This window comes from Ceratotherium simum, chromosome X (genome assembly GCF_057802395.1).
Source record: "Ceratotherium simum simum isolate JZ-2026a chromosome X, ASM5780239v1, whole genome shotgun sequence".
NCBI classification, from domain to species: Eukaryota; Metazoa; Chordata; class Mammalia; order Perissodactyla; family Rhinocerotidae; genus Ceratotherium; species Ceratotherium simum.
Window position 1 is genome coordinate 69,906,366 of NC_141940.1, and position 288,358 is coordinate 70,194,723.

Genomic DNA, 288,358 nt, shown 5'->3' on the forward strand with positions numbered 1-288,358 from the left:
CATATATGACAAACCCACAGGTAATAACATCCTCAATGGTAAAAAACTGAAAGCTATCCTTCTAAGAACAGGAACCAGACAAGGATGCCCACTGTCACCACTCCTATTTAACATAGTACTGGAAGTCCTAGTCAGAGCAATCAGGCAAGAGAAAGAAATAAAAGGGATCCAAATTGGAAAGGAAGAAGTGAAACTGTCACTATTTGCAGATGACATGATTTTATATATAGAAAACCCTAAGGAATCCACCAGAAAACTTTTAGAAGTAATAAACAAATATGGTAAAGTTGCAGGATACAAAATCAACATACAAAAATCAGTTGCATTTCTGTACACTAACCACGAAGTAGCAGAAAGAGAAATTAAGAATACCATCCCATTTACAATTGCAACAAAAAGAATAAAATACCTAAGAATAAAATTAATCAAAGAGGTGAAAGATCTGTACACCAAAAACTATAAAACATTTCTTAAAGAAATTGAAGAAGACACAAAGAAATGGAAGGATATTCCGTGCTCTTGGATTGGAAGAATTAACATAGTTAAGATGTCCATATTTCCTAAAGCAATCTATAGATTCAATGCAATCCGTATCAAATTTCCAACAACATTTTTCACAGAAATAGAGCAAAGAATCCTAAAATATATATGGAACAACAAAAGACCACGAATAGCTAAAAGAATCCTGAGAAAAAAGAACAAAGCTGGAGGTATCACACTCCCTGATTTCAAAATATACTACAAAGCTATAGTAACCAAAACAACATGGTACTGTCACAAAAACAGACACACCGATAAATGGAATAGAATCGAAAGCCCAGAAATAAACCCACACATCTATGGACAGCTAATCTTTGACAAAGGAGCCAAGAACATACAGTGGGGAAAAGAAAGTCTCTTCAACAAGTGGTGTTGGGAAAACTGGATAGCCACATGCAAAAAAATGAAAGTAGACCCTTACCTTACACCATACACAAAAATTAACTCCAAATGGATTAAAGACTTGAATGTAAGACCACAAACTGTGAAACTTCTAGAAGAAAACATAGGCAATACGCTCTTCGACATCGGTCTTAGCAACATCTTTTGAAACACCATGTCTGACCGGGCAAGAGAAACAATAGAAAAAATAAACAAATGGGACTACATCAAACTAAAAAGCTTCTGCACATCAAAGGAAACCATCAACAAAACGAAAAGACAACCTAACAATTGGGAGAAGATATTTGCAAACCATACATCTGATAAGGGCTTAATCTCCAAAATATATAAAGAACTCATGCATCTCAACAACAAAACTACTAACCCAATTAAAAAATGGGCAAACCCTGAACAGACATTTCTCCAAAGAAGATATACAGATAGCCAACAGACACATGAAAAGATGTTCAAAATCACTAACTATCAGGGAAATGCAAATCAAAACTACAATGAGATGTCACCTCACGCCCGTCAGAATGGCTATAATTAACAAGACAGGAAACAACGTGTGTTGGAGAGAAGGGAACTCTCATACACTGCTGGTGGGAGTGCAAACTGGTGCAGCCACTATGGAAAACAGTATGGAGATTCCTCAAAAAATCAAGGACAGAACTATCATATGATCCAGCTATTCCACTGTTGGGTATTTATCCAAAGAACTTGAAAACACCAATTTGTAAAGGTACATGCACCCCTGTGTTCATTGCTGCATTATTCACAATAGCCAAGACTTGGAAGCAACCTAAGTGCCCATCAAGGGATGAATGGATAAAGAAGATGTGGTATATAAACACAATGGAATACTACTCAGCCGTAAGAAACGATGAAATCCAGCCATTTGTGACAACATGGATGGACATTGAGGGTATAATGCAAAGTGAAATAAGTCAGAGGGATAAGGTCAAATACCGTATGATTTCCTTCATTAAGTAGTAGATAATAACAACAATAAACAAACACATAGGGACAGAGATTGGACTGGTGGTTACCAGAGGGGAACGGGGGAGGCAGGAGGGTGAAAGGGATAATTCGGTACATGTGTGTGGTGATGGGTTGTAATTAGTATTTTGGTGGTGAACATGATGTAATCTATGCAGAAATAGAAGTATAATGATGTACACCTGAAATTTTTACAATGTTATAAACCAATGTTACTGCAATAAACAAAAAATTAAAAATAAATAGAATACAATAATACATTAAAAGGATCATACATCACAATTAAGTGGGATTTATTCCTGGGATGCAGGGATGGTTCAACATCAGCAAATCAGTCAACACCATGTTAACAAAATGAAGAATAAAAATCACATGATCCTCTCAATAGATGCATAGAAGGCCTTTGACAAGATTCAACATCTGTTTATGATAAAAACTCTGAATAAAATGGGTATAGAAGGAAAGTACCTCAACATAATAAAGGCCATATACAACAAACCCATAGCCAACGTCAGACTCAATGGTGAGAGACTGAAAGCTGTTCCTGTAAGAACAGGAACAAGACAAGGATGCCCATTCTCACCACTCTTATTCAACATAGTATTAGAAGATCTAGCCAAAGCAAGTAGGCATGAAAAAGAAATAAAAGGGATCCAAATTGTAAAGCAAGAAATAAAACTGTCACTATTTGAAGATGGCATGATTCTATATATAGAAAACCCTAAATAATCCACCAAAAATTATTAGGAAAAATTAATGAATACCATAATGTTGCAGTGTACAAAATCAGTTGCATTTCTATTATACTAACAATGAACTAGCAGAAAGAGAAATCAAGAATACAATCCCATTTACAATCACAACACAAAGAATAAAATACCTAGGAATATGTTTAACCAAGGATGTGCAAGACCTATATACTGAAAACTATAAGAAATTATTGAGAGAAATTGAAGAAGACATAAAGAAATGGAAAGATATTCCATGCTCATGGATTGGAAGAATTAACGTAGTTAAAATGTCCATATTACCTAATGCAATCTACAGATTCAGTGCGATCCACATCAGAATCCAATGATATTGTTCAAAGAAATGGAACAAATAATCCTAAAATTCCTATGTAACAACAAAAGATCCTGAATATCCAAAGCAATCTTGAGAGAGAAAAAAAACAAAGCTGGAGGCATCACAATCCCTGACTTCAAAATACACTACTAAGCTACAGTAATCAAAACAGCATGGTACTGGCACAAAAACAGACACACGGATCAATGGAACAGAATTGAAAGTCAGAAATAAGACCACACATCTATGGACATTTAATCTTTGATAAAGGAGCCAAGAACATACAATGGAGAAAGGAAAGTCTCTCCAATAAATGGCGTTTGGAAAACTGGACAGCCACATGCAAAAGAATGAAAGTAGACATTACCTCTTGCCATACACAGAAATTAACTCAAAATGGATTAAAGACTTGAAGGTAAGACTTGAAATCATAAAAACCCTAGTAGAAAACAGAGGCAGTACGCACTTTGACATCAGTCTTAGCAGCATCTTTTTGAATATCATGTCTTCTTAGGCAGGGAAACAAAAGAAAAAGTAAACATGTGGGATTACATCAGACTAAAAAGGTTCTGCATGGCAAAGAAAACCATCAACAAAATGAAAAGACAACCCACCAGCTGGGAGAAAATATTTGAAAATTATGTATCTGAAAAGGGGTTAATTTCAAAATATGTAAAGAACCCATACAACTCAACAACAAAAAAACTAACAACCTGATCAAAAAATGGGCAGAAGATGTGAACAGACATTTTTCCAAAGAAGATATATAGATTGAAAACAGGCACATGAAAAGATGTTCAACATCACCAGTTATTAGGGAAATGCAAATCCAAACTGCAATGAGATATCACCTCACACCCATCAGAATGGCTGTTATTAAAAAGACAAGAAATAACAAATGTTGGAGAGGATGTGGAGAAAACAACCCTCATACACTACTGGTGGGAATGTAAACTGGTGCAGCCACTGTGGAAAAGAGTATGGAGATTTTTCAAAAAATTACACATAGAAATACCAGATGATCTAGCTATTCCACTTCTTGATATTTACCCAAAGAACAGGAAAACAATAATTTCAAAAGATATATGCATCCCAATATTCATTGCAGCATTATTCACAATAGCCAAGACTTGGAAGCAACCAAGTGCCCATTAACAGATGAATGGATACAGAAGATGTGGTATATATATATATATATATATATATATATATATATATATACACAATAGAATACTATTCAGCCATAAAAAAGACAAAATTGTGCCATTTGACACAACACGGATGGACCTTGAGGGCATTAGGCTAAGCCAAATAAGTCAGATGGAGAAAGACAATTACCGTATGACTTCACTCACGTGGAAGATAAACAAACAAATAAGCACATAGATAACGGAGAACAGATTGGTGGTTACCAGAGAGGAAGGGGGCAGGGGGAGGGCAAAAGGGATAAAAGGGTGTATTTGTATGGTGACAGATGGCAACTAGACTTTTGGTGGTGAACACAGTGCAGTATATATAGAAGTGAAAATATAATGATGTACAGCTGAAATTTATATAATGTTATAAACCAATGTGACTGCAATAAAAAATAATAATAATATATGTAAAAGAAACCCCACAAAATAAAATGTGAAACTTGAATAACAACAAAAAAAAGAATGAAGAAAGAGCTCAAGTAAATAACAACTTTCTACCTGATTGGAGTGAGTTTAAGAAAGAATTGTGGGAGGAGGAAGTCAAGATGGCGGCATAGGCAGACTCTGAACTCACCTCCTCCCACGGACACAGCCAATTTACAACTATTCATGGAAAAATTACCCCTGAGACAGAACTGAAAACTGGATAAGAGGAACTCCTGCAACAACAGACAATCCTAACTGAGGTAGAAGAGGCAGAAACTCCCTTCAGGAGAGGAAAAACGCCGCCTTCACAAGCCACCAGCTTCACAGCAGCCTGGAAGCAGCCCAAAGGTACGCAGCCCTCCCTGGAGGCCCAGGGCCCTGAGCTGGGGAGCGCTCCAGCTGTGGGCATTTTGTGGACCCAGCACAATTGAGACAAGTGGCATAATATCTGACTTTGCCTGCTACTAAAACATTGGGGAATAGCCCCGGAAAAGCTGGTTCACAAAGAAATTAAAACCGGCTCTTAAAGGGCCGACGTGCAAACTAACCTGTTTCAGAAAGCAACCTAAAATCACCAGAAAGAAAGGTGCACAGTGCTTTGGTGAAAAGAGACTCACCTAATAGGCCCTGTGTGCATCTCGGTGAAAGGTGAGACCTCTCCAGTGACTGGGACAATGGCAGTGGTCATTGTTGTGGCCTGGTGTGAGCTTGCTGACACAGATGCCATTAGAGTTCCCCCTGGGGCCTGCTAGCCCAGGTCTGCCCCACCCACTACAGCACTGATTAAATCCAGCTCAGCCAAGGAAGGCAGCACACACTAGAGACTGGCCCCACCCAACAACAAGCCCTCAGGCAACTTGTGGGCCTGCATAGATTGGTGACTGGATTCTCTGCAGCCTGGCAACTGAGCCGACTTCAGTGGGGCAGGGTGTGCACAAGGAGCAGGTGGAGAGTGTGGGGTGGTAGTAGAGCGTGTGAGGCTCCCGCTGTGGAGAGACTGGGTCCGCTTCGGGAGGTCGGGGCAAGCACACAGGGCAGGACAGTGTTGACTGTGTGTGTGGACCTGTGGGCGGCAGGGCTTGTCAGCTGCAGAAAACTTGTGCTTCTCAAAGACCCACATGGGGGTTCGCACCACCATCCAAAGCCTGAAACAATTGGGTGCTCCCAAGCCTGAGGCCAGCCCCACCCAGCTGAAATCCTCAGAGAGCTGACAAGAGACATAAAGGCTGGAGGCTTATAGCAATTGTAAGGCCCTGAGCCTAACAACCTGCCACGCTGGGGACCTACTCACTTAAAAGAAATACTGCAACACAAATGTGGTATTAGAACTTGCAGCCAACTGTGCTGGGGCTCCACATACCTGATAAAGAGACTGAAGGGCCCACAACAACTAGAAGCAGCTGAGCATTACAACAGCTGGCCAGGAGCATAACTCAGCCTCCCTGGGCGCCTACAGGGAGAGCAAAGAGGCCAAAACAGAAGGACACACATAGCCCACATAGGGGTCACCCCGGGAACATTGAGAACTGAGGGAAGCACACTGCAGGACTCCTAAGGCATCACTTGTATAAGGTCACCTATCCAAGAGCAGGAGACGTAGCTGACCTACCTAACACATAGACACAAGCACAGGGAAAGAGGCAAAATAAGGAGGCAAAGGAATACATTCCAAGTAAGGGAACAGGACAAAACTCCAGAAAAGGAACTAAGTGAAACAGAAATGAGCAACCTACCTGACAGAGAGTTCAAACTAAGAGTGTTAAGGATGCTCACTGATGTGGGGAGAAGAATAGATGAACTCAGTGAGAATGTCAACAAAGAAATGGAAGATATAAAAAAGAACAAATCAGAAATGAGGAATACTATACTGGAAAAGAAAAATTTCCTAGAGGGACTCAAAAGTAGAGTAGAGGATACAGAAGAACGGATCTGCGAGCTGGACGAAAGACTAGAAGAAATTACCCAAGCTGAAGAGGTAAAAGACAAAAGAATTAAAAAGAGTGAGGACAGTCTAAGGGACCTCTGGGACAATATCAAGCACACTAACATCCGTGTTATAGGTATCCTGGAAGGAGAAGAGTGAGACAAAGGGGCAGAGAATCTATTTCAAGAAATAATAGATGAAAACTTCCCCAACCTAAGGAAGGAAGCAGACATCCAGGTACAGGAAGCACAGAGAGCCCCAAACAAGATAAACCCAAAGAGGCCCACACCAAGACACATCATAATCAAAATGTCCAGAATTAAAGATAAAGAGAGAATCCTAAAAGCCGCAAGAGAAAGTCAAGTTACATAAAAAGGAAACCCCATAAGGCTATCAGCTGACTTCTCAGCAGAAACCTTACAGGCTAGAAGAGAATGGCATGATATATTTAAAGTGCTAAAAGGAAAAAACTTACAGCCAAGAATACTCTACCCAGCAAGGTTATCATTCAAAATGGAAGGAGAGATAAAAATTTCCCAGACAAGCAAAAATTAAAGGAGTTTGTCACCAAAAACCAGTGCTACAAGAAATGTTAAAGGGACTGATTTCAGGGGAAAAGAGAAGACCACAAATAGGAAAAATTATCTATTTCCATGATAAAAGGGCAATGGATACAAATGCACAAAAAAGAGGTTAGATATGATATCAAAAACATAAAAAGATTGAGGAGGAGGTAAAGAGTAGAGCTTTCAGACAGAGGTCAAATTAAAGAGACCGTCAATTCTGTATAGAAGAAGAAAGGAACAGAGAAGGACTACTAAAACACTGAGAAAAAAAGTTAAAAAATGGCAGTAAGTACATACTTATCAATAGCGACTGTAACATCATTGGACTAAATGCTCCAATTCAAAGGCATAGGGTGACTGATTGAATAAAATAACAAGACCCATATATATGCTGCATACAAGAGACACACTTCAGACCTAAAGACACTCACAAACTGAAAGTGAAGGGATGGAAAAAGATACTCCACCCAAATGACAATGAAAAGAAATCTGGGGTAGCAGTACTCATATCAGACAAAATAGACTTTAAAACAAAAACTTTAAAAAGAGACAAAGAAGGGCATTATATAATGATCAAGGAAACAATCCAACAAGAGGATATAACACTTGTAAGTGTCTACGCACCCAATGTAGGTGCACCTAAATATATAAAGCAATTATTAACAGACATAAAAACAGAAATAGACAGTAACACAATAATAGTAGGGGACTTTAACACTCCACTTACACCAACGGATAGATCATCCAAACAGAAGATCAATAAGGAAACATTGGCCTTAAATGACGCACTAGAACAGATGGACCTACTAGATATATACAGAGCATTGCATCCAAAAACTGAAGAATACACGTTCTTTTCAAATGCACATGGAACATTCTCCAGGATTGATCACATATTAGGCCACAAAATAAGTCTCCATAAATTTAAGAAGACTGAAATAATACCAAGCATCTTTTCTGACCATAACGGTATGAAACTAGAAATCAACTATAGGAAGAAAATCAGAAAAGCCACAAATACGTGGAGATTAAACAAAATGCTACTGAACAACGACTTGGTCAACGAAGAAATCAAAGAAGAACTCAAAAAATACCTGGAGACATATGAAAATGAAAATACGACATGCCAGAATTTATGGGATACAGCAAAAGCAGTTCTAAGAGGGAAGTTTATAGAGATACAGGCCTATCTCAACAAACAAGAAAAATCTCAATAAACAATCTAACAATTCACTTAAAGGAACTGGAAAAAGAAGAACAAACAAATCCCAAAATCAGTAGAAGAAGGGAAATAATAAAAATCAGAGCAGAAATAAATGAAATAGAGACCAAAAAAACAATAGAAAAAATTAATAAAACCAAGAGCTGGTTCTTTGAAAAGATCAACAAAATTGACAAACCTTTAGCTAGACTCACCAAGAAAAAAAGAGAGAAGGCACAAATAAGTAAAATCAGAAATGAAAGAGGAGAGGTTACAACAGACACCTCAGAAATACAAAAGATTATAAGACAATACTATGAAAAGCTATATGCCAACCAATTCGACAATCTGGAAGAAATGGATAAATTCTTAGAATCATACAACCTTCCAGACTGGATCAAGAAGAAGTAGAGAATTTGAATAGACCAATCCAGTAAGGAGATTGAAACAGTAATCAAACACCTCCCCAAAAATAAAAGTCCAGGACCAGACAGCTTCCCTGGTGAATTCTACCAAACATTCAAAGAAGACTTAATACCTATGCTTCTCAAAATTTTCCAAAAAACTGAGGAGGTGAGGAAGCTCCCTAACTCATTCTATGAAGCTGACATTACCCTGATATGATAACCAGACAAGGACAACACAAAAAAAGAAAATTACAGGCCAATATTACTGATGAACATCGATGCAAAAATCCTCAACAAAATGCTAGCAAATCGCATACAACAGTACGTTACAAAGATTATACACGATGATCAAGTGGGATTTATTCCAGGTATCCAGGGATGGTTTAACATTCACAAATCAATCAACGTGATACACCACCTTAATAAAATGAAGCATAAAAATCACATGATCATCTCAATAGATGCAGAGAAAGCATTTGACAAGATACAGCATCCATTTATGATAAAAACTCTGAATAAAATGGGTATAGAAGGAAAGTACCTCAACATAATAAAGACCATATATGACAAACCCACAGGTAATAACATCCTCAATGGTAAAAAACTGAAAGCTATCCTTCTAAGAACAGGAACCAGACAAGGATGCCCACTGTCACCACTCCTATTTAACATAGTACTGGAAGTCCTAGTCAGAGCAATCAGGCAAGAGAAAGAAATAAAAGGGATCCAAATTGGAAAGGAAGAAGTGAAACTGTCACTATTTGCAGATGACATGATTTTATATATAGAAAACCCTAAAGAATCCACCAGAAAACTTTAGAAGTAATAAACAAATATGGTAAAGTTGCAGGATACAAAATCAACATACAAAAATTAGTTGCATTTGTATACACTAACAATGAAGTAGCAGAAAGAGAAATTAAGAATACCATCCCATTTACAATTGCAACAAAAAGAATAAAATACCTAGGAATAAACTTAATCAAATTGGTGAAAAATCTGTACACCGAAAAGTATAAAACATTGCTGAAAGAAATTGAAGAAGACACAAAGAAATGGAAAGATATTCCATCTCTTGGATTAAAAGTATTAACATAGTTAAGATGTCCATACTTCCTAAAGCAATCTATCTATTCAATGTAATCCCTATCAAAGTTCCAACAACATTTTTCACAGAAATAGAACAAAGAATCCTAAAATTTATATGTAATAACAAAAGACCCCGAATAGCGAAAGGAATCCTGAGAAAAAAGAACAAAGCTGGAGGTATCACACTCCCTGATTTCAAAATATACTACAAAGCTATAGTAACCAAAACAGCATGGTACTGGCACAAAAACAGACACACAGATCAATGGAATAGAATCGAAAGCCCAGAAATAAACCCACACATCTATGGACAGCTAATCTTTGACAAAGGATCCAAGAACATACAATGGGGAAAAGAAAGTCTCTTCAACAAGTGGTGTTGGGAAAACTGGATAGCCACATGCAAAAAAATGAAAGTAGACCCTTACCTTACACCATACACAAAAATTAACTCCAAATGGGTTAAAGACTTGAATGTAAGACCTGAAACTATGAAACTTCTTGAACAAAACATAGGCAGTACGCTCTTCGACATCGGTCTTAGCAACATATTTTCAAGCACCATGTCTGACCGGGCAAGAGAAACAATAGAAAAAATAAACAAATGGGACTACATCAAACTAAAAAGCTTCTGCACATCAAAGGAAACCATCAACAAAAGAAAAAGACAACCTAACAATTGGGAGAAGATATTTGCAAACCATACATCTGTTAAGGTCTTAGTCTCCAAAATATGTAAAGAACTCATGCATCTCAACAACAAAAAAACTACCAACCCAATTAAAAAATGGGCAAAGACCTGAACAGACATTTCTCCAAAGAAGATATACAGATGACCAACAGACACATGAAAAGATGTTCAAAATCACTAACTACCAGGGAAATGGAAATCAAAACTACAATGAGATATCTCCTCACGCCCGTCAGAATGGCTATAATTAACAAGAAAGGAAACAGCATGTGTTGGAGAGGATGTGGAGAGAAGGGAACTCTCATACACTGCTGGTGGGAGTGCAAACTGGTGCAGCCACTGTGGAAAACAGTATGGAGCTTCCTCAAATAATCAAGGATAGAACTACCATATGGTCCAGCTATTCCACTGCTGGTTATTTATCCAAAGATCTTGAAAACACCAATGCATAACGATACATGCACCCCTGTGTTCATTGCTGCATTATTCACAATAGCCAAGACTTGGAAGTAACCTAAGTGCTCATCAAGGGAAAAATGGATAAAGAAGATGTGGTATATATACACAATGGAATACTACTCAGCCATAAGAAATGATGAAATCCAGCCATTTGTGACAACATGGGTGGACGTTGAGGGTATTATGCAAAGTGAAATAAGTCAGAAGGAGAAGGTCAAATACCCTATGATTTCCTTCATTAAGTAGTAGATAATAACAACAATAAACAAACACATAGAGACACAGATTGGATTGGTGGTTACCAGAGGGGAAGGGGGGAGGGAGGAGGGGGAAAGGGATAATTAGGCACACGTGTGTGGTGATGGGTTGTAATTAGTATTTGGGTGGTGAACATGATGTAATCTATGAAGAAATAGAAGTATAATGATGTACACCTGAAATTTATTCAATGTTATAAACCAATTTTACTGCAATAAACAAAAAATTAAAAAATAAATAAATAAAAATAAAAATAAAATAAAAAAGAAAGAATTGTGGGAGAAATTAGATACAGCAATTATAGATGTGTTGTTTTAGTTTTGCCATGGAAAATAGATGAGAAAAAGGGTAAAGAGTATTTTTTTTAATATGAGGAAAAATAGCCTATATGTATACTAAATAGAATGATCTAGTAGAAAGGAAAAAATTCATGATGGGGTGGAGAAATTGTTGGAACAAAGCCTTTGAATAGAGGTGAAGGAATGGAATCACATGTGCACGTAGAGGGATGATATTAGCTAGGAGCATAAATGGTTGTTTATAGTAATGGAAGGAAGAGCATTTGGTTACAGATGCAGGAAGGTGGGTAGATATGTTGGTGGAAGCTCTCTTCTGATGACTTCTATATTCTTAGTGAATAGGAAGGGAGGCCATCAGCTGAGAGTGAAAGAGGTATAAGAGGTTTGAGGAGAGAGGAGAAGGTATGAAATAGTTGTTGAGGAAGAGGGAGCGTAAATATACTTGGCGGATGTAGCATGATTGCCAAGCATCAAGGACCCAATTGAGGTTAGTGGTCATAAATTTAAAGTGAAAACAGTCAGTATAGCCGTGTGTTTTACTCCAGCCATGTTCAGCTGTGCAGATGAAGGGAGTAAGCAGAGCACTAGATTTAACCAGGATTGTTTTTATCCAAACAAGTACAACAAAACAAAAGAGAAGTAAGGGAGATGAATCTGTATTTGAGGGAATAATTATAATGATGAATCATGGGGTTTAAGCTGGGTTGGGAGAAGAGACGAGACATGATGAGTTGAGAAACACTGAAAAGATGGATCAATGAATTGTAGGTCTCAGTGATGCTGAAGCATTGTTGTAACCAGGGGTGCTTGGAAAAAGCTAGAAAAATAGGAGGTGATGATCAGAAAGAATGCTAGATTGGGCCGGCCCCGTGGCTTAGCGGTTGAGTGCGTGCGCTCCGCTGCCGGCGGCCCGGGTTCGGATCCCGGGTGCGCACCGAGGCACCGCTCCTCCAGCCATGCTGAGGCCGCGTCCCACATACGGCAACTAGAGGAATGTGCAGCTATGACAGACAGCTGTGTACTGGGGCTTTGGGGGAAAAATAAAAAAAATAAATAAATAAATAAATAAATAAATAAATAAAAAAAAGAATGCTAGAAATTTAGATTTTGGAGGGGTTGCAGAAGTTGGTAATGAAAATGTCCAGAACATGATGATAGGAGACAGTGGCTTAGGTTGGGGGGAGTTAACAATATCTTTGAGGAAGATGAGGCATAGAACTGAGAGTACTCTGTTGTTAGGACAAGATCTTCTTTTGATCATTTATACTTTAATGTAAATTTAAATCAACATGTACTCTTTCTCTGGGTGTGAGGTAAGAAGGTGTGATTCCATATCAAGCTTAAACTCTCATTTAGGAGTGTAGAATTTATCCTCCAGAAAAGAAATTTCTGGCATGAAAGGACAGGTGTGTATAGTGTTGGAGTGGAGCAAAGGACATTTCCTTGCACACCTGAAATCATTGTCATCTGCCCGCCATACATTCAAATATAAACTTCTCTCTCTCTCTCTTTCTCTTCCTCCTTTTCTGGAACCAATATCTTTACTAGGAAGGGGTTGCCAAATTAATTTATTGTTAAAAAATTAATACTAGAGACATAATAAAATAGTTCAATTAAATCATATTAGAGTTAAAATATTTAAAAATACAGACAGGCAAATAGATCAATGGAAGAGAAGAGAGATTCCAGAAATAGACCCACACATATACAGCCATTTAGTTTTCAACACAAGCATCATAGTAATTCAATGGGGCAAAAGAATTTTTTTCAACTAATGGTAGGAGGACAACTGGCTATCTGAATGGAAGACATGAACTTCAATCCCTACCCCATATCATACACAAAAATCAATTTGAGGTGGATCATAGACCTAAATGTAAAAGCTAAAATTATAAATCTCCTAGAAGAAAACATAGAATAATACCTTTGAAACCTAGAGGGAGGCAAAGTTTTCCTAGGACAAAGACAGCACCAGGAATAAAAGAAAAAACTGATAAATTAGACTTTATTAGAATTAAAAACTTCTCTTCATCAAAAGCCACCATCAGGAGCCAGCCCAGTGGCAGAGCGGTTAAGTTCTCGCGTTCTGCTTTGGCAGCCTGGGGTTCGCCAGTTAGGATCCTGGGCGTGGACCTACTTACCGCACATCAAGCCATGCTGAATTAGTGTCCCATATAGAGGAACTAGAAGGACCTACAACTAGGATATACAGCTATGTACTGGGGCTTTGGGGAGAAAAAAAAGAAGAGGAGGAAGATTGGCAACAGATGTTAGTTCAGGGCCAATCTTCCTCAAAAAAAAAAAAGCCACCATCAAGAGAGTAAAAAAAAAAAAAACAACAACTCCAGACTGAGAGAAAATATCTGCTCTCTCTCTATATATATATCTGACAAAATACTTGTTTTCGGAATATATAAAGAATTAGAGATCAGGGGTCGGCCTGGTGGCATAGTGGTTAAGTTCACACGCTCCACTTCGGTGGCCTGGAGTTTGCAGGTTCAGATCCTGGGCACAGACCTACACACTGCTTATCAAGCCATGCTGTGGCAGGCATCCCATATATAAAGTAGAGGAAGATGGGCATGGATGTTACCCCAGGGCCAATCTTCCTCAGCAAAAAGAGGAAGATTGACAACAGATGTTAGCTCAGGGCTAATCTTCCTCACGCCTCCCAAAAAATTAGTGATCAATAATAAAAAAGATAAATAATACAATATAAAATGGACAAAAGAAAGACACTTCCAGTTCTGAACAAGAAGGTGTCAATTTATTTTTTGATATTTCTCCAACTAAGTAAAAGCCAAAAACCATGTATATTAGATATAAAACAAACATAAAAAGACTCTAAAATGTGGAGGAAAGGCAGAATGGCTAAAGACTTCGAGACCCAAGGAATGACATGTGGTGTGTGCCATGGGTTTTCTTTTTATCTCATATATCCTGGACTAGGTGCTGGAGAGGTCAGTAACCCAGAAACACCAACAGTCACAAACCAAAACAGCCCCCCAAAAAAGCCTACTTTATCTTGCCAAAGAACCAGGAAAAAGGCAGCATAGCAAGAGAGAAATCTTTTCGAAAATAATCTCTTTACTCCAGTCAAACATCATGGAAAAAACTGGGGCTCCACTCTCATCAGCAAAGGCTAAGTGGGGAGCCTAGACTTCCACTCTCACCTAACTATAATTAATGAGCCCTCCCCACACCAGTCGTAGTGTCAGAGAAGGCAAAGTGGGAAGCCAGGACTTTCCTTCTTAAGATTTCTAAGTGATGTTTAATGGTTGAAGCAAAACTTATAACGTTGTCTGATGTGGTTCTCAACGTATGTAGAAGAAAGGTATAAGACAATTATCAAAAAGGGAATGTAAAACAAATTACAAGGAAATAAGTTTTCAATACTCCACTCAAACAACAAAAAAACAAACAACACAATTAAAAAGTAGGCAGAGGATCTGAACAGACTTTTTTCTAAAGAAAATATACAGATGGCCAACAGACACATGAAAAGATATTCAACACCACTAATTATTAGGGAAATGCAAATAAAAACCACAATGAGATATCACCTCGCAACCATCAGCATGGCTGTAATTAAAAAGACAAGAAATAAAAAGTGTTGGAGAGGATGTGAAGAAAAGGGAACCCTCGTACACTGCTGGTGGGAATGTAAACTTGTGCAGCCACTATGGAAAACAGTATGGAGATTCCTCAGAAAAATTAAAAATAGAACTACCATATGATCCAGCTATTTCACTTCTGGGTATTTATCCAAAGAATACAAAAACACAAATTCAAAAAGATATATGCACCCCTATCTTCATTACAGCATTACCCACAATAGCCAAGACTTGGAGACAACCTGTATGCCCATCAACAGATGAATGGATAAAGAAGATGTGGTGTATATATATACAATGGAATACTACCCAGCCATAAAAAGATGAAATCTTGCCATTGGTGACAACATGAACGGACCTTGAGGGTATTATGCTAAACGAAATAAGTCAGATGGAGAAAGACAAATACCGCATGATTTCACTCATATGTGAAAGATAAAACAACAACAAACACATATATACAGAGAATAAATTGGTGGTTACTAGAGGGGAAGGGGGAGGGGGAGGGTGAAAAGGGTAAAGGGGCACATTTGTACAGTGATGGATGGCAACTAGACTTTTGGTGGTGAACATGATGTGGTCTATACAGAAGTCAAAATATAATGATGTACACCTGAAATTTATATGCTGTTATAAACCAATGTTACCTCAATAAATAAATAAATGAATAAATAAATAAATAAACAAACAAACAAACAAATAAATAAATAAATAAATAAATAAACTTGGCAAATTTCTCAAAATGTTGCCCACAATAGTTAGATGAATTCCTGATAGGGTAACATCTCAAGACTTGCCTAGAGTGTCACTACTTAGACTATGTGCTCCTCAAATGCAAAGACCATGAATTTTATGTTATATCTCCAGGGCTTATCATGATGCATAGCACATATGCATATGTAAGATCGGTTGTAAATGTTGGATCAATTCCCAGAACGTAGATGGGTCAGAATTGCTTCATCATGTTAACTTGCTGTGAATGCATTCTTCCCAAGCTGTCTTGACATGAATAAAATAATTGTAAGTGTCTTTTCTAGACCCATCTGGTATTGATTTTTCACCTTAACTGTCTGAGAATTCACCTAAGCCACAAGTAAAGAAATCAGTGTCTTACCTGGTCCCTGCAACTGATGAATTGGAGGCATCTATTATTTTCACCAACCAATAAGATACAGAAACATTCCGATAATAGGGTACACACTTGCTCATTAAAAGATTTTGTCATCTAAAAGAGGAAGAATGTCTTGAATGCTAGGACTATCATGATTTATCTTCATATTTATTTATTTAGTAAGTTATTCCATAAATTTAGGGCTGCAACAAGGAACTGTTGATGAAACCCACTTATCATTATCTGTTACTGATATCAAACACAAGAATATCTTCCTCACCTAAGAAGGACTCTTGCATATGCAGGCATATTTTCTGTTTTTACACTTGTCCTAATACAGTACACCTCTGCATCTTCTTATATTTCTCCCTGGGGAAACAAATCCACATCCTGTGTCTGTGCCATGAAGCCTTGTCCTCCAATTACTTCAGCTTCTCCAAGACCATAATGGGCTGCTTATTGGTCATTAATTATATGAAACTCCATTCAGAAGCAAATGAAATGGACTATTTAGCAGAAGAATCAATTAGAAGGCCGAAAGTCCTCTCAAAAACTCTTAGTAAGGCCTTAACCTCTCATGCCACAATATCCAGGGTTTTATCATGAACTCTCTTCATTTCAGTAATAAAATTCTTTTTTCATGGTGCTCAGTACCTTAACCAATAGTCTACAAGACACCACTTATGGCTTCAAAAATGTCTTTAAAATTCTCCACTGGCTCCTGAACCAGGTCCTCTCAGGCCAAAGTCACCATCTCATAACTCTTTTTTGAAAATCTTTATTTCTTCCCATCTAGGTGAAAGTTCACCTCACCTCAGTAGATTATTCTCAAACAGATGGTCAGACAGAATACACCGAGATTCATGTCTAAACTAGTCCCCAAGTGTTATTCTCAAACCTTAAAAAATGAATATCCTTTCCAATGCATGGCTTTCTCTCCAAAATAAATCACTCCTCTGCAATGGAGAAGATACCATTTCATGAAATTATCACTTTTGTCCTCAATATTTTCTGGCCCCTACCATTCATACCACAACCTCCATGTAGACTTCAGGGAATTACACAGCTAAACTCAGTCTCTCTGGTAATCATTACCGCCATGATCACTCATACCCCTGATTAAAGAGAGAAACTATTTATGGTTTGGACCATTTGGAATTCCTACTTCAACACAGCTGTCTCAAGAACCCTGTGGTGTGGAACACTTATGGACCCAAAACGAAGCCCTGGGAACTGAATACCCATATCTTTGTACAGTAGTTCAGAGCTATTTTTTACAAGTAACCCACCATTGATTTTTCACCTAAACTTTCTGAGAATTCACCATAGCAACAAGGTAAAGAAATCAATATTTCTTATCTGATCCATGCAACTGATAAATTGGAGATATCTGGTATTTTTCACTAACCAATATGATTCAGAGACAATGAGATTAGAGTATAATGTACTCCACCTTCAGAGGAGCATCCATGGTAAGTAAGGATTAATATCAATGACTAGAGTAACATCCCTTTTGAATAAGGCAGATTGAGTAAGGCCAAGGTTTCTTAAAAACTAATTAGGTAATTGATTAGGTAATTGATTGAATAATTCGATTACCTGTATACTATGTTCCAGGCATTATGTCAAGTACTATGGAAAAAGGCTAAATAAGACAAGAGTCCTTATCCACAAGGAGCTCACGGTCTAATGAGGGAGGAAGATCATTACAATACAACAGCCCATAGCATAGATTTGAACTAGGAAAGAAGCCTCTGTGCTTAAAGTTTCACCAAGGATGTGGCATTTGACCTAGGCTTTAAAGAAGGAGTAGTGTATACCAGGTAGAAGAGGGATGAAGGGAAGGCTGAAGGAGGGACAAACATTAACGGAAGCTGGAAAAGCATGTGCAAAGTCATGAAGGCCTGAAAGGAATGATGAGTTTGGGTGATGTTGAGCAGATTACTATGTCTGGAATGTAAAATATTTTGAGGTGAATGGCAGGATATGAGTATGTCCATGTACATTGGAATTAGGTTATAAAGGATTTTTTGGCCCTCAGGCAAGCCCATCTTGCCTGACCACTGTCCCCTCTTCCCCCTAATTCATGGCTATGTTGTTGATTTATTTACCTATCTACCTCTCTGTTTCTCAGATAAATCTAAATCTTCAAATTTGCTTCTGTGAGTTTCTCCCTCCATGCCTGCTTCAACTTAGCTTTGCTCTCTAGTCTTTAATCAGTTCAGTTCTTATCTAATTCCTGGGTTTATAATTTCTAAATTTAATGCTTCGTAATTCCCCTGTATTCCCTGGCAAGCTGGGCCACGAACTCCTATTCCCATAGAGACTGACACTATAATAATAGTGTTATAAATCTATATCCAGGCAACTCTTCTACAAATATCAAGTACCCATACTGACCTAGATTTTCCTCTTAGGACATTCACATTACTTCCTGTTAGTCTGATAAGAGTACAATTATAAACACGTTTTCCTTTATTGATTCTCTATTCCAAATTGAATGTAATCCAAACTACATTGACTGACATTCAAAGCACATTATATCTCCCCAAAACTATCTGGTTTATATTCTAGTACTCCCTTACAAGAACTTTATGCTTCTGTAAAACCTGCTTACTATTCCCCACATAAAATGTACACTTTCCCATTTATGTACCTTTTGTTTATAACATTTCTTCTTCCTATCATAATTCCTGCCCTTCCAACTACCTGATATAATCCTAGCCATCCTTCCAGATGCAACTAAATTGCCGGTTCTTAATCCCCTATCTGGGTGCAATCTCTTTGTCCTCAAAATTCCTACAAATCCTTGTTGATACCTCTCTTGTGGCACTAGTCAAAAACTACCTGGTGACTATTTGGTACATATATTTGTCCCCTGCTAAATTGCAAGTTCTCTAATAGCTGGAACCCTATCTTATTGAGCTTTCCATCTTCCCATAAGAAACTAATATCTTTAATCTCTTATTTAGGTATTCTTGGTTAGATTTATACTTAAATATTTAATTTTTATTGAAGCTATTGTAAATGGTATGGAATTTTAAATTTCAGTTTCCAATTTCTCATTGCTAGTATATGGAAATATGATTGATATTTGATTGATATATTGACCATGCATACTGCAACTTTGCTAAACTCACTTATTAGTTCTAGGAGTTTTTTCCCTAGTAGATTCCTTGGGATTTTCTAAATGGAAAATCATGTCATATGCAAATAAGGACAGTTGTATTTCTTTCTTTTAAATCTGTAATTTTTAATTTCTTTTCTTTATGTCTTATTGCACAAAGTAGGAATTCCATTACTATCTTGGATAGAAGAGGTGAGAGAAGACATACTTGCCTTCTATCTGCTGTTGAGGTAAAACATTCAGTTTTTCACCAATAGACAATGTTTTACTTGTAGGTTCTTTACAGATTCCTTTCTTCAGGTTGAGGAGGCTCCCTTCTATTCCCGGAGTGGAGAATTTTTATCTTAGATAGGTGTTAAATTTAGTCAAATGCTTTTTCTGCATTACATTATAAGATCATGTGATTCTTTTTCTATAGCATCTTAATATGGTGAATCACATTGATCAATCATTTTGAAATATTGAAGCAGCCTTGCATTCCTGGAATAAATCTCACGTAGTCATGGTGTATTATTCATTTACATATGCCTGGACTTGATTTGCTAACATTTTGTTGAAGATTTTTTTGCATCTATGTTCATGAGGGGCATCGGTCTTTAGGTTTTTGGGTTTTTGTTTATTTGTTTGTTTTTTACTCTTTGTCTGAGTTTGATATCAGAGTAATGGTGGACTCATAAAATGAGTAGGAAAATGTTCTATCCATTTCCATTTTTCTGGAAAAAATGCCTCTGAGATTCATCCAAATTTTGGCATAAGAAAATAGTTCATTCCTTTCTATTGCTGAACTAGATTCCATTAAATGGATGTACCACAGTTTATCTATTCACCAACTTAAGGATACTTTGGTTGTTTCCAGTTTGGAGACAATTATGAATAGAGCTGCAATAGACATATGGGTACAAATTTTTGTGAAAACACAGGTTTGTATTTCTCTAGGGTATATGTATATATAGCAGTAGAATTGGTGGGTTATATGTTAACCAAACTGTTTTGCCAAACTGTTTTTCAGAATTGCTGCACCATTTTGCATTCCCAAGCAGTAATATATGAGAGATCCAGTTGTTCTGCATTCTTACCAGTACATGGTATAGTCAGTATATTTTATTTTTGCCATTTTAGTAATTGTGTAGGAGTATTTCATTGTGGCTTTAATTTACATTTCCCTAATAACTAATGATGATGAACCCTTTTTCATGTATTTATTTGCTATCTATATATCCTCTTCTGTGAAGTGTCCAAAGACTTTTTTTTTATTTTTTGTTTATTGCAGTAACATTGGTTTATAACATTGTAAAAATTTCAGGTGTACATCATTGTACTTCTATTTCTGCATAGATTACATCATGTTCACCACCAAAATACTAATTACAACCCATCACCACACACATGTACCGAATTATCCCTTTCACCCTCCTCCCTGACTTTTACCAATTTTTATTTGGGTTGTTTGTTTTCTTTTTGTTGAGTTTTGAGAGTTCTTTTTTTTTTTTAATAGAATTCATTTTTTAGAGCAGTTTTAGGTTCACAGCAAAATCTAGAAGGTAAAGAGATTTTACATATATCCCCTACCCTCACATAGCACTGACTCTCCCAATATCAAAATCCCGCACCAGAGTGGTACGTTTATTATAATCAATAAACCTACATTGACACATCATCCAAAGTTCATAGTTTATATTGGAATTCACTCTTGGTGTTGTACGTGCTATAGGTTTTGGCAGATGTATAATGAAATGTATCCACCATTATCATATCATACAGAACAGCTTCATTGCCCTAAATATCCTCTGTGCTCTGCCTATTCATCCCTTGCTCCTCCCGAACCCCTGGCAACTACTAATTCTTTCACTGGCTCCATAGTTTTGCCTTTTCCAGAGTGTTGTATAGTTGGAATCATACAGTATATAGCCTTTTCAGATTGACTTCTTTCACTTAGTAATATGTATTTAAGATTCCTCTATGTCTTTTCATGGCCTGATAGGTCGTTTCTTTTGAGCCCTGAATAATGTTCCATTGTCTGGATGTCCCAGTTCATTTTATTTTATTTTATTTTTTTATAACTATTTTATTTTATTTTATTCTTTTTGTGAGGAATATCAGCCCTGAGCTAACATCCATGCTGATCTTCCTCCACTTTATGTGGGACGCCGCCACAGCATGGCCTGACAAGCGGTGCATCGGTGCATGCCCGGGATCTGAACCCGGGCCGCCAGCAGTGGAGTGCACCCACTTAACCACTACGTTGCAGGGCCAGTCCAATAGCCCAGTTTATTTATCATTTCACCTAATGAAGGACATCTTCAGTGCTTACAAGTTTTGTCAATTATGAATAAAGCTGCTATAAACATTTGTATGCAGGTTTTTATGTGGACACAAGTTTTCAACTCATCTGGGTAAATACCAAGAAGCACAATTGCTGGATCACATGGTAAGAGTATGTTTAGTTTTGTAAAAAACTGCCAAACCGTCTTCCAAAGTGCCTGTAACATTTTGCATTCCCACCAGCAATAAATGAGAGTTCCTATTGCTCCACATCCTCACCAGGATTTGGTGGTTTAGTGTTTTGGATTTTAGCCTTCCTAAAAAGGTGTGTAGCAGTATCTTATTATTGTTTTTTAATTTGCAATTCTCTAATGACATATGATGTTGAGTATTTTTTCATATACTTATTTTCCATTTGTATATCTTTTTCAGAGAGTTGTCTGTTCAAATCTTTTGCCCATTTTTTAACTGGGCTGTTCATTTTCTTATTGTTGAGTTTTAAGAGTTCTTTGTATATTTTGGATAACAGTCCTTTATCAAATATGTGTTTTGCAAATATTTTCTCCCAGTCTGTGTTTAGTATTCTCATTCTCTTGACAGTGTCTTTCACAGAGCAGAAATTTTTTATTTTAATGAAGTCCAGATTATTCATTCTTTCTTTCATACATCATGCCTTTGGTGATAAATCTAAAAAGTCATCACCATCCCCAAGGTCATTTAGGTTTTCTCTCATGTTGTCTTCTAGGAGTTTTATAGTTTTGCATTTTACATTTAGGCCTGTGAGCCATTTTGAATTAAGGTTTGTGAAGAGTGTAAGGTCTGTGTCTAGATTCATTTGTTTGCATGTGGATGTCCAGTTGTTCTAGCACTATTTGTTGAAAAAGACAATCTTTGTTCCATTGTAATGTCTTTGCTCCTTTGTCAAAGATCAGTTGACTATATTTATGTGAGTCTATTTCTGGACTGTTTATTCTGGTCCATTGATCCATTTGTCTATTCTTTCACCAATACCACACTGTCCTGAATATAGTAGCTTTATAGTAAGTCTTGAAGCCAAGTAGTGTCAGTCCTCCAACTTTCTCCTTCTCCTTTAATGTTGTGTTGGCTAATCTGGGTCTTTTGCCTCTTCATATAAATTTTGGAATCAGTTTGTTGATATTCACAAAATAACTTGGTGGAATTTTCATTGGGATTCCATTGAATCTATAGATCATGTTGGGAAGAACTAACATCTTGACAATATTGTCTTCCTATTCGTGAACATGGAATATCTCTCTATTTAGTTTTTCTTTGATTTCTTTCATCAGAATTTTGTAGTTCTCCTCATATTGATAACGTGCATATTTTGTTAGATTTATATCAAAGCATTTAATTTTTTGGTTGCTAATATAAATGGTATTGTGTTTTTTCAGCTTTGCTGAGGTATAATTGACAAATACAATTGTAAGATATTTAAAGTATACATTGTGATGATTTGATATACATGTACATTGTGAAAAGATTTCTCCCATCTGGCTCATTAACACGTCCTTGACCTCACATATACATATATATCTGTGTATATACATCTACATATGTATATATGTTTACATATGTATGTAGAACATTTAAGTTATACTCTCTTAGCAAATTTCAATTATACAGTACAATGTTATCAATTATAGTTATACATTAGATCCACAGACCTTATTCATCTTACAGGTGAAAGTTTGTTCTCTTTTACCAACCTCTTCCTATTTTCCCCACCCCCCAGCCCCTGGCAACCACTTTTCTAGTCTCTGTTTCTAAATGGTACTGGTTTTTTCAATTTCAAATTCCACTTGTTCATTGCTGGTATATAGGAAAACCATTGACTTTCGTATGTCGACATTGTATGTAGGATACAACTAACAAACACTTATTAGTTCCAGGATTTTTTTCGTTGTCAGAGCTTTCGGATTTTTGACATAGACAGTCATCTGCAAACAAAGACAGTTTTATTTCTTCCTTCCCAATCCATATTCTTTTTATTTCCTTTTCTTTTATTATTGCATTAGCTAGGACTTACAGCATGATGTTAAAAGAGTGTGGTGAGAGGTGACATCCTTGCCTCATTCCTAATGTTAGCAGGAAAGTTTCTAGTTTCTCACCATTAAGAATGATGTTAGATGTAGATTTTCTGGTAGATCTTCATTATAAATTTGAGGATGTTCTTCTATATTCCTAGTTTGCTGAGAGTTTTAAATCAGGAATAGGTGTTTGATTTTGTCCAATAATTTTTCTGCATCTATTGATATAATCATTTGAGTTTTTTTCTTTAGCCTGTTGATATGATGGATTACATTAACTGATTTTCACATGTTGAACCAACCTTGCACACATGGGACAAATGCCACTAGGTTGTTCTTTTTATACATTATTGGACTCAATTTGCTGATAATGTGTTGAGGATTTTTGCATCAATGTTCATGTGGGATATTAGTCTGTAGTTTTTTTCCCTGTAATGTCTTTATCTTGGTTTGGTATTAGGATAATGCTGGCATCTAAAATGAGTTATGAAGTATTCCCTCTGTTTCAATCTTCTGGAAAAGATTGTAGAGAATTGGTATAATTTCTTCCTTAAAAGGTAGAATTCACTGGTGAACCCATCTGAGCCTGGTGCTTTCTGTTTTGGAATGTCATTAATTATTGATTCAGTATCTTTAAAAGATATAGACCTATTCAGATTCTCTATTTCTTCCCATGTGCATTACAGCAGATTGTGCCTTTCAAGAAATTGGTCTATTTCATTTAGGTTATCAAAGTTGTGAGCACTGAGTAGTTCATAATATGCCTTGATTATCTTTTTAATGTCCATGAGATCTGTAGTGATGTGCCCTCTTTCATTTTTGATATTTGCAATTTGTGGCTTCTCTTTTTTTTAGTTAGCCTGACTAGAAGCTTATAGATTTTATGGATCATTTCAAAGAATCAGCTTTTGGTTTTGTTGATTTCCTGTTTTCAATTTCATTGATTTTTGCTCTAATTTTTATTTCTTTTCTTCTGCTTACTTTGGATTTGATTTGGTTTTCCTTTTCTCATTTCCTAATGTGGAAGCTTAAGTTATTGGTTTTATATCTTTCTTCTTTTCTAATATATGCATTCAATGCTATAAATTTCCCAAGTACTGCTTTCATTACATCTCACAAATTTTGATAAGTTGTATTTTCACTTAGTCCATTATAATTTTTAATTTCTCTCGAGATTTCTTCTTTGATCCATGTGTTATTTAGAAGTGTGGTGTTTAATATCCACATACATTGAGATTTTTCAGCCATCTTTCTATTATTGATTTTTCATTTAATTCCATTGTGGTCTGACAGCAAATATTGTATGATTTCTCTTCTTTTAAATTGTTAAGGTGTCTTTTTAGAATTTATTTATTTTTAATTGAGGTGTTTGTTAAGGTCCAAAATTTGGTCTATCTTGGTGAATGTTCCATGTGAGCCTGATAACAATGTGTACTCTGTTGTTATAGGATGAAGTATTCTATAAATGTCCATTAGATCCATTTGATTAATGATGCTCTTGAGTTCAACTACATCCTCACTGATCTTCTGCCTCGTGGATCTGTCCATTATTGATAGAGAGATGTTAAAGTCTCCAGCCATCAGTGGATTCACTTATTTTCTCTTACAGTTCTCTCAGTTTTTACCTAACATATTTTGATGCTCTGTCGGTAGGTGCATACACATTAAGGATTGTTATGTCTTCCTAGAGAATTGACCTCTTTATCATTATATAACACCTCTTTATCCCTGATAATTTTCCTTGCGGTAAAGTCCGCTCTAAAATTAATATAGATACTCCTGTTTTCTTTAGCTTAATGTTAGCATGGTATGATTCTTCATCCATTTACTTTTAATTTATATCTGTCTTTATAGTTAAAGTGGGTTTCTTGTAGACAATATATAGTTGGGTCTTGTTTTTTGATTCACTCTGACAATCTCTGTCTTTTAATTGGTATATTTACACCATTGATGTTTAAAGTGATTATCGCTATAGTTGGATTCATATTTATCATAAATGTTACTGTTTTCTATTTGTTTCCCTTGGTCTTTGTTCCCATTTTTGTTTTCCAGTCTTTTTCTGCATTTTTTCAGTTTATTTTTATTGAGAAATTTTTGTTGTACATTATTGTTTATCAGTCACCTTATAAATGCATCCCTCCACCCCTAGTGCCCACCCCCAACCCCCCTAGTCCCTGGTAACCACCAAATAGTTCTCTGTCCATGTGTTGGTTTATCTTCCACATATGAGTGAAATCATGCACTGTTTGTCTTTCTCTTTCTGGCTTATTTCACTTAACTTAATACCCTCCAGGTCCATCCATGATTGTTGCAAATGGGATGATTTTGTCGTTTTTCATGGCTGAGTAGTATTCCATGGTATATATACCACAACTTCTTTATCCAATCATCAGTCGAGGGACACTTGGGTTGCTTCCATGTCTTGGCTATAGTGAATAACGCTGTGATGAACATAGGGGTGCATAAGCCTCTTTGGATTGCTGATTTCAGGTTCGTTGGGTAGATACCCAGTATGTGGTTGCTGGATCATAAGGTATTTCTATTTTTAATTTTTTGAGGAATCTCCATCCTGTTTTCCATAGAGGCTGCACCAGTTTGCACTCCCACCAGCAGTGGATTAGGGTTCCCATTGCTCCACAGCCTCTCCAGCATTTGTTGCTTTTTGTCTTGGTGATTATAGCCATTCTAACGGGTGTAAGGTGATATCTTAGTGTAGTTTTGATTTGCATTTCCCTGATGATTAGCGAAGTTGAGCATCTTTTCATGTGCCTATTGGCCATCTGTATATCTTCTTTGGAGAAGTGTCTGTTCATTTCCTCTGCCCATTTTTTTATTGGGTTGTTTGTTCTTTTTGTTATTCAGTTGTGTGAGTTCTTTATATATTATAGAGAATAATCCCTTGTCAGGCATATGGTTTGCAAATATTTTTTCCCAGCTGGTGGGCTCCCTATTCATTTTGATCCTGGTTTCATTTGCCTGGTAGAAACTCTTTAATCTGATGAAGTCCCACTTGTTTATTTTTTCTTTTGTTTCCATTGTCTGAGTAGACATGGAATTCAAGAATATCCCTTTATGGCTGATGGTGAGTAGTGTACTACCAGTATTTTCCTCCAGGAGTTTTATAGTTTCAGGTCTCACCTTCAGGTCTTTGATCCATTTTGAGTTAATTTTTGTGTATGGGGAAAGAAGATGGTCTACTTTCATTCTTTTGCAAGTGGCTGTCCAGTTTTCCCAGCACCATTTATTGAAGAGACTTTCCTGTCTCCACTGTATGTCCTTAGCTCCTTTGTCAAAGATTAGCTCCCCATAGATATGAGGTTTTATTTCTGGACTTTTAATTCTGTTACATTGATCTGTTTGTCTGTTTTTGTGCCAGTACCATGCTGTTTTAATTACTTTTGCTTTGTAGTATGTTTTGAAGTCAGGGATTGTGATGCCTCCAGCTTTGTTCTTCTTTTTCAGGATTGCTTCAGCTATATGGGGTCTTTTCTTGCCCCATATGAATGTTAGTCTTCTTTGGTCTATTTCTGTGAAGAATGTCCTTGGGATTCTGATTGGGATTGCATTGAATCTGTAGATTGCTTTAGGTAGTATGGACATTTTAATTATGTTTATTCTTCCAATCCAAGTGCATGGAATATTTTTCCATTTCTTTATGTCATCATTGATTTCGCTCAATAATGTCTTATAGTTTTCATTGTATAGGTCTTTCACTTCCTTGGTTAAATTTACTCCTAGATATTTTATTCTTCTTGTTGCAATTGTAAATAGGATTGTCTTCTTGAGTTCTCTTTCTGTTAGTTCGTTGTTGGTATATAGAAATGCAACTTATTTCTGTAAGTTGATTTTGTACTCTGCCACTTGGCTGTAGTTGTTGATTATTTCTAATAGTTTTCCAATGGATTCTTTGGGGTTTTCTATATATAAGATCATGTCATCTACAAACAATGAGAGTTTCATTTCTTCATTGCCTATTTGGATTCCTTTTACTTGCCTAATTTCCCTGGCCAGAACCCCCAGTACTGTGTTGAATAAGAGTGGTAAAAGTGGGCATCCTTGTCTTGTCCCTGTTTTCAAAGGGATGGCTTTCAGTTTTTCCCCATTGAGTATGATGTTGGCTGTGGATTTGTCATATATGGCCTTTATTATGTTAAGGTACTTTCTTTCTATACCCATTTTGTTGAGAGTTTTTATCATAAATCGATGTTGGATCTTATCAAAAGTCTTCTCTGCATCTACTGAGATGACCATATGGTTTTTATTCCTCGTTTTGTTAATGTGGTGTATCACATTGATTGATTTGCGGATGTTGAACCATCCCTGTGTCCCTGGTATAAATCCCACTTGATCATGGTGTATGATCTTTTTAATGTATTGCTGTATTTGGTTTGCCAATATTTTGTTGAGGATTTTTGCATCTATGATCATCAGGGATATTGGTCTGTAGTTTTCCTTCTTAGTATTGTCTTTGCCTGGCTTTGGTATCAGGGTGATGTTGGCCTCGTAGAATGTGTTGGGAAGTGTTCCAACTTCCTCTATTTTTTGGAGTAGTTTGAGAAGGATAGGTGTTTATTCTTCTTTGAATGTTTGGTAAAATTCTCCAGAGAAGCCATCTGGTCCTGGACTTTTATTTTTTGGGAGGTTTTTGATTATTATTTCAATCTCTTTACTTGTGGTTGGTCTATTCATGTTCTCTATTTCTTCTTGATTCAGTTTTGGGAGGTTGTTTGAGTCTAGGAATTTATCCATTTCTTCTAGATTGTCCAATTTTTTGGCGTATAGTTTTTCATAGTATTCTCTTATAATCTTTTGTATTTCTGTGGTATCTGTTGTAATTTCAACTTTTTCATTTCTAATTTTATTTATTTGAGCCTACTCTCTTTTTATCTTGGTGAGTCTGGGTAAGGGTTTGTCAATTTTGTTTATCTTCTCAAAGAACCAGCTCTTTGTTTCATTGATCCTTTCTACTGATTTTTTAATTTCAATTTCATTTATTTCTGCTCTGATTTTTATTACTTCCCTCCATCTGCTGACTTTAGGCTTTGTTTGTTCTTTTTCTAATTCTGTTAGGTGTAGCTTGAGGTTGCTTCTTTGGGCTTTTTCTTGTTTGTTAGGTGGGCCTGTATCGCTATGCGTTGCCCTCTCAAGACCGCTTTTGCTGCATCTCATATGAGTTGCTACGGTGTATTTTCATTTTCATTTTCATTTGTCTCCAGATATGCTTTTATTTCTCCTTTAATTTCATCAATGATCCATTGGTTGTTTAGTAGCATGTTGTTGAGTCTCCACAGCTTTGTCACTGTCCCGGTTTTTTCCTTGTAGTTGATTTCTAACTTCATGGCATTATGGTCTGAAAAGATGCTTGTTATTATTTCAATCTTCTTAAATTTATATAAGCATGCTTTGTTTCCCAACATATGGTCTATTCTTGAGAATGTTCCTTGCGCACTTGAGAAGAATGTGTAATCTGCTGTGTTTGGATGGAGTGCTCTGTATATGTCTATTAAGTCCATCTCATCTAGTTTTTCATTTAGGTCCATTATTTCCTCATTTATTTTCTTTATTATTATTTTTTTTTGTGAGGAAGATCAGCCCTGAGCTAATATTCATGGCAATCCTCCTCTTTTTGCTGAGGAAGACCAGCCCTGAGATAACATCTATTGCCAATCCTCCTCCTTTTTTTCCCCAAAGCCCCAGTAGACAGTTGTTTGTCATAGTTACACAGCCTGCTAGTTGCTGTATATGGGATGCCGCCTCAGCATGGCCAGACAAGCGGTGCATCAGTGCATGCCCGGGATCCGAACCTGGGGCACCAGTAGTGGAATGCGTGCACTTAACTGCTAAGCCACAGGGCCAGCCGCTCCTTATGTATTTTCTGTCTGGATGATCTGTCCATTGATGAGAGTGGGGTGTTAAGATCCCCTACTATTATTGTGTTGTTGTTAATGTCTCCTTTTAGGTTTGTTAATAGTTGCTTTATGTACCTTGATGCTCCTGTATTGGGTGCATATATATTTAAAAGTGATATGTCGGGCCGGCCCCGTGGCTTAGCGGTTAAGTGCATGCACTCCGCTACTGGCGGCCCGGGTTCGGATCCTGGGCGTGCACCAATGCAGTGCTTCTCCGGCCATGCTGAGGCCGCGTCCCACATACAGCAACTGGAAGGATGTGCAGCTATGACAGACAACTATCTACTGGGGCCTTGGGGGAAAAAAATAAAATTATAAAAATTTATAAAAGTGATATGTCTTCTTGGTGGAGTGTCCCTTTTATTATTATATGTTGCCCCTCTCTGTCTCTCATTACCTGTTTTATCTTGAAGTCAACTTTGTCTGATATAAGTATGGCAACACCTGCTTTCTTTTGTTTGCCATTAGCTTGGAGTATTGTCTTCCATCCTTTCACTCTGAGCCTATGTTTGTCTTTAGAGCTGAGATGTGTTTCCTGGAGGCAGCATATTGTTGGGTCTTGTTTTTTAATCCATCCCACCACTCTGTGTCTTTTGATTAGAGAGTTCAGTCCATTTACATTTAGGGTAATTATTGATATATGGGAGCTTGTTGTTGTTATTTTATCACTCTTTTTCTGGTTCTTTTGCATTTCTTTTTTTCTCGTCCTGTGTGTTTCGGACTACCAATTTAGTTTGGTAGTTCTGTATGGGAGTTCTCTAAGTTTTCTCTTTCTTTATTGTTTGTGATTCTGTTCTGATTATTTGGTTAGTGGTTACCATGAGGTTTGTATAAAAAATCTCATGGATGTGATAGTCCATTTTTTGATGGCCTCTTATTCCCTTAGACTAAGTTGATTCGATCCCTTTCTGCTTCCCCTTCTACGTTATGGTTGTCACATCTTATTCCTTCTTGTGTTGTGAGTTCATGTTTAACATGATGAGGTTATATTTATGCTTGGTGCTTACCTTCCCTTGATCTTTGGTTTTATAATTATGTGTTTCCTAATCTATTTTGCTAGAGGACTGCAATTTTTCTGGTTTTGTTGACCTCTTTTCCTCCTTGTTCAAAACTTTGAATCCCCTTTCTCTTTTTTTCCTCAGGGATGAGGGCCTTCTTGAGCACTTCTTGTAGTGGGGGTCTTGTGGCAATGAATTCCCTTAGCTTTTGTTTATATGGGATAGTTATTATTTCTCCATCATATCTGAAGAACATTTTTGCTGGATAGAGTATTCTTGGCTGACAGTTGTTGTCCTTCAGAATTTTGAATATATCGTTCCATTCTCTCCTAGCCTGTAAATTTTCTGTCGAGAAATCGGCTGAGAGCCTGATAGGAAATCTTTTGTATGTTACTTTTTTTTTTGTTTAGTTGCCCTTAATATTTTTTCTTTGTCATTGACTTTGCCAGCTTTACTAGTCTATGCATTGGAGAGGGTCTTTTCGTGTTGATATATTTAGGAGATCTATGTATTTCATTCACTGGTATTTCCAGCTCCTTCCCCAGGTGTGCGAAGTTCTCAGATATTATTTCTTTGAACAAGTTCTCTGCTCCTTTTTCCCTCTCTTCTCCCTCTGGAATACCTATAATCCTTATGTTGGATTTCCTAATTGAGTTGGATATTTCTCGGAGAGTTTCTTCATTTCTTTTTAGTCTTAGTTCTCTTTCCTCCTCCATCTGGAGCATTTCTGCATTGCTGTCCTCAATATTGCTAATTCTTTCTTCCATATTGTCAGCTCTGATGCTTAAGGCTTCCAGATTTGTCTTTATCTCCTCTATTGTGTTTTTCATCTCTAAGATTTCTGATTTTTTTTTATAGTTTCAATCTCTTTTGTGAAAAACTCCTGATTTCATTGAATTGTTTGTGTTTTCTTGTATTTCATTAAGCTTTCTTATGATGGCTATTTTGAATTCTCTGTCATTAAGGTTATATATTTTTGTGGTTTCCAGGTTGACTTCTGGGTGCTTGTCATTTTCCTTTTGGTCTGGAGATTTAATATATTTTTGCATGGTGCCTGTCAGTGTTGGCTTACTTTTCCTCATAGTGAAAATATCTGGTCCTCTTGCTGCGACTGGGTGGGGGTCAAGGGCTGTGTATTCTGGCCCATCTCAATGCATGGGCACTCTTGTCATTCTCTGGCTGATCTAAGGTGTGGCTGAGTGGAGGCTGCTGGGGGGAAAGTGTGGGAACAACTGAGACTGGAGTGCAGCTAGGCCGAAGCAGCTGGGGCTCGGGTGTGGGTGGGTTGAAGCAGCTGCAGCTGAAGAGCTGCTGGGCCAAAGAAGCAGGAGCTGGAGCACCGCTGGGCTGAAGAAGCTGGAACTGGAGTGTGCTGGGCCAAAGAAGCTGGAACTGGTGTGTGCTGGGCCAAAGAAGCTGGAACTGGAGTGCAGTGGGATGAAGTTGCTGGTGCCAAGTCAGCTGGAGTCTGCACACAGGCCAAGCTGAAGCAGCTGGAGCCAGGGGTAGCAGGGTGGTCAAGCCGAAGGAGCTGGGGGCAGGGCATGGTGCAGCTGAAGGAGCTGGGGCTGTGGCACAGTGGAGCTGGGGAAGCTTGGGCCATGGCTTGGTCCAGCCAGAGCAGCTGGGGCTGTGCTGTAGTGGGGCCTGAGTTGCTGCTGCCTCTGGTGCAGGGGTGCAGGCTCACCCCACTGCTGGTGGGGCCTGGGCACCTGGCGGCCACTGCCTCTGGGGACAGGGCTGAGATGAAGTGCTGCTGTGCTGAAGCACCAGCCAGGTGGGCCAGGTGGGGGAGGGGCGCTTACTTTCACTTCCCTGATCTCAGAGGTTTCTCACCTCGCTGTCTCTCTCTGCTCTCCTGAGGGGCTAGCTTGTTGAAACTACCTTTGCAACAGTTCCACTCCCTCCATAGAGGGATCCCCTTGGGCTGTGAGGGGTCTTGTAGAGTGCTGGTTTTTACTTGGCAAGCTGCCCCTCCCCCTCCTCTGAGAGCCACGTTGTCTCAGTCTTTGGGTCGCAGTCCTTGGGGAAGGAAGGGAGCTCCTCTTACCTCCTTCCACTTGCTCTGGGGATTCCAGCACCTTAGTCCTCTGGAGTACGGCTGCCTGGGTGCCTGAGACATCCCCTGTGTTGTGTGGATAGCTTCTGTTGGAATGTGAATGTCCTTTTTGTTGTGTCTTAGAGGGGGAGAGTTCAATGGGGGAAGATCACTCCACCATGATGCTGACGTCACTCCTTTTTTCAGTTTTAATTGAGCATTTTATATGAATTTACTTCGTCTCTTTTCTTAGCATATCCATTATACTAATTTTTTTTTACCTTTTTTAGTGCTTGCCCTACAGTTTGCAATATACATTTACAACTAGTCCAAGTTCTCTTTCAAATGACACTATATTGCTTCATGGGTAGTTTGAGTCCCTTATAACAACAAAATAATCCTAATTATTCCCTCCCATCCCATATATCATTGCTGCCATTCTTTCACTTATACATAAGCATACATATATATATATTTTTATATATATAAAATTTATGGTATACATTCCATCATATGGAATACTTTTTTGCTATTATTATTTTGAACAAACTGGTATCAAATCAACTAAGAATAAGAAAAATAAAAGTTTTTATTTTACCTTCACTTATTCCTGCTCAATGCTCTTCTTTTTGTCAACTTAGAAAAAAAGAGGTAATTACTAAACAAAACAAGAGCATTTATTTGGGGTCTTAGAATTGTAATTTGGGGAACACAGGCTCTGGCAGTAGCCAGAAAAGTGTCCCCCTGATGATTAAAAGTCAGGAGTTTTTATTAGCAAAAAGGAGGGCCCAGAACAATTACTTCAGTTGTTTCTTAAGATTTACGATTGGAGGGTAAATTTATGCTACAGTTCATTGGCTTACTTAAGGGCATCTTGTTACCAGAAAAAATATATTTTTGCACAGTCCTTCAGAAAGTTATTTCCTAGCAAATAATTCCCTTTTGGCAAGTCAGCCAGGTTGGTCAGCACAGATTCATATTTTTAACAAGATGGAGTCCAGAGTACAAAATGAAGTCACTGCTGACAACTTGTCTCACACTTTCTTTATGTAGGTTTGAATTTCTGACCTATATTATTTTCCTTCTTTCTGAAGAACTTCTTTTAACATCTCTTGCATGGCAGATCTACTGGTAACAAAGTGGCTCAATTTTGTTTGTTTGAGAAAGTCTTTATTTCTCCTTCACTTTTGAAGGATAATTTCACTGGGTAAAGAATTCTAGATTGGCAGGTGTTTTTATCTCAACACTTTAAATATTTCACTCCACTCTCTTCTTGCTTGCATGGTTTCCGAGGCGAAGTCAAATGTAATTCTTATCTTTGCTCTTGTATAGGTGACGCGTTTTTCTCCTCTGGCATCTTTCAAGATTTTTTCTTCATCTTTGGTTTTCTGCAATTTTCATAACATATGCCTAGGAGTAATTCTTTTCGCAATTATCCTGCTTGGAGTTCTCTGATCTTCCTGGATCTGTGGTTTGGTGTCTGATATTAATTTGGAGAACTTCTCAGTCATTATGATTTTAAACATTTCTTCTATTCTTTTCTCTCTTTCTTCTCCTTCTGGTATTCCCATTATGAGCATGTTATACTTTTTGTAGCTGTCCCACAGCTCTTGGATAGTCTGTTCTACTTTTTCAGTATTTTTTTTTCCAAAAGTCATATTCATTTATTTTATTGTGTACATTGAAAGCTTATTTTTAGTAGAAAAGAGAACCCTCGTACACTGCTGGTGGAAATGTAAACTGGTGCAGCCACTATGGAAAACAATATGGAGATTTCTCAAAAAGTAAAAATTGAAATACCATATGATCCAGCTATTCCACTTCTGGATATTTATCCAAAGAACATGAAAACACTAATTCAAAAAGATATATGCACCCCTATGTTCATTGCAGCAATATTCACAATATCCAAGATTTTTCAGTAGTTTTTACTCTTTGCTTTTCAGTTTTGGAAGTTTCTATTGACATATCCTCAAGCTCAGAGAGTCTTTCCTCAGCCATATTCAGCCTACTAATGAGCCAATCAAAGGCATTCTTCATTTCTGTTACAGTGTTTTTGATTTATAGCATTTCTGTTTGGTTCTTTCTTAGAATTTCCATTTCTCTGCTTACATTGCCCATGTTCTTGCATGCTGTGTAATTCATTCATTATAGCCCTTAGCATACAAATCATAGTTGTTTTAAATTCCTAGTCTGGTAATTCCAACAGCCGTATCATATCTAAGTCTGGTTCTGACACTTGCTCTGTTTCTTCAAAATGTTTTTGCCTTTTAGTATGCCTTGTAATTTTTTCTTGGTAGCCAGACATGACGTAGTACGTAAAAGGAACTGCTATAAATAGGCCTTTAGTAATGTGGTGTGAGGTGTGACGAGAGGGGAAGCATCTATAATCCTATGATAAGATCTCAGTCTTTTAGTGAGCCTGTGCCTCTAGACTGTGAACATCACAAGTGCTTCTCATTTCCCCCCTCCTCTTAGGTGGGATAGGACGGCTAAAGTGGGCTGGATTTATGTATTTCCCTTCTCCCACATAGAAGGCTAGAGAGGGCTAAAGTTGGGTTTTTCCTCTCCCTCAGGTCAGTTAGTCTCTGAAAAAGTCTTAATAGTTTAGGATTTTGTAAAACAGTTTTCTTGAAGGCAGACCTTGTTAAGAAGAACAGGATGTTCTGGCATCCTTCAAAATAATTAATTTTTCCCTCCCCCGCTGGAGGTATGAAAGGATTTTTCTCCAATCTTTACTTTGAGGACCTAGTATGGCTCTTGGAGGAAAAATTCACAAAAGTGTGGGGGCCTCCTCTATGACTGGGTCTCCCTGGAGTTTTTAACCTTCAGACTTGTCCACATCGAGTCTCCAGCAATTCATCAATTACAATTCAAGTTTTCATACCCCAGTACTGGTGCTTGCATAAGTTTCTGCTCATGGGTTTCTGCTCTCGTAAGTTGTGATTCTTTGTATTCACCTTTCTGTCTCTACAATTTGGGGAGCAGTGGTTTGCCCTGTGACTTCACTTCTCTAACAGATCTAAGAAGAGCTGTTGAATTTTCAATTTGTTCAGCTTTTTACCTGTTGTTAGGATGCAGTGACTACTTCCAAGTTCTTTATATGCTGGATTGGAAATTGTTAGTCTCTATTTGCTTTTTAATTCTATCTCTTTGTATTTTAATTGTTTCTCCAAGGATTACAATACCTAACTTTTCATAGTCAAATTAGAGTTAATATTTAACCACTTCTAGTAAAATGTAGAACACGTACAACCATATAAGTCCTTTCATTCACCTATCACTGACCTTTTTTTTTATAGTTGTCATATGTATGACATCAATATACATTGAAAATCCCATATAGTGATGTTATAAGTTTGGCTTTCAACATTCATACATATTTTTGAACATATTAAAAGGAAAATATGTTTTATATTTAGTCAGATGTTTATCATTTTGCTGATGCCTGAAGAACCAAATCCCTTTGATATCGTATCCCTTTAATGGAATATATTCCATTAGCATTGTTTTTTAACATATTTTCTATCAATTATTTTTTGATAGAAAATAATTTTTGATAGCCTCTGAAAATTTCTTTATTTTACCTTCATTCCTGAAGAATATTTTCCCTGGATATAGAATCCTGGGTTGACAGTTATTTTATTTCAGCACTTTAAAAATATTGTTCCATTGTCTTGTGGTCTCTATGGTTTTAATGAAAAGCCCAGTTATTCAAATCATTTTCCACTTCATCTAATGTGCCATTTTTTACTAGCTGCTTTCCAGTTTTTTTAATATGTGTTTTTTTAAATATGTGGAAATGTTTTTCTCTGAGTTTATCTTGGTTTGGGGTTTTCTGAGCTTCTCTGCTTGCTTACTCCTCACTTCACAGACCCAAAGACATGAATATTAGAACTTTTTATATTGTCTTACAGATCCCCGAGACTTCAGTTTTTTTTCAAAATTTTCCTTTTTTCTTCAAATTGGATTTCTTCTGATCTAACTTCAAGTTCATTGACTCTTATCTCTGTCATTTCCATTATGCTAATGAGTCTATCTAGTGAGTTATTTTTGCAGATATTGTATTTTTCAGTTCTAAAATTTACATTTGGTTATTATTTTATAGTTTCCATTTCTCTGCTGAGAACTTCTACCCTTCCATTTATTGAAAGTGTTTTTACCTTTATCTTATGGAGTATAGTTAAAACATTTGCTTTAAAGTCTTGGTCTAATGATTCCAATGTTTTGGTCATTTTAGGATTGGCATTATTGCATTATCTTTTATGTTGAACATTTGGCATGTTTTCCTGGTTCTTTTTATGTTGCATAATTTTGGAGTATACCTTGAACTTTTTAACGTTATGTTGTGTAGACTCTGTATTTTGTTTTAATACTTGGGAGATTATTTTTCTTGCTGTTTTTTTCTTATAGATTATCAATCCAGTTATGTTCAAGCCACAAGTTCTGTCTTGCATTCTGTGAGCAAGGATCTAATCTCAGTTCAATTTTCAAGGCCTTTCCTATGTTACTTTGGTTCTGTCTCATGCATGTATCACTCAGGACTTAGTCTAAGACTTGGATCATGGTTTAAAACTATTCCATTTTCAAAGCTTTTGTTATGCTGCTTTGAGTCTGTCCCAATTATGTGCAGTTCAGCAGTAAGCCCAAGATTATATAGGTTTGTATACAGAATTAAAAGATCCTCTTCTTTTGTTTTTCCCTTCTCGGAATCCCTGTCCAACTCGTCCTGGGCCATAAGGTCTCTTTTCTTATTTTCTCTGACCCAAAATATAGGCTTTCAATTTGGATTTTTGCTGTCCATGTCACTGCTCTGTTGTGCATCTCCTTGACTTTTGTTTACTTTTGTTTTCTTTTCAGAGTCCTTGGGTAGTTGGTTTCTGCATTCATACAGAATTTTTAGTTGTAATCAGGTAGAGAAATAGGCTGCAAGTTGTACCCTGCCATGCTAGATGAAGAATTCTTGAATGGCCTTTTAAGTCACTTAACCACTCTTAGACTTAGTTTCGTTATCTGTAGAATGTGAGTAATAACCCTTGTCCTATTAATTTCCAAATTGTTGGAATGGTAAAGTGAGATAAATGTATATGAAGGGATTATTAATATATTAACCTTTCTCTTGCTGACACAGTTCCCATTCAGTATGACTGCTAATGAATGGAAAAATCTTCTAAGAAAATAATAATTTTTAACTTTTTATTTTGAAATAATTTTAGACTTCTAGAAAAGTTGCAAAAATAGTACAGAGAGTTCGTATATATCCTTCATCATGTCTCCCTAAGGTTAATAACTTACATAACCAGAACACAGTTATCAAAAAAGGAAGTTAACAGTTAATTTTATGCTATTAACTGAATTACAGATGTTATTCCAATTTCACCAGTTTTTCTTTGAATGTCCTTTTTTCTGTTCTAGTATCCAATTCAAGGCCCCACACTTCATTTAGTTGTTGATACTTCTTAGTCTACTACAATCTGCAGTGGTTCCTCAATCTTTTGTCTTTCGTGATCTTGACACTCTTGATGAGTACTCATCAAATGTTGTAGAAAGACTCTCAATTTGAGTACATCTGATATTTTATCTTGATTAGATCAAAGTTATAGATTTTTGGCAATAATACCACAGAAGTGATGTTGTGCGTCATATCAATCATATCTACATGAAGTTGGCACATTTTATTACTGGGAATGTTAACTTTGATTTCTTGGTAAAGATGATATCTACTGGGTTTCTCCACTGAAAATTTACTAATTTTCCCTGTAGAAATAAATATGTGTGTCTGTGTATATTGTGTAGGTACCTTGAGACTATGCAAATATTCTATTTCTCCTCAAACTTTCACCTGCTAATTTTAGCATGCATCAATGGATCTTGTCTACAATTATTACTGTGATGTTGCCTAATTGTTGTTTTCTATTTCTTTCATTTCTTCTACATTTATTAATTGGAATTCTTCTATAAGGAAGAGCTCTCCCTTTCTCCCATTTATTTGTTTATTTGATTATTCAATTATTTATTTATATCAGTATGGATTTATACATATGTACTTTATACATGGATTAGTAATTCAATACAACCCTTATTTATTTTGTTGCTCAAATGGTTCTAGTTTTGTCCATAAGAACTCCTTCCAGTTGGTTCCTTGCCCTTTCAATATGCCCCCATCCTATTTCAAACATGTCCTTATTTTCTAGTACACAAAGTGTGCTAGGCTTATCTTATACTTTTCCTGCCCCAATCCTGAAATCAGCCACTTCTCTTAGGAACCTGGTTCCTTTTTTGGGAGAATAGTATTTAGAAACCAAGATTTGGGCTCTAGGTGTGCTTTTTGCTAATGGAATTTCATTGCTCCTAGGCCCTCTTAGTGGACAGAGCTAGGAAACTTATGTATGTATACTAATACACACACATCTATATTTATTTCTACATTTAGATGCCTGTCTATCTATCTATCTATCTATCTATCTATCTATCTATCTATCTATCTATCTATCTCTCTAACTGTCTATCTATTTGTCTATATATCTATCACCTTTAAATCATGAGTTCATACTGATATGTCTGAGTACAATGCAACATATTTGGTTCATTCTAACCTCTCCTCTATCTATATTTGTAACTTCTTTTTCTGACTGTAGGAAATATGACTATCATTATCTCACCCCATGAGAAACAAATTTACAAAGTAGATTTGTGTATAATTTGTGTGTATGTGTATAATTCTTTTTGTCTTTAGCCTTATAGCATTTAGTCAAAATACTGTTTTCCAAAGTTACTTACTTTATTAGTTTCCTAGGGCTGCTGTAACAAAGTATGAAAAACTGGGTGGCTTAAAACTTATTGTCTCACAGTTCTGGAAGCTAGAAGTCCAAAATCAAGGTATCAGCAGAGTTAGATCCTTCTGAGGGCTGTGAAGTAGCATCTGTTCCATACCTCTCTCCTAGTTTCTGATAGTTTGCTGGAAACCTTTGCTTTTAGATGCATCACTCCAATCTCTGCCTTCATCTTCACATGGTGTTCTTCCTTTGTCTCTATCTCTTCACATCATCTTTCCTCTGTGTATGTCTGTCTCTATGTCCAAATTTCCCCTTTTTATAAGGACATCAGTCATATTGGATTAGAGCCCAACCTAATGACCTCATTTTAACTTGATTACCTGTGTAAAGACCCTATTTCCAAATAAAGTAGCATTCTAAAATACTGAGGGTTGGTACTTCAATATATCTTCTTGGGGAGACACAATTCAACCCATAATACTTGTATTAGTTCTTTACTTCCCAACCTGCTTTGGTTATATTGTGACTATGTTGTTCATTTTTAATATCATCATGTACATTTGTTATTGTTTTTATTCTATGTACTTATTTACTTATTTTGGAGTTATGTGAAACATTACTGTGGTATTAAGAGTCAACGTTATACAAAAAGGCATACTCAGACAAGGGTCACCCCTCTCTCATCCTTACTACCTTATTCCCAGTTTCCCATTCTGTCCACCCCTTTCACAACTACCCCATATAAGTAACAAATCTCTTTAGTTTCTGGTTTATCCTACCTGTATTTCTTTTACACAAATGAGCAAATACATACTGATTTTCTTACATTTCCTCTTTTCTTTCATGAACGGTAATATACTGTAGACACTCTTTTATACATTGCTTTATTTACTTAACAGTATGTCTTGGAAGTCATGCCAAGTCATTTCATAGCTTCCTCATTCTTTTTTACAGCTACATAGTACCTGTGACAGACAAATTCTAAGATTACTACATTATCTCTGCCTCCTAATGTTCATGTCCTTGTGTAATTCCCTCCTCTTGAGTGTGGGCATGACTTATGACTTACCTCTAAGCAATAGAATATGGCAAAGGTGATGGGATGTCACTTCCATGATTATGTTGCATAAGATTGTAACTTCTATCTTTCTAGTGGACTCTCTATATTGAGTCTCTCCCTTGCTGGCTTTAATGAAGGAAGCCACCATATGGATAGGTCCATATGACAAGGAACTGTGGGAAACCTCTAGTTGCTGAGGACAGATTACAGTTGACAGCTAGCAAATAGCTGAAGCTCTCAGTTTAATAATCCACAAAAAACTGAATCTTGCCAATGACCATATGAGTTTGGAAGTGGATCCTTCCACACTTGAGCCTCAAATAAGTCCCAGAACTGGCCAGCACCTTGACTGCATCTTATAAGAGGCTCTGAAGAAGACCCAGCTAAGATATGCCAGGATTGCTGCTCCAGAGGAACTTTGAAATACTAAATATGTGTTTTTTTAAGTCACTAAGTTTGTGGTAATTTATTACACAGAAATATATAACTAATACAGTACTTCATTGTTTAGACATACCATAGCTTATTTGACCACTCTCCTAGGTGTGAGCATTTAGCTTGTTTCCCAATATTTTGCAATTTCAAAAAATATTGCAATGAACAACCTTGTGCATATGTATTTTCATGTTGTTGGAGGCATATCTTCAGAGTAGATTCCTAAAAGTAGGGTTGCTGAGTCAAAATAAAAGTGCATGTTTAGTTTTGTTAGATATTGTCAGATTTCATTCCAGAAGAGTTGTACCAATTTGAATTCCCATCAGTAATATATCAGTGTACCTGTTTCCTCACAACCTTACAAGAAGAATTGTTGTCATACTTTTTAATTTTTGCCAGTCTGAAAGATGAGAAATGATATCTCAGTGTTGCTTTAATTCGATTTTATCTAATTATGAGTGATTGTAATATTTTCCCCCCAAGTTTGAGAGCCATTTTAATTTTTCTTTGGGACAGATTAATAGTATTTTGGGAACTCAGAGAGTGAATCTATTCAATATATCAAGATCTCCAGAGCTCAGAATGAGGTTCAGGAATTGTATTCAAGGTACCAAGTGTTTTGAATAAATCTCACTGAATGAAAGGTACATGTGAATGAATTGGTTAGTTCTTTGACTCTAAAATTTTATCTTAGGACCCTGGTTGATGTCCACACTGAAATGGTCTGAAAAGAAAGTCTACAGAAAGCATGCTAGCTGGAAGTAGTATAGTAGTGGAAGGACCAAGGGTTTTGGAGTTAATAAGATCTGACTTTGAGTCCTAGATCTGTCCCTTTCTAAGAAAGTGACTTGGGGAATTTTCTGGACCTCTCTGAGGCTTCATCAATAAAAAATATAATTAATAACACCCACTTCTGGTGGTTGTTGTGAAGGTTTAAGTATAATAGTATATGCATAGATCTTAGCATATGGAAGTTATATTTCCTCCTTTCCATTACCCCCTCCCTCTCACTAATCAAGGAGAAAAATACCAAGAATAAAAATCACAAAAATAAGTAACAAAATAATGACCCACTTTTTGGGCCTTTGGGAACCATCTCAAGAATTTACCCCAAAACTCAAAGTTAAACACAGACGTGATATTCTTGGTTGGAATACCTTCTCCTTTCACTCTGCTTCTTCAAATCTTCTTTTATCTGTATTTTTTTCAGCACTTATAACCTATGCCCCAAACTCAAGCACTTAATGATTCTTTACTCAATGTAGTCAATAAGAATTTATTGAGCATCTACTGTTTTGCTGGGTTCATTACCATCGTCACACCCTACACAATGTGATAGCATGAAAGGATTTTAGATATGACCTGGACCAACCTCACCCTTTTACAGACTTTGCATGCTGGCTCTTCTAACCCTGTGTGCTGCGTGTGCTTGTTTTTCTCATCTCTTGTCTTTTTAAGTTCATGTTTAACTACTGTGGGAGAGAATACCTGTAAATAGCTTTAATTAAATCATACTTATAAAAAAATTCTTATACTCCACTCTATACTTTTGGTATTGTTGATCTTTAAAAATTAAATGGTGTTTGATAATGGATCTATTCTGTATTGTCTTATTAAGACCAAATACTGGAGAATTCAAGATGGCAGGATAGGTGGACTCTGAACTCACCTCCTCCTGCAGACACAGCCAATTTACAACTGCTCTTGGAAAAATTACCCCTGAGACAGAACTGAGAACTGGATAAGAGGAACTCCTGCAACAAACAACAATTCTAATTGAGGTGGAAGAGGCAGAAATTCCCTTCTGGAGAGAAAAAATGCCACCTTCACAAGCCACCATGCTTCACGGCCAACTGGGAGCAGCCCAAAGGTATGCAGCCCTCCCTGGAGGAGTGGGGCCCTGAGCTGGGGACCGCTCCCACTATAGGCATTTTTTGGACCCAGCACAATCGAGATAACTGGCATAATATCTGACTTTGCTTGCTACTAAAACATTGGGGAGTACCCCCAGAAAAGCTGGTTCACAAAGAAATTAAAGCCAGCTCTTAAAGAGCCCATGCAGAAACTCACACGTTTCAGAAAGCAACCTAAAATTACCAGAAAGAAAGGTTTACAGCCCGTTGTTGAAAAGAGGCTCACTTGATAGGCTCTGAGTGCATCTCGGTGAGAGGTGAGACCTCCCCAGGGACTGGGACATTGGAAGTGGCCATTGTTGTGGCCTGGTGTGGGTGTGCTGACACAGACGTTGGCAGACACCATTGGAGTTCTCCCTGGGGCCTGCTAGTCCAGGGTCTACCCCACCCACTAGGGCACTGATTTAATCTAGCTCAGCCAGGGTGGGCAGCCCACCATAGGGACTGGCCCCACCCAACAGCAAGCCCTTGGGCAATTTGTGGGCCTGTATAGATTGGTGGCCGGGTTCTCTGCAGTCTGGTGACTGGGTCCACCTCTGTGCACCAGGACGTGCACAAGGAGTGGGTGGAGAGTGTCGGGCGGTGGTGGAGTGTGTGTGGCTCCCAACTTGGAGAGACTGGGTCCACTTTAGGAGGTTGGGGTGCCCACAAGGGCAGGACTGTGTTGACTGTGTGTGTGGATCTGTGAGCAGTGGGGCTTGTCAGCTGCAGAAGACTTGTGTTTCTCAAACAGTCACATAGGGGATCAGCCCCACCTTCCAAAGCCTGAAACAATTGGGTGCTCCCATGCCTGAGGCCAGCCCCAGCCAGCTGCAATCCTCAGACAGCTGACAAGAGACCTAAAGACTGGAGGTTTATAGCAAATGTAAGTCCCTGAGCCTAACAACCTGCCATGCTGGGGGCCTACTCACTTAATAGAAATACTGCAACAGGAATGTGCTATTAGAACTTACAGCTAACTGTGCTGGGGCTTCCCACACCTGATAAAACTGGATAAGAGGAACTCCTGCAACCTGATGAAGAAACTGAAGGGCCCACAACAACTCTACGCAGCTGAGCATTACAACAGCTTGCCAGGGGCATAGCTCAGCCTCCCTGGGCACCTACAGGAAGAGAAACCATACCACAACAGAAGGACACATGTAGCCCACAGAGGGGTCACTCCTGGAACATTCGGAACTGAGGGAAGCACACTGCTGGGCCTCATAAGGCATCACTTATATAAGGTCAACTCTCCAAAAGCAGGAGATGTAGCTGACCTACCTAATACATAGACACAAGCACAAGGAAAGAGGCAAAATGAGGAGGCAAAGGAATATGTTCCAAGTAAGGGAACAGGACAAAACCCCAGAAAAGGAACTAAGTGAAACAGAAATGAGAAACCTATCTGACAGAGAGTTCAAACAAAGAGTATAAAGGATGCTCACAGATCTTGAGAGAAGAATGGATGAACTCAGTGAGAACGTTAACAAAGAAATTGAAGATATAAAAAAGAACCAATCAGAAATGAAGAATACAATAGTGGAAATGAAAAATTCACTAGAGAGAGTCAAAAGCAGAGTAGAGGATACAGAAGAATGGATCTGTGAGCTGGACAAAAGACTAGAGGAAATCACCCAAGCTGAACAGATAAAAGAAAAAAGAATTTAAAAGAGTGAGGACAGTCTAAGGGACCTCTGGGAAAACATCAAGTGCACTAACATACGTGTTATAGGAGTCCCAGAAGGAGAAGAGTGAGACAAAGGGGCAGAGAATATATTTGAAGAAATAATCACTGAAAACTTCCCTAATCTAAGGAAGGAAACAGACATCCAGGTACAGGAATCACAGAGAGCACCAAACAAGATAGACCCAAAGAGGCCCACACCAAGACACATCATAATTAAAATGTCCAGAATTAAAGATAAAGAGAGAATCCTAAAAGCCGCAAGAGAAAGACAATTTACATACAAAGGAAACCCCATAAGGCTATCAGCTGACTTCTCAGCAGAAACCTTACAGGCTAGAAGAGAGTGGCACAATATATTTAAAGTGCTAAAAGGAAAAAAACCTACATCCAAGAATACTCTATGCAGCAAGGTTATCATTCAAAATGGAAGGAAAGATAAAAAGTTTCCCAGACAAGCAAAAATTAAAGGATTTTGTCACCAAGAAACCAGAACTACAAGAAATGCTAGGGGCCAGCCCCATGGCTTAGCAGTTAAGTGCACGCACTCCGCTACTGGTGGCCCAGGTTTGGATCCCGGGGGTGCACCGACGCACCGCTTGTCTGGCCTTGCTGAGACAGTGTCCCACATACAGCAACTAGAAGGATGTGCAACTATGACATACAAATATCTACTGGGGCCTTGGGGAGAAAAAGGGAAAAAAAGGAAGAGGATTGGCAATAGATGCTAGCTCAGGGCTGGTCTTCCTCACAAAAACACACAGAAAACAAAAACACAAAAAACAAAACAAAACAAAGAAATAAATGCTAAAGGGACTTATTTAAGGGGAAAAGAGAAGACCACAAATAGGAAAACTTATCTATTTGCATGATAAGAGGGTAATGGATACAAATGCAAAAAACAGGTTAGATATAATATCAAAAACATAAAATGTTGGATGAGGGGAGTTAAAGAGTAGAGCTCTTAGAAAGAGGTCAAACTAAAGAGACCATCAACTAAATATAGATTGCTATAAATGTAGATTACTGTATATGAACCCCATGGTAATCACAAACCAGAAAACTATAATAATTACACAAAAAACTAAGAGAAAGGAACCCAAACATAATACTAAAGAAAGCCATCAAACCACAAGGGAAGAGAGCAAGAGAAGAAGAAAGGAACAGAGAAGAACTACTAAAACATGGAGTAAAAATATTAAAAAATGGCAGTAAGTACATACTTATCAATAGCTACTTTAAACATCAATGGGCTAAATGCTCCAAGCAAAGGCATAGGGTGGCTGACTGGATAAAAACACAATACCCATATATATGCTGCATATAAGAGACACAGTTCAGACCTAAAGACACTCACAAACTGAAAGTGATGGGATGGAAAAAGATACTCCATGCAAATGGCAATGGAAAGAAAGCTGAGGTAGCAATACTCATATCAGAAGAAATAGACTTTACAATAAAAACTGTAATAAGAGGTAAAGAAGGGCGGTACATAATGATCAAGTGAACAATCCAACAAGAGGATATGACACTTATAAATATCTATGCACCCAACATAGGAGCAACTAAAAATATAAAGCAATTATTAACAGACATAAAAGGAGAACTAGACAGTAACACAATAACAGTAGGGGACTTTAACACTCCACTTACACCAACAGATAGATCATCCAAAGAGAAGATCAATGAGGAACTATTGGCCTTAAATGACACACTAGAACAGATGGAGCTAGTAGATATATACAGAACATTCCATCCAAAAACTGAAGAGTACACGTTCTTTTCAAATGCACATGGAACATTCTCAAGGATCAATCACATATTAGGCCACAAAACAAGTCTACACATATTTAAGAAGATTGAAATAATACCAAGCATCTTTTCTGACTGCAACGGTATGAAACTAGAAATCAACTATAGGAAGAAAATCAGAAAAGCCTCAAATATGTGGAGATTAAACAAAATGCTACTGAACAACAATTGGGTCAATGAAGAAATCAAAGGAGAAACCAAAAAATACTTGGAGACAAATGAAAATGAAAATACGACATGCCAGAATTTATGGGATACAGCAAAAGCGGGTCTAAGAGGGAAGTTTATAGCAATACAGGCCTATTTCAACAAACAAGAAAAATCTCAAATAACAATCTAACAATGCACCTAAAGGAAGTATAAAAAGAAGAACAAACAAAGCCCAAAATCAGTAGAAGAAGGGAAATAATAAAAACCAGAGCAGAAATAAATGAAATAGAGACTTAAAAAAATTAATAAAACCAAGAGCTGGTTCTTTGAAAAGATAAACAATATTGACAAACCTTTAGTTAGACTCACCAATAAAAAAAGAGAGAAGGCACAAATAAGCAACATAAGAAATGAAAGAGGAGAAATTACAACAGACACCTCGGAAATACAAAAGATTATAAGAGAATACTATGAAAAGCTATATTCCAACAGACTGGACAATCTGGAAGAAATGGATAAATTCTCAGAATCATACAACCTTCCAAAACTGGATGAAGAAGAAATAGAGAATTTGAATAGACCAATCACCAGTAAGGAGATCGAAACCATAATCAAAAACCTCCCCCAAAATAAAAGTCCAGGACCAGATGGCTTCCCTGGTGAATTCTACCAAACATTCAAAGAAGACATAATACCTATCCTTCTCAAACTCTTCCAAAAAGTTGAGGAGGGGGGGAAGCACCCTAACTCATTCTACGAAGCCGACATTACCCTGATACCAAAACCAGACAAGGACAGCGCAAAAAAAGAAAATTACAGGCCAATATCACTGATGAACATCGATGCAAAAATCCTCAACAAAATACTAGCAAATTGCATACAACTGTACATTAAAAAGATTATACATCTTGATCAGGTGGGATTTATTCCAGGGATGCAGGGATGGTTCAACATCTGCAAATCAATCAGTGTGATACACCACATTAATAAAATGAAGAATAAAAATCACATGATCATCTCAATAGATATGGAGAAAGCATTTGACAAGATATAGCATCCATTTATGATAAAAACTCTTAATAAAATGGGTATAGAAGGAAAGTACCTCAACATAATACAGGCCATATATGACAAACCTACAGCTAATATCATCCTCAATGGTGAAAAACTGAAACTGAAAGCTATCCCTCTAAGAACAGGAACCAGACAAGGATGCCCACTCTCACCACTCCTATTTAACATAGTACTGGAAGTCCTAGCCAGAGCAATCAGGCAAGAGAAAGAAATAAAAGGGATCCAAATTGGAAAGGAAGAAGTGAAACTGTCACTATTTGCAGATGACATGATCTTATATGTAGAAAACCCTAAAGAATCCACCAGAAAACTTTTAGAAGTAATAAACGAATATGGTAAATTTGCAGGATACAAAATCAACATACAAAAATCAGTTGCATTTCTATACACTAACAATGAAGCAGTAGAAAAAGAAATTAAGAATACAATCCCATTTACAATTGCAACAAAAAGAATAAAATACCTAGGAATAAACTTAACCAAAGAGGTGAAAGATATGTACACTGAAAACTATAAAACATTGCTGAAAGAAACTGAAGAAGACACAAAGAAATGGAAAGATATTCCATCTCTTGGATTGGATGAATTAACATAGTTAAGATGTCCATACTTCCTAAAGCGATCTACAGATTTGATGCAATCCCTATCAAAGTTCCAACAACATTTTTCACAGAAATAGAACAAAGAATCCTAAAATTTATATGGAATAACAAAAGACCCCAAATAGCTAAAGGAATCCTGAGAAAAATGAGCAAAGCTGGAGGTATCACACACCATTCCAAAATATATTAGGAATTCCAAATATATACTACAAAGCTATAGTAACCAAAACAACACGGTACCGGCACACAAACAGACACAGATCAATGGAATAGAATCGAAAGCCCAGAAATAAACCCACACATCTATGGACAGCTAATCTTTGACAAAGGAGCCAAGAACATACAATGGAGAAAGGAAAGTCTCTTCAACAAATGGTGTTGGGAAAACTGGATAGCCACATGCAAAAAAATGAAAGTAGACCATTACCTTACACCACACGCAAAAGTAACTCAAAATGGGTTAAAGACTTGAATGTAAGACCTGAAACCATGAAACTTCTAGAAGAAATCATAGGCAGTATACTCTTCGACATCGGTCTTAGCAACATATATTCAAGCACCATGTCTGACCAGGCAAGGGAAACAATAGAAAAAATAAACAAATGGGACTACATCAAACTAAAAAGCTCTGCACAGCAAAGGAAACCTTCAACAAAATGTAAAGACAACCTAACAATTGGGAGAAGATATTTGCAAACCATACATCTTATAAGGGGTTAATCTCCAAAATTTATAAAGAACTCATGCATCTCAACAACAAAAAAACTAACAACCCAATTAAAAAATGGCAAAAGACCTGAAAAGACATTTCTCCAAAGAAGACATACAGATGGTCAACAGGCACATGAAAAGATGTTCAACATCATTAACTATCGGGGAAATGCAAATCAAAACTACAATGAGATATCACCACACGCCTGTCAGAATGGCTAAAATTAACAAGACAGGAAACAACAAGTGTTGAAGAGGATGTGGAGACAAGGGAACTCTCATACACTGCTGGTGGGAGTGCAAACTGGCACAGCCACAATGGAAAACAGTATGGAGATTCCTCAAAAAATTAAGGATAGAACTACCATACGATCCAGCTATTCCACTGCTGGGTATTTATCCACAGAACGTGAAAACACCAACGTGTAAAGATACATGCACCCCTGTTTCATTGCAGCATTATTCACAATAGCCAAGTCTTGGAAACAACCTAAGTGCCCATCAAGGGAAGAATGGATAAAGAAGATGTGGTATACATACAGAATGCAATACTACTCAGCCATAAGAAATGATGAATTCCAGCCATTGGTGACGACATGGATGGACCTTGTGGGTATTATGCAAAGTGAAATAAGTCAGAGGGAGAAGTTCAAATACCATATGATCTCACTCATTAAGTAGTAGATAATAACAACAACAAACAAACACATAGGGACCGAGATTAGATTGGGGGTTACCAGATGGGAAATGGCGGGAGATGGGCAAAAGGGATAATTAGGCACATGTGTGTGGTGATGGATTATAATTAGTATTTGGGTGGTGAACATGAGAACATGATGTAATCCATGCAGAAATAGAAGTATAAAGATGTACACTTGAAATTTATACAATGTTATAAACCAATGTTACAGCAATAAACAAACAAAATAAAAGACAACGTGGATGGACATTGAGGGTATAATGCAAAGTGAAATAAGTCAGAGGGAGAAGGTCAAATACCGTATGATTTCCTTCATTAAGTAGTAGATAATAACAACAATAAACAAGCACATAGGGACAGAGATTGGATTGGTGGTTACCAGAGGGGAAGGGGGGAGGGAGGAGGGGGAAAGGGATAATTCGCTACATATGTGTGGTGATGGGTTGTAATTAGTATTTTGGTGGTGAACATTATGTAATCTATGCAGAAATAGAAGTACAATGATGTACACCTGAAATTTTTACAATGTTATAAACCAATGTTACTGCAATAAACAAAAAATTAAAAAAAAAAAAGACCAAATACTTCTTGTCACTCCATTTTTATCCTCTTCTTTTATGGAATTATTATCTTTATTTAAAACTGTTTTAAACATTGAAAAAATGATTACCAATTAGATTACAGATTTAAAAAGTTAAAAAGAAAAAGACTTTTTTAAAGATCACAGATTAGAGGAACTAAGCCCAGAGGAAGGAAGTCTCTTAACCAATATTTCATAGCATGTTACTAGCAGAATCATGATTCGAATCCAGGTTTCCTGACACTTAAGTCAATGTTAATCCCACAATTTGTGGTGGTTTTTCTGATTCTTTTTATACTGTTCATAAATTAACCCAAGAACCTTTGTGAGAAGAGCAAAACAACCTAAAATTAGTAAGTAGTTAACAGCAGGCTGGCTACCCAGGGTAACGTACTGCTGATGGATGGTGAGATTTCAACAGATGGGTCTCTCAGGGCCGGCCCGGTGGTGCAAGCAGTTAAGTGCGCGTGCTCTGCTGCGGCGGCCTGGGGATCACCGGTTCGGATCCCAGGCATGCACCGACTCGCTGCTTGGCAAGCCATGCTGTGGTGGTGTCCCATATAAAGTGGAGGAAGATGGGCACGGATGTTATCCCAGGGCCAGTCTTCCTTAGCAAAAAAAGAGGAGGATTGGCAGATGTTAGCACAGGGCTGGTCTTCTCACACACACACACACACACACACACACACACACACACACACACACAAAATAGATGGGTCTCTCAGTTCCTTTCCAAACTCCAGCTAGTCGATAAATGAATCATGCCTTTCTCACTACTCTGACAGGATTTCTGCTTTTTTTCTGGCCTCCCCATGCTCAGGCTAGGGTCATTAGTGGAAAGAAGAAAGAACATTTAGGGATTTGGGCCTGGGACTTGCCTTAACTTGTTTCCAGGTCAGAAGCAAACAGAACACATTCTGGTTAGGAACAGCTCTCTGACATACAGGTTTGTTTATAAACAAACTATATCCTGAGGCCTGTAGTTCTTGTGAGAAGAGGCAAGGAAGGACAAACCCTGGTCCATCTCAGGCCACAGACCAGGGTGTGAATTCAATTCAAAACAGTATCTTCAATGTTCCAGGCACAGTAATACTTCCAGGGACACAGCAGTCAATGCAACACTGTTCTGTCTTCAAGGACCTTACAGTCTAGTAAAGTTCACTGTCATGAACACAAATCATTATGATGCAAGGAAGTTTAAAACACGTGCTGTAACAGAAGCCCAAGTAGTGTTCTATGAGAGTAGAAAAGGAGGAACAGTTACTTTCCAATGAGGAGCATAGGATTATCTTCATAAAAAGGGTGATATGTGAGTTAGGCTCTGAAGGTTAGGATTTTAGTGACTAGAGAACAAGTGCAAAGACAGAAGACAAAGGCCAGGAGGTGTGAAATGTACTGACATAGTTCCAGACAGGAATTATAGGAGTTTAGGATGAATGGAAGGATTTTATAGAAGATGACTCTGGCAAGGCCAGATGGTAGAAAACTTGAAAAGCCATGTTAAGTGTTTGGACCTAAATATTTAGGCAGATTTTTGACAAAAGAATGATGTGATTCAAATTCTGTTTCAAAAAAATAATTCTGACAGCAATGTGGAACTTATACCAAAGGGTAACAATACTAGAAACAGGGAGAAGCTATTGCAGTAGTTCAGGTGAGAGATGATGATGGTCACGGCTAGGACAACGGCAGTGGAGATGGAAGAAAGAAGCTAGATCAAATAGATACTCAGGAAACGGAATGGATGGAATAGGCAAATTACTTTAGTGTTGCTGATGAGGAAGAGAAAGGAGTCAAGGAATTTCATCTGTACAACTAGTTGAACCAAGATTATTTAAAGTAGGGAATAAGGAAGAGAAACAGGTTTCTGGAGGTGGAGAGATGATAGAAATTTTGAATTCGAGGGGCCTATGGTATATCCAGGTGAAAGTTGTGTGGTTAGCTTATGGATATAGAAGTCTGAAGCTCAGGAGAGAAAACTAGACTAAAAATCAAGATTTGAGAGTCATTGAAACTTGTTAGCTGAAGTCATTGTATGACATCAGCCAGAAAGAGAGAATGAACTGAGAAAAGAAGGAAGCCAAGAGTGCAATCTTCAATAACCCTCTAATTGTCCAAAATTGGGATCTGGACTCATCTTTCTATTATATGCAGGAATATATATAAATTAATGTGAGTGAAAATTGAATTTTGGAATTTTTACTTTTTCCTTTCCACAATTCTCTACTCCCTAAACTTTTTGTCACAAGTATTAATTACTCTTGAAAAGGAAAAACGAAAAACAGAGATAAAAGCATTACATTAAAGGAATACATTATAACATTTTTGAAAAGAAAAAAATTCTTATATCTCCACCAATGTAACAAAGCTATATTTTTATTTCTCCACGTTTCTTTCCAGTCTCTATTCATATATTTATAAGAATGTGCTAACATAGCTATAATAGGACCTCATGTACTATTTTTTTACTTTATTAAAATTTAGTTTTCCATTTTAATTCATGGTTTACATATATATTCTTTTTCGTGCTATATGGAATTTTATCAAGTTAATGTACTATAACTTACTTGGTTATTTCCGTATTGTGCCAAATAGCATTTCAAAAATCATCAATAAGAAGAACTTGACTGACACTTTCCTTCATTCTCTCCTAAGGATGGTGGTGAGAATGAGGGAAAATTCAGTTCTGAATGATTTAGGCCTACTAGTCTGCAAATCATTTCACAGCAGAAAAATCAAAATAGTCATGATTCTCAAAGAAAACTGTTTCCCTTTATCAGTGCCTGTAAGTTAAAATTCTTCCTTCTACAAGTTTCCCAGTTCAAGTATGAGGCCATGCCTTTAAACTTCTGTAATTTCACAGTTTATTCAGGGCTCATAAACAGCCTCCCACTTATCTCTCTCAATTTGTTCCAAGACAGGACTTCAGATAAGCCCTTGGTCCATATTATACTGACTCAAACCTATTCTGCCTAACTCCGCCCATTGGCTTTTGAGGACTATGCCCCAAAAATCTTAGCTCTTCACCTATTTACTCCTCTGGCTTTCAACCCACTTGCTTCATCCTTCCATTTGTGGTTTATCTCTTCCCTTATCTCCCTTCTCCCTGTTCTCTCCTGGTTTAGTGTTCTTCAGATTCCCCAGTTTGGGACCTCTCTGCTTTAGCCACAGGACCATCTCAAGAATGACCCTCAAATTTTCTCTGGCAAGTGAGGTTCAGCATTCCTGAGCCCTGTAGGATCAAGTACTGACCTGCAATTTACTGACATCCTTTTAATGAATTAACCTTCTCTCCAAGCACTGCATTCATTTGACTTTTACTCTTCTGCATTGTCTAACTCTGGGGAACAATTTAGAATGTCAGAGTAACAAGGGCTACTCTTCTATAATTGTAGATTTACAGTCAGATCTAATAGCACTTCCAGGTTTCAGTAGAAAGTATAAAAAATCTAAATATGAATAATAATAATTATTATTATTATTATATAATAACAATCAAATATGTTAACAGTCATAAGCAAAGACGGCAATGGGTCTGGAAAGACATGACCACCCTTGTGTTTTCAGACTGCCTAAATGAATTGATTTATTTTTCCATTTAAAAATTGACATTTCTTTCTGAGACTATATTTGATGGTGTTTGGACTTACCTGATCATAAACCTTCTGTGCCTCTCCAGTGACTATGAAATAAATCCCAATTCTTTAGCATGACATTCTGGGCCCTCCCATGACCCACACTGAATCCTTTGCAGTCTTATTTGCTGTTACTTGCCCTTGTAGAACCTAATACCAGACCCCTGGTATTCCTAATAAATGATCTGTTGGGCATTTGCAAGGTGCCAGGCACTGAGCTAAGAATTTTACATGCATTATATCTCAAACAGTCTTCACAAGTCTGATGTGATATTTATTATTATTACCTGCCCCTGTCCTCCATGTTTATAGGTGAGGAAACTGTTGCTTAAAGAGGTGAAATAACTTGGCAAAGAATACAGAGGTAGTTAGTGATGGCACTGGAATTTGAATCCAATTTAGTCTTAATCTGGAGCTCATATACTTAAATACATTGTTATTGTATCTATCAGTATGTTTCAAGGCCTAAATTAAGTCAGAATCTATGCTTCAGAGATAACCCAGTTTTCCTCTGTAAATCCTGTAATCAGTGGCCCAGTAGGTTAGGTTCAGCCTCCTGCTTGAGGAGTGAGATCATGGAAAACAGACTATGACGTTTGCTTTTTCCTTCTTTCTCTATGCTATCATTTTATGTGTTCAGGTTTGAAAAAGCAAGCACTTAGGGAGGCTGCTAATTTCCTCCTATATACTTTGCCTCCAATTAGGTTATATCATCATCAAGTAAACGGTGGTACTTTCTTTGTAGTCATGTGATGTCAACAACTAGGCATGATTAAGTGAGAAGTATGGTTTTTCTCAAGTATATTTTTCTAAGAAAATAGAACAATTAAATCATCTTTAGTATACACATTAACATCAGGGGGCATTAACTCTAAGAAACTCAAATAACTTCTCTGTACCTCAGTTTCCTCATCTTTAAAATGGGCTAATACTACCTGTATCATACAGTCATTGTCAGGATTAAATTTGTAAATACATGTAAAGTGATAAGCATACAGTAATGGCTAATATTTCTTCTTATAAGATATCAAGTTTATATGTTAAATATTATTAGACAATTTTAGGACTACATTTAAAGAAATACAAACACTTAGGTATGCCTGGACACATAATTCATTAATCCATATGATTTTCTGATCTATGGTACCAGATTGAATCTTCCAGGGTGGATCCAAACTGAGAAGAACCCTCCTTCTCAAGTCTTCCAGTTCCAGAGAGGCAGCCACAGAACAATACTAGAACCTGTCCAGACTGCATTTATGGACAGGGGTTCCAGATGACTTGCTGGGCATGATTGCATTGACAATATTTACTGAATATTTGTTGTGAACTATTTATGTTGTGACACTGCCTTTTGCAATCCCTTGACCCATGAGCTGATATTCAGCTCTTTAGGGAACAGTGTAAAAGAAAGCCCTTCTTTTAAGGTACTATAAAGCCAAAGTTTTAACAAGCATAAACAAAGCAGAAGTGGTTCCTGTTTTCATGCTGCTGTTGTTTTTAAAGATATTGAAATTACTCATATATGTTTTATAAAAATACACTCCAAGGCATTTTTTAAGAAAAAATCTGAAGTATTGAAACTTAAATAAATAAATGCCACTGAAACTCAGGATTGTCTAGTATCTAAAACAGAGAGGTAAAATGGTATTGCTTCGCTGGCTCATTGTGATAAATGGAAACCACATTATTATATGGAAACAATCCAGAAAATCATTGAAAACACATCATTGTCCTTGAATGGCGTATTGCTGCACCTTCTCTAGTCACTGTTGAGCATTATAACATTTCTCACAGTCAAATATAAAAGCAAATTGTTGAGCTTCATGATTGACTTACACATTTTTTATTTCACATTGAATGACATTTTGCAAAAACCACAACCGCAAGCAACCATAAACTTAAGCAAGGTCTTTTTTTATCCAAACCTGAAAGATAGCCCCATCTTCTGCTCAGTAACAGCAGCATAGACCAAAGAAATAAATTTGCATCCCCTTTTACATGGAGTGAAATAAAATGTTGAATATCTCTTGACTGTCTGCTAGTCACAAATGTTGGAAGCACTTGAAGTGTAAGAAACCTTCAGAAGCAGCAGCCAGCATCAAATTGTTTTTTACTGCATACTTAATCTAAGGCAAATTGAAACAATAAGCTACTATTTACCATTAAGTACAAGGCTACAATCATGCACGTTGTTCTATACAGAATCTCTGTAGTAATCATTGCTCTGTGATTTTGTGTGCATTAAAACAAACACAAAGTTAGGAAGATAGGACAGGCAAGATTTACTCTGCAGACATGACTGTTGTAGTGGGCTTCTGTGTGTAAGGCTGAAGGCAGAAGTTGGACCTCTTGGATTTTTACCTTCATCAGTGCCTAGTTATGGACAGAATAAAAAGCATATGATCACACAATCAAAATATATGAATTGACCACATAAATCAATCAGTTAAGTAATTATTAATCAACTTATATGTGTTCAGTCTTGTGCTAGGCTCTGCCAGAGATTCAGAAAAAGATTGAATACAATTCGTGCCATAAAATATTTACGTTATTGGACATATAAGTCATATGCATGAAATAAGAGCAAATAACATAAGGTAAAGGATTAAGCTGTGTGATGCGGATTATATTGAGCAACACTAGTCCAAAGAACAAAGAGACTGATGAAGTCTTGAACTGGACTGGATAAGATCTTAAGGCTAGGTAGAGAATGGGGAACATTCCAGGCAAGGAAAATAGCATGGATGGATATAAGAAGGTAAGAATGGATTAATGAGATTGACAGATGCAAAAAGACTGAAAACTAAGTCAAATAGATAATGTAGGGCAGTGGTTCTTAAAGGGTGGCCCCAGACCAGCAGCGTCAGAATCACCTGGGAACTTGTTGTAAATGCGTATATTGAGGCCTACTCAGACTTATTGAATCAGAAACTCCAGGGGTAGGGCCCAGAAATCTCTGTATTAATAAGCCCTCCCAAAGATTTTGATGTATCCTCAAGTTTGAGAACCACTGATGTAGAGGAATGGAGAGATAATCATTGATGTAGAGAAATGGAGAGAAATAAGGTTGTAAGGATGGATGCCTTAAATCCAGGCAGAGGGTGTTTCACCTGATGTAGTAGGAAATGAGTCACTGGGGATTCTGAAAAAAGGAAGTGAGTATGATTATTGAGGCAATGATGGACCAAAGAGGTGAAAGTTGGAAGAAGGCTCTTGCAGTAATTCAGACATAAAATGATGAGAGTCTAGCCTTAGAGGCACCAGAAATGGAGAGAAATAACAGTAATAATGATAATAATAACCTTTACTGAGAACTTTACGCCATGAATTATGCTGAGCCCTGTATATGTGTTAACTTATTAAGCCTCACAAAAATCTTACGAAATTAGTACTATGATTATTCCTATTTTACAGAAAAGGAGGCTGGGAAACAGAGACTCTGGGTCTGAGGGTAAAAAGGTAGTGATTAGGTTCTAAGATAAGGCTTGAGGTTTGAGCCTGGGAACTTTTCTGATCTATTTTTTGTCCTAGACTCTACCACATCCTCCTCCTGTTTTCCTGAATGCACATAACTCTTCTCACCACCACAATCCCAATTTCTGGGCTCTGGGGAAATATAGATGGCTAATAAACATAACATCTTCAACCTCTTTAGTAACCAGAGAAAAGGGAATTTAAAACAAAATATTTTGGAAAGCTTTTAAAAATGGGAGAAATATGGCTGAACACTTTCTAATTCAGTTTACTTTTGTTTTATTCAAAATATTAATACAGCATATAATTATCTCTCTGGGTACATGTCAATATGTAAATAATTCAGAATTATTGTATTTTTAAAATACTAACAAAAACATCAGGGTTTCAAAATATAAAAATAGTATAATGTGCAGGGGGTGGTGGTCTGCAAAACCACCCTCAGGTTCAAGTGATTAGCTAGAAGGACTCAGGACTCAAAAATATAGGCATACTCACAGCTGAGATTTATTACAGCAAAATTATACAAAGCAAAATCAACAAAGGGAAAAAGTGTATGGGGTGAAATCTTGAGAAAATCAGCCACAAGCTTCCAAGAGTCCTCTCCAAGTCGAGTCACACAGGATGTGCTTGATTCCTCCAGCATTGAATTGTGACAACACATGTGAGGTGTCTAATGATAGCTCATTAAAGATTCACTTTAAAGATTAAAGTGCCAAAGATTTCTACTGGGGGCTGATCATGTAGGCACCCACTGTCTAGCATGTACAAAGATTTGAGACCTCCAGAAGGGAAGCAGGGATTTAGCCCATTGTTCATACAATTTAGGCACAGTAAGCCACCCTCATCAGTTAGGTAGTGGTAGGAACCCTCCCAAAGTGCAAGTTCCCAGACACAAGGCAAGGCCCAACTTTGCAATTCGGCTTTTCTCAAGATAGCAATCTCATACCTGCTATGTTAACTCTTTCCTGCACAGATGGTATGCTGGAATCCCAGAATAGCAAAAACTAGTATTGCAACTACTACTTCATATCCAGTTTGTTTGATTTTAAAATCTTATAGACCTGGTTGACTACAAGTATTTGGTGGATAAAAGAGAATAAGAAGTCAGTGATAACTCCATGATGCCATGCAAACAAGTTCATAATTGCCTTCTATTGTGCTTAACAATGTGTCTAGAAACATGAGGCCTTTGATTATGGTCATTCTCTTTCTTTCTGATATTATAAAGAGACTGAATTTCCCTGAAATGATTATCCAGATTTGTCCATTTACGATGCTCTGTTAGATTTATACAACACCATTTCTCTGTAAATTTGATTATGGAATGTGCAATGAAGTTTGGAGGCAAAGGAAAATAATCATTTTAAATTAACTGTTTTAAATTACACAACACATTTTCCCCAATATGTATGTATTATAGTGATGGATGCTATTGAGTGCCTGATAAATGACACAGGTGGACAAAGTTATTTATGATCAATTCCTTTCTGCCTAGCCCACCATATAAATCTTTGGGAGACATTAAATAGTGAGATCACCAACACTACCTGCTGTCACCAAAGCCATCTAAGGAAACTCTAAATGCATATTAACATACGTGTTATCTGGTGATTCAAATCATCATTGTAGCTCGCATTATAGCACACTATCTGACAATATTCATTTAGTGCACCCCCACTCTATACCAACCAAAATGAGGCTATTTACCTGAGGTGTCTTAGACACATTTCCATTCTTCAGGCCACTGATTCCAAAGTACAACACAAACACCATAGAAATAGAAAAAAGATGTCATTATAAGTTATAGATTGTTAGGGCTGGAAAATACTTTCCAGATCATCTTCTTGGTTTATAGATGAGGCAATTGTGTCTCAGAAAGGTGAAGCAATTGGTCCAAGGTTACACAGAGCTGAGACTTAAATCCAATTTAGTTTCCTAATTGGGCATGCAGCCTACTATGCTATGCTGCCATTCACATTAGGTATATGTTAAAGGAACTGCGGAGAAAGATACTATGCCATGGGACAATTTATCATTACTAAATTGAAAAAAGCATCATTTGTTTAATCATCAACATCACCTGATGCTTCTTTGATCATTTCTGTTTATATTCTGGGTACGTTGTACATGATGGGTTTTGGTGTCAGACATCCAAATACATCTCTCTCACCTGAAACCGCAATATTATATCCTCTCAATATCAGGGCATGAAAGTTTCTTGAGAACATAAGAATATATTACTATGAAAACCCTCCTTGTATCAAAACAGTACCAAACGCCCAAAAGACACTTTAAAAAATATTTGCAGATAAAATTACATGATAATTACTCTTTTCAAATGATCTAACATGGAGTTTGGTAGCTGCATCACGAATGAAATAATGACTAAATAAATATGTGACTTTTGGTATTTTCCACCCATGGACTTCTGGCATGAAATACTTATTTCTAACAATTTATTTAGAGCAAAAATGGAAACCCCATTACTTAAAATAATTTTTAAGCAGAAACAACCATAACGTTACTTATTTTTCAAGCTGATAAATATTTTTTAACTGCACTTATATTCACTTACATTGTTGGCTTAAGCTATTTGACTACAAGTCTCTCAATAAATTATCATTATAAATTTATTTTTCGTATTTACATTTTATTGCTTGCCTGACATACTGCTATTCTTTAAGGTGTCAGACTCTAACTTATTTGGAATAGTCAAAGGTGTCTTAGTAGGCAGAGAGAGATCATTCAAGATTTTGTGGGGTGTGCATCTGCCAATGCAACTGTAAAGTAAGCATATTTTGTGCATCTAAAGAAAAGAAACAATCATGATTGCTAATTCTTATCAAAATTCTGTGACAAAAAATGGTGTCATACATACTTTGGACAAAGTTGTTTGCTTTTTCATTTGTTAAAAGATTCCATGATTCAATTTTCTTTCAAAGGACCATTCTATACTTTTACAACACTATAGCTAAAACTAATTAACAAGATTATTTCATTAGACTCTTCTAATTATCTGAAGCATAGAATGAAATGATTAAAAATTCATTTCAGGACCACCCAATAGGAAAATACTTTCTCCATTTTTTTGCCCTGAATTGACCACAGTTTTGAGCATTCAGCAGATAATGCACACAATATGCATGATTCTCTTGTTTTCATTGTAAAGCATGATGTTAACCTTCCAGGTTGGTGCATTTTCATGATCTTGTTATTTTATATGTAAAGCTCTGGATTTCAGATTCACATATATTTCAAGTACTTCTCTGCCTCTGCACAAATCTCCTGTAAGCACACAGCTGATGAATTTTTGCAGATATGATTTTACTCTATTTATGCTGCTAAGCCATTTCATGTATCTGTTAGCAGAACTGTCTAAAACATGAGCATCTCAGTGAGGTTTATGTTGGTAACCTCAGGAAACATAGAGAACTTAGAGATTTAAGAAAGAAAGGGAGAGATTTTCTTTATCCTCCAGAAATGTAGTTTTTATTTCTCTTTATTCTAGGATTGAAATACTTAAAAGTGAACCTAGATAGTGAGGAAAAGGTATTATTATTTGGCCTTTCTTAGGGGGTGTTGTAGAAAATGCACAAAAAGAATAAAAAAACATTCTGTGAAATTTTTAAACATCTTACATTAGAGGCAGAAAAGAAACTTTACCAGAAAAATTGTCAGATGTGTTAACAAATTGGAACTTGAGTTTTAAAAATCGTTTGCATTACATATTGAACAGTTACATAGGGGTTTCAAAATAAAATAGACGTAAGATATAAAGAATCACATACCCTTCAAACACTCTCATTTCTTCCACCCAGTTTAAAATTCATGAGTCCTTGTCAGATTTCATTCCCTTCCCTCCCTCCTCAGAGGTAACCAATAGCCTGGATTTTGTGCTTATTTCCTTGCTTTTCTCTGTGGTTTTTTCCACAGATATAATATCTTTAAACCATATATTGTTTGTTTTTGCATGTTTACAAACTTTATATAAATGAAATAATGCTATCTATTTATATAAATAAATAGATATTTTTGCGGACCTGCTTTTTTTTGCTCAATATCATGTTTCTAAGATTCATTTGTACTGTTTCATGTAACTGTATTTCATTCATTTTCACTGCTGAAAAATATTCCATTCCATGAGTATAACACATTTTTATACTCAGTCCTCTAGTGAACATCTGAGTTTTTAAAAAGCTTTAGCTACTACAAACAGTGATGCTCCATTTCTCTCAGTACATATGTGCAAGAGTTTCTCTAGGGAAGTAGATTTCAAATTTTTCTGACTGTGTGGTGGACAGACTCTAGGGTAGCCCCCACCCATGGTCTCCATCTGCTGATTTTCAGAACTTTGTGTAGTCTCCTCCACTTGAGTGTGGATGGGATCTATGACTTGCTTTTAATCAATAGAATACAGCAAAGGTCATGGGATGTATGTCATTACCTATGTAAAATTGTAGTACTTATCTTGCTGGAGTCTCTCCTTTAGTGGCTTTGATGAAGCAAGTGGCCATGTGAATTGACATGAGTGAAGCCATGATGGCCGCTCCATGACCCTCAGAAACCACCTGCACTAAAAAAAAAAATACAAAGCAGTGGCTTGTGGCGGGAACTGGCCCTTCTCCCACAATACAAACTGCAATTGTTTATGTCTCAAGACTCTAGGAGCGTCGGGAGCAGACACAGACTGGCCATCTGTGTCCTCCGGACGATTACCAGGAGTCACAGTGCATGTACACACTAGATAACACCTAACTTCTAAGGAAGAGAAACACCAGATGTTCCCATATGGGCCCTCGATGAAATCCTAAGTAAAAACCCTTGCTTAACATTGCCTGGGCGGGAGTCTCACCTGCAGAGGGGACGCCTTGCCCAGGATCTCTTCTCTCAACCGGCACTCCCCACCTGGCCATGCTGTTGGGTCTCCCCCGGCTAAAAGGCATGGATGTTGTGAGTACCTGGTTTGATGTTACTTTCATTTTTCCATTCTTGTATTCTCGTGTTTTACTGATTTTCTTCTCTGTAGCTCTTTCAGCCTAATTTTGTATATCTCTATTCCCCCGGCTAAAAGGCATGGATGTTGTGAGTACCCAGTTTGATGTTCTCTCAACCGGCACTCCCTGTGTGGCCGTGCTCCTATTTTACTGATTTTCTTTTGCTGTAGCTGTTTCAGCCTAATTTTGTATATCTCTATTAATAAACAATCATTGCTTACTTATTAGATGTTTGCTCTGAGTGGTCCTTTGGGCAGGGAAGACGCTATTTCTTTGACCAATCTACCCCTTTTTCCCTGGTTAAAACACCATGTTGGTGAATCCCACACAGCAAGGAACTGAGGGTGACCTCTAGGAGCTGAGAGTGGTCTCTGGACTACAGTCAACAAGAAACAGAAGCCATCAGTCCTGCAAGAAACTGAATTCTGACAACAACCTGAGTGAGCTTTAAAGCAGATCCTACCCCAGTCCAGCCTCAGATGAGACCACAGTCCTAGTCAATGCCTTGAGTGCAGACTTTTGAGATCCTAAGCATAGGACCTAGCTAAGATATGCCTGGACTTCTTATCCACAGAAACTATAAAATAATAAATGTGTGTTGGTTTAAGCCACTAAGTTTGTGGTATTTTTTAATATAGGAATAGAAAACTAACACAGACTGTAACTCACAATAGGAAATACATTTTACATTGTGACCAAGTACAAATAACACACACACACATGCACGCACACACAAATATATATATAACTGAATCAAAAGTTTCACTAAACCATACTAATATTTTATATCTGTGATGTACTCTATTTTCTTTTCTATACTATTCGCATTCACTTTTTTTTTTGATGAGGAAGATAAGCCCTGAGCTAACATCCGATGCCAATCCTCCTCTTTTTTGGTGGGGAAGATTGGCCCTGGGCTAACATCCTTGCCCATCTTCCTCTACTTTATGTGGGACGGCGCCACAGCATGGCTTGACAAGCCATGGGTCTGTGTGCGCCCGGGATCCGAACCTGTGAACCCTGGGCCGCTGAAGTGGAGCATGTGCATCTAACTGCTGTGCCACCGGGCCGGCCCCTGCATTCATTTTTAAATGCTGCTTGTGATCCACAAAATTGATTTTCTGAATCACTAATGGTTTGTGATCCATGATTTGAAAATACTCCTGTATAATTTTACCAAAAGATAAAATGCTAGGTCATAGTGTTTGCACATTTTCAACTTTATTGGATAATGCCCAATTGTTTTCTGAAATGATTGTGCCAATTTACACCCCCTTCATCAGTGCAAAAGTGGTCCAGTTGTTATACATCCTTGTTTCCAACACTTGATATTGTAAGACTTCCTCATCTTTGCCAATCTAGCAACTGTAACATGGTATCCTATTGTATTTTACCTTCAATTTTCCCGTTTATGAATGAGGTTGAGCATCTTTTCATATGTTTGTTGGTAATTCATATTGTCTCTACCCTGAGAGACTATTCAGATCTTTTATCAACTTTTTGTTATTGAGTTTTTAAAGTTGTTCATGTATTTTGGACACCTTCCTTGTCAGTTATATGTGTTGCATATATCTTTCCCCAGTTTATGGCTTCTGTTTTTTCTCTTTATGTTTTTTTTCCTTTTTAAGTGAAGATAACATCTTCATTTTAATGCAACCACATTTTTCATTCTTTTGAATTATGTTTTGTACTTTTGGTGTTCGGTTGATGGATCCTTCCCTACTTCAAGGTCATAAAATTTTTCTCCTATATTATCTTCTGATATGCTCATGTGATTATTCTTCTTTAGCCTTTTTATGTGATGGATTACACTAATTGCTTTTCACATATTGAACTAGCCTTGTACATCTGGAATAAATCCCACTTGGTCATGGTGCTTAATTCCTTTTATACATTGTTGGATTCAATTTGCTAATAATTTGCTGAGGATTTTTGCATCTATATTAATTGCAGATATTGACCCGAGTTTTCCTTTCTTGTAAAGTCTTTGTCTGGGTTTGGTATTAGAGTAATGCTGGTTTCTAGAATGACTTAAGCAAGTATTCCCTCTTCTTCAATCATTTGGAAGAGATTATAGAGAACTGGTATAATTTCTTCCTTAAATGTTTGGTAGAATTCACGAATGAATCCACCCAGGCCTGATGATTTCTGCTTTGGAATATCATTATTAATTCAATATCTTTAATAGATATAGGCCTATTCAGATTGTCTATTTGTTCTTGTGTGTTTTTGGCAGATTGTGTCTTTCAAAGAATTGGTCTATTTCATTTAGGTTACCAAATTTGTGGGTGTAGAGCTCTTCATATTATTCCTCAATTATCCTTTTAATGTTCATGGGATCTGTAATGATATCCCCTCTTTCATTTCTGACATTAGCAATTTGTGTCTTCTCTGTTTTTTTTTTTTTTTTTTTTTTTTTGTTATCCTGGCTAGAAGCATATCAATTTTATGGATCATTTCAAAGAACTAGCTTTTGGTTTTGTGGATTTCCTGTTTTCAAATCACTGATTTCTGCTCTAATTTTTACTATTTCATTTATTCTGCTCATTTCAGACTTAATTTGCTCTTTTTTTCCTCGTATGCTAATGTAGAAGCATAGATAATTGATTTAAGATCTTTCTTCTTTTCTAATGTATGCATTAAATAAGTTTCCCTCTAAACATTGCTTTTGCTGCGTGCCACAAATTTTGATAAATGTACTTTCATTTTTATTTAATTAAAAATATTTTTTATTTTCTTTAAGATTTCTTCTTTGACCCACGTTATTTAAAAGTGTGTTGCTTAATCTCAAAGTATTTTGAGATTTCCCAGCTATTTTTATATTGTTTGATTTCTCATTTAATTCCATTGTGGTCCGAGAGCAGACATTGTATAATTGCTATTTTAAATTTGTTAAGGTGTGTTTTATGCTCCAGAACATGGTCTATTGCTGTTGTTGGATGAAGTAGTCTATACACGTCCATTATATCCAGTTAATAGATGGTGTCGTTGAGCTCAACTATGTCCTTACTGATTTTCTGCCTGGTAGATCTGTCCATTACTGATAGAAGGGTGGTGAAATCTCCAACTATAACAGTGGATTCATCTATTTCTTCTTGCAGTCGTCTCAGTTTTTGCCTAATTTTGAGGCCCTGTTGATGGGCACATGTACATTAAGACTTTTATGTCTTTTGGGAGAATAATTGACCCCTTTATCACTATGTAATTCCCCTCTTTATCTCTGGTAACTTTCCTTGCTCTGAAGTCTGCTCTGTCTGAAATTAATATAGCTACTCTTGTTTTCTTTTGATTAGTATTATCATGTTATATCTTTCTCCATCCATTTACTTTTAAACTCTACATGTCTTTATATTTAAACTGGGGTTCTTATAGACAACACATAGTTGGGTCTTGTTTTTTGGTCCACTCTGACAATCTCTGTCTTTTAATTGGTGTATCTATATCATTGATGTTTAAAGTGATTATTGATATAGCTGGATTAATATCCACCATATTTGTTACTGCTTTCTATTTGTTTCCCTTGTTCTTTGATGTATGATAAAAATCATGTATGTATATATATATTCAGTCGTACGTCACTTAACGATGAGAATACGTTCTGAGAAATGCATCATTAGACAATTTTGTCATTTTTCAAAATCACAGAGTGTACTTACACAAACATAGATGGCATAGCCTACTACACGCCCAGGCTATATGGTACTAATCTTATCGGACCACTGTCATATATGTTGTCTGTTGTTGACCAAAACATCATTATGCAGCACACGACCGTACAGTGTTTCTATGAGTTCAACTTTAAATTTATATATTTAATTTATTATTAATTAATAATATAAATGAATAATTTAATATAAGTATATGTATGTATATATAATATACTATAATAATATAATAACACAACATATAAGTGACACTGTACAGTATTTGTCTTTCTCTATCTGGTTTATTTCACTTAGAATAATGCCCTACAGATTCATCCATGTTGTCACAAATGGCAGGATTTCCTTCTTTTTAATGACTGAATAATATTCCATTATACATAATGATATATCACTTTTTCTTTATCCATTCATCTGTCAATGAACACTTACATTGTTTCCATATAACATATGGCATTAATTATACTTTAAATGTTTTTTGATAGCAGGGCATGATGTACTGAATACAAGAAACTACTGTAAATAGACCTTTAGTAACGTGGTAGTGATATTTAGGGGTAAGGAACATGTTCTATAGTCTTATGAGTAGGTCTCAGTCCTTCAGTGAGCCTGTGCCTCTGGACTGTGAACTTCACAAGTGCTTCTCATTTCCTCCCCCCCTTAGGTAGGACAGTATGATAGAGTGGGCTGGTATTGTGTATTTCCCTTCCCCCATGTGGAAGGCTAGAGTGAGCTAGTTTGGGGTATTCTCCTTCCTTTAGATCAGTGAGGCTCTGATACAACCCCAGCAGGTTAGGATCTGGTTAAACAGTTCAGACCTTGTTAAAAAGAACAGAATGCACTGGCATATTTCAAAATGGTTCCTTTTCTTCTCCCCCTACCGGAAGCAAGAAGGGATTTTTCTGTTACATTCACTGTGAGAACCTGGTAGAGCTCCAGGAGATAAAGCTCACAAAAGTAAGAGGGGCCTCTGATGACTGAGCCTCCTTGGAGTTTTTAATTTCTCAAACTTGCCATACCAAGCCTCCAGCAATTCTTCTACTACAATTCAGGTTTCCCTACTCTGGCACTGGTTCTTGAAGAGATTTTTGTTCATGCATGGGTTTCTGCTCTGGTAAGTTGTGGTTTGCTGTATTTGTCTGTAAGTCTCTCCAATTTCGGAGGCTGTAGTTTGCCCTCTGACCTCACTTCTCTTACAGATCTAAGAAGGATTTTTGAATTTGCAGTTTGTTCAGGTTTTTACTTGTTAGGACAGAGTGGCAACATCCAAACATCTTACATGCTGGACTGAAAATTAGAAGTCCTTCTATATGCTTTTGACATCCTTTTTTTTTTTTTATGTTAGTATTCTGCTGTTTCACTATTTTCTTCACTATTTTATGCCTAGATGTGGATTTGTATCACCTTCTTTCTTTTCTTGCTTGGGATTCATTTGGATTCTTGTCTTTCATCAGTTATGGAAAATCGTCAGCCATTATTTCTGCAAATATCACCCCTGCATTATTCTTTCTCTCATATCTTTCTGGAACTCCAATTGAAAGTACATGGCATGTTCTCACTCTATAATCTGTTTCTTTTAATATCCTTTTTATTTTTTCATTCATTTATTTCTATTTTCTGTATTCTCAATCACTTCTTCAGATTTATCTTCCAGTTTACCAATTTTTCTGTCAAAACTGCTATTACATCAGTTCCAGTGAATTTTTAAAGCTTTTTATTATGGAAAATTTCAAAAGTATACAAAGTAAACAGAATAGTAAAATGGATGTCCAAATACCCATCACCCAGTTTCAGTCATGATGAAACTTCTGCCATTCTTGTTTTATCTATATCTGCCTGACTCCCTGCCCCACCTCCAACTTGAGTATTATTTTTATAGGTATTTTTTTGTGTGTGTGTGTGAGGGAGATCAGCCCTGAGCTAACATCCATGCTAATCCTCCTCTTTTTTTTGCCGAGGAAGACCGGCTCTGAGCTAACATCTATTGCCAATCCTCCTCCTTTTTTTCTTCCCCAAAGCCCCAGTAGATAGTTGTATGTCATAGTTGCACATCCTTCTAGTTGCTGTATGTGGGACGCGGCCTCAGCATGGCCGGAGAAGCGGTGCATAGGTGCGCACCCGGGATTCAAACCCGGGCTGCCAGAAGTGGAGCATGCTCACTTAACCGCTAAGCCACAGGGCCGGCCCCTATAGGTATTTTTAAGGTATAATTTACACATATTGAAATGCACTAATCTTAACCGTACAGTTTTGGCAAATGGATACACCATGTAACTTGTACCTCTATCAAGCTATTGAACATTTCCATCATCCCAGAAAGCTTCTTCATGCCCCTTCACAGTCTCCCACTGCCAGAGACAACAAATGTTCTAATTTTTCTTACCATAGATTAGTTTTGCCTATTCTAGAACTTCATATAAAATGGAATTATACAGTGTACACTTTTGTCTCCAGCTTTCTTTTACTCAGCATAATATTTGGGAGACACATTCATATTGTTGCATGTCAGTAATGCACCTCCCTTTATAGCTGAGTAAGTAGTATTTTATTGTGTGAATGTACCACAATTTGTTTATGCCTTATCCTGTTGATGAACATTTGACATATTCCCAGTTTCTGGCTATTACGAATGAAGCTGCTATAAACAGTCTTCTAAAACCTTTAGTGGACAAGTATTTTTGTTTCTCTTGGGTAAATACCTAGAATTGGAATTGTTGAGTCAAAGGTAGAGGTATGCTTACCATTATAAGAAACTGCTGGGGCTGCCCTGGTGGCCTAGTGGTTAAGTTCAGTGCACTCCACTTTGGTGGCCTGGGCCCGGTTCCCTGGCATGGACCTACACCACTCGCTTGTCAGTGGCCATGCTGTGGTGGTGGCTCACATATTAAAAAAAGAGGAAGATTGGCAGTGGATATTAGCTCAGGGTGAATCTTCCTCAGCAAAAAAAGAAAAAAAAACTGCTAAAACTTGTTCCAAACTTGTCAAATCATTTTACATTCCCTTCAGAAATGCATGAGGGTTCTGGTGGTTCTACATCCTGTCTAATATTTGGTATTTTTAGTTTTTTAAAAGTTTTACCCAGTCTAGTGGATGTGTACTGGTATCTCCTTGTGGTTTTTATTTGCTCTTCCCTGAAGACTAATGTCGAGCACTTTTTCACATTCTTATTGGGAGTTTATAAAGTGTCTGTTAAGTTTCTTGCCCATTTATTATTGGGGTTTTTGGGTCCATTTATTAGTTAGTTTTAGGAGTTTTTATATATCATGGATACAAGTCCTATGTCAGATATATGTTTTGCATAGTCATTTTCTTAATGGTTCACTGGATTTTTTATTTTAATTTCAATTATTAAAATTTTTATTTCTAAAAGTTTTTTGGATTATTTTTCAAAACAGCTTGAATATGTTTTCTAGTCTCTAGCCCCTTACTTATATTTTGATTGCTTTTTTTCTTTAAAAATTGTAAATATTCTTTTATATTCTATGTCTGATAATTCTAATATCCAAAGTCTTCATGGGTCTGACTCTGCTGCCTATATTTTCTGCTACCTCTCATTCATGTTGCCTTGTGTCCTTAAATGTTTTGTAATTTTTCCTTATGAGTTTATATTTCTTGGAACTTTGTGTTGATTCTTTGAGTCATGGGATGAAAGTGAGTTTTTCCAGAGAAATATATGTTTGCTACTGTGCACCAAAACTCTTGGCTTGAGGTTTTTAAATTCACTAAGTGGTGTAAATGTGAGTGTAGTTACTAGCTTTTGCCTAAGAAGTTTCAGGGAGGATTTTTTTTTCTCACACCATGGGCTAACGTTTGAGATACGCAATTTCCCCACTCCAGTGAGTGGGGAGGGAGACAGGTTTATTTCTAAATCACTGTTCCTTGAAGCTATAGCCAATGGTATCTCAACTTTACAATGGGTCTTCTTTTCTTTTTCATTTGAGACAAGCCCTTGTCTTTTTCTCTTCTCTCCCCACATCCCACCAGATTGTGAAAACTGAAGCCTAATTTAACTGGGGGCAGCATATGCCCTAATTGTGAAAACAATATGAAGTGTGTCACTTTCCTTTCTTGGTTTTTCACATCACTTTACATCTATCCAATATTTTTAGTTTTCAGTAGGAGAGTTGTTCAAGATACCTAATCTGCTAGACTAGTATACTACTAGAAACAGGGATCCAGCAATTGATCTTTGAATCAGTAACTCCCCTCTGACTTCTCATTTGTAAGCCCCAGATAATTAAATTTACTCACTTGACAAAATATGTATTAAAAACCTACTATGTGTTGAAAAAATTAAAATTAAATAAGATCTAAATAAATTAAAAGACACTCTGTGTTCATGGATTGGAAGTCTTAATAATATTAAGATGGCGATAATCCACAGATTGATCTACAAACTAAATGCAATTATTATCAAAATTCCAACTGCCTTTTGTCAGAAATGGAAAAGCTGATCCTAAAATTCATGTGCAATTGCAAGGAACACAGAATAACCAAAACAATCCTGAAAAAGAAAACAAAGTTGGGGTACTTATACATCTCAATTTCAAAACTTAATATAAGGCTATAGTAATCAAGACAGTGAGGTCCTGGCATAAGGATAGACATACACAACAACGGAGTCGAGTTGAGAGACCAGAAATAAACCCATTTATGAATAGTTAATTTTTAACAAGAGTGTCAAAACCATTCAATGAAAGAATAATCTTTTCAACAAATGGTGCTGGAAAACCAGATATCCAGACTAAAAAGAATAAACTTGGACCCTTACCTCATGTCATACACAGAAATTAACTCAAAATGGATCAAAGATTTAAATGTAAGAGCTAAAACTACAAACTCTTAAAAGGAAACATAGGTGAAAATCTGCATGACTTTGGATTAGGCAATAGTTTTTTAGATATAACACCAAAAGCACAAGCAATCAAAGAAAAAATAGATAAATTGGTCTTCATCAACATTAAAAACTTCTGTGTTTTAAGTAACACTATGAAGTAAGTGAAAAGACAACCCACAGAATGGGAGAAAATATTTTCACATCATATATTTGATAAGGATCTACTATGCAGAATATGTAAAGATCTCCTATAACTCAACAACAAAAATAAAATAACCCAATTAAAAATGGCCAAAGAATTTGAATAAACATTTCTCTAAAGAAGACATACAAATGGGCAATAAGCACATGAATAGATGCTCAACATCAATAGTCATGATGGAAATGCAAATCAAAACCACAATAAGATACAAATTCACACCCACTAAGATGGCTATAATAAAAATAATGGAGGATAACAAGTGTTGGTTAGGATGTGGAGAAATTGGAACCCTCATCTGTTCTTTATGGGAATGTAAAATGGTTCAGCCACCGTGGAAAACAGTTTCTCAAAAAAGTTAAACATAGAATTACCATGTAACTCAGTAATTCCACCCCTAGGTATATACCCAAGATAAATGAAAACATATGTCCACACAAATACTTATACACAAATGTTTATATCAGTATTATTCATAATAGCCCAAAAGTGGAAACAACCCAAATGTCCATCAGCTGATGAAGGTACAAACAAAATGTGGTATCCATACAATGGAATATTATTCAGCAATGAATGGAATGAAGTACTATTACATGCTGCAACATGGATGAACCTTGAAAGCATTATACTAATGGAAATAAGCCAGGCACAAAAAGCCAAATATTGTATGAGTCCATTTATATGAAATGTCTAGTTCAGGCAACTACATAGAGACAGAAAGTAGATTAGTGGTTGCCAGGGGTTAGAGAAAGAAGGGTGTTTGGACTAACTGCTAATAGGTATGGAGTTTCTTCTTGAGATGATGGAAACATTCTGGAATTAGACACTGGTGATGGTTGCACAACAGAGTGAATATACTAAAAACCACTGCAGTGTATACTTTAAAATGATGAATTCTGTGTTATGTGAAGTATGTCTCAATAAAAAAGTGTTATAAGAAAAGAAAAACCTAGTATGTGCAAGACTAAAACTTCTTGCCTAGTAGGAGGATTAATTCATGGTGTGTAAAGACTCATTATTAATTTACCTAGGAAATTTGTATTATTATACTATATCTAGATTCTTTCCTTTCTTTTCTTGATCATTAAAATTCTCCACGGGCATAATCTACCTATATCAGTAATAGTAATTTCATTTTCTCAAATTTGTTGTATGTTATTTTGTTTAGGTGGTCTGGCTTTATGTTTTGTTGCATTAAATACACATATCTTCAATAGCTATATTTAAGTTCCCTAGACAAAGCATTGCAGTAAGGATTGTAGAGCAAAATTCTTCAAGTGAGATTTTGCTATCATAATTATTGAATCTGTTTAAAGAAGAAAAGCTTCTAGAAGAACCCCTGGAAATATTAAAATCCAAACTCATCACTGTCAATATCACCACCACCATTTGAGAAGCTGTATCAGGCACTAGGAATTTTACTGTGAATTATGTGACACTGAATTAAACCACTTGGACACAACTTGCAACTAATGAATGTTGGGCCCTTTAGATATTGGCAGTTATGACATAGTAGCTCTTAATGATTTAAAGTGCCAAGTAAAATGAATGAGCTGTTACTCTGACTTAAATGGAAAAGGTCATGACTGAAACTCTGCAATCTCACGTATTTGTGGTTAAAGAGCTTTAAAATAGTTACTTTCCTCCAGATGCCAATTTCTGTGTGCTTTTCCAGCACATCAAATGCAAAATGTTCCAGACCATATTCATTACCTTCTTCCATCCCATTCTTCACCATGTACCCCAAGACCTCTAACTCTTTCTGTGTTCCCTCTCTTGTTTAAATGGACCATCTTATCAGTCATCATGATTAGAAATCCTCTTGCTTTCGTTTACAATTCCTATCTGAGCAGTCACCAAATGCTGTGCAATCTAATCCTACAATATTAAATCTCTTCCTTCCTTCTTCTTTCCTCTGCCACTACCTATTTCAGTCCCTCATCATCTTTCAACTAAACTGGTGCCATAGCCTGCTAACTGGATTCTCTATCTCTAGTCTCTCTCCCTTCTAATCTCTCCTTCCCACTGCTGCCAATTAGCTTCCTAACACAAGGTGAATCATGTTAACTCCCCTCCTCAAGTGGCTTCCCACTTCTTACAAAATAAATTCCAAAATCTTTAAGTTGTAGAGCCTAGTGATTAAGAGCACAGGATTGTGAATCAAGTAAATGTGGTTTGAATCTTTGCAGACCACTTCCTTGTTGTTAGACCTGAGGCTGTTTACTTAACCTCTCTTGAACTTCAATTTCCTCATCCATGAAATGAGTCTAAGAGTAGTACCTATCCCATAGAGTTGATGTGATGGCTGATGAGATCATGCTGTTTGCTTAGTATAACATAAGAGCTCAGTAAATGTTAGCCACTATTAGTATTATTATCAGACCTCCATAATCTTACCTGTCCTACCTCTATTGCCTCATCTGCCACTACATTCCTCTGACTATATTGTAATACATAGTGTATACTTTCACTCGTGTTGGTTCATTAACATGGAATGCTCTCCCCACACCTTCCTTTCTATTGGAATTCTACCCTTCAAAATTCAGTTCAAATGCTTTTTATTATGTGACATTTTCTCTGGTTCACGCCCCTTATCCTCAGTTAGAATTATTTTTTCCCTTTCTCACCAACATTATTTTGTTTTTCCTTCTATTTGGTAATTCTTTTATTCTGCTTTGCATTGGTGACTTATTTACATTTCTATGTACTTTGCTAGATTATGAGCTCCTTAAACTAAAGTACAGAGATCCATTATTGTGGCACTTAATTTTTGCACCTATTACAGTGCTTTTATAATGTCACAGTGCTTTGCTATACAAACGTTGAATGAATCAAAGAACATATAATGTGCATAAAGGAAAAAATAAGTATTTTAGATTTACCTGTTTTTTTTCCCCCTGTTTTGAGGTGTATGTTGTCTTTTGTAATATCAGAAAGTTTAGAAAACCACACTTCAACATCATCATCAGCCAACCTCCAAGAAGCATGTGTGGCATAATTACTAAACATCCAAGTCACACCCACAAAAAAGAGCCTGGTATAGAAGTTCAAGGGGAAAAAGTAAACTAAGAATAACAAGGCAAATTTGTTGCTGTTTTGTAAATAGGGAGGAAGTAGGGACAAAATGTATAAAACATAGAGAAGGGAGTTGAAAGACAGAATTTTTAAAAGTCACATTTATTTTAATTATTACACATCATTAGGACAAAAGAGGGAAAAAAAAGGTAAGGAGCTCATTCTGGACAAAATAATTGCAAGGCTAAATGAGAGTGACTGACCATCCCACTTGGCCCAGGGATGTCCTGGTTTTAGTATTGACAGTCTTACAACTAGGAAACTGCTAGTTTTGTTCAAACCAGGAGGTTGATTACATTAGAACCTCTCTCACTTTAATATCATGGTTACTATCAATATGAACCCTTTATTGATTTGTTAGATTTATGTAGCTCTTGATGGAAATAACATTTTATTTCAGCTATGATTTATGTGTTGTTTCTTATTATTCTTTTAGTCAAGGACCCAATCTTTGCAGACTCAGAACCTGAAGACTTGGACAATTCCTCTTTCAAAGCTTGTGGAAATAAACTATTGCATAGTAATGTTTGAAAACTACCTTCGAAATTATAAAATTAAATGTATATGCAAAGTTGAGCATAGAATTTAAAAACTATACTGAAATCAATTTGCAATACTATTCAATTATTTAATTAAAATATTACTCTAACCCCTATTATGGGTAAACTATGATACTTAGTTGCCTAAAGATGATAGAGAGACATATACAGTCCAGGCCCATGAGTCAATTAAAGAGCAATACCAACGTTGTACACTGAAAGCTGTACATACAATTTTAGGAGATTCAGTGTGGGAGAAGATCTTTATAACACAAATAACCAAAAAAACCTAGAATATATAAACATGCTTACAAATTAAAAAAATACATAAAAATGAGAAGGAGCCTTGAATAAGCATTTCATAAGAGGAATAACCCAATTGCTGATAAATATGAAAAAGTGCTCAACTTCATTAGTCATAGGGAAAGTGCAAATTAAAAGAAAATTACATACAGAAAATACAAATCAAAAGTATAGTGATACCACTGCACATCAACAGAATGTCTAAAATGAAAAAGATGTACAATATCAAGTATTGGTGAGGATACATGACCAAGCAATTCTGCTCCTCAGTATAGTCACAACAGAAATACAAGCAAATGTACATCAAAGGACATACACAAGAATGTTTATAGCAGCATTATCATAATGACTCCAAACTGGAAACAATCAAATCGCTCATCAACAACAAAGCAGATAAACACATTGTGGCATATTCACACAATGGAATACTACGCAGTGATAAAAAATAAATTATACATCTACATGAAATAACATAGATGTATCTCACAAACAGAATGTTGAGTAGAAATATGGGATGTAGAAAATCACTATATGATTCCATTAAACAGAATTAAAAACCAGACAAGACTAACTAAAGTAAGGATTTTGTTAGTTTTCTTTTGAGAGAAAGGGAAGCTTTGTGATTGGGGGCTTCTAGGAATTTGGCAATGTTCTATTTCTTCACCTGAGTGGTAGCTACTTCAGTATGTTCACTTTTGAAAGAATTCATAGAACTGTTCATTTACTTTTTGTACATATTTATTTAAATTATTATATTTCACATAAATACAGAAAGAATAGGACTGGAAAGAACGCTATTGGTGAGTAGAGAATCTAAGCAGAGGAACTTGAATGGTCTTAAGGCATACAGGCATCAATATATCATAGTCTTACCAAATAAACAACCTACTCTATGCCTCAGGGATCTAGAAAAAGAAGAACTGAGCCCAAAGTTATCAAAAAGAAGGAAATAATAAAGATTAGAGCAGAAATAAATGAAATAGAGAACAGAAAAACAATAGAAAAGCTTAACCAAACTAAAAGTTGGTTCATTGAAAAGAGAAACAAAATTAGCAAACCCTTAGCTAGACTAACCAAGGAAAAAAGAGAGAGGACCCAAATCAACAAAATTATAAATAAAAAAAGGAGACATTACAACTGATACCACAGAAATAGCCAGCCTTAGTGGTCTAGTGGTTAAGATTTGGTACTCTCACCACATGGCCCTGGGTTCATTTCAGGGAACCACAACACTCACTCATCTGTCAGTTGTCATATTGTGTTGGCTGCATGTTGCTATGATGCTGAAAGCTATGCCACCAGTATTTCATATACCAGCAAGGTCACCCATGGTGGACAGGTTTCACTGGAGCTTCCAGACTAAAACACACTAGAAAGAAGGACTTAGCCACTCACTTTTGAAAAAATCAGCCATGAAAGCCCTATGAATAGCAGCAGAGCATTGTCTAATATAGTGCTGGAAGGTGAGAGGATGGCACAAAAAGATGGGGCAGAGTTCCACTCTGCTCTACACAGGGTCACTAGGAATCAGAATCAACTCAATAGCACTAACAACAACAAACTACAGAAATTCAAAGAATCATAAGGGCCTACTCTGAACAACTATATGCCAACAAACTGGACAACCTAGAAGAAATGAAAAAATTCTTAGAAACATATAACCTACCAAGACTGAATCAGGAATAAATAGAAAATCTGAATAGACCAATTACCAGTAATGAGATTGAATCAGTAATTAAAAATCTCCCAATGAAGAAAAGCCCAATACAAGATGGTTTCACTGGTGAATTTTACCGAACATTTAAAGAGGAATTAACACCAATCTTTCTCAGAATCTTCCAAAAAACCAAAGAGGAGGGAACACTCCCAAACTAATTTTACGAGGCCAGCATTATCCTGATACCAAAGCCAGAGAAGGACACTACTAGAAAGAAAACTACAGGTCAATATCTCTGATGAATATAGATGTAAAAATTCCCAACAAAATACTAGCAAACCAAATTCAGCAGCACAGTAAAAGGATCATTACCCATGATTAAGTGGGATTTATCCCTGGGATGCAAAGATGGTTCAACATAAACAAATCAATCAATGTGACACTTCACATTAATAGAATGAAAGAAAGAATCATATGATCATCTCAAGAGATGCAGAAAAAAGCATTTGACAAAATTCAACATTCATTCATGATAAAAACACTTAACAAATTAGGCATAGAAGGAATACATCTCAACATAATAAAGGCCATGTATGACAAGCCCACAACTAACATCATACCTAATGGTAAAAGATTGAAAGCATTTACTCTAAGATCAGGAACAAGTCAAGGGTGCCCACTCTCACCAGTCCTATTCAACCTAGCACTGGAAGTCCTAGCTAGAGCAATCAGGCAAGAAAACAAAATAAAAGGCTTCCAAATTGGAAAAGAAGAAGTAAAATATCTCTATTTGCAGATGACATGATTTTATATAAAGAAAATCCTAAAGACTCAACTGTTAGATCTAATCAACAAATTCAGTGAAGTTACAGGATATAAAATTAACATACAAAAATTGGTAGCATTTTTATACACTAACAAAGAATTTTCTGAAAAAGAAATAAAGAAATTTCTATTTATAATAGCATCAAAAACAATGAAATACTTAGAAATAAATGTAATCAAGGAGGTGAAAGATCTCTACTCTGAAAACTACAAGAAATTGATGAAATCGAAGAAGACACAAATAAATGGAAAGGTATCCCTATTTATTGATTGGAAGAATTAATATTGTTAAAATGTCAATACTACCCAAAGCCATCTATAGATTCAATGCAATCCCTATCAAGATTCTAAAGCTGGGTACCTGAGGTTTACTGTAAATATTCTGTAAGATCATGATTACCCTTTGAACTTGTTCCCAGCACAGACACAGATGAAAAGAAGTTAATCTTGTTAATTTGCTATTTTTTTTGTTTAACCTGAGGGGTGACTCAAGGGTCGAAAGGATTTATGAGCTTCTTTTGCAGAAGAAAAAGAATGCCTTTAAGGAAGTTATGATCACCAGATAACCAGCCCCCAGCTACCAGAAGTATGATTGCCCAAGGGCTTATCTGGAATGAAAGAAACACGGATTTCTCCTTTGTTTCTATGAAACTCCTCCTCCTAAGCCCCTTAACTCTATAAAGACCCTCTGCTTTCTTCTTTCATTAAGGCAGATTTGAGAGAACCTGTCATCCTGCCTTCTCGTTTTGGCCAATTCAAATAAACCTTTCTCAGTCTCCAAGCACTGGTGTCTCAGTGATTGGCTTATTGCACATTGGTCACACAAACTTGAGATTAAGAGGTTCAGTATCAATTCCAATGGCACTTTTTACATAAATAGAAAAAACATTCTTAAAATTTGTATGGAAGCACAAAGGACTCTGAATAGCCAAAGAAATCCTGAGAATAAAGAACAAAGCAGGAGGCATCACACTTCCTATCTTCAAGCTATACTATCAAGCTATAGTAATTTAAACAGTATTTTACTGGCATAAAAACAGACACATAGACCAATGGAACAGAATCAAGTGCCCAAAAATAAACCCAAGCACATATGGTCAAGTAATATTTGACAAGGGAGCCAAGAATACTCAATGGAGAAAAGACAGTCTCTTCAATAAATGGTGCTGGAAAAATTGGATATTCACATGTAAAAGAATGAAACTTTACACTTATCATACACTACTCACAAAAATTAACTTGACATAGATTAAAGACTTAAATGTAATACCTGAAACCATGAAACTCCTAGAAGACAACATAGGAAAAAAGCTCCTTGGCATGGGTCTCAGTAATAATTTTTTGGAAATCACCTCTAAAGCACAAGCAACAAAATAAAAAATAGACAAATGGAATTACATCAAACTAAAAAGCTTCTGCACAGCAAAAGAAACCATCAACAAAGTGATAAGACAACCTATGGAAGGGATAAAAATATTTGCAAACCATAGATCTGATAATAGGTTAATATCCAAAATATATAAAGAACTCATACAACTCAATAGCAAAAAAACTCCCAAATAATCCAATTAAAAATGGGCAAAAGACCTGAATAGACATTTTTCCACAGAAAATATGCAAATGGCCAACAGGTATGTGAAAAGATGTCTAAATCACTAGTCATTAAGGAAATGCAAATCAAAACCACAATGAGAGGAGCCGGCCCCATGGCCTGGTGAAGTTTGGTGCACTCTACTTTGGTGGCCCGGGTTCACGGATTTGGATCCTGGGCACACACCTACACCACTCATCAGCCGTGCAGTGGTGGCAACCCACATACAAAGTGGAGGAAGACTGGCACAGACATTAGCTCAGGGCTAATCTTCCTCAAGCAAAAAAAAAAAAAGAGGAAGATTGGCAACAGATGTTAGCTCAGGGTGAATCTTCCTCAGCAACAAAAAAAAGAGAAAAAAAAACCCACAATGAGAAATCACCTCACACTTGTTAGAATGGCCATCATCAAAAAGGCAAGAGATAACAAATGCTGGCATGGATGTTGAGAAAAGGGAACCCTTGTGCACTGTTGGTGGGATTGTGAATTGGTATAGATGCTATGGAAAACAGTATGTAGGTTCCTGAAAAAATTAAAAATAGAACTACCACATGATCTAGCAATTCCACTTCTGGGAATATATCCAAAGGAAACAAAAACACTAACTCAAAAACATAGCTGCACCTCCATGTTCATAGCTGCATTATTTATAATAGCCAAGACATGGAAACCACGTAAATGTCCACCGATGGATGAATGGATAAAAAAGTTGTAGTATGTATATACAATGGAATATTATTCAACCATAAAAAAATGAGAAAATCCTACCATTTGGAACAACACGGATGGACCTTGAAGGCATTATGCTGAGTGAAATAAGTCAGACAGAGTAAGACAAATACTGTATGAACTGACTTATAGGTGGAATCTAAAAAAAAAAAGCCAAACTCATTAAAAAAGAGATTATATTTGTGGTCACCAAAGGCAGAAGGTGAGGGGAGGAGGAATTGGAGGAAGGTGGTCAAAAGGTACAAACTTCCAGTTATAAGATAAATGAGTACTAAGGATGTAATGTACAAAATGATGACTATAGTTAACACTGCCATATGATATATAGGAAAGTTGTTAAGAGAGTAGATCCTCGGGCCGGCTCCGTGGCTTAGCGGTTAAGTGCGCGCGCTCTGATGCTGGCGGCCCGGGTTCGGATCCCGGGCGCGCCCCGAGGCACCACTTCTCCGTCCAACGCGAGGCCGAGTCCCACGTACAGCAACTAGAAGGATGTGAACCTATGGCATACAACTATCTACTGGGGCTTTGGGGGGAAAAAAATGAATAAATAAAATCTTTAAAAAAAAAAAAAAAAAGAGAGTAGATCCTAAGAATTCTCATCACAAGGAGAATTTTTTTTCCTTTTATTTTTATTGTACCTATTTGAGATGATGAATGTTAACTAAACTTACTGTGGTAATAATTTCACAATACATGTAAATTAAACCATCATGCTGTATACCTTAAACTTATACAATAATGTATGTCAATTATTTCTCAATAAAACTGGAAAAAAAGGTATCACAGTCTCATGTACCTTCATTATGGAGTTAGCCTCATGGAGCAGCCTGTCATACTCTGTCAGGGCTTTCTCTTTTCTAGAAATTGTTAGACATCTTGCCAAATTCTAGCTCTCCAGCTCTATTCTTACTGAGTGGAAACTGACATTTCTATTTTTGTCTGTTATTGCAATATAATTCTTCTCAGATGCAATTTCTTTTCACAATAGGTTGGTAATTGATAAATAGGGAAGAGGTAAGAAGGAAATGTCTAAAATATAGAGAAGGGAGTTAAGAGACACAGGGTTTTAAAAATCCCATTAACTATTATTCATCATGAATACAAAAGAGAAAAAATAATAAAAAAGCTCATTCTGGACAAAATTATTATAAGGCTAAACCAGGGTGACCAACCATTCTGTTTCGCCAGGGCTGTTCTGGTTTAGTATTAAAAGTCCCACATATGTTTAAATCCTAAATTTAAGATGTCTTTTATTGATTATGTGATTGGTTGATGATTTTTTACCTTGATCTTACTAGTTATCTGCCTCCAGAATCACAGTATAGAATGACTTATATTTCAGAAACTTTCCACAATATGTGAATACTTCATCATTTTTATTTTATATTAATTAAAAAAACAGAAAACAATATTAGAAAACCTAAAAAAATTGACTAATCAAAAAATTGACCAATCAGCTATTCTCACATTTAAATTTTTCTCCACAGGGAGAAAACTGTATCTACTATTTTTTTTAATTTAGCCTTTCCCTTTAGTATTATTTTGCAAACATTTTAACGTGGCATTGACATGCCTGTCAATCTTTTCCTTCTTGATTTCATCTGCTCCTTCAAACCTTAGAGAATTGTAATCTCTGTGGATTCTTCAATCAAATAAAATGTCTCTTCCAGTCCCAGATCTCTTCTCCTTTCTTTGACCTTTGCTTTAAACATTGCTTGCTGTATATAGACCTCAAATCAGATCTTATTTTTAAGCCTGCAGCCCTTGTTTATCTCCTACATATAAAAGGATCAGATGGAGGGCAATGATATTTTAATTTATGAGGATTTGTGAGTGAGGATTACAGAAACCAGGCTTGTTTAGCTTTGAAACTGAATTAGCTTATTGGTGTGGGTGAGAAGATGGAGCATTTTTAAGTAAAAGAATTTACATAGATGAAAGGATAGATCGTATTGAGCAACTGTTCTCCATTTCTGTTGAGAGTGAAAGGCAATGTACATACTAGGGCAAGAAGGATTTAGGTTTGGAAATATAGAATTGATACTTAGCCATCAGAATTAATATATTGAGTGCTATTATAAAGAGAGATTGAAAAAAATTAAGTTGATCTTGCCTTGATTGCAAAGTTACAGACTATAAAATAATAATTTTAAAAATTTGTACAGTATTTGCAGTTGACAAAACAATTCCCCATAATTATTTCATTTGACCTTCACAGCAACCTTGTGAAGTAGGTATTATATCCACTTAAGGATGAGGAAACTGAGTCTGAATTACTGAATTTCAAAGAAGTTAGTGAGTAGTACAACTTGATCTTTTATTAACAGCTTTATTGAGATATAACTCATATACCATACAATTCACCTATTTAAGCTGTACAATTTGATGTCTTTTAGTTTATTCATAGAGTTGTACAACCATGACCATAATCAATTTTAGAACATTTTATCACCGCAACAAGAAAACTCCATACCCATTAGCATTTATCCCTAAATCCCCCAGACTTCAGCAACCACTAATCTACATTCTGCCTCTGTAGATGTGCTTATGCTGGGTATTTCATACAAATGAAACTATACAATATGTGGTCTTTTGGATTTTTTCACTTAGCATAATGTTTTCAAGGTCCCTCCATGTTGTAACGTGTGTCAGTACTTCATCCTGCTGTACGGCCAAATAATATTCCATTGTACGGATATATCACATTTTGTTTATCCACTCACCAGCTGATGGACATTTAGATTGTTTCCACTTTTTTGGCTATTATGAATAATGCTGCTATGAACATTCATGTACATGTTTTTGTGTGGACACATGTTTTCATTTACAACTTGATCTTGAACCCAGTTTTTTTATCATAGGCAAAATTCTAAGATGGCCTCCAAGACTCCTGCCCACTAGTGTACATGCCCTACATATCCCTTCCCCTTAAAGTATAGGCAGAATTTGTGAACATGATGGGATATCACTCTCCTGATTTGGTTATGTTATATGGCAAGGGTGAAGAAATTTGCAGATGTAATTAAGTCCCTAGTCAGTTGACTTTAAGTTAATCAAAGGGAGATTATCCAGAGTGAGCCTCACATAATCAGGCAATCCCTTTAAAAGATGGTCCAGGCATTTTCTGAAAGAAAGATTCAAAATAAGAGTGGTCAGGAGAGGGAGTCAAGATGGCGGCGGAGGCAGACTCTGAACTCACCTCCTCCCGTGGACACAGTCAATTTACAACTACTCGTGGAAAAATTACCCCTGAGACAGAACTGAAAACTGGATAAGAGGAACTCCTGCAACAACGGACAATCCTAACTGGGGTAGAAGAGGCAGAGACTCCCTTCCGGAGAGGAAAAACGCCGCCTTCACAAGCCGCCAGCTTCACGGCCGCCAGGAGCAGCTCACAGGTACGCACCCTCCCTGAGGCGCGGGGTCCTGAGCCGGGGAGCGCCCCCGCTGTGGGCATTTTGTGGACCCAGCACAATCGACACCAGCGGCATAATATCTGACTTTGCCTGCTACTAAAACGTTGGGGAGCACCCCCAGAAAACCCGGTTCACAAAGAAACTAAAACTGGCTCTTAAAGGGCCCACGCACAAACTCACCCATTCCAGAAAGCATCCTAAAATCACCAGAAAGAAAGGTGCACAGTGCTTTGGTGACAAGAGACTCACCTAATAGGCCCTGAGTGCATCTCGGTGAGGGGTGAGACCTCTCCAGGGACTGGGACATTGGCGGCGGCCACTGTTGTGGCCCTGTATGGGCGTGCTGACACAGACGCCATTGGAGTTCTCCCTGAGGCCTGCTAGCCCAGGGTCTGCTTCACCCGCTAGAGCACCGATTTAATCCAGCTCAGCCAGGGCAGGCAGCCCACCCTAGAGACTGGCCCCACCCAACAACAAGCCCTCAGGCAACGTGTGGGCCTGCATAGATTGGTGACTGGATTCTCTGCAGCCTGGCAACTGAGCCGACTTGAGCGGGGCAGGGTGTGCACAAGGAGTGGGTGGAGAGTGTGGGGCGGTGGTGGAGTGTGTGGGGCTTCCACCGTGGAGAGACTGGGTCCGCTTGGGGAGGTCGGGGCGCTCACACGGGGCAGGACTGTGTCAACTGTGTGTGTGGACCTGTGGGCAACAGGGCTTGTCAGATGCAGAAGACTTGTGCTTCTCAAAGACCCACATAGGAGGTTTGCCCCACCTTCCAAAGCCTGAAACGATTGGGTGCTCCTGTGCCTGAGGCCAGCCCCACCCAGCTGTAATCCTCAGAGAGCTGACAAGAGACATAATAGGCTAGAGGTTTGCAGCAATTGTAAGGCCCTGAGCCTAACAACCTGCCACGCTGGGGGCCTACTCACTTAAAAGAAATAATGCAACACAAATGTGGTATTAGAACTTGCAGCCAACTGTGCTGGGGCTCCCCACAACTGATAAAGAGACTGAAGGGCCCACAACAACTACAAGCAGCTGAGCATTACAACAGCTGGCCAGGAGCATAACTCAGCCTCCCTGGGCGCCTACAGGGAGAGCTAACAGGCCACAATAGAAGGACATACATAGCCCACATAGGGGCCACCCCTGGAACATTGAGAACTGAGGGAAGCACACTGGAAGCCTCCTAAGCCATCACTTACATAAGGTCACCTATTCAAGAGCAGGAGACGTAGCTGACCTACCTAATACGTAGACACAAGCACAGGGAAAGAGGCAAAATGAGGAGGTAAAAGAATACATTCCAAGTAAGGGAACAGGACAAAACCCCAGAAAAGGAACTAAGTGAAACAGAAATGAGCAACCTACCTGACAGAGAGTTCAAACTAAGAGTGTTAAGGATGCTCACTGATCTGGGGAGAAGAATAGATTAACTCAGTGAGAATGTCAACAAAGAAATGGAAGATATAAAAAAGAACCAATCAGAAATGAAGAATACTATACTGGAAATGAAAAATTCATTAGAGGGACTCAAAAGCAGAGTAGAGGATACAGAAGAACGGATCTGTGAGCTGGAAGAAAGAATAGAAGAAATTACCCAAGGTGAACAGGTAAAAGAGAAAAGAATTAAAAAGAGTGAGGACAGTCTAAGGGACCTCTGGGACAACATCAAGCGCACTAACATCCGTGTTATAGGTGTCCCGGAAGGAGAAGAGTGAGACAAGGGGGCAGAGAATCTATTTCAAGAAATAATAGATGAAAACTTCCCTAACCTAAGGAAGGAAACAGACATCTAGGTACAGGAAGCACAGAGAGCCCCAAACAAGATAAACCCAAAGAGGCCCACACCAAGACACATCATAATCAAAATGTCCAGAATTAAAGATAAAGAGAGAATCCTAAAAGCCGCAAGAGATTGTCAAGTTACATACAAAGGAAACCCCATAAGGCTATCAGCTGACTTCTCAGCAGAAACCTTACAGGCTAGAAGAGAATGGCACGATATATTTAAAGTGCTAAAAGGAAAAAACTTACAGCCAAGAATACTCTACCCAGCAAGGTCATCATTCAAAATGGAAGGAGGGATCAATATTTTCCCAGATAAGCAAAAATTAAAGGAGTTTGTCACCAAGAAACCAGTGCTACAAGAAATGTTAAAGCGACTGATTTAAGGGGAAAAGAGAAGACCACAAATAGGAAAAATTATCTATTTCCATGATTAGAACGTAATGGATACAAATGCACAAAAAAGAGGTTAGATATGATATTAAAAACATAAAAGGAGGGAGGAGGGGAGTTAAAGAGTACAGCTTTCAGACAGAGGTCAAACTAAAGTGACCATCAATTCTGTATAGAAGAAGTAAGGAACAGAGAAGGACTACTAAAACACTGAGAAAAAAAAAAAGTTAAAAAATGGCAGTAAGTACATACTTATCAATAGCTACTTTAAACGTCAATGGACTAAATGCTCCAATTAAAAGGCATAGGGTGGCTGACTGGATAAAAAAAAAAAAAGACCCATATATATGCTGCATACGAGAGACACATTTCAGACCTAAAGACACTCACAAACTGAAAGTGAAGGGATGGAAAAAGATACTCCACGCAAATGGCAATGAAAAGAAAGCTGGGGTAGCAGTACTCATATCAGACAAAATAGACTTTAAAACAAAAACTGTAAAAAGAGACAAAGAAGGGCATTACATAATGATCAAGGGAACAATCCAACAAGAGGATGTAACACTTGTAAATATCTACGCACCCAATGTAGGTGCACCTAAATATATAAAGCAATTATTAACAGACATAAAAACAGAAATAGACAGTAACACAATAATAGTAGGGGACTTTAACACTCCACTTACACCAACGGATAGATCATCCAAACAGAAGATCAATAAGGAAACATTGGCCTTAAACGACACACTAGAACAGATGGACCTAGTAGATGTATACAGAGCATTCCATCCAAAAACCGAAGAATACACGTTCTTTTCAAATGCACATGGAACATTCTCCAGGATTGATCACATATTAGGCCACAAAACAAGTCTCCATAAATTTAAGACGATTGAAATAATACCAAGCATCTTTTCTGACCACAACGGTATGAAACTAGAAATCAACTATAGGAAGAAAATCAGAAAAGCCACAAATACATGGAGATTAAACAAAATGCTACTGAACAACGACTGGGTTAACGAAGAAATCAAAGAAGAAATCAAAAAATACCTGGAGACATATGAAAATGAAAATACGACATGCCAGAATTTATGGGATACAGCAAAAGCGGTTCTAAGAGGGAAGTTTATAGCGATACAGGCCTATCTCAAAAAACAAAAAAAATCTCAAATAAACAATCTAACAATACACCTAAAGGAACTGGAAAAAGAAGAACAAACAAAGCCCAAAATCAGTAGAAGAAGGGAAATAATAAAAATCAGAGCAGAAATAAATGAAATAGAGACCAAAAACAATAGAAAAATTAATAAAACCAAGACCTGGTTCTTTGAAAACATCAACAAAATTGACAAACCTTTAGCTAGATTCACCAAGAAAAAAAGAGAGAAGGCACAAATAAGTAAAATCAGAAATGAAAGAGGAGAGGTTACAACAGACACCTCAGAAATACAAAAGATTATAAGAGAATACTATGAAAAGCTATATGCCAACCAATTCGACAATCTGGAAGAAATGGATAAATTCTTAGAATCATACAACCTTTCAAAACTGAATCAAGAAGAAGTAGAGAATTTGAATAGACCAATCGCCAGTAAGGAGATCGAAACAGTAATCACAAACCTCCCCAAAAATAAAACTCCAGGACCAGACGGCTTCACTGGTGAATTCTACCAAACATTCAAAGAAGACTTAATACCTATCCTTCTCAAACTCTTCAAAAAAATTGAGGAGGGGGGGAAGCTCCCTAACTCATTCTACGAAGCTGACATTACCCTGATACCAAAACCAGACAAGGACAACACAAAAAAAGAAAATTACAGGCCAATATCACTGATGAACATCGATGCGAAAATCCTCAACAAAATACTAGCAAATCGCATACAACAATACGTTAAAAAGATTATACACCATGATCAAGTGGGATTTATTCCAGGGATGCAGGGATGGTTTAACATTCGCAAATCAATCAACGTAATAGACCACATTAATAAAATGAAGAATAAAAATCACATGATCATCTCAATAGATGCAGAGAAAGCATTTGACAAGATACAGCATCCATTTATGATAAAAACTCTGAATAAAATGGGTATAGAACGAACGTACCTCAACATAATAAAGACCATATATGAGAAACCCACAGCTAATATCATCCTCAATGGTGAAAAACTGAAAGCTATCCCTCTAAGAACAGGAACCAGACAAGGATGCCCACTGTCACCACTCCTATTTAACATAGTATTGGAAGTCCTAGCCAGAGCCATCAGGCAAGAGAAAGAAATAAAAGGGATCCAAATTGGAAAGGAAGAAGTGAAACTGTCACTATTTGCAGATGACATGATTTTATATATAGAAAACCCTAAAGAATCCACTACAAAACTTTTAGAAGTAATACACGAATATGGTAAAGCTGCAGGATACAAAATCAACATACAAAAATCAGTTGCATTTCTGTACACTAACAACGAAGTAGCAGAAAGAGAAATTAAGAATACCATCCCATTTACAATTGCAACAAAAAGAATAAAATACCTAGGAATAAACTTAACCAAAGAGGTGAAAGATCTGTACACCGAAAACTATAAAACATTGCTGAAAGAAATTAAAGAAGACACAAAGAAATGGAAAGATATTCTGTGCTCTTGGATTGGAAGAATTAACATGGTTAAGATGTCTATACTTCCTAAAGCCATCTATAGATTCAATGCAATCCCTATCAAAGTTCCAACAACATTTTTCACAGAAATAGAACAAAGAATCCTAAAATTTATATGGAACAACAAAAGAACCCGAATAGCTAAAGGAATCCTGAGAAAAAAGAACAAAGCTGGAGGTATCACACTCCCTGATTTCAAAATATACTACAAAGCTATAGTAACCAAAACAGCATGGTACTGGCACAAAAACAGACACACAGATCAATGGAATAGAATCGAAAGCCCAGAAATAAACCCACACATCTATGGACAGCTAATCTTTGACAAAGGAGCCAAGAACATACAATGGGGAAAAGAAAGTCTCTTCAACAAATGGTGTTGGGAAAACTGGATAGCCACATGCAAAAAAATGAAACTAGACCCTTACCTTACACCATACACAAAAATTAACTCCAAATAGATTAAAGACTTGAATGTAAGACCTGAAACTATGAAACTTCTAGAAGAAAACATAGGCAGTACGCTCTTTGACATCGGTCTTAGCAACATCTTTTCAAACACCACATCTGACTGGGCAAGAGAAACGATAGAAAAAATAAACAAATGGGACTACATCAAACTAAAAAGCTTCTGCACAGCAAAGGAAACCATCAACAAAACGAAAAGACAACCTAACAATTGGGAGAAGATATTTGCAAACCATACATCTGATAAGGGCTTAATCTCCAAAATATATAAAGAACTCATGCATCTCAACAACAACAAAACTACCAACCCAATTAAAAAATGGGCAAAAGACCTGAACAGACATTTCTCCAAAGAAGATATACAGATGGCCAACAGACACATGAAAAGATGTTCAAAATCACTAACTATCAGGGAAATGCAAATCAAAACTACAATGAGATATCACCTCACGCCCGTCAGAATGGCTATAATTAACAAGACAGGAAACATCATGTGTTGGAGAGGATGTGGAGAAAAGGGAACTCTCATACACTGCTGGTGGGATTGCAAACTGGTGCAGCCCCTGTGGAAAACAGTATGGAGATTCCTCAAAAAATCAAGGATAGAACTACCATATGATCCAGCTATTCCACTGTTGGGTATTTATCCAAAGAACTTGAAAACACCAATTTGCAAAGGTACATGCACCCCTGTGTTCATTGCAGCGTTATTCACAATAGCCAAGACTTGGAAGCAACCTAAGTGCCCATCAAGGGACGAATGGATAAAGAAGCTGTGGTATATATACACAATGGAATACTACTCAGCCATAAGAAACGATGAAATCCAGCCATTTGTGACAACATGGATGGACATTGAGGGTATAATGCAAAGTGAAATAAGTCAGAGGGAGAAGGTCAAATATCGTATGATTTCCTTCATTAAGTAGTAGATAATAACAACAATAAACAAACACATAGGGACAGAGATTGGATTGGTGGTTACCAGAGGGGAAGGGGGGAGGGAGGAGGGTGAAAGGGATAATTTGGTACATGTGTGTGGTGATGGGTTGTAATTAGTATTTTGGTGGTGAACATGATGTAATCTATGCAGAAATAGAAGTACAGTGATGTACACCTGAAATTTTTACAATGTTGTAAACCAATGTTACTGCAATAAACAAAAAATTAAAAAAAACAAATCAAACAAAGAAAAAACAAAATAAGAGTGGTCAAAGGGTACAAACTTCCATTTATAAGATAAATAAGTCTGGGAATGTAATACACAGCATGGTGACTATAGTTAACAATACTAGGTTGTATATTTGAAAGTTACCAAGAGAATAGATCTTAAAAGTTCTCATCACAGGAAAAAAATTTGTAATTATGTATGGTGATGGATGGTAACTAAACTTTTGCGGTAATCATTTCAGAATATATACATACATAGAATCATTATGTTGTACACCTAAAATGCATACAATGTTATATATCAATTATATCTCAATTAAAAAAAAAACAAAGTAAAAGAAGTTCTCTTGTTAGCATTGAAGAAGTAACCAAGTTAATTGCCTATGAAGGGGTCATGTGGCAAGGACCTGAGGATGCTTCTAGAAACTGAGAGCAGTCCCCAGCCAACATCCAGCAAGAAAACAACTATTTCAGTCCTACAATGGCAAGGAAGTGAGTTTTGCCAGCAACCAGTGAGCTAGAAAGAGGGATTTCAAGTCTCAGATGAGATTGTAGCCTTGTCTGACACCTTGATTTTATTTGTCTGACACCTTGATTTTATCTTGGTAAGACCCTGAGCAGAGAGAGGATGAAGCCGATTTGTACCCAGATTCCTTTCCCACAGAAATTGTGAGATAAAAAATGTACGTTATTTTAAGCTGCCAAGTTTGTGATAATTTGTTATGTAACAACAGGAAATGAATACAATGTCCTACTGATCCTTTTTCCATCACACCATCCTGTACTGCCTCCACGTACCTGTGTTTCTTTCCTTCTCCATGATTATTAATAGTGTGTCATAATTATTGCAGTTGCCTGGGTAATAATAGATCTTTTAAATAATCTGATTTTTCCAGAAAGCCTCACTCAAATATGAGGAAAATAATGATTCTGATTAGCAAAAAGTCACAGAATCATGGGTTTTTATAGCCAGAGGGATCTTTGAGATGTTACATCAATAGTCTGCTATGAATCTTCATCAGGCTCAGCCTAAAGATTGATGTCATACTCAAGCCTTATCAACCTCTTTGTAACCTGTCTCATTAAAATCATTTCACAGATAACTCTCTCTGATTTTTCTATTCTCATTCTTATTCTCTCAGTCTACTTTGTTGGCCTTCAGATCATCTTCTTGAAATAACCACTCTTTTTCAAGGGAGAGTTTAAGATGGACACTGAAGTGAGATATGAGAGATTAAAAACATCATGCTGTGTACAGCTTCATCATGGACCTACATGCCACACAGATAAGAAAACATGTTAACATGTTTTCACAGTTCACTGGCTCCTTTACGCCAGAGAAAAATCATACAGCTATGAAACAGTAAGCCAATTAGATCTTCAAGAAACTTGAAATTAGGGTACACCTAGCAACATTTCTAATGGATCCACTTGATTACTTTCTGAGCAATGGTATGCATAGTGCTCAGAAAGAGAATGATTCCTATTGTGCCATCTGCATGGGGTCCCAAAGTCCCAGGAAAATTCCCACAAGATCATTCTTTGCCAAGAAAAAGGTTGGTTGGTGCTTTACAATACACAGGCTTGCCCACACTATTAGGGAGTGAAAACAGCTTTGGCATGCTCACTAAACTCTATGGGCCACATTGACAAATACATGAGGAGGCAACACAGTTTAGGCTGACAGCACAAACTTCAGGGTCAGGCTTAAGTTTAAGTTATGGCTCTGCTGCTTACTAGGTAAGTAATCTTGGGCAAGTTCCTTAAACTCTGCAAGTCTCAGTTTTCCTCAGCAGACAAAAAAGGTGATTATAATATTACCTACCTCATACAACATTTGAGAAGATTATATGAGATCATGTATGTAAAGCATATAGCAAGTCCTTATTACAGACTAAGCACTCAATAATTAACAGCTGTTGTTATTATACATGAGAAGGATTAAGAAATGATTATCTTGTATAACATGCAAATGAACCAGCTCATATATAAATTTGCAAAAGATTTTTCTCCTGGATGTAAAGCAATAAAATTCACTAAAATGTGTAAACTTTTATTAGGTTAAAACTAATTAAAATTTTGCATGAGTTTTTAAGATATTTTTTATGCAAACAAATATGATTAAAATACTGTATGGCATAGTGATAAGGAGCATGGGCTTTGGAGTCAGACCCCCTGGATTTGGATATCAGCTCTACCACTTCCAGGCTATGTGTCCTTAGGCAATCCCAAAGCTTCCTTTTGCTCTTTTTAAAAGTAGGGGTTATAATAGAACCCATTCTATATGGGCTTTTACAAGCTAAAGCACCCAATGTGGTACTTAGAACAGAATAAATGTTCAATAAATGTTCCCCTCAAAAAAGGGGAAAAAGTGATAAACATAACTTTAAAACACCAACTATTTATTTTATACTGTATTCTTTTGAAGTTCTAATAGTAACAAACATGGATATGTGTGCATGTGTATATACATACATACACACATACATGTATATATGTGTCTGTGTACACATATGTGTGTTTGCTGCCAGCACCCCCAGAAAACCAGAGAGAGCAGCAACGGTGGTACATGGGACAGCAGACCTGAGCCTGTGGAGAGCCAATGGGGGAACACAAGACCCTAGGTTACTCTGGAAGCAGCAGAAGTTTTTGTGGCCTGGTGACCCTGGAGGTGACACCCGAGACTGCAGTGACACTGTAAACAGAAAAGCACTAGCAACCATGGAGTCACAAGCAGCACAAGGAGGGTACTGACAATGCCTCGGGCAGAGGCAGTGGAAGGTGGAAAGTGCAGGATCTCAAAAACAATGAGAAGCAGCTCAGAATCAGAATAACCAAAGTCTTACCCAAATAAGAAAGGTGTTTACTACCAGAAATGTCTGAGCAGAGGATCAACTCATCAAGCACCATGAACTACAGTAATACCATAGCACAGAAAGAAAATGAAGAGAGAATTAGTGAACTCAAAGATAGAAATTTAGAAACGATTCAGGTGGAAAAGGAGAGAGAACTAAGATTTTTTTAAAAATGAAGAAATTCTCTGAGAAATATCTGACTGAATTAGGAAAAGCAACATAAGGGTAATGGGTATCCCAGAAGGAGAAGAGAGGGAGAAAGGATCAGAGAGTTTATTTAAAGAAATAATAGCTGAGAACTTTCCAAACCTGGGGAAGGAACTGGATATACAAGTACATGAAGCTAATAGAACTCCTAATTATCTCAATGCAAAAAGACATACTCCAAGGCATATTATATTAAAACTGTCAAAAGTCAATGACAAAGAAAGAATATTAAGGTGGGCAGAGAGAAGAAAATAACTTACAAAGGAACCCCCATCAGGCATCAGTGGATCTCTGAGCAGAAACTCTCCAGGCTAGGAAAAAGTGGAATGATATATTCAAAATATTGAAAGACAAAAACTATCACCCAGGAATACTCTACCCAGCAAAGTTATCCTTCAGATATGAAGGAGAAATAAAGATTTTCAAAGACAAACAAAAGTTGAGGGAGTTCATTGCCACTAGACCCGCCTTACAAGAAATGTTGAAAGGAGCCCTCTTACCTGAAACAAAAAGGAAAGGGTTTATGAAACTTTGAGCAAGGTGATAAATAAAATCAGAAAACTGAAACTCTATATCAGAATAGGTTAGTAAACACTTAATTATACCATAAAGGATAACGGAAAATAAAGCATCAAAATAACTATAACCACTTCAATTTGGTCACAAACTTACAGTACAAAAAAGGAAAATTTGTGACAACAAAAAGAGAAGGGAAAGAGAAAAAGGACAGAACCGGCATAGGCAGATAAAGATAAGAGGCTATCAGCAGAAAAAGGACTATCTCATCTATGAGATCTTTTATTCATATCTCATGGTAACCCCCCGAAAAAAAATTCAGAGCAGAGTCACAAAACATAAATAAAGAGGAAACTGAGAAACACATCAAAGAAAACCATCAAACTGAAATGGCACACAGAAATACAAAGAAAAAGAAACAATGGAAATATAGAACAACCAGAAAACAAAAGATAAAATGGCAGTATTAAGTCTTCGTATATCAATAGTCACTCTAAATATAAATGGATTGAATTCACCAATCAAAAGACACAGAGCGGCTGGATTGATTAAAAAACAAGACCCAACAATATGCTGCCTCCAGGAGACCCATCTCAGCTCTATATATATATATTCTTTTAATTTTGTGTTTATTGCAGAAACATTGGTTTATAACATTGTAAAAATTTCAGGTGTACATCATTATACTTCTATTTCTGCATAGATTAGATCATGTTCACCACCAAAATACTAATTACAACCCATCACCACACACATGTGGCGAATTATCCCTTTCGCCCTCCTCCCTCCCCCCTTCCCCTCTGGTAACCACCAATCCAATCTCTGTTTCTATGTGTTTGTTTATTGTTGTTATTATCTACTACTTAATGAAGGAAATCATACGGTATTTGACCTTATCCCTCTGACTTATTACACTTTGCATAATACCCTCAATGTCCATTCATGTTGTCACAAATGCCTGGATTTCATCGTTTCTTATGGCTGAGTAGTATTCCATTGTGTATATATACCACATCTTCTTTATCCATTCGTCCCTTGATGGGGGACGAAGCAACTTAGGTTGCTTCCAAGTCTTGGCTATTGTGAATAATGCTGCAATGAACACAGGGGTGCATGTATCTTTATGCATTGGTGTTTTCAAGTTCTTTGGATAAATAACCAGCAGTGGAATAGCTGGGTCACATGGTAGTTCTATCCTTGATTTTTTGAGGAATCTCCATACTGTTTTCCATAGTGGCTGCACCAGTTTGCACTCCCACCAGCAGTGTATGAGAGTTCCCTTCTCTCCACATCCTCTCCAACACATGATGTTTCCTGTCTTGTTAATTATAGCCATTCTGACGGGTGTAAGGTGATATCTCATTGTAGTTTTGACTTGCAATTCCCTGATAGTTAATGATTTTGCACATCTTTTCATGTGTCTGTTGGCCATAAGTATCTCTTCTTTGGAGAAATGTCTGTTCAGGTCTTTTGCCAATTTTTTAATTGCGTTATAAGTTTTTTTGTTGTTGAGATGCATGAGTTCTTTACATATTTTGGAGATTAAGCCCTTATCAGATGTATGGTTTGCAAATATCTTCTCCCAATTGTTAGGTTGTCTTTTCGTTTGGTTTTCTTTGCTGTGCAGAAGCTTTTTAGTTTGATGTAGTCCCATTTGTTTATTTTTTCTGTTGTTTATCTTGCCTGGTCAGACATGGTTCTTGAAAATATGTTGCTAAGACCAATGTCGAAAAGCGTACTGCCTATGTTTTCTACTAGAAGTTTCATAGTTTCAGGTCTTACATTCAAGTCTTTAATCCATTTGGAGTTAATTTTTGTGTATGGTGTAAGGTAAGGGTCTAGTTTCATTTTTTTGCATGTGGCTATCCAGTTTTCCCAACACCATTTGTTGAAGAGACTTTCTTTTCCCCATTGTATGTTCTTGGCTCCTTTGTCAAAGATTAGCTGTCCATAGATGTGTGGGTTTATTTCTGGGCTTTCGATTCTATTCCATTGATCTGTGTGTCTGTTTTTGTGCCAGTACCATGCTGTTTTGGTTACTATAGCTTTGTAGTATATTTTGAAATCAGGGAGTGTGATACCTCCAGCTTTGTTCTTTTTTCTCAGGATACCTTTAGCTATTCCGGGTCTTTTGTTGTTCCATATAAATTTTAGGATTCTTTGCTCTATTTCTGTGAAAAATGTTGTTGGAAATTTGATAGGGATTGCATTGAATCTATAGAAGGCTTTAGGAAGTATGGACATCTTAACTATGTTAATTCTTCCAATCCAAGAGCACGGAATGTCTTTCCATTTCTTTGTGTCTTCTTTAATTTCTTTCAGCAATGTTTTATAGTTTTCGGTGTACAGATCTTTCACCTCTTTGGTTAAGTTTATTCCTAGGTATTTTATTCTTTTTGTTGCAATTGTAAATGGGATAGTATTCTTAATTTCTCTTTCTGCTACTTTGTTGTTAGTGTATAGAAATGCAACTGATTCTGTATGTTGATTTTGTATCCTGCAACTTTACCATATTAATTTATTACTTCTAAAAGTATTCTGGTGGATTCTTTAGGGTTTTCTACATAGAAGATCATGTCATCTGCAAATAGTGACAGTTTCACTTCTTCCTTTCCAATTTGGATCCCTTTTATTACTTTCTCTTGCTTGATTGCTCTCGCTAGGACTTCCAGTACTATGTTAAATAGGAGTGGTGACAGTGGGCATCCTTGTCTGGTTCCTGTTCTTAGAGGGATAGCTTTCAGTTTTTCAACATTGAGGATGATATTAGCTGTGGGTTTGTCATATATGGCCTTTATTATGTTGAGGTAATTTCCTTCTATACCCATTTTATTCTGAGTTTTTATCATAAATGGATGCTGTATCTTGTCAAATGCTTTCTCTGCATCTATTGAGATGATCATGTGATTTTTATTCTTCATTTTATTAATGTGGTGTATCACGTTGATTCTTTTGTGAACATTAAACCATCCCTGCATACCTGGAATAAATCCCACTTGATCATGGTGTATAATCTTTTTAATGTATTGTTGTATGAGATTTGCTAGCATTTTGTTGAGGATTTTTGCATCGATGTTCATCAGTGATGTTGGCCTGTAATTTTCTTTTTTTGTGTTGTCCTTGTCTGGTTTTGGAATCAGGGTAATGTCGGCTTCGTAGAATGAGTTAGGGATCTTCCCCCCTCAATTTTTTGGAAGAGTTTCAGAAGGATAGGTATTAAGTCTTCTTTGAATTTTTGGTAGAATTCACCAGGGATGCCGTCTGGTCCTGGACTTTTATTTTTGGGGAGGTTTTTGATTACTGTTTCGCTCTCCTTACTGGTGAATTGTCTATTCAAATTCTCTACTTCTTCTTGACCCAGTTTTGGAAAGTTGTATGATTCTAAGAATTTATCCATTTCTTCCAGATTGTCGAATTGGTTGGCATATAGCTTTTCATAGTATCTCTTATAATCTTTTGTATTTCTGAGGTGTCTGTTGTAACCTCTCCTGTTTCATTTCTGATTTTAATTATTTGTGCCTTCTCTCTTTTTTTCTTGGTGAGTCTAGCCAAAGGTTTGTTTGTCAATTTTGTTGATGTTTTCAAAGAACCAGCTCTTGGTTTTATTAATTTTTTCTATTGTTTTTTTGGTCTCTATTTCATTTATTTCTGCTCTGATTTTTATTATTTCCCTTCTTCTACTGATTTTGGGATTTGTTTGTTCTTCTTTTTCCAGTTCCTTTAAGTGAATTGTTAGATTGTTTATTGAGATTTTTCTTGTTTGTTGAGATAGGCCTGTATCTCTATAAACTTCCCTCTTAGAACTGCTTTTGCTGTATCCCATAAATTCTGGCATGTCGCATTTTCATTTTCATATGTCTCCAGGTATTTTTTGAGTTCTTCTTTGATTTCTTCGTTGACCAAGTCGTTGTTCAGTAGCATTTTGTTTAATCTCCACGTATTTGTGGCTTTTCTGATTTTCTTCCTATAGTTGATTTCTAGTTTCATACCGTTGTGGTCAGAAAAGATGCTTGGTATTATTTCAGTCTTCTTAAATTTATGGAGACTTATTTTGTGGCCTAATATGTGATCAATCCTGGAGAATGTTCCATGTGCATTTGAAAAGAACGTGTATTCTTCAGTTTTTGGATGCAATGCTCTGTATATATCTAGTAGGTCCATCTGTTCTAGTGCGTCATTTAAGGCCAATGTTTCCTTATTGATCTTCTGTTTGGATGATCTATCCATTGGTGTAAGTGGAGTGTTAAAGTCCCCTACTATTATTGTGTTACTGTCTATTTCTCTTTTTATGTCTGTTAATAATTGCTTTATATATTTAGGTGCACCTACATTGGGTGCGTAGACACTTACAAGTGTTATATCCTCTTGTTGGATTGTTTCCTTGATCATTATATAATGCCCTTCTTTGTCTCTTTTTAAAGTTTTTGTTTTAAAGTCTATTTTGTCTGATATGAGTACTGCTACCCCAGATTTCTTTTCATTGTCATTTGGGTGGAGTATCTTTTTCCATCCCTTCACTTTCAGTTTGTGAGTGTCTTTAGGTCTGAAGTGTGTCTCTTGTATGCAGCATATATATGGGTCTTGTTATTTTATTCAATCAGTCACCCTATGCCTTTGAATTGGAGCATTTAGTCCAATGATGTTACAGTCGCTATTGATAAGTATGTACTTACTGCCATTTTTTAACTTTTTTTCTCAGTGTTTTAGTAGTCCTTCTCTGTTCCTTTCTTCTTCTATACAGAATTGACGGTCTCTTTAATTTGACCTCTGTCTGAAAGCTCTACTCTTTACCTCCTCCTCAATCTTTTATGTTTTTGATATCATATCTAACCTCTTTTTTGTGCATTTGTATCCATTGCCCTTTTATCATGGAAATAGATAATTTTTCCTATTTGTGGTCTTCTCTTTTCCCCTGAAATCAGTCCCTTTAACATTTCTTGTAGCACTGGTTTTTGGTGACAAACTCCTTTAATTTTTGCTTGTCTGGGAAATTTTTATCTCTCCTTCCATTTTGAATGATAACCTTGCTGGGTAGAGTATTCTTGGCTGTAAGTTTTTTCCTTTTAGCACTTTAAATATATCATGCCATTCTCTTCTAGCCTGTAAGGTTTCTGCTGAGAAGTCAGCTGATAGCCTTATGGGGTTTCCTTTTTATGTAACTTGACTTTCTCTTGCGGCTTTTAGGATTCTCTCTTTATCTTTAATTCTGGACATTTTGATTATGATGTGTCTTGGTGTGGGCCTCTTTGGGATTATCTTGTTTGGGGCTCTCTGTGCTTCCTGTACCTGGATGTCTGCTTCCTTCCTTAGGTTGGGGAAGTTTTCATCTATTATTTCTTGAAATAGATTCTCTGGCCCCTTGTCTCGCTCTTCTCCTTCCGGGACACCTATAACATGGATGTTAGTGCGCTTGATGTTGTCCCAGAGGTCCCTTAGACTCTCCTCACTCTTTTTAATTCTTTTCTCTTTTACCTGTTCATCTTGGGTAATTTCTTCTAGTCTTTTGTCCAGGTCGCAGATTCGTTCTTCTGTATCCTCTACTCTGCTTTTGAGTCCCTCTAGTGGATTTTTCATTTCCAGTCTTGTATTCTTCATTTCTGATTCGTTCCTTTTTATATCTTCCATTTCTCTGTTGACATTCTCACTGAGATCATCTATTCTTCTCCCCAGATCTGTGAGTACCCTTAACACTCTTAGTTTGAACTCTCTGTCGGGTAGGTTGCTCATTTCTGTTTCACTTAGTTCCTTTTCTGGGGTTTTGTCCTGTTCCCTTACTTGGAATGTATTCTTTTACCTCCTCATTTTGCCTCTTTCCCTGTGCTTGTGTCTACGTATAAGGTAGGTCAGCTACGTCTCCTGCTCTTGGAGAGTTGACCTTATGTAAGTGATGGCTTAGGAGGCCTGCAGTTTGCTTCCTTCAGTTCTCAATGTTCCAGGTGTGACCCCTATGTGGGCTACGTGTGTCCTTCTGTTGTGGCCTGTTCGTTCTCCCTGTAGGCGCCCAGGGAGTCCGAGTTATGCTCCCGGCTAGCTGTTGTAATGCTCAGCTGCTTGCAGTTGTTGTGGGCACTTCAGTCTCTTTATCAGGTGTGGGGAGCCCCAGGACAGTTGGCTGCAAGTTCTAATACCACAATTGTGTTGCAGTATTTCTTTTAAGTGTGTGGGCCCCCAGCGTGGCAGGTTGTTAGGCTCAGGGGCTTACAATTGCTATAAGCCTCCAGCCTATTATGTCTCTTGTCAGTTCTCTGAGGATTTCAGCTGGGTGGGGCTGGCCTCAGGCACAGGAGCACCCAATTGTTTCAGGCTTTGGAAGGTGGGGCAAACCCCCTATGTAGGTCTTTGAGAAGCACAAGTCTTCTGCAGCTGACAAGCCCTGTCACACACAGATCCACACACACAGTCAACACAGTCCTGCCCGTGTGCACGCCCTGACCTCCCGATGTGGACCCAGTCTCTCCACGGCAGGAGCCCTACACACTCTGCCACCGCCCCACACTCTCCACCCGCTCCTTGTGCACGTCCTGCCCCACTGAAGTCGGCTCAGTTGCCAGGCTGCAGGGAATCCAGTCACCAATCTATGCAGGCCCACACGTTGCCTGAGGGCTTTTTGTTGGGTGGGGCCAGTCTCTAGGGTGGGCTGCCTGCCCTGGCTGAGCTGGATTAAATCGGTGCTCTAGTGCGTGGGGGAGACCCGGCCTAGCAGGCCTCAGCGAGAACTCCAATGGCATCTGTGTCAGCACGCCCACACCAGGCCACAACAATGGCCACCGTCAATGTCCCAGTCCCTGGAGAGGTCTCACCTCCCTCCGAGATGCACCCAGGGCCCACTAGGTGAGTCTCTTTTCACCACAGCACTGTGCACCTTTCTTTCTGGTGATTTTCGGTTGCTTCCTGAAACGGGTGAGTTTTTGCATGGGCCCTTTAAGAGCCGGTTTTAGTTTCTTTGTGAACCAGGTTTTCTGGGGTGCTCCCCAATGCTTTCTTAGCAGGCAAAGTCAGATATTATGCCACTTGTCTCGACTGTGCTGGGTCCACAAAATGCCCACAGCAGGGGCGCTCCCCGTCTCAGGGCCCCGCGCCTCCAGGGAGGCTGCGTACCTGTGACCTGCTCCCGGCAGCCGTGAAGCTGGCGGCTTGTGAAGGTGGCATTTTTCCTCTCCAGAAGGGTGTTTCTGCCTCTTCCATCTCAATTAGGATTGTTTGTTGTTGCAGGAGTTCCTCTTATCCAGTTTTCAGTTCTGTCTCAGGGGTAATTTTTCCATGAATAGTTGTAAATTAGCTGTGTCCGTCGGAGGAGGTGAGGTTAGAGTCTGCTTACGCCGCCATCTTGACTTCCCCCGGTCCCATCTCAGCTCTTAAACAAACATAGGCTCAGAGTGAAGGGATGGAAGATGATATTCCAAGCAAATGACAACCAAAAGAAAGCAGAGGTAGCTATACTTATATCAAACAAAATAGACTTCAAGCCAAAATAAGATAACAAGAGACAAAGATGGCCATTATATAATGATAAAAGGGACATTCCACCAAGAAAACATAAAATTTATTAATACATATGCACCTAACATAGGAGTACCAGAGTATATAAAGCAAATATTAACACACCTCAAGGAAGAAATTGACAGCAACACAATAATAGTAGGGGACTTTAACACCCCACTTATATCAATGAATAGATCATCCAGACAGAAAAACAATAAGGAAAGATTGGCCTTAAATTAAACACTAGATCAGATGAACTTAATACATATTCAACATTCCATCTAAAAGCAGCAGAATACACATTCTTCTCAAGTGTACATGGAACATGCACAAAGGTAGACCATATGTTGGGAAACAAAACAAGCCTCAACAAATTTAAGAAGATTGAAATCACATCAAGCATTTTTTTCTGACCACAATAATATGAAACTAGAAATCAACCACAAGAGGAAAGCTGAAATAGTCACAAATATGAGGAGACTAAACAATATGCTACTGAACACTATTGGATCAATGAAAAAATCAAAGGAGAAATCAAAAAATACCTGGAGACAAATGAAAACACAACAAACCAAAACTTATGGGATGCAGGAAAAGTGGTACTAAAAGGGAAGTATATAGCAATACAGGCTTCCCTTAAGAAACAAGAAAAATCTCAAGTAAACAACCTATCAATCTAGTTCTAAAGAACTAGAATAAAGAAGAAAGAAGCTCAAAGTCAGTAGGAGGAAGAAAATAATAAAAAATCAGAGCAGAAATAAATGAAATAGAGACTAAAATGACAATAGAAAGGATCAATGAAACTAAGCAGGTTCTTTGAAAAGATAAACAAAATTGACAGACCCTTAGCTAGACTCACTAAGAAAAAAAGAGACAAGGCTCAAATGAATAAAATCAGAAGAGGAGAAATTACAATGGATACTACATAAAGACAGAGAATTATAAGAGAATACTATGAAAAGCTATATGCCAACAAATTGGATAACCTGGAAGAAATGGATAAATTCTTAGAAACATACAACCTCCCAAAACTGAATCAAGAAGAAACAGAGAATCTGAAAATTGACCAATCACAAGTAGAGATTGAAACATTAATGAAAACCTCCGAAAAACCAAAAGTCCAGGACCAGACAGCTTCTCTGGTGAATTCTACCAAACATTCAAAGAAGAGGTAATATCTATCCTTCTCAAACTCTTCCAAAAAATTGAAGAGGACAGGACACTTCTTCACTCACTTTACAAAATCAACATTACCCTGATACCAAAACTGGACAAGAACATCACAAAAAAGAAAAATTACAGGCCAATATTGCTGATGAACATAGATGCAAAAATTCTCAACAAAATATTAGTAAATCAAATACAACAATACATCAAATGGATCATACACCACTATCAAGTGGGATTTATTCCAAGGATGCAAGAATGGTTCAACATCTGCAAATCAATGTGAGACACAACATTAACAAAACAAAGAATAAAAATCACATGATCATCTCAATAGATGCAGAGAAAGCATTTGACATGATTCAGTATTCATTTTTGACAAAAACTGTCAATAAAATGGGTATAGAAGGAAAGTACCTCAACATAACAAAGACCATATATGACAAACCCACAGCCAACATCATACTCAAGGGTGAAAAACTGAAGGCTATTCCTCTAAGAACAAGAACAAGATAACAATGCCCACTCTTCCCACTATTATTCAACATAGTATTGGAAGTTCTAGCCAGAGCAATTAGGCAATAAAAAGAAATAAAAGGTATCCAAATTAGAAAGGAAGAAGTAAAACTCTCACTATTTGCAGATGACATGATTCTATATATGGAAAACCCTAAAGAACCTACCAAAAAACTATTAGAAATAATCAACAACTACAATAAAATTGCAGGTTACAAAATCAACATACAAAAATTGGTTGCATTTCTATGCAACAATGAACTAGCAGTAAGAGAAATCAAGAATACAATTCCATTAACAATCGCAACAAAACAAATAAAATACCTAGGAATAAATTTAACCAAAGAGGTGCAAGACCTATACACTGAAAACTATAAAACACTATTGAAAGAAATTTAAGAAGACATAAAGAAATGGAAAGACATTCCATGCTCATGGATTGGACGAAGTAACATAGTTAAAATGTCCATATTACCTAAAGCAATCTATAGATTCAATGCAATCCCAATCAGATTCCCAACAAGATTCTTCATGGAAACAGAACAAAGAACTCTAAAATTTAGATGGAACAACAAAAGACTCCAAATAGCCAAAGCAATCTTGAGAAAAAAAAAATAACAAAGCTGGAAGTATCACACTCTCTGAATTCAAAATAGACCACAAAGCTATAGTAATCAAAACAGCATTATACTAGCAGAAAAACAGACACACAGATCAATGGAACAGAATTGAGAGGCCAGAAATAACACCACACATCTATTGACAGCTAATCTTCAACAAAGGAGCCAAGAACATACAATGGAGAAACGAATGTCTCTTCAATAAATGGTGTTGGGAAATCTGGACAGCCACATGTGATAGAATGAAGGTAGACCATTATCTTACACCATACACAAAAATTAATTCAAAGTGGATTAAAAACTTGAATGTAAGACCTGACAGCATAAAAATTCTTGATAAAACATAAGCAGTACACTCTTTGACATCAGTCTTAGCAGGATCTTTTTGAATATCATGTCTCCTCAGGCAAGGGAAACAAGAGAAAAAATAAACAAATGGGACTACATCAAATAAAAAGCTTCTGCATGGCAAAGGAAACCATCAACAAAACGAAAAGACAACTCACCAACTGAGAGAAAATTTTTGCAAATCATATATCTTATAAGGGGTTAATATCCAAAATATATAAAGAACTCATATAATTCAACAACAAAAAAACTAACAACCCGATCAAAAAATGGGCAGAGGATTTTTCCAAAGGAAATATACTGATGGCTAATAGGCAAATGAAAAGATTTTCAACATCACTAATTATTAGGGAAACACAAATCAAAACTACAATGAGCTATCACCTCACATCCATCAGGATGGCTATTATTAAAAATACAAGAAATAACAACTGTTGTAGAGGATGTGAAGAAAAGGGAACCCTCATACACCACTGGTGGGAATGCAAACTGGAGCAGCCACTATGGAAAACAGTATAGAGATTTCTCAAAAATTAAAAATAGAACTACCATATGATCCAGCTATTCCACTTCTTGGTATTTATCCCAAGAACATGAAAACACTAATTCGAAAAGATATATGCCTCCCTATGTTCACTGAAGCATTATTCACAATAGCCAATACTTGGAAGCAACCTAAGTGCCCATCAACAGATGAATGGATAAAGAAGTTGTGGTATATATATAATGGAATAGTATTCAGCCATAAAAAGATGAAATTGTGCCTTTTGTGACAACATAGATGGACCTTGATGGTGTTATGCTAAGAAAATATAGACAATAGAGAAAGACAATTACCATATGATGTCACTTATATGTGGAAGGTAAAAAAACAAAGAAACTCATACATATGGAGAACAGATTGGTGGTTACCACAGAGGAATGGGATGGGGGGAGGGCGAAAGGGGTATAGGGGCACATATGTATGGTGACAGATGAGAACTAGACTTTTGGTGTTGAACACGATGCAGTGTGTACAGAAGATGGAATATAATGATGTACACCTGAAATTTACATAATGTTACAAACCAATGTGACCTCAATAAAATGAAAAAAAAAAGAAAAATAAAAAGAGAAAAAAACCCTCACAAAATCCAAGTGTATGTTGCTTAAAAAAGACACACCTAAAAGATAATCACAGAACAGTCTAACAATAAGGAAATAGGTAAAGATATGGCAATATTGGTATCAGACAAAAGAGAATTCATGATGAAAATTATTAACATAAATGAAAAGGAAATGACTTAGTATATAATCTTTTAGCATCCACCAAGAAGATACAACAATCATGAACCGGTATGCACCTCCTAATATCCTCTTAATATCTAAAACATTAGTTGACTTAATTAGAAAGAGCAATTGACAAATCCACATTCACAGTGGGACATTTTAACACTGACAGAACAAAGCACACAAATAAGTAGTAAAGGTGTAGAAAATTTGGACAAGTTAAAAAAATGTTTATATCCTCTAAAGGGTACTGATTATTTTGGGTTGACAACCTTGTATAACTCTCTTATTGTTTCTTATTAGTTTATCTATAGATTATCTTTTTTAACTGGAAAATGATATAATCTACAAATTACTACTATTTACTCTCTTTTAATCTTTATATCTTTTGTTTCTATTTCTTATCTTACTGCACTGACCATTACTTCCATCCAATACAATGTCAAATAGTAATTAAGTAAGTGGGCATCCTTGGTATATTCTCATCCTTAAGGAGAACACTACTAAAGTGTCATCATTAAGTAAAATGCTTGAAATAGATATTTTTTATGGTGGGAGAGATACCCTTTATCAGTTTAGAGAAGATCCTTTCTATTCCTAGTTAACTAAACTAGTTAAATACTTATGAATGAGTGTTAAACACTATTGAATGTCTTTTCTGAATTATATGTTTTTTTCTATATGATATCTATTCTTTAAAATTTGTCTACCCTATGGACAATTAACAACCTTGATGTAAGGCACATATAGGTAAACTACTCCCAACAGCTATAGAATACACATTAGTGTATATATATATAAACATATATATATATTCAGCCATCTTTGCATTTCTAGGAAAGAGCCTACTTGGTCTTAATATATTTTTTACACAGTGCTGGATTGAGTTTATTATTTTATTTTTCTAGTTTTTAATTTATGTTCATAAGATTGACATATAATTTTCTTGTACAATCCTTGTCCACATGTGGTATTAAGTTTATACTAGCCTCATAAAATATGTAGGACATCCAAATAATCATGGTGGTTTAATCAAATCTATTTGTCTCCTCTTCTTTCCAAACTCCACCAAAATAACATAAAGGAATAAAATAGGAATAATCTACAAGGAAAAAGAGACTAGGATTAGAGAAGGGTAACAGAGGGGTCTTCACTAAATTATTATTTTTAAGAACTACAGCAAATATAAGGGGGGAGGGAGGAAGGCGAAAGGGATAATTCGGCACATGTGTGTGGTGATGGGTTGTAATTAGTATTTCGGTGGTGAACATGATGTAATCTATGCAGAAATAGAAGTATAAGGATGTACACCTGAAATTTATACAATGTTGTAAACCAATGTTACTGCAATAAACAAACAAACAAAAAAGAAACTCCATGCTAATTGGAGTTTTATCATAATTGTAAAAAAAAAAAAGAACTACAGCAAATATATTAAAATGTTAAAATATGACTCAGCTGGATTGCAGGTACATGGGTGTACCTGTATAGTTTTCCATTCTCTTTCCTTCATAATTTTCAGTTGTAATGAAATATTTCTTAATGTTAAAAATGCACAGAAAATAAAGAAGCTACTTTCAGAAAGTGACATGTGCTCTAAAGGTGCTTCTCAATTTTTAATGTGCATATGAATAACTTGGGGAATTCTTATTAAAATGCAGATTCTGAATCATTAGGACTGGAGTGGGGCCTGGGATTCTGCATTTCTTATAAGCTCCCAGGTGATGCTAATGCTGGTGGTCCATGGATCACACTTTGAGTACCAAGATTTTAAGAGAAATAAAACAAGGCAATGGGATAGAGAGTAGCAGGGACAGATGATGGCTTCTTTAGATAAGATGCTCTTGAAAAGCTTCTCTAAGCAGGTGATATTTGAGTCATTAAAAAGTCTCCAGGGGGCCAGCCCAGTGGTGTAGTGGTTAAGTTTGCACACTATGCTTCAGCGGCCCAGGGTTCGCACGTTTGGATTCCGGGTGGGGACATATGCATCGCTCATCAAGCTATGCTGTGGCAGCGTCCCATAAACAAAATAGAGGAAGACGGGCACAAATGTTAGCTCAGGGCTAATTTTCCTCAGCAAAATGAGGAAGATTGGCAACGGATATTAGCTAGGGCCAATCTTCCTCACCAAAAAAAAACCTCTCCAGGAAGGAAGGATGTTCCACGTAGAGGGGAAGGCAAGTGCAAAGGCACTAAGGTGAGAATAAGTTCTGGCATTTTCTAGAAACAGAAAAGACCACCGTAGCCTTTTAAGTACTCAAGTGTTTCTTCCACATGTCAGGTACAATTATGTGAAAAGAGCGCTGTATTTAGAGTCAAAAACCTAGATTTGGTCTTCATCCCATTAGCTCTGTGACCTCTGTCAAGTCACAACCTGTTTCTTCATAAATACGGGAATATTAATAAATAATACCTATTCTCCAGGGTTGATGTGAGGATTAAATAAGATAAGGTATGGAAAAGCATTTTGTAAATTGCAAAATAGTACACACATATAAGTATAATTATTCCATAAAGTGATGTCATGTGACTTGTGTCTGCAACAGCTATTTATAGTAGCTTTTATTGCGCACTCCTCTGTCTCTTTATTTTGGACACTTAAGTGTCAAGTTGCTGCAGGCCAAGTTGGCCTGTCTGTTGCTGCACTTCTCTAGTAGTGCACAACTCTCACTATGCTTCATGTTCTATTTCTGGGTGCACTGGAAATTTTCTTTGGCTTATTTGTCTCATGTTTGACACACTTCAGTTTATCAAAGAGTAACTACTTGGGTATTCCAATGTTATTCACATTTCTTAATCAGAGGAGTTGGCTTACAATGAGCACTACTTCAGTAAAAATATGTTGACTCCATTCAAATACCTCACAACTGTTGTTCCATGCCAATAATGCCTGTAGGTGATTCTAATGAAACTTCTCAAAAATCCTGAGAAATCATCTGTAGGGTCAGGTGTTTCAGAATTCTGAGGTCTCGCCTAATTTAAAATCTTATGATTTTATATGGCCTCTAGAGATTTTCAATTAAACCTTATGTTTCAGTGTAGGCAACATCTTTAGTGTAAAAAACAACGGAATAGCACCAGAATACCACAATTCTAGTTCTGATTCTATCACCACGTGGCCCTTTTCTTTATCTACTAGGAAGGAGGCATACCTCAAAAATCTGTTATTAAAATCCAGTAAGATAATAATATGTGTGTGTCTGAAAGTATAAAAATTTAAGATATTATTTTGTCACATTATATCTGACAATCTCTCACAAAATATATATTGCATAGGTTCCTACATTTTTAAAAAACTAGAGCACGACTGGACAACACCTTACCTGGATAGAAATATTCAGTGGCACTATTCAGCCCTAATAGAAATCATTGGTAGAGTCTAGGGTTCAAGTTCTGGTCTGTCTTGGTCCTTGGGTTCTGTGGGAAGGAGAATCTTTGGTTCTGGGTCATTTCAGGTCAAGAGTTCTTCTTTTGCACATGCTCTGGCTATGTGACTTTGTAGATTTTCTGAAAGATAATTCTTAATCACTCTGTTGATAAGAGATGGGGTCTGTTGAACTGGTCCTGGAGGGCCTGCAGTTACAATAGTGGTGACAAAACAATATAAACCTGTCTTTAAACATGGACTTCTCTATATACATCTTCACTTTACCATCCCTCAGCCAATCTATCTGTTTTGTAATAATTAGGGCCGCTGCAGAAACCAAAGGGAAGAGCTATAAAGAGAAGCAAATTAACAAAGATGTGTATGTGTGTGTGTGTACAACTGTCCCAAGAGCAACAGACCAAAGGAAAACTGCCTCAAGGTTTGCGTGAAAGAAAACTAGCAGCCAAGTAAAAACGCTTACAGGACCAGCAGGTCGTGAATCTCGCGAATAAAGCCTCCTCCCTGGGGAAATTCATATCTGTAGTTTAATCTACCCTAAGCGTTACCGCACAGGAGAGTGAAGCTAAGAAAACGCAGAGGGAAAATGGAGAGAGTGGAGCGTGGTACTGAGTTGGAGGTGGTAAGAGAATAGTGGAATGACGGATAAGATAGGGTTGCCAGATTTAGCGAATGCAGTATTTGGGACATACGTATACCAAAAAAATTATTTGTTGTTTACCTGAAATTCAAATTTAAGTGAGCATCCTGTATATTATCTGGCAAATCTAGTAAAAGAGAGAAAGACAATGTTACTCCGACATTCCTGGTTGTGTACGAAAACACACTCAAAGGCCAGCCAAAGAAGAAAACAGTCCTTTCGCCAAAGCATCCGACTCTTCAGAGAGAAGCTATTTCCGCTCTTGGGCTCCGGGAAAACCAGGAAAGGCGAGAGGATTAAGGTAGCCGAGTTCGGTCCGCCAGCGTCCCATAATCCTCTGCTCTCGGTTCCTCGTTCCTCGCTCAAGATGGCGCTGCTCGCGATACGTTCGTGGCGCTGGGGAGCTGCGGCGGCTGCTTTCGAAAAGCGCCGGCACACCGCGATTCTGATCCGGCCTTTAGTCTCTGTCCGCGACCGAGGTCCGCAGTGGAGGTCACGTCATCTCGGCGCCTCTGGAACCGTCCGAATCTCCCAGGTGAGATGCCGTTCGCATGGAAGAGTAGGGTGAAGGACAAGTGGACCTATAGCGAAAAGGTTGTCCTCGTGTTCTCGGGTCAGAGACAGCGCCAAGAAGAAAGGCTGTCAGGGCTAACTCGGAGCAGCAGTAAGTGAAGGAAGTTAGGGTTAGTAATTTGAGGACAGGGTGAAGAAAACCTCTGGGGTACAGCAAATGGAAAGGCGACGGGAGGTTCCGGGCAGAGGGCACCTGGAGCGCTGGTGACTCGCGCAGGATTTACAGTTTTTTCCTCTGAGTTTAAGAAGATGAGGTAGACACCATTCCCAGACTGCTTCTCTTTCTAAATGGAAGGAAAACTGGGCTACTTTCCAAAGTTAGTAATGGAATTTGGGACCAATTTGCCTGTGGTTCAGATTTTACTCAGTCGGAAGTAGCAATTTGGAGGGCATTTTAAGATGACAGCAAGCTACCTGTAAACAAGCGGCAAATTGAGTTGGCACCGGTTAACTCCCTTGCTGACAGACAGTGCTCCTTGATAGGCCAAAACCATCATTATCTTTCTCTCCAAAACACAGACCGCCCTAAATTCATATGTAAACACGTTTGTCCTTTGATCTGAACATAGTATTCTTCTGTATACACAGGTCACTTTGAAAGCCATAAGGTTACTTATCTTTAACTAATGAATGTAGCTATGATTATAGTGCCCCTTAATATTTGCGTCCATTATTATCTCTCTCTCAAGAACAGTTTTTTTTTTTTTTTTTTTGTGAGGAAGATCAGCCCTGAGCTAACATCCATGCTAATCCTCCTCTTTTTGCTGAGGAAGACTGGCTCTGAGCTAACATCTATTGCCAATTCTCCTCCCTTCCCCCCCCCCCCCCAAAGCCCCAGTAGATAGTTGTATGGCATAGTTGCACATCGTCTAGTTGCTGTATGTGGGCCGCGGCCTCGGGATGGCCGGACAAGCAGTGCGTTGGTGCGCGCCCGGGAGCCAAACCCCAGCCACCAGTAGCGGAGTGCGCGCACTTAACCGCTAAGCCACCAGGCCGGCCCAAGAACGGTTTTTTTTAAAATTATTGGTCCTTGCTGTACTTCAGTATATCTTTTTATTTCCTATATATTGACAAAAAGTGTAATTGCCACCACTTGTTTATCAGTATCACTAAAGTATTTGTATGAGCTTTGTATGAGAAATAACCTCTTAAATTTTGATTCATCAACAAATATTTAATGTCTAGTATGTGCATAGCACTATGCTAGATAATGGGGTACCAAGAGAAACAGATACAGTAATACCTTCCAGATTGGTCAATTTACTTAAGGGGGTTGGATCTATGCATTATAAAAATAACTAAAAAACAAGATAGTAGGTTAAATATCAAATGAACAGCATGAACAATAAGGGCTGTGGGCATCCAGAAGAAATAGTGATAATTAAGGACTCAATTATAGAGAGAATCTTATGCTGGTGATAGAACTGGGGAGAACATTTCAAGCAGGGAGAATAGGAAATGACACTAGAAATGTGGAACATGGGAAGAATTATATCCATTCATTCTTTCAGTTATTATTGAACACCTTTACAGCAGTGAACAGAACAAAATATAAGCCCTGGCCTTAAAGAGTTTAAAGTCTAGTAGGGGAAATAGGTAACTAAACAGACAACTATAATACAGTAGTGCAATGATGAGGAAGGTAAAAGGAATGGAAGAATATACATGAGGGGCATCCAGTCTAATCTTGAGGTGGGGAAAATTGCCTTGAGTAACTGATATCTAAGCCAAGGCCTGAAAAATTAGAAGTTAGCTAGTTAAAGGGAATAGCATGTGCAAAGGCCCATAGGTAAGAGTGAGCATGGACCTTTTGTAGAACTGCATATAGTTTAGACTAGTGAGGAGTTCATGATAGGAAGTGGCAGATGAGGCTAGAGAAACAAATCCAGATCATTTTACTAAGGTTTTTAAAGCACTTTATAGTCGGAAGTTGTAACATGTGATCTCTTATGAACCATTCTTGTTCTGTAGTCCTCTAATAAGCCAGATGAAGTTAAGATAAAATTTTTGGGACTTTGTCAGGCTGGAGGAATAAGGGGGAAGAAGTCCTTAGGAGTTTCAGAGGAGGTGATGGCAATAAAAAGTTAGCTTTCTCTCTTTTCATGAACCTCATCCCCACAACTTCCTTCCTTTCTCCACTATCTTCTCTACATCCTACCATTTCCTTTGGTTACCATTTCCGAAGTGTGAAAAACAAGGGAAAGATGTTACCTTTGTTTTTTACTTCTTGAAAGTAGAACTCCTGCCATCTTTTTAAAAACTGTGGATTTAACAGGGCCGTGAAACAATGATTATAAGGCTTTTAAAGTAAAACCTGATATAACCTGAGGCACCTTCAAATTAGTGATTTATGGTTAAGATTACAAAATAGATATTGAATGCATACTTTTAGGACAATCATTGGTATATAGCATTATATTTTAGAGCTGAAAGGAACCTTAGTGTAGTGTTATGAAATCATATTAGTGGATTGGATCAGCATTTAGATGAAATTCAGCAGAATAGGAAAGAAAATGTCAGTGCTTTATACATATTAAGGGAAATGTTGTTTTATATATATATAAATAGTATATATTTATATACACACGCACACACACATATATGTACACACTCCCACATGTATGGGATTACTAGGATGCATTATAAAATGTGTTTTTCACACAGGATTATTCCCTAGAGCTATGTTGTGCAATATGGTAGTCACTAGGTTCATGTGGCTATTAAAATTAAATTAAATTAAAATTTAATTCCTCATTTGAATTAGCCACATTTCAAGGGCCAAATAGCCACATAGATATGGAACATTTCCATCACTGCAGGGAGTTCTATTGAACAGTGCTGCTTTAGAGAATATCATATCCAATCCTTCTAATTTTGCAGATGTGGAAACTAAGTCCTAGTGTAGATAAAGGACAGCATTTAAGACTATTCATTTATTTATTGCCTTTTGTGTATCAGGTATTTATATAAGGGTAAATAAAATAAGACTCTGGCAGACACTAAGCACATAATATTTGTTGAGTTGTAAAGATACTTATTTAATAATTACTAGAGCATTATTAATAGAGGGAAACACCTTAAACATAAAAGTTTTTCTTAAAATTGGAAGATTTCATATGATAAGATTTAAATTGTAATGATTTATTATGCAGTTGCCTCTACTACATTAGTTAATATTAAAAGGACTTATGAATTTTGAATGATAGAATTTTGGGTTTATTGCATTAATATTTATATGGTAGAAACAGGCATCATATAGTTAATCCATAGTACCTTTTATCTAAGTTTAAAGAGCCCTTGACTCTTCGTCCTGGCACTGATTATATACTTTCTTCATTTGTTTTTTTTTTAAACATCTTTATTGAGATTAATTCACATACCATACAGTTCACCCATTTAAAGTGTGCAATTCAGGGCCCGTCCCAGTGGCATAGTGGTTAAGTTCACACGCTCTGCTTCAGCAGCCCAGGGTTTGCAGGTTCGAATCCTGGGTGTGGACTGATGCACCACTCCTCAAGCCATGCTGTGGCGGTGTCCCACATACAAAATAGAGGAGGATGGGCACAGATGTTAGCTCAGAGCCAATTTTCCTCAGCAAAAAAAAAAAAAAAAAAGAATATTGGCAGCAGATGTTAGCTCAGGGCCAAGCTTCCTCAAAAAATAAAAATAAAAAAAATAAAGTGTGTGCAATTTAATGGATTTTATTATATTCAGTGATATGTACCACTGTCACCAAAGTCAATTTTATATTTCATTTCCTCAAAAAGAAGCCTGCTACCCTTTTGGCTATCACTCCCCCATCCCCCTGCCCCACCAGCCCTAAGCAACCACGAATCTACATTCAGTCTCTATAGATTTGTCCATTCTGGACATTTCACATAAATGGAATCATACATTATGTGGTCTTTTGAGACTTGCTTCTTTCACTTATCATTATGGCATGTATTAAGTACTTCATTTCTTTTTATGGCCAAATAATACTCCGTGATATGGATATACAGGATTGTCTGTATGCATTCATCAGTTGATGGATATTTGGGTGGGTTTTTTCCATCTTTTGGCTGTTATGAATAATGCGTCTATAAACATTCACGTACAGGTTTTGTATGAACATAAGTTTTCATTTCTCTTGGGTGTATACCTAGGAGTAGAATTGCTGGGTCATATGGTAACTCTATGTTTAATTCCTTAAGGAACTTCCAGACTGGTTTTCAAAGTGACTATACCATTTTACATTACCATCAGAAATTTTATGAGGGTTCCAATTTCTCCACATTCTTGCCCAATAGTTGTTACCTGACTTTTTAAATCTAGCCATCCTAGTGGATATGAAGCATTATCTCATTGTGGTTTTGATTTGTATTTCCCTGGTGACTAAACATGTTGAGCATCTGTCCACGTGCTTATTGGCCATTTGTATATCTTCTTTGGAGAAATGTCTATTTGGGTCCTTTACCGATTTTTTAATTGGGTTATTTATCTTTTTGTTATTGAGATGTGAGAGTTTCTTTTTATATGTTCTAGATTCAAGTCCCTTATCAGATATATGATTTGCAAATATTTTCTCCCATTCTTTGGGTTATCTTTTTTATATATTCTAGATTCAAGTCCCTTATCAGATATATGATTTGCAAATAGTTTATCCCATTCTGTGGGTTATCTTCTTACTTTCTTGATAGTGTCTTTTGAAGCACAAAAAATTTTTCATTTTGATGAAGTTAAATTTACCTATTTTTTTCTTTTGTTGGTCATACTTTTGGTGTTATAGCTGAGAATCCATTGCCAAATCTAAGGTCATGAAGATTTACCTGTATGTTTTCTTCTAAGAATTTAATAACTTAATTCTAGTGAGATGTAGAAACATTACTCTGGTTTGGTTCTAGTTCCTTTTTCCCTTTTGTTGTTTTATTTTTATATATATGTTACATCTATAAATGTTACAATCCTAACAATACTTTGTCATAATTATTACTTTATATAATTTTATGACTTTTGCAAAAGTTGAGAGAAGAAAGGAGGGCAAATAAATATTTATGGCTTTTGTTATATTAACCTGTGTTTATCATTTCTGCTTCTCTTCATTTGTTCTCTTGTGTTTGAGTTACCACCTGGAATCATTTCCTTATTCCAGTACAGCTGTGCTCACACCCATCTCCTTTGTGATGTTACTGGCAAATATATTGCATCTCTATATGTTATAGGCTCAACAATATGTTATATACATATTATTTTATACAGTTGCTTCTTAAATAAGTTCAAAGAAGAAAGTAGAAAAAGTGTGCATTTATACAGTTTTTTATAATCACATAATTACCTTTTCTAGTGCTCTTTGTTTTTTTGTGTGTGGATTTGAATTACAGTCTGGTGTCACTTGTTTTCAGCCTAAGGAACTTCCTTTGGTATTTCTTGTAAATTGATTCTGCTAATAACAAGTTCTTCTAGTTTTTGTTTGGGAATGTCTTTATTTTGCCTTCATTTTTGAACAATATCTTTTCTGGATATAGGATTCTTGCTTGACAGTTTTTTTCTTTGAACACTTTGAATATGTTGTCCCACTGCCTTCTTGCCTGTACATTGTTTCTGCTAAGAAATCAGCTGTTAATCTTATTGAGATTCCCTTGTTAGAGAGGAGTCTTTTTTCTCTTGCTGCTTTCAAGATTTTCCCTTTGTTTTTGGCTTTCAGTATTTTTACTGTAATGTGTCTGTGAATCTCTTTGCATGTTTCCTATTTGAAGTTTGTTGAGCTTCTTGGATGTGAACAACAACAATAAATTATTGTTTTTTTTTAATAAGCTTTGGAAATTTTCAGCGATTGTTTCATTTAGTAGTTTTTCTTCCTCTTTATCTGCTTTCTTTCTGGTACACTCATTATACGTGTGTTGGTGCGCTTAATAATGTCCTACGTTTCTATGAGGTTTTGTTCATTTTTCTTCACTCTTTTTTTATCTCTGTTCTTCAGATTGCATGATGTCTATTGATCTATCTTCAAGTTCACTACTTCTTTCTTCTGCCAGTTCACATCTACTATTGAGCCCCGCTAGTGAATTTTTCATTTCAGTTATTGTACTTTTCACCTCTAGAATTTCCATTTTGTTCTTTTTTTTATAATTCCTATGTGTTTATTGATATTCTTCATGTGATGTGGCATTGTCATCACACCTTCCTTTATTTCTTTACCATGGTGTCCTTTAGTCTTTGAACATATTTATAATGATTACTTTGAAGGCTTTTTTTTCTTCAATCTGACTTCTGGTCAAAACCACAGACAGTTTCTTGTGTCTGCTTTTTTCCCAGCATATAGGTTATACTTTCCTGTTTCTTTGCCTGTCTCGTAATTTTTTGGAAACTGGACGTTTTAGATAATGTGTTGTGGTAACTCCAGGTACTTGTCCCCTCCCTCCTAAGGCTTGTTATTGTTATTTGCTTGCTTGTTTATTTGTTTAGAGACTGGCTGGATTATTTTAGTGCTGTCTCTTTCCACCCTCCCCTCCACCCTCCCACTCCACAATGTTAAAGCCTCTGATGTTGCTCCTTAAGGGACAAAGCCTTGGGTGTGCACACTGTCACCCTGGGATGACAGTGGTTTTGGCAGGGTTCTCTTTGTCTCTTTCCCATTTATGCTCCATTAGTTTCTGAGGCATAAATTGTTCCACAAACTAAAGCAATCTAATTGGGGTTCCTTTGAAGTGGCAGTTGCTGAGGTCAGTGTTTGAGATTTGTTCTGACCCCAGGGAGGCTTCTCCCAGCTGTCTCCCTGCTTGGTTTTCTGGTTCTCTGGGGGCAAACCAACTGACCTACAGTTTAGCCTCTATGTCCAGTGATTACCACTTGCCTTTCACCACAACCTCCACTGTTTTTGAGAGCAACCTTAGGCTTGAACTTCTCCACATCCAGTTGTAGATGAAGTCAATTCCTCTGGGACCTATCTGCTTTAAGGGCCTTCTCCTCCCAGGGAACATCTCCCAGCCACAGCTCTGGAGCCAGGGGTGGGAACAATGGTGGCTTCTCTCTGAGTGATACCCCAACTTTAGGAGTTGAGTGCTAGGTGGAGTCGGGGGAGCAGTAGCCTCAGGTCTTTTTGGCTTGCCTCTCCTTTTATGGAACCAGCCACTTATGAGTCAGGGCCAGAGTGATTGGGGCTTAAGTATTCTCAGAGGTGCCACACCCAAGGTAGAGCCTTTGTCCCTTCAATGGGGGTGTGTGGAAGAAGGGAGCCCCTACCTCTTGGCCACCCTAGCCCAGAAGTTGGCTTCAGCAGCAGGTAGCTGGGGGAAGGATGAGGAATGCTGATGCCCTGCCTTTCCCAGGAAGTTAGTCTTCCAACTAGGAGCTAAGAGAGGAGAAGGCACACTGTGCTCTTGGCTGCACCAGTCTCAGGTGGAGTTTCCATATTGCCCAACTGGGAGTGGGGAGGCAGGGAGTATGTCATGATTCAAAGACCACAGACTCGTGCCATTCTTACAGAGCTCTAGTAGGTATTTCATTTGCTGTATGCCCCCAGGACCATTTCTAGGGACTTTAAATGGTTGTGCTTTTATAAATTTTACCAGTTTTGTTGGGGAGTGGGTCTAAGGAGCTTCTTATGTCGTCATGCCAGAAGTGGAACTCTTTTCATTTTTTTTTGACTGGCTCCTGTCCTTTGGCTTACTGCATGCAGCAAAGCAGTCTGTCCTCTCTTTGGTTTGTAGGAGATATTCCCAGTGAGGTCTAGCACACCTTTTATTTTGGTGTACTTACTTTGTATGTTCCATTTAGTAGTTCTTTTGAATAGGTACTGTTTTGTTTTCATTTGTTGGCTCTGACATCATGGACAAAGGATGGGAGCTTTAATTTCTTCCAGGAGTGAGTTCCCTCTTGCTGCCCTCCCACCCCCGATTGGCTGCTGATAGTTAACGGAGTAGATAACAGTTAAGAGACTTTACTTCTGGCCTTCATATTAACTGAAGTGGGAATATAATAGCACTAGGGAAATAATCCTCCTACTCTGCTTTTTAGAGATTCTAGTTTTAAGATTTAGGTTTCATAATGTAAGATGCATATCAAGAAACTACAGTGATTACTGAGAAGACACAGAATATAATAAGAAAATGAAAAACAGAACTTAACAGGAAATAATTAAGGATGTTTTTAAGTGGATTATTTTGCCTGGAACTTAAGGGAATGAGAGATGATTCAGTGACATTTAAAGTACCTAAAGGATAATTATTTTTTAAAAAATCAAAAGCTATCCTTCTAATAGTTTATTGATTCCTGAATGTACCTGGAACATTAGTTTATAATACAGAGACATAGACTTCGGTTGCAAGAAGAAGGACTTAATGTGCATATAAGAAAAAATTTCTTAAATTGATTGTCCTTTTATTGGGAGACCAAGAAACACTTTCTAAATGACCTTCTAAGAGGCAAATAAATAACCATTAATCATAATTTAAAATAGATGTATTCTTGAAGATAGAACTGATTTAAATTTATGTCATTCAGGATTGCAACTCACTTTAAAAGGGGTAATCTAGCAGAAAGAACATTGGTAAACCCACAATCAGAAGAGTTGGCTTTGGTGTTAGGAGACACTAGAAGAAATCATTAAATGATACTTTGCTATCATTAGAAGAATATAAGCTATTAGGAAGCAGCTAGCTTGGTTTTGAGAAGAGCAAGACATGCCAAACCAATTCAGTTCTTCAAATGAGAGAGTGATGGGGTACTTAGAAGTGCAGTCTATCTTGATTTCATTAAGGCTTTCAATTCTTGTCCCCTGTATCATTCTCACCCAACAAGCCAGGAAGGAATGATATTGCATACTATTAAAGGGTCTTGAAGTAGTAGTAAGTAAATCTTATTGGAGAAAATACAGATAATTTGAAGGATTTTGATTTCTAAATGTTAAAGAGGATAAACAACTGGTGTACGAAGGACATAGCATGGTGTAGTGGGATGAACATTGGACCAGAACACATCACCACCTGAACTCTGTTTCTACTCTTAATTATCTTGGACAGATCACTTGTTCCTTTGGACATCAGTTTCTGTAAAATACGATTCAACTTCTTGATTTCTAAGGTTTCTTTGAATTCGGTAGTTTCCTGATGCTGATCTGTTTGGACTGGCCCTTTATATATATCGTACCTCTACTTTGTGAGCCTAGTTTATTACTGGTAATAGTTTTCCAGGAGCAACATAGGCTGCGTTTAAGTTCACGTAAATTTTTAATGGGGCAAATTTGTATTGTTCTGCCTTTTCACATAGTACTTGTTGATCTAAGATTAGCAGTAGAAAAACTGAGATTGACGATGAGTTCAGTATTTGCTAGTGTTGGGGAGATGGAATTAGAGTAAGGGAAAAGTAAGCTAGGTTCTGAAATCATCTAGGAAGTTAGAAATAGGTTTTTAAGGAGGTGGTGGAGAGTAGCAGCAATGCTACGAAAGTTGTAAATAAAGACGAAGCATACATGGGCTATAAGTTATAAGGAATGGAAATAGAAAGGTCTTAGTCTGAAAGTGGCATTGAAGATTGAGAAGACGAATTCAGAGGATCCCTCATTCAGAGGGATGAATAAATAACATTCTCTAAGCCATTGACATTGATTTGAATTGGTCGTTAAGATTAATAGCAGGGAGAAGAAGAGTTCATGATAGTGTTTCTAAACTTTCTTTTAGACCACTAGGCCCTTCAGGAATCTGTAAAAGCCATGAACCTTCTCCCTAGGAAAATGCATATACACACATGCTTCATTTTGCATGCAATTTCAGGAGGATCAGAGAATTTCTGAAAAATATAATATTGCAGGCTGGTGGATCTCTAATGGAGTTCCTTAGTAGCTAGTGGCAGAATAAAGGGCACTTATCATTGGGCAATGGGGTAAAAAAGGAATGGAAAGCTGTTTTGCTTATATCAAAATTTTGATTAAATGGAAAATACAGTAATACATTGATACTCAATGTTATAATCTTAAAGTTTCTGGTTTTCCAAGAGGAGTATGTTCTTTCCCATGTTGTATATAGAGTATATAATAGAGGCAAAATTGCCTGTTTCGTATTTGATCCTTATAGTTTTTGTTTACACATTTTCCCTTTTTAATTGTACAAAACCACATCTAATAGAAACATGAGAAGAATACCCACAATCTCACCTCTTAAATAATTTTCCATTTTCCCCTTGAATTCTAGTTCTTGTATGTACATAATTTTTAAACATTGCTGAGATAATTTTAAATTGTTTTCTATTTTACTTGTAAGCATTCTTTTTCTTCGTGCTCGGTCTTTATTATAATTAGGTCTTTTAATTATTTAATATTTTAGTAATTTCAATAGGTAGATATTTAGCTGCCTGCAAAAGATGACATTTTTGTTGTTTTGGTTTTCTTCTACCCTTTCTAAAATCTCCCTCCCTAAAGTCCTCGTCAGTACTCTCGACACCCTTGTAGGGTTTGTCACTAGTGAATAAATATACTTTTCAAATCTTTTATATTATTATGTCATTTGATTTTCACGGTAACCCTGTGAGGTAGGTGAACATTTCATTGTGGTAGCAATGGCCTATTCTGTCCTTTTCTGTCCCTCAACTTCTGCCCTGCTTTTAGGCCCTTGTAACTTTATGCATGACTTTTCTCACTGCCTCCAGGCATTTACGCTTCTAATCCATCCCATGCAACACATCCAGATTATTCTTCCTAAAGCACAAATCTGATGAGTGTTACTTCCCTGCTTGTGGACTTCAGTGGTCTTGATACCTTAGCCTGGTGTTCAAGGCCCTAAAGGATTTCCACCTAACTAGCTTGCTAGCCATATTGTTAACTATTTCTCTATAAATACCCTACCTCTCCAACCACCCTGGATTGCTCCCTGTTCCTTGGACCTTGTGCTTTTTTGTTTTTGTTCCTTCATTTATGCCATACCTCGGTCTGAAATGCCCTCTCTCTAACTTCTCCTTGTTTTTCAAATCTTAGTTCAAGGTCCAACTTATTCCATAGAACCATATCTTATAAACTTACAAGACATTGATTTCTTCCTCCTCTGAACTCCTATAACACCTTTTTCTAGAAGTAGTTATCATGTGTGTCTTGTAGTGGAGATACGATTTTATTCACCTAAAAGGCAGATACATTCCAGTCATCTTTTTTATCTTCCGCAGAGCTGGGCATGGTGTCTTAACATGTAGTAAGCACTCAGAAAATATGTGTGAAATGGATGATTAAACTCTAACCAAATCAAAACAAAGTCTAACATAAGAATAAATACTATTTGCTGTGGTGCTATACATTTGGAATCAAAGGCTCACTTCCTACATAAAATGTATATTTCAGGAAAATCATAATCAGATTATTAAGTTTGAGGATAACCTCTTAAGTTTGTCCATTGCATTTCTGTCATTAGGTGGTACTGTGTTGTGGTAGCTTCACTGAATGTTAGTTGTTAGTTCGATAACCAAAGCACACATGATTTTTTATCCTAAAATTTTTGAGTTATCTTATAGTAGGTATCTTTTGCTAAGAAAAAATGACTTAAAAGATGGAGTTCTTTGAGGAATAAAATGTATAAAATTTTACTAGTTGTAGAAATTTTAACTGCAGACTGTATTTTGGCTTGTTCATTAGTTGTCCGATTAAGTTTTCTTTACTGCCTCCGGAGGGGAAAAAGATATTAGAATGGAGAAACTGTATCCTAAGAGTGTAGTTTCTCAGATACTGATGTTCTAGGGAAGTAGGCTTTAAACTATTTACTTATCACGCTTTCAAAGCAAACTAGAAAAGAAAAGTTGAGGCTTCTATTTTGGTTTACTTATTAAATTATTTTCATTGATCTTGAGTAACTTGTATTATGACTTGTCATTGTAATATATTCATATTTTTAAGTGCATGAATATTGGCCAAGTATGAACTCTTTCATCAACTATTCTTAATTGTAGGGACTTAACAGCTATGTGTGTGTGTGTGTGTGTGTGTATTAGTTTGCTAGGGCTGCCTTAATGAACTACCACAGACTGGGTAGCTTAAAGAGAAATTTATTTTCTCACTGTTCTGGAGGGTAGAAGTCTGAGATCAAGGTGTCAGCAGGGTTCATTTCTTCTGAGACATCTCTCCTTGGCTTGCAGATGGCTCTTTTTTCCTCTTTCTCGCAAGGTCATCCTCTGTGTGTGTCTGTGTCCTAATCTCTTCTTATAAGTACACCAGTCATATTAGATTAGAGCCCACCCTAATGACCTCATTTAATCTTAATTACCTCTTTAAAGGCCCTATCTCCAAATACAGCCACATTTGAGGTACTAGGGGTTAGGACTTCAACATGAATTTGAGGGGACACAGTTTGGTCTATAACTCTGTGTGTGTGTGTGTGTGTGTATGTGTATGTGTGTATGCAAATATATAGAAAACTGAAAGGATGTACTCCAAACATACCTCTGGAGAGGGGATGGGTTGGGAGGCTAGAGGACAGTAAAAATGAACTTTCACTTGTTACTGTAGATACTTTGGTATTGGTTGATATACTTGTTTTTAGAATGAGAACAATGTCATGTTTAAGCTTTTCAATTGGTGATCTGACCATTTTAAATAGGTTGTATTAATATGTTCATTTATTGAACTCTAGTTTGTTTTGTCTACAATTAATGCATTTTAACATACTTGTATATGACTCAATGATTATTTAGTGTAATGTAAAAAGGTCTTTAACATGTTTAAGAATCTTTCCTGGATGTATTCTTCAGCTTTTAGAATTAGCCAATTTTTGGTTATCAGTTTACTAGAGAATTGGGGGACTCTTTGAAGATTGAGTCCCAGTATTTCTTCTTCATTTCAGTGGTTTTTTTCAATTGCTATGTAACATAGATATTCTATATATTTGCTGCTACCTAATAAAGAGCTATTCTCATGTTTCTTTTTGCAAAATCAAGTTCTTCTATTTAAAAAAAATTACCAAAACAGTGCATACCAACTACTGAAAGATTAGAAAATATAGAAAAGCAAAAAAGAATAGAAGAAAGAAAGAAAAAGGCAGCTATGCTCTAAACACTTTGGTATAACCTATACTTATAATATGTTTATAGTGTTTATAGTTTACAAAATTCTTTAACATTTACCTTCTTCTTGCCCCTATTTATTTATTCATTGGCTTTCACCAGAATCAGAAACAAATAAAGGCTCCTATTGCTTAGAGCTACAATGTCCAACACAGTAGGCATTAGCCACATGTGGCTTTTTAAATTTCAATTAAAATTAAACAAAATTAAATAAAATTAAAAACTTAGTAGCTTGGTCACACTAGACATGTTCCAAGTGCTCAATAGCCACATGTGGCTAAGTGGCTGTTGTATTTGACCACACAGATATAGAACATTTTCATCATCACAGAAAATGCTACTAGACATGGCTGGTCTAGAAAATAGTTTTCAGTAGGAGATAATACTATCAAATTTATTTTCGGAATATGATTCTGGCTACACTTTAAAGGATAGATTGGAAATAGGCCAGGATTGGAGATAGAGACATCAGTTAGGAGGATATTGAAGTAATGTAGGAGAGAAGTGATAAGGGCCTACACTATCTGTCATGATGAAGAGTTGTCGGGATTTGTCACCAAGCATTCTTGTATCATGAAAAGATTTGGAAAGGTTTTGAAAGATTATGAAAGGTTCAAAGCAGGAGAGTATTACTTTGTCTTATCTACTTTATCTCAGTCTCGGTGTTTTTAGGCTATAAAATGGGCATTTTAATAAGACCTATCTCCCACGGTTCTGGGGAGGATCAAGTGAAATGATAGATGTGAAAGTAGTTTGTGAATTGTAAAGTGCTTTAAACTTGGCCATTGCAGTTTTGGCTTGTGGTTAATAAAACACCATCTCTGGTAATGGATTTTGTGGGGACTGTTATACAGCTCATGTGGTTAGGCTACCATCATTGTTTCTGGTTTTTTTTTTGTGTGTGAGGAACATCAGCCCTGAGCTAACATCCGATGCTAATCTTCCTCTTTTTTTGCCAAGGAAGATTGGCCCTGGGCTGACATCCGTGCCCATCGTCCTCTACTTTATATGGGACGCCGCCACAGCATGGCTTGACAAGCAGTGCATTGTCGTGTGCCCGGGATCCAAACCTACAGAACCGAGGCCGCTGCAGTGGAGCGCACGCACTTAACCACTGTGCCACCTGGCCGGCCCCTCATTGTTTCTGTTTTGAATGCTTCTCAAGCAGTCCAATTATACTATAGAGAACTGACACTGCAACTCAGGTTTTTTCACTCATCTCTTTCCCCTTCATCTTGCTAGCTCTACTTTTCACAACTCAAACTGATGAATATTACTTCTTATTGAGGACCCTTTGTGCAACTATAATCTATTGCTTTGAGGAATATCCAGAGTAAATCTATTTAAATAAACCTATTGTAAAACTATCTTTTAAATGAATTATTATATATTATTAGCTTAGAATATTGTCATATATACAGAAGTAGCAAAATCATGCTATACTCGTGTTTCTAGAGTTTACCACCACCTAATGTAGCTCTACATTTACAAAAAGAACATGCCATCATCATCTTCAGCCAGTCTTTTAACAAGCATTTTTTGGGTACCTGCCATTTGGCAGACATTGTACTAGACACTGGGGCTACAACTGTGAACAAGTAATAGCCTTTGTCCCCCAGGAAATCACGATTTAGAGGAGAAAACAGGTAACCAACTATTCAAATAAGGTGCGGTAAGTGCTTTCATAGAGATATGTGCAAGATTTTATGTGAACCCAGAGGTGGAGAACCACGTTCAGTCTAGAGAGGTCAGAGAAGACTTTCCAAACAAAGAATTTATAGATGAGTATTGAAGGACTCGTAGGTAGGTGTTGGCCTGGTAGATGAATGAAGAAAGGGTATTTGAGGGCAAAAGATATTAAATGACATATTTTCTTTAGAAAAGCTATAGTTTGGAGGGTGGATTGGAAGTGGACAAGATTGGAGGTTGGGAGACATTTGGTTTGGATGGAACATTAAGAGGGTTTAATGGTAATATTGGAGAGAAGGGGGATGATGACCTCAACTAAGGCAATGACTGATTATAGAGATATTTAGGAGGTAAAGTTGACAGGAGTTACTGAGTGGTTTGATACAGAGGGTACAGAAGAAATAAAGAGTAGAGAATAATTCACAGGTATCTGGCTTAAGCAGCTATGTGATTAGTGATGCTATTAACTAAGATGGGGAGGAGCAAATTTGAGGGATTAGAGAAGATGGAGAAAATGGTGAGTTCAGCTTGGGATATATGGAGTTTAAGCTATCTATGAGATATCACGATGAACATGTCTAACAAACAGTTGTATATATGGAATAGGTACTCACTTGAGAACGAGATCTGGGTTTGAGGTAGTTTGAGAATCATTGTGGAGGCAATTTTTTTCTTTATAGTGGCCATGGATAACTTCTGGAGACTCTGTAGAAGAAGAAAAAAATAGAGGGCTAAGGAAGAAACTCCTGAGACCTCCAATATTTAAATGAAAGAATAATCCAAGAAGGAGAATAGACAGTGGCCAGAGAGGTTAAAGGAATGGGGTAGATTGGTATGCAATAAGCGAGGGGAGGAGAGGTTTTCAGAAAGGAGGGAATGGTCAATAATGTTATGCAGCAGAGAGAGTATGTAAGATGAATATGCAAAATATTACTGACTTTAACAATAGCTCAATTAGTATTCCTGATAAAAACAGTTCCAGTGATTTGGGAGTAGAACCCATGTTATAGTGTCTTAAGCAGTAAGACATTATGTTGTGTCCTTCTCAGTGCATCATATCAGAGGGTACCTAGTGTCGATATGTCTTGTTCCTGGTGATGTTAACCTCCATTGCTTGGTTAAGGTGATGTCTACCAAATTTCTCCAATGAAAAGTACTATTTTCTCCTTTGTAATTAAAAAACACCTTGAGAGAGATTCTTTGAGAGTATGCAAATACCATGTTTCTCTCTGAACTTTCACCAGCTAATATTAGCATGCATCAGTGGATCTTGTCTATGACAGTTATTACTGTGGTGTTTGCCTAATTATGTTTTTCTGTTTTCCTCATTCCTTCTACGTTTGTTAATTGGAATTCTTCTGTAAGGAAGAGCTGTCCCTTCTCCCTCATTTAATTGTTTACTTATTTATATCAGGATGAACTCATAGGTTTTAATAAACTGTATTCTATGAGTTATAATCCAATACTCTAATTTTTGTTGTTGTTGCTCTAAGTGTCCCAGCTCTGGGCCACTGGAAGCTCCTTTAGATTGGCTCCTGTGTCCTTTGGACATGCCCCTATCCTTTTTCAAGTATTTCTGTACTTTCTGACACCCTACAGTCTTCCAGGTTCATCTTATATTTTCTCTGCCCTAGCCATGAAATCAGCCCTTTCTGCAAGGAACCTTGTACCTTTTATTGGAAAATGGTATTTAGAAACCAGGAACTGGATGCTAGATGACTATACAGTTTTAAGTTCAGGGGATTGCAAATATCCACAAATAAATGTATTTACTGGCCTCACTAACAAAATTTAATAAGCTTTCCATTAGAAATGTTAACAACTAATTTCACATAAGACCTGTGAGACCATTTAACCTAAAGGGCGATGAGGAGCCAGCCCCATGGCCTAGTGGTTAAGTGTGTGCACTCCGCTGCTGGTGGCCTGGATTTGGATGCCAGGCGCGCACCGAGGCACCGCTTGTCAGGCCGTGCTGTGGCGGCATCCCATATAAAGTGGAGGAAGATAGGCACAGATGTTAGCCCAGGGCCAGTCTTCCTCAGCAAAAAGAGGAAGATTGGCATGGATGTTAGCTCAGGGCTGATCTTCCTCACAAAAAAAATAAATAAACAAGTAAAAATAAAGGGCGATGAGAGCATTACCTTTTAAAATCGTCTTCTTGGAAAAAAATTGTGATTATTGTTTTATTTGATAAAATAATCTGTATCTTCAGAAATGTGTGTCTAACTTTTCATTTGTTAGTTCTGCATAAATGCCTTTGATAGATATAATTTTGTCATAGATTACTTTTTAAAAAAATACTAGGTGAGGGGCCGGCCGGGTGGCGCAAGCGGTTAAGCGCGCACGCTCCGCTTCGGCAGCCCGGGTTTCGCAGGTTCGGATCCCGGGCGCACACCGACGTACCGCTTGTCAAACCATGCTGTGGCGGCGTCCTATGTAAAGTAGAGGAAGATGGGCATGGATGTTAGCTCAGGGCCAATCTTCCTCAAGAAAAAAGGGGAGGATTGGCACCAGATATTAGCTCAGGGCTAGTCCTCCTCACACACACACACAGAAAATCCTAGGTGAAATTTACATAATATGAAATTAACCATTTTTAACTGAATAATTCGTTGGCATTTAGTATATTCACAATGTAGTGCAACTACCACCTCTGTCTAATTCCAAAGCATTGATTTCCATTACTCCAAAGTAAAACTCCTTACCCGTTAAGCATTTTCTCCCCATTCCTCCCTTCCCCCAGCCCTGTAGCAACCATCAGTCTGCATCCTAGCTCTGTGGATTTATCTGTTCTAGATATTTCATATGAATGGGATCATACAATATGTGACCTTTTGTGTCTGGCTTCTTTCACTTAGTGTAATCTTTCAGAGGTTCATCCACATTGTAGCATGTATCAGTACTTCATCTTGTTTTATGGCTGGATAATATTTCTTTGTATGTGTATACCACAATTTTTTAATACATTCGTCTGTTGAGGACATTTAGGCTGTTTCTACCTATTGGCTATTATGAATAGTGCTGTTATAAACAAGCGTGTATGTGTACTTGTTTCAGTACCTGTTTTCAATTCTTTTTTTTCCTCTTTTTTCCAGTTTTATTCAGATATTATTGACATATAACATTGTATAAGTTTAAGGTGTACAACATAATTATTTGATATATATATATTGTGAAATGCTTACCACAATAAGTTTAGTTAACATCCATCACCTCACATAGTTTTTTTTCTTGTGATGAGAACTTTTAAGATCTACTCTCTTAGCAACTTTCAAATATACAATACAGTATTGTTAACTATAGTCACCGTGCAGTATTTTCTATTTCTTCCTGATCAGTCTTAGAAGGTCATATGTTTCTAGGAATTTATCCATTTATTCTAGGTTGTCCACAATTTGTTATTGTATAGTTGTTCATAGTAGTCTTATGATCCTTGGTATTTCTGTGGTATCAATTATAATGTCTCCTCTTTCATTTCTGATTGTTATTTGCTTGAGTCCTCTCTCTTTTTCTTGGGTAGTCTAGCTAAAGGTTTTTCAATTTTGTTTATTTTTTTAAAGAACCAACTCTTAGTTTTGTTAATCTTTTCTATTGTTTTCCTGTTCTCTGTTTCATTTATGTCTGCTCTAATCTGTATTATTTCCTTCAGCTACTTTTGGGTTTAGTTTGTTCTTAGTTCCCTGAGGTGTAAAGTAGGTTGTTTATTTAAGATCTTTCTTTCTTCTCAATGTATGCATGTATTGCTATAAACGTCACTCTTAGAACTACTTTTGCTACAGCCCATTAGTTTTAGTATGTTGTGTTTCCACTTTTGTCTCAAGAAGTTTTCTTTTTTTTTTTTTTTCATTTATTTATTTTTTCCCCCAGAGCCCCAGTAGATAGTTGTATGTCATAGTCGCACATCCTTCTAGTTGCTGTATGTGGGACGCAGCCTCAGCATGGCCGGAGAAGCGGTGCGTCAGTGCATGCCCGGGATCCAAACCCGGGCCGCCAGCAGCGGAGTGCGCGCACTTAACCACTAAGCCATGGGGCCGGCCCTCAAGAAGTTTTCTAATTTCCTTTTTGATTTTGTTTTTGATCCATTCGTTGTTCAGGAATGTGTTGTTTAATTTCCACGTATTTGTGAATTTTCCAGCTTCTGTTATTGATTTTTAGTTTCATACCATTGTGGTTGGAAAAGATACTTGGTATGATTTCAGTCTTCTTAAATTTGCTAAGACTAGTTTTTTGACGTAACATGTGAACTGTCCTAGAAAATGTTCCATGTGCACTTGAGAAGAATGCTGCTTGGTGGGCTGTTCTATATATGTCCATTAGGTCCATTTGGTTTATAGTGTTGTTCATATGTTCTGTATAATGTCTGTTGAGACCATTTGCTCTATAGTGTTTTTCAAAACTGCTGTTTCCTTATTGATTCTGTCTGGATGATCTATCTGTTGTCAAGACTGGAGTATTCAAGTCCCCAACTATCATTGTATTGCTGTTTCTCTTTTTAATTCTGTTAGTATTTGCTCTATATATTTAGGTGCTCCTGTTTTCAGTTCTTTTGATTATCTACCTAGGAGGGGAATTAAGGGGTTGTATGGTAATTCTGTGTTTAACTTTTTGAGGAACTGCAAAACTATTTTCCACAACAGCTGAACCATTTTGTATTTCTACCAGCAATGTATGAAGGTTCCAGTTTCTTTATATCACTTCCAACATGTCTTATTTTCTGGTCTTTTTTGTTTTGTTTCTTATATTTTTAGTATAACCATCCTAGTGAGTATGAAGTGGTACCTTATTGTGGTTTTGATTTGTATTTACTAATTACTAATGATGTTGAGAATCTTTTCATGTGTTTTTTGGCGACCTGTATATCCATTGCCAAATCTGAGGTATTGAAGATTTCCCACTATGTTTTCTTCTAAGAGTTTTATGGTTTTAACTCTTCTACTTAGGTCATTGATCCATTTTGAGTTAATTTTTGTATATGATTTGAGGTAGGGGTGCAACTTCATTCTTTTGCATATGGATATCCAGTTGTCCCAGTAGCGTTTGTTGACGAGACTATCCTTTCCCCATGGAGTGGACTTGCCACTCTTGTCAAAAATCAGTTGCCATAACTATGGATTTATGTCTGGATTCTCAATTCTATTCCATTAGTCTATATATCTATCCTTATGTCAGTACCACACTTTTAATTGTTGTAGCACTGTAGTAGGCTTTGAAATTAGGAAGTGTGTGTCCGCCAACCCCCTGCCCCCTTTTTCTTTTTCTTTACTAATTGCTCTGGCTAGAACTTCCAGTACAATATTGAGTAGCAGTAGTGAAAGCTGTTGTCCATGTCTTGTTCCTGATCTTAAGGGGAACACTTTCAGTTTTTCACCATTCAGTATGATATTAGCTGTGGTTTTTACATGTTTTATTGTGTTGAAGAAGTTCCTTTCTCTTCCCAGTTCTCTGAGTGTTTTTATCACAAAAGCATGTTGGGTTTGTTAAGTGCTTTTTCTGCATCAATTGAGATGATCAAGTGGTTTTTTTCCTTTATTCTATTGATGTGGTGTATTATATTGATTGGTTTTCTTTTGTTGAATCACCCTGGCTTTCCTGGGGTAAATCCCACCTGGTCATGATGTATAACCCTTTTAACATACTTGCTGATTCAGTTTGCTAGTATTTTGTTGAGGGTTTTTGCATCTATATTCATAAGGGATTTTGGTATATAGTTTTCTTCAAATGTTTTATCTGGCTTTGTTATCCAGGTAATGCTAGCCTCATAGAATGAGATAGGAAGTATTCACTCCTTTTCAATTTTGGGGGAAGAGTTTGGGAAGGATTTAAGTTATTTCTTCTTTAAATGCTTGGTAGACGTCACCAGTGAAGCCATATGACTTTTCTTTCTTGGGAAGATTTTTGTTACTGATTCAATGTCTTCATGGTTATGAGTCTGCAGATTTTCTGTTTCTTCTTGAAATAACTTGTGTTTGGTAATTTTTATTATAATAGGAATTTGTCCTTATTATTTGGGTTATCTAATTGTTGGCATACAACTGTTTATCCTTGTTATTTCTATAAGATCCATAATACTACTCCTACTTTAATTTTTGATTTTAGTTATTTGCATCTGTATTTCTTTATCATTCTAATTAAAAGTTTGTCAATTTGTTGATGTTTTCAAAAAATCAACTTTTGCTTTTGTTGATTCCCTCTATCATTACATTTTTCTCTATTTCATTTATCACCACTTGAATCTTTATTATTTCCTTCTTTCTGGTAGCTTTGGGTTTAGTTTACTCTTCTTTTTCTAGTTCCTTAAGATGTAAAGTTAGGTTATTTATTTGAGGTCTTTCTTCATTTTTAATGTAGGCATTTGGTGCTATAACTTTCCCTCAGAGCTCTGCTTTCACTGCATCCTATAAGTTCTGGGTTTTTTTTTTTTTAATTTGGTTCTTTTTATTGTGGTTAAATATACATGACATAAAATTTAATTGTATAGTTCTGTGGGATTAAATATATTCACATTGTTGTACAATGGTCACCACTATCCATCTCCAGAACATTTTTATCTTCCTTAACTGATGCTCTGTATCCATTAACTACTAACTCCCTATTCCCCCCCTTTTCCTGCCTCTGGCAACCACCATTATACCTTCTGTCTCTATGAATTTGACTACTCTAGGTACCTCATATAAATGGAATCATATACTATTTATATTATCTTTTTGTGAGTGGTATTTTTCACTTAGCATAATATCTTCAAGGTTCATCCATATTGTAGCATGTGTCAGAATTTCCTTCCTTTTTAACACTGAATAATATTCCATTTTATGCATATACTACATTTTGTTTATCCATTCATCTGTCAGTGGACACTTGGGTTGCTTCCACCTTTTGACTATTGTGAATAATGCTGCTGTGAACATGAGTCTAAATGTCTGAGTCCCAGCTTTGAATTCTTTTGTTATATACCCAGAAGTGGAACAGCTGGATCATGTGGTAATCCTATTTTTAATTTTTTGAGGAACTCCTATAGTGTTTTCCACAGTGACTATGCCATTTTACATTCTCACCAACAATGCACAAGGATTCCAGTTTCTCATTATCCTTGCCAACACTGCTTATTTTCTGTTTTGTTTTTGTTTTTGTTTTTGTTTTTCAATAATAGCCATCCTAAGGAATGTGAAGTGGTATCTCGTTGTGAGTTTCATTTATATTCCTCTAATGATTTGTGATATTGAGCATCTAGTCATATGCAATAATGCCCATTTGTACATCTTTTTTGAAGAAATGTCTATTGAAGTCTTTTTTTAAATTTTTGATCAATTTTTGATCATTTGTTTTTGTTATTGTTGTTGCAAAGTTGTAGGAGTTCCTTATATATTCTGGATATTAATCCTTACCAGATATATGATTTGCAAATATTTTCTCCTATTCTGTGAGTTGCCTTCACTCTGTTGGTAGTATCCTTTGATGTACAAGTTTTTAATGTTGATGAAGTTTAGTTTATCTATTTTTCTTCTGTTGCCTGTGCTTTTGGTGTTATATCCAAGAAATCATTGCTAAATCCGATGTGGTAAAACCTACACCATAATTTCCTCTGAGAGTTTTATAGTTTAGCTCTTACATTTAGATCTTTGATCGTTTTGAGTTAATTTTTATATACAGTGTTAGGTAAGGGTCCAACTTTATTTCTTGCAGGTGGACATTACTTTTCCCAGCATAATATGTTGAAGAGACTGTTCTTTCCCCTTTGAATGGTCTTGACCACCATTGTGGAAGATCAGTTGACTATAGATACATAGCTGGATTCTCTTCTGTTCCATTGGTCTGTGTCTTATTTTTATACCAGTGCTATACTATTTTGATTACTGTAGCTTTGTAATATATTTTGTAATCAGAAAGTATGATCCTTTCAGCCTTATTCTTGCTCAAGAATGCTTTGACTATTTGGTGTCTTTTGTGGTTCTATATGAATTTTAGGATTGTTTCTTCTGTGAAAGGTTCCATTGGAATTTTGGTAGGGATTGCATTGAATGTATAGAAGGCTTTGGGTAGTGTGGACATTTTAACAATATTAATTCTTCCAAACCATGAACAGAGGATGTCTTTCCATTTATATGTGTCTTTAATTTCTTTCATCAATATTTTATAATTTTCAGTGTACAAGTTTTTCACCTCTTTGGATAAGTTTATTCTTAACTATTTTATTCTTTTTGTTACTATTGTAAATGAGATTGTTTTCTTAATTTCCTATTCAGGTAATTCGTTGTTTGTGTATAGAAAAACAACTGATTTTTGTGTATTGATTCTGTATCCTGCAACTTTACTGAATTTATTAGTTCCAATAGTCTTTTTTTTGAATCTTTAGGATTTTCTACATATGTGATCACGTCATCTGCAGATAGAGATAATTTTATTTCTTCTTTTCTGACTTGGATGACTAATATTATTTCTTTTTCTTGTCTAATTGCTCTGGCTAGGACTTTCAGTACTATGTTGAGAAGAGGTGGCTGGAGTGGGCATTATTCCCTTGTATCAGATCCTAAAGGGAAAGCTTTCAGTTTTTCCCCATTGAGTATGATGTTAGCTGTGAGCTTTTCATATATGGCCTTTGTTGTGTTGAGGTAAGTTTCTTCTATACTTATTTTGTTGAGGAGTTTTAATTGCGATTAGATGTTAAACTTTGTTAAGTGCTTTTGCAGCATCAACTGAGGTGATCATGTTTTTTTCTTCTTCATTTTGTTAATGTGGTGTGTCACATTGGTTGAAATGCATATGCTGAACCATCCTTGCATCGCATGGATAAATCCCACTTGGTTATGGTGTATGATCCTTTAATGTGCTGTTGAATTTGTTTTCCTAGTATTTTATTGAGCATTTTTGCATCTATGTTCATCAGGAATATTGACCTGTACTTTTCTTTTCTTGTAGTGTCTTTGTCTGGTTTTGGTATCAGGGTGATGCTGGCCTCATAAAGTGGTTTGGTAGTATTCCTGCATCTGTTTTTTGGAAGAGTTTAAGGATTGGTATGAATTCTTCTTTGAATGTTTGGTACAATTTAACCTTGTAGCCATCAGGTCCTGGGCTTTTCTTTGTCGAGAGGTTTTTGATTACTGCTTCAATCTCCTTATTTGTCATTGTTCTGTTCAGTCTTTTTATTTCTTTTTGATTCAGTTTTGATATTTTGTATGTTTCTAGGAATTTATCCATTTTTTTCTAGGTTACCCAGATTGCTGGCATGTAGTTCCCGGTAGTCTCTTATGATCCTTTTTATTTCTGAGGCATCTGTTGTATTGTCTTTTCTTTCATTTCTCATTTTATTTATTTGAATCTTTCTTTTTTCTTAGTCTAGTAAAAGGTTTGTCAGTTTTGTTTATTTTTTCAAAAAAGAAACACTTGGTTCATTGATTGTTTTTCTATTGTTTTTTTCTTTTCTATTTGATTTATTTCTGCTTTACTCTTTATTATTTCCTTCCTTCCACTATCTTTGGGTTCAGTTTGTTCTTCTTTACCTTGAGGTGAAAAGTAAGGTTGTTTAGTTGAGATTATCTTAGTTCAGGCTGGTCTAATAAAATACCATAGACTGGTGGCTTATGAACAACAGAAATTTATTTTGCACTGTTCTGAAGGCTGGGAAGTCCAAGATCAAGGTGCCAGGAGATTCAGTGTCTGATGAGGGCCCACTTCGTGGTTCATAGATGGCTGTCTTCTCATTGTATGCTTTCATGGTGGAATGGCCAAGGGAATCTCTCTAGGGTATCTTTCATAAGGCACTAATTCCATTAATGAGGCTGTACCTTCATGAGCTGATCACTTCTCAAAGGAGCCACCTCCAAATACCATTGCATTGTGGATTAGGTTTTAACATATGAATTTTGGCGGGGAACACAAAAACTCAGTCTATTGCAGAGATTTTTCTTCTTTTTTAATATAGACATGTATCACTATAAACTTCCCTCTTATTACCACTTTTGCTGCATTACATAAATTTTGGTATGTTGTGTTTTTCTATTCGCTTGTCTCAAGATACTTTTTTAAATTCCCTTTTGATTTCCTCCTTAACACAATGGTTGGTCAAGATTGTGTTGTTTAGTTTCCAAGTATTTGTAAATTTTCTCATTTTGTGGCTATTACTGATTTCTGGTTAGAAAATTGTGGTTGGAAAATTGTGGTTGGAAAATATATTTAGAATGATTTTTCAGCTTGTTAAATTTGTTAAGACTTGTTTTGTGACCTAACGTGATCCATCCTGGTGAATGTTCTGTGTCAGCTTGAGAAGAATGTGTATTCTTTTGCTGTTGGGTGGAAAGTTCTGTGTATGTCTTTTAGGTCCATTTGGTCTATACTGTTGTTTGAGTCAGCTGTTTATTTATTTTCTGTCTTGATGTTCTATCCATTATTATAAGGAGAGTATTGAAGTCCTCTACTGCCTCTAGATCTGTCAATATTTGTTTTGTATATTTAGGTGCTCTGATGTTGGGTGTGTATATATTTGTACTGTTATACCCTCCTGCTGAATTAACACTTTTATCATTATATAATGGCATTTTTTGTCTCTAGAAACAGTTTTATATTTAAAGTCTATTTTGTCTGATATAAGTATAGCCATCCTGCTCTTCTTTGGTTACCAATTGCGTGAAATATCTTTTTCCATTCCTTCAATTTCAGCTTATACTTGTCTTTATTTATTTATGTTTTTATTTCTTGCAGAGTAATCAGTCCTTGGGAACAGGGACCACAGGGCCTAGCACACGCTGGGTCCTGGTAGACAGTCTGACTACAACAGCTGAGTGATAAGTGAGTGGCTTGAAGCATGTGTGTGGGCCCAGGCTCTCTTAGTTGTATTTCTCCATAAAGGCATCTGTCCAAACACACTAATTGGTGACTGCCCCTGAGGCACCAATGGGTCTAGGGGTTTGAGGAATAGAAAGAGGCTGGTGTGGCTGCTGGATCCCAGCAAACAGTGATCTGAGGCCAGAGAGATGGGCCACGGTGGGTCAACCAAGGCCTTGAAAGACATGGTAAGGCATTTGGATTTTGTCCTGAGAGATGAGAAGCCACTGAAGCTTTGATGCAGAGAGTGCCATGTTCCTGTGGCTCCTGTGTCACCATGTTGTGCTGTCTGTCTCCTGCACTGCTAGACTGACAAGAGCCCCATACTCTTCATGGGGTAACTCCTTGGCTCTGGATGACATGCAGAGGCTTTTAATTAATTTGTATATTATTGTTTTCTACTTTGCCTCAGTCAGTGAAAGAATGAAAGGCAACCCAGAGTGAAGTAAGGACTAAGTTTTACAGATGTCTGTTTCTGCCCCAGTAAACACATCATTTATCCATGTTAGAATATCTGGGAATTTACGACAAATCCAGGTGAGAGCATGATTAAGGATTACCTTTGTTCTGTAAAAAAACTTTTGCTGAGTAAATTACTAGTGCAAACAAGATTGGAGAAGAATACTTAAATTATACATGCAGACTGCTTAACATTTTTTGGTAGGGCCAATTTAAATACAAACGATTGATACTTGAATTGCCTACCATTTGTTTAACAATATTTCTAATTCAGGAAGCTTCCCACCTATACCCACAAAAAATATTAGTTTGAATTAATAGTATTTAACCATAGGATGATTCAAATTAAATTATCCCAGTGCTCAGTTTATTGGTTCATAACATTGGTGGTTATTATGATCGACCCTAAACAAACCACTGACCCTACACATGCACACTCACACACAAACATGTCAAAACTGGGCCTGGTGTTTAGTTATTTTTAATCTTATGCAGCCCTATACCTGATGCTACCTTTGTTTTTGTTTTAATTTTTCAAGTTTTATTGAGATATAATTGACATATAATGTGCTATTAGTTTAACGTGTACAATATAATGATTTGTGATATGTATATATTGTGAAATGATTACCACAGTAAGTTTAGTTAACATCTATCACCTCGCATGGTTACAATTTTTTTTCTTGTTATGAGAACTTTTAAGATTTACTCTCTTAGCCACTTTCAAACATACGATACAGTATTGTTAACTGTGTCGCCATGCCATATATCACATACCCAGAAATTATTTATCTTATAACTGGAAGTTTGCACCTTTTGAACACCTTCACCCATTTCCGCCACCTGCCTTTGACAACCATCGATCTGTTCTGTTCTAAAAAGGAGTTGGGTTTCTCAGGTTCCACGTGTAAGTGATACCAAAGAGTATTTGTCTTTCTCTGTGTGAATTATTTCACTTAGTATAATGCCCTCAAGGTCTGTGTTTTCTCACTTGTTAGGATTTCCTTCTTTTTATGTCTGAATAATATTCCATTGTATATACATACCATAACTTCTTTATCCATTCACCCATCAATGGACACTTAGGTTATTTCCATGTCGTGGCTACTGTAAATAATTCTGCAGTGACATGGAGGTACAGATGTCTCTTCAAGATAGTGATTTCATTTCTTTCAGATAAATACCAAGAAGTGGAATTGCTGGATCATATGGTAGTTCTATTTTTAATTTTTTGAGGAACCTCCATTCTGTTTTCCATAGTGGCTGCACCAATTTACATTCCCACTAACAGTGCACAAGAGTTCCGTTTTCTCCACAACCTCATCAACACTTGTTATCTCTTGTCTTTTTGATGACAACCATTCTACAGATATGAAGTAATATCTCATTGTGGTTTGATTTGCATTTCCCTGATGATTAGTGATGTTGAGTACCTTTTCATGTACCTGTTGGTTATTTGTATGTCTTCTCTGGAGAAACGTCTATTCAGTTCCTCTGCCCATTTTTAAATCAGATTATTTGTTGTTTTGCTACTGAGTTGTATGAGTTTCATATATATATTTTAGATATTAACCTTTATCAGATATATGGTTTGCAAATAATTTCTCCCATTCCATAGGTTGCGTTTTTGCTCTGTTGTTTCCTTTGATATGCAGAAGTTTTACAGTTTCATGTACTACCATTTGTGTATTTTTACTTTTGTTGCCTGTGCTTTTGATATCGTTATTCAAGAAAACATTGCCAAATCCAATGTCATGATGTTTTTCCTCTGTTTTCTTTTTGAGTTTTATGGTTTTTATATTTATGTTTATATCTTTAATCCATTTTGATTTGATTTTTGTGTATGGTACAATAGTCTAGCTTCATTCTTTTGCATGTGAATATCCAGTTTACCCTTACCATTTGTTTAAGAGACTGTTCTCTCTCTTTGTGTGGTCTTGGCACTTGAGTTGAAGATCATTTTGCCATGTGGGCAGGATTATATTTATGGGCTCTGTATTCTGTTCTATTGATCTGTATGTCTGTTGTTATGCCAGTCTCATACTGTTTTGATTACTATTGCTTTGTAATATGTTTTGAAATCAGGAAATGTGAGGCCTCCAACTTTGGGTTTTCTTTTTCAAGATTGTTGTGGCTTTTCAGAGACCCTTGAGTTTCCATATGAATTTTAGGATGTTTTTTCTATTTGTGCAAAAAATGTCATTGGGATTAGGAATCTTTAGGGTTTTCTTCGTTTAATGTTATGTCATATACAGAGAAAATTTTACTTCTTCCTGTCCATTTTGGGTGCTGTTTATTTCTTTTTTGTTTGTTGTCTAATTGCTATAGCTAAGATGTCCAGTACTATGTTGAATAGAAAGGGTGAAAGTGGATGCCTTGCCTTGTTCCTGATCTTAGAAAAAATCTTTCAGTCTTTCCCTGCTGTGTATGATGTTAGCTGTAGTCTTTTCATATATGAACTTTATTATATTGAGGTAGTTTTCTCATTTCCTAGATTTTTCAGTGTTTTTATCCTGAAAGATTATTAAATATTATCAAATGCTTTTTCTGTATCAATTGCGATGGTCATGTGTTTTTTATTCATCAGTCAATTAATGTGGTGTATTACATTGTTTGATTTTCATATGTTGAACCATCCTTGCATGCCAAGAATGATTCCTTACTTGGTCATGGTGTATACTCATTTTAATGTGTTGTAGAATTAGGTTTCCTAGTATTTTGCTGAAAGTTTTTGGATCAGTATTCATCAGGGATATTCATTTGTAGTTTCCTTTTCTTCTAGTATCTTTTTGTCTGGTTTTATTATGAGGGTCATGGTGGTCTCATAGAATAAGTTTCAAAGTATTCCCTCCTCTTCAATATTTTGGAAGAGTTTGAGGAGGATTACTATCAATTCTTCTTTCAATATTTGGTAGAATTCTCCCGTGAAGTCATCTTATCCTGGGCTTTTCTTTTTTTTGGATATTTTTGATTACTGATTCAGTCTTCTTAGTAAGTGATAGGTCTGTTCATATTTTTTGTTTCTTTATGGTTCAGTCTTGGTAGTTGGTGCGTTTGTAAGAATTTATCTGTTTCCTATAGGTTATTCAATTTGTTGGCATATTGTTCATATTATTCTCCTGTAATCCTTTTTATTTCTGTGCCATCAGTTGCAGTGTTCCCTCATTGGTTTCTGATTTTATTTATTTGAATCTTTTCTTTTTTCTCACCTAGTCTATCTAAGAGTTTTTTAGTTTTGTTAATGTTTTCAGAAAACTAACTCAATTTAGTTGATTATTTTCTATTGTTTTTTTCTTCTTGATTTTTAAATCTCTGCTCTAAATCTTTATCATTTTCTTCGTTTTGTTAACTTTGGTTGTAGTTTGTTCTTCTATTTCTAGTTCCTTGAGATATAAAGTTGGGTGGTTGATTTGAGTTCTTCTTTTTTAATGTTAGCATTTACAGCTATAAATTTCCTGCTTAGTGTTGATTTCGCTGCATCTCATAGGTTTTGGTATGTTGTGTCTTTGTTTTTATTTGTCTCAAGATATGTTTCCCTTTTGATTTCTTCTTTGAAGCATTGGTTCTTTAACAGTGTGTTGTGTAATGTCCTCATATTTGTGGATTTTCCAGTTTTCCTTTTGCTGTTGGTTTCTAGTTTCATTCCATTTTGTTGGTAAAAGGTACTTGATATGAGTTTAGTCTTCTTAAATTTGTTAAGTCTTGTTTTTTGACTGAACATGTGGTTTATCCTGGAGACTGTTCCATGTGCATTTTGGAAGAGTATGTTTTCTGCTTTTGTTGGGTGAAGTGTTCTGTGGATTGGTCTATAGTGTTGTTTAAATCCTTTGTTTCCTTATTGATTTTCTGTTTGATTGTTTTGGATTGACCATTTTATCAATGTATGCTATTCTTCTTTGTCCCTTGTAACAACTTTTTCTTAAAATCTATTTTGTCTGTTAGTAGATCTCTTTTGGTGCTTATTTGCATGGAATGTCTGTTTCTGTCCTTTCACTTTTATCCTTTTTTTATCTTCGAATCTAAAGTGTGTCTCTTGGAGATAGTATATAGTTGATTTGTGTTTTTTCAATCCATTCAGCCAATCCCTGCCTTTTGATTGGGGTGTTTAATCCATTTACTTTTATAATTATTTCTAAATAGGAAGAATTTCTGCCTCTATTCTATTTGTTTTCACTACATTATTTACCATTTTTGCCCCTCACATCTTGCCTTTTTCAGGTATAGTTGATTATTTTGGCGAACCCTTTTGATTCCTTTCTCATTTTGTTTTATGTATATTTTTTAGAAATTAGTGTTTACTGTAGGGATTACAATTGACATCCTAAGTTTATAACAATCTTGTTTGAATTAATACCAGTTTAGCTTCAATAGCATACAAAAACGCTGCTGCTGTGTAGGTGCATTCTCTCCCCTTTACATTGTTATCATATATTACATCTTTATACATTGTGTGCCCCTTAACCTAGATTTATAAATATTTTTCTACATTTGTCTTCTAAGTCATGTGAGAAATAAAATGTGGAGTTACAATCCAAAAATACAATAATACTAACTTTTATATTTACCTATGTAGTTACCTTTACTGGAAACCTTTATTTCTTGTATGTCTTGAAGTTACTGTCTGGAGTCCTTTCACTTGAATTTCCTTTAGTATTTCTTGTAAGACAGGTCTACTAGCTACAAACTCCCTCTGATAAAGTTGGTTCTGACAGTTTCTGATTCTTTTCACTTTCTGTGTTGAGATAGGTGTTTTGAGCTGTTGACTTTGCCATCTTCCCATTGTCACCTCATTAGTCAAGATTCTTGGAGTTATAACCAAAGTTAATTATTCTCTTTACTCTTCTGTGAATCTACTTAGTTTATTTGTGATATTTAAACTCACCTGTATCTGAGCCATCACCATATCAATGTTTATTAATTCCTTCACATTAACTTTCATACTTTAATAATTTAGGTTGGCACATATGATAGAAAAACTCTGTGAATAGCAAGTGATAACATCTTTTTTAGAGCTAGTGTGATTTTCAAGTGATTAGTCATAAAACACCCTGTCTTAATATATTTAATTTCATTACATAGGCTGAAAACATATACAGTTATGTAATGTAGTTATCTTTTAATAAGTTTACTTTCAATTTTGATTTATTAATGTTTGAAATTAGATGAGAACTCATGTAAGATTTTTACTTCATAAAATTTCAGTGAATAAAAGACAGGTTTCAGTGATAGTCCTATGGGAAGGCCAAATACTGTATTCTGCCCAAATTTCATTTAAGTAAAATTTGTTTGCTTTTGGATGACATTTCAAATGGCTGTTAGTTAATGTTTTAATTGCCAGCAGAGGCAGTTATTTTTTTAAGTACATGAAGTGATTACACATGATTCATAGATTCATTGGATATTAGCATTCAAATAGGCTTAGGGGTAATCTACTTCATTATGCTGATCTTACAAATGAGAAACTGAAGAATCACATGGCTGATAACATAAAGAGATAATGAATGAATCAGAGTTAGAACCAAGATCTCCTAAATTCTAGTAGAATGTTTGTCCCACTACGTCATTTTAGGATTTTCTTAATTTGGTTCTCTTCAGCATACTTTTATTATGTATACTAACCCTTGCTCAACTCTTCTTGGGGTTATGATGTAAGGACTACTGAGAAAGGAAAATTCAGAGAAATTCAGGAATAGATGAAGCTGTCATTCTCTTTTTTGCTGGGTTTCTCTGTCATCAGGACATTCAAAACCAACTGAAAAGTTGAGCCAATTTTGAATGAGAATTGTTGGTAACAAAAATATCAAATTACCTCAGATTTACTGTTTATTATTTTAACTGTTTATTTGGCAATTGCTCATAGAAAGACTATATTGAGTGCCAGGAAGTGTGGTAGGCTGTGGGTCACAGGGGGAAATAGACTTGTTCCTTCCATTCATGGACCAAGTTGACGGAGAGATAGGGAAACAGACATTAAATAGTGACGGAAAATTAAAATGCAAAATTGGAAATGTAACAAGTGCTATACTGAGAGATGCATGCTGCTGTGATACTCTCTAGTGTGGAGATTTGACCTTATCAGGGAAGTTAAGGAAGGCTTTTGTGCAATAGTTATGTCTGAGCTGAGATCTGAAGGATGAATAGGAGTTAACTAGGCAAAGAAGAAAAGGAAGAGAGTTTCAGACTGAGGGAAAAACATCTAAAGGCTCTGTGATTATAAGAGAGTATAGGAGCCCATGGTAAGGTGCTACAAAATAAAGCTGGAGAGGTAAGTGGGAGCCTAAGTATACAGGACCTTTTTGTCATGTTAGGAAGACAATAATCTTAATAATCATAGCAACTTACTCTTAGGTACTTATAAGGTAGTCAGATGTTTCAAGAAGTAATGTTGGCTTGTGGTAGGAGTCGGGGGAGAATGTATTCTTTAAAAACTCCTTAAGTGACTCTTATAGATAATATCTGGGCAAATTTCTACATGTAAACTTTTAATCTTTCTATAAGTGTATGATTGTACAGACTGGTACAACGGTTCGACATACTTTCATGCATTGTGAAGATGCCCTAGGTTTATAGAAAGTATGATGGGGGGGAAATCTCACAATATCAACAGTACGTATACACATTAGGAATAAATTTATACAGACAGTTTAAGAGCCTTATGAGCGAAGCTAACAATCGTTACCGAAGATCATAAAAGAAAACTTGAATAAATGGAGAAATATACTAGAATATTCAATATTACACTGATGTTGACTCTCCTCAAATTAATTAATAGCTTTAATGGAATTCCAATCAAAATCCCTACAGGATTTTTTGAGGAGATCTTCACAAGATTATCTTCATAGCTTCTCTGGAAGAATAAACTGATGAGAAAAGCCAAGAAGATTTTGGAGAAAAAGAGTAATGCATGCATTTTTGGAGGGAGAAACTTATTCTACTAGATATTAAACTGTATATAAATTAAACAGTATGGTATTAGCATATGACTAGACAGGGAAATTAATGAGGCCAAATATCAAATGTTGAAACAGACCTAAATATAAATTTTGTGTTTGACAAATTCTTTAAATTTTAAATCAGTAGGGGGAAAAAAGACCTAGATCTTTACTTAATATCACATATAAAAATAAACTGAATGGATTAATGATTAAATATTATAAAATTAAACCTTAAATCAATGAAATGATGTGACTGTTTATCTACTCCCAGAATAAGAGTGGATTTTCTAAGTATAAGAGCAAAAGAATAAGCAAATAAAATAGATAAATTTAATATGTAAAAGTACATATTTCTTTCTCAAAGATGACATAAAAAAGATCGATTTTTGTAACATAAGAAGCCAATAAAGAGTTGATAGCTGTAACATATAAAGAACTCATACAAATGAATTTTATTTTAAAGACCAAAATCCCAATTGAAAGATAGATAAAGAGATGAACAGCCATGCATCAAAAAATAAATATTGGATGAACCATCAATAAGTATATGAAAAGGTACTCAAATTCAGAAAAAAAAAGAAATATGAGTTATTAACAACAGCCAGATCTTTTACATTCTGTTCAATTGACAATAGTAAATGCATATAGATACACACTGGTGTTTCTGTAGTGAAATGATTCTTATGCACTGCTTTTGGGAATGTAAGTTGGCACAGCATTCCTGGAGGACAATTTGCTAAATGGATCAAAACCCTTAAAAAATGTTCATGGCGAGGGAGATGTCAGCAAAATGATGGAGTAGGTGATACCAGCATTCTAACCCTCATAAAAAAGTAACAATTAGACAGCTACCAAGAAGAAAAATAGCTCTGGGGAGGACTTGAGTCCAATTAAAAACTACAGCAACACAATGGAGGAAAAAAAAACACATAGAGAATAGCCGCACAGAAAGAATTGCTGGGGAGGTGGGCATAGCTGAGATGTCTGGAGAGGCTAGGAACAAAGAAGGGCAAGGGCTATCAGTATCAGCCACGTGGCAGGTGATACTATGGTCCCCAATGGCCTGCCCTGCAGAGGACCCCAGCTGACTTTGCTGCTGAGGACCTGAACAGCCCCGCAACAGCCACAACCTCCCTGCAGCTTTCACAGCAGAGGCTCTCATAGTGTTTTTCCATGCAGACCCTAGTGGCCTCCTCTGCTGAAGACACTGGGGTAGCATTTGCCACTGAGGTAACCAACAGCCATCAACACCGTGGACCCCCCTCCCAGAGAGTGAGACACTGCTGCCCCCCCTCCCCCAAGAATGAGCCACTGTTAGGCTGCATGACTCGGACCTCAGAACTGTGACCATCTTGCACACGCTCATGCTACAGACCCTGGCTCTTGGCCTGTAAATTAATAAAAGTGATATCTCACATTAACAGCATGAAGGATAAAAATCATATGATCATATGCATAGATGCAGAAAAAGCATTTGACAAAATTCAATATCCTTTCATGATAAAAAAAACTTTCAAAAAATTAGGTATAGAAGGAACATACCTCAACACAGTAAAGGCCATATATGACAAGCCCACAATTAACATCATGTTCAGCAATGAAAAGCAGAAAGCTTTTCCTCTAAGATCAGGAAGAAGACAAAGTGCCCACTCTCACCACTTTTATTCAACATAGTACTGGAAGTCCTAGCCAGAGCAGTTTGTTAAAATAATGAAATAAGAGGCATCCAAATGGGAAAGGAAGAAGTAAAATTATCTCTGTTTGCAGATGACATGATCTCATATATAAAAACCCCTAGACTGCACCAAAAAACTGTCAAAACTAATAAATGAATTCGATAAAGTTGAAGGATACAAAATCAACATAGAAAAGTCAGTTGTGTTTTTATACATAACAATGAGCTGTCCGAAAAATAAATTAAGAAAACAGTCGTTTTTATAAGAGCATGAAAATGAATAAAATACTTAGGAAGCAATTTAACCAAGGAGGTGAAAGATATGTACACTGAAAACTACTAAACATTGATGAAAGAAATTGAAGAAGGCACAAATAAGTGGAAAGATATCTCATGTTCATATATTGGAAGAATTAATATTGTTAAAATGTCCATACTACCCAAAGCGATCAACAGATTCAATGTAATACTTATCAAAATTCTAATGGCATTTTTCTTAGAAATAGAAAAAACAATCTAAAATTCATGTGGAACCACAAAGGACCCTGAATAGCAAAAGTAGTTTTGAGCAAGAACTAAGCTGGAGGCATCACATGCTTCCTGATTTCAAATTTTATTACAAAGCTACAGTAATCAAAACAGTATGGTTTTGGCATAAAAACAGACATGTAGGCCAACGGAACAAAATTGAGAGCCTAGAAATAAACCCAGGCATATATGGTCAACTACTGTTCAACAAAAAGGCCAAAAATACACAAAGGGGAAAGGAAAGTCTCTTCAATAAATGGTGTTGGGAAAACTGGATGTCCACATGCAAAAGAATGAATTTGGATGCTTACCTTACACCATACACAAAAGCAAACTCAAAATAGATTAAAGACTTAAGCATAAGACCTGACACCATAAAATTCTTAGATGAAAACATAAGAGAAAAATCCTTGACATTGGTCTTGGCAAAGATTTTTTGGACGTGACACCAAAAGAACAGGCAATGAAAGCAAAAATAAAAATTTCTCCTATGTATGTTTTCTTCTAAGAGTTTTATAGTTCCTATTCTTATAATTTGGTAATCAATGCATTTTGAGGTTTTTTGGTGTGTGTATATACAACTAAGGAAGAGGTCTAATTCTTTCTTTTGCAAGTGGATATCCAGTTGCTCCAAGACCATATGTTGAAGAGCAGTCCTTCTCCCATTTTTTTTTCTTGACACCCTTGTGAAAAATCAATTGACAATAAATGTATTGGTTCATTTCTGGACACTTAATTCTGTTCCATTGATCTCTGTTTCTGCCCCTATGCCAGTACCCCCTTGTCTTAATTACTGTAGTTTTGTAGTAAGTTTTGAAACTGGGAAATGTACTTTAATTTTCTTCTTGAGGGACATCTATTATTTATATGCTAGATCTTCTTTTCCTATCTTCAATTATGTCACTTTCTCTTGAATCTTTTTTTGTCTCATTAATTTTTGATTATTAACATTTTCTTCCTTCTCACCTTCTGCTTTTCTTAAGATGTTATTTGTTGAGTTTATTTGCCCTTGTGTATTTGCTCTTGTATTCCTTCTAATTTGGGCTTTATTTCTAAAATGTGTTGTTTTATTTCTAATTCTTTCTTGAGTTCTCTCATCTTACTTCTGAGTATACCCTATTTTGATTATATTCTTTTATATATTGTATCTTTTTCTTAAAATTTTTAGCTTGTTTTGAGATAATTTATACTTTTGATCTGTTTTGTAAGCATGTCTTTCTGTTGCGCTTTTCTCATCTAAAGCACTATCAGTCTGTTCATTGTTTTGTATTTCTTATGCTAACTTTGTATGGAGTTTGATCTTCATAGTTTTCTGTTGCTCAATTTTATGTGAAATGACTTTACCTGATCTTTTAGAAGGAGGCTTGGTTCAGCTAGCTTTTCTAACTTCATAGAGCTCCCTTTTGTGTTGTTTTCAGTGATATCTTGTCTCTCTTCCCCTTCCTTTACTTTTATCTAGGCCTTCTTTTCTTTTGTTTCTAGTGTCTTTGTCCTGCCCAGTTTTAATTCCACTTCAGCAGTGTCTCCTCATTGTGTTCTGACTCGTTGGTCAATTTTGAGAGTTCTTGGGATTAGACTGCTCCAGCTCCTTCAGAACTTATTATCCCAGACCCCTTGCATTCATACACTATTGGAATGGACAAAAGCCCTTTCAGTTTCACCTACTGTTCCTAATTTGGCCACTGTCTTTTCCAGTGAGTACTATATGGGTATTCTCCTTGTCTCAGGTATGAATATGGCCTCTGCTTATTACCACAGAAATGCTGATACCATGAAGATCATGTGGTTGTTGATAGTTTCTCTCCTTGTGCTTGTATTTTGAGGTTTAAGGGGATTTATTATGTCCTAATTTTGTTGTAAATGTTCATAAGTTCTGTTCTTGGTTTTGTGTAGTTATTCTATTTGGAATGTGAGAATTCAAGAAGATGAAAATATTATGCTTTCACTGCCCTGCCATCTCCTTCATCAAATGTTTTTTAACTTTTCTTCTTTATTGTGGTAAAAAGCAAATAACATGAGCTCTGCCCTCTTAAGTTTTTAAGTGTATAGTGCGGTCTTGTTAACTCTAAGCACAATGTTGTACAGGAAATCTCTAGGACTTTTTCATCTTGCATAACTGAACTTTTATACCTATTCAACAGCAATTTCCTATTTCCTCCTCCTCCCAGCCCCTGGCAACCATCATTCTGCTCTCTGCTTCTATGAGTTTGACTACTTTAGATACCTTATATAAGTGGAATCATGCAATATTTGTCCTTCTGTGACTGAATTATTTCACTTAGCATGATATCCCCCAGGTTCATCCATGTTGCCACATATGACAGGATGAAAAATATTCCATTGTGTGTATATACCACATTTTCTTTATTCATCCATTGATGGACATTGAGGTTGTTTCCACATTTTGGCTATTGTGAATAATGCTGCAAAGAATATGGGAGTGCAAACTAAATTCTGTGCCCAGAATGCCATCATATTTGAAAGATAATTTAGTTGTATATAAAACTCTAGGTGCGATATTCTTTTCCTTCAATGTTCTGAAAATCCTACTCCATTGTCTTTTTGCATCCAGTGTAACTTGTTGAAAAGTCTGATGCCAGTCTGATTATTTTTACTTTGTTATTTGTTCTTTCTAGATTCTTTTAGAATATATTCTTTTACTTTGATATCCCTAAATTTCATTGTGAATGTGTCTAGATGATAGTTTTTTTTTTTTTTCTCCTCTTACCTTGCTATATGCTCTTCCAATATGAGATCTTTCATCTTTAATTTTGGTGTATTTAATCTCTTATTTTTGTAAATATTTATTTCTCTACGTTTTAATTTTTTCTTGGCATCATATTAAACAGATGTTAATACTTACACTTTTGTTTTCCTTTATTTAACTTTTGTTACTTTTAAAATCTAATATTACTACTCTCTTGTCAAAGCTTTTATTCTCTTGTGTATCTCCTTCCCCAGACTCTTCCTTCCTCGGCTTTTTATTCTGTCTCCTGCTTGCCCCCTATCATTCCTTGCCCCAGGCTTCTGCAGCTAGTATATGCCTTAATATGCTTCCAAAAAACAATACTGAAGGCCATTCCAACCCCAAGATGAGTTCTGAGGGGTGCGAAACAAGGTAAGCCCCTGAGCCAGGTGTTCAAGGAGCTCCCAGACAAATAAAAACATATAACCGCAATTCTTTGAGAGCAAGGCCCATATCTCCCCTTCTGGTACAAGCAAGTCATACCAGGAATGAGAGATACCATCCATCCACATGGCTGCCTCTGATGTGGGGAATGGGGGATGGTAGGTGAGTATGCGCAAATGTCATAACACTATCTACTGAAATTTAGCAACTTTTTTCTTCATTATGTAGTCCCTGGTTGTTATAAGTTTTTTTAAATTAGATTACAGAGTTCTAAAAAAGTTGTTTCTGTCAGTTTTTGACAACTTAATCATTGCCTTAGTGGAGATACACATTTTTGAAGTTTCATACTCTGCAACTTTTGGTGATGTCACTCTATTTTTTTTATTGATGTTTTAATAGTTTATAACATTGTGAAATTTTGGGTTGTACATTTGTGTTTGTCCATCACCATATATATGTCTCCCTTCACCCCTTGTGCCCACCCCCTACCCCCATTGCCCCTGGTAACCACAATACAGTTTTCTCTGTCCATGTGTTGGTTTATATTCCACATATGAGTGAGATCATACAGTGTTTGTCTTTCTCTTTCTGGCTTATTTCGCTTAACAGAATACTCTCCAGGACCATCCATGTTGTTGCAAATGGGACGATTTTGTCTTTTTTTATGGCTGAGGAGTATTCCATTGTATATGTATACCACATCTTCATCCAATCATCAGTCGAGGGACATTTAGGTTGCTTCCACTTCTTGGCTATAGAGAATAATGCTGCAATGAACATAGGGGTGCATAAGCCTCTTTGGATTGTTGATTTCAGGTTCGTTGGATAGATTCCCAGTAATGGGATAGCTGGATTATAAGGTATTTCTATTTTTAATTCTTTGAGGAATCTCCATAGCATTTTCCATAGAGGCTGCACCAGTTTGCATTCCCACCAGCTGTGTATGAGGGTTCCTGTTTCTCCACATCCTCTCCAACATTTGTTGTTTTTTGTCTTGGTGATTATAGCCATGCTAACGGGTGTGAGGTGATATCTTAGTGTTGTTTTGATTTGCATTTCCCTGATGATTAGTGATGTTGAACATCTTTTCATGTGCCTATTGACCATCTGTATATCGTCTTTGGAGAAGTGTCTGTTCATTTCCTCTGCCCATTTTTCAATCGGGTTGTTTGTTTTTTTTGTTGTTCAGTTGTGTGAGTTCTTTATATATTATGGAGATTAACCCCTTGTCAGATATATGTTTTGCAGATATTTTCTCCCAGCTGGGTGGTTGTCTGTTCATCTTGATTCTGGTTTCGTTTGTCTTGTAGGAGCTCTTTAATCTGATAAAGTCCCACTTGCTTATTTTTTCTTTACTTTCCCTAGTCTGGGTAGGCATGTCATCCAAAAAGATTCCTTTATGACCAGTGTCAAATAGTGTGTTGCCTATATTTTCTTCTATGAGTTTTATAGTTTCAGGTCTCACCTTCAGGTCTTTGATCCTTTTTGAGTTAATTTTTGTGAATGGCGATAGCAGATGGTCCACTTTCATTCTTTTGCATGTGGCCGTCCAGTTTTCCGAACACCATTTATTGAAGAGACTTTCCTTTCTCCATGGTATTTTCTTAGCTCCTTTGTCGAAAATTAGCTGTTCGTATATGTGTGGTTTTATTTCTGGGCTTTCAATTCTGTTCCATTGATCTGTGTGTCTGTTTTTGTACCAGTACCATGCTGTTTTGATTACTATTGCTTTTTAGTATGTTTTGAAGTCAGGGATTGTGATGCCTCCAGCTTTGTTCATCTCTTAGGATTGCTTTAGCTATTCGGGGTCTTTTGTTGCCCCATATGAATTTTAGTATTCTTTTTTCTATTTCCGTGAAGAATGTCATTGGGATTCTGATTGGAATTGCATTGAATCTGTAGATTGCTTTAGGGAATATAGACATTTTAACTATGTTTATTCTTCCAATCCATGTGCATGAGATGTCTTTCCATTTCTTTATGTCATCATCAATTTCTTTCAATAATGTCTTGTAGTTTTTATTGTATAGGTCTTTCTCCTCCTTGGTAAGATTTATTCCTAGATATTTTGTGCTTTTTGATGCAGTTGTAAATGGTATTATCTTTTTGAGCTCTCATTCTGCTAGTTCGTTATTAGCATACAGAGATGCAACTGATTTTTGTAGATTGATTTTGTACCCTGTGACTTTGCTATGGTTGTTGATTATTTCTAATAGTTTCCAATGGATTCTTTAGGGTTTTCTATATATAAAATCATGTCATCTGCAAATAGTGAGAGTTTCACTTCTTCGTTGCCTATTTGGATTCCTTTTATTCCTTGTTCTTGCCTAATTGCTCTGGCCAAAACCTCCAGTACTATGTTGAGTACTAGTGGTGAGAGGGGCAATCCTGCCTCGTTCCTGTTCTCAGAGGAATGGCTTTCAGTCTTTCCCCATTGAGTATGATGTTGGCTGTGGATTTGTCATAAATAGCCTTTATTATGTTGAGGTACTTTCCTTCTGTACCCATTTTGTTGAGAGTTTTTATCATAAATCAATGTTGTATCTTGTCAAATGCCTTCTCTGTGTCTATTGAGATGACCATGTGGTTTTTATTCTTTGTTTTCTTGATGTGGTGTATCACAATGATTGATTTGCTGATGTTGAACCATCCCTGCGTCCCTGGTATAAATCCCACTTGATCATGGTGTATGATCTTTTTAATGTATTGCTGTATTTGGTTGCCGATATTTTGTTGAGGATTTTTGCATCTGTTTTCATCAGCAATACTGGCCTGTAATTTTCCTTCTTTGTATTGTCTTTGTCTGGCTTGCCATCAGGGTGATGTTGGCCTCATAGAATGATTTAGGAAGTGTTCCATCTTTATCTATTTTTTGGAATAGTTTGAGAAGGATGGGTATTAAATCTTCTTTGAATGTTTGGGAAAATTCACCGGAGAAGCCATCTGGTCCTGGACTTTTATTTTTTGGGAGGTTTTTGATTACTGTTTCAATCTCTTTACTTGTGATTGGTCTACTCAGATTCTCCATAACTTCTTGGTTCAGTTTTGGGAGGTTGTATGAGTCTAAGAATTTATCCATTTCTTCTAGATTGTCCAATTTGTTGGCATATAATTTCTCATAGTATTCTCTTATAATCTTTTGTGTTTCTGTGGTATCTGTTGTAATTTCTCCTCTTATCTCTAATTTTATTTACTTGAGTCTTTTCTCTTTTTTTCTTAGTAAGTCTGGCTAAGGGTTTGTCAATTTTTTTTATCTTCTCAAAGAACCAACTCTTTGTTTCATCAATCCTTTCTACTGTTTTTTTGGTCTCAATTTCATTTATTTCTGCTCTTATTTTTATTATATCTCTCCTGCTGACTTTGGGCTTTGTTGGTTCTTCTTTTTCCAGTTCTGTTAGGTGTAATTTAAGGTTGCTTATTTGGGCTTTTTCTTGTTTGTTAATTTGGGCTTGTAGCGCTATGAGTTTCCCTCTCAAGACTGCTTTTGCTGCATCCCATGTGATTTGGTATGGCATATTTTCATTTTCATTTCTTTCCAGATAGTTTTTGATTTCTCCTTTAATTTCATCAATGATCCATTGGTTTTCAGTAGCATGTTGTTTAATCTCCACATTTTTGTCACTTTCCCAGTTTTTTTTCGTGGTTGATTTCTAGTTTCATAGCATTATGGTCTGAAAAGATGTTTGTTATGATTTCAATCTTCTTAAATTTATTGAGGCTTGCTTTGTTTCCCAACATATGGTCTATCCTTGAGAATGTTCCATGCGCACTTGAGAAGAATGTGTAGTCAGCTGTTTTTGGATGGAGTGCTCTGTATATGTCTACTAGGTCCATCTCGTCCAGTTTTTCATTTAAGTCCACTATTTCTTTATTGACATTTTGTCTTGATGATATATCCATTGATGTAAGTGGGGTATTAAGATCCCTACTATTATTGTTGTTGTTGTTAATGTCTCCTTTTAGGTTTGTTACTAGTTGCCCTATGTACTTTGGTGCTCCTATGTTGGGTGCATATATATTTATAAGCGATATGTCTTCTTGGTGGAGTGTCCCTATTGTCATTATATTTTTCCCTTCTTTGTCTCTCTTAAACTGTTTTATCTTGAAGTCTACTTTGTCTGATATGAGTATGGCAACACCTGCTTTCTTTTCTTTGCCATTAGCTTGGAGTATTTTCTTCCATCTTTTCACTCTGAGCCTGCGCTTGTCTTTAGAGCTGAGATGTGTTTCCTGGAGGCAGCATATTGTTGGGTCTGGCTTTTTAATCCATCCTGCCACTCTGTATCTTTTGATTGGAGAGTTCAATCCATTTACATTTAGGGTAATTATTGATATATGAGACCTTAATGTTGCTGTTTTGTCACTTATTTTCCGGTTCTTTTGCATTGCCATTGTTTCTTGTCCCATTTGTTTTGGACTGCCAATTCAGTTTGGTTGTTCTTTCTTATGACTCTTCTAGTTTTTTCTTTGTTTATCATATGTGATTTTGTTTTGATTATTTGTTTAGTGGTTACCTTGAGGTTTGTATAAAAAATCTTGTGTATGAGATAGTCCATTTTCTGATGGCCTCTCATTTCCTTATACTAAGTCAATTCAATCACTTTCTTCTCCTTCTAAGTCATTCTTGTTATACCTTATTCTATCTTGTGTTGTGGGTGTGTGTTTACAGTGATTAGGTTATATTTATTTTTGGTGAATTCCTTCCTTTGATCTTTGATTTTGATATTTAAGTGGTTGCTACCTATTCTCGTAAAGATCTACTATTTTTCTGATTTTGTCTACCTATTTTTCTCCTTGCTCCAAGTTTTGTATTCCCTTTCTTTTATTTTTTTCAGGCCTGAGGGCCTTCTGTGTATTTCTTGTAGTGGGGGTCTCGTGGCCATGAACTCCCTTAGCTTTTGTTTACCTGGGAAAGTTACTATTTCTCCATCATATTTGAACGAAATTTTTGCTGGATAGAGTATTCTTGGCTGAAAGTTTCTATCTTTCAGTATTTTGAATATATCATTCCAGTCTCTCCTAGCCTGTAACGTTTCTGTTGAGAAATCCACTGAGATCCTGATGGGAGTTCCTTTGTACGTTATTTTTTGTTTTTGTCTTGCTGCGGTTAATATTGTTTCTTTGTCATTGACTTTGGCCAACCTTACCACTACATGTCGTGGAGTGGACCTTTGCCTGTTGATGTATTTAGGTGACCTATTGGCTTCACTTACTGGTACTTCCTGCTCCTTCCCCATACCTGGGAATTTCTCAGCTATTATTTCCTTGAATAGGCTCTCTGTTTCTCTTTCCCTCTCTTCTCCCTCAGGAATACCTATAATTCTTATGTTACATTTCCTAATAGAGTCAGATATTTCTCGGAGCCTTTCTTCATTTCTTTTTAGTCTTAGTTCTCTCTCCTCTTCCATCTGGAGCATATCTGTATTCCTATCCTCTATAATGCTAATTCTTTCCTCCATATTGTCAGCTCTGTTCTTTAAAGTTTCCAGATTCTCCTTTATCTCCTCCATTGTGTTCTTCATCTCCATCAGTACTGATTGGTTTGTCTTTATGATTTCAATCTCTCTTGTGAAGAAACTCCTAATCTCATTTAATTGTTTGTCTGTGTCATCTCGTATTTCGTTGATTTTTTTTATGATAGCTATTTTGAAATCTCTGTCATTTAAATTATGGATTTCTGTGTCTTCATGCTTGGTTTGTGGGTGCTTGTCATTTTCCTTCTGGTCTGGTGATTTCATGTACCTTTGCATTGTGGTTCCTGTATTGGCTTTATTTTTCATCATCCTGGAAATATCTGGTTGCCACTTCCACTGCTGCCACCATGTGGGGTTTAAGGGCTGTGTAATCTGAGCCCCCTGCACTCTGCCCCAGCTGTTCGCTGTGATCGGCCGGCCGCTTGGTCTCGTCTGGTCAGCTGAGCTGCAGTGTCCGGCATTCCGGGAGCAGTGTGGCTCTCTCTTTTGCCCGCTGGCTCCCTGGCGTGGGGGGCTTCTTGCGCGCCCCTCATTATCCGCTCTTCTCGGTTGCTCAGATGTTGATGGTAGCCCTGTAGCTGTTCTGAGTCCTCTGTGTGGGAGTTTCCCACTAGCTTAGAGAGCCCGGAGACCTACGGTTTCCCTGAAGAGGGCCGCCCCTCCCCCCTCTCTGGGAGCCGCGCGGAGTGGCATCGCTGATCTGATGGGGAGGGCGAGGAGTTCTCCTTCCCTCTCCCCACTTCCCCCGGGGGCCCAGCCCGTTCCACTCTCAGATGTGCAACAGTGTGGATCATTCCGATCTTGCTTTTCACTGTTTAGGAGTCCGTTGTTGGTCTTTGACTGTTCTTTTGTTATATCTTGTCAGGGGAAGAGTTTACGGGAATGCTCACTCTGCCATGATGCTGATGTCACTCCAGCGATGTCACTCTATTTTTAACATCACAATTGCATTGATGCTTTTACCAAAAACAAACAACATTACGTGTGTCTTCTTAATAACAGAAACCTAGAGCTTTCAAGGTTATCAATCAGGAAGATGACAGTAAACTCACTATGTCTAGTGATGTTGTTAGTATTGATAATGTTAGCAATGTGCATCTCCATTCCACCAATTACTAGCTATGTGAACTTGAGCAAAGCAACTTCTCTGATCCTTAGTATCTAGTCTGTAAAGTGAGAATAATAATAATACTGGATACCTTGTGTTGTAGTGAAAATGAAATAGGATAATGTAGTGTTGGACAGAAGACTAGCCAAATAGTAAGTACTTGGTGAAAGGTAGCTGCTGTGGTTATTACTAAAAGTGATTATAGCATGGGTGTTTCTAATCCACATTGCTTTATAATGCAGAAAACCTTAGCAAACCAAGATCAATATGAAGAATGGATAAAATACTAACTACCCTGACCTTCTGTGAATCTGCTGTTCTGTTCTGGGCTAAGCATCTCCAGGCATGAACTAAAATTGAAGGTGTTTTGGGGGTAGGATGATGGTGAGAAGGTAGTCAAGATATCTCTTACCATTGCATTTGTCTTGCTGTGATATTTATGCCTGCATCTGTCAGTTATAGATTATAAACTGCTAAAGTGTAAGGATTAAATTTTTTGTTTTGTACTGTGTAAGATAAAAACCTTTTTGTATTACAAGAGTGAATCCAATTTAAGAAGGTTGATATGGCAATTTAGAGCAAGGTTTGTTTACTCTTGAAACATTCGAGCGTGACTTGAAGGCTCTAGGTGCTTCTCGTCAAGGTGTTTAGTAAAAAACACAGCTCTTTAAATGCTTCTAAGAGAACTGTCAGTTTTCTTCCTGGCATTATGTGACAACAAATGTTCTAGCCATTGTATGAATTATGATTACCTTATGAAATTTTCAAATGCAGTTGAAAATAAGAGTGGATATTTTTAGAAAAAACTGTGACAGATTTTCCGGGCTCAAATAGATAAATGCAATAAACGAGAGGCAGCAAAATTAAGACATTTTTGTGTATGTATATTTGAGGGAGTGCAATATCTTTTGAAAGGTGCCTTTTTTTAATTTGAGAAGCTTGAATTCAATTGTTTTGCGCAATATTGTGTTACCAGAAATACACAGTTGCATTCTATATCATGTCTCTGTTCACTTAGACCATGAGGAGATAATAGAGGTTAGCAACCTTCTCAGGTTTGAGTACTGTTAGCAGTGCTAAACTAACAATTAAAAAATAAACATATAGAAGAGAAAGAGAAATCTACCCAACACATAAAAATAGAGAAACAAAAAAGGGGTAATAAGGAAATAAAGAGGAGACATTCATGTTGAGGGGAGTGGCAGATTGCTATCAGCCCCAAATGTCCATGTTTACCTACTGCTGTAGTAGAAATTAATTTTCAGCATGCTAAAAAGAGACTAAATATGGATAAGCCAAAAGGAATTTAAAATTCACAAAACCAAATACCTTCTTAAAAATAGTTTTTCCATCTAGTGCTCAGCAGGAACTCATTTGGTATCATTTATAAGCACTGGAGTTGGGTCTGTGTTTACATCAATATTCTCTTAGTCTGCACCTGTGTTGTAAGCAAAAATTATATCACATATTTCCTAGCAAAGGATTGCCTGTTATAAGACTTTGTTGCAATGCTTATAAAGAAAACCAAGGTATTTTGGATCTGACGTGCATAGTGAGCCTTACAGAATGACCCAAGTAAATGAAAATCCTATCTCGTATGAGGTTTGGGTAATTTTCCAGGTAATTTACTCATAAGTGGCAATCTGACACATCCATGAAAAGCAACAAACATAAATGAGCATTTATAGAAAAATATAAGTAAACAAAGTGACAGGTCTGCTACTGATTCCGATTGTCTAGCTGTGGAACTTAGAGTTAAGAAATGTGCTTAAGTGTTCTCTCCCAAGTCTATAATAGTAAACATAAAGAGTGAAAGTTGAAACTATGAAGTAGCAGAAAATGGGTCCAATTCCACTTTCTCAACTTCTTTCACCTTATCTCAGCCTTCTAGCTGCAATGTGAAATGTGTGGTAATGTCTCCATTCTGTGCACAAACACATTAGGGTTAGAAACATTAGACGTACCGAGAGATTCATTCCAATTTATTAAAGTTCTTGAGTTCTAATAAGCCAGCCCAATGAATTAATTCACTATTAAGTGTGTCTTAAATGTGCTTTTAGTGAATTATTCTTAATATGATAAAGTTCTCTTTATGCGTTTGTCCCCTAATTTCATGATTTAAAAGGGATTGGGTCATCGTCATGGTGGCATGAGATGCTTCCTTGGTCTCTCCCCTTCACTCTACAGTGAGTAAAACATCCATAACTCAACAAAGGCTACATTGTCCAACACACCAGGATGCTGGAGAGATCCACACATTGGTACATACAAAGGTGGGTGGATTGGAGCACATAGAGGAGGCGAACTGGGGGAACAGTGAAGGTGGTGCCCAGGATACTGGCTTCTTGGCTGCAGCAGTGCCTGTGGCCATGGGGAGCAGAGCAGCAATGGAGGCAGAGCCCTGTGATCCCAGGCACCTGTGGCTTAGAGCTAAATAGCAGCAGTAGAGGTGTGCGCACAACTCTGACCTCTCAACTGCAGTGGTGCCTGTGGCCATAAGTAAACGGAAACAGTGGAACGGGTGCCCTGCAAACCCAGCTCCCCCTCCACCCTCCCCATACCCCTGCCACGGTAAGGGTGCTTCTGACCCAGCTGATCCCAGATACAGCGGAGGTGTCACCATCCCTGTACCCTGGTGGTGAAGCCAGTGACTGCAGCAACACCTGCAATAGCAAGGCATCACTGACCCCTAGAGGTGCAGGTGGTGATGATGAGAGCACCACCAACACCCCTAATAGAAGGGATGGAGAGTGGAAAATGCCAAACTTCAAATATGCCAGAGGCAGCTCAGGTAATGGAAGCCAAAAACTGGTGCTGTAGCGCCACGTACTGAGAAACAGAAGAAACACCCTAATATACAACCAATTGAATAGTTAGAATCAAAACAAACATAGCTTATACTTAAATAAGAAAACTATTTGCTACGACAAATGCACCAGCAGAGGAATAACTCATCAAGCACCATAAAAAGCCACTGTAACATGACATCACAAAAAGAAAATAACAATTCTTCAGAAACCAAAGTCATGTAAGATTGTGATCTGATACAGAATTCAAAACAGCTGTCATAAAGAAACTCAGCGAACTACAAGAAAGCTCAGAAATGGTGTCAGGAATAAAATTAATACACAAAGGAATATTTTACCAAAGACATTGAAACTAAAAAAGAACCAAATATATCCTGGAGCTGAAGAACTTAATCAGTGAGATGAAGAATGCATTAGAAAACATTGGAAATAGAGCAGACCATATGGAAGAAAGAATTAGCAAGCTCAAAGATAGAAACCTAGAAATGATGTGGGTAGAAGAGGAGAGAGAGCTAAGATTTTTTAAAAATATAGAAATTCTATGAGAATTCTCTGACTCTGTTAGAAAGTGCAACATGAGGATAATGTGTATTCCAGAAGGAGAAGAGTAAGAGAAGGTTACAGAGAGCTTTTTTAAAAGAAATAATAACTGAGAACTTCCTAAACCTGGAGAAGGAACTGGATATACAAATCCATGAAGCTAATAGAACACCCAATTACCTCAATGCAAAAAGACCTTCTCCAAGACAAATAATAAAAAAACTGTCAAAAATCAATGACAAAGAAAGAATGGTAAAGGCAGCCAGGGAAGAACAAACCAGTAACCTACAAGGGAACCCACATTAGGTTATCAGCATATTTCCCAGAAGAACCTCTACAGGCCAAGAGAGAGTGGAATGATTTATTCAAAATATTGAAAGATAAAAACTATCAGCCAAGAATACTCTACGCAGCAAAGTTATCCTTCAGATATGAAGGAGAAATAAAGGCTTCCCTAGACAAAAACTGAGGGAATTCATTGCCAGTAGAACTGCCTTACAAGAAATGTTGAAAGGAGGTCTCCTACCTAAAGAAAAAGGACAAAGGTACACAAAATACTGAGCAAGGTGATAAATAGCCACACAGAATCATACAATTGCAACTCTGTATCAGAATAGGTTGGTAAACACTTATTATAACATAAAGGTTAAAGAGAAGAGAGTTGTTAAAAACAATTGTAACCACTTTAATTTGGTACCTAACTCACAACATAAAAAGGGATAATTTGCAACAACAAAACCATAGAAGGGGAAGAGGAAAAGGATAAAACCTATATGGACAAATGAAGATAAGATGCTATTAGCAGAAAAAGGACTGTTTTATCTATGAGACCTTTTATACAAATCTCAGAGTATCCAAAAATAAAAATTCAGAGCATAGACGTGAAACATCAAAAAAGAGGAAACTGAGAAACACATCACAGAAAAACACCAAACTGAAATGGCAGACAGGAATATAAACAAAAAGAAACAATGGAAATATAGAACACCCAGAAAACAAAAGATAAAATGGCAGTGTTAAGTCTTTGTATTATCAGTAATCACTCTAAATATAAATGGATTGAATTCACCAATCAGAAGACACAGAGTGGGGGGACGGTGTCACGATGTCGGCATAGGCAGACTCTGAACTCACCTCCTCCACCGGACACAGTGAATTTACAACTACTCTTGGGACAATTACTCTTAAGAGAGAACTGAAAACTGGATAAAAAGAACCCCCATAAAAAAGGACAGTGCTGACAAAGGTGGAAGAGGCAGAAATTCCTTTCTGGAGAGAAAAAAGCCACCTTCTAGCCACAATGCTTCACGGCCAGCCGGGAGCAACCTTAAGGTGCAAAGCCTTCCCTGCACGAGTGCTATCTGAGCGGGGGGAGTGTTACCACAATAAGCAGCTTTTGGAGTCAGCATAACTGGGACAAGTGTCATAATACCTGGCTTTGCTGACTGTTAACTACAACGGGGGATACCCCAGGAAAAGCTGTCAGACATAAGGAGAAAAAAAAGCCTGCTCTTAAAGGGCCCATGTACAAATTTACTCATTTAGGAAAGCAACCTAAAATCACCAGAAGGTGCACAGTGCTTTGGTGAAAAGAGACTCACCTGATAGGCTCTGGGTGCATCTTGGTGAGAGATGAGACCTCTCCTGGGACTGAGACATTGGTGGCAGCCATTACTGTGACCTAGAACAGGCGAGTTGACACAGACGCTGGCAGGCGCCATTGGAGTTCCTCCCCTTCCTCCCCTGGCCTGTTAGCATAGGGATCTGCCCCACCCATTACAGCACAGCCAGTGTAGGCAGCACACCCAATGAACTGGGCCCATCCAACAGCAAGCCCTCAGGCAACTTGTAGGCCCACATAGGTGGAGTGCCTGGAACCTCTGCAGCTGGGCGAGTGGGTCCGCCTCTGTGGGGCAGGGCATACAAGAGGGGCGAGACTGCCTTGGTGGAGTGTGTGGGGCCTCTGCTGTGGGGTGACTGAGTCCAGGTCAGTGAGTCAGGGCACACACATGGGGCAGGACTGTGTTGACAGTGTGTGTGGCCCTGTGGGCAGTGGGGCCTATCAGCTGCAGCAGACTTGTGTTTCTCAAACAGCCACATAGGGCATTGGCCTCACTTTCCAAAGTCTGAAACAGCTTGGTGCTCCTATGCCTGGGGCTGGCCCCACTCAGCTGTAACCCTGAGAGAGCTGACAACAGCCTTGCAGACCAGAGGCCTACAGCAATTGTGAGCATCTAACCCTAGTAACCAGCCGTACTGGGGGCCTACTCACTTAACAGAAAAACTGAAATAGGAATGTGCTATTAGATGTTGCAGCAAACTGTGCTGGGGCTCCCCACACCCGATAAAGTGACTGAGAGGACCATAGCAGCCATATACAGCTGAGCCTTACAACCAGCCATCCAGGGGGACAGCCTAGCCTCCCCAGGCACATGCAGCAAGAGCAACCCTTCCATAACAGAAGGACACATGTAGCCCACACAGGGGATACTCCTGGAACATTTGGAACTGGTGACAAGGGGGAAGCACACTGCTGGGCCTCATAAGGCATCTGTTACATAAGGCCACCTTTTGAAGATCGGGAGATGTAGCTGACCTACCTTATAAATAGGTAAAGCCCATAGAAAGAGGCAAAATGATGATAGAAAGGAATACGTTCCAAGTAAAGGAACAGAATAAAACCCTAGAAAAAGAACTAAGTGAAATAGATAAACAATCTACCTGACAAACAGTACAACCTAAAAGTCTAAAGGATGCTCACTGATTTTGGGAGAAGAATGGATGAACTCCATGAGAACTTCAACAAAGAATTGGAAAATGTAAAAAAGAAGCAGTCAGATATGAAGAATACAATACTGGAAATGAAAAATTCACTAGATGGACTCAAAGCAGAGTAGAGGATATAGAAGAATGGATCATTGAGCTGTACAAAAGACTAGAGGAAATCACCCAAGCTGAACAGATAAAGGAAAAAAGAATTAAAAAGAGTGAGGACAGTCTAAGGGACATCTGGGACAACATCAAGCTCCCTAACATCCATGTTATAGGTGTCCCAGAAAGGGAAGAGAGAGACAAAGGGGCAGAGAATCTATTTCAAGAAATAATAGCTGAAAAGTTTCCTTACCTAAGGAAGGAAACAGACATCCAGGTACAGGAAGCACAGAGAGCACCAAACAAGATAAACCCAAAGAGACCCACACCAAGACACATTACGATTAAAATGTCAAGAATTAAAGATAAAGAGAGAATCCTAAAAGCTGCAAGAGAAAGGCAACAATTTACATACAAAGGAAACCCCATAAGTCTATCAGCTGACTTCTCAGAAGAAACCTTACAGGCTAGAAGAGAGTGGAATGATATATTTAAAGTGCTGAAAGAAAAAAACCTACAGCCAAGAATACTCTACCTGGTAAGATTATCATTCAGAATGGAAGGAGACATAAAAAGTTTCCCAGACAAGCAAAAACTAAAGGAGTTTATCACCAACAAACCAGCTTTACAAGAAATGCTAAAGGGACTTAAGTGGAAAAGAGAAGACCACAAATAGGAATAAGGAAATTATACAAAAAAAAAAAAACCCTATAAAATCAATGGTAAATGCAAATAAACAATAATGGTAGTAGACCAACCACCTATGAAGCTAATATGAAAGTCAAAAGAGAAAAGTACTAAAATCATCTGTATCCATGATAAGAGGGTAATGGATACACATGCACAAAAAGAGTTTAACTATGCTATCAAAAACATAAAATGTGGGAGGAGGGTCGTAAAAGAGTAGAGCCATCAGCAAGAGGTCAAACTAAAGAGACCATCAACTTAATACAGATTGCTGTACACGTAGGGTATTATATATGAACCTCGTGGTAATCACAAACCAGAAGCCTATAATAAATGCACAAAAAACTAAGAGAAAGGAAGTCAAATATAATACTAAAGAAAGCCCTCAAACCAGAAGGGAAGAGAGCAAGAAGAAAGGAACAGAGAAGAACTACTAAAACACCCAGAAAAAAAGTAACAAAGTGGCAATAAGTACATACTTATCACTAGCCACTTTAAACGTCAGTGGACTAAATGCTCCAATCAAAAGGCATATGGTGTCTGATTGGATAAAAAAACAAGGCCCATATGTGTGCTGCATACAAGAGACGCACATCAGAAGTAAAGACACTCACAAACTGAAAGTGAAAGGATGGAAAGAGGTACTCCATGTAAATGGCAATGAAAGGAAAGCTGGGGTAGCAATACTTATATTGGAAAAAATAGACTTTAAAACAAAAACTGTAACAAGTAACAGAGAAGGGCACTAAATAATGATAAAGGGAACCATCCAACAAGAAGGTATAACACTTGTAAATATCTATGCACCCAACACAGGAGCACCTAAATATATAAAGCAATTATTAACACACATAAAAGGAGAAATAGACAGTAACACAATAAAGGTAGGGGACTTTAACACTCCACTTACACCAGTGGATAGATCAACCAAACAAGATCAGTATGGAAACATTGGACTTAAACAACACGTTAGACCAGATGGACTTAATAGATGTATACGGAAAATTCCATCCCCAAACCACAGAATACAAATTCTTTTCAAATGCACATGAAACATTCCCCAGGACTGATCACATATTAGGCCACAAAACAAGTCTCAATAAATTTACGAAGACTGAAATAATACCAAGCATCTTTTCTGACGACATTATAAACCTAGAAATCAACTACTGGAAGAAAATCAGAAAAGCCGCAAATATGTGGAGATTAAACATGATGCTACTGAACAATGATTGGGTCAATGAAGAAATCAAAAAAGAAATGAAAAAATACCTGGAGACAAATGAAAATAAAAATACGACATGCCAGAATTTATGCGATGCAGGAAAAGGGGTTCTAAGAGGGAAATTTATAGCGATACAGGCCTACCTCAACAAACAAGAAAAATCTGAAATGAGCTATCTAACAGTGCACCTAAAGGAACTGGAAAAAGAAGAAAAAACAAAGCTGAAATTCAGTAAAAGGAAGGAAATAATAAAAATCAGATCAGAAATAAATGAAATAGAGACCAAAAAAAAAAAAAAAAGAAAAAAATCAATGAAACTAAGAGGTGATTACATGAAAAGTTTGAAAAGATAAACAAAATTTACAAAGCTTTAGCAAGAAGTACCTAGCATAAAAGACAGAAAGCTCAAATAAAGAAAATCAAAAATGAAAGAGGAGAAATTACAATGGACACCTCAGAAATACAAAAGCTTATAAGATAATACTACGAAAAGCTACATCCCAACAAATTGGATAATCTAGAAGAAAGGAATAAATCTTAGAATTATATAATCTTTCAAATCTGAATCAAGAAGAAATAGAGAATCTGACCAGATGAATCACCAATAAGGAGATTCATATAGTCATCAAAAACATAGCAAAAAATAAAACTTAAGGAACACATGGCTTCCCTGATGAATTTTACCCAACATTCAAAGAAGACTTAATACCTATCCTTCTCAAACTCTTCCAAAAAATTGAAGAGGCGGAGAAGCCTTCCTTAACTCATTCTATGAAGCCAACGTTACACTGATACCAAACCAGACAAGGACAACACAAAAAAAGAAAATTACAGTCCAATATCACTGATGAACATCGACGCAAAAATCCTCAACAAATACTAGCAAATTGTATACAACAATACATTAAAAAGATCACACACGATGATCAAGTGTGATTTATTCAAGGGATGAACGGAAGGTTCAACATCCGCAAGTCAATCAACGTGATACACCACATTAACAAAATGAAGAATCAACATCACATATTCATCTCAATGGATGCAGAGAAAGCATTTGAAAAGATACAGCATTCATTTATGTTAAAAACCCTGAATCAAATGGTTATAGAAGGAAAGTAGCTGAACATAATACAGTGCATATATGACAAACCCACAGCTCATATCATCCTCACTGGAGAAAAACTGAAAGCTGTCGCTCTAAGAATAGGAACCAGACAAGGATGCCCACTGTCTCCACTCTTGTTAACATAGTATTGGAAGTCCTGGCCAGAGCAGTCAGGAAAGAAAAAGAAATAAAAGGGATCCAAATTGGAAAGGAAGAAGTGAAACTGTCACTATTTGCAGATGTCATGATTTTACATAAAGAAAACCTTAGAGAATTCACCAAAATTTTTACAAACAATAAATGAATACAGTAAAGTTGCAGGATACAAAATCAACATACAAAAATCAGTTGCATTTCTATACATTAACAATGAAGTACCAATAAGAGAGATTAAGAATACAATCCCATTTACAATTGTACCAAAAAGAATAAAATACCTAGGAATAAACTTAACCAAAGAGGTGAAGGACTTGTACAATGAAAACTATAAAACATTGTTGAATGAAATAGAAGAAGACACAAAGAAATGGAAAGACAGTCCAAGCTCTTGGATTGGAAGAATCAACATAGTTAAAATGTCCGTACTTCCTAAAGCAATCCAAAGATTCAGTGTAATCTCTATCAAAGTTCCAATGACATTTTTCCAGAAATAGAATAAAGAATCCTAAAATTTTTATGGAATAACAAAAGAACCTGAATAGCCAAAGGAATCCTGAGAACAAAGTACAAAGCTCGAGGTATCACACTCCCTGACTTCAAAATATACTACAAAGCTATAGTAAACAAAACAGTTCAGTGCTGGCACAGAAACAGACAAACAGATCAATGGAACAGAAGTGAGGACCCAGAAATAAACCCTCACACCTATGGCCAGCTAATTTTTGACAAGTGAATCAAGAACTTACAGTGGAGAAAGGAAAGTCTCTTCAATAAATGGTGTTGGGAAAACTGGACTGCCATATGCAAAAGAATGAAAGTAAACCACTATCTTACACCGTACACAAAAATTAACTGAAAATTGATTAAAGAGCTGAATATAAGACCTGAAACCATGAAACTTCTAGAAGAACACATAGGCATTACGCTCTTCAACATTGGTCTTGGCAGCATATTTTCAAGTACCATGTCTGACCTGGCAAGGGAAACTGTAGAAAAAATAAACAAATGGGACTACATCAAACTAAAAAGCTTCTACACCGCAAGGAAACCATCAACAAAATGAAAAGACAGCTTAACAATTGGGAGAAGATATTTGCAAATCATATATCTGATAAGGGGTTAATATCCAAAATATGTATAGAATTCATACATCTCAACAAAAAAAGATTAAGAACCCAATTCAAAAATGGGCAAAAGATCTGAACAGACAGTTCTCCAAAGAAGATATACAGATCACCAACAGGCACATGAAACTGTGTTCAACATCACTAATTATCAGGGACATGCAAATCAAAACTATAATGAGATATCACCCCCCACCTATCACAATGGTTATAAAGAAGGCTACAAGACAGGAAATAGTAAATTTTGGAGAGTATGTGGAGAAAATGTTACTCTCATACACTTCTGATGGGATTGCAAACTGGTGCAGCCACTATGAAAAACAGTATGGAGATTCCTCAAAAAATTAAGAATGGAAGTACCACATGATCCGGCTATTCCACTGCTGGGTATTTATCCAAAGAACACTAAAACACAAATGCGTAAAGATACATGCACCACTATGTTTTTGCAGTGTTATGCACAATAGTCAATACTTGGAAGCAACCTAGGTCCCAACAAGGGATGAATGTATAAAGAAATTGTGGTATATATACATAATGCAATACTACTCAGCCATAAAATAGGATGAAATCTGGCCATTTATGACAACGTGGATGGACCTTGATGGTATTATTCTAAGCAAAATAAGAGGGAGAAAGTCAAGTACCTTGTGATCACACTCATAAATAGAAGATAACAACAACAACAAACTAACACATAGAGACAGAGATTTGATTGGTTGTTACCAGAGCGGAAGGGAGGAGGTAGGAGGGTGAAAGGGGTGACTAGGCACGTGTGTATGGTGATGGATTGTGAGTAGTCTTTGGGTGGTAAACATCATGTAATCTACACAGAAATTGAAATATTATGTACACCTGAAATTTATATAATGTTATAAACCAATGTTACAATAATAACAAAAAATTAACCGTTTATGTTACAAAAGAAAAATAGACACAGAGTGGCTGGATGCATCAAAAAACAAGACCTGAAAATATGCTACCTCCAGGAGAACCATCTCAGCTCTAAAGACAAACATAGGCTTAAAATGAAAGGGTGGAAGATGATACTCCAAACAAATGGCAACCAAATGAATACAAGAGTAGCCATAGTGTTAGCAAAAAAAATAGACCTCAAGCCGAAAAAGATAAGTGACAGAGATGGACATTATATAATGTTAAACAGGACAATCTATCTAGAAGACATATAATTTATTAATATATGTGTACCTCACATAGGAACACTAAAATAAGTAAAACGATTATTAACTGACCTAAAGGGAGAAATTGACTGCAGCACAATTATGGTAGGGAACTTGAATACCCAATTACATCAATGGATAGATCATCCAGACAGAAAGTCAGCATGGAAACATTGGCCTGAAATGAAACATTAGACCTGATGGACTTAATAGATATACATTTAATATTCCATCCCAAAGCAGCAGAATAAACAATCTTCTCAAGTGCACATGGGACATTCTCAAGGACAGACCATATATTGTGAAAAAAAAGAACTCTCAATAATTTTAATAAGATTAAAATTATATCAAGTATCTTTTCTGACCACAATAGTATGAAACTATAAACCAAGTACAAGAAGAAAGGTAGAAAAGTCACAAATACATAGAGAATAAACAGCATGCTAGGGAACAAATATTGGATTAGTTAAGAAATCAAAAATTACCGGAGAAAAATGCAAATGAAAATACAACATACCAAAATCTCTGGGATGCAAACAACTGGTACTGAGAGGGAAGTTTATAGCAATACAGGCTGACCTCAACAAATAAGAAATATCTCAAATAAATAATCTCAGATTGCACCTGACGCTAATAGAAAAGGAATAACAAGGGATGCGCAAAATCAATAGAAGGAAGAAAATAATAAAAATCAGAGCAGAAATAAATTTAAGTAGAGGCTAAAAAGACAATAGAAAAGATTAATGAAACTTAGAGTTGGTTTTTTGAAAAGATAAACAAAATTGATAAACTTTTAGCTCGACTCACTAAGAAGAAAAGAGAGAAGGCTCAAATAAAATCAGAAACAAAAGAAAAAATTACAGTGCATGCACAGAAATGCAAAGGATCATGATAGAATACTATGAAAAGCTATATGCTAGCAAATTGGATATGATATGGATGAATTCTTTGAATCATATAAGCTTTGAAAACTGAGTCAAGAAGAAATAGAGAATCTGAATAGACCAATCACTAGTAAGGAGATTGAAACAGTAATCAGAAATCTCTTAAAAAAACAAAAGTCCAGGGGCCAGCCCCGTGTCATAGTGGTTAAGTTCGCATGCTCCTCTTCGGCGGCCCAATGTTCACAGGTTCAGATTCTGGGCATGGACCTATGCACCACTTATCAAGCCGTGCTGTGGCAGGCGTCCCACGTATAAAAGTAGAGGAAGTTGAGCATGTATATTAGCCCAGGGCCAATATTTCTCCACAAAAAGAGGAGCGTTGGCAGCAGGCATTACCTTAGAGCTAATCTTCCTCACCAAAAAAAAAAAAAAAACTCAAAAGTCCAGGAGTGACATCAGCATCATGGCGGAGTGAGCTCTTCCCTTAGACTTTCCTCGCTAAGATACAATGAAAAGGACATTCATAAACCAACAGAGGACATTCACACAACACAAAAGACGTCTGAGAGACCCACACAGCCATATGTCTGAAGGTAAAGGTACTGGACCCCCTGGGAGGAAGTGGAAGGAGGTAAAGGGATCTCCTTCCCCAAACAGTGACCCTGTGTGGGGGACTGCTCACAGCTCTCAGAAAAGACGGGGGAAAGGCAGCTCTCCACAGGAAAGCCTTTGCTCTCCTAGTGCTCTCACAGCCCATGGGAAAGCCCCATACCGAGGAGGCTAAGCTGTGGCCGTAGTGTCTTCATGAAGCCAGAACCCCAGGAGGGCAGATAGTGAGGGCAGAGGCAGAACGCCCCCAGGAACATGCATGTGAAAGGTAGCGCCCCTCCCCCCTGCCCAGTGCTCCAGCTCAGCCTTTGGGCCAGAGCGCCTTCACATACGTTAGAAAAGCATTAGCTAGAGACTCCAGAGATTGTGGCAGGCTCAGAATACACAGCTCCTGACCCCCTCCCTGTGTTGGCAGGTGGAATCTGTGACCAAATACTATTCACTATGCAAAGGCACAAATCCATGCCGTAAAACAGTATGAAAAAGTATATTAATACTCCAGAAGGAAAATGAGAAGCACCCAGAAATCAATCCTGAAGGCACATAAATTTACAATCTAAATGACAGAGAATTCAAAATAGCTATCATAAAAAAACTCAACGAGCTACGGGAAGATACATGTAGATAGTTCAATGAAATCAGAAACAAAATTAATGAACAGAGGGAACTCTTCACAAAAGAGAATGAAACTATAAAGAAAAATCAATCAGAAATCTTGGAGATGAAAAACACAATGGAAGAGATAAGGAAAAGTCTGGAATCCCTGAGTAACAGAGCTGTTATTATGGAGGACAGAATCGGCAATTTTCAGGATAGGAATATCGAAATGTTTCAGATGGAGGAGGAGAGAGAACTAAGATTAAAAAGAAATGAAGAAATTCTCTGAGAAATATCCAACTCAATTAGGAAATGCAACATAAGGATTATAGGTATTCCAGAGGAAGAGGAGAAGGAGAAAGGAGCAGAGAGCTTTTTCAAAGCAGCAATAGCTAAGAACTTCCCAAACCTGGGGAAGGAGCTGGAAATACAAGTAAAAGAGGCTAATAGAACTTTTAAGTATATCAGTGTAAAAAGACGTTTTCTAGGGCGTATAGTAGTAAAACTGGCCAAAGTCAATGACAAAAAATATTAAGGGCAGCAAGGCAGAAGAAAATAATGTACAAAGGAACCCCTATCAGGCTTTTAGCAGATTTCTCAGCAGAAACAATACAGGCCAGGAGAGAGTGGAATGATATATTGAAAATTCTGAAAGACAGAAACTTTCAGCCAAGAATACTCTATCCAGAGAAAATATCCTTCAGATATGATGGAGAAATAAAAACTTTCCTGGATAAACAAAAGCTAAGGTTCTAACAAACAAAATAAACAAAAGCTAAGCTAAATATCACAATCAAACCTCCTCTACAAGAAATGATCAAGAAGTCCCTGATACCTGAAACAAAAAAAGAAAGGGGTTACAAAACCTTGATCAAGGAGATAAATAGGCAGACAAAATCAGAAAATTGCAGCTCTCTATCAGAACAGTTCAGCAAACAATGATAACATTAAATATAAAGGGAAGGAAAACATCAAAAATAACTATAATATGGGCCGGCCCTGTGGCTTGGTGGTTAAGTGCGCGCGCTGCGATGCTGGTGGCCCGGGTTCGGATCCCGGGTGCACATCGAGGCACCACTTCTCCGTTCATCCTGAGGCCGAGTCCCACATACAGCAACTAGAAGGATGTGCAGCTACGACATACAACTACCCACTGGGGCTTTGGGGGGAAAAAATAAAATAAAGAAAATCTTTAAAAAAAAAAAAAAAAAAAAAAATAACTATAATATCTTCATTTTAACTGCAGACTCACAACACAAGATGGAATACGTTGTGACAATAATAACTTAGAAGGGGAAGAGGAAAGGGATGGAATCGGCTCAGATTAAGGAAATAACAGTATCAGAAAATGGACTATCTCATCTGAGATTTTTAATACAAACCTCATGGTAACCACTAAACAAATTATCAGAACAGAGACACAAATGATAAATAAAGAGGAAATTGAGAAGACCATCATAGAGAACTACCAAGCTGAATTGGTAGTCCAAAATACATGGGATGAGAAACAAGAGAAATAGAGAACAACCACAAAACAAGTGATAAAATTGCAGCATTAAGCCCTCATATATCAATAATCACTATAAATGTAAATGGATTGAATTCTCCAATGAAAAGACACAGGCTGACTGGATGGATTAAAAAACAAGACTCAACAATATGCTGCCTCCCAGAAACGCATCTCAGTTCTAAATTCAAACACAGGCTCAGAGTGAAGGGATGACACATGGTACTCCAAGCTAATGGCAAACAAAAGAAAGCAGGTGTTGCCATACTTATATCAGACACAGTAGACTTCAAGGTAAAACAGTCAATGAGAAACGGAGGGACAGTATATAATGAGAAAAGGGACACTCCACCGAGAAGACGTAACACTTATAAATATATATGCAGCCAACACAGGAGCACCAAAGTATAAAAAGCATCTATTAACAAACCTAAAAGTAGCCGGCCCTGTGGCGTAGTGGCTAAGTGCGCGTGCTCTGCTGCTGGCGGCCCGGGTTCAGATCCCAGGCGCGCACCGACACAGCGCTTGTCAGGCGATGCTGTGGTGGCGTCCCACATAAAGTGGAGGAAGATGGGCATAGATGTTAGCTCAGGGCCAGTCTTCCTCAGCCAAAAGAGGAGGATTGGCATGGATCTTAGCTCAGGGCTGATCTTCCTCACACACAAAAAAAGAAACCTAAAAGGAGATATTAACAACAACACAGTGATAGTAGGGGACCTTAACACCCACATCAATGGATAGATCATCCAGGCAGAAAGTTAACGAGGAAATAGTGAAATTAAATGAAAATCTAAACCAGATGGACTTAATAGATATATATAGATAACACTCCATTCAAAAAGAGCAGTATACACATTCTTCTCCAGTGCATGTGGAATATTCTTAACAATAGACCATATGTTGGGAACCAACGAAATCTTCAATAAATTTAAGAAGATTGAAATCATATCAGGCATCTTTTCTGACCATAACACTATGAAACTAGAAATCAACTATAAGAAAAAAACTGGGAAAGTGACAAATATGTCGAGACTAAACAACATGCTACTGAACAACCAATGGATCATTGAAAAAATTAATGGAGAAATCAAAAAATATCTGGAGACAAATGAAAATGAAAATACACCATTAATAACTCATGGGTTGAAGCAAAAGCAGTCCTAAGTGGGAAATTCATAGCAATACATGCCCTCCTTAACAAACACAAAAAACCTCATATAAGCAATCTAAAACTATACCTAACAGAATTAGAAAAAGACAAACAGAGCCCACAGTCAGCAGAAGGAGGGAAGTAATAAAAAATAGAGCAGAAATAAATGAAATTGAAACCAAAAAAACAGTAGAAAAGATCAATGAAACTAAGAGCTGTTTCTTTGAGAAGATAAAAAAAATTGACAGACCCTTAGCCAGACTCACCAAGAAAAAAAGAGAGAAGGCTCAAATAAATAAAATCAGAAATGAAAGAGGAGAAATTACAATGGATACCACAGAAATTAAAAAAAAAAAAGTCCAAGACTAGATGACTTCTCTGGTGAATTCTACCAAATATTCAAAGAAGATTTAATACCTATCCTTCTCAAACTCTTACAAAAAGGTGAAGAGGAGGAGACACTTCTTAACTCATTACGAGGCCAACATTAACCTTGATACGAGAAAACAGACAAGGACAACGAAAAGAAGAAAATTACAGGCCAGTATCGCTGATGAGCACAGATGGAAAAATCCTCAACAAAATATTAGCAAACCAATACAACAATACATTAAAAGGATCATATACATAATCAAGTGGTCTTTATTCTAAGGATGCGAGGATGGTTCAACATCTGCAAATAAATCAGTGTGGTACACCAGATTAACAAAATGAAGAATAAAAATCATATGACCATCTCAATAGATGCAGAGAAAGCATTTGACAAGATTCAACATTTATTCATGATAAAAACTCTCAATAAAATGGGTATAGAAGGAAAGTACCTGAACATAATAAAGGGCATATATGACAAACCCACACCTAACATCATATTCAGTTGTGAAAAGCTGAAAGCTATCCCTTTAAGAAGAAGAAGAAGACAAGAATGCCCACTGTTGCCGCTCTTATTCAACATAGTACTGGAAGTCCTAGTCAGAACAATTAGGCAAAAGAAGGAAATAAAAGGCAACTGAATTTGAAAGGAAGAAACTCACTATTTGCATATGACATAATTTTATATATAGAAAACCCTAAAGAATTCGCCCAAAAACTATTGGAAATAATAAACGAATGTGTTAAAGTTGCAGGGTACAAAATCAACATGCAAAAATCAATTGCCTTTCTTATTCACTAATGGTGAACTAGCAGAAAGACAAATCAAGCACACACCCTCATTTAAAATTGCAACAAAGAGTAAAATACCTAGGAATAAATTTAACCAATGAAGTGAAAGACCTGTACAGGGAAAAGTATAAAACATTGTTGAAAGAAATTGAAGAAAACACAAAGAAATGTAACAATATTCCATGTTCATGCATTAGAAGACTTTGCGTAGTTAAAATGTCCATATTACTTAAAGCAATCTACAGATTCAATGCAATTTCTGTCAGAATCCCAGCGATATTTTTCACAGAAATTGAACTGAGAAACCTAAGATTTATATGAAACAACAGAAGATCCTGGATAACCAAAGCAATCTGGATTAAAAAGAACAAAGCCAGAGGTATCAGACTCCCTGATTTCAAAGTATACTACAAACCTGTAGTAATCAAAACAGCATTGTACTGTCAGAAAAAATGACACACAAATCACTGGAACAGAATTGAGAGTCCAGAAATAAACCCACATGTCTATGGACAGTTGATTTTCAACAAATGACTCAAGAACATCCAGTGAAGAAAGGAAATTCTCTTCAATAAATTGTGTTGGGAAAATTGGACAGCCACATGCAAAGGAATGAAACTAGAGCATCGTCTTACACCATACACAAAAATTAACTCAAAATGGATTAAGGACTTGAATGTAAGACCTGACACAATAAAACTCTTCAAAGAAAACATAGACGCTATGGTCTTTGACATCAGTCTTAGCAGTATCTTTTTGAACATGTCTTCTCAGGCAAGGAAGCAAAAGCAAAAATAAACAAATGAGACTACATCAAACTAAAAACCTTCTACACAGCAAAGGAACCCATCAGCAAAATGAAAAGACAGCCTGCTGATTAGGAAAAGATATTTGCAAATCATACATCCAATAAAAACTTAATATCCAAAATCTATAAAGAGCTCATACAACTCAACAATAACAAAAATAAGCAACCCAATTAAAAAATGGGCAGAGGATCTGAACTGACATTTTTCCAAAGAAGATATACAGATGGCCAACCAGTACATGAAAAGATGTTCAGCATCACTAATTATTAGGGAAATGAAAATCAAAACCACAATGAGATACACCAAGTGTTGGAGAGGATATAGACAAAAGAGAACTCTCATACACTGCTATTGGGCATGTAAATTGGTGCAGCCACTATTGAAAACAATGTGGAGATTCCTCCAGAAAATAGTAGAACTACCATACAATCCAGCTATTCCACCTCTGGGTATTTATCCCAAGAATACGAAAACACTAACTTGAAAAGGTGTATGCACCCCATGTTCATTGCAGCATTATCTACAGTAGCCAGGACGTGGAAGCAATCAACATGCCCATTGGTGGATGAATAGATAAAGAAGATGTGATATATTTATACAATGGAATACTACTCAGTCATATAAAATATGAAATCTTGCCATTTGCAACAACATAGATCACCCTTGAGGGTGTTATGCTAAGTGAAATAAGTCAGACAGAGAAAGACAAAACCGTATGATTTCACTGATATGTGGAAGATAAAAAACAACAATGAGAAAGAAACACATAGATATAGAGAACACATTGTTGGTTACCAGAGAGGAAGAGGAGCAGGGGAGGGCACAAGGGGTAAAGGGGCATATTTGTACGGTGATGGAACAAAAGTTTACTTTTGGTGGTGAACACAGTATAGTGTATACACAAGTCGAATTATGATGATGTACACCTGAAATCGATATAATTTTATAAACCAGTGTTACCTTAATAAAAAAAAAGATAAAAATAATTGGTTCTGACGTCTTTTCTTACCTTTTAATATTCAGTCATTGGTTTTTATTGCCATGAATTTGGCAAATGCCTTGTAATACTTTGTTGCTGTATTAGCAAACAGCATGGAATCTGACACCACTTAGCTGAAACATATGAAGCAATGACCAAGTTTCATGATGACAACAATGTCATGATAAATGAGTTGCTTATCTGAGTTGGAACAATGTCTAATCTTACTTCACAGAAATTGCCTAAACAAACATAAATACTCTGTGAAGACTTTGCACTTCGTACTAAATAGGCCTTGCTGCTGGTGTTGTTCCCCCAGATATATGAAAATTTTGTAGGTAAAAGGAAAACTGGTTGAGAAAGAGGGAAATTCTGTAGATATTTTTTGTTCATGAGTTGGTTTTTTGTGGCTATTTTTTGGTGGAGGTGTTTTGTTTTGCTATGGCATTCTCAGAGTCCTTTGAGGCAGCAGGCAGGAATTTTAGAAATTATCTAGATCAGGAGTTGGCAATCTATGGCCCTTGGGCCAAATCCAGTATGCCACCTATTTTTCCAAGGCCTCTGTGCTAAGAGTTTTGTTTTTTTTTTACATTTGTTGATGATTGGGAAAACAATTAAAGAAGAATAATTTTTCAGTGACAGATGACAATTATATGAATTTCAAATTTCAGTGTCCCTAAATAAAGTTTTATTTGAACACAGCCACACTCATTCTTTCATGTATTATCTATGGCTGTTTTTGTGCTACAGTGACAGAGTTGAGTAGTTGTGACAGAGGTTGTATGCCTGCAAACCCTACAATATTTACTGTCTGGCCCTGTAGAGGAAAAAAAAGGTTTGCCAACCCCTGTTCTAGAGTCATCAGATTTTATAGTGATGGAGTTCAACCTGATGATTTTGTGTCTTAATGAATGAAGACTCAAGTGACATGAGCTGTCCAAATCCTTATGCTGTGCTGCCATTTATTCATTCTACAAGCATTTATTGAATGTCTAACACAATGAAAGGAATCCTTTATCCTTCAACTTTCAGCTGAGAAATATAATTACAAAATCTAAATCAGTCTACCATTTTATCTCCCTCTCCCCCCTCTTCCCTTTCTACCCCCTCTCACCCCCTCCTCTGTCGCCTGCGCTCTCTCCCCTCCTCTCCCCCACCCCTCCTCTCTACTCTTCTCCCCCTGTCCCTCTCTCTCCCTCTCAGGTAGTTTCTAGGCAGTTGGGAAGAAAACCAGGTTTAAATAACATTCATCTCAAACTTTTATACTTTTAAAGTAAGTTAAATGTAATTTTAAATTATAGCAGTTTGCCTTTAAAAATATATTGAGAGCTTAATTTTAAATGTTTTAGGTTTTGTAATGGTCAGATGATAATATTTACACACCACTATTTGATACTGTTAAGCATTACATACATCATGGATGGATAGTGGTAAGCTTAGTTTTGTTTCCAAAGCTTCAGGAATGCAGAATATATAATTGATTCCAAAATTTCTGATGGGTTGACAATTTATAAGTTGTTCTTTAATCTCTTTTTATTATTAGGTAATTCTTCAAGTGTCGTAAACACTGAGCATGACTTGATTTATGAAAGTTAACTATTGTAAAAAAGGGTGCAATCATATCTAGTAATTACTAAAGAAGTTATTTAATAGGACTATTTTTAGTAAAAATTAAATTTTTACCTTAAAGGGAGAATGCAATTGTAATGGAATAGGTTTCAACTTTATTAGCCTCCTTGCTTGGGTCTTGGTCTCATTTACATGGAGGTAGTTCTGTCTGCTAGATTGATGGTTTTAGTGTTCATTTTCATTTTATAAATATTTGTTGAATGTCTACACAGAGTAAGATACTGTGCCTATGTAACTGTCTATTGAGGATTAATATTTTTAATGATTAGTAGATGAATAGTGCTGATCTAAATTATTATTATTATGCTCAGAGGCCACAGAATGCTTAACTTCTGGGTTCTTCTAGAATTTCTTCTTTTTACGTAAAATAAACATGACTCTCCAGTGTAAACATTTTAACTTATCTGCCTCTTCATATAGACTGGGAGATTGTAATTTTTAGTATACTGCATTTATTTGGTATCTGGGCATATTAGTATATCAGTAATATATGGATTATTGCTGTGTTTGTCTTTGGAGGGATGGTGTTATAAATAAGTTCAGATGTTAGATTTATTGAAGAAATAGGTTATAATCTACTCAGTTAAGATTTTTAAAATCCAATTAATAACAGCAGCTTTTTCATTTCATTCCATAAAAATCATAAAATTTGAGAGTTGGAAGAGACCTTAGAGGGCATCTAATCCAACCCTCTAATTTCAAATCAAGTTTCACAGAATTAATCATCTTGTTTTCTCTTGTTTCCCACCTCCATTTTTAAGCAAAAGATTTTTTTTTGCTATAAACCCATCTTCCTTCAGGGTTTTAAAAGTAGAAATAGTCCCTAACTTACAAATTGCGTTGTATTTGAGAAGTGTCTGTAAGTTTGTTGTTTAGAACTCAAAACATTTTTCCATAGGAACAATATTTTAAATGGTGGCGGGACTAGCCCTCAAAAGGAGTTAACCCATTATATGACTTTTATTTTTCCTTTTGCAATGAAAGATATTTTAAATAATCAGTGCTGATTCTCTCTGGGGAACCAGGAGGGGATGACATTGTAGAGGAGCATATTGGGGCTTTCTTTTTGTTTGTTATTTCTTAGGCTGGATAGTGAGTACACTTTTGTTCATTATATTGTTTTCTAAATTTTGTATACCTCAAATAGTTCATAATTTTAACTGTGCTATTTTAGTACTAGAAGTTCAATTTGAATATGAGCATTTAAAAATTATTTACCTTGAATCCTAATGCTTAAGGGAAACGTAGTTTGATTAGAGAAGGATAAAGAGATAGCTAGAAATTCTGAAGGGGTTTTATGGATACTTTCAAGGGCTTAGATTTTATGGTACCTTGTCTTTATTTTGACCAATATCACTTAAGAATGTATGTTTTTGCTGTTACTTTAAGTGTATCACCAACATTCATCTTTTATGTATTGGATATATATAGGTATGGTTTGGAGAAAGAGGAAAGAAGTAGTTGGGTAGTCTTTTACTTGAGATAGCTGGGCAAATTTTGGAAGGCAAAGAAGATTAAATTGCATATGCATGTGCAAACGTGCATGATCTTGCTCGATATGCAGTTACGTGAACTGGGGGCTTATGAAAAATAGGAAAATGAAGGAGTAAAGCTTGTACAAGGTCTTAGTATGGAGAAAGGCGGTGAGGAAAGCAATTGAGTTAAGCACCAGAAAGGCATAATTGACAGTGGATGGGTTATAGAGGTTTGAGGGCATACATGGAGTGCTGTAGGAGCTGGGGTTTGGCAAGACAGTATGCAAACAGCCATTAGTATTTTTGAAATTTTTATAATTCAGAGACTGCCTTATATCTTTAAAAATATACATAAGCAGAAATCAACTACTGTTCATTACATTTTAGAAAACAACTGAATTAATTTTGTCAATAATTTGGTTAGCTTTTTTATATATGGAGGTTGTTTTTTTGGTTGATTTGATTTTTGCTCTGTTGCAGTGTACAACATTGACTTGTATATTCAGACATTAATCCGTTTGTACAACTCATTTATGGCTTAGGGAAAGCCCAAGTATTATCTGCCTTTGGGGTGAGACTTGACCTAAGAAGCAAATTTTTCCTCAGTAAATTGATGGTGCGTTTCAGAAGAATGTGTGTCCATTTGACAGATGTCTATCTGGTATTACCATGGACAGGTTCCTTATCCTGCCTTCCTTCAACTCCATTTTTGGAACATTATCAAGACAAAAAATTGGCTCAAGGAATCTTTCATTGGAGTCCATCAGCTAGTTACATAAAGTATTTGGCAAAACTAATCTTGTGACCAATATCTAGATTTAGCATTCAGATTAAGACTAAAGAAGGAACAGACACAAGGTAGAACATAATATAATACAGTAAAGGGAGTTAGTAAAGGGAGGAGTGTTTGAAAAGAGCGTAAAAGCCATTTAAGGAAGAAATGGGGTTGAAGACTTTGGCAGCTTTAAGAAACAAAGACAGAGAAACCTAGAGAGAAAGAAGGCAAAAAGAAAATACAATTTGACACTTTTAATGAGTAATATAATTTACTTTATACCTGAACCACAGATTTTATTTTTAATCTTTTTAGACATGTATTAAAAACATAGCCATCTCTCTAACATTGACTATGGTTTTATTTTTATGTATATTTATGTGCAATAAAGTAAATCTTTGAATATTAACTGTCCACTCTGAAACTTCTTCCCTCTTTTTTTCCTCTTCTGCAGATCCCAGAGTCCTTAAGACATACCACATGGCAGAGACTGGGGAAAGGCAATTCAAGACAGTTATTAGATGCCACAAGGGTAAGATTAAGCAGACACTTCTTCCACATATAGCTAGGAAAAATGTGCAAGCCCTTGGAGCATTTTCCAATTTATAGTACATATTTTATATTTCTCAAATAGTTTTCCTTTTCATATTTTTCTAAATACTGGCAAGATGAATAAGAAGGTATGTTTCTGCTCCTGGAAATGGAGAAAGAAATCTTGATATATTTCTGCCTCTGGAGAAATCTGTCTAAATCTCTTGAGATCGATGCCAACTAGAGTAACGTTTTCAGAAAGCTTTTATAAATGTAATGGCAGCTTGTTGACACTTAAATTTATCCTGGTAATTTCTATCTGATATATGGAATGCTATGTTTTTTAAGTGAGTAAAGTTTCTTTACCTTAGAAGATATTCAAATAGCAGAATATCAAAGGACTCTAAGCTTATTAGAGCACGTGGGGTAGGTGATGCTGAGTTTACATGTTGATGAGGGTTATTTTTCATTGATAATGTAAGTGAAAGACATTTTTAAAAATTATCACCGCTTTAAAATGAGACAAATAAATCTCCAAGATAGAAAAAGGCTAGAAAATTAGAAGATGGTCTAAATCCTGGGTACTTCTTTCATTTTTTCTTTCTGATTAACAATTATTTTCCGTTAAGGTATAAGGCATTGTTGTAATTCATACAGAGGCTATAGAAATGAATTAGATTTTCCATTATTAAATTAAATTTTTAAGTTAACTGAGAATGTTCAATCTTCTCATTGTTCATGACACCACTAAGTTTATTTATATTTTAATCTTCTGTTTTGTTGAAGACCTCATTATCTTGTGTGGTATTCACCAGACCCCTTGATATAACTTGTTGTTTAGTCCTTTAGAAAGAAAAAATGTTACAACAAGACATTGTCACACTAAAAATTACCTTTTGATGTTTTCCCTTTAAAAACGCTTTAAGATTGTTGATCTAAAAATCAATAACCCATTTATGGCAATTACTTTTTGTATCTCAACTGGTGAGAACAAGAAGGCACTTTTGCTTTTTATAATTCCATTTTCACAGCTTGGCCCAGAACTGATACTGTTATGATTCGGTATTGATACACATTTGTGTTTGTAAAGGACTGTGCCCTTGTTCATTAATTATTGATTATTGTGGCTGCTGAAGAAGTATTATTATATCCATGGACTTCATTAACTATTTTTTTAATTGAGGAAACACTTTAAATATTAGCAAGCCTAAATTTTAAGCCTGATCTTTACTATCTTGTTAACTATTATATTTTCTCAAATGATTTAATATTTCTTTTTCTCTAACCTGAGAAGTAATCTTAAGGCTTTTTAAAAAAATTGTAATAGGCAAGATGTTTGCATATTTTCAAGGCTGGTTGGGAGATTTGTAGATAGCTCTATTTTATAAACTAATCCAACAAGCTTTGAAATCTAATCTGCCGATATTCAAGACACTGTAGTATGTGCCATGGGAGATACAAGCAAGACTGTCCCTAATCTTAAGAAATTTACCATGTAATAGGAACAAAGCATGTATGCATATTACTATAGCATAGGATAAACTGTGAGGTATTAAAAAATACTTTGTATCTAAATATATATGTATAAGCCAGAATAATAAGAAAAATAATCAATTATGTAAAATCAACTATATTAAATTGTAAAGCAAAAATGTATACACATGGAAAGCAAATGAGATATACTTAATTAACTGTATAATATACTTTGCTTGCCAATGATAGAGTAACAGATTACACAGTACTATAGTAGCAAATGACAGTAAGAAAGCCAGTATAAGTCAAATAGAAGTGTAATACAAGTTAAATCTTTTAAACATTAATTTCAGAAGCTATTTAGAGAAAGTAACTTCTGTATGAGTACTTGTTATATCTCAATATTCTTTGTATAAATGTGTCTGTAAGCTAATAGGAAGATGTTTTGCTTTACTATGCTAGGCTAAAAGCTATGCCTCTGAATTTGTTTGGAAACATTCATTAGATTAGACTGTCTCAGTCAGATTTTTAAAGATCTGAAATTTTGTAGTAGCTAATGGACAGCTTGGTATCATCTTCAATTAGGCTCTCCAGGCATGGCCGCTGATAGAAAGGAGGACATGTTGGCATGGTCATGCAGGAGGAGGACTCCACACCGACCCGAAAGAAGGGGTAAGAGCCAATGACAAGTAACTGGAAATTCTTATAGATGATTTTGCTTATGTAGAAGATATATATATTCAAGATTATTATATTCAAGAATATTTTGATTGACTCATGTAACTGCAGGTTTTCTAATATGAAACCATATGAATTGACCACGGTTATATAGATGAGATTTTCTCAGGCTTAAACAAAAAATTTCATGATTGACAAAAAAAATAAAGTTAGTCATCAACCTAAACATTTTAGTTCTTTATTTAAAATAGCATAGGTTGAGGTTATTTGTTATGTAATCCAGCCTTATAAATAAATAGGTAAATTAGATTTAGCATTTATAAGTAATTTGTGTATGTTTTAAGGTTAACATTTTCCCTTCTATACACTTAGTTTAGAAAGATCTTAGAATGTCCCTTAGTTTCATGGTAAATCCTCCATCTACCTGATCCATTTATTTAATTATCCATATTCTTTATCATCGTCATTATTATCAGCATACAGGCAAGCTAAACCATAGGGCCACTGAAATCAAAAGATTTGATTGTACCTTTTCTAAGTGAATGAAAATGTCTTTGGGATACTGTTATACAGTTCTCCATCTGGCCTTCCTCTGAGCTTACCTTTGTTTTCTCCCCTTGACTTTACTCAACCAATATATGTGTGATATCTCTAAGTAGAAATGATATTTTTAGGGTTATTGGCAAGTGAACAAATGTTATGAAAAAGTGCTCTCTCAATTGTAGAGAGATAAATAAATATTAGTTATTTTATTGGTGGGAGTCGATTGGTAAGAAAAGCTTTCCAGTGCTTTTCTCCCTGTTTCTTTAATCCCCAGTGTAGCTCCCTTCTTTCATGGAACTCAAAACACATTGCATTCATGTTTCTATCCCATTTTTGTATATTACTATTCTTCATGGCTGTCTTTAGAAAAAGCAAAGTATTATAAAATAAAATTTAAAAATATTAATAGAAATATTGAGATTTGTTTATCCATTTATTAGTCTTTGGTATGATATTTGCCAGCTTTCAGGATTGTCTGTCATCAAGACCTCTTAAGGATAGTTGCAAATAATGCTCTAAACACACCAAGAATATGGTGACTAATAAAGGAAAAGCGGTCACTTCTCTTAGACTCAAGCAACATAAACTTCAAGATAGTTTCTTTATTCTCCAGTAAAATAAAACGAAGTAAAAACCATTGTAATACTTTATATTTGGTCTCTCCTTTATCTTCTGTTCCCTGCAATCTTTGTCTGACTTTAGCCTTGTTAGCTAAAAGGAATCATTGAGTAATAGAGCTTAAAGGCCACATCAGAAAAGAGGCAGTATGGAGTTGTAGTTAAGAGCCTGAGCTCTGGAGCCAGACTGCTACGATTTAAATCTTGGCTCCATCACTTCCTAGTGGAATGACTTTGAGCAAGTTCTGTGTGTATCAGTTTCTTCATCTGTAAAAGGGGGTGATAATCATTCCAAAGGAGATTTAAATGAGTTAACTCTTCACACCATATAAAGCTCTTAAACAGTGCCTGGCACATAGTAAGTGTTCAATAAATATTAGCTGCTGTTACTATAAAGTGAGATTTTAAGTCCTATCCTCTACCATTATCTGTTCATTTAAAAAGTAAGTATTGAATACCTGCTTTGTGCATAACTCTATGTTAAGTACTGGAGATACAATAATGAACAAGGCACAGTTCCTGCTATCCAGAAACTTAACAGTTTAAATGGCAGAACGCCTAAACTACCATGTAGAAATTTTATCACTCTGACAAATTATAGATTTTACCTTATAACCAATTTAAATCTCTACTACTTTTATTTTTATACATTTCCACTTGTATGTTCTTAGCAACTATTAATAATCATTAATAATACTGCTCAGGAGGTATTTAAATCATCTTTTTATCCAGTGTGGCTATAGTAAGGGGATTATGAAAAAAAGAGTGGCAGTTTCAATATTTGGAAGCTCCTGTTTTTAAAATAGATGAATTAATTTGTTTATAATAGAATCTTCAGATTTTCAAAAGATTTTGGAGCTTTACTCCTGCATTTAAACTTTTTCTGTGGGCCTCTTTTGAGGAAGCATCTGTTAGTAAATTTAGTTAATCCTGTGCTCATAATAAGAGCATGATTAATAGTAAGATGTTGCTTGACACATTCTTTTTTTATGTTAGAAACATATCCTCATTCCTTGGATATAGTCAGAAGCTAGTAGTATTAAAAGAGAGATTAGTACTTACAGAGCAATCAGAGAGCTTTGGTATAAATCTTGATATAATCATAAGAAGTGAAACAGCAACTTGGAATATTAAAAATTGGAGGATTGGGGAGATAATGGAATAATGAATCTCTAGGCTTGTTAGAATGAGTGGACAAGAGTACGTGGATGACATGAAGAGGCTGTTTCCTAGCTCTGATTTCATCCATCATCAAGCAGCATTATGATCTTTATTTAATTTCTCAACCTGACTTCCCTTTGGGATAAAGAATTCACTGACTGGCCAGTGTGAATATCAGTGAGTTTGGTAGTTAATTTTTTTTTATTGTAAATTATTAAATTGACTATTGAGTACACATCCATCTCATATGTAGCATGAGCCATTTTTTCTTAGGGCCTTTTCAAAAAACTGCTAGATAAGCTCTTCATTGTGGTTTCAGACCAACAGAGCTTGGAAAACAAACCTTGAGGTGTAGAGAAAGGAACAATAATTGCGGAGTTTTTCCTGAAAATTAATATAATCTTTCCTCTCCCATTCGTAAACTCACTCTACTTATATCCCAAATAATGTGGGGAAAGTTTTCCAGTTATGCTCTGAATTTTTCCTATAGGTATCTATTTAACTTGCTTGTTCTTTGACCTAGCTTTTATCTAGCCACTTTTATCCATAACAGTATTGAAGTAGTGGTTAAAATTATTCTTTTAATTGCAGTTAGTTACCATTAGCTTGGATTGAAGAGACAGTTCTCTTCTCTGGACAGTTTGCTTATCCCTGAAATTGTGGCCACTTGAAATTCTCTGCTAAATTAGTTCTTTAGGGAGAAAACATTCAGCCTATATGCCACATTTATACAAAACAAATAGCTTCCAAAATTTTTTGGTATATTTTTTTCTTTCTCACCACAGGTTTTGCCCCCCAAGTAGTTTCTTTCTAAACCAATCTCTTGATTGTGTGAGTTAGAACATTTCTTGCTATTAAAATTTAGGAATGTCTCTAAAACCGGAATTCTTAGATAAATTCCTCATTATCTAAAGAAAAGGTGATTCTGCTACCTTTGTCAAAAGATCATTTTCTTTTTTCTTACTCTTTCATTTTCTTATCAAAACCCAATGGCGTTCACTCTCTTGAAAGGAATGAGCTCTTGGTGGAAAAAATTGCTCTTGCTTCAGTGCTCGACAGCCTTTTCTGGTGAGAGAGATGAAGTTACCAACCTGAGAAGCAAAACGTATTCAATTTGTTAATATACAGTTATCTTTAATAACTGAAAATTCTACCAAGTGAGCTGCTTCAGATGTGTTTTTATTTTTTTATTGTCCTTTTTGTGTCTTGTCCACATGGTTATTAGCTATAGGTATTCACATCCAGTGCTTATGCCTGTGAGCTACTGCTTCTCTCCCTCAGGTCATGCTGTTGAATTGAGCACTGCTGCATATAAGCAGTACAATTTGTGGCTTTCCAGTTATACCCTATTGAGTCAGATGCTTCCAGTTTTATTTGTGTGTTTGTTTTTGGCCCACCGTGTTGTGAGTGTGCTGTTTCAGCTCCCTGTGTACAAGTAGATATTCATTTCATTATTTCTTCTTATCTGTCTAGCCTCATAAGGCTTATGAAGCTATATATTAATATCAAATAAGTAAATATTTAAAAATCTGTCAAAAGTTGTGATGACTTAATAAATCAAGTATTAGGTATACCACCTGGATATTAATAATAATTTGTCCTCATGTGTTTAAGAAAAGATGAATTAATTCATTAATTGAATAAATATTTATTGAGCATTGTTTCTGGTATCAGTCAAATTTCTTTCTCTGGCACCTGCTTTTTTCTTTTGGTCCACATTGTTTTCAGTTACTTTCATCTCCTTTGACAGCTCTCTGATGTTTCCAAATCTTTTCTTCCAAACACATTTCTAGGAAAAAAAATACAATCCAAATTTGTAACCATTCAGAGGTCTTAGTGAACCAGTTTGAATTCCTTCTTACCCTTGTGTTTTCTTTCTGAATCTAATTGCTTTCCTTTATTATGCCTAGCTAATTCCAGTATATAGTTGAGACCTTTCTAAAAACTTTTATTCCTCATACTAACACAGTGGTAGTTTTACATTGTAATGGGGCTTAAAATGTCAGTTCCCTGTTTTGAATTTGAGGCTATTTAGCTACAGCAAGAATGCCACATTGTATATATTGTTAGCCGAGGAAGAAAATAGATTCACTCCTACTTTTACAGTCCTTTTAATGATATTTCTAGAGTGTTCAATTTTAGAGAGCTTTTGTTGTCATGATATAGTCATCACAGTTATGTTTTTAAAATAACTTTTAAATTCTGTTTACTGTGAAAATTATAAACAAAAGTTAGAGAATTTCATATTTTCTTCTTATGTATAAGGGGGCTTAAAGAAAAAAATATTATGATATCAGCTGTTTGTTACTTCAGGAATTTTGACCCTTGAGAAAGAACTTCCTTTCCTTTTTTTTTTTTTTTTTTTTTTTTTTAAAGATTTTATTTATTTTATTTTTTTCCCCCCAAAGCCCCAGTAGATAGTTGTATGTCATAGCTGCACATCCTTCTAGTTGCTGTATGTGGGACTCGGCCTCAGGATGGACGGAGAAGTGGTGCCTCGATGTGCACCCGGGATCCGAACCCGGGCCACCAGCATCGCAGCGCGCGCACTTAACCACCAAGCCACAGGGCCGGCCCGAACTTCCTTTCCTTAAATCATTGTTTTTTGTTTTTCCTATACTATAATATAATTACTCTTTACACAGTGTGTTTTCAAATAATCCAATTTCTTGTCAGCCTCCTTGATCATTTCCTACATTTCCCACTCGTTCTTTAAGAATGCGATCTTAAAAGGGTGTATATGCTATTCATGTTGCTTTTTCTGAAATGAAAGGATTAGTTGCTGTGAAGGGGATGTCTAATTCACTCGCAAGCTTGTGGCTGGACTCTTTTCTGCTTTAGAGAACTCTTTTTGTCTTTCAGGATTACCATTGGGTGTCCATTATGAATTAAATGTGGTGATATTAAAAAGTAGTATATGGTCTTTCAGGATCTATATCGAAGCTTCCAATTTTTACTCTTGTGCAGCAGGAATAAGTTGGTTTAAAATTTTTTTAAAATGTGCCTAAGCCTCTGAAATGCCTCTTTGATTTGGCCTCAACTTAAAAAAAATAAGACATAATTTTTGAAACTTTATAGTTTATCCAAACTGTAACTGAAGTCATGTACTTTACAGCTTAATAGACTCATAATGCATGATTACACAACTTGAGAACCCATTTTTTTAAATGAAGTGGTTGGTAACATTTTATGCACTATTAAGCCAACTAGAATAATTTTCTTGCTCATAGCCATAACTTCCCTGTGTTCTTATTGAAAAAATTTTGGGGTGTCTTGCAGAAGGTTTTGACAGGAGAGAGTGTTTCTAAAGATAGGTAGAAACAGGGCCTTTTTGCCATTATTCCATCAAGAAGAATAAGGCAGATAAAACTTGTGGAATGGGAAAGTGGTTGAAATACTCCACTTTGTGTTACAATGCATTAAATTATATATATTTAGTGATAGTTCGATTGGAAAGGTAAATTTTAAAATTATAATGTTATTCCCTTTTTTGAAATACCAGTTATGAGAGCATGTGTAAGTACATATGTGTATAATATAAAGCATTAAGAACTATATTTTCAAAGAGGAGACAGAACTAAGATTTTTAAAAAATGTAGAAATACTACAAGGACTATCCAACTCCACTAGAAAGGGCAACATAAGGATAATGAGTATCCTGGAAGGAGACAAAAGAGAAAAGGGAGCAAAGAGCTTATTTGAAGAAATAATAGCTGAGAACTTTCCAAACCTGGGGAAGGAACTAGATAAATCCATGAAGCTAATAGAACACCCCGTTATCTCAATGCAAAAAGATCTTGTCCAAGACACATGATAATAAAACTGTCAAAACTCAATGACAAAGAATATTAAAGGCAGCTAGGGAAGAAAAAACCAAAAACATGCAAGGGAACCCCCATTAGGCTATCAGCAGATTTCTTGGCAGAAACTCTACAGGCCAGGAGAGAGTGGGATGATATATTCAAATTATTGAAAGATAAAAACTATCAGCCAAGAATACTCTACCCAGCGAAGTTATCCTTCAGATATGAAGGAGAAATAAAGGCTTTCCCACACAAAAACTGAGGGATTTCACTGCCACTGGACCTGCCTTACAAGAAATGTTGAAAGGAGCTCTCCTACCTGAAACAAAAAGGCCAAGGTACACAAAACATTGAGCAAGGTGATAAGTAAACAGACAGTATCAGAAAATTGCAACTCTATATCAGAATAAGTTGGTAAACCTTAATTATATCATAGAGGTTAAAGGGGAAGGAAGCATTAAAAATAATTGTAGCCACTTCAATTTAGTAATGAACTGACAACTTAAAAAGGGATAATTTGCAACAACAAAAACAGAATGGGAAGAGGAAAAGGGTGAAACCTATATAGGCAGGCAAATGAAGATAAGATGCTGTCAGCAGATAAAGGACTATCTTATCTATGAGACCTTTTATACAAACCTCATGGTAACCAAAAACAAAAATTCAGAGCAGAGACACAAAACATAAAAAAAGAGGAAACCGAGAAACTCATCACAGAAAACCATCAAATTGAAATGGCAGACAGAAACTCAAGGAAAATGACACAATGGAAATATAGAACAACCAGAAAACAGAAGATAAAATGGCAGTGTTAATTCCTCATATATATATTTTTTTTTAAAGATTTTATTTATTTATTTTTTCCCCCAAAGCCCCAGCAGATAGTTGTATGTCATAGCTGCACATCCTTCCAGCTGCTGCATGTGGGACGCGGCCTCAGCATGGCCGGAGAAGCGGTGAGCCGGTGCACGCCCGGGATCCGAACCCGGGCCGCCAGCAGCGGAGCGCGTGCACTTAACCGCTAAGCCACCGGGCCGGCCCTAATTCCTCATATTAATCATTCTAAATGTAAATGGATTGAATTCACCAATCAAAAGACACAGAGTGGCTGGATGGATTAAAAAACAAAACCCAACAATATGCTGCCTCCAGGAGATCCATGTCAGTTCTAAAGACAAACATAGGCTCAAAGGGAAGTAATAGAAGATGATACTCCAAGCAAATGTCAAACAAAAGAAAGCAAGTGTAGCCAAACTTATATCAGACAAAACAGACCTCAAGCCGAAAAAGATAACAAGAGACAAATATGGCCTTATATAATGATAAAGAGGACAATATGTCAAGAAGACATAACATTTATTAATATATATGCATCTAACATAGAAGCATCAAAATATATAAGGCAGCTATTAACAGACTTAAAGGGAGAAATTGACAGCAACACAATAATAGTAGGGACCTTTCATACCCCATTACCTCAATGGATAGATCATCCAGACAGAAAGCCAGCAAGGAAACATTGGCCTTAAATGAAACATTAGACCAGATAGACTTAATAGATATGTATATATAGTCATTCCATCCAAATGCAGCAGAATACACATTTTTCACAAGTGCACATAAAACATTACCAAGGATAGACTGTCTACTGGGAAACAAAACAAATCTCAATAAACTTAAGAAGATTGAAATCATATCAACCATCTTTTCTGACAACAACAGCATGAAACTAGAAGAAGAAAGCTGGAAAAGTCATAAATAAGTGGAGAATAAACCACACGCTTCTGAACAGTTATTGGCTTAGTGAAGAAATCAAAGGAGAAATCAAAAAATTCCTGGAGATTAATGAAAATATGACATACCAAAATCTATGGGATGCAGCAAAAGCAGTACTAAGAGGGAAGTTTATAGCAATACAGGCCTACCTCAAAAAACAATAAAAATCTCAAATAAATAATCTAACAGTACACCTAAAGGAACGAGAGAAAAAAGAACAAATGAAGCTCAAAGTCAGTAGAAGGAATGAAATAATAAAAATCAGAGCAGAAATAAATGAAATAGAGGCTAAAAAGACAATAGAAAAGATTAATGAAACTAAGAGCTGGTTCTTTGAAAAGATAAACAAAATTGATTAAATTTTAGCTGGACTCTCTAAGAAAAAAGAGAGAAGACTCAAATAAACAAAATCAGAAGCAAAAGCGGGGAAATTACAACAGATACCACAGAAACACGAAGGATTGTAAGAGAATACTGTAAAAATCTATACCACAATAAATTGGATAACCTAGGAGAAATGGATAAGTTCTTAGAATTATGCAGCTTTCAAAAAATGTATCAAGAAACCAGACAAAGACAACACACAAAAAGAAAATTACAGGCCAATATTGCCATTGAGCATAGATGCAAAAATCCTTAACAAAATATTAGCAAACCGAATACAACAATACATTAAAAGGATCATGCACCATGATCAACTGGGATTTTTTCCAGGGATGGTTCAACATCCATAAATCCATCACTGTGACACTACATATTAATAAAATGAAGAATAAAAATCATGACCATCTTAATAGATGCAGAGAAAGGATTTGGCAAGATCCAACATCCATTTATGATAAAAACTCTCAATAAAATGGATATAGAAGGAAAGTACCTCAACCTAATAAAGGCCATATATGACAAACCCACTGACAACATCATACTTAATGGTGAAAAACTGAAAGCAATCCCTCTGAGAACAGGAACAAGACAAGGGTGCCCACTCTCGCTACTCCTATTCAACATAGTACTGGAGGTTTTGGTCAGAGCAATTAGACAAGAAAAGGAAATAAAAGATATCCAAATTGGAAACTAAGAAGTAAAACTCTCGCTGTTTGTGGACAACATGATTCTATGTATAGAAAACCCTAAGGAATCCACCAGGAAACTATCGGAAATAATAAATGAATACGGTTGCAGGGTACAAGATCAACATCCAAAAATCAATTGTGTTTCTATACACTAACAATGAACAGAAAGAGAAATCAAGAAAACAATCTCATTTACAATTGCAACAAAAAGAATAAAATGCCTAGAATAAATTTAATCAATGAGGTGAAAGACCTGTACACGGGAAACTAGAAGACATTGTTGAAAGAAATTGAAGAAAACATAAAGAAATAGCAAGATATTCCATCCTCATGCGTTGGAAGAATTAACATAGTTAAAATGTCCATACTTCCTAAGGCAATCTCCCGATTCAGTGTAATCCCTATGAAAATTTCAGTGACTTTTTTCACGGAAATAGGACAAAGAATCCTAAAATTTATATGAAACTGCAGAAGACCCCAGATAGCCAAAGCAATCCTGATTAAAAAAAAACAAAGCTGGGCCAGCCCCCTGGCTTAGCGGTTAAGTGCGCACACTCCGCTGCTGGCGGCCAGGGTTTGGATCCCGGGCGCGCGCCAGCGCACCGCTTGTCGGGCCATGCTGAGGCCGCGTCCCACATATAGCAACTAGAAGGATGTGCAGCTATGACATACAACTATCTACTGGGGCTTTGGGGGAAAAATAAATAAATAAATAAAATTATAAAAAAAAAAAAAAAAACAAAGCTGGAGGCATCACACTCCCTGATTTCAAAATATACTACAAAGCTATAGTAATCAAAAGAGCATGGTACTGTCAGAAAAACAGACACAGAGATCAGTAGAATATAATTGAAAGCCCCGAAATAAACCTACGCATTTATGGACAGCTAATTTTGACAAAGGAGCCAAGAACATATAATTGAGAAAGGAGAGTCTCTTCAATAAATGGTGTTGGGAAAACTGGACAGCCACATGCAAAAGAATGGAAGTAGACCATCATCTGACACTATATGCAAAAATTAACTCAATATGGATTAAAGACTTTGAATGTAAGACCTGACACCATAAAACTCCTTAAAGAAAGGATAGGCAGTACAGTCTTTGACATCGGTCTTAGCAGTATCTTTTGGAATATGTCTCCTCAAGCAAAGGAAACAAAGGAAAAAATAAATGGGAGTACATCAAACTAAAAAGCTTTTGCACAGCAAAGGAAACCATCAGCAAAACCAAAAGACAAGTTACTGATTGGGAGAAGATAGTTGCAAGTTGTACATCCAATAAGAGCTAATAAACAAAATATATAAAGAACTCATACAACTCAACAACAAAAAAACAAATAACCTGATTAAAAATGGGAAGAGGATCTGAACAGACATTATTCCAGTGAAGATAAAGAGATGGCGAACAGGCCCATGAAAAGTTGTTCAGCCTCACTAATTATTAGGGAACTGCAAATCAGAACCTCAATGATATATCACCTCTCACCCATCAGAATGGCTATTAAAAAGATAAGAAATAACAAGTTTTGGAGAGGATGTGAAGAGATGGGAACCCTTCTACACTGCTGGTGGGAATGTAAATTGGTGCAGCCACTATGGAAAACAGTATGTAGATTTCTCAAAATATTAAGAATAGATCCAGCTATTCCACTTCTGGGTATTTATCCAAAGAATATGAAAGCACTAATTTGAAAGTTATCAATACCTCTATGTTCGTTGCAGCATTATTTACAATAGCCAAGAGATGGAAACAACCTAAGTGCCCACGAATAGATGAATGGATAAAGAAGATAACATAAGAAAAATGAAATCTTGGCATTTGCAACAACATGGATGGATCTCAAGGTCAGGCAGAGAAATACAAAAATATTGTACGATTTCATCCATGTGGAAGAATAGAAAAGAAACACATAGATACAGAGAACAGATTCGTGGTTACCAGAGGGAAAGGATGTGGGGGAGGGGGAAATGGGTAAAAGGGGTCCTTTGTCCGGTGGCAGATGGAAACTAAACTTCTGGTTGTGAACACAATTTAGTGTGTACAGAAGTCCAGTTATAAAGATGTAGACCTGAAATCTATATCATTTTATAAACCAATGTAACCTCAATAAAAAAAAGGCCTGTACTTGCAGCATTTAAAGTTTTTGCCATCTTATGTATTTAAAGCAACTCAAGAAGGTAGTCCTGTTTTCAGTACAGTATGAACAGTTTTATTTCTGTTCTTCTTTGTTGAATAAACTGACTAAAAGAGACTAAAAGAGACCTTTGTCTCTCCCTCTTTTAAACTACAACTAAATGGACATTCATTGACCAACAGAAGAAGCCTACAAAGCACAACAGGACACCAGAGAGACACATGCAGCTATACATCTGAGGGTGGATTGACTGACCCTCCTGGAAGTGGTGGAGATAGGTGAGCACTCCCTGCCATCCCCCAACAGCCCCGTGCACACACAGGATAGCTTTCCAGCCTGGTGTGAGCACCCGAACGTGAAAACGTGCCCCTGGGCGACTGTAGGAAGAGGCAGCAGCAGCCCTTAACCTGCTGATGATCGCTGTCCCAGTGTGGAGGGTTAGCCCACCGTGCTCCTGCAGCCCCAAGGAGTGGCCCTGGTTGGGTCCCTACTAGAAGCCCCGTCCACCAAGCACAGCAGCCAGAGGGACTGCAAGCAGAGTCTGCGGCAGAACTACTACCAGTGCACATAGTGTGGCTGAGCCCTGAAAGAGGAAGTGTGCCCCAGGGGGACTGCAGGAAGAGGCTGTGTCTGCCCTTAACTCGCTGGTGATGTAGGCAGCACATTATTTGACATTGATCTTAGCAGCATCTTTTCAAATACCATGTCTGACCAGGCAAGGGAAACAAAAGAAAAAGTTAACAGATGGGACTACATCAGACTAAAAAGCTTCTGCAAAGCAAAGGAAACCATGAACATAACGAAAAGACAACCCACCAATTGGGAGAAAATATTTGCAAATCGCTTATTGGATAAGGGGTTGATCTCCAAAATATATAAAGAACTCATACAACTCAGCAACAAAAAAACAACCCAATCAAAAAATGGGGAGGTGATATGAACAGGCATTTTTCCAAGGAAGATATACAGATGGCCAACGGACACATGAAACAATGTTCAACATCACTAATTATTAGGGAAATGCAAATCAAAACAATGAGATATCACCTCACACTGGTCAGAATGGCTATAATGACCAAGACAAAAAACAACAAATGTTGGAGAAGATGTGGAGAAAAGGGAACCCTCATACACTGCTGGTGGGAATGCAAACTGGTGCAGCCACTAGGGAAAACAGTATGGAGATCTCTCAAAAAATTAAAAATAGAAATATCATACGATCTAGCTAGCCCACTATTGGGCATTAATCCAAAGAACTTGAAATCAGTGATCCAAAGAGATTTATGCACCCCTGTGTTCATTGCAGTGTTATTTACAATAGCCAAGACGAAGCAACCCAAGTGCCCATCGACTGATGAATGGATAAAGAAGATGTGGTATATATATACAATGGAATACTACTCAGCCATAGAAAAAGACAAAATTGTCCCATTTGCAACAACATGGATGGACCTTGAGGGTATGATGTTAAGTGAAATAAGCCAGAAAGAGAAAGACAAATACTGCATGATTTCACTCACATGTGGAATATAACAAATACATGGATAAAGAGAACAGATTAGTGGTTACCAGAGGGGAAGGGGGAGTGCGGGGTGGGTGAAAGGGGTAAAGCGACACATATGTATGATGACAGACAATAATTGGACTACTTGGGGTGACCACAATGAAGTCTACTCAGAAGTTGAGCAACAATAATGTACACCTGAAATTACACAATGTTATAAACCATTATGATCTCAGTAAAGTTACTGGGGGAAAAAAATGACATTGGGAGAAAACTGCGTGAAGGGTAGACTGGGTCTCTCTATCATTTCTTATAATTGCACGTGAATCTACAGTTGTCTCAAAAATAATAAAACTACTCTGTATAATATAATGTGTTGTCCTGGGTTTCTTATATGTTGACAATTTTCCCCCATTCCTTGCTGTGCAGATCTAATTGAAATTGTATAGCTTTTCCCTCTCAAAATGAATTAAATTTTTTTCTTATTATATGTGAACATTATATGTGAACTACAGAAAATACAAGCAAGCAAAAAGAAGAATATAAAAAATGGTCAATGATTCCATCTACTCACAGCTGCTGATGTTAACACTTTTGAGGGTATTGCTTTCCACATCCATTTGTGTGCATGTGTAAACTTATACACATATCACAAAAATAAGTTTTGTACTTTGCTTTTTTCACTTAATGTGTACCTTTACCTTAATGTGTTACTTCACCCCAAGTAGTCCAATTATTGTCTGTCATCATACATATGTGTCGCTTTACCCCTTTCACCCACCCCCGCACCCCCCCTTCCCCTCTGGTACCTCTGGTAACCCCTTTACCTATATTTCTGTATGGCTGTATTTTGTTGTATGCAGTCACTGTAATTTGTTTACATGGTTCTTCATTGTTGATTATTTAGGCTGTTTCCAATTCTTTTTCCTATTAAAACAGTAAGGGATAAACATCCTTACAGCTAAATTTTTCATTCCTTTGTTCAATAAATATTTGTTGAGTTCCTACTGCATGTCAGCCACTATATTTGGTATTGAGTTACAACAGTGAGCAGAAAACACAAACTACTCACATGGAATTTAAATTCTAGCAGGAGAGCAGATGTTAATCAGATAATCACACTGCTGTATATGTGGTTTATATTTGAAATGGATACTCTGAAGAAAGGAATACTGTTCTATGAGAGAATACGGCTGAGGATCCTGACTGGGGTTAGGGAAGACTTCATTAAGGAAGTGCTGGTTGAGCTGGCAGTGAACTAGTTGGAAGAGATTGCGGGTTGGTGTTACAGAGAGAGATTATTCCAGACAGAGTGAAGGGTATTGTGCAAAGGCTGTGTGGCAGGAGGGATTATAGCATATTTGAGGAACTGAAATAAAGCCAGTTTGGCATGAATACTGAAAGCTGTGGTATAAGACATGGCTAGAGAGCTAGTCAGGGCCTAGGCCAAGCAGAGCCTCATAAGTCATGTTACAGACTTTGATCTTTATCCTAAGAGTGATAGGGTGCCAATGAAGGGATTTAAGCTGAGAGTTATATCAGATGCAGAGTGAACTAATTGGACAGGGAGCAGAGTGGATGCAGGGAGATCAGTTAGGAGGTTGTTACAGTGCTTTAGGTGAGAAATGATGATAGCTTGGATTAGTTGGTGGTGAAAATAGAAGTAGACAGATTCAAGAGATTTTTAGGAAGTAAAATTGATTCAACTTGGAGCATATTCTTAAGTATTTTTTTAAAGCATAAGTTCCCGGAAGTGGAGTTCTTGAGACAAAGGGCAGAATTATTTTAAAAGCTTATGGTAGGTATCAAATTGCTTTCCAAAAAGATTGTTTTGGTGTACTCTCCTGTTAATAGTGTATTAGAGTGCTCATTTCTATACACCGTCACCAACGAGTGTTAACTTTTTTTGTTTGCTTTTCAATACCTTTTCCAGAAATTGGGTAGATACTTTCAGTTTTTAAAATGGGGATTATTTCACTAACTATAATAATATAGTAGTTTTGGAATATATATGTATTGATCTTATTTTGGCTTTAGAAAGTGTGGGTTTGATTTTGAATATTCTGCCTCTAAAAGCTGAAACTAAAACAAAAAGATTTAATGGGAGTGTTGCCTCCGGAACTTGGGGAAAAGAAAAATATAAGATAGATTTAGGTCAGATTAAGCATGACTGGAAAATTTTATTTTTGTCAAAATTTTTAATAACTCAACCTCTGTTCTATTTGGTCAATGCCAAGACTCCTACTTTCCTAAACACTATGTTGTAAGTCTGTTCTATCATGAGTTTGGACTTAGGTCTCCAAACTATTTTAAATAAACATATTGATAAAGAGCCCAAAAGTATATAAAGATTTTGACCACAAAGATGGAAATATGGAAATGTTTCTTAAATTTTATGTAATTTTTCTGTGTGTGTGAGGAAGATCAGCCCTGAGCTAACATCTGCCAATCCTCCTCTTTGTTGCTGAGGAAGACTGGCCCTGGGATAACATACGTGCCCATCTTCCTCCACTTTATATGGGACGCCGCCACAGCATGGCCTGACAAGTGGTGCATCAGTGCGCGCCCGGGATCCGGGCCTGGGCCACCAGCAGTGGAGCACGCGCACTTAACCGCTACGCCATGGGGCCAGCCCAGAATTTTATGTAATGTTTTGATAGCTTAATAGACAAATAAATGTATAGTACTTGTCCCCTCACCCCTACTGAATAACTTTTTGGCAAGATGAGGGTGGCTATAGTTGGAAGTAAGAAATTAAGAGAAATAAGTAGCTTTTTAAAAGCAATTGAAATACTTTTTTTCTCCAAAATAGTTTGAGTTTGAAAGATAATTGACCTCAGATTAAGAATAAAAATTGTTTGTAATGTTTTCAGATTTTTCTCAAATATTTACGTGATTCTGCATTATTGAAATATAGTTATATTTGAAATGACATATTACTTACTGCTTTGTTTTCTTTCTTTCAACAGTTAAAAGATGTTGATACTCGGAAAATCATAAAAGCAATGCTTTCTTATGTGTGGCCCAAAGACAGGCCAGATCTACGAGCTAGGGTTGCCATTTCCCTGGGATTTTTGGGTGGCGCAAAGGTAAGAATAGGAGAAACTATGCATTGTTTGTTACTATAACTTAGAAACACTATGACATTTTCTAGTAATGAAACTTGGGCTGATATAAGCCACTTTTGGGGGAGTGTTGTCAGCTTTTAGGACCCTCATTTACATAACTCTTTTATGCAGTCAGCAGAAATTATAGAGTAATGCCCGGTTTATCTGTGGATCAGACTTGTAACAGCCTCCACTTAATGGAGTTCACTCCTGAAACCAGTGTAAGGTACAGGATCATTGGTTGTTTATTTATTATTTATTTATTTATTTATTTATTTTTCCCCCCAAAGCCCCAGTAGATAGTTGTATGTCATAGCTGCACATCCTTCTAGTTGCTGTATGTGGGACGCGGCCTCAGCATGGCCGGAGAAGCGGTGCGTCGGTGCGCGCCCGGGATCCGAACCCAGGCCGCCAGCAGCGGAGCGCGTGCACTTAACCGCTAAGCCACGGGGCCGGCCCAGGATCATTGGTTGTAATAAAGCATGAGGAACTTTACAAAAGAAGCTCCTCAGAACCCTGTTGGCTCTTATTTAATACGTTTCTGGTAAGCTTGGTTCTTAGTTCCAAGTAAATTGAAAAGAGGATGGAGACATTTTAGGTACATTGATAGCCCTAAGTGGTAAACAACAGTGTGACATGAAGGGAAAAAAGCACAAAAACATTACCAACAAAAAAACAGCCACAGAAGCTGGGCATTTTGGCCCCATTCGTATAGGGGTCCTCTACATCTTAACAGCCTCCTCAGTTTGTCACTGTACTGTAACACATTTTAATAAAGCAAAGTTATAGTAATGACTCTTGGCTTTCAAGGAAAAAAACCTTGTTTTCAATTTATTCAAATATTAAAATCAGTGAAGTATATATCTTTAGGTACAATATATAGTCATGGTACATATATAGTCTCTGGAGTCAGACATCCTGGGCTCTGCCACTTACTAACCTTGTAACCTTGGGCAAATTGCTTAGTCTCTGTGCCTCAGTTTCCCAATTTATAAAATAGGGTAATTATAAGGATTAAATGTTATATAAAAGGTTTAAAACAGTGCCTGGCACATAGTAAAACATAATATATGTGTTAAAATAAAAATAAATAAATTTAGATTTCCATCAGAAATATGGTTAAAAAAAAAGTCTGCTCAAAAGTATAAATGAGGTTTGGCTGTAATTTGGTTACCACTCTTACATATAAGGGTTAACACTGTATGTTGTTTTAGATCCCTTATCACTTATTTCTTCTCAATATCATGTATGTTCCCTTTCATTTACTCATTCTTTTCCCTACCCTGAAAATATTTATTGAGAACTTGTCATATAAAGTACTGTTTTTGGCCCTGCAGGGTATTTAGATATAAATAAAGCACATTTCTTCTCTCAAATCATGCAGGATAAGACAAGTTTTATTTTATTGCCATAATACAAAGTAGGTCATAAATTATTTAAAAGAAGTACCGGTCAAGTGTCCAGGGGTTTCAAAGGAAAAAACCGTTAAGATGGGGAGTCAGGAAAGGTTTGCAGAGGAGGTGCTGTCTGAGATAGGCCTGAATTGAAAGTAGGATTGTCACAGGTATAGGAATAACAATGAAAAAGATGAGAGAGAACATAGAGTATGTGTGGAGAAGCGAGTAGTCTATCTTTGCTTCAGTGAGGGGATAATGTTTCAGAGGAATTAGAGGTAGTCTTGGAAAGATAGATAGAGCTCCTAATGTGAAATACCTTAACTGTAAAACAAAAATTTATTTAATTATGTTGGAAGTAGGAAACTCTATTTTGAGTAAAAGAGTAATAAGATTAGAGCTGTACTTTAGAAAATTAATCTGACCCTTGTGTAGGATGGATTAGGGTGGTGAGAGACCTAAAGTAGGGATACCTTTTATTTTCATTTCATGCATTCATTCAGCAAATATTTATTAACCAGTTATGAGGCTAATATAATAGTCTAGATGAGAAGTAATAGCCGTTTGTACTGGAGTAGTGGTAGAAATGGTAATATGGAGGGAAAAGATGTCAGAGATAGGGTGAGTTAAGGGAGGTAGAGTCATTAAGACTTAGCAACAGATCACATATTAGAAGTAAAAGAGGAATAGGATTCAAAGATGATGCCGAGAATGATAATGCCTTTAACAGAAGTAGGTAGTAAGTCAGGAGGTCTTGTTTAGGAAGATGGAAATTTTGGTTTTGGGTATGTTAAGTTTGAGGTGCTAGTGGAACATCAAGACAGCTGGTAATACAAAATGCAAGACAGGCTCAGGAAGGAGCCCGGGGCTAGAGAGATGAAGAGGTGATAGTTGAAACAATGCAATTAGTGAGTTCACCAAGGAAAAGAACAGAAATAGAAGACTACAGACAGAACCTGTGATAAATCTGTTCCTATAGATAAACCTGTGATAAATGTAGGGAAGTAAAGTAAACAGTAGTGGAAACAGGGAAGAAGTGATTGGAGAGTAAAACCAAAACAATTCAGTCAGACTCCCTCCATTTTCTTTTCTCCTTTCTCATCTATGGGCTCTGTTGAGTACTCTCCCAATGAACCAGACCCCTTCCCTGGGAGAGGACTTAAATCAAGATACCAAGCAACAGACCAAGAATTTATACTTTCTTCTACGTTTTTAAGCTAAACAGAACAGTATTACAAATCTAATTGTGGTAGCTAATGTTGAAATATTTTAAATGCTTATATTCATTTTTAGCACAGTCCTGGTTGCTGAATTATCTTTTACCTACAAATTACTTAAGGATAAAGATTATTCCGAGCTCTTGTGCAAGGCAGAATTAGCAAATTGGCCTTTATTCCTTTATTAGCTGAATGTAAGTACCTTGCTGACAAGTTAAAGGCAGATTATTTTCTGGACTTTCTTTTGAATTGAAGAGAACAGGTTAGAACATGACTAATTAAGCTGGTCAAAGGGAGGAGTCTTAAATAATGACATTTGTATTAGACTTTAGTTTTTAGAGAGAATTCCAATCCTTGAAAATACAGATTTCTGTTGCTTAGTGACAGCTCAATATCAGGGTATGAAATCTAAATCAAGCTAACTTCCTTAAGGACTGAAATATTTTTAGAAGGCTAATATTTGATTCTTCTTTCAACAAATACTGAGCACCCATAGAATGGAAGTGCTGTACCAACCTCATATAAATTAATTACAAGTAAACAGAAATGAGTATAGAAAAATCAATCTTCAAAAAGTACATTTGATTCCTTTTGGATCAAGAAAAGGAAGAAATTGCCAGATGTTATAATGAGTGCCTGCTCATACTTTCAGAGCATATAGAAAAACAGTTTTCTTTTTACTAGACTTTAGGAATAACTTTAGGAATGTAGAGCATAGTAGTAGCATTTAACCATTCCTAATACCATTTTCCAGCTTCTATACTGTCAGTTTGAAAATGATCACTCTCCCGAATTTTTAAAACCTGGCCATTGTTTACTTTTGAGTAGTATTCCAGGTATGATTTATAATTGGTGTGCAAAGATGGATTGTTATCCCTTTTATTCCTTGGCTTCCTATTTTTTCCTCAACCTGATTACATGCTTTGGCATATAAGCACTTTGGACCAATCTATGGCCCTTTATACTCTAATCTTCCCCACCTCCTCCACATACTTCTGGGACCTTTAGGGCAGGGTTCAGGAACCTTCTCAGCTCTAAATGAATGCCACCCAGTCATCTGAGCAGTGTGAGGTGGTTTCATAATGAGGCCTGAGGGATCCATGAGGGAGAAGGAAGAGAGAAAGAGAGAAATGTCAAGTGAGAAGAAGAAAAAGGAAGGACGATTTCATGCTTAACTTATGGGACCTCAGCATACCATCTGCTTGCTTATTTGCCTTTTAATGCTCTTTTGATTCTGAGGGTCTTAAGGCTATCGTTACAAAGACTTTTAAGATAAACTGTATTATGTAGAGATGACTTGTGGCCCAGAGGAGGCCAAGAGAATGGGTTGGTATTTCTTCTCTCCAAGTTGCAGCAATTCTGTTTTAATATGTTGGAGTTCTATATGAGATATATTTTAGGGATTCTGCTGCCGAGAGAGACCGAGAGAACCCTATTGGCCTTCATTCCTTAAATCTCTACAAATCATATTCAGTGCCTTTTCTTCCCATCCACACATATATCATAGGAGTATCACATCATTATTGATCTTCATTAATCTGGGGATTTTGAGATCTTCTAAGGATTTTTTTTAATTCAGCGTTTCTATTAGCATATTACATACAACCATGCTAAGACTTAAGGAAAATATAAAACATATATTTACAGAAATCATCTGATTTCATAAAATAAATGTTTATTTTAATATTATAAAAAAGTTTATTCATATTCTGTAACCACCACCCTCTTGGGAACCACTTAATCGACAGAGAAATTGGGGACACAGAAAATTACAGTATCAAGTACAAAAAGATATTCTCAATTGATAAGCTATTAGAAATGAAAATTAAGCTATATTGAAAATTATAAAATAATTTCAAAGGAGAATATGATTTATAAAGATATAGTCAATACCCCTTTTCTTCAAGAATGCATCTATTATGTAAAGTAAAGGATAATATATGTGTCTTAGTCCATTTGGGCTGCTATAACAAAATACCATAAACTGGTGGTTCATAGATGGCCATCTTTTGTTGTAACCTCACATGATGTAAGGGGTAGGAAGGGTCTCTGGGGACTCTTTTATAAGGGCACAAAGCCCTCATGGCCTAATCACCTCCTAGAGACCCCACCTTCAAATAACATTACCCTGGAGGTTAGAATTCAACATATGAATTTGGGGGTGGTGGGACACAAACATTCAGATCACAGCAATGTGTATTGAGCAGACATTTGTTGAATGACTGTTAGGTACAAGATACTGTGTTAGGCAGCTGAGATACAAAAATGAATAAAACTTGGGCCTTGCCCTCTTGGAGTTGCAGTGTGTTGAAGGAGAAAGATATACAAATAATGATAAAATATATATTAACATAATATCAACACCCAAAGAGAGTCACAAATGAAGCTATGTGGTAATTCCAAAATTAGGCATTTAGGGAAGGGTTCATGGAAGAGCTAGAGTTTTCCAGTAAGTATTATTTTGACGTTCGTAACTTCAAAAGATTCATGCACTTTTTGCTTAACTTTGATCCTTTAAAATTTTTTTGAAAAACACTTTTTTAAATGCAACAATGCTACCTGAAGCCTTTAATTAAGTTGAGAAGTATGATTTATATCCTGGAGTATTTTTTTAATTAAAAGACTATATTTTAGAGAAGTTTTAGGCTTAGAGAAAAATGGAGCAGAAAGTACTGAGTGTTCCTATATATCCTTCCCCTCCCCCCAAAAAAACCACTCAATTTCTTCTATTACTAACATCTTGCATTAGTGTAGTACATTAGTTACAACTGATGAACCAATTATAAAAAAATATATTATTCTTATTAACTAAGTTCGTAGTTTACATTAGGATTCACACTTTGTGTTCTACAGTTATAGGAGTTTGGGGAAATGCATAATGTCGTGTATCCATCATTAAAGTATCATACAGAATCGTATCACTGCCCTAAAAAATCCCATGTGTTCCACCGATTCATCTCTCCCATCATTCTCCCAAATTCCTGACAACCCCTGATCATTTTACTGTCTCTGTAGTTTCGCCTTTTCCAGAATGTCATATAGTTGGAATCATATAGTTTGTAGCTCTTTTAGACTGGCTTCTTTCACTTAGCAATATGCATTTCAGAGTCATTTATATCTTTTTATGACTTGATAGTTCATTTCTTTTATTGCTGAAAAATAATCCATTGTATGGATGTACCATAATGTGTTTATTCATTCACTGTTGAAAGACATCTTGGTTGCTTCCAGATTTGGGCAATTATAAATAAAACTGCAATAAACATTTGTGTGCAGGATTTTTTGTGATGTTAGTTTTCAACTCATTTGGGTAATTACCAGTGAGTACAATTGCTAGATTATATGGTAAGACTATGTTTAGTTTTGTGAGAAACTGCCAAACTGTCTTCCAAAGTGGCTCTACCATTCTGCATTCCCACCAGCAATGAATGAGAGTTTGAGTTCTCTGTATATTTTAGATACCAGGCTTTATCAGATAGATGTTTTGCAAGTATTTTCACTCGCTCTGTGGCTTGTATTTTCCTTCTCTTAACAGTGTCTTTCACAGAACGAAAGTTTTAAATTTTAATGAAGTCCAGCTTATCAGTGTTTCATGAATTGTGCCTTTAGTGTTGTATCTAAAGTCATTGCCAAACCAAGGTCACCTAGATTTTCTTTTATGTTATCTTCTAGAAGTTTTAGAGCTTTGTGCTTTACATTTAAGTCTATGATCTATTTGGAGTTAATTTTTGTGGAAAGTGTGAGGTCAGTGTCTAGATTTTTTTTTTTTTTTTTTTGCACGTTTAGTTGTTTCAGCACCATTTTTTGAAAAGACTATCCTTTCAACACTGGGTTGCCTTTGCTCCTTTGTCAAAGATCAGTTGACTATATTTGTGTATGTTTGTCTATTTCTGGTCTCTCTATTCTGTTCCATTAATCTATTTGCCTATTATTTTGCTGGTACCACACTGTCTTGAATACTGTAGCTTTTATGCTAAGTCTTGAAGTCAAGTAGTGTCAGCCCTCCGACATTGTTTTCCTTCTTCTATATTGAGTTGGATATTCTGGGTCTTTTGCTTTTCTATATGAAATTTAGAATCATTTTGTCCATATCTACCAAATTATTTGCTTGGATTTTCATTGGGACTGTATTGAATATATAGATCAAGTTTGGGAAGAACTGACATCTTGACAATATTGAGTCATCCTATTCATGAACATGGAGTATCTCTCCATTCATTTAGTTCTTTGATTTCTTTCATCAGAGTTTTGTGGTTTTCCTCATATAGATCTTGTACATGTTTTGTTAGATTTATACCTAATTATTTCATGTTTTGCTACTAATTTCAGTGGTGTTATATTTTTAATTTCAAATTGTGTATTGTTTATTGGAGGTATATAAGAAAGTGATTGACTTTGTTTTTGTTTTTTTGTTTTTTTGTGAGGAAGATCAGCCCTGAGCTAACATCTGATGCCAATCCTCCTCTTTTTTTGCTGAGGAAGATTGGCCCTGAGCTAACATCTGTCCCCATCTTCCTCTACTCTATGCCACCACAGCATGGCTTAACAAGCAGTGCGTCGGTGTGCGCTGGGGATCCGAACCTGCAAACCCCAGGCCGCCAAAGCAGAGCACACGCACTTTAACCGCTTGCGCCACTGGGCCGGCCCCAGAAAGTGATTGACTTTTGTATATTAGCCTTATACAATACTCCCCCCTTATCTGTGAGGGATACATTCCAAGACCCCCAATGGATGCCTGAGAACATGGATAGTACTGAACCCTATATATTACTGTTTTTTCCTATACATACATATCTATAATAAAGTTTGATTTATAAATTATGCGCAGTAAGAGATTAACAACAACTAATAATAAAATAGAACAATTGTAACTATACTGTAATAAAAGTTATGTGAATGTGGTCTCTCTCTCTCTCTCAGAATATCTTATTGTACTGTTCTCACCCTTCTCGTGATGATGTGAGACGATACAATGCCTGCATGATAAGATGAAGTGAGGTGAATAACGTAGGCATTGTGACATGGCATCCCAGGCAGGACAGAGTGGGACAGCACAAGATTTCATCACACTACTCGGAATGACATGTGATTTAAAACTTATGAATTGTTTATTCCTGGAATTTTGCATTTAATATTTTCAGACCACAGTTGACTGTGAGTAACTGAAATTGCAGAAAACGAAACCGTGGATGAGGGGGTTCTACTATATCCTGCAACCTTGCTAGAGTTGCTTATTAGTTTCAGGAGTTTTTTTTGTTAATTCTTTTGGGTTTTCTGCATAGATAATCATATCATCTGCAAAGATGGTTTTATTTCTTCCTTCCTAATATGTATACCTTTTATTTCCTTTTCTTGTCTTATTGCATTAGGTAGGACTTCCAGTACCATGTTGAACAGGAGTGGTAAGAGAGGACATCCTTGCCTTGTTCCCAGTCTTAGGGGTAAAGCATCTAGTTTCTCATCATTAAGTATATTGTTAGCTATAGGCTTTTTGTAGATATTCTTAATCAAGTTGAGGAAGTTCCCCTCTATTCCCAGTCTGCTGAGAGTTTATATCATGAATAGGTGTTGGATTTTGTCAAGTGTTGTTTTTTTAACATCTATTCATATCACACGATATTTTTTCTTTAGCCTATTTGACGTGATGAATTATATTAATTGATTTTTGAATGTTGAGCTAGCCATGTGTACCTGGAATTAATTCCTCTTGATCATGTGTAATTATTTTTATAGATTATTGGAATTGATTTGCTAATATTTTGGTGAGAATTTTCTATCTATGTTCATGAGAGATAGTGGTTTATAGTTTTCCTTTCTTGTAATATCTTTGTCTGGTTTTGGTATTAGGGTAATGCTGGCCTCATAGAATGAGTTAGGAAATGTTCCCTTTATCTCTGTTTTCTGGAAGAGATGGTCTTTATGGATTGTCTAAGTACTTTGTCCAGTTTTCTTTTCTCCTTGTTTTGCCTTGCTAATGTAATCTCCCTTTAGTGCTCTTGTTCTTTATTTTCTTTCTCTCGTTCTGATCCTTTTGGGACTAGAGAGGTAATTAAACAAAGAAACAAAATTCTCTTTTACCTGTTCACATATATTGGGCCCTTGGCAGCACTAGTTACAGAGCCCTTAATTGTCAGAGGCTACTGTGAAAGAGATTAATTATTGAAGAATTTAGGTATTAAGAGGTCTGGTAGAATTGGGTTCCTCAGATGACATAGACAGTACTTTCATGACTAAGAAGGGAAAAGTCATTTTAAAATCTGGAATTTGAGGCCCTCAGCAAACTGACCATATTGACCAGTAGTTTTGGCATCATATAGGCATATGCATACCTTTGGCTGTCCTTTATGGTGATTTTACTTTTTCCTTTAACTCCATTCTTCAGTTAGTGTCCCAAATTGTACATTTTCATGTTAAAATTAAATGAATTCAATTTCCTAATGATATACCAGTCTCTGTGAAAATTCAAGAGTTTCACAGATTATTGATGTGATTTAAACTTCTGATCTAGGAAAGAAAAATGTTTTGTGAGACTAAGTCCCTTTATTTCTCTTGTACTTAAATTATTGGGTACATTGCAGTTACAGATGAAATATACCTTTTGTCACGTGGTTATAATCTAGTAAAAATAACCAGTTGCTCCATTTTTAGAAAGCAACAAGGGGATAAAACTTCATATTGAGTTAATTTTGACTGAAATATACTATCTTCTAGCCTTATTTTTAGACATCTCCAGCCTCTAGGGAGCCAGGTCTGGTGTGACCTGAGACATTGGCTTTATTTTTAAAAATTTGTTTTTAATACATGTAGTAAAATGCACTCTTTTTGGTACATAGTCCTATGATTTTTAACACAGGTATATATTCATGTAATTATTGCCACAGCCAGGATACAGAAAAGTGCCATCACCCCAAAAATCTCCTTTGTGTAACCCTCTCCAGACCTCTAACTGCTGGGTACCACTGATTTGTCCTCTATTATTATAGTTTGTTCATTCTGAGAATACCATATAAATGGAATCATATAGTACATAATCTTTGGAGCAGGCTTCTCTCACTCAACATAATGCCTTTGTCATTCATCCAAGTCATTGAATATATCAGAAGTTCATTCTTTTTTATTGCTGAGTAGTATTCCATGGTATGGATGTACTAGAGTCTGTTTATCCATTCAACCACTGATGGACATTTGGTTTCTTTCCACCCTTTGGCAATTACAACTAGAGTTTCTATAACACTCAGGTACAGGTTTTTGTGTGAACGTGAGTTTTCATTTCTCTAGGAATGGAATTGCTTGGTCATGGTAAGTGTATTTTTAACTCTATAAGAAACTACCAAACTATTTTCCAGAGTGGCTGTTTTTGTCTTTCCACCAGTAATGTATGAGAGTTCCAGTATGAGAGTTCTAGTTGCTTCACTTCTTTGTCACCACTTGGTATTGTCAGGCATATAGTGGTGTCTTGTGGTTTCAATATACATTTCTCTAATGGCTAATGATGTTGCATGTCTTTGCATATGCTTAGTTGCCATCCATATATCCACTATGGTGAAGTGTCTATTTAAGTATTTTGTCCATTTTTTAATTGGGCTGTTTTGTTGTTGTTGTTGTTGTTTTACTGTTGAATTTAGTGAGTTATTTATATATTCTGGATATGAGACCTTTCACAGATATATAATTTGCAAATATTTTCTCCCAGTCTCTAGCTTATTTTTTAATTTCCTTAATAATGTCTTATATAGAACAAAACTTTTTAATTTTGATAGGTGCCAGTTTATCATTTTTTTCCTTTATGGATTAGGCTTTGGTTTTATGTCTAAGAACTATTTGCCTACCTCAAGATCATTAAGATCTTCTCCCATATTTTCTTCTAAAAATTGTATTTTTACCTTTTACATTTAGATCTGTGCTCCATTTTGAGTTAATTCCTGTATCCAGTTTAAGTGAGGGATCATTGTTTTGTCCAATTGTTCCTACGTGAAGGCTGTGCTCTCCCCATTGAATTTCCGTTGTGTCCTATTGCTGCTGTAACAACTTATCACAAACTTTATAGCTTAAAACAACACAAATTTATTATCTTATATTTCTGAAGGTCAGAAGTTCAAAATTAGGTTTCACTAGATCAAAATAAAGGCATTTGGCAGGGCTATGCTCCCTCCAGAGGCTCCTGGGGGAGGATCCATTTTTTGCTTTTTCCAGCTTCTAGAGGTCACCTGCATTCCTTGGCTTGTGGCCCCTTCTTCCTTCTTAAAGCCAGCAGCATCTTCAATCTTTCTGACTCTGACTCTTGCTTTTATAGTCATATCTTTTCTCTTGATTTTGACCCTCCACCTCCCTCTTACAGGGACCGTTTTGATTATATTTGGTCCACCCAGATAATCCAGGATACTCTCCCCAGCTCATGTTCTTTAGTTTAATTACATCAGCAAAGTCCATTTTGCCATGTAAGGTATCATCTTCACAGGTTCTGGAGATTAGTACATGGAGATTTTAGAGAGCCATTATTCTCTCCACCATAGTTTTATTTATATACACACACACACAGACACATACATATATATATTGATACATTAATAATTATTCATTTATATTGATGTTTATAGTTGTATTGATAATTATTGATTTATTTGGAGTTTGGTCTACCATTTTATTATTTGTTTTCTGCTAGTTTTCCTCTTTATTTTGTTACTCTCTTTTACCTTTCCTACCATCTTTTGTGTTATTTGAACAGGTTTTACAATCCTGTTTTAATTTGTCTGTTGTGCCTTTTAGTCTATCTCTTTGTATAATGTTTTAGTAGTTGCTCTAGGAATTACAGTATTCATATTTAACTTTTCACAGTCTACTTAGTATTTAACCGCTTCAAGTGGAACATAAAAACTTTACTATTCTATAAATCCCTTTACCTTCCCCTTTTATGTTTACAGGTCATCTTATGTATTACATCTATATACATTGAAAACCCCATCAGTAAATGATTTAATTTTTGCTTTTTGACCATCAAACATATTTTAAAGAACTTAAGAGAAGACTAGGTTACTATATTTGTACAAATATTTACCATTTCTGTTGCTTTTCCTTTATTCCCCATGTTCCAGGTTTTCTTCTGCTTCCATTTCCCATGTGTATGAAGAATTTCCAATAGAAGTTCTTCTAGAGCAGGTCTGCTGGTGACTAATTCTTAGTTTTCCTTAATCTGAGACTGTTTTGATATCCCCTTCATTCTCAAAGACTAATTTCGCTGATTATAGGATTCTAGGTTGACAGTTCTTTTCTTTCACCACTTGAAAAATGTTGTGCCACTCCTGCTGGCCTCCCTGGAAATCTGCTGTGCTTAAATTGTTTTTCCCTTATACGAGATATATTTTTTCTGTCTAGCTGTGTTTAAGATTTTTTCTTTGTCTTTAGTTTTCAGAAGTTTAATTATGATATGTCTTGATGTGAATTTCTTTGAGTTTATTCCTATTTGGAATTGCTCAGCTTCTTGAATCTGTAGGTTTATGTCTTTTGCCAGATTTGGGGAATTTTTAGCCATTATTTCTTTGAATATTTTTTGTAACCTCACACTTTTTCTCCTATTCTTCTGGGACTCTGAAGAAGAGTGATAGATGTTTAATTATAGTCCCATAGGTCCCTGAATCTTGTTTACTTTTTTTTGTTAGTTTATTTTCTCTCTGTTGTTAATATTCAGTAATTTCTGTTGTTCTGTCTTCAAGTTTACTGATCTTTCCTTTGTCCTCTCCATTCTGCCATGGAGCCCATCCATTCAGTTTTTTTTTTCTTTTTTCACTTCAGTTATTATATTTTACAGTTCCAAATTTTTCATTTGGTTCTTCTTTATGTACTCTATTTATTTGCTGAAACGTTCTATTTTTTGTTGTTTCCAGCATGTTCATAAATGCTCCTTGAAGCACTTTAATGGTGGCTACTCTGAAATCCTTGTCAGATAGTTCTAACATTTGTGTCTGTTGATTGTATTTTCTTATTCCAGTTGATATCTTAGTAGTTCTTGGTATGATTGGTGATTTTTGGTTGAAACCTGGACATATGAGACTCTGGATCTTATTTAAATCTTCTGTTTAGCAGGCCTCCTGCTCCATTAGGGATGGGGTGCTACCTCATTACTGCAGGTGAGGATGAAAGTCCAGGTTCTCACCTTGGCCTCCATTGATTCCCAGGGGAAGGGACTCCTCACGACTACTAGGTGGTGTAGGAGTTCAGGCTCCTCACTAGGATGAAAGACAAGCTATAGACTGGGAGAAAATATTTGTAAATCACATATCCAACAAAAGCCTATATCTAGAATATATAAAGAACTCTTAAAACTCAACTGCAAAAAAAAATTCCAGTTATAAAATGTGCAGAAGACATGAACAGATATTTCACCAAAGAGGATATATGAATGGCAAATAAGCACGTGAAAAGATGTCCAACATCATTGCTGTTAGGGAAACATAAATTAAAACCACAGTGAGGTATCACTATACACCTATTAAAATAGTTTCAAAATAAAAAAAATGATGATACCAAATGTTGGTGAGGATACAGAGTTACTGGATCACTCATACTTTACTGGTGGGAATGTAAAATGGTACAACCACTCTCAAAGAGTAATGGCAGTTTCTTAAAAAGTTCAGTGTAGACTTACCATACGACTTAGCAATTGCACTCTTGGACATTTATCCCAGAGAAGTGAGTACTTATGACCGCCTGTATGAAAATGTTCATAACATCTTTATTTGTAATAGCCCAAAACTGGAATATCCAAATTGTCCCTCGGGGTGAATTATTGAATAAATTCTGGTACATCCATGGAATAGTACTCAGTAATAAAAGAAGATGAGCTATTGATACACGCATCATCCTTGATGAACCTCAAATGCATTATGCTGAGTGGAAAAAAAGCCCATCTCAAAAGGTTACATAGTATATGATTCCATGTATATAGTATTCTCAAAATGGCTAAACTATAGAGATCAAGAACAGATTAGTGCTTGCCAGGAGACAGGGACTGAGGTGGGGCAAGGTGAGATGAGAGTGAATATAAAGAGATGCCACAAGGGAGTTCTTTTGTGGTGATGGGTTAGTTCTGTATCTTGATTGTGGTAATGGTTACATGGATCCCAACATGGGATAAAATTGTGTAGAGCCATATAGAAGACACACACACAAATACACGTTTAGAAAAGGTGAAAATTGAATGAGTTTTGTAGTCTAGTTAACAGTAATATGCCAATGTACATTTTTGGTTTTGATATTGAACTACAGCTATATAAGATGTCATCATTAGGAGATGCTGGGTGAAGGGTTATGAGTCTCTGTACTAATTTTGCAACTTCCTGTGAGTCTATAATTATTTCAAAATAAAAAGTTTTTTAAAAATTTACATTTGTCTGAGATGGCTTAAGTCTAGTTCTGCTGAAGGCAGAATATTAGGGAAAACCAGTATTTACCACCCACCATCCCCAAAATATCACAAGGCCAATGGAACCCACACATATGTACTAATAAAAACTTCTACATATAATATAATCCTTTCCATTTCTTTGGTGTTTTTTCTTTCTTTCTTTTTTAAAATTACTTTTATGGGAAAACTGACAGTAATCAACAGTTATTATTAGAGGTAGTGCTATGATCTTAGCACTGTGCTAACTGCCCTTTTTCTGCCAATAAAAACACAGGACAGATGACATTCACATTCTTTACGCACTTACAAGGGATGCTCCCAAATTTGACCAAACCCAAACACATTTTCAAGAAAGTAAAATTGCATAACTTTCTTGGTGATACATTAGTTTCAGTCACCACTCACTCTGGCTGTGGCAAAGATATCATGGGCTGTGAGTTATGAGAATTGCATGCTAGCTGTAACTATCACTTTTTCTCCTACTCAAGAAAGTGTCTTGGAATGCAAGTGAAGAGATATGGCCTTATTATATGGAAAACTTGGAATCTACTCAAATTTATTTAAATTACTTGTGCCATACTTTAGAACTATAGCTAGTTTAAACAGCGCATTTGAGAGCATCCATTTTGGAGTGCAAAAAATAATAAAATAATATGGTCCCTGCTTTATAAGGTGCTGATATGGTATACTAGAAAAATTCCGAATTTCAAGTCAGACCTGGATTTTAATCTCGACCCTACTGCTTACCAGACAAGTCATTAAACCTCATGGAACCTGAGTTTCCTCAATTATAGAGATAATACCCATTTCATAGAATCGTTATTTTATTCAGCTCTCACCTTTGTGAAAAGGTACCTAGTGCCATACCCGACTCATATAGCTGTTGTTCACAAAATGTTTGTTTTGCCACAGAAGGTTTCCAGTGAGGTTGAGAAAGCAGTATATCCATGCACATGCACCCACAGACAAAGTGAATGATAAATATATAATAAAAATGGCAAATACTGAGGTGTAAACTATAAAAAAGAGGAGTTGGAAAATGGAAAGTGCCAAATGGGCTGCAGCTTTCAGAGAAGGCATCGTGATGGGAATGGGATTCAAAGTGAATTTTGAAGAATGGAAAGGTAAATTGAGTGGGGAGACGATTTGAAGCAGAAGCAAGAGCCTGAGGTTATATGGTTATATGGGAATCACAAATGAGAAATTTATACTACTTGAAACTTGCTGTTCTATTAGATTATATTTTGGAAGTTAGAAATCTTAAAGTTTTAAGCAATTTACCCCATATAGTTATATTCTTAAAAGTGTCCCAACATCTGCTGTGTGTTTTAATGATACTGTTGAATATTAGAGCACCTGCTTGGTTGCTAAGGCGCTTGTATACCTGGCTTTGAAAGCTTGATTGTTAAGATTTACATAGCTCCTGTCAGTTGTAGCTTAACTTAGGCTCGTTGACAATAAATTCTTTATGTTTAACAAAGATGAATGACATAATAATGGAACATTAAAAAGAGCTGTGATTTCATTGTTTCTATTAAGCCGCATTGAATTGTTTTCACGTGTTATTAATGTATATGAATTTAATTTCTTCAAAGAAAACTTTCACAGTCTAACCAACTTCCTGTTTCTAAATGATGGTTGGTGTTTTTGATACTATAACTTTGGAGAAAATTTGAAACGTGATTGATTGAATATTTGCCTTAAATATATGAAAGCATTATAGCCTAACTTTCATATTTTTTGGTGTATTCTCATGGAGAAATAGGTTGGTTTTCGAAAGCTTAGTTTGTTATTCAGTGGGTTTTGTTTTGTATGATTTTGGAGCAAAGGAATCTTTTTGTGGGGCAAATAGATCTATCAGTGTTGTTTTTTTTCCCCCCACTGGTGAATCAGCCACAGATACTCGTAATTTATCTGCTTTTGAGATCCTTTTTGCTATATAATTTCAGTTTTACCATTATTTTGGTGAACAAATAATTTTACGTATATTTATTGAATACCTACTATATACAAAGCATTGTACTCAACATGGATGGGACAAGAAGAGGAATATGACACAGACCCTCAAGAATCTAGTAGGAAAGAAAAATATATACACAAATAAGTACAATATAAGGCAGTTTGCTATAAGTGACATGAGATTTTAGGATTTCAGATAATGGAGAGAGCATTTTTGAGTGGATGATCAGCGATGATTTCACGCAGGCAGGAGTATTTGACTAATGCACATAGCTTATAAATGAATATTAACATGGCAGTCAGTGTGAGGTAGGAATCCTGAAATGACAGCTCTCCCAATACCAAAGATTTTATCTTATAAACTGGGAAAATCATTCCAATACTAGTAAATGGTTAATATCTAAACATTCCCATAAATGCTAATTTAAGGTAAATATTTGAACTTTTATAACTAAATATATTATATATGGTGGGTAATTGCTGCTTTTGTGTTTTTTAGGCCATGAATATTGTGGTTCCCTTCATGTTTAAATATGCTGTAGACAGCCTCAACCAGATGTCAGGAAACATGCTGAACCTGAGTGATGCACCAAATACAGTTGCAACCATGGCAACGGCAGTTCTGATTGGCTGTATGTGTGATTCTTTAATCTGTTTACAGGTGTTGACTTTCTTCTAGAGGGTTTTATCATATTTGAGCAGATGACCTTTTCACCACAAACACAACTTAGCATTTTGGATGTTTATCGTTTTATGTGAGATTTTTTTTTGATATGTCGTTTTTTAAAGTTCTTTTATGATATACTTTTCCAAAAATTCTGTAATAACAGTCTCATTTTCCAAGTCCTAGAAAACAATAACATGAAATAAAACATTAAATTCATAACAACCACTTCTAATAGTTAGGCTCCTTATAAAATACCTTTGCAGTCAGATTAGTTATTTTATTACTCTTGTTGTTAGCTGTTAAATAGGAAATATCTAAATAATGATATACATGCATTGATGCTTTATTAAATTGTATTCAATAGCTATGACACAGATCTACAATTTGAAGAACGGAATATGATGCCTTGTGTCCCCATGCATTAGAAAGGACACTTTATGAGACTAAGGAGACTTGAGTTGGGGTATGCTTTAGTCAAGGCACTTGACTTTTCAGGATCTCAATTTTATCATTTGTTATTTGGGGGAATTGAATTAGAGCAGAAAACCTCCACAGATACTGTACATTTATCCACAATAAGGCCATATGGACTGCAGTTTTTTATTTTTTATTTTTTTTTATTTATTTTTTTTAAATTTTTTGTTTATTGCAGTAACATTGGTTTATAACATTGTAAAAGTTTCAGGTGTACATCATTATACTTCTATTTCTGCATAGATTACATCATGTTCACCACCAAAATACTAATTACAACCCATCACCACACACATGTACCAAATTATCCCTTTCACCCTCCTCCCTCCCCCCTTCCTCTCTGGTAACCACCAATCCAATCTCTGTCCCTATGTGTTTGTTTATTGTTGTTATTATCTACTACTTAATGAAGGAAATCATACGGTATTTGACCTTCTCCCTCTGACTTATTTCACTTTGCATTATACCCTCAATGTCCATCCATGTTGTCACAAATGGCTGGATTTCATCATTTCTTATGGCTGAGTAGTATTCCATTGTGTATATATACCACAGCTTCTTTATCCATTCGTCCCTTGATGGGCACTTAGGTTGCTTCCAAGTCTTGGCTATTGTGAATAACGCTGCAATGAACACAGGGGTGCATGTACCTTTGCAAATTGGTGTTTTCAAGTTCTTTGGATAAATACCCAACAGTGGAATAGCTGGATCATATGGACTGCTGTTTTTTAAAACTGTTTAGTTGGAAAAAATCTTTCAACATCTGGAATCTATAGGGGAAAACAACGCTGAAAGGGATCCATGGTGGAAAGATTGGTAGTCACTAGGCTAGACGCTTTCTAGGTTTCTTTTAGTGTAAGTCTTCCATGATATATTTATTCATTATACAAACATTTTCTGAGCCCTCACCGGTTTTACACTCCTATGATTCTAATGTTTTTACACCCCATTTTTTCTCTTGAATGTGTTGTTAGATGGTGTATCAAGAGCTGGAGCTGCCTTTTTTAATGAAGTTCGAAATGCAGTATTTGGCAAGGTAGCCCAAAATTCAATCCGAAGAATAGCCAAAAATGTCTTTCTCCATCTTCATAACCTGGATCTGGCTTTCCACCTGAGCAGACAGACAGGAGCTTTATCAAAGGCTATTGACAGAGGGACAAGGGGTATCAGTTTTGTCCTGAGTGCTTTAGTATTTAATCTTCTTCCCATCATGTTTGAGGTGACTCTTGTCAGTGGTGTTTTGGTAAGTAAAACATTTTTCATAACAAGCTTTTATCTTCCATTCTCATTAGTAGCTATTTAGTACTTCAAGCTGTTGTGCTATTGCATGTCCATGGTTTGAGAGCAAAATTCCATGGTGCCAGAGGGATTATGCCATTCTTTTTTTTTTTTTTTTAAGATTATCACTTTATTTTATTTTATTTTTTTGTGAGTAAGATCAGCCCTGTGCTAACATCTGCCGATCCTCCTCTTTTTTTGCTGAGGAAGACTGGCCCTGGGCTAACATCCGTGCCCATCTTCCTCCACTTTATATGGGACGCTGCCACAGCATGGCTTGCCAAGCAGTGCGTCGGTGCGCGCCCAGGGTCCGAACCAGCGAACCCCGGGCCGCCGCAGCGGAGTGAGCGCACTTAACCGCTTGTGCCACCGGGCTGGCCCCAATATGCCATTCTTTTAATTATTTTGCCACAAGCTTCAAAGAACTGTCCAAATTCTTTCTCATGTTGTTATTGTAAAGAGCAATTCAGTTCTATACATAGAGCCATTTAGTGCTTGCAATTTTTTTGTTAGCAGAGATTTTTGTGTATGACTTTGGACTAGTGTGCTCAGATTATCTAGGTTTCTATTCACCACTCATAAAATTTTAGGCAATTTCATATTTTATAATTAAAAGTGTATATATATTTTTTTATTCCTCTTAAGGCTTATTGTACTATTTTTATCATCATCATTTGACAGTGGTATCAATGTGGCAAGTGCAGTTTGGCTTTTTTCCCTTGTTACTTAAAGTAGATTTTCTAAGGTATTTGAGAAATTATTCGTTTATACAACTTCCACCAACATATTTTTTATTAAAATATTTTGACTGAGATTTGCTGTTGTATAATAAAAACTATTTGGCAAGGACAATGACTGTTTCTCATTTCTTCTTTTGCCTTCTCCAGTATTACAGATGTGGTGCCCAGTTTGCATTGGTGACTCTTGGGACACTTGGTGCGTACACAGCATTCACAGTTGCCGTCACACGGTGGAGGTAGGTATTCTCCAGAGGCCAGTCAAGGTTTAGAGATTAATTATGCTTTTATAGCAAACATTTCATGCCTATGCAAATCTTTGTCTTACAGAACTAGATTTAGAATAGAAATGAACAAAGCGGATAATGATGCAGGTAATGCTGCCATAGACTCGCTGCTGAATTATGAAACTGTGAAGGTAATGTGTTTAATTATACTTTCCTCTGCCTTTAACACTGCACTAAGATTTGTTCTGCCATTTAATTTAATAGGTGCTGTAAGTTAGAGCTTCAGATTAGGATAAGATCTCTAGGTGTGATGGAATAATAGTTCTTTATTGTTATTCTTTTGTTTAGAAATTGCCCTTTCTTTCCACCTCAGTTTTTGTATGGCATCATCAGAATTTTACCTTCTGAAATAATTTATAAGTGATAAAAGTACAGTTAGCATCTTGACTCAGAATGAACACTAAGCTAATCAAAATGGCATGTAAGTTCTTGATTCTCCCTCAGTGCCTAGCATAGTGCTTTTGATTAATTTTTCATTTATCCGTTCATTTTTTCATTTAACAAATATTACTGAATGCCTCCTGTGTGCAAAGCATTATGCTAAGTCCTGTAGTGGGGGAGGGTGGTAAAAAAATGATTAATATTTAATCCTCGCCCTCCCAGAATTTGCTAATCTACTGGGAGAGTTAAAGTAAGTATGCAGATGACTATACAAGAAGGCATAATGTGGTGGGGGCAATGAGAACTGTCAATTCAGAGTCTCAGGGGATCAAGGGAATGCTTTGTGAAGGAAGTGGCATTGATGGCTTTTTTAGATCTGAGTTTAAATTAACTAGGCATTCAGTAAATGTTTGTGGGATGAATTTTATGAACTTTTCAAATACAGTCCATTATGGAGAACTGTAGGAGTGCCACAATCGAATATATTGAAAGTCAGTTTTTAAAATGGAGTATGCAGTACAAAATTGTATCCATACATGAAGTCTGATGAAGAGGATACTCATCACTGAAGAGAATAAATTCCAATTATACTTGTATGTAGTTACTATTTTTGTATATTTCGTAGTATTTTAATAATGAAAACTATGAAGCACAAAGATATGATGGATTTTTGAAGACATATGAGACTGCTTCATTGAAAAGTACCTCTACTCTGGCTATGCTGAACTTCGGTCAAAGTGCTATTTTCAGTGTTGGTTTAACAGCTATAATGGTGCTTGCCAGTCAGGGAATTGTGGCAGGTAATGGATCTGCAGTTTTCACATTTATAGATGTTTTATTTAACCTTTATAAATAAAGATTAATGAAAGGAATGTGTATATTAGTCTTAATTATAAAGCATATTCAATAAGGTGCTTTAACATCCTTGGAGTACTTTCCTTTTTGTATCAGAATGTGTTTTCTTGTTTTTTGATAATGTTGTTTTACTTCCTTTTGTTTAACACTACAAGTGTAGCACTAGCTCTCTCATTGATTGAGATTACTGTTTATACATTTTGTAGGGCTACAACCTGATTCTTTCAGGAGTAACTTTTTTTTAACATCTAATAAAAACAATGTAATTAGTTTAGTTTTTAGTCCAAAGGACTAAAATGCAAGCAATCTTTTTTTAGAATTACTAGTAATCTTTTAATCTTTCTATTAGTTTTTCATTTGCAGAACATTTCAAAAGTAAATAATGTCTCTGCCTCTTTTCTGTAACTTGCATGCTCAGTTAGGATTCATTCATTCACTGTGACCTTAATACTTGGTTTATCATTCCCAATCATGATACATTTGCTCCAATTTTTTAGTATATACTCTTTTTTAAAATTTCTATTTTACATTCCAAAGAAACTTGCTAGTGTCTTAGGAAGAAAGGAGAGATTTTTAGCCTTCTATTTCTATCCTCACTGAAATCATTTTTTTTTTGTATATAATGTGTAGTGTATACGTGAGCTTTTCCTGTTTGATTTAGCATATATCAAGTTCCGTGTATTCCCAAATCATGGATTAAAATGCGTTGAAATTTGAGTAGGCCTAAGAGTCACTGATTATGTACATTTTGAACTGTATTCCAGAGTAATAGACTATAAACTTCTCTTTCTTAAACTGGAAACGTTCATAACATCTAAAATATCCTTTTTTTTTTTTCTTTTGCCAACTGCATATTAAGGTACCCTTACTGTTGGAGATCTAGTAATGGTGAATGGACTGCTTTTTCAGCTTTCATTACCCCTTAACTTTCTGGGAACTGTATATAGAGAAACTAGACAAGCACTCATAGATATGAACACCTTGTTTACTCTACTCAAGGTAGACACCCGAATTAAAGTAAGTAATCTATTTAGTACCTTTTTAGAAGCATGTGAGCATCATCCCATTAATAGGATTATTTTAGGGGAATATTTTTACATCACCATGTTAGCAAACCAATTTCTTTTTTGCAGGAATTGGGACTATCATGTGTATTAAGAGGTTGTTATAGCTTTTACTTATTGTTTAGAAACCTTACAATGTTAGCAAAGAATATTATACATAGAAGCTAAATTTGGCTAACTTGAATTATTTGTACTTGCACTTGATTTACTTTTGCTAATAATGATATAAAATGTGTGATTCCCTCTCCTCACATCCTCGACCTCCTTATTCCCCTGCCCACCATCCCCCAACAACCCCCCCAAAAATATTACCCAGAAATCAAAGCATTCAGGTTAGTGAGAAGTGAAAAAACAAATCTTTAAAAGCATTCTTGGAAGTGGTCTAACTCCACTTATAAACCTCCTCCTTCCCCATTATTTTCCTTTTTCTCTCCGTGAATTAGACAATTGTCTGCATAGCTGTACTCTAGGCAGTGTGTAAAGTGGCTTTTTTTTTCTCTTCCCTACTAGGACAAAGCGATGGTATCTCCCCTTCAGATCACACCACAGACAGCTACGGTGGCCTTTGATAATGTGCATTTTGAATACATTGAGGGGCAGAAAGTCCTTAGTGGAATATCTTTTGAAGTCCCTGCAGGAAAGAAAGTGGCCATTGTAGGAGGTAGTGGGTCAGGGTGGGTAATTTAGTTATTTTTAAAATTCTGCATCGTTGCTTGATGATTCCCAATGTAATATTTTTTCTTTATCATAAGAAAATGATTACTGTGGTTTAAAACAGGGGTTCCCTAATGCCAGTAGGAGCTAAATAACTTTTCCTTGTCTCCAATTTCAGGAAAAGCACAATAGTGAGGCTGTTGTTTCGCTTCTACGAGCCTCAAAAGGGTAACATTTACCTTGCTGGTCAAAATATACAAGATGTGAGTCTGGAAAGCCTTCGGAAGGCAGTGGGAGTGGTACCTCAGGTATTTAAAAAAGGAAAAAACCTATTTGGGGGAAGATTTATTGGGTTGGTGGGTCTTTTACTAGAATAATTTGAATCCAAGGAGTCAATATATGCTAATTAAAGTGTTAGGCCCTGCAGGTCAAATTCTGTTACCAAAAAGACTTAAAAAACATGAGTGGAAAATCTGCATGATGGAAAGCTTTTTTAAGCCTTAGAAAGATAGTATAATATAGAGGAAAGAGCCCAGATTGGATTCAAACAGAACTGGATTCTAACCCCAGCTCTAACCTTTATAAGTTCTGTGGTCTTGGGCCTCAAGTTTCCTCATCTATAAAATAAGGATACCATTTCTCTTATAGGATAGAATTATTATGGATTAGAGATAATATGTGTAAAGCACCAAGTACAATGTCCATCACGTAAATGTTCAGTAAATGAAAACTATTATTGCAATTTTGAATCGTTTTTGACATAGTAAATTTATAAAAATTACAAAGCAGTTTGGCTGCTAACTTCAAGTTTGTATGCCTTGTTCACCACTAACCCCTCAGTATCAAGCACAGTGCCTGACCCATAGTAAGCATTTAACAAGTATTTGCTGAATGACTTTAGGGGGAAAAATAAATTCAGAGTAAGATCTGAGAAGACAAGAAGATAGCCTTATAGGATGTGAGTTTTTCTTATGGTGAAAGCCAATAGAGAGACCTGGGAATTAGTTGCAGCCTAGAATCAGAATCAAATCCCTGGAAGAACTGTAGAAAGGGATCAGACAGGGATATGTAGCTTGTAAAAAGTCCCCAAGTGATCTGACACATGCCACTGTATCCTGTCCTCCCTTTCACTGGGAATCCCAAATGTTAGTGTGCATGAAGTACCTAGGGAGATTATTGAAATTCCAACTCTCTTTCACGCACTTTAATTCTGGTTTAAGAGGGCAGTTTGGAGCCCAGAAACCTGCATTTTTAAATGTGCCTCCTAGGTGATTCTGATATAGATGATTTGTAGACTATATGTTGGGAAACACTGACCTAAACTGTGTATCAAGTGAACTGAATTCTGGGCTGTGCCTACTTAGGGCTCAGTGTCATCATCCTTGTAACTAGATTCCTGCCATTCTCTTGGGCTATGTAACAATTACCCTCGTCCTTTTGAAAAATAGAACATCTTATTCACTAAGGGAAAATATGTATGGTTAATAAACTAAAGAAAATGTGGTCATCCTCACTGGAGGTCTGAGCAATATAAATTAAATCAACAATGGGATACCATTTTTCACCTGTCAGATTGGCAAGGATTTTAAAATTCATAATATCTAGTTTGGGCAAGACTGTGTGAAATGGCCAGTCTGTTGTTTTGCCAGTGGAAGTATACATCTTTCCTGACAAGCAAATTGGTAGTATGTATCAAGAGCCTGAAAAATAGTCATGCCCTTTATTCCAATAATTCTGCCTCTAGGACGTTTTAGTAAGGAAATAAACAGATTTTTATATGCAAAGATGTTCATTACAGCATTATTTATAAGAGCAGAAGTTGTAAACAATATAAATATCCAACGATAAGTAAATGGTTAAATTATCATCATAGGATCAAATGTCATACAGCCATTTATAAATATTGTATTTGTAAAGAATATTGAGTATCATGGAAAAATACTCAGATAAAAAGTTTTTTGAAAAAGAAGATACAAAACGAAATATAATATCCCAATGTTATAATATTAAATGAATACATATAAGTAGAGAAAAGAGATAGGAGAAAATACACCAAAATGTTAATAGTAGTTATTGCTGGATGGTGGGATAATGAATTATTTAATTAATTTTTATTTTACCTTTTTTTTCTATTTTTAAAGTTTCCAGTTAGCATTTGTTTGTTAACTTTTTTCTGAATATAAAATATTTAAAAAATAAGTATTTTCTCTTTATAGAACTTTAATCTCATTGGGTTTAAGTACCCTCTCAGTGCAAGAAAAATTTATGTTAATAGTAGGTATATAAATGATTAAAATAGTATTTTAAATAATATCTGAAACTATGGGGCTGATTATGATGTTGAAGAAGATCTTAATTAATTAGTATCCTGGTTAATGTGAACTAATAGTTGAAACTAGTACCTTTCAACCATTTGGAGACTGAAAGAAAAGTGGGAGATGGATGCTCACTTTAAGTAAACTAGCTTTAGTGTGCCATATCAGAATAAGTTGAAATATCAAATGAATGCGTGCAGTGAACTTTCTCCAAAAAAGAAATCTATGATGCATAAATTCTTTGTTTTCTTTAAGTCCAATTTAAAAGCTTCTAAGAAACATATGAAAACATATTCAACCTCATTAGTAATTAGGGAAATGCTAATTTAAACAAAAAGCACATTTTACTTCTAAAAGTAGCAATAACTAAACCTTATTAATATCAAGTTGCTGAGGATGGAGACCTGGCACCCTCATACAGTATTGGTTGGCATGTATATGTTGCAGCATTTTTTGGAAGACAATGGGTAATACTATCAAAGGATAAACATATGCTTACCTTTTAACTCATCAGTCTACTTCTAGGAATCCTTCTTACAGAAACACACAGGTGCATAAAGTCATATATACAATGATATTTTATCCCAGCATTGATTGTAGTAGCAAAAATTTGGAAACTACATTAATGTACATCATTAAAGTACAATAGAGGAATGGATAAATAAATTATGATACATCCTTAGTATCATACAACTGTTAAAAAGAATGAGGCAGGTTTCTCTTACTGACATGAACAATCTCCAGGATATGTTAAGTGAAAGAAGCAATTTGCAAAATAATATATATAGTATGGCCCCACTCGTGTTGGAAAAAACAGTATATGTTTAGGCATATAAATGCATCGAAAAAAGTCTGAAATGATACACAACAAATTGTTCATGGTGATTAGCTCTGGGAAGGGAAATGGGATTGCAGGGATGAGGGGGGTGATAAAAGGAGTTATCATGTTATCTTCTTATGCCTTTATGTCTTTACTCTTGTTTGAATTTTTTATAATGGACATACATATATATGTATGTATATATAAATCTACTCTAGGATGCTGTCCTCTTCCATAATACCATTTACTACAACCTCTTATATGGAAATATCAATGCTTCACCTGAGGAAGTATATGAAGTGGCAAAATTAGCTGGACTCCATGATGCAATTCTTCGAATGCCACATGGATATGACACCCAAGTAGGGGAACGAGGACTCAAGCTTTCAGGTAATCAAAGATTTTAGACCCACCCCCATTTGGATACTTCCTTCAAACTTTAATATGTCCAAGCCATTTTCTAAAAAATATAGTGACAAAGTACAAACCTAGTTCTCATCTGGTTGCTTTAGACAAGGTCCCCAGTGTCCTATCCATCACTGTAAACTGTTCAACATACTAGAAGTAACTGTTCTAAAGTCACACAAGTCTTTTTTTTCACTTGCAGCTGCAAATATTGTAAGTGCTTAATAGTAAGTTACTGATGTCTGCTCAGATTATTGTTAGCTTATTATCCATAATCCTAATATTAAAGGAAAGCCAAGATCATTATTCACCTGGGAAAGTAGTAAGAGTAGGGAGAAGTAATTCAACAGTAAATAGTGCATCTCATCATAATTTCCTAGATCATTATGGGATGTTATCAATACTTGAGACCTCCTTATGCTTGATATACTTAACTACTATATTTTCCTTACAGCCAACTTTATTTTTATGTCATTGGTTCAGTGGTAAAGTAAATTTTGGGGTTTGTACATTTCTATTTAAGTGTTTAATTATGATATTGCTAGATTTATTAATGAATTATCCTAAAATGACTGTGAATTTTTTGGAGGATCCATAAAAATGTTTCTTTGCCCCAAATTATGTGAATTCCGAAAGTATAACGATATCTAATGCCTGAAAGTATTAATGTAACTCATACAAACATACTATATCCTTTACATTTATTCTTTATTGTAGCTTAGTTTGGGGAGGAAATGTATAGACTATGGATGGGGGTAAGGCAAAAAGAGAATGAAGAATACTCTGCATGAACTTGAATGAATCCCCATTCCTCCTCTTTACACACTGGCTTCATTTATTCATAACATTGATTAGGTATAGACTGTGTGCAAGCTACTCTGCTAAATTATTTGAGATTTTAAAAGGTGAAACATAAATGGACCTGCTCTCAAGGAATTTGCAGTCTATTAGACTGTTTTGATACAGGTTTAGAAAATGTTAAGCAAAGATTATTTTCAAGTGAAGTTGGTTTGTAGTAGTTATTTGGTCATTACCTGGTAGTATAAGATGCCTGCATCATTCCATTCTACCTTTATACTTTACCATTGCTCTTAATAGGAGTAGTTTCCAATTAACTAACCCACCCCCAGATTATTTGTCCATTTGGGTAATTCTAGAGATCCCCAGTTCATCACATAGCATAGACTAGCCCTCTCAACACATGACTTTGCATCAGATAGCTATGCTGCATTCCATTTTCCATTTTTTCCCTCTCTGCATGCCTTTGGGGGTAGGAATGGCTAAAGAAATTTTATTCTTACCTAATACCCATTGCCTTATAACCAGACCTCTAAAACGAGCAATTATTATTTAACATCTATGCTAATAATTATGATAGAGAACAAACAAATGTTTCTTCTCCAAGTTCCAAATTCTATCGAATAGAATTGAAACTGGGTTGGTTTCCACTTGAAATTTGGGAGGTATGTCAAAACTAGTTCTTCCTCTGAGTATCTGCTTCTTGTAGGAGCTTTCTGCTGCTGAGTTGCTAGGTGGGTAAGCAGATAGTTCTGGCGTGGTGCCTGCTTTGATAGGAGAATTTGATCTTATGAAATGGGGAGGAGTGTGAATAGCATGAACATGAAGTTATTCACTAATAGACATAAGGAGTCCCCTTTATATGTTGAAGATAATAATTGCAGAGCAAATAAAAATGAAATACTTGGTGTACCAGATAATCAACAGATGGAGCTTGTTTCCTGAAGAGGTTACCGAAGCTGAAAAATGTAAGTTTTTTCAGACTTTTATAAGTTAATGGATAATGGACAAGAAAAGAAGCCAAAAGGGGCATATTCATCAAAGAACCATCTTCTATACTTCCAACCATAGTTCTATGTAAGATTGATGACCTTAGACCTACAAAAGTCCTAGAGAAGAAACAGATTACTTTATTTTCACTAGAGTGTATTTAGGAATAAATGTGGGCTTGCACATTGTGATAGGAAGAGCATTGGACTGGGAGTTTGCCAGGTCTAGTCGAGAGTCTGCTGGAACTTGCTTTGTTACCTAGAGCAAATCACTTAACCTTTCTGGGCCTCTGTTTCCTTTCTGTTTTAAAATTGTACTATGCTAGAGATCTATAGCAAATAACTAAGGTGAAATAAGGGGTATCTAGAATGTACCCTTAACACTGAAAAGTACTGTGAAAATAGCTTTCTGTTAAAAAAAAATCCTTGAGTATACTGGCTGAATACTTTTTTATGTTAAGAGATAAATTTAGATATTTATAGTTACATGTCTGTAAGTTTTCAGGTTTCAGATACTGAATTTATTTTTGGCTTTGTTGATTCTCTAATATTGAAATTTTTGTGAATTGCTATTCATTGGGAAGTAATATAAAGTACATATAAAGTAACATATGTAATGAGCATATTTCTGGTGAGAAGAATAATTGTGGAATCAAAGTTGTTACCTCCCCTCCTCATTCTTTTTGCCTGCCATGAAGTGAGAAGCCAGATTTACATTTATGTTCCAGGGAATATAATTTGTCAAAGGATGTTATCTATGAACTTAGACTCTTACAATTGAGTAAAATGAACAGTGGTCAGGAGTAGAGGTAAATGTTGAAGGTATTACTTGATGGTTGTAATCAATGAAAATACTAAAAACATAAAGTATGTCTTTATTTATCCTTTCTTAAACTAAAATTTTTCTTTACCAGGAGGAGAAAAGCAAAGAGTAGCAATTGCAAGAGCCATTTTGAAGGACCCCCCAGTCATTCTCTATGATGAAGCCACTTCATCATTAGATTCAATTACTGAAGAGGTAAATGATGATGAAAATACAAAGCTCTTCAATTCCCAGTGCTTAACTTTTCTCCCTGAAAGTTTCAGTAAAATGGTTACATTCTTCTGTATTTTGAATGAACTTCAATTGGGGGTACCATAGAGCAAAATACCTAGCCCTTTTTTCCCCATATAGCAAGTGATAATAGTAAGAATGCCAGGTTGCATTGAACTATCGCATTGTTAAGTCCATTTGCAAACATGTCTCCTTTTGGAACTGTGTGACATCTTATGCTCTTGTTGTATTACCCTTGCATTTTATAGAGCTGTAGGAATTGCCTCATCTGCTGACAAAAGGAAGAAGGTTTTAGTCTTTTTGCTGTTGCCACTGAACACTCATTAAAACAGATCGTGTAAATGATTGTGACACAATACATACCAGAAAGCCGTTCATTTATCATGGAGCAGCTTACTGAGGTGCAAGTCAGGCACACACAGCCTGCAGTGCTGCTGTCAATCTATATTCATTTCACAAGTATTGTGAAACACCAAAATGTTGTGACACTGAAGTCATGGTACTACCCAGCAACTACATTAGACTTCATAACAACATGTTTGCATTAAATACAAAAGTCTTAACAGCAGTGATAACTTCATGAGCAAATCCCCTTAATCTAGAACTCAAAATAGACAGATGTGATTTGTCAGTTGCCTCCATTCACCTATGTTTTACTTGACTATAAGTAAAAATCTAGTATTGAAGGAGAGGCCTAATTTTGGCTTTACAGCATGTATAACATAATATTTGCATATGGAATTAAATTTCAGAGCATATTATTTGATCTGCCATATGTTTAAAACAGTTTAATTTCTAAGTGAATTGTTTAGCATGAGAATTTGTTATATTTAAAGGGAACCTTACACAGGACCAGACCCCATTCACAGGCAGGGTAGGAATCTGGTTACAAGAACTTTTATATACCTAAAACTATGTCATCCACATTTACCACAAATTAAAAGTCCTAACAGTCATTATTTGAGTTACATAGCTTTAATATCTCATAGAGCGTTAAGAGCTAGCAGAGACCCTCCCTGAAGGGAATGAATTACCAGAAGATTTGGTATATTTTAATGGACCTTTTTAAAAAGTCTAGGGCACTCGGTAGGATGTCAGAGTTTAAGTTCTTGAGGGTAAGGAAGAGGAGTCCCCAAAAATATATTTTTTCTCAGAATTGGCCTTGCACTTGGTTTTCAGTCTGCCCTTGTAAAATTTAAGGTCTTCTTTTCCTGGGTAACAATCTACTCTTAACATTTTATTCCTTTAATAAACACAGTGTTTAGAAATATCTCTAGGAAGCCATTGTCCCCATTCCCCTACACTGCTCTTTCCATCTAGCTAGCTGTACTTACACCCAGGTTTCCAAGTATAGCTGAATATATAGACAGCTCTCATACTTTACAGGCGGTAAACAAAAATGTACTTTCCGGAATGCATTAAGAAGTCAGAATGCTTTTGAATATGAAGTTTCCTCAAGTTAAACATACAGTTTAGTCTTTAGTCTTTAAACATAACTTTAGTCTTTGTCACCCTTTCTCTCCTCTGAGTTTGAACTAAGGAAAAACAAATGCTCGTATACACTTTGAGTCTCCTATCTCTTGATTTTTTGAATTTCTCTGCATCCTATCACTTGAGTACCTCCTCATTTTATTTTTGCTCTCATTGGGCAGATAAACATCATATCTGGCTATGCTCCTGATATCACTGGATTCATCATTATTATTTGTTTGTCTTTAAGTATAGAAAATATCTACCTCCTCCAGACTATAATTTAAAGAAGTGTTACCTATCTTAAAGATAATATTTTCCATGATAATATGGTCATATTTGCCTTCTCTTTTTGATCAATTTTCTCCTCCTCTTAGTGATTAGATTAGGTCAAATATTTGGTAGTAGTATAAGGTTTATATAATACAAAATTAATTGGCATTTTATATGTGCCTTTAAGAAATGTATGGTTATTTTAATTTATATGTATCAAATAGATAAATATTTTTTTCCTTCCCACTCTTCTTGTTGTCAAACTTGCAGACGATTCTTGGTGCCATGAGGGATGCGGTCAAACACAGAACTTCTATTTTCATTGCACACAGATTATCAACAGTGGTTGATGCAGATGAAATCATTGTCTTGGACCAGGTAAGAGATTTAACTTTTAAGTTTAGTATTTGAAGAATATTGGCAATTGTTACAAACACAAGCAACTTAAATATTGTTTCTAAAGAAATAAACAGGATTTGTGTTCTTTGAATGAGATTGAATCCTGATAGGATTCCATTTTTACCTCCTTTTGATAGGAAATAATGCCACTTCCAAGCAGGAATAAACTGTATTAACTCACTCTTTATTAAAGTATTAAAAGCAAAGTTAGATCAGGAAAGCATTAAATCCTTATATGATAGAGGCAGATTTTAAAGGGTATATATATAAAATAATTTTTCTGCATTCATTTTTGCTCTGTACAGAATCTTTGCTCAATGTGTTTACTGTGTGTTCTATTTTCTTTTTTGTAATATTTGCACATACCCTTGATGTCTAAAAGAAAATTAGCATAAAATAAAGTGGTCAGTTTCAAACATGGCCATTTTTATTTTATATTTTTCCTCATGGGGAAAGTAAGAAAAAAGACAGCCTGCTTTATCTCTTCTGAGGAAATTACTATAAGAGTGTGCTGTCTAAATGTTCTGAACAAATCAGAGTACCACTATTGTGATTGGTAGATTTGAAAATTGTAATAGTTTTCCTTTTCTCCTCTCTGTGAGGACATCTTTTCCCCACCTCACACTACTTGATTATTTCTAACGTTGTTCAGTTTTTCACCTCCCATTCAGCCTTCTCTATGATTATTTTTCCTTTATGATATATAAACTTTCATTTCTTTATCATTTTGAAAGCGTGAGTACTGGGTGTTAAGAGAGAAGCAGCATTCTCACATACTTTCTATATTGAGTTATTGAGAGAGAATTTTTCACACCACTAAAATTTCTTATAGGGTGTTCAGTTCTGTGGTGTATATGTTACTTCCTTTACAAATTACCTGTACAGTTAAGACCCTAGGTCTTTTTGTTGGTTTGTTCATAAATGCTTACATTCATTAGATAATAAAGTGATTTTTTCATTATGATTGTACCAGAATTTCTTAAATGGGAAATTTTGTAAATATACTTTATTATGTCATTGATGCTCAAGAATCTGAAATGAAATCTGCTGTTTTGTGCTTTAAACTAAACTTTCTAATTGTATGTAGTCACGCACATAGAGCCTTTTCTTATAAATATAAAATGTTACAAGTACTTTAGCAGGCATGTGCTTAACTGCTTCATGCCATGAGGTTAACAGTAGCTATATAGTTATATCACAACATTGCCACTTGGGGTTTGGATTATAATTGAAACTAATTTATTAATGATCATAGCACCTGTCTCTGAAATCTCTCTATGTTTATAATTTGATGATTCTATAATTGCTAGATTATGAAGATCAGAGATTTTCATTTTCTGGTGAAACTAATGTGACCTCATGTGTTCTGTCAGCAGTTTCTTGTAGTATTAAGGTTAAATCTACATAAGAAATAAGAGTTCCCAAGGCCCTTTCTCACCCCTTGAAGCCTGGTGATTACCCCTTCCCAGCCTTGGCAAAAGGCTTGAGGTTTATGTGTCCATAAATTGTGTCAGAGAGGCTCTGGACACAAGAAAACTACCAAGCACATTAACAAAGAGGGGCAGGATTAACTGGAAATCAAATCATAGAGAAGAATAAGACCAGAGACTCTCTTTTGCCACTGGCTCCAAGAACTTTGACAACCAGTTGTTTATTTCTGTCACCACTCCTTCCCTCATCAGCAGATAATTGGAGAATTCCTCTCTGGAGAAAAAAAGTAGCTCCAGAAAAAAAGATATTCGTATTTGGATACCCCAACAAAATGACCAGATACCTACATGATCATCCTACAGTGAAACCCAACAGTTGAAAAGCCCACTTCCATGCACACAGAGCTTCTAGTCAGCTTTTTAATGCTCCATTCTTAAGTGTCAGTGGATAGTAAAGGAAGACCTCCAAAACAAGCAGAAAAAAGAAACTCAGTAGAAAATGTAGACAATGCAAAGAGCATAAGAAAACTTAAAAAATATAATTAATATCATCAAAAGTCATGGAAAATATAGCATTTCTAAAATAAGAACAAGTGCTGTTAAGAAAAAACATAAAGGAGACTTACATGGCATGAGTTCCAGGATATGTTGTTAAATGAAAGAAAGAAAGATGCAAAAGAGTATATAGTATGCTACCTTTTGCAAGGAGGATGGAGAGAAAAAGAACATATGTATTTTTACTTATTTTTGCAAAAAGAAACGCAGGGAGAATAAACTAGAAACTAAAGAAATTGGCTACCTACAGAGTTGGGATAGAAAAGGGGTAGAAGAGATAGGGGAGGGAACAAGACTTTCCTGATTATATTTTTTATATTATTTTGATTTTTGAACCATGCTAATGTTTTTATATATTCAAAAATTTAAAGATCAGCAAGAATGGGGAAACACAAAAATTGAATACAAACAAAAAGAAGTGAAGATAACTGCATAACAAATTGATAACATAACCATGCAGAAGAAAAATAGAATTAATTCAAGTAACTTTTGAATACATTACTCTGATTAATTACCCTTAGTGGAATATATTATAAGGACAAAAATAACTCAAAGAAAATTTGAACTCTGTTGTTGGTAGTAGTGTGGGAGTAGCTATTTTGTAGCTATTTTGAAACTATTTTGTGTCTATTGTAAGACTGGGCATATGAGTAAATATATTGATGTTGTTGGAAAACAGAGGTCTTACTTGGGAGAAGAAAGATAAAAATATGGAATGGGAGAAGAAGAGGAGGAACTGTATGATGTTATATTGGAACAGAATTATCAATATGAATTCATGATGGAAAAAAAAATTTCCTAACTCTGTTCAGTGGAAAGGCCTAGAAGCAACGAAATCCCGGGAGCAATGAGTATAACTAACACCTAGATCTTGGGCACTCTCCGTCACTAAAAATACTAAATACCATCCGTCACTAAAAGGAGCCAAGACTCCTTGGAGAAATGACTGATTCCAAATCTAGGGTAGGGAAACTAAGGAAGACATATCACAAGGACACAGGAACTATTTTGAATGGGTTCCCACTGGCCAAATGTGGGATAATTTGAACATCATAAAGAATAAGGATACTAATAAATTACAACACATTGAATAAAAAAACTAATCTATAATTCCATAATAATACTTTAAGAAAAGTTATCTTGGAGAACGGGAAAGCTCTTTTTTAAAAAGAATGCCAATTAACGCATGTAGAAGGAATGACAAATTTAGAAAATTACATTTTACAACCACCATTGTAATAATTGATTCAGGTAAGGATCATCATTGGTTGCTAAATCCGTATGGTGAAAAACTATTGGGGAATAGAATATTCACACAGTTCGAAAGTATAACCCATAGATAACTTATTAATTACAAAGAGAAAAAGTACCTTTAAAATAGAGAAATCTGGTAGACACTACCTTAACCTAGTGACCAAACTTAATTGTGGAGCAAATTGACATCATGTACCTCCTGATGTGATGTACTGAGGACACATCATTACCTATATTGCGTTTCTACCAAAAATGTTTAGCCTGGATCTAATAATCAGGAACCACTAGACAAATACAACTTGAAGGCATTCTTTAAAAAACAAGCCTGGACATTTTAGAATAAATGTCAATGTCACACACCCACACAGAGTAGTAAACTTACCAATTCAATGTATAGATCCTGATTGGATTCTGGATGGAAAAAATATATACAAAGGACATTATTGGGACAATTGATGAAATATGAACATAGACTAAAAGTTAGATAAATTTCTTGGGTGTGATATAGTTGTATTTCAGTTATGTAGGAGAATGTCCTTGTTTTTAGGAGATACAGGCTAATGAAATATTTTGGGGTGAAATGTAATGATGTCCACAAGTCATTCTCAAATGATTTAGCAAAAAAGAATGAAAAATTAGAGAGAGGATGAAGTAGGAGAAGGCAAATGTGGAAAAATTAACAGTTGCTAAACTAGGAGAAGCGTGTATAGGTGTTCATTGTTATTAATCTTGCAACATTTCAAAATTAAAAATGGGAGTGGTAAATAAATAAAGGAACAACCAGAGAACAAGAGATTATGGAAATGAAAAATGTCATTGCTGAAATAAAGTCAAGGAAATCTCCAAAGAGTAGAACAAAAAGAGAGAGAAAATAGACAAAAGATAAGAAAATTAGAGGATTAGCCTAAGAGATCCAACATCTGACTAGTTCTAGAAAGAGAGGATAGGAAAAAGGGGAGGAAATTATCAGAGAAATAATACCCCAAAATTGTCCAGAACTTCAGATCATGAGTTTCCTGATTGAAAGGGCCTACCAAGTACCCACCACAATGAATGGGAAGGAAATAAAAACACACCAAGTCACATTATCATAAAATTTCAGAGTTGAGGATAAAGAAAAGAACCTAGGGGCCAGCCCCATGGCCTAGTGGTTAAGTTCAGCACACTCCGCTTCGGCGGCCCAGGTTCACAGGTTCAGATCCCAGGCACAGACCTAAACCACTCATCAGCCATGCTGTGGCAGTGACCCGTACATAAAGTAGAGGGAAATTGGCACAAATGTTAGCTCAGGGCTAATCTTCCTCAAGCAAAAAAAGAGGAAGATTGGCAATGGATGTTAGCTGAGGGCGAATCTTCCTCAGCAAAAAAAAAAAAAAAAGAGAGAGAGAGAGAACCTAAAAGCTGTGAGAGGAATATCTCTAGGGTCTGGGGGCGGGGTAGAATTGAACTAATAGATTACCTAATGTAGTTCATTATGAAAAAAATAGTGTTCACACAAGTTTTATAATTCTAGAAAAAAGTTTAGAGAGAATTACCAATAGTGACATAAACTAAGCACATGATAAAACAAGGCAATTACTAAGTCCAAGAAGAATAAAAAATTATATGAGAAAATATCTATAAAATCCTAGTACCTACTTGGCTCAACAGGTAATACTTACATAGTCATAATAAGGTAAACACTGAATATTAACTTAAACAGTGGTGATATAACCAGTGTTATTAGGAGAATGAAGAATGAGACAGGAGGAATGTGGGATAGTATAATAGTATGAGAGTGCTAAATTTCAAATATATATATACACACACACACAAGTGTGCACGCACATGTATATACATGTATGTAAACACCAGAAGAAGTAGATATGAATTTGGGGAGTGGAAGGAGATACTCAAGAGTGGAGAAGGAGGAGGCAAAAGACTGTTCTTTTTGTTATAAGCTTTGTAATATTACTTGACTTTTTAAGGTATTTTTAAGGTATTTGTGCTTTAATACAAATAAAAATAATTTAAAATATATTTTATACATTTTTATTACTGGATAAATTATGTGTGATTTATTTCATTGGTGTTTCCACAAAAATAATTCCATTCTTTCTAATAGATTTTGATGAAGTTTTCATTGAGGATTTTATTTTGTTTGTTTTTGACAGTGGTAGATAGAAAAGTATAAAATATATAATCCATGGGGACTTCGGTGCCTATGACGTGGTCTACATATACCAAGGTTGAGGGCTACATTCTTCAAGATCCAGAGGAATTCAAATAGCTGAGCAAAATAGTTCTTTCTTAGACTGCCCAGCCAGCAATCAAGGGGGCAGCCTTCAATTAACCACTCAGAAGTGGGCACAGACAAATTTCAGTTATTTTGCTTAAGAGTATATCTGTAAAGGTCCTATCACCAGGAGTACCAGTAAAAGTGACAAAATTCCTTTTGTCTCCCAGCATATTTAACAGTAGCTGTCAAGAGACAAATTGTGGATAAGAGATTGGAATCTATACCAAATCTATGCAATGTCAAGTTTAATAGCTATTGTTAATAAGAATAACTATTGGAAGAAGTAAACTTTTCATGGAGACATCTTTTTTATTTCAAAATACACATAAGTATTTCAAGATATTATTTTTAAATCATTTAAATCCTTGTATAAATAACTGTTTTTGATTTAAACATTTACTGATTACAGAAAATATCACCTTTAAAAAATTTTCACCCTTTCTGCCCTTCAAAATGAAAAATAAAACATTAAAATTTTATTTCTTCTATGCAAAATGGTTTACGGTATATGGAATTTCAGAGATTTTTGTTTGTTCACTGGACTGATAGCTCTACGGTGAAGAAAACATTCCTACCTCGATTTTTCCCTCTTATACTGTGGATGAGAACTTGGGAGAGGTATTTTAATGAGTGCAAATCCTTCAACATATTTAGTTAGAAAATATTACATATTTTCAATTATTATGCTAGTTATATAATCTTTCTCTATGTTTCTCTTGTTTTTGCTTTTTAGGGTAAGATAGCTGAACGTGGTACCCACCAGGGTTTGCTTGCTAACTCTGGCAGTATCTATTCAGAAATGTGGCATACACAGAGCAGCCGTGTGCAGAACCATGTTTATCCCAAATGGGATGCAAAGAAAGAAAATGTGTCCAAAGAGGAGGAAAGGAAGAAACTACAAGAAGAAATTGTTAACAGTGTGAAGGGCTGTGGAAACTGTTCGTGCTAAGTCACATGAGACATTTTTTTCCTTTCTTTTTTTTTTTTTTTTTGACTACACATTTGCACTGAAGCAGAATTGTTTTATTAAAAGAAAATCATACATTCCCATTTTCTACAATCCTTCTTTTAGATAAGATTTATTTGAAAGGGGATTTGAATTTTACATCTTTCACAATCTCTTTAATGTATCTATATTTATCCCCAAATTATTTTCTTGTTACTGCCTTAGCTGTGCTCAAAGCATAATTTTTGTTACTATTTTGACTTTACTCCATTTCCATTTTTGAAGCCTGATAGCCGTTTGATATCCATAACCAAATGAATCAGATTGGTTTCCAAATTTTTGTAGTTTTTAAAAACTCCCTTATGCTGACAATTTAGATGGAAAGTGTCTGTTTCTTAAAATTAAAAAAAAGAAAGAAAAGAAGACAGTGTAGGTTCATTGTTTCTCCTCTCCACCCCCCCCATTGAAATAATTCAATGATAAATACGTATACTTACATTTTTAAAAGTATTTGCCACTATATACCTTTTGGAGGAAAAACCTTAATTCTCATGTTGGTATGTAGAATGTTCTTCATCACTAACCAACATTATAACTATTTTCTAGTGGTGGGAATTTTATTTTTCCACCAAAATGATGTATTGCTTTTGTTTTGGACCAAAATTTATATATTTCTTTTTAAAGACTTAAAAACCCTGATATAATTTGAAAGTTGCCATACTGGGAGTGATCTAAAAAGCTTAGGGAGTTAATTGTCTTTTCTATTTCCATCTTAAATGCACTGTTTTTACTATCTGAAGTTATACAAGGAAACAACTAAATGGGATATGTTCATGCACATGCTCACACATATGTATAAGGGAACATCCAATGCATTGTTAGTGACCTTTAGGTAAATAGGAGAGGATTACGTATGTATTCTCTTTAAATGATTAGGACTCTAATCTGTGTTGACACTTCAGAATTACTTTATTACAAGTTCTTCCCTTCTTTTTTCAGTAATTTAATGAGTTCCTTTAAGCTTGACATAACGAGGAGGAGCCCAAACAAAATAATCAAGTTTTGCCTGCTAGAAATAATAAAATGTTGGTATGTGTTCACTTAGAATGCTCCTCTCTTTTCCAATTTGAACTTGCTTTAATTTATTTGGTAGTAATCATTCAGTTTGAAAAACTTGGTATCTCATGATTGGCCACATAACTCTATATAATGAGGTTTTATTTCTCAGAAAATGTTTTAAAGTATTTATTGGTTTATGGTTTTAATGTGTTTTAAATGATAATTTGGTATGGGTGAGACTAATGTTTTTTTCTGTTTGGTTTTGTATTGTTGTCATTGGTAGGTGGATATCTAAACTTACCCAACTCGGGTGTCCAGTTTTGTTATATAAAGGCAATTTGATAAATAGCTTGAAGCTAGTATTTCACAGTCTTTGACACCAGAGTAAGTGATGCAGGATCTTGCTTTTGAAGTTGGAGTTAACACTAAGATGTATAATCAACTGCAAAATGTTTTTTTTTTCTTGGACATTTCTTACTGTGAAGCAATAGACATTACTGCTTTTCTGAGGAAAAAAAGGCACTTTGAATTAAATCAGCTGCATTACTAGAAATGTGGTTAGTCTAGATAGAAATTTTGCTTCTGTTGATTCTTTCTATACATTTCCAGTGATGCTGATGGAAAAGATTTCATTTACTTGCATAATCAAGCAGGTAAGAAGTAATATTCATTTTGAGTGTGAATAGTGGTATTCAAAGTAAGTGATTCTGTGATATGGGAAACATTTAGTCAAGGAAGGATAGGAATGGTTTTAGGGTGGGGATGATTTCCCCACTAAGAGAGTTGAAGCTATTTTCTTTTCATATGGTTGGAGGCGGTCTCTAGACCATTGGGTCGTTGTGGTCATTAACCAGTATTTTCAGCTAAGAAAAACTTAAATTACCTGAAAAACACAGTTATTGTAGGGGCTGTAACTAAGTCTTAAATATTTTTCTCTTAACTCTGTCATATTAAGGTGGTTCTATACAGTGAAATAATGGGCAAATCAAAATGAAAGATGATTCACTCAGAGGAAATGCCAAGAAAAGAGCATTTATTATAATGTACTAATTTTACATCATAATATTACATACTCACACAAAAGGATAAAGTATATAAATTTCTAAATCAGTGTTGCAACGTAATTTTTTTAATATATTAGGATGAATAAGCTATAGTTTTGAGACATGGGCTCTGAAAATGGAGCAAGATGATACAGTTTTATTTCTTATATCCCTTTATTTTAAAGATTGAAAATTTTACTTTCTTCCTAAGGGAATCCCAGTTTACAAAAATTAAATTGAAACCGAGGTAATTTGGGATCATAAAAACTGGGCCAGATGCCTTCCTGAAGGTTTTTAACATAGAAATATCTTGGTGAGCAGATGGGCTCATGTGGAAATTTTTGAACAGCTCAAGTCTGAGGGTCACTTGTAAGAATCAGAAAGAGGCCTTAACATTTGGACAAACTGAAAATATGCATTTACTTTTCCTCTACAGGGATTTGTACCTTTTATATACCTTAAGATAAATATTTTGCCTTTTCCCTTAGATGTTGACAAAGCTCAGTTTGTGAAGATGGCTAGTTTAAAAATATGTTTTGTTTTTAAAGGCAAGATATTTAAAGATTATATGATTCCTTGTTTCTGGATCACTTTGCCCAAACTGCCATCTTACTTCTATCCTTCCTAACTGTCGGATGTGTCAGTGAGTAGCACCTTTTGCCAATATATAGTCATAATTATCTTACCTTGTAACTTTATCATAGGATATTGTGTTGTGGGTTAGTAGTTGAAAGCATTCAAGTACGTTTGCAGTGGCAACTTTCTTAAATTATAGAAAGGTCCCTTCTCTCCCTGCTTTGAGGAAACAGATTTTGAGTGTAAACAATATAATAAATGACAATATGAAGTCAGATAAGCTGGCTAAAAGTGATTAGTTAAGACGAAATGACTCAACAAGGGAGGCCCTTTACCAAATTTTATCGTTATAGCAATCTGTGCAAATAATCATTACTGAATAAAAAATATGTCTTTGTGATTAGAAATGGGTGTCCCATTGAAGCAACTCTTTTCTGCAATGCATAGGGAGAATTGATATTTTGTCATTCACACACTCAGAATAAGTACAGATGATTAATAGACACTTTGGAAGTACGACCTTACAACCTTATGCAGAAGGTGAAAACTTGGAATTGTCTCAGAGAGAAAGTAATTGTTTGCAGAGCTCATAATATGGGTAAAATGGTAGCAAACTATAGTGCTTTCACTTAGCATTAAGCTGTCATATTTTTGAAGACCAATCAGTGAAAGGCAACTTTCTGTTGCCCCCAATTTCTCAGTTCTAATGATTAGGAAGGAAACCTTTAGGAAGGAAACGTTGACTGCAAACCATGTTTTAAACTAGCATTTTGATTAGCTAGGTAGAGTTCCAACCAATTAAAAACAGGTTGGAATATTTTTGGTGAAAAAAAGGCAGTAGATTGTTTCCATATTTCCTGTTCTCACACAGCTACAGTAGAATGTTTTTCACTGATGACTTTCTTTTCCATTTCTATTTCATAACATCATAGGATTTTAGAGTTGGAAGGAATTTAGAAGTCCTTTAATACAATTTTCTCATTCTACAAATGAGGAAACTGAACTTCAGGAGAAGTCACTGAGCTTGCTAGAGGCCAAGTTGGGATGAAAACGCTGGCTCCTGACACCCCGTCTATTTCTCTTTTTGCTGGACCACATTTCTGCTCAGAAATTATGTTCAAAAATATATTCAAGGGTGAGACTTCCAGAATGGTGAAGTGAGGAGCTCAATAGACCCTCTCTCCAGCAAAACAACAACTTAACTGGTAAAAATTTTTTTAAAAAAAACAATCATTTAAAGTCTCTAGAAATTTTTCAGAGGGCATATAGAAATTAGAGAAACATTCATTCAAGAAAACTTATTAAATCTCAGTAAGAACAGCAAGAGTCTATGGCATTTGAGGAATTACCTGCATACCCCTCATCCCACCAAGTCTGTGTTATAGAAGCTCTACCCTCGGTGCTCTATTCTGGGCAGATGTGATGAAGATGTTGTGAGGAGGTAGGGCTCCCTCTTCCCCCAGCTCCCACTCGGAGGCTACAGTTTCACTCTGGCAGGGGTAGCTGCCTGCATTTCTCATTCCCCCAACCCTGTGTTGCAGAAAATATTCCAGGCAGGCACAACCAAGTGGACTGGAGATCCGTTCGACCACCCAGCCTGCACTCTTAGAATGGAAGCAGTATTCCATGTACAAGCTGAGAATACTAGGGCCCTGACTTTTTCCACCCCAGCTTACTCAAAAGTTGGAGGTTTTACTCAAGTAGAGGAAAACTGAGAATGTCAGGGACTGCCACCATGCCCCAGTGCCCACTCATGGAGTGTGGTTTCACTCTGGGCCCCTTGCCCCCGACTCCAGTTCAGTGGTGCAGAGGTTCTTTCCAAAGGGGAAGGCATGTGATGAGGACAAAGAATTTCACAGCTCTGCCTGAGAGAACTGGCTTCATTTGAAATAGAGCATGGAGAACTCCATCCCTAAGGGCATTGTCAAAAACCATGGAGAGCTTAGTGGAGAGCAGTTAGGAGGAGCTGGTACAAGCAAAGTAGTAGAGCAACCAGAAGTTTAACAGGGAGAAACCAAGAGCGAGACAAGAAGAGCCCTCCTGGGAGCACTGTCAACTCTGAGGATTGAAAAGCTGTGTGCATGTGCTGGGCTACACCCACTCAGGACAATCAGAACAGAACTTGGGACAGATTTAAAAGCATTTCCCAATACATGCAGACCCATCAACACAGGGCAAAAGCTTCACTGGCACAAGGAACTTGACCAAACACTGACTGAACAATAAGTTGCTCTGACCCAGAAGTGACGCCTAGGAACACAGGCTTAAAGATAAAATCACACTCATCCCTTGCAATCTGTAAGAGTATGTGTACATTCAAGGCTGTGCCCTCTCAGAACAGAGAAGGAACCTCCAAGCTAGTCTCTGGCTGAACATGGGTCTAAAGTAAACTCCCTGAATTATGATAGCAGCCTTCAAGCACACACATATCCAGTGGTAACGGGGAAAAATCTTACTGACCAATAAGTGCCTTATGCAAACCCAGGGGCAACTCTCAGGTAGCTAGACTAAAAGATAGAGATAACAGGCTGCATGCTGCAGGGGAAATAAATAACCAAGCAAATAACACTCCCCCAAGGAGGAGGATCATTATCCAGACTTGCTATAAGATACTATATAAAATGTTCAGTTTATACCAAAAAATTATAAGACGTGCAAAGAAACAGAAAAGTGTCACCCATACAGGGGAAAAAAGCAGGCAATAAACACTGCCTTAGAAAGGGCCCAATGGTGGATGTAGCAGACAAAAATTTGTCAGTGATGAAATAGAAATTATAAAAACAAAGAACCAAATGGAGATTCTGGAGTTGAGAAGTACAATAACAGAAATGAGAAATTCACTAGAAGAGCTCAATAGTATATTTGAGGACACTGAAGAAAGAATCAGTGAACTTGAAGATAGATCAGTAGAGATTATGCAATCTGAACAACAGAGAGAAAAAATAATGAAGACAAATAAGCTCAGAGAAATGTGGGACACTGTTAAGCATACCAATATATGCACAATGGGAGTACAGAGGAGAGGAAAGGAACAGAAAAGAAATATCCAAAGAGATGGATGGAAACATCTAAATTTGATTTAAAAAAATTAATCTGCATATCAAAGAAGCTCAACAAACACCAAGTAAGGTAAACACAGAGATCCAAACACAGACACTTGATAATCAAATGTTGAAAACTAAAGATAAAGGGGAAATCATGAAATCCATCAGAAAAAATGACTCATCAGATACAAGGAAACCCCAATATGATTAACAGGTGAAGTTTCATCAGGAACAGTGAAAGCCAGAAGACAGAAGGATGACATATTCAAATTGCTGAAATTAAAAGTATCAACCAAGAATATTATGTCCAAAACTATCATTCAGAAATGAAGGTGAAATAAAGATGTTACCAGATAAATAAAAGGAAAATCCATTACTAGTAGACCCGTATTACAAGAAATACCAAGGAAATTAGGCAAAAAGCAAGTGACACTAGACAGTAATTCAGATCCACACAAAAAGGCAAAGAGCACCAGTAAAGGCACTCATATAGGTACTTATAAAAGACAGTATAATTACATCTTTCTTTTTTCTTCTCTTAAAAGACTTAAAAACTTCTCTTGAGTTAGAAGGCAACTACATGAAACAATATGTGTATTATTATTTTCTTGGGGGTGGAAACAAAGCTGTCTTAGAGTAAGGAAATGATACCAGGTGTTATCTAGAATCCACAAGAAAAGATGAGGAGAGCCAGAAATGGTGTATGAGATGGTTAATGTAACAAACTATGAATATGTATACCTGTTCTCCTCTCAGCTATTTTAAAAGATACAAGATCACATAAAGTAATAATTATAACTGTATTGTTGGGTTTGTAACATATATAGATGTCATATGTATAACAGTAACAGTATGAAAAGGTGGGATGGAAAGGAGCTATATAGGAGTAAAGTTTCTGGATTTCACTGGAACTAATCAGTGTAAATATGAAGTAAATTCTGGTAAGTTAGGATATATATTGAAATCCCTAGAACAACCACTAAGAAAATAACTCTTAAAAAAGATACTTAAGGGCCGGCCTGGTGGCGCAAGCGGTTAAGTGCGCGTGCTCCACTGTGGCGGCCCGGGGTTCGCCGGTTCGGATCCTGGGCACGCGCCGATGCACCACTTGGAAAACCATGTGGTGGCCTCCGATATAAAGTGGAGGAAGATGGGCAGGGATGTCAGCCCAGGGCCAGTCTTCCTCAGCAAAAAATAAAAAATGAGGATTGACAGATGTTAGCACAGGGCTGATCTTCCTCACACACACAAAAAAAGATACTTAAAAGATTAAAAGGATCAAAATGTTACACTGAAACATATCCACTTAATACAAAATAAGGCAATAAAAAAGGAATAGAAAAAGAAGACATGAGGCATGGAAAAAAATAAAATGGAAGATGTATACCCAGCCATATCAGTAACAACATTAAATATGAATTAATTAAATAAAAAGGCAGAGATTGTCAGATTGAATAAAAAAACCAAGATACAACTTAATCCAACAGATATGCTGTCTATAAGAGAAGCTCTTCAGATTCAAAGATACAAATAGATTGAAAGTAAAAGGATGGAAAAAAAATATATATATATATACACCATGCAAGCACCAACCCAAAAGGAGTTGGAATGTCTACACTAATATCAGGCAAGATAAACTTTAAAACAAATCAGTGTTACTAAAGATAAGGGACATTTCACAGTCTATGCAGAAATAGAAGTATAATGATGTACACCTGAAATTTTTACAATGTTATAAACCAATGTTACTGCAATAAACAAAAAATTTAAAAAAAAAAGATGCAATCTGTCAGAAAGGTATAACAATTTTAAACATATTCACCTAAGAACCTATCAAAATAGATGAAACAAAAACTGACAGAATTGAAGGGAGAAATAGACAATTCAACAATAATAGTGAGAGATTTCAGGGCCCCACTTTCAATAATGGATAGAACATAGGCCGGCCCCATGGCTTAGCGGTTAAGTGCACGCGCTCCGCTACTGGCGGCCCAGGTTCGGATCCCAGGCGCACACTGACAAACCGCTTCTCCAGCCATGCTGAGGCGGCGTCTCACGTACAGCAACTAGAAGGATGTGCAACTATGACATACAACTATCTGCTGGGGCTTTGGGGAAAAAAAAAAAAGGAGGATTGGCCGTAGATGTTAGCTCATAGCTGGTCTTCCTTAGCAAAAAGAAGAGGATTGGCATGGATGTTAGCTCAGGGCTGATCTTCCTCAAAAAAGAAAAAATAATAATAATGGATAGAACAACTAGGCAGATCAACAAGGAAATAGAAGACTTGAACAGCAGGATACACATTGAGCTCAGTGCACATGGAACATTCTTCAGGATAGACTATATGTTAGGCCATAAAATAAGCCTCAATAAATTTAAAAAGATTGAAATCATACAAAGAATGTTCTCTGACCACAATAAAAATGACATTAGAAATGAGTAAAGGGGAGGAAAACTTGAGGACTTCAAGAGGAAGTTAAACAACACATTTAAATATGGGTCAAAGGAGAAATCACAACAGAAACTATAAAATACTTTGAGATGAATGAAAATGAAAACACAGCAAAAACGTATGGGATGCAGCAAAAGCTGGCATTAGAGGGAAGTTTATAGCTGTAAATGCCTATATTCAGAGAGAAGGAACATCTCAAATCAATAACCTAACCATTTGCCTTAAGAAACTAGAAAAAGTGGGCGGCCTGGTGACATAGTGGTTAAGTTCATGTGCTCCACTTTGGTACCCAGTGTTCCCAGGTTCAAATCTCGAGTGTGGACCTACACACCCCTCATCAAGCCATGATGTGGTGGCATCCCATGTACAAAATAGAGGAAAATGGACACGTTAGCTCAGGACCAATCTTCCTCACAAAAAATAAAATTAGAAAAAGAAGGGGCTGGCCCTGTGGCATAGTGGTTAAGTTCGGTGCATTCCGCTTCAGTGGCCAGGTTCGTGGGTTCAGATCCTGGGTGTGGACCTACACCACTCATCACCCACGCTGTGGCAGCAACCTGCATATAAAGTAGAGGAAGACTGGTACAGATGTTAGCTCAGGGCTAACCTTCCTCAAGAAAAAAGAAAATGAGGAAGATTGGCAAAAGATGTTAGCTCAGAGCTAATCTTCCTCAGCAAAAAAAAAAAAAAACTAAGAAAAGAGAAAACTGAACCCAAAGCGAGCAGAAGGAAAGAAATAACAAGTACAGCATAAATTAGTGGAATAGATTAGATTAGATTAGAATCTAATAGATTAGGGCATAAATTAGTTAAATAGAGAATGTAAAATCAATAGAGAACATTAACAAAACCACAAGTCGGTTCTTTGGAAAGATCAACAAAATTGTTAAATCTTCTAACTAGACTGATCAGTAACAAAATAGTGAAGACTCAAATTAGTAAAATAATGAAGGGGAAGATATCACTACAAGTCTTACAGAAGCAAAAAAGAGTGTAAAAGACTATGAACAACTGTATGCCAACAAATTAGATAACTTAGATGAAATGGACAAATTCTTAGAAAGATACAAACTGCTGAAACTGACCTAAGAAGAAATAGCCAAACCAAGTATATCTGTAACAAGTAAAGAGATTAAATTACTAATCCAAAAACTACCCACAAAGAGAAGCCAAGGCCTAGATTCACTACTGAATTCTCACAGACATTTAAAGAATTAATACCAATACTTCACAAACTTTTCCAAAAAAAAAGAAGAGAGAATTCTTCCCAACTCATTGTATGAGACCAGTATTATCCTGATACCCAAACCAAAGACATCACAAGAAAACTGCAGAGCAATATCCCTTATGTATATAGATACAGAAATCCTCAACAAAACACTAGCAAACTGACCCCAGCAACATTTTGGAAGGACTGTACAGCATAGCCAAGTGGGATTTATTCCAGGAATGCAAGATTAATGTAACAGCCAAAAATCAATGTAATACACTATAGTAATAGAATAAAGGATAAAAACCATATGATCATTTCAATCGATGCAGAAAAATCATTTGACAAAATCCAACACCCTTTCGTGATAAAGATGCTTAATAAACTGGGTTTGCATGGAAGCTGCCTCAACCTGATAAAAGCCATCTATGGAAAACTCAGAGTTAACATAGTTAATGGTGAAAGACTGAATGATGTCTTCCTAACATCAAGAATGAGACAAGAATGTTTGCTCTTACTGCTTCTATTTGCTGTTGTACTGGAGATTCTAGCCAGGGCAAATAGGCAATAAAAACAAAGTTGGAGGACTCTAACTTTTCAATTGCAAAACTTACCCCAAAGCTGCAGTAATCAAGATATGTATGGTGCTGGCATAAGGATGGACATATAATCAGTCCAGAAGTAAACCGTTACATTTATGGTCAGTTGATTTCTAACAAAGGGTGCCAAGATGATTCAATGGGGAAAGAAGATTGTCTTCAACAAATGGCGCTGGGACAACTGGATATCTGCATGCAAAAAAATGAAGGTAAACTCCTTCACATCATATGTAAAAATTGACTCAAAGCAGATCATAAACCTAAATGTAAGAGCTAAAACTATAAAATTCTTAGAAGAAAACAGTAAATCTTCATGACCTTGGGTTAGGCAATGGTTTCTTGGATGTGACGTCAACAGCACAAGCACCACAAGAGAAAATAGATAAATTGAACATCATCAAAGTTAACAACTTTTGTGCTTCAAATGATACTGTCAAGAAAGTAAAACCCTTAGAACGGGAGAGAATATATTTACAAATCAGGTATCTGGTACAAGACTGTATCCAGAATATGTAAATATAATTACAACTCAATAATGAAAAAACTAATAACCCAATTTAAAAATGGGCAGGAAATCTGAATAGAAATTTTCCAAAGAAGGTATACAAATGTCCAGTAAGCACATGAAAAGATTCTCAACATCATTAGCCATTAGGGAAATGCAAATCAAAACCACAGAGAGAGAGCACTTCACACTCATAGGATGGCTATAATCAGAAGGACAGAAAATAAGAATGTTGGCAAGGATGTGGAGAAATTGGAACCCTCATACATTGCTGGTGAGAATGTAAAATGGTGCAGCTGCTTTGGAAAACAGTCTGACAGTTCCTCAAAAAGTTAAACACGGAGTTACCATATGACCCAGAAGTTCCACTCCTAGATATAATACCCAAGAGAATTGAAAACATATGTCCACACAACAACTTATACATGAGCATACATAGTAACATCATTCATAATAGCCAAAAAGTGTAAATAACCCAAATGTCCATCAACTGATGAATGGATAAATAAAATCTTTTGTATCCATACCATGGAATATTATTCGACAATAAAAAAGAATGAAGTACTAATCCATGTTACCTATGGATGCTTCCCACATATTGTATGCTTCCATTCTAGAACATGCAACTCTATAGAGATAGAAGGTAGATTTGTGGTTGCCTAGGGATAGGAGTGTGTTGTGGGGAAATAGGGAGTTACTGCTAGTGGGTATGGGGTAAGTATATTGACTATAGCCTGTGTCGTCATGTGGTTCACAACGCAAAATGTGTTTTGTACATATGCTGACCTTGTAGTACATTGCTACTGTTTTATTTCTGTATTCCAAGAAGTCATGCCATTGAAGTAAGAAATCAGTATCCTCAAGCAGTTTTTTCTTCTGGTTTTAATTATAGGAGTCTCCAACTGCTATTTCCAAAGGTTCATTTACCACACTTAAAACATTTTTGATGATGATGATTTAAAAAAAACCTCTACAGATGCTGCCCTTAACTGTAGTCATGAAACATGAAGAACGAACCCTTTTTCCACAAGTAATATTGATGCCAGTTTGTCTATAAAGAAAAGCCACTGCATGAATTATAAGCTGCAAATTTATACATAGGATGATATTGTAAATTAATAATTTATTAAAGTAATAATTTCATAGTTGTATAGAATATCAGAATTGGAAGAAATCTCAAATGGTTTAGTCCAATGATCAGCAAACTTCTTCTGTAAAGGGAGTATCTCAACAGTTCACAGTCCTGAAAGTTTCTGATTTTTCCCATGTTTGGCTCCTTAATTTAGCTTTAAGTTTTCAGGCCATGCATGTTCCTTTCTTCTGATTATTTTTCTTCTAATGCAACACCTAGCACTCATTTATGCAACAATAAATAACTAGCACTAAAACAATGAACTATTAGCTAACTTCATGGTGATCAGGAATTCTCAGAAATACATGAAATCTATAAATAAATAAGTCCCATTTCACCTTCCTATTCACCAACCAGATTCATTAACATATGAAAATTGGTTACTTACCCTTTCTTTTATCTCACTGTAACCCACTGGTGGGGGGAGGGGAGAAGCAAAATGACCAGAGGTCTAAAATCCAGAGGAAGAAGAAAGTTTAGTTATTGGTAATCTGGGAATCAAATTTTCAACTACAGAATAATTAAGAATTGATTAAGTGAAGCCTTGGTTGAGCCAGTTGTTCTCCCAGCTGACTTCCCTTCATGATAAAACTTTGGTGGTAAGGCTTGCTTAAGCAGAGCAGTTGAAAGAGAATAGAAAGAATAGCTTTCTAGATTTGTTGCTGAATGTCCTTTTCAAAAATGATATTTCATTGCAGGATTTTGGTTTCCCTAATGTCCTGCTGTTTCTCATGATCTGTCTGTGTTTAGGAAGAAGAAAAAATGAAACACATAATAATATAATCAAGTGAAGCCTTCATATAAATTTCAAATGGTCGTGCCCTCTCTAACGTCTCAGAGGTATTAACACTACTCTTCATATTTTAATACCACATGAAATGCATTAATGTATCATTTAACCTCTAGCTCAGAATACAACTTGTATGGTCTCTGCATCCATTTGTGTATCCATTCTAATTTAGCCTTTGAAATTATAGTTAATGTTCTAAGAAAGCAATGATTAACATGACCAGCTCTAACACAGATATGGTTGGGATTTCCAATGAACTCTTTCTGGTTAACAATGAAAAGTTTTCAGGCCCTAGTAACTAGGGTTTATGTGAAAGATTTCCTAGTAATATCACTCACTCAATAAATGCTATGGGGAAAAAATGTGAAAATGTGAGGATAGACAGGGAGAACAAAGCCATGTGATGATAGAGGCAGAGATGGGTGATGGCATCCACAAGCCAAGGAATGCCTGGGGCTACCAGAAGCTGGAAGAGTCAAGAAATAATCCTCAGAGGTTTTGGAAGGCCCATGGCCCTGCTAACACCTTGATTTTGGACTTCTAGCCTCTGGAACTCTGATGAAATGGAGGTCCAGAGTGGTTGAGAAACAAGCCCAGTCAACCAACTGACACAAAGCAGAATTAGGATCTGCTCCACATCTCAGCTAACCAATGGATCTTCAGTTTTGTTGGAGCTAACGGGTGGTTTTCAACTCCTTCAACCCTGGCGACATATCTGAAGAACCCAGGCTTAATGGGTGAGAATTTCCAAGGATGTGGTCAGGGTATGAGCAGAAACCGCTGGAGGATTCTATTTTCAGTCCATTCAGAGAGCATCATACTGCAAAGCTAATTAGAGTGCATAATGACTAGGGTAAGAGACCATCAATTGAAATGGGCAATCTAATGTCTTCTCTTGGGTTTTATTACATTTAATATTTTAATCCAATTACTAGTCTATACAGTTTAGCTGTCCTAAGACAATATAGGTGAAAATAAAACAAAAACCCAGGCTTTTCAGATGTTAGTTTAAATATGCTTTCACAACTTCTCTTTCTGAGGCCAAGTGGGAACTACTTCATATATGGCCTTGTAGGGTTTTAATGCCAGGTCCAAGAATTACAAGAATTTCTCACACTATGTATTTGTGGAAGAGAAAAAAATTACAGTAAGATTTATCTTTGTCAATTAGCCTAATTGGCCTCTTCTATATTCAGGTTTGAATATAGCTTTGCCAATCAAGCCTATGGGATTTGTTTCTAAGAGTCAGGAGGAGACTTCCAAGCAATTATTCACAAATCAGGAGCTAAAGGGACAAAATTAAATTATGAAAAAAATTGGAAGTACAATATATTTGCTTTCATCAATTTCCTGAGTCAAGAATAACTGATATACAATCAATTCTTTCATTTAATAAATGTTTTTTTAACACTACACAAATTACATCTTTTTGTGTGTGTGTGTGAGGAGTTCACCCCTGTGCTAACATCTGCCAATCCTCCTCTTTTTTTTCCTGAGGAAGACTGGCCTTGGGCTAACATCCGTGCCCATCTTCCTCTACTTTATATGGGACGCCGCCACAGCATGGCTTGCCAAGTGGTGCATCGGTGTGTGCCTGGGATGTGAACCGGCAAACCCCAGGCTGCCACAGCAGAGCGCGCACACTTAACTGCTCGCGCCACCAGGCCGGCCCCTACAAATTACATCTTGAAGTATAAAAACTGATATGGGACAGATCTTCAAAGACTACATTCCCATTCTTTCCTTTTTGTCTGTTCCTTTCTGCCTGTCTATGTAGCAATGTATGTACTTTTAAGAGGATTTAATCCTTTGGAAAAACTGGAGGCATGGCTCCCCACTGATTAGAATCAATTAACTTATTTCTTTTAAAAAGCCATTAGTCTAGCACAAGAAACCTGAAGAAGAGCAATACAGATCCCAATATGTCAACAAAGTATAACATTAATCAAAGAAAGTGACAATAATGCTTGCTCACACAGCAGTAATGTACTTGTAAAAAACTTGCTGACCATGTAGTTCCTTATTTATAGAAAAAGAACTATGCTTATAAAGGTCAACTTGTGGCAGTGTAATTGTGTCCAAGTATCAGTGAATGTTAAACGTGAAAGCATTAGGATCAGTTCCATTAAAAAATAAGAAAAAAGCAGGAAATAAAATCAGTACTCAAAATTACAGTTTCTTGCTAATAATGTCATCCAATTAATCACACTTTGGGACTTCTTTATTTCTCATTATAATGGGAGTTTTCACTCATATAAACTAGTAATAAGATTAAAGTCTAGAAGAATGTTTTGAAGAAGATAGTAGAGTCACTGTCCCTATATATTTTAAAGAATTGGACTGACATCTATCTCATCTAAATTAGGTGCTTTAGGCAATTTAACTCTAACAGCAGAGAATTTTGTGAATTTGAATTTACTTTCAACATTAAAAATTTAAACTTGAAAATATGTGTTAAAGTCCATTAAAGCTTAACAATTTTTTTAAAAATGTGAGTGAAGATGTATTCCTGAGAGAGGAAATATCATTGCTTCTTCTGAAGGCAAATCTCTCCTTAGGACCTTAGAAGTACATTATCACTCATTAGAAAGAACTTTGTTTTTTATAAATGACACAAAAAACCAGCTTGTGACAAAAGACATCCTGATAACTCGCTTGTATGAATGTGTGGAGGAATGCTTGAATTCCAGGGTTTTGTTTTGTTTTTTGTTTTTTTTTTTTTTGGTGAGGAAGATTGGCCCTGAGTTAACATCTGTTGCCAGTCTTCCTCTTTTCCCTCGAGGAAGATTGTCGCTGAGCTAACATCTGTGCCAGTCTTCCTCTATTTTGTATGTGGGATGCCGCCACAGCATGGCTCGATGAGTGATGTGTAGGTCCGCACCCGGGATCCGAACCCACAAATCCCCGGCCATTGAAGCAGAGCAAGTGAACTTAACCACTACGCCACTGGGCTGGCCCCCCAGGTGTTCTTTTTTCTTCATGCCGGAAGAAACGTTCTTAGACTTTTTAGAAAGACTGCTTTTGCTAGTGTTCGCACACTAGATATTGCTTTTATATGTTATAATGCAGTGCTGTTAGTAATAGAAATTTTTTTGTAATGACAATTTTAATAAAAATTTTATGAATTTAAGTTGTACAACATGATGTTTTGATATACATAGAGAAATGATTACTATAGTCAAGCTACTTAACATATCCATCTCCTCACATAGTCACTCTTTCTTTTTTTTTTTTTTTCCCCTGCTGAAGAAGCTTCACCCTGAGCTAACATCTGTGCCACTCTTCCTCTATTTTGTATGTGGGTCACCACCACAGCACGGCTGTCGAGTGGTGTAGGTCCATGCCTGGGATCCAAACCTACGAACCTGGGCTGCTGAAGCAGAGTGCATTGAACCTAACCACTACACCACAGGCCTGGCCCCCATAGTCACTTTTTGTGTTTGTGTGTGGTAAGAGCACCTGAAATTGACTCTCTTAGCAAATTTCTAGTATACAATATGGTACTATTAACTATAGTTACCATCCTGTAAGTTAAATTTCTAGAAGGTATTCATCCTACATAACTACATATCTGCAACTTTGTACCCTTTAACCAACATCTTCAAATTTCCCCTATTTCCCCACCCCTGGTAACCACTGTTCCACTCTCTGCTTCTATGAATTCAACTTTTTTAGGTTCCACATATAAGATCATGCAGTATTTTTCTTTCTGTGTCTGGCTTATTTCACTTAGCATAATGTCCTCCAGGTTCATCCATGATGTTGCAAATGGCGGGATCTTCTTAAGACTGAGTAATACTTCATTGTGTGTGTGTATACCACAATTTCTTTATCCATTCATCCATTGATGAACACTTAGGTTGTTTCCATATCTTGGCTATTGTGAATAATGCTGCAGTGAACATGGGAGTACAGATATCTCTTTAAGGTACTGATTTCATTTCCTTTGGCTATATACCCAGAAAAGGGATTCCTGGATCATATGGTAGTTCTATTTTTAATTTTATGAGGAACCTCCACACTATTTTCCATAATGGCTGCACCAATTTACATTCCCACCAACAGTGTACAAAGGTTCTCTTTTCTCCATATCCTCACCAACACTTGTTATCATTTGTCTTTTTGATAGAGCCATCCTAAAAGGTGTGAGGTGATACCTCATTGTGATTTTGATTTGCATTTAACTGATGATTAGTGATGTTGTGCACCTTTTCATACACCTGTTAGCCATTGTAAGTCTTTGGAAAAGTGACTATGCAGGTCCTTTCCCCTTTTTAAAATCAAGTTCTTTGTATTTTTTACTATTGTGTTGTATGAGTTCCTTATATATTTTAAATTTTAACCCCTTATCAGATATATGACTTGCAAATATTTTTCCCAATCTGTAGGTTGCCATTTCATTTTGTTGATTGTTTCCTTTGCTATGCAGAAGCTTATTAGTTTGATGTAGTCTTACTTGTTTATTTTTGCTTTTGTTGCTGAGCTTTTGGTGTCATATCAAAAAAAATTCATTGCCAAGACGAATGTCAAGGAAATTTTTCCTTATGTTTTCTTCTAAGGGTTTTATGATTTTAGGTCTTACATTTAAGTCTTCAATCCATTTTGAATTGATTATTGTGTATGGTATAAGATATGGGTCCAATTTCATTCTTTTGCATGTTGATATCCAGTTTTCCCAGCACCATTTATTGAACAGATTGTCTTTTCCCCATTGTGTATTCCTAGCACCATTGTTGAAAGTTAACCATATATGCTTGGGTTTGTTCCTGGACTCTATTCTGTTCCATTGGTCTATGCGTCTGTTTTTATGCCAGTACCATACAATTTTGATTACTATAGATTTGTAATATAATTTGAAATCAGGAAGTATGATGCCTCCAACTTGATTCTTTCTCAAGATTGCTTTGGTTCTTTGGGGGTTTTTTTGTGGTTCCATACAAATTTTAGGATTGTTTCTTCTATTTCTGTGAAAAACTCCATTGGAATTTTGTTAGGGATTGAATTGAATCTGTAGATTGCTTTGGGTAGTATGGACATTTTAAGAATATTAATTATTCTAGTACATGAACATGGAATATCTTTATTTGTGCCTTCTTCAGTTTCTTTCATCAATGGTTTGGTTTTCAGTGTACAGATCTTTCACTTCCTTTGTTGAATTTATTCCTAAGTATTTTATTCTTTTTGACACAATTGTAAATGGGATTATTTTCTTGATTTCCTTTTCAGATAGATCACTTTTGGTGTAAAGAAATGCAGCTGATTTTTGTATGTTGACTTTGTGTCTTACAACTTTACTGAATTTATTAGTTCTAAGAGGTTTTCTTTTGTGTGTGTGTGTGAGAAAGACTGGCCCTGAGCTAACATCTCTTGCCAGTCCTCCTCTTTTTTGCCAAGGAAGATTGGCCCTGAGCTAACATCTGTGCCCACCTTCCTCCATTTTGTATGTGTGACGCTGCCACAGCATAGTTTGATGAGCGGTGCATCAGTCTGCACCCAGGATTCGAACCTGCGAACCTGGGCTGCCAAAGCAGAGTGTGCAAACTTAACCATTACACAACTGGGCCAGCCCCCTAAGAGTTTTTTAGTGGAGTCTTTAGGGTTTTCTACATATAGGATCATGTCATCTGCAAACAGATAATTTTACTTCTTCCTTACCAATTTGGATGCCTTTTATTTCTTTTTCTTATCTGATTACTCATGCTAATACTTCCAGTACTATGTTGAATAGAAGTGGCAAGAGTGGGCAGTCTTGCCTTGTACCAGATCTTAGAGGGAAAGCTTTATGTTTTTCCCTGTTGATTATTATGTTAGCTGTGGGGTTTTCATAAGTGGCCTTTATTGTGTTGTGGTAAGTTTCTTCTATACCTATTTTGTTGAGAGTTTTTATCATGATGGATGTTGAACTTTGTTAAATGCTTTTTCTGTGTCTATTGAGATGATCATGTAGTTTTTATCTTTATTCTGTTAATGTGGTGTATCACATTGATTTGCTTATGTCAAATCATCTCAGGGTTAAATCCACTTGGTCATGGTGTATAATCTTTTTGATATGTTGTTAATTCAGTTTGTTAGCATTTTATTGAGGATTTTTACATCTTTGTTCATCAGAGATATTGGCCTTTATTTTTCTTGTGGTGTCTTTTTCTGGCTTTGGTATCAGGGTGATGCTGGCCTCATACAATGAGTTTGGAAGTGTTCCCTTTACTATTTTTTGAAGAGTTTGAGAAGGATTGGTAGTCTTCGAATGTTTGTTAAAATTCAGCTGTGAAGCCATCTGGTCCTGGGCTTTTCTTTGTTGGGAGGTTTTTGATTACTACTTCAACCTTCTTATTTGTTATTGGTCTGTTCAGGCTTTCTATTTCTTCTTGATTCAGTCTTGGTAAGTTGTATGTTTCTAAAACTTTATCCATTTCTTCTAGGTTATTCAATTTTGGGGTATATAATTATTCATAATAGTCACTTGTGATCCTTTTCATTCCTGAGGTATCCATTGTAACGTTTCCTCTTTCATGTCTGATTTTATTTATTTGTATCTTCTCTGTTTTTTTCTTAGTCTACCTAAGAGTTTGTTGATTTTGTTTTATGTAAAAAAAAAACAACTCTTAGTTCTTTTTTTTTTTTTTTATTGCAGTTACATTGGTTTATAACATTGTAAAAATTTCAGGTGTACATCATTGTACTTCAATTTCTGCATGGACTACATCATGTTCACCACCAAAATACTAATTACAACCCATCACGACACATGTACCGAATTATCCCTTTCACCCACCTCCCTCCCCCCTTCCCCTCTGGTAACCACCAATCCAATCTCTGTCCCTATGTGTTTGTTTGTTGTTCTTATTATCTACTACTTAATGAAGGAAATCATACGGTATTTGACCATCTCCCTCTGACTTATTTCACTTTGCATTATACCCTCAATGTCCATCCATGTTGTCACAAATGCCTGGATTTCATCGTTTCTTATGGCTGAGTAGTATTCCATTGTGTATATATACCACATCTTCTTTATCCATTCGTCCCTTGATGGGCACTTAGGTTGCTTCCAAGTCTTGGCTATTGTGAATAACGCTGCAATGAACACAGGGGTGCATGTACCTTTGCAAATTGGTGTTTTCAAGTTCTTTGGATAAATACCCAACAGTGGAATAGCTGGATCATATGGTAGTTCTATCGTTGATTTTTTGAGGAATCTCCATACTGTTTTCCATAGTGGCTGCACCAGTTTGCACTCCCACCAGCAGTGTATGAGAGTTCCCTTCTCTCCACATCCTTTCCAACACATATTGTTTCCTGTCTTGTTAATTATAGCCATTCTGACGGGCGTGAGGTGATATCTCATTGTAGTTTTGATTTGCATTTCCCTGATAGTTAGTGATTTTGAACATCTTTTCATGTGTCTGTTGGCCATCTGTATATCTTCTTTGGAGAAATGTCTGTTCAGGTCTTTTGCCCATTTTTTAATTGGGTTGGTAGTTTTTTTGTTGTTGAGATGCATGAGTTCTTTATATATTTTAGAGATTAAGCCCTTATCAGATGTATGGTTTGCAAATATCTTCTCCCAATTGTTAGGTTGTCTTTTCGTTTTGTTGATGGTTTCCTTTGCTGTGCAGAAGCTTTTTAGTTTGATGTAGTCCCATTTGTTTATTTTTTCTATTGTTTCTCTTGCCCGGTCAGATGTGGTGTTTGAAAAGATGTTGCTAAGACCGATGTCGAAGAGCATACTGCCTATGTTTTCTTCTAGAAGTTTCATAGTTTCGGGTCTTACATTCAAGTCTTTAATCCATTTGGAGTTAATTTTTGTGTATGCTGTAAGGTAAGGGTCTACTTTCATTTTTTTGCATGTGGCTATCCAGTTTTCCCAACACCATTTGTTGAAGAGACTTTCTTTTCCCCATTGTATGTTCTTGGCTCCTTTGTCAAAGATTAGCTGTCCATAGATGTGTGGGTTTATTTCTGGGCTTTCGATTCTATTCCATTGATCTGTGTGTCTGTTTTTGTGCCAGTACCATGCTGTTTTGGTTACTATAGCTTTGTAGTATATTTTGAAATCAGGGAGTGTGATACCTCCAGCTTTGTTCTTTTTTCTCAGGATTCCTTTAGCTATTCGGGGTCTTTTGTTGTTCCATATAAATTGTAGGATTCTTTGTTCTATTTCTGTGAAAAATGTTGTTGGAACTTTGATAGGGATTGCATTGAATCTATAGATGGCTTTAGGAAGTATGGACATCTTAACTATGTTAATTCTTCCAATCCAAGAGCACGGAATATCTTTCCATTTCTTTGTGTCTTCTTCAATTTCTTTCAGAAATGTTTTACACTTTTCGGTGTACAGATCTTTGACCTCTTTGGTTAAGTTTATTCCTAGGTATTTTATTCATTTTGTTGCAATTGTAAATGGAATGGTATTCTTAATTTCTCTTTCTGCTACTTCGTTGTTAGTGTACAGAAATGCAACTGATTTTTGTATGTTGACTTTGTATCCTGCAACTTTACCATATTCGTTTATTACTTCTAAAAGTTTTCTGGTGGATTCTTTAGGGTTTTCTATATATAGAATCATGTCATCTGCAAATAGTGACAGTTTCACTTCTTCCTTTCCAATTTGGATCCATTTTATTTCTTTCTCTTGCCTGATTGCTCTGGCTAGGACTTCCAATACTATGTTAAATAGTAGTGGTGACAGTGGGCATCCTTGTCTGGTTCCTGTTCTTAGACGGATAGCTTTCAGTTTTTCACCATTGAGGATGATATTAGCTGTGGGTTTCTCATATATGGTCTTTATTATGTTGAGGTACTTTCGTTCTATACCCATTTTATTCAGAGTTTTTATCATAAATGGATGCTGTATCTTGTCAAATGCTTTCTCTGCATCTATTGAGATGATCATGTGATTTTTATTCTTCATTTTATTAATGTGGTGTGTTACGTTGATTGATTTGCGAATGTTAAACCATCCCTGCATCCCTGGAATAAATCCCACTTGATCATGGTGTATAATCTTTTTAACGTATTGTTGTATGCGATTTGCTAGTATTTTGTTGCGGATTTTCGCATCAATGTTCATCAGTGATATTGGCCTGTAATTTTCTTTTTTTGTGTTGTCCTTGTCTGGTTTTGGTATCAAGGTAATGTCAGCTTCTTACAATGAGTTAGGGAGCTTCCCCCCCTCCTCAATTTTTGGGAAGAGTTTGAGAAGGATAGGTATTAAGTCTTCTTTGAATGTTTGGTAGAATTCACCAGGGAAGCCGTCTGGTCCTGGACTTTTACTTTTGGGGAGGTTTGTGATTACTGTTTCGATCTCCTTACTGGTGATTGGTCTATTCAAATTCTCTACTTCTTCTTGATCCAGTTTTTGAAGGTTGTATGATTCTAAGAATTTATCCATTTCTTCCAGATTGTCGAATTGGTTGGCATATAGCTTTTCATAGTATTCTCTTATAATCTTTTGTATTTCTGAGGTGTCTGTTGTAACCTCTCCTCTTTCATTTCTGATTTTACTTATTTGTGCCTTCTCTCTTTTTTTTCTTGGTGAGTCTAGCTAAAGGTTTGTCTATTTTGTTTATCTTTTCAAAGAACCAGCTCTTGGTTTTATTAATTTTTCTATTGTTTTTTGGTCTCTATTTCATTTATTTCTGCTCTGATTTTTATTATTTCCCTTCTTCTACTGATTTTGGGCTTTGTTTGTTCTGCTTTTTCCAGTTCCTTCAGGTGCATTGTTAGATTGTTTCTTTGAGATTTTTCTTGTTTGTTGAGATAGGCCTGTATCGCTATAAACTTCCCTCTTAGAACCGCTTTTGCTGTATCCCATAAATTCTGGCATGTCGTATTTTCATTTTCATTTGTCTCCAGGTATTTTTTGATTTCTTCTTTGATTTCTTCATTAACCCAGTCGTTGTTCAGTAGCATTTTGTTTAATCTCCACGTATTTGTGGCTTTTCTGATTTTCTTCCTATAGTTGATTTCTAGTTTCATACCGTTGTGGTCAGAAAAGATGCTTGGTATTATTTCAATCATCTTAAATTTATGGAGTCTTGTTTTGTGGCCTAATATGTGATCAATCCTGGAGAATGTTCCATGTGCATTTGAAAAGAACGTGTATTCTTCGGTTTTTGGATGGAATGCTCTGTATATATCTACTAGGTCCATCTGTTCTAGTGTGTCATTTAAGGCCAATGTTTCCTTATTTATCTTCTGTTTGGATGATCTATCTGTTGGTGTAAGTGGAGTGTTAAAATCCCCTACTATTATTGTGTTACTGTCTATTTCTGTTTTTATGTCTGTTAATAATTGCTTTATATATTTAGGTGCACGTACATTGGGTGCGTAGATATTTACAAGTGTTATATCCTCTTGCTGGATTGTTCCCTTGTCATTATGTAATGCCCTTCTTTGTCTCTTTTTACAGTTTTTGTTTTAAAGTCTATTTTGTCTGATATGAGTACTGCTACCCCAGCTTTCTTTTCATTGCCATTTGCGTGGAGTAACTTTTCCATCCCTTCGCTTTCAGTTTGTGAGTATCTTTAGGTCTGAAGTGTGTCTCTTGTATGCAGCATATATATGGGTCTTGTTTTTTTATCCAGTCAGCCACCCTATGCCTTTTAATTGGAGCATTTAGTCCATTGACGTTTAAAGTAGCTATTGATAAGTATGTACATACTGCCATATTTTAACTTTTTTTTTCTCAGTGTTTTAGTAGTCCTTCTCTGTTCCTTACTTCTTCTATACAGAATTGATGGTCCCTTTAGTTTGACCTCTGTCTGAAAGCTGTACTCTTTACTCCCCTCCTCCCTCCTTTTATGTTTTTGATATCATATCTAACCTCTTTTTTGTGTATTTGTATCCATTACGTTCTAATCATGGAAATAGATAATTTTTCCTATTTGTGGTCTTCTCTTTTCCCCTTAAATCAGTCCCTTTAACATTTCTTGTAGCACTGGTTTCTTGGTGACAAACTCCTTTAATTTTTGCTTATCTGGGAAAATTTTGATCTCTCCTTCCATTTTGAATGATAACCTTGCTGGGTAGAGTATCCTTGCCTGTAAGTTTTTTCCTTTTAGCACTTTAAATATATCGTGCCATTCTCTTCTAGCCTGTAAGGTTTCTGCTGAGAAGTCAGCTGATAGCCTTATGGGGTTTCCTTTGTACGTAACTTGCCATTCTCTTGCGGCTTTTAGGATTCTCTCTTTATCTTTAATTCTGGACATTTTGATTATGATGTGTCTTGGTGTGGGCCTCTTTGGGTTTATCTTGTTTGGGGCTCTCTGTGCTTCCTGTACCTGGATGTCTGTTTCCTTCCTTAGGTTAGGGAAGTTTTCATCTATTATTTCTTGAAATAGATTCTCTGCCCCCTTGTCTCGCTATTCTCCTTCCGGGACACCTATAACACGGATGTTAGTGCGCTTGATGTTGTCCCAGAGGTCCCTTAGACTGTCCTCACTCTTTTTAATTCTTTTCTCTTTTACCTGTTCACCTTGGGTAATTTCTTCTAGTCTTTCTTCCAGCTCACAGATCCGTTCTTCTGTATCCTCTACTCTGCTTTTGAGTCCCTCTAATGAATTTTTCATTTCCAGTATTGTATTCGTCATTTCTGATTGGTTCTTTTTTATATCTTCCATTTCTTTATTGACATTCTCACTGAGTTCATCTATTCTTCTCCCCAGATCAGTGAGCATCCTTAACACTCTTAGTTTGAACTCTCTGTCAGGTAGGTTGCTCATTTCTGTTTCACTTAGTTCCTTTTCTGGGGTTTTGTCCTGTTCCCTTACTTGGAATGTATTCTTTTGCCTCCTCATTTTGCCTCTTTCCCTGTGCTTGTGTCTACGTATTAGGTAGTTCAGCTACGTCTCCTGCTCTTGTATAGGTGACCTTATGTAAGTGATGCCTTAGGAGGCTTCCAGTGTGCTTCCCTCAGTTCTCAATGTTCCAGGCTGGCCCCTATGTGGGCTACGTGTGTCCGTCTATTGTGGCCTGTTAGCTCTCCCTATAGGCGCCCAGGGAGGCTGAGTTATGCTCCTGGCCAGCTGTTGTTATGCTCAGCTGCTTGTAGTTGTTGTGGGCCCTTCAGTCTCTTTATCGAGTGTGGGGAGCCCCAGCACAGTTGGCTGTAAGTTCTAATACCACATTTGTGTTGCAGTATTTCTTTTAAGTGAGTAGGCCCCCAGCGTGGCAGGTTGTTAGGCTCAGGGCCTTACAATTGCTGTAAGCCTCTAGCCTATTAGGTCTCTTGTCAGCTCTCTGAGGATTGCAGCTGGGTGGGGCTGGCCTCAGGCACAGGAGCACCCAATTGTTTCAGGCTTTGGAAGGTGGGGTAAACCTCCTATGTGGGTCTTTGAGAAGCACAAGTCTTCTGCAGCTGACAAGCCCTGTTGCCCACAGGTCCACACACACAGTCAACACAGTCCTGCCCCGTGTGAGCGCCCCGACCTCCCCAAGCGGACCCAGTCTCACCATGGTGGGAGCCCCACACTCTCCACCCACTCCTTGTGCACACCCTGCCCGCTCAAGTCGGCTCAGTTGCCAGGCTTCATAGAATCCAGTCACCAATCTATGCAGGCCCACACGTTGCCTGAGGGCTTGTTGTTGGGTGGGGCCAGTCTCTAGGGTGGGCTGCCTGCCCTGGCTGAGCTGGATTAAATCGGTGCTCTAGTGGGTGGAGCAGACCCTGGGCTAGCAGGCCTCAGGGAGAACTCCAATGGCGTCTGTGTCAGCATGCCCACACCAGGCCACAACAATGGCCGCCGCCAATGTCCCAGTCCCTGGAGAGGTCTCACCCCTCACCGAGATGCACTCAGGGCCTATTAGGTGAGTCTCTTGTCACCAAAGCACTGTGCACCTTTCTTTCTGGTGATTTTAGGATGCTTTCTGGAATGGGTGAGTTTGTGCGTGTGCCCTTTAAGAGCCAGTTTTAGTTTCTTTGTGAACCGGGTTTTCTGGGGGTGCTCCCCAATGCTTTAGTAGCAGGCAAAGCCAGACATTATGCCGCTGGTGTCGACTGTGCTGGGTTCACAAAATTCCCACAGCAGGGGCGCTCCCCGGCTCAGGACCCCGCGCCTCCAGGGAGGGTGCGTACCTGTGAGCTGCTCCTGGCGGCCGTGAAGCTGGCGGCTTGTGAAGGCGGCGTTTTTCCTCTCCGGAAGGGAGTCTCTGCCTCTTCCACCTCAGCTAGGATTGTCCGTTGTTGCAGGAATTCCTCTCATCCAGTTTTCAGTTCTGTCTCAGGGGCAATTTTTCCACGAGTAGTTGTAAATTGGCTGTGTCCACGGGAGGAGGTGAGTTCAGAGTCTGCCTATGCCGCCATCTTGACTCCGCCTCACAACTCTTAGTTTTGTTGATTTTTTTTCCTATTGATTTTCCATTCTCTATTTGATATATTCTACTCTGATCTTTATTATTTCTTCCTTCTTCTAACTTTGGGCTTAGTTTGTTCTTCTTTTTCTAGTTATTTGAGGTGTAAAGTTAGGTTGTTTATTTGATATCTTTTTTCTTTTTTAATGTAGACATTTATTACTATAAAATTCCCTCTTAGTACTGCTTTTGCTGCATCCCCTACATTTTGGTATGCTGTCTTTTCATTTTGTGTTTGTCTCAAGATATTTTTTAAATTTCCTTTTGATTTCCTATTTGACCCAATGGTTGTTCAACTGTGTTATTTAGTTTCCATATGTTTGTGAATTTCCCCATTTTCTTCCTAATGTTGATTTCTATTTTTATTCCATTGTGTTTGGAAAAGATACTTTGTATGACATCAATCTTCTTAAATTTATTAAGACTTGTTTTATGACATAATATGTGCTCTATTCTGGAGATGTTCCATATGTGCTTGAGAAGAATGTGTATTCTTCTGTTGTTGAGTGGAAAGTTCTATATTTGTCTGTTAGGTCCATTTGGTCTATACTGTTGTTCAAATCAGCTTTTTTTTTTATAGATTTTTCTGTCTGGATGTTCTATCCATTATTGAAAGTAGGATATTGAAATTTCCTACTATTATTACATTGCTGTCAACTTCTCCTTTCAGATCTGTCAATATTTGCTTTATATACTTAGATGCTCTGATGTTGGATACATATCTATTTACATTTGTTATATCTACCTGTTGAATTGACCCTTTTATCATTATGTATTGACATTTGTCTCTAGAGACAATTTTTGACTTAAAGTCTACTTTGATGTAAGTATAGCCATTCCTGCTCTCTTTTGGTTATCATTTGCATGGAATATCTTTTTCCTTCCCTTCACTTTTAACCTATGTCCTTGAATCTAAAGTGAATTTATTGTAGACAGCATACAGTTGGATCTTGGTTTTTTATCCATGCGATCACTCTGTATCTTTTTATTGGGGATTTTAGTCCCTTTACATTTAAAGTAATTATTAATAGGGAAGGATTTACTATTGCCATTTTGTTAACTGTTTTCTGTTTATCTTGTACTTCTTTTGTCCCTCTTTCTCTCTTGCTGTCTCTTTGTGTTTTGTTGTTGTTGTGTGTGTGTGTGTGTGTGTATTGATAGATTTTGATTCTTCCCTCTTTTTCTTTGTGTAACTTCTATAGCTATTTTGTTTGTGGTTACCAAGGGGTACTAATAGGAATTTTAATTATTCATGACACTTACGAACATTTTTCTGTAGATTATTTTTCTATTCCAGAAACCAGTTTGGCAGGTGAAAAGGAGGGAAGTATTGGGAAGTCTGTACATCACTTTGGAGGAGAATATGTACAAGCTAGCTTTTCTGTGACTGCTCTGCTTTCAGTATTTTACTTTTAACTTGGGATGTCACATTACCAAATTTCAACTGAATCATAAGCAAGATCTAATGGAAAATAAGTGTAAACCTGGAGAGGCTGGCATCTAATTAATCTGTTATTCATTCACTTTTCTGTCTGAGATTTATAAGCAATTTTCAGAAGGCCACCCAGTCTAATTTTCCTTCATATTGCCAGTAAGAAAACGTATAAATTGATTAATTGAGTGGCTCCACATCATATTTGGAAGTGGTAAGTCTAGATCAGAAGTTCTCAGAGTGTGGTCTGGGGGTTCCTGAGATTTTTTTTCAGAGTCTGTGAGGTCAAAAGAGTCTTCATAATTAAACTAAGACATTATTTGCTTTTTTCATTCTCATTCTTTGTGCTTTCCAGAGGCTATATGATATATGATGACATCATTGTTCTGACAGTTAATGTGTATTTTCTTGTGTTTTCTAGAATTTTCTAAGGTAGTAAGTTTAGGGTATAAATATGGATTAGTTCATATATAAATACAAATAACTCAGTTTGTTCTCATTACTTCTACTGTTTTCTTACTGGCTATCCATGGTTATACCTGCAATAATCTCTGTAACCACCTTATTATCCACCAAATCACTACTTTAAAATTCTAGAGTTTTTTCCCTAATGCCTATGTGGAGACACAAGAAGTATACTTCTTTTTCTTCTTTTGCCGTTATAATTTTTTAAATTTTTCGGAAACTTCTAAATTTTGACATTTTATCTAAAGCCTATTTTAAAATTTAATAATATTTTATACTAACTTAAAGTCTTATTTATAATAATTTTTCTTAGACTTAGAGGTGGAACATTGGCTTGCAAAAGGGAGACTAGAAGAATTAATTTCTCAATCTATAGCTGCTCCAACGATTTCTAAAGATGCTGAAAATTATTTTCATCTTGAAACTGACATCACAATAGAGTTCTTTGACTCGAGGAAGGAAAGACTATACCATATTCCCCCCCTCATATCGGTGGTTTCACTTTCTGCAGTTTCAGTTTCCCTCAGTCAACTGTGGTCTAAAAATATTAAATGGAAAATTCCAGAAATAAACAATTCATAAGTTTTAAATCATGAGCCATTCTAAGTAGCATGATGAAATCTTGTACCATCCCACTCTATCCCACCTGGCACATGAATCACACCTTTATCCAGCATATCCACACTGTATGCACTACCTCCCCATTAGTCACTTAGTAGCTATGTCAATTATCAGATTGCCTGTTGTGGTATTGCAGTGCTTGTGTTCAAGTAACCCTTATTTTAGTTAATAATGGGCCCAAAGTGCAAGCATAGTGATGCTGGCAATTCGGCTATGCTGAAGAGAATCCATAAAGTGCTTCCTTTAAGTGAAAAGGTGGAAGTTCTCGACTTAATAAGGAAAAAAATCATATGCTGAGGTTGCTAAGATCTACAGTAACTTTTATTACAGTATATTGGTATAATTGTTCTGTTTTATTATTACTATTGTTAATCTCTTACTGTGCCTAACTTACAAATTAAACTTTATCATAGGTATGTATGGATAGGAAAAAACATAGTATGTAAAGGGCTCAGTACTATCCATGGTTTTAGGCATCCACTGGGGTTTTTGGAACATATCCCCTGTGGATGGGACTACTGTATTCCAAAGAAAGTGGACAAAACTGTAAATTAAAATATAATGAAAATTATTTCTCTCAGCTTTATAGATGTTAATAATTTACCCTATTGTGTCTCATATGACAGAACATTTTCAGATAGTATTATGGTACCAGTTAAATACCAACATCATTTTGAGTTAAATTACTCAGTGATTATAGAAAAAAGAATTCAATATATTAAACATAGATGGGATAAACTCTTTAAATCCAAAAATTGTCTGTTATATAGCTTTACAAACTAGAAATAAGGCCATGAAAGCAATTTATGGGTAAATTATCATATATTGGCTGGAAAAGCACACACAGTAACTAAGAGACTAATTAAGCATTGTACAGTTGACATTGCTTAATGAATGCCTACTGAATGAAAAGTCAGTAAAACAAATCATGGTACTGCCACTTTCCAATGACACAGTAACTCATCTAATTAAATATTTAGCTGCAAATATGAAGAATGACTTATTATCGCATCCTCAGAATTATACTTTTGCCTTACAAATGGATGAATCTACACATGTGGCTGAAGTTGCCATGAATGCATGGAAACACAACAAGTGGAGTTAAAATAGGCCAAGTGCTGAATAACTTTTTTGAATCTCATGGTTTATCCTGGGACAACTGTGTTGACATTTGCACTGAATGTACAAAAGCAGTAGTAGGTAAAACTGCCAGTCCCTTAGCATGAATCAAGACAGTGGCACCAAACTGTACTACTAATCATTATATTCTTCACCGTCATCTACTTACAATAAATAAATTTTGCTAGTTTCACTTAAGAATATCCTTGATAAAGCGGTAAAAGTTATTTTATTAAATCTCAACCCTTGAGCACAATTTTTTTTAATATTCTCTAGGATGAAATGGAAAGTATACATAAAGCACTTTCACCGTACACTGAAGCGTAATGGTTGTCTCAAGGAAAAGCACTTGTGCATTTGTTGAGTTGAGAGCTGAACTCTCCACTTTTTTTATGAAATACCACTTTCACTTGAAAGGACTGACAGAAGAACTATGGCTATTCACATTTGAGTATTTGACAGACAGTTTTCTCAAAAATTAATGAAGTGAGCAAGGAAAGCAATGGACAGTATTTGTTATGAATGATAAAATTTGAGTTCTCAGGAAAAAATTAGAATTTTGAAACAGTTATATCCACCACTGTAAGCCTGACAGCCTCCCACTGTTTAGTAACTTTTCTGAAGAGATCAGTGATGATATTAACAAATTGATATTTTGGATATTTTATAATGAATGCATAAACATTTGGAATACCTGTATAATTCAATGAACTAGTATTTTCCATAGGAGTTATGTTACATAATCATGCATGGGTACAAGATCCATTCAAAATGCATGATATCAGGGCCAGCCTGATGGTGTAGTGGTTAAGTTCACACGCTCTGCTTCAGTGGCCCGAGGTTCACAGATTTGGATGCCAGGTGCGGACCTACACACTGCTTATCAAGCCATGCTATGGCAGGCATCCCTCATATAAAGTAGAGGAAGAAGGGCATGGATGTTAGCCCAAGGCCAATCTTCCTCAGAAAAAAAAAATAGGAGGACTGGCAACAGATGTTAGCTCAGAGCTTATCTTCCTGACCAAAAAAAAAAAAATACACAATAGACCAATGGATTTCAGTGCAACAGAGTCTGAAAAATTCATTGATATGGTTTTAGATTCCACAGTGCAAACTTTAAGAAACTACCATTTGTCAAGTTTTGTTGTAGAATCAAAAAGAATATCCACAATTATATGAAAAAACTATTAAAATAGTCCCCCCTTTTCCAACTATATATCCGTGTAAGGCCGAATTTTCTTCAACTAAAACAACATATCACAACAGACTGAATACAAAACCAGATATGAGAATCCAGCTATCTTCTGTTAAGCCAGACATTAAAGAGATTTGCAAAACTGTAAAACAGTGCCACCCTTCTCACTAATTTGTTGTAAAGTATATTTTTCATTAAAATTTTATATGATTTCTGTTATGTCATAGGTTTATAATTTTTAAATAAATTTAATAAACATTATTTTTTTCTCAGATTTAATTTCCAATACAGTAAATATTGATAGATATAACCAATATGAACAAAAGCTATTTGGGTCCTCAATAATTTTTAAGAGTTATAAAGGAGTCCTGACAACAAAACAATTTGAGAAGTGTTCTGCATATAGGATTTGGATTCATGACTTGAAGCCCCAAGCATTATTAGAAATGTGGCCTCTTGTCAAACCAGGAAATTGGTTTCTAGATAGAGAAGGAGTCATGGTCTCAACTGTGACTTGGAGTGAGCTATATGAATTCTGTGCAAATTAAGTTAACCCTTGAAAATAAGTATGGGAAAACAAATTGTGGTATGTGCTATCTTTGGACAGCCTAACATTATACTCTTATATTTTTACACTGTTTTGCCATTAGCAAAGCGTTTTCACACCCATTATCTCTTTTCTTCGAGATTAAAAGTGTTTTTAAAGATTAAGTCCCAGACTTTCATTTTTATAAATGAAAAAATTTCAGCCCAAAAAGAGAAGTGATTTACCTAAAGTCACATAGTAATATTCACTGTTGTATCCCCAGTAACTAGCACAATGTAGGTACTCAATATGTATTTGCTGTATGCATATCTAAATGAGTGAATGAATGAATGACAGAGCTTGGAGAAACCAGGACTCCTCATTCTGAGTCCTGATCTTTCTTTTGCATGGCCTCCTCATTTATGCAGAACAAGAATAAATGTGCTTCTATTACAGCAAGAAAGATTTAGATTATTCATAGTAAAGAACTTTTTGGCAATTTAAGGCTCATCCTAGTCTTTTATCTGAATCAAGATATGGAGTATACCCCCGCCACTTTTATGAACAGAAGAATTTATAATTTATCCTCCTAGTAACCCTATTGGTCTTTCTTACTTGGAATTAATGATTTTCAAGTAGAGCCACCTTGTTGAGTTCAGTCTTCTTCCCACCTGTGTTACAGCAGTAAATCCCTTTTTATGAGAAATAACATTTCCAGTATACTTATATATGTATGTATATATGTGTGTATATATATATATGTGTATAGTGTGTATATGTATATGTACATATATGTATACATATACACACAAATTGTAACCATCCACACACCATATTCAAGAACTTACAGCCAAAAGAAAGTGACAATGACCTAGGTTCCCAATTTCTCTTTGTTTATTGGTATCCTAGCCCAGTTATTATAAGAAAGGGTGAAATTCTAATTTATGTCATATCTAGCACATAATGGGAACTCAATTTATTGTTTGACAAATCTTATAGGAACATGACTACCAAAGGCATCTGGGTAGTGGTTAATTCCCCAAGTCAAAATGGGCAGCTGCCAAGATCAGTTTTTGCCCTGCCCTTTGGTGAATTCACAGGGAATATCACATACCTCAGACTTCTAAAAGTCTCTGTTAATGGTGGGATTTACTGGGAATTCAGTCTACAGACCTTGCCAAGTCTGCCTATACTTCAATACTGCCATCTTCAATAAATTCCAATGCAACGTCTTTAAAATATTTCCAGGGACTAAGATTTGGAATAAACAAAAATGTCATAAACAAATTATAGTTGACAGTACATAATGGAGAAGATTTTACCTAACATTTTTTAAGTATCATCTTGGTAAGAAATGGAGTTTAAACTAAGGGAGATTAGAGTGGGAATTAGGAAACCTACATTCTAGTCCCGGCTCTGCTGTATGTTGTTGAGGGCCCTTAGAGAGGTGACTTCACTGCATGCTCTGGATGATGCCTGTCTTCCTATACCTCATAGGAATGGTGTAAGAGAGTGAGAATGTATGTGAAAACATATTGAACTGCTTACTATAAAAAGTTGAATGTGACAGGTAGACTTAAGAATAAAGTTTTCTTTTCCAATCCAAAATCCCCCATTTCCACTCCTTCACATACTTTGAGAGCTGTTAAAGTGTAATGTTTAAGGTGTGTTACAAGCCATGGACCCTCACACAAAAAAATCAGGTGGTCCAATATAAAAACAAATGTGGGTTTTTGCTTACTTCTACTAAGGTACCAGCCACCCTTCCAGTTAGTTACTCAGGGTTGTACTCCTGATTTTTTTCTTATCTATGCCACACTAGACTGTAAGATCCTGGAGAGCAAAGACCATTTTGTGACCTTTGTAACTCCCACAGCATCTAATAAGGTCCTTGCTTATGGCTCAGTAAATGTTTGTTGAATGAAATAGATTCTCAGTGTAACACTGGTTGTAGAGCTTCTCACCTTTTAATTCTTGTAATAGCCTTTAAAGTGGCTTCCTGACTTCCAGTGAACAAATAAGGCTCTGAATTATTTTTTCATTCCTATAATTCTCTTTCCATCTTGTTCTCCCTATTACTCTGCAAATTTAAGAGGTCATCACTATTATTATCATAAATTGAACTAAGAAGCTGTTGTAAAATGGTCTTTGGTCTTTGTAGGAAAAAAAATTCTCTGTGTGCAAATGTAAGATGAAAGGTTCAAGGGAAACCTAAGAAGTGCCCAACTTACACTAGTGTGAAGCTTGTGTTATTTTAAGCTCTAGCATCTGCTGTTCCTCCATTGATTGCCCAAAGACCTGCTCAGAACATATCTGGAGCTCCCAAAGCAACATTTCATATCAGATGCACGAATATTCACAAAACAACTCCTTCCTTTATTCTTTATTTTGTTTCAAGCCAGACGTGTCATCCTAGTCTCCTACTGATGTCTTCTAAATCCCTCAAAAAACAGTATTTTGCCAAATTCCATTAATTTACTCTTGCTAATTCATTCAAACAACAGATATTTGCTCCTAGAGTATCTCCAGTTTATCTTTCTTTGTTTTCATTACACTTCCCTAGTTTAGACTCTTATTATCTCAAACACCCACCCCCATTCATTACTTTCAAATGGAAGTTATAACACCCTAAGTGGTCTACACCTCTGCTTTCATCTCTCCTCCAGTCCATTCCTCCTCCATCTCCCAATGCTATCAGAATTATCTTCCTAAAACATATGTATAAACTTGGGCTCACTTCTCAATAAAATCCTAATTCCTCAGCCTGGCATTCAAGACCCTCCACATTTTTTACTTTTACCTCTTGGCCCTTGTTTAAGTTATTACTTCTTCATAGAGTGCTCTAGTCCCTTGCCTCTTGAAGGTTTATTAATTTTTCAAAGAAGGCCCAGATAAAATTAGGCATCCTTCAAAAAACTTCTTATGTTTGTATCCCAGGTTGCAATTCATCTGTCCTGATCCCATACTCCCTTCACACTTTGGACTTGTGCACTTAAGTATTTGTGTCATTCTCTACTGTAAGCTTCTTAAGAAATGTCCTCATTTGTGATTCCTTCACAGCACCACCCAGCACAATACTTTGCCCCTAATACTGAATGATGGTATCATTCAGTAAATGTTGAATAAAATTTGGATAAAAAATAAAATTTGGGCTACCTGAGTAGCAGTTCTTGTTCATCAATATGGGGTTTTTATTGGTGAAAATTATTCTATGCCAAGCAAATGGATAATGCTTGATGCCTGCTTCAGGTTATTTTGAGAAGGTGAAAGTTCATAAAAGACACATTCTGAGAGAGTACTATTCAAGTCCTTAGCATATATGGGTCTCTAAAGAGCCAATGCTTTTTGTTATTATTCAGGCATAGAATCTTCAACAATGTCTCCTCAGTGTTTCCTCATCCTAGCAAATGTGTTGGTAGGACCTAACTGTTGTGACATGCTGAGTTGTGCTTTATCCATATCTCCAGTTTTTCTCACAGATAGGAACTAGGCTTGCTTATGGACTTTGTATGATTTACCTCTTACCACCTCATCACTCTAATTCTAACTCTAGCATTCTAATTTCCTCAATAGGAAGGTGACCAGTTCCCACCCATCTCACCCAAGTTGTTATCATTCTAAAAGTTTACCCTCATAGATTCCTTTTCCCTCTCTTTCCTTCTGGAATCAAGCAGCCCATCAGCAAATACCCATGACTGAATAGCACTGCAAGTTTAGAAACATATACACTCAACAAATATCAATTAAACGCTTATGAAATGTCCATCCCTATTGTAGGTAATTGGACATTACAGTGCTGGATAAGATAGATATGACTCCTGCCCTCAAAGAATTCACATCCAATAGGAAAATATACACAAAGATATAGGAAATTTCAGTATTATGAAATCAGGGTAGGCACAGTTCAGGAGTGGGGAGTAATGGGCATTGGTCAGAGAAAAGAAATTTCTAGAAAAGACTGTTACCTGAAGGATGAGTAAGAATTGCTCACAAAGGAGGAAACATCACATACAAACACAGCCAAAAAAATGGAAATGAGAAAGTGGAAAATAGCAAGCAGTTGAGTTTATGGTTGGAGTATAGAGTGATTAAAAGAGTGGTGAATGTGGAATGGAAGCAAATCTTTGACAAGTCCTTTAAACCATGGTACAGTATTTGGATTTCATCCTAAGCATCAGAAATCCACTTGAAGGAGACTTTTTAGAGGAAAGCTATTTTAGAATGATTGGTCAGATTTGGGGATGTGGTTTGTAGGGGAACAAACCTGCAAACAGTGAGATCACTTTGGAGGCTAGTATGGTACTTTAGGGAGAGATGATGGGGAACTGAACTAGGGAAGTGGCAGTGGGGTGGGGGAGAAGTGGGAAAACAAGAGAGATTCAGGAGGTCGAATAAAAAGGACTTAGTGATGTTTTGGATATGGGAAGTGAAGGAGAAAAAAGAGCACCAAAGGTACTGACCTTGGGGGGGGGGTGGATGTGCAGTCATTCATTGAGATGGATACCCAGGAGGAGGAGCTAGTTTACGGTGGTAAAGGGAAAAAGATGAACACCTTTTCAAAAATTGTTGTAATTGTTTATGGAACACATCCAAGGAGTCATATGCAATATGCAGCATCCCATGGAATGAAAAGGCAAGCACTCATCTAGTCCCATTTACTTGCTTATACAAAGCACTAATTTTAAACCATCACAAGTGTATGATTGTCTAATCTTTAACCTAAAAAGGTTGTAAACTTTCTAAGTTTTCTTGTGTCTTCCAGTGTTTCACTGTCCATAGAATCGGGAAGCTACTTTTCATATCTTACCCCAAATTTCTCTGATGTATTTTAAACCTATTCCCTACCTACTGTTGCTAGAAACCAAGAACATGTACTCCATTGACCTCCTTACAGTCTCTTTTCACATTTTCAAAGAACTCCAAATACATGCGCGCATGAAATCCTGTTCATCCCTCTGTGAAAACTTCCCTGATCATTCTTTTAGGAAATTATTTCTTCACCTCTGAATTTCCATAGCCATTTGTACAATTAATATAGCACTAAACCACAGTTTCTTTTATATTTCTGTATATCTTTTTTTGTATATGTCTTATCTCCTGTACTAAACCATAAGCTCTTTGAAGGCAGAAGTATGTATTCCCCATAGCATCTGTCACATTTGTGAAAGTGCATTGATCTGTAAAACATAAGATAGTATAGCACAATGCTTTGCACATAGTAGGTGCTCAGTAAATACTTCTCAAGTGACTGATACCCCAACTCCAACCTTGATTTGGTGAAATCAGCCTCATAATACCTATTTCCCTAATGCTGTGTTCTCATTGTTCTCCGTTTTCTGACTATGTGCATTGTGATGTGGTCATATAGGGCCCAGCTACTAAACTTTACCCTTTTGTCAGCAGACATTTAAGCACTCTTGGTTACATTTTTTTAAATTCAAGAATGGTATGTAAATGTATAATTGAAATTTTCTGGAGGTGGTGTCAAGATGGCAGCATAGGCAGACTCTGAACTCACTTCCTCCCATGGACACAATGAATTTACAACTACTCTTGGAACAAGTTACTGTAAGGGAGAACTGTAAACTGGATAAAGAGAACCCCCACAAAAAGGGACAGTGCTGACTGAGGTGGAAGAGGCAGAAATTCCTTTCTGGAGAGAAAAAAGCCACCTTCTAGCCACAACACTGCACAGCTGGCTGGGAGCAACCTTAAGGTATGAAGCCTTCCTTGGAGGATTCAGGGATCTGAGTGGGGGAGAAGTACCACAATAAGCAGCTTTTAGACTCAGCACAACCAAGACAAGTGTCATAATACTTGGCTTTGCTGACTGTTAACTGCACCAGTAAATACCCTAAGAAAAGCTATCGGACATAAGGGAAAAAAAAAAACCTGCTCTTAAAGGGCCCATGCACAAATTCACCCATTTTGGACAGCAACCTAAAATCACCAGAAAGAAAAGTACACAGTCCTTTGGTGAAAAGAGACTCATCTGATAGTCTCTGGATGCATCTTGGTGAGAAGTGAGACCTCTCTAGGGACTGAGACATTAATGGCAGCCATTATTGTGACCTCATACAGGCATAATGACAGACACTGGAAGACGCCATTGGAGTTCTTCCCCTGGACTGTTAGAGCAGGGGTCTGCCCCAGCCACTAGGGCAGCAATTTAATCCAGCTCAGCCAGGGCAAGTGGCCCTCCCTAGGGACAGGCCCCACTCAACAGCAAGCCCTTGGGCAATTTGTGTGCCTGCATAGGAGGGGTGCCTGGGACCTCTGCAGCCAGGCAAGTGGGTCTGCTTCTGTGGGGCAAGGCATGCATGAGGGGCAAGCCTGCCTTGGTGGAGTGTGTGAGGCCTCTGCAGTGAGGTGACTGAGTCCATGTGAGTGGGTCAGGGTGTATGCACAAGGCAGGACTGTGTTGATGGGGTATGTGGCCCTTCAGGCGGTAGGGCTTGTCAGCTGCAGCACACTTGTGCTTCTCAAGCAGCCACATAGGGGATCAGCCTCACCTTCTAAAGCCTGAAACAACTTGGTGCTCCCATGCCTGGGGCCAGCCCCACTCAGCTGCAACCCTGAGAGAGCTGACAACAGCCTTGCAGACCAGATGCCTACAGCAATTTTGAGCCCCTGATCCTAGCAGCCAGCCATGCTTGGGGCCTACTCACTTAACAGAAAAACTGCAACAGGAATGTCCTATTAGACCTTGAAGCCAACTGTGCTGGGGCCTCCCACACCCAATCAAGTGACTGAAGGAACCTTAGTAGCCACACGCAGCTGAGCATTAAATCCAGCCAGCCAGGGGGAGAGCCTAGCCTCCCCAGGCATGTGCAACAACAGCAACCCTGCCACAACAGGACACATATAGCCCACACAGGGGTCACTCCTGAAACATTTGGAACTGGTGACAAGAGGGAAGCACACTGCTGGGCCTCATAAGGCATCTCTTACATAAGACCACTTTTCCAAGATTGAGAGATGTAGCTGACCTACCTAATACATAGATATAAGCACAGACAAAGAGTCAAAGTGAGGAGACAAAGGAATATGTTCCAAGTAAGAGAACAGGACAAAACCCCAGAAAAAGAACTAAATGAAACAGAAACAAACAATCTTCCTGACAAAGAGTACAAACAAAGAGTGATAGGGATGCTCACTGATCTTGGGAGAAGGATGGATGAACTCAGTAAGAACTTCAACAAAGAAATGGAAAATATAAAAAAGAAGCAATCAGAAATGAGGAATGCAATACTGGAAATGAAAAATTCACTGGAGGGACTCAAAACCAGAGAGGATGATACAGAAGAATGGATCAGCAAGCTGGACGAAAGACTAGAGGAAGTCACTCAAGCTGAACAGATAAAAGAAAAAAGAATTTAAAAGAACAACGACAGTCTAAGGGACATCTGGGACAACATCAAGTGTACTAACATCAGTGTTATAGGTGTCCGAGAAGGGGAAGAGAGAGACAAAGGGGCAGAGAATCTATCTGAAGAAATAATAGCTGAAAACTTGCATAACCTAAGGAAGGAAACATACATCCAGGTACAGGAAGCACGGAGAGCACCAAACAAGATGAACACAAAGTGGCCCAAACCAAGACACATTATGATTAAAATGTCAACAATTAAAGATAAAAAGAGAATCCTAAAAGCTGCAAGAGAAAGGCAAGAAGTTACTGTCTTGACCTGAGTACAGCCATGTTTGGCTGTTCCATTAAGCTACAGCCACCAGCACACAAAGAAATATAAAGCTGCTTTCTGTGTGGTGGGAACAAGCCTTTTTCCCAGGAACTGGCCTTTCTCTCATGGAGGTAGTTGCAATTTGTAACATTTCAAGGTCCTTTGGGCATCGTAGCCTGGGACAGACTGGCCATCTGTGCTGGGCTGGGATGATAACCAGGGAAAACAATGCACGTACACAACTGTCAGGCTGGGATGATAGCCAGGAGGCTCAGTGCACGTATGCCACTGATAACCATTTGTGCATGGAAACCTTGAATGGTTGCTCTGTAAAATCTGTAACTGCTTATATAAACTGCTGGAAACCAAGGCCTGGTGAGAGTTCCACCTGTGGAAGGGACGCCTTGCCCAGGACGTGTGCTTCCCACCCAGCCTGGTAGATTGAAAGGACTCTCCTGACAGTGGGGCATGGATGTTGTGAGTAACCAATCTGATGTGTTCTCTTTTTGGTCAGCCTGGTGTTTCTCTTTCTGGTTGATTTGTGTCATTTCCCTTCAGTCGATGTGGATGTTTCCCTTTCCAGTCGATCTGATGTTTTTCCCTCTTATTATATGACCTATTCGAATCTGCTGCTATCTCAATTGATGTGGATGTTTTCCCTTTCCAGTCGAGCTGGTGTTTTTCCCTCTTAATATTTGACCTATTCAGATCTGTTTGTGGACTATCGCCTTTACTCTCCTTGATATAATAAAATATACCTTCAGTCCATTTATTAGGAGTGGAAAGCTTCTTTTATGTCTCCACTCAAATCCCCAAACCTCTTATAACAGTTACATACAAAGGAAACCCCATAAGGCTATCAGCTGACTTCTCAGCAGAAACCTTACAGGCTAGAAGGGAGTAGAACGATATACATAAAGTGCTGAGAGGAAAAATCCTACAGCCTTGGCAAGGTTTATCATTCAGAATGGAAGGTGAGATAAAGCATTTCCCAGACAAGCAAAAACTAAAGGAGTTTATCACCAAGAAACCAGCTTTACAAGAAATGTTAAGGGACTTATTTAAGGGGAAATGAGAAGACCATGCATAGAAATAAGAAAATGATCCAAAAAAAAAAAAGCAATAAAATCACTGGTAAATATACAATAACGGCAGCAAACCTACCACCTATGAAGCTAATATGGAAAGTCAAAGGACAAAAGTATTAAAATCATCTATTTCCATGATAAGAGGGTAATGGATATACATGCACAAAAAAAGAAGTTAGATGTGATATAAAAACATAAAATGTGGGAGGAGGGGAGTAAAAGAGAGCTCTTAGAAAGAGGTCAAACTAAAGAGACGATCAACTTAATATAGATTGCTATATACATAGGTTATTATATATGAACCTCATGGTAATCACAAACCAGAAGCCCATAATAAATACACAAAAAATTAAGAGAATGGAACCCAAACATAATAATAAAGGATGCCATCAACCCACAGGAGAAGAAGAAAGGAACAGAGAAGAACTACTAAAACACCCAGAAAAAAGTAACAAAATGGCAATAAGTACATTATTATCAATAGCTACTTTATACATCAACGGACTAAATGCTTAAATCAAAGGTCATAAGGGGGCCGATTGGATACAAAAATGAGACCCATATACATGCTGCATACAAGAGACACACTTCAGACCTAATGACACTCACAAACTGAAAATGAAAGGATGGAAAAAGATACTCCATGCAAATGGCAATGTAAAGAAAGCTGGGGTAGCAATATTTATCTCAGAAAAAGTATACTTTAAAACAAAAACTGTAACCAGAGACAAAGAAGGGCACTACATAATGATGAAGGGAACAATCTAACAAGAAGATATAACACCTGTAAATATCTATGCACCCAACACTGGAGCATCTAAATACATAAAGCAACTATTAACAGACGTAAAAGGAGTAATAGATAGTAACACAATAACAGTAGGGGACTTGAACACTGCACTTACATCAATGGGTAGATTATCCAAACAGAAGATCAATGAGAAAACATTGGCCTTAAATGACACATTACACCAGTTGGACCTAGTAGATATCTACAGAACATTCCATTCAAAAACCACAGAATACACCTTTTCAAATGCACATGGAACATTCTCCAGGACAGATAACATATTACTACAAAACAAATCTCAATAAATTTAAGAAGATTGAAATATTACCAAGCATCTTTTCTGACCACAACATATGAAACAAGAAATCAATTATAGGAAGAAAATCAGAAAAGCCACAAATATGTGAAGATTAATCAAAATTCTACTGAACAACAATAGGGTCAATGAAGAAATCAAAGGAGAAATAAAAAAATACCTGAAGAGAAATGAAAATAAAAATACAACATGCCAGAATTTATGGGATACAACAAAAGCAGTTCTAAGAGGAAAGTTTATAGCAATACAGTCCTACCTCAACAAACAAGAAAAATCTCAAATAAACAATCTAACAGTGCACCTAAAGGAACTGGAAAAAAAAGAGCAAACAAAGCCCAAAATCAGTAGAAGGAAGGAAATAATAAAAATCACATCAGAAATAAATGAACTAGAGGCTAAAAAAAAAAAAAAAAAAAAAGAAAAACAAAGAAACCAAGAGCTGGTTCTTTGAAAAGATAAAATTGACAAGCCTTTAGCTAGACTCCCAGGAAAAAAAGAGAGACAGCTCACGTAAATAAAATCAGAAATGAAAGAGGAGAAATCACAACAGACACCTCAGAAATACAAAAGCTTATAAGAGAATACTACAAAAAGCTATACGCCAACAACTTTGATAATCTAGAAGAAATGGATAAATTCTTAGAATTATGCAACCTTCCAAAACTGAATCAAGAAGAAATAGGCAATTTGAATAGATCAATCACCAGTAAGGAGATCGAAACAGTCATCAAAAACCTCCGCAAAAATAAAAGTCCAGTGTGAGGCAGCTTCCCTGGTGAATTCTACCAAACATTCAAAGAAGACTTAATACCTATCCCTCTCAAACTGTTCCAAAAAATTGAAGAGGAAAGGAAGCTTCCTAACTTATTTTACGAAGCCAACATTACTGTCATACCAAAACCAGACAAGGACAACACAAAAAAAGAAAATTACAGGCCAATATCACCGGTGAACACGAATGCAAAAATCCTCAAGAAAATACTAGCCAATCAAATACAACAATACGTTAAAGAGCGCATACACATTGATCAAGTGGGATTTATTCTAGGGATGCAGGGACAATTCAACATCCACAAATCAATCAACATAATACACCTCATTAACAAAATGAAGAATAAAAAATCACATGATCATTTCAATAGATGCAGACAAAGAATTTGACAAGATACAACATCCATATATGATAAAAACTCTGAAAAAATGGGTATAGAAGGAAAGTAGCTCAACATAATAAAGGCCATATATGACAAACACACAGCTAATATCGTCTTCAATGGTGAAAAACTGAAAGCTATCCCGCTAAGAACAGGAACCAGAAAAGGATTCCCACTTTCAGCACTCTTATTAACATAGTATTGGAAGTCCTAGCCAGAGCAATCAGGCAAGAAAAAGAAATAAAAGGAATCCAAATTGGAAAAGAAGAAGTGAGACTGTCACTATTTTCAGATGACATGATTTTACATAGAGAAAACCCTAGGGAATCCACAAAAAAACTTTTAGAAATAATAAATGAATACAGTAAAGTTGCAAGATACAAAATCAACATACAAAAATCAGTTGCATTTCTATATACTAACAATGAAGTAGCAGAAGGAGAAATTAAGAATACAGGCCCATGTACAATTGCACCAAAAAGAATAAAATACCTAAGAATAAACTTAACCAAAGAGGTGAAGGACCTGTATACTGAAAACTATAAAACATTGTTGAAAGAAATAGAAGACACAAAGAAATGGAAAGATATTCCAAGCTCTTGGATTGGAAGAGTTATCATAGTTAAAATGCTCATACTTCCTAAAGCCATCTACAGATTGAATGCAATCCCTATCAAACATTTTTCACAGTAATAGAACAAAGAATCCTAAAATTTATATGGAACAGCAAAAGACCCCAAATAACCAAAGGAATTCTGAGAAAAAAGAAGAAAGCTGGAGGTATCACACTCTGTGATTTCAAAATATACTACAAAGCAAAGTAACCAAAACAGCATGGTACTGACACAAAAGCAGACACACAGATCAATGGAAGAGAATCAAGAGCCCAGAAACAAACCCACACATCTACTAACAGCTAATTTTCGACAAAGAAGCCAAGAAGATACAATGGAGAAAGGAAAGTCTCTTCAACAAATGGTGTTTGGAAAACTGGACAGCCATATGCAAAAGAATGAAAGGAGACCAGTATCTTACATCATACACAAAAATTAACCCAAAATGTATTAAATACTTGAATGTAAGACCTGAAACCATGAAACTTCTAAAAGAAAACATAGGCAGTACACTCTTCGACATCGTTCTTGGCAGCATATTTTCAAGTACCATGTCTGACTGGGCAAGGGAAACAATAGAAAAAATAAACAAATGGGAGTACATCAAACTAAAAAGCTTCTGCACAGCAAAGGAACCATCAACAAAACAAAAAGACAGGCTAACAATTGGGAGAAGATATTTACAATCCATTTATCTGATAAGGTGTTAATCTCCAAAATATGTAAAGAATTCATACATCTCAAAAAGAAAAAAACTAACAATCCAATTAAAAAATGGGTAAAAGACCTGAACAGTCATGTCTCCAAAGAAGATATACAGATGGCCAACAGGCACATGAAAAGATCTTCAACATCACTAATTATCAGGGAAATGCAAATCAAAAATACAATGCTATATCACCTCACGCCCATCAGAATGGCTGTAAGGAAGGCTACAAGACAGGAAATAATAAGTATTGGAGAAGATGTGGAGAAAAGGGAACTCTCTTACACTGCTGGTGGGAGTGCAAACTGGCTCAGCCACCATGGAAAACAGTACGAAGATTCCTCAAAAAATTAAGAATGGAACTACCATTCAATTCAGCTATTCCACTGCTGGGTATTTTTCCAAAGAACTTGAAAACACCAATGCATAAACATACATGCACCCCTGTGTTCATTGCAGCATTATTCACAATACCCAAGACTTGGAGGCAACCTAGGTGCCCATCAAGAGATGAATGGATAAAGAAGATGTGGTATATATACACAATGGAATACTACTCAGCCATAAAAAAGATGAAATCCAGCCATTTGTTACAACATGGCTGGACCTTGAGGGTATTATTCTCATAAAGAGAATATAAAAACAACAACAAACTAACACAGAGAGAGGGAGATTGGATTGTTGGTTACCAGAGGGGACAGGGGGAGGGAGGAGGGGGAAAGGGATGATTAGGCACGTGTGTATGGTGATGAATTGTGATTAGTCTTTGAGTGGTGAAAATGGTGTAATCTACACAGAATTTGAAATATAATCATGTACACCTGAAATTTATATAATGTTCTAAACCAATGTTACCACAATATAAATAAATAGATAGATAAATAAATAAATAAAAGAAATTTGCTAAGAAAATAGAGCTTAAATATTCTCACTAAAAGCAGCAACAGCGACACAAATGTGTGAGCTGATGGATATGATAATTGACTAGTTGGGGGTAATCCTTGCACAATGTATATATATATCAAATCATCACAATGTATGTATATATCGAATCATCACAATGTACATTTTAAGTATCTTGTAATTTTATTTTTCAATTATACCTCTTTAAGCTGAAAAAAGAAAGGTATGTAAGATAATTGCATAAGGCATAATGCCTTTTCCCAATCAAAATACCTTTCTGGCCCCCACTTGCATCCCCCAAGCAGAACTCAGAAGCATTTACAAAGTTCTGAGCATTTTGAACTGCCTACCAAAGCACTGAGTTTTGGATACTTCAGCCTCCAAATTCACCCTTTTCCCTATCCTCTGCAACCACTTGTTGTAGCTAACAAATCAAAGCCACAAGCTCCAGCACTCAATTCCCTTACTTCCTTGCGCTGTGGAATGATATAGTTCAGTTAATCGCCCACACCATTTCTCTGTTTTTTTGTTAAACTCTTCCCAGAAGTCCCTACTGATACCTACCGAAAGATTTGGCATAGGTCTTCAAATAAAGAGGAAGAGGAGGGAGTGGTGAAGGAGGGATATAGGCACTGTAGCCTTGGCCCTTTCTCCATGACAAACTCAATCTGGGTTTCCACAGAGTCTTCACAAATTTAGATACATTGTTAAACCAGAACCTAACCAGTTTTGTTTCCTCTACATTGGACCAGCCTTATGTAAACCAGCAGGGCCTTCTAATGAGAGGATCAAATGTTGAAATCTCTGCATATTGTTTATCCTTTTGGGATAGTAAAATGGTCAGTTGACAAAGAATCAAGAAAATCATATTCTAGTCTTAGTTTTGAGACCTTTGGCAAGTAGCTTCTTCTGACTGGACCTAAGTCTCTTCATATTTAAAATGAAATAAGTTGAACTAGACCATTTCTCAGGTTCCTTATATCTCTGACATCCTGTAATAATAATAACAAATAATAATAATAATAATAGTAATCATTTAGCCTTTATCATGAACTTATATGCTAAGAATGTATCAATAAATTTACATGAGTCTGGGACAGTAAAAGGAGAGCATATGTTCAAGATAGTCAATCTGCTGTTCTTTGGAAAGCAAGACTTCAAAAGCTCTTTAAAAATTATCACAGCCCAATCTAGTTTTTTACTTACAGCTTTATTGAAGGGTAATTCATATGCTATAAAATTCATCTATTGTGAGTGCACAATCCAACGATTTTTAATAAATATATAGAGTTCTGCAAACATCACCACCATCCAATATTAGGACGTTTCCATCAACACAAAAAGTTCCCTCAAGAATATCTGCAGTTAATCCCCACTCCTGCCTCCAGCTCTAGGAAACCACTGATCTGGCTTCTATCTATAAATTTGTCATTACTAGAGATTTCATATAATTGGAATCATATGATATCTAATCTTTTGCTTCTGGCTTCATTCATTTAGCATGATGTTTTGAAGGTCATCTGTGTTGTAGCATGTATCAGTTATTTGTTCCTTTATATTACTGAATAATATTCTATCATATGGATATATCCACATTTTCTTTATCCCTGCAGAAGTTAAGACATTTTGATTGTTTGCAGTTTTTATCTATTATGAATAATGTTGCTCTGAATATTTCCTATGATAAATCCTACTTGACCTTGATACTCTGAATATGCTGCTGGATTCAGTTTTCTAGTATTTTGTTGAGGATTTTTGCATTCACAAGGGAACTGATGTATAGTTTTCTTTTCTTGTGGTGTCTTTATCTGACTTTGGTACCAGCGTAATTCTGGCCTCAGAGAATGAGTTAGGAAGTACTCTGCCCTGTTCTATTTTTTGGAATAGATTGATAGCAATTGTTGTTACTCCTTCTTTAAATGTTTGGTAGAATTCACCAGTGAAGCCATGCAGTCCTGGTCTTTTCTTTGTTAGGATATTTTTTATTACTGATGTAGTCTCTTCACTTGTATATATGTCTGTTCAGATTTTCTGCTTCTTATTGAGTCTATTTTGGCAGTTTATGTATTTCTAGGAATTTGTCCATTTCATCTAGGTTATCTTAATTTGTTATCATACAATTGTTCATAGTATTCTCATAATCTTTTTTTTATTTCAGTAAGATCAATAGCAATGTCCCCCTTTCATTCCTGATTAAAGTAATTTGAGTCTTCTCTCTTTTTTTCTTAATCTACCTAAAGTTTTGTCAATATTTTGGATCTTTTCAAATAACCAACTTTTGGTTTTGTTTATTTTTTCTGTTGTTTTTCTATTCTCTATTTCATTGATCTCTAATCTTTATTATTGTCATCTTTTGGTAGCTTTGGGTTTAGTTTGCTCTTCTTTTTCTAGTTCCTTAAGGTGTAAAGTTAACTTATTGCCTTTGGATCTTCTTTTTTTAATGTAGGCATTTACAGCAATAAGTTTCCCTCTGAGCACTGTTTTTGCTGCATCCCATATGTTTGGGTATGTTGTGTTTTTCTTTTCATTCATCTAAAACCATTTTCCAATTTCCCTTGTAATTTCTTTTTTAAACCATTGACTAAGAATGTTCTGTTTGATTTCCACATGTCTATGAATTTTCCAGTTTTCTTTCTGTTATTGATTTCTAGTTTTATTCCATTGTGGTTGGAAAACATACTTTGTATCATTTAAGTCTTCAAATTTATTCAGACTTGTTTTGTAAATATGATCTATCCAGGAGAATTTCCACGTACCTTGAAAAGAATGTGTATTCTGCTGTTGTATAGAGTGTTCTGTATGTGTCTGTTTCTGTTAGGTCTTGTTGGTTTATAATGTTTCTTAAGTCCTCTATTATTATCTTATGTCTAGTTGTTCTATCCATTATTGAAAGTGGAGTATTGGATTCTTCAACTACTATTGTAGAAATGTCTATTTCTCCCTTCAGTGTTGTCAATTTTTATTTCATATATTTGAGGTTTCTGTTGTTAGATGTGTATATTTATAACTTTTGTATCTTCTTGATTTATTGATTGATCCTTTCATCAACATATAAGGTCCTTCTTTGTCTCTTGTAACAATTTTTTCCTTAAAGTCTATTTTATCTTATATCAGTATACCCACCCCAACTCTCTTTTTGTTACTATTGACATAAGATATCTTTTTCCACTTTTTCACTTTCAACCTATTTGTGTCTTTGGAGCTAAAGTGAGTTTCTTGTAGGCAGTATATAGTTGGCTCATGTTTCTTCATCCATCCTACCAATCTCTGCCTTTTAACTGGAAAGTTTAATTTATTTACATTTAAAGTAGTTACTGATAAGGAAGGACTTACTTCAGCCATTTTGCTATTTGTTTTCTGTGGGCCTTATACCTTTTTTTATTTCTTAATTTCAACATTACTGCCTTTTGTGTTTAACTGATTTTTTCTATTGTAAGATTTTGATTTCCTTCTCTTTTCTTTTCTATATTTTTAAAGTTATTTTCTTAATGGTTACCCTGAGGATGACAATCAATATCTTAAATTTATAGCAATCTAGTTTGAATTAATACCAACTTTGCTTCAGCCCTATACAAAACTCTCCTATACAGCTTCTTCACTCCTCATTTATGTTGTTATTATCACAAATTACATGTTTATACATTGTGTGTACCCATTAACATAGATTTATAATTATTGTTTACGCATTTTTATTTTCAATCATATAGAGGAAAAAATTCAGTTTTAAATGAAGTATAATGCCCATCCCACACACAAATCTCAGGTAACATGTCTGTATTCTAAATAGCACCTCGCACATTAAAGGCACTGTTAAGTATCACAGTGTCCTTGTCTAGAATAGAAAGTTATCAGATCTAAGTTCTTAGCACATTTCATATTGGTCTGAATAGCTTGTTTAGATTTTCTGAAAGTACTGTAGTTATATTTCTGACCTTTTTCATGTCAAGCACACACCAAAAATTCTAATATTTGCATGGTTTCTTGGGATATGTGATCAAGGCAGCTCACAGCTTGGGTCCACTGAATTTAGGGGCTCATGTCACCCCAGGCTCTGATTCATCTTCCCAAAGGCTGAAGGATCCAGTATCTGGTCTTACTTGTTACTTATTAATGGCATATCAATTGAGAAGTTACGCTATACTTCATTCAGCCTTCATTGTGGATGGAGAATCAATCACTCAAGGGAGATTAAAAAGAAAAATCAATGTGTCCAATTGTAGGTAGGATTAAAAAATGTCCCCCAAGATTTTTCTGTCTGTGGTGTGCATGCCCTGCATGATTCTCAGGACTGTGAAAACGATGCATTTTATGCCTGTGGTTAAGTTGTGTCCTATGCACAGTTGATCTTAAGATAGAGAGATTATGTAGTGGGCCCATCCCAATCACATGAGCACTTTAAAAGTAGAGTTTTCTCCAAAGAGAAAGTCAGAGAGATGAGCTCCAGATGGCCTGGAATAAAGCAAACACCCATGTTGTTAACTGCCAATGGAGAGGGGAAGCCTTTAGTAGCTGAAAGCATTCCTCCGCCAACAGCTAGCAGGAAAATAAGGACCTCTGTCCTACAGCTGCAAGGAAATGAATTCTCCAACAACCTGAATGAACTTGGAAGAAAATTCTTCACTAGAGTCTCCAGAAAGGAACGAAGCCCAGCCAACACCATAATTTTGGCCTTGTGAGACCCTGAGCAGAGAATACTGCTACACCGTGCCTGGACTTCTATAGAACTGTGAGGTAATTAATGGATGTTGTTTTAAGCAGCTGAGTTTGAGGTAATTTGTTACACAGCTATAGAAAACTCATACAGTTCTTTTCCCTGATGAGTTTAGATCTATAGAGAACACCCTCTTAGAGACAAATGTGTGAGAACATTCCCTATAACTCTGAGCAATGCTGTGGTTACTTTCCGAGAGTCTGTAACAAGAGAACTTAACAAAACTTTATGCTACTACTATATTACTGCTGTCAGGGTCTCATCTGAACGATGAGAATATTAATCGTATCGTCACCAATCAGTTGTGGATAAAATGTTACAGGGGAAACTAACCGAGTAGATGGCCATATAGAGTTGGGGGTGTGGGTACTTGGTGGAAGAAAGGAAAGGAAAGAAGAGCCATCCCATAAGTAACAGTAAATACATTGATACCTGTCACATGGAGACTTTGAGGGTGAGTAAACAGTCAAGTTGTCTGGGAAGTTGTATTAGCCAGTACCTAGGGGTGAAGTACAAGTATCTAAGGAGACAGAATAAGGCATGGGATATGGTTTAAGATCCTTATAAGCAAGTTAACTAGTGTGGAATTGGAAACAAGTTCTTTGGAAGCTTGATTTTTGTGCGTGTGTCTTGTACGTCTTTATTTTCCTTGTGTTATTCTTTCATATTTTTTCAAGACTTTTAAAAATTTTAGGAGGGAGTCAAGATGGCGGCGTAGGCAGACTCTGAACTCACCTCCTCCCGCGGACACAGCCAATTTACAACTACTCGTGGAGAAATGACCGCTGAGACAGAACTGAAAACTGGATAAGAGGAACTCCTGCAACAAGGGACAATCCTGATTGAGGTGGAAGAGGCAGAGGCTCCCTTCTGGAGAGAAAAGACACTGCCTTCACAAGCCGCCAGCTTCACAGCCCCCCGGGAGCAGCCCACAGGTACGGAGGCTCCCTGGAGGCAAGGGGCGCTGAGCCGGGGAGCATCCCTGCTGTGGGCATTTTGTGGACCAAGCACAATCGAGACGAGTGGCATAATATCTGACTTTGCCTGCTACTAAAACATTGGGGAGTAACCCCACAAAACCTGGTTCACAAAGAAACTAAAACCGGCTCTTAAAGGGCCCATGCGCAAACTCACCCGTTTCAGAAAGCATCCTAAAATCACCAGAAAGAATGGTGCACAGTGCTTTGGTGAAAAGAGACTCACCTGGTAGGCCCTGATTGCATCTCGGTGAGAGGTGAGACCTCTCCAGGGACTGGGACATTGGCGGCTGCCATTGTTGTGGCCTGGTGTGGGCGTGCTGACACAGATGCCATTGGAGTTCTCCCTGGGGCCTGCTAGCCCAGGTCTGCCCCACCCACTAGAGCACTGATTTAATCCAGCTCAGCCAGGGCGGGCAGCCCATCCTAGAGACTGGCCCCACCCAACAACAAGCCCTCAGGCAACTTGTGGACCTGCATAGATTGGTGACTGGATTCTCTGCAGCCTGGCAACTAAGCCGACTTCAGTGGGGCAAGGCGTGCACAAGGAGTGGGTGCAGAGTGAGGGGCAGTGGTGGAGTGTGTGGGGCTCCCGCCGTGGAGAGACTGGGTCGACGTCGGGAGGTCGGGACTCACACATGGGGCAGGACTGTGTTGACTGTGTGTGTGGACCTGTGGGTGGCAGGGCTTGTCAGCTGCAGAAGACTTGTGTTTCTCAAAGACCCACATAGGGGGTTTGCCCCCCCTTCCCAAGTCTGAAACAATTGGGTGCCCCTATGCCTGAGACCAGCCCCACACAGCTACAATCCTCAGAGAGCTGACAAGAGACCTAAGGCTGGAGGCTTATAGCAATTGTAAGGCCCTGAGCCTAACAACCTGCCATGCTGGGGGCCTACTCACTTAAAAGAAATACTGCCACACAAATGTGGTATTAGAACTTGCAGCCAACTGTTATGGGGCTCCCCACACCTGATAAAGAGACTGAAGGACCCACAACAACTACAAAGAGTGGAGCATTACAACAGCTGGCCAGGAGCATAACTGGGCCTACCTGGGCACATACAGGGAGAGTAAATAGGCCACAACAGAAGGACACATGTAGCCCACATAGGGGTCACCCCTGGAATATTGAGAACTGAGAGAAGCACACTGCAGGACTCCTAAGGCATCACTTGTATAAGGTCACCTATCCAAGAGCAGGAGACGTAGCTGAGCTACCTAATACGCAGACACAAGCACAGGGAAAGAGGCAAAATGAGGAGGCAAAGGAATACATTCCAAGTAAGGGAACAGGACAAAACTCCAGAAAAGGAACTAAGTGAAACAGAAAAGAGCAACTTACCTGACAGAGAGTTCAAACTAAGAGTGTTAAGGATGCTCACTGATCTGGGGAGAAGAATAGATTAACTCAGTGAGAATGTCAACAAAGAAATGGAAGATATAAAAAAGAACCAATCAGAAATGAAGAATACTATACTGGAAATGAAAAATTTGCTAGAGGGACTCAAAAGTAGAGTAGAGGATACAGAAGAACGGATCTGCGAGCTGGACGAAGGCTAGAAGAAATTACCCAAGCTGAACAGGTAAAAGACAAAAGAATTAAAAAGAGTGAGGACAGTCTAAGGGACCTCTGGGACAACATCAAGCGCACTAAATTCCGTGTTATATGTGTCCCAGAAGGAGAAGAACGAGACAAAGGGGCAGAGAATCTATTTTAAGAAATAATAGATGAAAACTTCCCTAACCTAAGGAAGGAAGCAGACATCCTGGTACAGGAAGCACAGAGAGCCCCAAACAAGATAAACCCAAAGAGGCCCACACCAAGACACATCATAATCAAAATGTCTAGAATTAAAGATAAAGAGAGAATCCTAAAAGCTGCCAGAGAAACACAAGTTACATACAAAGGCAACCCCATAAGGCTATCAGCTGACTTCTCAGCAGAAATCTTACAGGCTAGAAGAGAGTGGCACGATATATTTAAAGTGCTAAAAGGAAAAAACTTACAGCCAAGAATACTCTACCCAGCAAGACTATCTTTCAAAATGGAAGGAGAGATCAAAAATTTCCCAGACAAGCAAAAATTAAAGGAGTTTGTCACCAAGAAACCAGTGCTACAAGAAATGTTAAAGGGACTGATTTAAGGGGAAAAGAGAAGACCACAAATAGGAAGAATTATCTATTTCCATGATAAGAGGACAATGGATACAAATGCACAAAAAAAGAGGTTAGATATGATATCAAAAACCTAAAATGAGGGAGGAGGGGAGTTAAAGAGTAGAGCGTTCAGACAGACGTCAAACTAAAGACACCATGAATTCTGCATAGAAGGAGAAAGGAACAGAGAAGGACTACTGAAACACTGAGAAAAATAGTTAAAAATGGCAGTAAGCACATACTTATCAATAGCTACTTTAAAAGTCAATGGACTAAATGCTCCAATTAAAAGGCATAGGGTGGCTGATTGGATAAAACACCAAGACCCATATATATGCTGCATACAAGAGACACAGTTCAGACCTAAAGACACTCACAAATTGAAAGTGAAGGGAAGGAAAAAGATACTCCACGCAAATGGCAATGAAAAGAAAGCTGGGGTAGTAGTACTCATATCAGACAAAATAGACTTTAAAACAAAAACTGTAAAAAGAGACAAAGAAGGGCATTACATAATGATCAAGGGAACAATCCAGCCAGAGGATATAACACTTGTAAATATCTACGCACCCAATGTAGGTGCACCTAAATATATAAAGCAATTATTAACAGACATAAAAAGAGAAATAGACAGTAACACAATAATAGTAGGGGACTTTAACACTCCACTGACACCAATTGATAGATCATCCAAACAGAAGATCAATAAGAAAACATTGGCCTTAAATGAGACACTAGAACAGATGGACCTAGTAAATGTATACAGAGCTTTCCATCCCAAAACCGAAGAATACACGTTCTTTTCAAATGCACATGGAACATTCTCCAGGATTGATCACATATTAGGCCACAAAACGAGTCTCCATAAATTTAAGAAGATTGAAATAATACCAAGCATATTTTCTGACCACAACGTTATGAAACTAGAAATCAACTATAGGAAGAAAATCAGAAATTCCACAAATACGTGGAGATTAAACAAAATGCTACTGAACAACGACTATGTCAACAAAGAAATCAAAGGAGAAATCAAAAAATACCTGGACACAAATGAAAATGAAAATACGACATGCCAGATTTTATGGGATACAGCAAAAGCTGTTCTAAGAGGGACGTTTATAGCAATACAGGCCTAGCTCAACAAACAAGAAAAATCTCAAAGAAACAATCTAACAATGCATCTAAAGAAACTGGAAAAAGAAGAACAAACAAAGCCCAAAATCAGTAGAAGAAGGGAAATAATAAAAAATCAGAGCAGAAATAAATGAAATAGAGACTAAAAAAAAAAACAATAGAAAAAGTTAATAAAACCAAGAGGTGATTCTTTGAAAAGATCAACAAAATTGACAAACCTTTAGCTAGACTCACCAAGAAAAAAAGAGAGAAGGCACAAATAAGTAAAATCAGAAATGATAGAGGAGAAATTACAACAGACACCTCAGGAATACAAAAGATTATAAGAGAATATTATGAAAAGCTATATGCCAACAAATTCGACAATCTGGAAGAAATGGATAAATTCTTAGAATCAAACAACCTTCCAAAACTGGATCAAGAAGAAGCAGAGAATTTGAATACACCAATCACCAGTAAGGAGATCAAAACAGTAGTCAAAAACCTCCCCAAAAATAAAAGCCCATGACCAGACGGCTTCCCTGGTGAATTCTACCAAACATTCAAAGAAGACTTAATACCTATCCTTCTCAAACTCTTCCAAAAAATTGATGAGGGGGGAATCTCCCTAACTCATTCTATGAAGCCCACATTACCCTAATACCAAAACCAGACAAAGACAACACAAAAAAAGAAAATTACAGGCCAATATCACTGACGAACATCGATGCAAAAATCCTCAACAAAATACTAGCAAATCGCATACAACAATACGTTAAGAAGATTATACACCATGATCAAGTGGTATTTTTTCCAGGTATGCAGGGATGGTTCAACATTCGCAAATAAATCAATGTAATACACCACATTAATAAAATGAAGAATAAAAATCACATGATCATCTCAATATATGCAGAGAAAGCACTTGACAAGGTAGAGCATCCATTTATGATAAAAACTCTGAATAAAATGGGTATAGAAGGAAAGTACCTCAACATAATAAAGGCCATATATGACAAACCCACAGCTAATATCATCCTTAATGGTGAAAAACTGAAAGCTATCCCTCTAAGAACAGGAACCAGACAAGGATGCCCACTCTCACCACTCCTATTTAACATAGTAGTGGAAGTTCTAGCCAGAGCAATCAGGCAAGAGAAAGAAATAAAAGGGATCCAAATTGGAAAGGAAGAAGTGAAACTGTCACTATTTGCAGTTGACATGATTTTATATATAGAAAACCCTAAACAATCCACCAGAAAACTTTTAGAAGTAATAAACGAATACGGTAAAGTTGAAGGATACAAAATCAACATACAAAAATCAGTTGCATTTCTATACACTAACAATGAAGTAGCAGAAAGAGAAATTAAGAATACAATCCCACTTACAATTGCAATAAAAAGAATAAAATACCTAGGAATAAACTTAACCAAAGAGGTGAAAGATCTGTACACCAAAAACTATAAAACATTGCTGAAAGAAATTGAAGAAGACACAAAGAAATGGAAAGATATTCCATGATCTTGGATTGGAAGAATTAACATAGTTAAGATGTCCATACTTCCCAAAGCAATCTATAGATTCAATGCAGTCCCTGTCAAAGATCCAACAACATTTTTCACAGAAATAGAACAAAGAATCCTCAAATTTATATGGAACAAGAAAAGACCCCGAATAGCTAAAGGAATCCTGAGAAAAAAGAACAAAGCTGGAGGTATCACACTCCCTGATTTCAAAATATACCACAAAGCTATAGTAACCAAAACAGCATGGTACTGGCACAAGAACAGACACAAGCTCAATGGAATAGAATCGAAAGCCCAGAAATAAACCCACACATCTATGGACAGCTAATCTTTGACAAAGGAGCCAAGAACATACAATGGAGAAAAGAAAGTCTCCAACAAATGGTGTTGGGAAAACTGCATAGCCATATGCAAAAAAAATGAAAGTAGACCCTTACCTTACACCATACACAAAACTTAACTCCAAATGGATTAAAGACTTGAATGTATGACGTGAAACTATGAAACTTCTAGAAGAAAACATAGGCAGTATGCTCTTCAACATCGGTCTTAGCAACATA

At 36.5% G+C, this 288,358-nt stretch overlaps 1 protein-coding gene across 2 annotated transcripts; it reads left to right on the forward strand.

Moving 5' to 3' along the window:
• The first annotated feature begins 108,858 nt into the window (after positions 1 to 108,858).
• Positions 108,859 to 234,345, forward strand: ABCB7 (ATP binding cassette subfamily B member 7). 2 transcript variants are annotated; one of them, XM_004442186.3, is made up of 16 exons: positions 108,859 to 109,044; positions 177,641 to 177,718; positions 179,776 to 179,862; positions 195,449 to 195,568; positions 212,057 to 212,189; positions 213,673 to 213,941; positions 214,864 to 214,952; positions 215,044 to 215,131; positions 216,007 to 216,181; positions 217,096 to 217,253; positions 217,811 to 217,974; positions 218,133 to 218,262; positions 221,308 to 221,479; positions 224,196 to 224,299; positions 226,349 to 226,456; positions 232,728 to 234,345. In XM_004442186.3, exons 1-16 carry the CDS (start codon positions 108,877 to 108,879, stop codon positions 232,941 to 232,943), a joined length of 2,259 nt encoding a protein of 752 aa, XP_004442243.1. In that variant the 5' UTR covers positions 108,859 to 108,876; the 3' UTR covers positions 232,944 to 234,345. The 2 variants fall into 2 exon arrangements, with proteins under 2 accessions (XP_004442243.1, XP_087282772.1); XM_087426646.1 differs by lacking the exon at positions 195,449 to 195,568.
• The last annotated feature ends 54,013 nt before the right edge of the window (positions 234,346 to 288,358 follow it).

Bases quoted from the DNA above. Each gene is read 5' to 3' on its own strand.
- ABCB7 (XM_004442186.3), top strand. From the start codon at position 108,877: ATGGCGCTGCTCGCGATACGTTCGTGGCGCTGGGGAGCTGCGGCGGCT. The intron at 213,942-214,863 runs GTAAGTAAAACA...TGCCTTCTCCAG, and splicing joins CTCTTGTCAGTGGTGTTTTG to TATTACAGATGTGGTGCCCA. The intron at 218,263-221,307 runs GTATTTAAAAAA...AATCTACTCTAG, and splicing joins CAGTGGGAGTGGTACCTCAG to GATGCTGTCCTCTTCCATAA.